Source organism: Mustela lutreola, chromosome 11 (assembly GCF_030435805.1).
Source record: "Mustela lutreola isolate mMusLut2 chromosome 11, mMusLut2.pri, whole genome shotgun sequence".
NCBI lineage: Eukaryota > Metazoa > Chordata > Mammalia > Carnivora > Mustelidae > Mustela > Mustela lutreola.
This window is the reverse complement of record NC_081300.1, coordinates 86780004-87048818: the sequence shown is the minus strand read 5'-3', so window position 1 is coordinate 87048818 and position 268815 is coordinate 86780004. Positions and strand designations below refer to the sequence as shown.

The following is a 268815-nucleotide window of genomic DNA, read 5'->3' as shown; positions in this document are numbered from 1 at the left end:
TGCTGAGTGAAAGAAGCCAGACACAGAAGAGTAGATACTGTAGGCTTGCATTTATGTAACTTTCTAGAAAGGGGAAAAATGAAAGCAGCTGGGGTTGGGGGTGGAGAAGAGGATTAATTGCAAAAGGACATGAGGGACCTCCCGGAGGCTGATGAGAACATTCTATATCTTGATTACACTGGAGGTTACATAGTGTATATATTTGTCACAACTTATCTAAATGTATTTCTAAAATGGTGTGTTTATTATATGTAAATTATACCTCAATAAAGCTGCAAGAAAGGAATGCAATTCCAATAGAAATACAATTAAAAAAAAAAAACTTTAGGGTTTGGGGGAGAGTAGTGGCAGAGACTTAAGAAACAAAAATAAAGGGGCGCCTGGGTGGCTCAGTGGGTTAAGCCTCTGCCTTCGGCTCAAGTCATGATCTCAGGGTCTTGGGATTGAGCCCCGCATTGGGCTCTCTGCTCAGCAGGGAGCCTGCTTTCCCCCTCCCCACCCCCTGCCTGCCTCTCTGCCTACTTGTGATCTCTGTCTGTGAAATAAATAAATAAAATCCTTTTTTTAAAATAAATAAATAAAGGGGCGCCTGTGTGGCTCAGTTGTTAGGCTTCTGCCTTTGGCTCAGGTCATGATCCCAGGGTCCCGCATGGCATAGTGCTTCCTGCTCAGCAGGAAGCCTGCTTCTCCCTCTTCCACTCCCCCTGCTTGTGTTCCCTCTCTCACTGTGTCTCTCTCTGTCAAATAAATAAATAAAATCCTGGGGGAAAAAAAGGAAAGAAAGAGAGAAAAATAAAATTCTTTGTCAAGAAGAAATGCAAGAGATCAGCCAAGAAAAAAAAAAAAAAAAACAAGTATAAGCTCAGAAAGCACATCAACAAGTTTGCTGCCAGGGGCCCCAGGGTGGCTCAGTGAGTTAACCATCTGCGTTCGGCTCCGGTCATGATCCCAGGGTCCTGGGATGGAGCCCTACATAGGGATCCCTGCTCCATGGGGAGTCTGCCTCTGCCCTCTCCCCCAGTCACCTTTCTCTCTCTTTAAAAAAAAAATCTTGGGGCGCCTGGGTGGCTCAGTGGGTTAAGCCGCTGCCTTCGGCTCAGGTCATGATCTCAGGGTCCTGGGATTGAGTCCCGCATCGGGCTCTCTGCTTAGCGGGGAGTCTGCTTCCTCCTCTCTCTCTCTGCCTGCCTCTCTGCCTACTTGTAATCTCTCTGTCAAATAAATAAATAAAATCTTTAAAAAATAAAATAAAATCTTAATTTAAAAAAAATAATAAAAACTTTGCTGCCCAAATAGAGGGCCACCTGGTGCCCCTGGGGAATGAGATGCCTCTGGTTCCTCCCTATTGGCAGGGAATCTCCATCCCTTCATCTCCAAGGAAGGCTCCCCATGGGGAGGATGGGGAACAATGCCAGACCTTCCCCTACCTCCACTCCCCACCCACTCCCCACACAGCCTGGAGCGCCCCTCTGAGCTAGGCTGAAAATAGCAAAGAAGTTTAGTCCCTTCTTACAGAAGAGGGGCACCACAATTTTCCCTTTTCTCTTTTAAACCTGGGGTCCACAAAGCTTTTTGATGTCCTCCAGAGTCACTCGATTATAAAAGCAATCAAGAGGTTCAAACTCCTTTACAATGCTCCTTATACCATAGATGTCTCCAAAAATATATTGTTTCATGGCCTAAAAAGAAGGCTCACCTATAAAATAAAATAAATTCTAGGGATTTAAGAGGGGAAAGATGCAAACATTGAGTGGGAGATTCCAGTGCACAGGGAGCAGGAAAGAAGAGAACAGGGAATCAACTGATTTTTGTAAACTCCCACGGGGTTGCTGTTACTTAGCATGAAATGCTTTAAGAGGAAGAACAACTGACTGATGCATCAACATACTTGTGTTCACTGCAGACAAAAGCAAGACAGCGCCTTAATGTGACCAATTTTTCTGGGCCTAAAGATTTTCCACAACCATTAAGACATTTCTCTTTCAATCAGTGCGCTTGGTGGTGTATTTTTAGCATTGCAATTTCTTATTAAGGGGTGATGTGGTTTGAAGATGATCACTCTTCTGAGCTCGTTTTCTCTCTGCTCACCATGAGCGGGGTCTAAAAAGCAGACTTTGAAAATAAAAGCTTTCCGACTTCAGGAACATAATTCCCAGCTCACTTTCCTTTGCCAAGTAAAAACCATTTCCAGCACTAACACAAAGGCATTACCTCTGAGATTCTCTACCAGTTTTGCACTCCCTGGAGCTAAGACTGTTCAAGGAACAAGGAATCGTTAAGATTTGAAATTTATTGGAAATATTCATGGCGGCCAGCCCATGACAGAAATTGGGACCCAACTTGCCATGGTAACTTATGGAGATGCACTTTTGTTTTCTAAGCCATTGGAGTCTCTTACTATTTACTGCCACTCAATAAAACGCAAACAACCCTATACAGGGCTTCTGAATGCTTGCTGGAAATTAAATGGAGCACCTCAAACCCAGCAGCTTAAAACAATACACAAGTATTATCTCACAATTTCTCTGGACCCAGAGATAGCTCCTCTGCAAAGATGCAATCAAAGTTTGGCGAGGGGGGCGCCTTGGTGGCTCAGTGAGTTAAAGCCTCTGCCTTAGGCTCAGGTCATGCATGATGTCAGGGTCCTGGGATGGAGCCCCGCATAGGGCTCTCTGCTTGGCAGGAAGCCTGCCTCCCCCGCTCCCACTCCAGCCTGCCTCTCTGCCTATTTGTGATCTCTGTCTGTCAAATTAAAAAAAAACAAAAACAAACAAACAAACAAAAAACTTTAAAAAAAAAAAAGTTTGGCCAGGATAGCGTTCATGTATCAAGGTTAGACTGGGGAGGAGTCTGCTTTAAGCTCACATGGCTGCAGGCACACTCAGTTCCTTGAACGCTGTAGCGGTAGTTTCTTGCTGGTCTACGGTGGAGGTGGCCCTCAGTTTCTTGTCTTGTAGCCCCATCCTCAGAGTAGCTCACAGGACAGCAGTTTGCTTCCTCAAAGCTGGCAAGGGAGAGTCTTACAGCAAGAGCGATCTTACAATCTGTAAGTAACTTAATCACAGGCGTGCTAGCCCATCACTTCTGCCACATTCTCTTGATTAGAAGCAAGTCACTGGTCCCACGCATGCTTGGGGGAGGGGATCACACTAGGACATGAACATCAGGGTGATGTGGGAAACAGAGGCAGAAGAAAAATTATTAAATTTCCTTACCCACTAACAAGTCCTCGGAAACAGGCAGAGTGACATTCCTCTAGGGACTCTCCACATTAAGGCTTTGCTAAGGGCAAAGGGCAATCCTAGCCCGACGGACCCCGAACCCCAACCAGGATCCTGAAGTCTACTTTAACAGTTCCTTTGGAAACTTTATCTCTAAACCCTCCAAGATAGTATTGACAATCATTCCCAAGCATATGGCCCACTGATAGACAGCTAAAGGGTTTCACATAAAGGTTTTTTTTTTTTTAAAGATTTTTTCTTTATTTATCTGACAGAGATCACAAGTAGTCAGAGAGGCAGGCAGAGAGAGAGGAGGAAGCAGGCTCCCTGCAGAGCAGAGAGCCCGATGTGGGGCTCGATCCCAGGACCCTGGGATCATGACCCAAGCCGAAGGCAGAGGCTTAACCCACTGAGCCACCCAGGTGCCCCTCACATAAAGGTTTTATTACTGGTAATGAATAACCTTTTTCCCAAATATAGCTAGCCTCTCAAGGTCCTGGAAACCTTGCTTCCAAAGGTTTCCTGACCTTTCCTGACCTCCCCCCAACTTGCAAGCATATAATGGACCACTCCTCACAGTGCCGGGGCAGCACTTTCCCCATGCTTTAATAAACCACCGTTTTGCACCAAAGATGTCTCAAGAATTCTTTCTTGGTCATCAGCTCCAGACCTCACCCCACTGAACCTCACTTATAAGACTTCATCAAGGGGGCACGGATAACGGGAGTCCCCTTAGAGTCTGTCTTCCGTGTTGTCTAACCTGACTGCCGACATCACTGTGGTATATACATGGTGATGACTTTGTCCCTGTGATTGACGGTTGGACAGCCCTCTGCCAAGACTCCTTTAATTCAAAAATAGCATTTACCACACAATTGAAGGTAATCTCGGATGATTCTCTTATTTCTTATTTCCTCCTTCTTTCTCCTTTTCCCATCTCCCTCCCCTTGGAATACTGAGAATCCACACTGCTAGTCTACAGGGCAGATCTCCCTGAGTGCGCTGCTCAGAGACCCCCTCTTGCCCCTCCCCCAACCCCACCCCGTGGGGACACCTCTGTCTGTGTGTACAAGGAAGTCTCTACCATCACCACTATCACCGACTCAGTGGCTAGTGCTTCTTAAGAGCAAAGCCGAGTGTTAGCCATAAACAGATGATGCGGAGAATAATGAGGCATGATCTCAAGATGTTTACAACCCAGATGGAAACTGCTCTACGGTCTTATACAAGAGAGGGTAAAAGGACCATAAACCTAAAGGACTTAGTCCTTGTTTCCGTCCTGTGTGAACTTTTAAATAATGAGCATGCAGGAGTCAAGAGTAACCGTTTGTTATCCTACAGAATCCCAAGCATCCTTTGTGAGAGCCTCCTCCCCCTACATCTTCTCAACCGGAAACCTCAGGTGGGATTAGTGGAATCCCTCCCCCAGAGACTGGCCGCTACCTGACGTCAGCCAATCAGTTTACCCCATGCTTTTCCCCTACAGTGAGTGATTGGTTGACGAATGAGGTAGCGACCCACCCACCCAAGCCAATGAGAAGTTAAGAAGTTTACTGGGGCACGTGGAAAAGAAAATCCCCTCACTCTTGAGGAAATCTTCGGCGGAGTCTCCTCCTCTCCACCAGTGCTAGCCAAGAGAAATATAATGTGAGCTTTGCATGTGATTTTCTTTTTTTAAAAAGATTTTATTTATTTATTTGAAAGAGAGAGCGAGCATGAGATAGAGAAAGATCATGGTGGGGGGGGGGGGGTAGCAGGGTAGAGGGAACTGGATCCCAGGACCCCAGGATCATGACCTGAGCCAAAGGCAGACCCTTAACCAATTGAACCACTCAGGCATCTTCATATGCTATTTTCAATTTTCTAGTAGTCACATTTGAGAAGGCAAAAGGAAAAAAATGAAACTAATATTAATAATATATTCAATGTCACACAACCTACCTAAAATATTATCACTTCAGTATGTAATCAGTTTAAAAAGTATTAATAGATCTTTGACTTTTTTTCATAGAATCTACTCGTGTAGCACATCTCGATTCAGACTAGCCACATTTCTCAAGGGCCGCGTGTGTGCTCCCCTGGGCAGTAGGGTATGAAGATGCAAAACTAGATCTGTACTCATAGGAGAAAGCTTAGGATGACACTGACCACATCCAAGGAAAAGAAGTGGAAATAAACTGGGGAGAAGAAAAAAAAACTGGGTTCTTGGTGACATCATTTGAGTCACCAGATTAAGCATCATTTGAAATTAGCATAACCTCAGAACATTTCAGTTATGTAAGCCAATAAGTTCCTTTTACTATTTAAATTAATTCAAATCAAAAGTTCTGCCACTTCCAAACAAAGGAACTGATACAGAGGGTAATCAATAAAGTAAAACAATCTATTATGTGCCCAAACTAAAGGACAGTAAGCAAAAAGTGTTCAGAGAAGGGAGAAACTAACCTGGTGATAGTAGAATTTCTCAGTCATTGTACTTTTGACATTTGGGGCAGGATAATTCTGTATTGTGAGGGGATTGTCCTCACCATCTTAGCAATAGATCGGGCCTCTACCCACTAGACATCAGCAGCACCCTCCACCTCCATTGTGGCCAGCAGAAATGTCTCTAGATATTGCCAACTGTCCCCCATTGAGAGCCACTGAGCTAGAGAGGGTATTTGTAATGAATCTGGAAGAATAGGTAGGATGTACTTACATGGGACAGGCATTTCCAGTGGGTACAATGAGATGAATAGAAGAACCAGGTAGAGGGAACAGAAGGCTCATGAGGAAATCAATCAGATCATCGCTGTTCAGCCCCAGCTGTGGCTGCCAACAACAATCAGAGCATTCAATTTTATCTGAAAAACCATTTTTTTCAAAAATTCTATCAGACACTGTTTTTTTAAAAGATTTTATTTATGTATTTGACAGGCAGAGATGACAGGTGGGGAGAGAGGCAGGTGGGGGTGGAGGGAAACAGGCTCCCCACTGAGCAGAGAGCCTGATGCGGGGTTCAATCCCAGGACCCTGAGATCATGACCTGAGCTGAAGGCAAAGACTTAATCCGCTGAGCTACCCAGGTGCCCCTCTATCATACCCTTTAGTGGAAACCTAAATCAACAGAAACTTTTTCAGAGGGCAATTTGGCAGTATCTTTTAAAATGGCAAATGTTTTCTACCCTTTGTCTCCACAATTCTTCCTCTGGGAGCTTACAGGGGGGGGAAAAAAAAAAAAAACCTTTACCTAACAGAAAATAGTAATAATAACTGAAAGGGACAGACAGCCATTCCTAAGGGGTTGGTTGAATTAAGTACAGCAGAACCACACAAATACTATGTATCCATTTTTTAACAATGACTTTGTGTACAGAAAGGAAAATATTGGAAATACCTTGTTGGATTAAAAACAGTATGATATAAACGAGATGAGTCTTGGAGTGCCTGGGTGGCTCAGTGGGTTAAAGCCTCTGCTTTCTGCTCGGGGCATGATCCCAGGGTCCTGGGATTGAGCCCCACATCGGGCTCTCTGGTCAGCAGGAAGCCTGCTTCCCCATCTCTCTGCCTGCCTATCTGCCTACTTGTTATCTCTCGCTCTCTGCCAAATAAATAAAATCTTAAAAAAAAAAAAAAACGTGATGAGTCGTATAATCTCATACAAATAGCATGAATATCTGTTCATATGTATTTTGAGGAAATGAGGGAAATATATATTCAAATAAATGATGATTATCAGGGTGCATAGGTGGCTCAGCGGGTTAAGCCTCTGCCTTCAGCTCAGGTCATGATCTCAGGGTTCTGGGATCGAGCCCCACATCGGGCTCTCTGCTCAGCAGGGAGTCTGCTTCCCCCTCTCTCTCTCTGCCTGCCTCTCTGCCTACTTGTGATCTCTGTCTGTCAAACAAATAAATAAAATCCTAAAAAATAATAATAATAATAAAGAAATGTGATTATCTTGGGAGCAATGCAAGCTGTGAGAGGATAAAGAAATGAGTCAGGTAAGCATCGACTCTTGGTTTCAGCTCAGGTCATGACCTCAGGGTCATGCGATCGAACCCCCATGTCAGGCTCCCTGATCAGTGCGGAGTCTGCTTGGAATTCTCTCTCCCTCTCCCTCTGCCCCTCCCGCCCCTGCTTTCTCTATCTCAAAATAAATAAATACACCTTAAAAAAAAAAAAAAAGAAATGAGAGTTACACTTTCTGTATACATTATATATGTAACAATTTGGAGAAAAGCTCTTATTTTCTTGGCGTCAGAAATTCTCTTCCACCCCCACCCCAGCCCCTGGCACTGCCTTCTGCAGAAGAAAAGCCTATTTTTGTTTGGTAAAACTTTCATACGCGTGTTGCAGGGTGGATGCTGTTGTGTGCTGGTAAATGTTTAAGAACTAGCTCTTTGGGGGTGGTGGGGACCCTGATTTCTAGTGTTTGCCAATTCCGGTGATGTAAACACTCCAACTGTAGCCCATCTCAAGCCACCAACATGATTTCGCTGACTGCAGAACTGAGAAGAGAAACACGCCGTCCGTTCTTCCAAGCCTCAGAGGGCCAGTTCCAGCCCCCACTCCCAACCACTAATCCCAATAATTGATGGGTGCGGAGCAGCTTCCTTCAAAACAGGATCAGAGTCAGGCGAGGCATCGACTGAGCTTTTCTGCCTTTTTGAGTGGGATAGGCAAGTTGAGAGTCAGAAGTGAGTTTGTTCTAAAATCGGGCAGGGGGGGGGGGGGCGCCTGGGTGGCTCAGTGGGTTAAAGCCTCTGCCTTCAGCTCAGGTCATGATCTCAGGGTCCTGGGAGCTCAGCAGGGAGCCTTGCTCCCCACCCCTCCCTGCCTGCCTCTCTGCCTACTTGTGGTATCTGTCAAATAAATAAATAAAATCTTTAAAAATAAAATAAAAACCGAGGGGGAATTCAGGTTGTGAGAGGGAAGAAAGACAGGGAAGGAGGAAGAGAAAGGGAGAGGGGAGGCTGACATTTAGAGACGAACAAAGGTGTTTGCAGGAATGTCTGCGAGAAAGCGTTGCCATGTGGTAGGCCAGGTAACCCTCTTCCCCCACCTTCTCAAAACACCTCCAGGAAAGCTGTATTACTTAGTGACATGTCATCACTGGACCCTGTTTCCTAGGATTGCACTTAAGCGCTGAACCTGACCCTGGAGCAGATGCAAGGCAAGAGCTGTGGCTCTCTTGGGAGACTTGCTACCTCTGGGTCACACACATTTTGGTCTTGTTTGGTGTTCTCAGTAGTGAGCATGCATTATTCGAATTCTCAGCAAAAAAATAGTTTTTTAAAGTTACCTGCACCTCAGACCATGGAGTGGAGAGTTACTCTCTTACCTTCCTCAGCAGAACCCAGCCCAGGGACCTTTGGACTTTGGGGAGAGAATACGAGTCCTACAATGGATTATAAACCAGTCAGGTCAGTTTAGAACTGTGTTCTCTCACGGAAAATGAGCTCCCTAAAACTGCTATCTCCTGCCATTGTGTTTTTACTGCACATTTTGGCACAACCTCTTCGAATCTGTTCAGAAACCTCAAACACTGGGGCGCCTTTGTGGCTCAGTGGGTTAAAGCCTCTGCCTTCGGCTCAGGTCATGATCTCAGGGTCCTCAGATCAAGCCCGCATCAGGCTCTCTGCTCAGACGGGAGCCTGCTTCCTCCTCTCTCTCTCTGCCTGCCTCTCTGCCTACTTGTGATCTCTGTCTGTCAAATGAATAAATAAAAAATCTTTAAAAAATTTAAAAAAAAAGGAAACCTTGAACACGCTGATAAGCCTCCCCAGACTGGCTGTGAAAAGCTGAGGTATCAGCGCCACCTTGCCCTGTGGTTCAAATTCCTGAGGTAGCCCTGAGCCTGTGAGCTGGAAAGCGAATAGGAAGGCATTAGGGTGTAACATGGTTACAGGATATAAATTAATGGGATGTAAATATGGTTTCCTGTTACAGCTCAAGTGGGAAAGTCAAGGTCCAGGGCCCGGACCTCTGAACAGCAAGGTCTTATTGAGGTATGAATCACAGATCATAAAATTCACCCAGTCTGAGTACTTTCTGGTGAATTTTTTTTTTTAAAGATTTTATTTATTTGACACACAGAGATCACAAGTAGGCAGAGAGAGAGAGGGGAAAGCGGGCTCCCTACTGAGCAGAGAGCCCAATATGGGGCTTGATACCAAGACCCTGGGATCATGACCTGAACCGAAGGCAGAGGCTTTAACCCATTGAGCCACCCAGGCGCCCCTCTGGTGAGTTTCTTGAGATGCGCAACCAGCACGATAACCCAGTGTGGGAACATTTTCACCCCTCCAACAAACTCTCTCGTGCCCATTTACAATTAATCCCCACTCTCTCCCACCCCAGCCCCAAGCAACCATGAATCTCTGTCTTTGTAAATTGCCCTTTCTGGACGTTTCCTGTAAATAGAATCATGCAATCGGTGGTTTTCTTGTGTTTGGCTTTTTTCAGAGAGCATAAGGTTTTGGGGTTCATCATCACTTCCTTTTGATTGCTAAGCAGCGTGGCTAGCACACATTTTATTTATCTGTTCGCTAGTTGATAGAGTTTGAATTGCTTCCGTGTAGTGGCAATATCTCAACTACCACTGCTGCCGAACATTCTCGTGTGCTGTTGTGTGCGGAGACATGTTTTCTTTTCTCTGGGGTAAATAATGAGGAGCAGGATGGCTGGTGAGGAGTAAGGTTTTCAAGCCACGGTAAGAGGCTGTGTTAAATAGTAGGGCTTTAGGGGTGCTTGGGTGGCTCAGTGGGTTAAGCCTCTGCCTTTGGCTCAGGTCATGATCTCAGGGCCGTGGGATCGAGCCCCACATTGGGCTCTCTGTTCAGTGGGGTGCCTCCCCCCCCCCACTCCTGCCTGCCTCCTGCCTATCTGTGACCTCTCTCCCTGTCAATTAAATAAATAAAATCTTTTTTTAAGATTCTTTAAAAAAAAAAAACAGTAGGGCTTTGTTGTCATTCAAGACTATTCTAAGGCCCAGGGATGTTGTTACGACACCTGTTCTATCTGGCAATACTAATGCCGTTAAATCAGGGTTTCTTGACCACGACACTATTGATATTTTAAGCCACATAATTCCTTGTGGTTTGGGGGAGAGGGAGATGTACTGTGCTCTGTAGGATGCCAAGCAGCATCCCTACCCACCACCCACTGGATGCTACTAGCATGCCCCCCACCCCTGCCCCACTTGTGACAACCAGAATTGCCTCCAGATATCCCCAAGGGTTCCCTAGGGAGCCAAGTCGGCCCTGGATAAAAACCACCATATTAGACTTTACTTGACAAATGAAAGGGGTTCCAGTCCTGCTTCTGACCTGGGGGTACTCGGTGGCTGAGCACACGGGCCAGTTCTGGCTTCCACACTCAAGAGTAGGTGTGTGGGTCCTGTCTTGGAATGCTCAGTCTTGACATCCTACATGTTGCTTTATTTAATTTGTTCTAAATCAGTAGTTCTCTTGTGGTTCGGTGTGTATGTGTTTGTTCTCAAATTGGGCCAAGAGAAGAAGTGGAATATTGCAGATGGCACAGCCTGGAGTCTCTGTCTATTTAATTCAGATGCGTCTGTCCTGGCGGAATTTATTCCAAAAGTATGTGTTTAAGACAACATCTAATAGGTACTCAAAGTATTTACACAGCTCTGCTTACAAGAAGCACAATGCAAAATAAAGTGGTTATTTGTTGGCTTTTTGTGTTCTTATTTATTTATTTGTTTGTTTGTTTTTACGGCTGGGTATGTACTTGTTTTTAACACACAGCACTCTGTTAGCATTTTGAAGAACTTCTCCCTGCCTGCGGGCAGCTACCTGGTAGAGCAGAAAATCCAGGATGCCCGGTGAAAGACCAAAGGTGGATGAGATTCGTCCTCTTCAGATCTAGGGGGTGAGCATGTGTTTCAGTTAGCTATCTCTGTGCAACAAACAATCCCAAACTTAGAAGCTTAAAAAAACAATGATCTATAATTTATCTTGATCCTGTGGGTTAGCCATCTGACAGGTCTTCTTGGTCTTACCCAAGCTCATCTACATGGTTGCCCTCAGTTGGCTGGGCTAGACTGGGCTAGATGATCCAACATGGTCTCCTTCAAGTCTGGCAGTGGGTACTGTCATCTGGAGAACCTCGGTTCTCTTGCATGCGTCTTCTCATCCTACAGTAGGCTAGCCCTATGGCATGGTAGTTTTAAGATTCAGGGAGTATGAGAGCAGAGTTTGCAAGGTTTCTTAAGACCTAAGCTCTTAAGACCTAAGCTCATACATCATGTCCATCATGTCCCAAAGCCAACTCCAATTCAAGGGAGTGGAAAAATAAACACAACCCCCCCTTTTGAAAAAAATATTTTATTTGACAGAGAGAGACACAGTGAGAGAGGGAACACACAAGTAGAGAGAGTGGGAGAAGCAGACTCCCCGCCAAGCCCAGGATGCTAGGATCATGGCCTGAGCTGAAGGCAGACACCCAACCATCTGAGCCACCCAGGCCCCCCCACCCAGATTCCCCCCTTTTGAAGGAAGAAGCAGCTCCATCACATTAGGAAAAGAGGTGGACAGAAGAAAGTGTGGTTCTTTAAGGGCCATTATTATAGTGATCTAATATTATGATCAGTATTGACCAGCCCACTCCAATTAAATGTTCTCTCCTGGGACTCCAGAGCAAGCTCTGAAGACTTTCTTGGCACTTTAGAGTCACATATCCTCCTTGAACCCCTTCAATGTGTGTGTGTGTGTGTGTGTGTGTGTGTGTGTGTGTGTGTGTTTGGCTTGGATTGACCAGTCACTTGTAACCAAAGAATTAAAATAATATGTGTATCAGGCCTATTGAGTTGAAGACCCTTCCCAGATATTGGCATAAAAGGGCATATGTTCACTTTTCTGTAGGTTATAGTGGGTGGACACCATGTTCTGGAGAATTCTCTTGTCCCCCTATTCCCCAGTCTAGTGGTGGTCCCCTTTGACTGTGTCTGGACAAGGTAATCCTTTGACCATATTTTTTGGGACCAGGAGCAGAAACTGACCCTACTGTGTCCAATCAGATGACTTCTCCCAGCACTTGAAATCAAAACATGAGAGTCCATCAGGTTCTACTAACTCTTAAACAAGGCTATGTAAACTCAAGCCTAAAGATGGTTACCTTCCACTCTATGCAGAAAAAGAAGAGAGAGAGAAAGTTGACATGCAGGAAGAAAGAAGCAGAGACACTGACAGGAGAAAGTTGAGAGACCATGTAGCATCTGAAAAAAGGGAGCCCAAGAGATATTCAACTCCTGAGGGCTTTCTAATCCTTGGTTCTTATCTCCTGACCATACCGATTGGTTCAGGAATCAGCAAAGGCTGGTTTCAGGTCAATGAGTGAGAGAATGAATTCCAGGACTCGTGTAAGAGATCTCAGAAGAGACGTTGTTTCTTTCCCTGGATGGTATGGCATGAAGATGTGAAATTTGCTAAAAATAGCAGAATCTGGAACAGTCCTAGGACCATTCGGTAAACCCTGAAGATGATGCCAACACTACAGAGTCAGAATGAAGAGATGAGAAGAAAATGTGGGCTTGGCAGACATTTGAAAGCCATGACTCAAGCCGTACCTGAAGGCAGCCTTGTGTATAGAATTTCAGTTTGTGAGTAAATAGGTAATAAATTCCCTGTTATTGTCCAAGCCATCTGGAGTTAGGCTAATGCCAAAAGCATCCTCATTGACAACTTACTACTTTTTTAGGGGGTAACAGATGGGGAAAATTTAGGCCACATGTCATTGAAGAGGACCTAAGTCCCAAAGCAAGCTTTGCAGGCTCTCTTGGCACATTAAAGGGTATTCATAGATCCTCCTGGTGCCTCTTCAGTCATTGAAACCACATGTGTGAGTCCTCCAACAGACCCTATTAGATTGCCCTGCGTACCTAAGAACTCGGTAAATTTGCTGATTGATTGGAGATTTTCATTTTGATTTAGTCTTTGAAAATCATTCTCATGCTTTGCATCTTTATGTTTGCAGAGGTGGGCCAGAGCAAACAGAGCAAGTGTCTTAGGGCTCATTCTGGGCTCTTCCCACCCACATGAAGCTCAGAAACTCATTTATTTTACTTCTCTGGCCATTAATAAACACAACTCTCCCTGCACCATGTTGACCCAAGGACAGGATTCAGAGATGATATAGAACTTCCAAATATGATCAGAAGAGTGGCTGAGCTTGTGGGATCTGATCATATAATTCACTTTAATCTCTTTCTGCTGCTAACTTATGAAGGAAGCGTGGGCTCCATTTTGTGGATAAGGCAAATTGAGGCATATGGTTGTGATAGACTCAGGTCTGGGGTGACAAGCTCTAGCAAAGGTACTCACATTTGATGCTGTTCTGAGCTCTTAAATCACTTCTATCACACATTATCTACCTGCCTAGACACCTAAAAATAGAACTGGGGGCTTCAAGGGGACAGGAGGGGCAGGCCAAAAAAAAAAAAAGAAGAAGAAGAAGACAAGAAAAAAGGCCGGGGGCATTTCAAAATTATAAATCTAGTTTAAATGATCAGGACATGCATTATAGTGACACAGTGCAGGGACCTCATTAGTAACTGACTTTTAAAGAGTTATTAGAATTGTCCAAAATGAATACTGATCCTTCCACAATTTCACGGGTAGAATCAAATATCATGAGTAAGTATGCAAATTAGCAGATGCTCACATGCCCAGCGTTTAAAGAAAATAAATCAAGAAGCTATTCTAAGATAACTTGCAATAAATTTTGCTTTCTCCTTTACTAACATTTGGTTCAGTTTCGTTCAGTAAGCACTTATTGAGTACCTACTACGTGCACAGCACTGGGCATTTCATTTCCATTTGTGTGATGGTCAGCTGTCACCTCAATTTTCTCTTCCAAGTTGAACATGGTTTCCGTTCCCTAAGGCTGTAGTAACAAAGCACTTTAGACTGAGCGGTTAGAAAAATAGAATTTTATTCTCTCACAGTCCTATGGGCTAATGGTCCCAAATAGAGGTAAGCACTGAAGGCACCTCAGAGTCATCCATTTTCCCTCCCAAAGTCTCTCGGGAAGGATCCTTCTCATCCTCTCCCAGCTTCTGGTGGCCCTGGTGTTCCTTAGTTTGTGACTGCTTGAGCACCTCTGCCCCTGTCTTCATGTGGCCTTCGCCAGGTCTGTGTCTCTCTGTGTCTTCTCCTTATTTCATAATGGCACCAGTCATTGGATTAAGGACATGCCTACTCCAGGATAATTTCTTCTTGAGACCCATAACTAATTACATCTGCAAAGGCCTTATTTCCAAAGAAGGTCACATTCTGAGGTTTTAGGTAGACTGGAGTCTTTGCAAAGTGGGGATACTATTCAACACGCTATGAACACTGTCTCCAGGAAAGCATGAGTGAGCAACACCAATTTCACCAAAGCTTTGGAAAGGGAGGAGGAGGGTTATTTTTTTTTAAGATTGTATTTATTTATCCAATAGAAGACACAGCGAGAACACAAGCAGGGTATCGCCCTCGCCCCGCAAGGACAACAAGACGCCCTGGTTCAGATGCATCTTCTCTCTCTTCTCTCTCTCTATTTCCGCAAGTCTACACACTTATATACACTTACATGACCAATCAGCGAGCAGGGTACAGGAGGTAGCGAATCAGGCTCTGCACCTAAACGAACAACTTCGCTAGCAACCAATGCTGTTTACTTCCTCTTTGGGCGTTCCGCTTAGTCTCATGAGGCAATCCTAACCTGGCAACTAGCCAGGCGCCATCTTTTAATGGCGGAGGCCGCCCTGGCAAGGGGCCTGCCTCCGACATCAGGGGGAGTGGGAGAGGGAGAAGCAGCTTTCCACCCAGGATTCCTGGCTCAACCCCAGGACCCTGGGCTCATGACCTGAGCGAAAGGCAGACATTTAATCGACTGAGCCACCCAAGCGCCCCGGAAGAGGAGGAGGTCTAGATGACTCACCCCACAACGGATACCTTAAAATCTCTCTGTCGCAGGTTGGGTTCCCAGGAAGCTGACTCTAAGATGGAAATTAGCATAGAGAATGTTTATTAAAGAATGAATGTGCTGTTAGGGTGTCAACCCTTGCAACATGAGGGGAAGTACACAGGCTTTGGGTGGTGAGGCAGCCACAGCAACGGTATGAGTTGGTCACCAGCTAGACCCCAAGAGCTGACCTTTTTTGCTCACATGCTTATACCTAATTGACCATTTCCCCACATTTTCCTTTAACCTCTTCTTTCCAGCTTAACCCTTAACTCAAGCAAAAGACCTGATGGACAGAGCATCTATAATGGAAACTAAAACTACCCCCTGAGCAATAATGACTGCCTGGAAAAAGATCTCTGGCAGCCCAGACCTCCCAGACCTGTTCATTACATGTTCCTCATTATAATATGAAAATCCCTGCCTGAAGAGGAGCACAGTTCTCATTTACATAGCATGCAATATATGTACAGGCATGTTTCTTTAAGATGCATGCGCAAGCTTGTGCCTGCCTCGCCCTATGATGACAAGGCTCCGCTTTCTAAATAGTCATCCTAAACTTAAATAAAAGGAACCCACTCACCCTTGCTCAGGGAGCCATGGTTTTGGAAGTTATTCCCCAAGATCTCCTTCTTTGCTGCAAATCAAGTTTTCTTATGTGACAACTCCACCGGGCATAGTTTCCATCCCAAGGACCAAACACACTAGTTCCATTACACACTGACCCCACAAAGAGCTCTGGAGATGGGATAGGCCTTCAGAGCCTTTATGTCACCCATTGGATGTGGGAGTCCCAGGAACGGGGGTGCCCTTGGGTGAAGGTGCTCTGTATAGGAAGGGCAATCCGCCAGCCAGCAGCCGGGGGAGTAAGTCCATCAGCATTAAGAAGCATCTACCCAACACATCACTGTGTCTCCCAGTCCTTCCCTGTCATTTCTCTCTTCCCGTGGCCTCTTTCAGACAGGGCTCCTCTTTTCTCCTCTCTCACGGTGCTGAGAGAACCTCACATTCCTCACGTCCACTCTGTGGAAGCTTCTTCCTCCAAACATGTAGATGCAAACCCACCTGCAAAGAAACTGTCTGAGTTACTGTTAGCTCAGATGCAAAGGGAAGCTACTCCAATAAGATGCTGCAAGCTATCAGCAGAAGGGAAGAGGGGAAGGGAAAAAAGCAGGGAAGGAATACGTTTTGTTTTGCAGAACCAACCGTTTCAGCCAAGGAGACAACCAACGAGGCCTTTTACCTCATGGCCTCTTGCTAGGTGTGTCTCCCCTGATAGACCCTTACCGGAGCGAGCCCTTGTAAGCTGGAATGGAGCTGAGCACCTGTGCAGAAGCTTCCCTGAATTGTCCTGAAGTTACCTTCAGCTCATTATAATACTAAGATCTCTAAAAATGACTACAATCGTACTCAGATTTTTCCATCATTTTTTAAAAGATTTTATTTATTTGTTGGACAGACAGAGATCACAAGTAGGCAGAGAGGCAGGCGGGGTTGGGGGGGGGGAGCAGGCTCCCTGCTGAGCAGAGAGCCCGATTCGGGGGCTCGATCCCAGGGCCCTGGGATCATGACCTGAGCTGAAGGCAGAGGCTTTAACCCACTGTGCCCACTTTCCATCATTTTTTGAACATACAGTGTATGTTCAGGCAGTTAGTACTTGGAGAGCTCTCTCCCTGTCTCCTTACCTGTGACAAGTAATAAAAACGTCTTTGCTTTCAACACTTCCTTCTGTTGTATTCAATATGACCCCAAGTGGCAAACCTCTTGAGTTCAGTTACGTTGCCACTCAAGCTACCTCTTTAAAAGATATCGAAGAGAATAATAAATAGCGATCAAGGTGTATTGTTAATGTTTAGTGCATAATGAAATGAGTGCTGGATGATGAGAAAGAAGACAGAGTCTAACCTCTAGCTCCTGCACTAGAGGCGTAACCTTGGGAAAACCACTAGTCTCTAAAATCTGGGGGCAAGGACGATGTCCCTTTTGATTGTCATTGATTATGCACCAGCCAGGCTAGTGCCTTGCATGTAGCAAGCTTTTAGTAAATATTCCTTGAGTACATGAAGGAATGAACCCAGTTGTGCCTTGAGCTTTCGTTTCCGTGGACTAATACTGAATTAGTAAGGGTAGGCTATGTAATGATTTCCAGAAGGTGGTGCTGCATCAGGAGCAGAAGGATCTCCCAGGAACTTGTTAGAAATGCACATCACTGGGCTCCATCATACATCTATTGGATCAGAAACATCCCAGGATTTCCCATTAAGAACCACTGGGCTGGGTTAGACCAAAGTAGCAAGGTCAAAATCTTGGTGGCTTAAGACAGCAAAGTTTATCTCTTTCTCATACCGACTCATGTTGAAAGAGGTTCATCATGGGGACTCAAGCTGCCATCTTGAAGTCTGTTGGTTTCTATGACCAAAGGAAAAAGAAAGTATGATCAATCATGGATTGGCTCATGAAAGCCCCACCCAGATGTGGCATCACTTCTGCTCACAATTATTACTCAAGGCAAGTCACAAGGATATACTCAACTCCAAGAGAGTGGGGAAGAGCACCACATCTATTTTGTAGGACTGTTGACAGAACCAAGTGAAATGGCAAATAGGTAAGCCTTCTAAGAACTGTTTAAAGCTATCACAATTTAAGAAATTATTTCTGCTACTTCTACTCTGGGTATAAAGGGTTTGTTCCCTGACTGTTTTGTTCACTGTCACCTTTGTTAAGGGATAGCTCAGACTAGTGGAAATACAATGTTGAGTACTGTTAAGTTCAGAATTTACCAGATATTTTCTTTTTTTTTTTAAATCAACTTTGAGAAGACAAAATGATAGATAACTGTAAAAATTATGACCCATGCTATTGGCTCATAAAAGGTATTTGACACATTTTGTTAGGCACATTTTGTGATTTTTTTTCCTCAAAGATTTATACTAATTATTGGGTCTCATGGTTGCAAAGATAGGATAGTTTGGAGCAAGCTTTTTGCTGCTGGTCCATTAGACAAAGGGTTCATCTGACTGGCTCGTTGGACGATATATCGAAATCTAACCAGAGTTCAAATCCCAGTTCAGTTACTTATTAACTGGGTGACCTGAAGCAAGCTATTTAAATTTTCTATACCCCTGTTTACTGTTTTTAAATTTTATTTATTTATTTGTTTGTTTGTTTATTTTATTTATTTATTTGACACACAGAGAGAAAAATCACAAGTAGGCAGAAAGGCAGGTGGGAGGGTGGGGAAGCAGGCCCTCCCCTGAGCAGAGAGCCCGATGCGGGACTCGATCCCAGGACCCTGAGATCATGACCTGAGCTGAAGGCAGAGGCTTAACCCACTGAGCCACCCAGGCACCCTATGCCTCTGTTTTCTTATCTGAACAATGAGGATAATAATAATACTTGCTTCCCAAGTTCATTGAAATGATGAAATGAAATAATACTTGTAAAATCAGAGTCCTGGGATGGAGTCCTGCATGGGGCTCCTGCTCAGGGGGAGCCGGCTTCCCTCTCTCTCTCTCTGCTGCTGTTCCCCCTGCTTGTATTCGCTCTCGCTCTCTCTGTCAAATAAATAAATAAATAAACTCTTTAGAAAGAAAAAAAAGAACAGGGACCTTGAATGTTTCCTTTTCCACTGGAAGCTAAACTCTTGCACCATACCCAAAGCATAACTCAGTACCCTATAAATGTACATCGAATGAAGGATTAGGGGCTATGCTTCCCTTTTGAGACACTGGCACTCTTCTCCGTGAGAATATTTTCTCTATAAACTTGAGATGACAATGAATTTCTGCAGCAGAAACAGTTTTCACATTAAATAGACGGATCCAAAAATGAAGAGCATCTGGGAGCCATGCGTCGAGGAAGGGCCATTTTTAACAAAGGGCTTGCCGGGTCAGCGTCCCAGCTGATCCACTTCCCAGCCTCAGCACAGATGCCCGGCAAAATATTGTACTCACAGCCAAATTATTTTTGCACATTACTATACGAGAGCTATGCACAATGTCCTAACAATTGTGTATAGATTTGCGGAGAGAAAAATAACATTTCTCGTAGGTTTTTAAATTTTCTAATTTCAAAAGAATCACAAGCCTGTCGGAGCAAATTTGGAGGCTAGAGAAAAGCACCAAAACACCAATCTTCCAAACAGTGGACTATTTTGATGTTTGTATTTCCCAGTCTTTTTCCTATGAATGTTTTAAAAACAAGTCTCTACTGGCGCATCTGGGTGGCTCAGTCTTTTAGACATCTGACTCTTGATCTCTGCGCCGGTGTTGGTCTCAAGGTCATGAGGTCAAGTCTCATACTGGGCTCTGCACTGGGCATAGAGCCTACTTAAACATAGATACATACAAGACTGTACTGTCTAATTTGGCTTGGAGTTAAATTTTTCCCTTAGTAGTATATCATTAATGCACTTCTACCAAATGTTCATATATTATAATCTATTTAAAAATTTTTGAATTGGGGGCACCTGGGTGGCTCAGTGGGTTAAGCCTCTGCCTTTGGCTCGGGTCATGATCTCAGGGTCCTGGGATCGAGCCCCACATCGGTCTCTCTGCTCAGCAGGGAGCCTGCTTCTCTCTCTCTCTGCCTGCCTCTCTGCCTGCTTGTGATCTCTGTCTGTCAAATAAATAAATAAAATCTTTAAAAAGTTTTTTTTGAATTGTATAAAAATATATGCCCATGGTAAAAAAAAAAAAAAAAATCCAGTAGTAGAGAAGAGTAAAAAAGGAAAAAAACAAAACAAAACAAAACCGCACTACTCCTGTTGCTGAAGGTTCATTCTGTATCCTTCCAGAATATTCTGTGTGTGTGTGTGTGTGTGTGTGTGTGTCTAATTTTGTTCAGCAAGCTATTATTTAATGTAACAATATATTCTAGATATATTTCTATGGCCACATGCTGTTCCAATGCATAAATAGGCCATAATTTTTTAACTAGTCTCCACTTGGACACTTGTAATTCTTAGTCCTTTGATATACACAATGATGAAACATGCTTTCTCTGAATAGTGTTTCATTCTGAATAATGAAATGTGATTACTCTGTGACTGTCTCATAGACAGATGTGCAGGCAAGATATCTATCTGTATCTCTTGTAAATGGCTTAGACTAGGGCCCACGTATGCCATTTGGTGAGGTGAGGTGTTTGGGGTTTTTTTTTAAGATTTTATTTATTAATTTAAGAGAGAGAGTGAGCACAAGAGTGGTGGAGAGAGGCAAAGGTGTGGGAGAAGCAGGCTCCCCACTCGGCACCTGATGTAGGACTCAATCCCAGGACCCTGGGATCATGACCTGAGCGGGAGGCGGACGCTCAACAGGCTAAGCCACCCAGGCGCCCCATCCTGTGTTTCTTAACTTCAACACTACTGATATCTTGGACCAGATAAACCTTTGTTGCAGGGAGAATTTTTTTTTTTAATTTTTTATTTTTTATAAACATATATTTTTTATAAACATATATTTTTATCCCCAGGTCTGTGAATCACCAGGTTTACACACTTCACAGCACTCACCAAATCACATACCCTCCCCAATGTCCATAATCCCACCCCCTTCTCCCCAACCCCCTCCCCCCGGCAACCCTCATGCTTAGCGAAATAAGTCAAGCAGAGAAAGACAACTATCATATGATCTCCCTGATATGAGGAAGTGGTGATGCAGGGAGAATTTTTGCTCTGTAGGATGTTGCTCAGCAACATCCCTGACCTCTATCCGTTAGATGCCAGTAGTATCTTCCTTCCCAGGTGTGACAATGAAAAAAGGTCCGCAGACATTGCCAAATACCCCTGAGTCCCAAATGCTCCCTTACCTTCCCAGTCCCCGCCACCGCAGCTGAAAACCACTGATATCTTCTTCTTAAGACCCCCAGTGAATCCGACATGCAAGTAGAGTTGAGAATCACTGGTGTAAATAATGTTACATTAAATGTTTTGCGTTTCTTGGTTTTGGTTGTTGTTTTTTTTTTTTCACTCTAGTATTTTGGGGGGGTTGGTTTTTTTTTTTTACTTTAGTTTTTTAGATTTATTGAGGTATAATTGATATCCAACATTATATTAGTTTCAGGTATACAAGATGAGGATTAGATATTTCACATATTATGAAATAATCATCCAATAAATCCAGTTAATCTCTGTCACTGTATATAATTGCAGATTTTTTCTTGTGATGAGGACTTTTAGATCTACTGTCTTAGTAGCCTTAAAATATGCAACACAGTATTATTAATGACAGTTGCTGTGCTGTATATTACACTCCCAGGACTTATTTTATAATTGGAGGTTTGGACCTTCTGACCCCCTTCACCAATTTTTCCCATCCTCCAACCTTCTCCTCTGGCAGCCACCAATCTGTTCTCTATATCTATGAGCTCTTTTTTTCCCCCCACATTTAAGTGAAATCACACGGTATTTGTCTTTCTTTGCCAAATGTATTTCACTTAGCATAATGCCCTCAAAGTCCATCCATGTTGTAGCAAATGGCAAGATTTCCTTCTTTTTCATGGCTGAGTAATAGCCCATGTAACACACACACACACACACACCACATTTTCTTTATCCACCCATTCATTGATAGACATCTAGGTTGTTCCTGTATCTCGGCTATTGTAAATAATGCTGTACTGAACATAGAGATACGTATATCTTTTCGAGTTAGTGTTTTCATTTTCTTCATACAAATATGCAGGCGGAATTGTTGGGTCATAAGGTAGTTCTATTTTTAATATTCGGTGGAATCTCCATGGTGGCTGGACTGATTTACATGCCTACCAACAGTGTGCAAGGGTTCCCTTTTCTTGAATCCCCGCCAATACATACATACATACATACATACATACATACATATTTCTTTTTCTGACAGGTATGAGGAGAGATCTCATTACGGGGTTGATTAGCATTTCTTTGATGTGTCATGATGTCAGGCATCTTTTCATCTCCCTGCTGGCCATCTGTATGTCTTCTTCGAAAAAATTTACATTCAGATCCTGTGCCCATTTTTAAATCAAATTGTTTAGGGTTTTGTTTTGTTTTGTTTTGTTTTGTTTTTTGCTTTTGTTTGCTATTAAGTTGTAAGAGTTCTTTATATATTTTGAATATTAACCTTTTTTGGATATATGATCTACAAATATTATCTCCAGTTCTGTATGTCACCTTTTTGTTTTGTTGATGGTTTCCTTTGCTGTGCAGTGAATGCTTTTAAGCAAATCATGTGGCATACTGCTCCTTAGGATCAATTCAGAAAGTTTATACCCCTTAAGACTTTTTTTAAAAATATTTTATTTATTTGTCAGAGAGAGAGAGAGTGGGCACACAAACAGGAGGAGCAGTAGGCAGAGAGAGAATCGGGCTTCCCCCTGAAAAAGGAGTCCCATGCAGGGCTCGATCCCAAGACCCTGGGACCAGGACCTGAGCTGAAGGCAGATGCTTAAGCAACTGAACCACCCAGGCATCCCCCTCTCAAGACTTTATTTTATTTTATTTTATTTTATTTTATTTATTTGACAGAGGTTACAAGTAGGCAGAGAGGCAGGCAGAGAGAGAGGAAGGGAAGCAGGCTCCCCAGTGAGATGGGAGCCCGTGCAGGGCTCGATCCCAGGACGCTGAGATCATGACCTGAGCTGAAGGCAGAGGCTTTAACCCACTGAGCCACCGAGGCACCCCACTCCTCTTAAGACTTTTGATATGGCTTTGTCAATTGCCCTTCAGAAATTATACTAGTTACCCTCGACACTGCTTGAGAATGACCTCTTCCACTCTCCCTTGCCAATTCTGAATATTATTTGGAACCAATCTGATAGGTGAGAAATAATATCAAATTTAGGAATTGACATTTCGGAGGCACCTGGGTAGCTCAGTGGGTTAAGCCTCTGCCTTCAGCTCAGGTCATGATCTCAGGTTCCTGGGATCAAGCCCCGCATCAAGCCCTCTGCTCAGAAGGGAGCCTGTTTCCCCCTCTCTGCCTGCCTCTCTACCTACTTGTGACCTCTCTCTGTCAAATAAATAAATAAAATCTTAAAAAAAAAAAAAAAGAAAAAGAAAATCTAACACAGAATATACTAAAGATGACATTCAGATCAATCTTTTTCATCGTATTTGGTGGTTGGTTCCATCACTTGTAAAAGCCTGAAGTGTTCAGATAAATTTCTGAGCTGACCTAGCACCCATGGTATGCTGGTAAATGCTTAATAACTGTCTCTTTGAGAGCTTAAAAACAACAACAACAACAAACAAACAAACAAAACCCCAAAACCTGTTTTGTTGTGTTTGCCAATTTCAGTGCTATATAGGCCCACTACAGCCAATTTCAAGTTATCAATGTGATCTCATTGAACATGGAGGTAGGAAGAGAGGTACACAGCAGGCTCTTGGCTAACAGGAGGGTCTGGCTCCAGCCCACTATAGCCTTGCACAAATGTTTGACATGAACCTATAACTCAGGTCCAGGTCCTACATCTGATAGTGAGAACTTAACCTATTCCTGTTAGATTGGGTCTGCATTAGCAAAGTAGATAGCGAACAATTAAGGGATGGGCTTGGTCTATGAATTCAACTTGGACCACGAAAATTTTGAAAAAGAACAAGGATGGCAAGTGCCTATTTGGGCTTATGTCATCCAAGATGCTTATTCTGAATACCCAGTGACCCAGAATACGATCAGCCCACCAGTCTGTAATGGTATAACCTGACTTCGGGGGCTCTAGACTTGACTTTGACCCTTGCAAAATATCCAGCCTTGAGCAGCTTCCTTAAAATCTCTGTGCCTTATTTTCTCCCATGACCTGGAGAGGAAAAGGGTATTTTTTTTTTCCCACAAGGGAGCTGTACAAAGCAGTCCACGAGCATCAGGTACTCCAGAAAAGCCATCTGCCCCGCTGATTAACGCAAAGCCCCTGAAAGACAAGTCAGCCGACTCCAGCTCTGCCCACACTCAAGACAATTTCAAGACTTTAATCATCATCGCGCCCAGCACGGAACAGAATTGCATGACTTGACTCGTTAAGCAGTTTCCCACTGACAGCAGTCAAAACAAGAATGAGTTTTTCTCCTTCCCAACATAAAAAAAAGCAACATATAAGATCAGATTCCAGAGAGAAAATCACCTCCGAACTGCAGAAAACATTCAATTCCACTGTTCGGAGGTTGCTTAACCAGTTTAATAATTTCCTAAACCGGTAGTTCTCAGGCCTGCCTGCAAACCAGAATCACCTCGGGAGGTTTTAAAAAAAAAAAAAAAAATACAGGATCCCACCTGCAGGGATTTTGGCTCAGGTGATCTGGAGTAAAGTCTGAAATCTAAGAATTTTTTTTAAACTATCCAGGTAATTCTAATATGCAACCAGGTCAGAAAACCACTCACCTAAACCGGTGGTTCTTAAACTTGAACATGCAATAGGTTCACTTGTGGGAAACTTATTAAGGGTGACTGACCTTGGTCCCTGCCCAGAGATTATAACTGGAGAGGCTTAGATTAGGGGCCCTGGAATCTGAAAGTATTCTGATATTCTTTTTCCTTTTTTTTTAAACCTGCCCAGTCATATTTGCAGCGGAAATAGGAAAAGAAAAAGAAAGGGGTTGATATTTGTTTTTTTTTTTTTTTAAGATATTTATTTATTTATTTATTTGACAGAGATCACAGGTAGGCAGAGATGCAGAGAAAGAGGAAGGGAAGCAGGCTCCCTGCTGAGCAGAGAGCCCGATGTGGGGCTCAATCCCAGGACCCTGGGATCATGACCTGAGCCAAAGGCAGAGGCTTTAACCCATTGAGCCACCCATGTGCCCCATGGGGTTGATATTTGAATGCATCAGTTTTGCAGATGCTTCAGAGCCCTGCCCTGAGGGAACTGGATGAATCTCTTGACCATAGAAAGGTTTGGGGTAAGCAGCCCAATGCATGTCTCTGTGCTCTTAACCTGGCAGGACACACACATCCACGTGCACACACGTGGACACATATGTACGCACAGGTACTCATGCTTCCACACAGTCCCTGCTCTGCAGCCAGTATGTCCACACTGATTGCTAAAATGCTTTCCCAGCTAGTAAATAGCTGCTCCCTTCAAGGTTTTCTTCCTGCTCTCCAGCCCATGCTACTATTGAGAAAGCAAGAGGGACTTGACTCCAGTGAAGCCACGAAGGCAAGAATTATGTTTCCATATGCTGGGGCACCTGGGCAACTCGGTTGGTTAAGCATCAACTCTTGATTTTGGCTCAGGTTGTGATCTTGGGGTCCTGGGGATCAAGCCCCGCATCAGGCCCCACGTTCAGTGGGGAGTCTGCTTGAGGATTTCTCTCCCTCTGCCCCTCCTCCCTCCCTCTCCCCCTCCCCCCTCTCCCTCCCACCCTCTCTCCCTCTTTCTCTGTTTCACATGGAAAAATAAATCTTCAAAAAACAGTTTCCATAGGCTTAGAGACAAATGCCTCCTTCAGGGAAAGAGAACAAAAGAGAGCGAACAGTCTTCAGGGAGTCATGGTTGTTTGGGCAAAATTACAAGCAACAGTTTAGAGCCTGTTTGCACAAGTATTATTTCCCAGAAGCCCTGAAAGAATGTCGACCCCGAGATAGGCATCCTGTGACTGTCTTGTGTCCGGCAAAGAGTAATGACCGCACGATTATGACAGTGGGACTAGAGGATGCTTCACCACTCCCATTCCCTCACCCTTGGTAAAAGTGCCTTTATAAGCCTTGCACACCACCCCTTCGGGGAGGGATATTCTTTCTTGCTGGCTCCCTCACACAAAGCTATCTCTTATAAACTCTGCCTTCTTTGTTTCTTTCCAGGTCAGTGTTCATTCCTCCGACACTGAGACTCAAGAACCTGGTCTTGGGGATCCAGGAACACTACTACTCAGTCCTTCCTGGGGTGACTCTCTCCACAAATTAGACACAAGAATGTCTCCTCTTCGGAGTTCTGGTTGATCTGGTCAACGTGTCACACTGTGGTCGAATCTTCCAAACATCCCACCCACTCCCTCTCTACAATGAGAATGTGATTCTCGAAATGTGCGCAGAGGGATATGAAGGTATAGAGAATGGAGTGGTTAATTTCTACCAAGAAGTGTCAAAGACAGACTTGAACTAGACCCCAAGAGATGCGGAGGTTTTCAGCAAGTAGAGAAAAGGAAGTATTTTAGACAATGAGCAAAGGTACAGAAATGTAGACTGTAGTGAGGAAGGGGGGTATAAGTGACATCATCAGAATATGGGACAAGAAAAGTTTTTTTTAAAATTAATTTATTTAACAGAGAGAGACACAGGAAGATAGGGAACACAAGCAGGGGGAGTGGAAGAGGGTTAAGCAGGCTTCCCGCTGATCAGGGAGCCCGATGTGGGGCTCGATCCTAGGACTGGGGATCATGACCTGAGCTGAAGGCAGATGCTTACCGACTGAGCCACCCAGCACCCCAGGAAAAGGATTTACAGCATAGATTGGTGCCAGGTCAGGAGGGAAATTGTTTTATTTATCTGGTATTGCAATGTTTCTTGAAAGTGTGGTCTAAGGACTGCCCCTCAAAGAACTACCTACCTGTTTGTTGTTTAAAATGCAGATTCCAGATCTCCATCCAATAGGAAATTCATCGGGAGCTCGTCTCTACAATACAATCTGTGGTATTATCAAACTTCCTCTATTCAGGACTCACTGGTAAGTCAGGCAGTGGGGAATGGGTCCAAGGATGGAGCCGTGTTGGGGTGTGATCATCCTGGAACGGCGATGAGCTGACTCTGGAGAGGAGAAAGCCAGGCATAGTCATCAGGGAGCCTCGGGAGAATTCCAAGCAACTGATTCTGGTCTGAAGTGGGTTGTTGGCACTGGGGATGTTGCGTGGAGGCTGGACCTGGGACAGACGTGGGAGGCAAAGGCAGCAGGATTTGGTGACTGGCTAGGGAATAAAGGAAGGAGAGGAAGGAGTCACAGGCGACCCCAAGGTTCCTCCATTCAGGGAGATGGCAGTGCAAGCGGGAGGTAGGAGCAAAATCAAATTTGGAGAGAAGAGTGATGCATTTGGTTCTGATGCACTGGAGATACCTTGGGGACAGCAGTGTGGATAGTCGGTGAATTAATGGTTGGTCAAGTTCATCATCAGGAGATAGAAACCGGAGCGTCCTTGGGACACAGATATAATGAAAGAAATGGAAATGAATGAGTTCACTCCCAGCCAACTTCGCCATCAGGCATAGTGTGGCCAGTGCTAGGGGCCCATGAAAATGTTTTAATTGCTTTTAAAAATCTGAGGAAAAAGAAATGTTTTAAAAAATATATTCCACCTGGATTATATTCATTGTTATATCTCTGCAATCATGGAATGTAATTTTTAGTATCTTTTATGGAGGAGGGGCCCCCAGTGACAAGAGTGCATCAGGCCCACAGATGTCCTAAGGAGTCCTAGACAGAGAAGAGCTGAGGCCAAGCCCAAGTAGCCCTTAGGTTCTGCAAAGGCTTCTTGCCTTTCTTGTGCATGGAGTCCCTTTGTCCTGTGAAGCTGAGGGACCCATCTCAGAATGTTTATAAATGCCTGAAATAAAACATATAGGGTCACAAAGAAATCAGTTATTTTGAAACACATTTATCAAATATTTTAAAAAGTTAATTTGATAAAATCTTAAAAAAAAAAAACCCAAAAAGCTAATTTGGGACATAGTAGTGTGTGCGTGTGTGTGTGTGTGTGTGTGTGTGTGTGTGTGTCTTTATTAATGCACCAAACAACAAGATCCATCTGGCTCCAACTGGTGAGAGTCACAGGCACTACTAACACTCCTGTGGGTTTTTTTGTGTTTTGTTTTTTTTTTTTTTCCTATGTTCATAATGGAAGGAGATAATGCTTATTTCAGTAAGAACTTAGTGAAAATAAACGAAGGGATTTCTTCCCCCATTCAAGTTGTGGAAGCCTGAATATTATCTACTTCCCCCCGATGGTCTATGGGTGCTGGTTAGGAACTCCTAGTCAGTGAGTGTTGGGGAAGAGGTGACAGAGATCGATCCAAGGAATAGGAACAGAACCAAGAAGGTCATGATCAAAAGGTAGAAATGTTTCATACGGGCTGCGCTGGAAATGTTAAGATAAGGAGTGTGGGGTGGGGGGATCATTGTTCCAACTAAATTATCAGTCCTCGGAGGACAGGGATGGTGTCCTGTGCCATTCCAGGGATGGAAGCTCATACAGTTTTCATGAAGATTCTGTGAAGTTGATTCGACTCATCGCCAGCTGTAAACAGAAGAAATGTTGCCTTCAGAGCACACACACACACACATACACAATGAGGACTTTTCAGTTATGCATGGTTGATGTAAAAAATAAAATAAATAAAATAGAAATCTCTTAACTGTCCTTGAATCCTGGTAGCCTTGGGTCACTCTACATTTCCCCACGGGAGTACACTAAAATATGGAGGTCTTTCGGGCCATCTGGAGCACTAGAACCTCTATGGCCACGGCTCTTACAACACTCTTACACACACTAGCCACCCCTACCTCCTACTAATCCCTGGGGCTCAGCTTAAGCATCGCTTTCCCAGGAGGCTCATCCCGACCCCTTCCAAGATTAAATCACCCTATGACACCACATTTCCAGGTTCTCTAGGTGGATCATATCACAGGTGTAATGAATTCCTTGCCCAATATGTGTCTCTCTCTTTCTCCATGAGGGTTGGAACTGCATCTGTATTCCCAAGCCTGGAGTCAAATGTTTGTTGAATGGGTGATGGCTAAATGGATGGCCCACCTGGGATAGGAACTTGGAGAGAAGTAATCTGCTTAAATACCTCATTGCCTCATCGATTTTCACCGATTTTGCCCAAAATTTACTTCATAAATCCCTTCGGTTGAATCCCCATTACCAAGTCATATTAACTTCAGGCTCTGAACACAAAGATTGCTGTCACTTCCAATTTGTCGCTCAATGCTTGCTTGCTTTTGTAGCATTCTCATGGTGGGATATATGGGTGGGTTTGAAGTAGGGAAGATTTGGCGGGGGGGGGGGGGTAGTGAATGAAGGGGATCAGTTTGCTAGGGACCAAGGAGAACCACCAGTTACTTTATTCCCCTTCTATAAAAATAAAAAATAGTTAAATTAAAAAGACACCTGAGTAGCTCAGTCGATTATGTCCCTGCCTTCTGCTCAGGTCCCCGTCCTGCATTGGTCTCCTTACTCAGCAGGGAGCCTTCTTCTCCCTCTGCCTGCCACTCCCCCTGCTTGTGTGCACACTCCCCCTCTCTCTCTGACAGTAAATGAATCTTAAAAAAAAAATTTTTTTTTTCTCCTTCTAAAGCCCTCTTGGGCTGACCAGAGGGAGCCTCTGAGCGGAAGCTTGCTCTTTGCTGCCATCTGGTGGCTTTTATTGGAGCAGTTCCCATAGGAAAAAAAAAATCCACCCAACAGTTATGCGGCACCTAGTATGTTCAAGGCTCTGTGCCAGGCAATCTAGAACTAATCCTTATGTTGTTGTGTTCCTTTACCAATGATGAAGCATTTCCACATGCAATATTTCAACTCATCCTCATAGCCTTGAGCAGGTAAAATTATTTCCATTTTGTGGATGAGTAAACTGAGACTCAGTTTGCATAAGGCATTGTAGCTGGTCAAGAACAGGGTTTAGATGAGACTAGAACTCAGGTTTTCTGACTCCAGTTCACTGACTATAGCGAAACTGGTATTACTTCTTTGGTTTTACTCAGGGTAGAAGACAAACAACTACAACAACTAAATTCTCCAACAGTGAAGGCGCATAGATCCTGAAAAGTGACAAAGACAAGGGAAATGGACCAAGAAGAGAAGGAAGGAGGAAATGGCATCTCTATGGTTTTCTCCAGTGTTAAATTTATTGATTCCAAGTAATATTCCCAAATGTTAATATTTCAAATCAGTGAGAGACAAATAAGAATCAAGTAAGATAATATGTCCTGGGGATATAACATACAGAATGGGGACTCTAGTTAAAAATACTGTAACAACACTGTAATTGTAACAGTAACAATACTGTAGTGTATATTTGAACTATTAGATCTCTTTGATCTAAGAGAGTAGATCTTAAAAGTTCTCATCACAAGAAAAAAATTATAATTATGTGAGGTGGTGGGTGTTAAGGAAAGGTGCAGTAATCATTTTGCAATATATAAATATACCAAACTGTTATGTTTCCACCTAAAACTAACATAATGTTATATGTCAATTATATCTCATAAAAATTAATAAATTTTTAAGAGAAAAAAAGGGGATGAACTAGTCCTTCACTTGAAGCTTGATATTAGAAGGAACACTGAAATAGCTCTTCCTCCTTTTTTAAAAAGATTTTATTTATTTATTTATTTGACAGAGAGCGAGCGAGCGAGAGTGAGTGCAAACAGGGGGAGCAGCAGGCAGAGGGGGAGGGAGAAGCAGGCTCTCTGCTGAGCAAGGAGCCCAACGTGGGGCGCAATCTCAGGACCCCAGGATCATGACCTGACCTGAAGGCTGACACTTAAGCAAGTGAGCCACCTAGGCACCCCATAAGTCTTCCTTCTATAGCAGGTGTCTTCTATGCAGTGCCTTCCAACCTTACTGTGCACACAAACTCCCTGGGGATTGTGTTAAAATGTAGCTTCTGATGAAGTGGGTCTGGGGTTGGGACCTTAGACTCTGCTTCAAACCTGCCCCCAGATGATGTTGATGATGTTGGACCAGGGGCCATACTTTGGCTAACAAAGGTCTGAAGAAGGGTCTGCAAGCTTTTCTGAAAAGAACCAACTATTTGAGGCTTTGACAATGTGTGTGACCACTCAGCTCTGCCACTGTAAGTTCTTGATTCTGCCTTTATAAAGCAAAAGCAATCTTAGATAATACATGAAAAATGGGTATGGCTAGGTTTCAATAAAACTTTATTTATAAAAAACAAAAGGCTTGCTGAACTTGGCCCACAGACCAGTTTGCTAACCCTACTCTAGATATTTCTATTCCTAGATGAGTTGTATGTATATATCGAAAAGACTTGGGCTGAGTGGTATGTGGAGTACTGTCCTGGTTGAGATCACATGTTCTTAAACCCAAAGACCCTTAGCACCACTTTATCCTAAGCCATCACCAATCATTTAAACCTTCATATTGGGTGTCAGTCTGACACCAGGTTTCAGTAAAGTAGTAGAGATTTGAAAATAATATTATTCACACTTACATAGTATTTGTTATGTTCCAGGCACTGTTTTAAGTTCTTTATGTATATTAACTATTAGGTTGTCACAACAACCTGAAAAGGAAGTACTATTCATGCCCATTTTGCAGAAGAGGAAATTAAAGTTAATTAAGTCATTTGCCCAAAGTCATATCAATAGTAATTAATAGAGCCAAGATTTGAATCGAAGGAGGCTAATGCCAGAGTCTCTGCCCTCTTTCACCTCTTTATTTTACTTCTGAAAATAAGAAGCAGTTGGTAAGATTAGTTAAGTTATTTTCTGTTGTCCTATTTGCTGAAGCCAGACCTGTTAGTGGGGTTTTCTTACAATCTATTTTGTCATTTATTAAGTTTCCTTAAAGATAGGATATGAGTATCCTTTTCCAAAGGTCAGAATAGAAATAAAGCAAACACTGGTAATTCTCACATTCATTTGTAATCAGAGCTATCCCTCCTTTAAATAAATGCTTTATTTATTTTGTATTTTTTTAAAGACTTTATTTATTTATTTGACAGAGAGAGAGACTGAGCATAAGGAGGGGGACCACCAGGCAGAGAGAGAGAGGGAGAAGCAGGCTCCCTGCACAGCTGGGAACCTGACGCTGGGCTCGATCCCAGGACCCTGGGATCATAACCTGAGCAGAAGGCAGACATTCAACCCACTGAGCCACCCAGGCACCCTGCTAAAGTGCTTTGAAAAACCACCCTTAAAACGAAGAGGCCAGCAGAGCTTGGAAGATTGAGTTTTCTAAGCAGCGTAGCTGGGTACCTTGAAAACTTTGACCTGCTGTGTTCAGTGCTTTCCTCCCAAGTCAGAAAACAGGACCTCCAGTGTCTCTCAGTACATCAAAAGCAGCCATAGAGCGTGCCGCCAAAGTAGAGGCAAGTCTTCTTCTTCTTACTGAGACTGCTTTATACCCCCAAATAAGACCATCTATCAGTACAGATCAGGGATTTTCAACCTCAACACTATTGAGATTTGGGCAAGATAATTTGGGGGTTACGGGCGCTGCTATCTGTACATCATAGAATGCCTCGCGGCATCCTGTTCTCCTCCCCACCAGAAGCCCATAGCTTCTTCCCTGTGGTACAGTCAAAAATGTCTCCAGACGTCACCGTTATCCCCTGGGAGGGCAAAATCCCCCTCGATCAAGAGCCACCAGTATAGATCCGTGACAGTTTACAATTCAAGAATGCCCACCACCATCTGTTTGTGGGAGTACACGTTAGCACAAACCCTTTGAAGAATGATTTTGGAAGTAGGCTTTGGAAAGCGATCATTAAAATATTCAAAATATTTGCATTTGGAAGGAAAGGGAAAGGATTTACTATTTATAGCCCTGAAAATGTAACAGATTCACGAGGCGTAAAGGTTTGACGATGTATAAGACTTTATTTTCCCTGAGTAGTAGACACAGTTCTGCTGCTGCCAGCTCCCCCATGATCCCGGAAGCCCCTGGATTATGGATCCGAGGTATAGGTACCTGGCTTAACTGACATAGTCTACACAGTATTCCTTGGACTGCAGTGGTCAGTCCAAGGGTGAGCCAGTCAGAATATTTCCTTAGGGTTCTTCTAGGGGATATGGTGGGGGAAGGGAGTATCTTATCTCTCTGGTCACAGGGTTATAGAGATGAGAGCCCAGAGAGTAATATGGGTGGCAGCATGGAGTGATGTCAAGTGATGTTCAAGTGTCAAGTTCTGCCCATCCCTGTAGCCAACACCAACCAGGACATTCCCATAGTTTTATTATGTAGGCCAATGTATTCAAGCTAATTCATGTTGGATTTTTGTCTCTTGCAACCCTTAGGTTTCAACTAATACAACCCTACTAAAGATGTAAAGAGAATTCATGTAACAACCAAGAGCAATGATAAAAGTCTGACTTGCAAACATCCTGAGGAAAGAATCTCTGTGCAAACTGGGTTGTGGGAGACTGAGGGGATGCAAATTCACCTATAGTCCTATTTTTTTTTTTTTTAAGATTTTAGGACTCGATCCAGGACCCTGAGATCATGACCTGAGCCGAAGGCAGCGGCTTAACCCACTGAACCACCCAGGGGCCCCCCCATAGTCCTTTTTTTTTTTTTTAAATTTCTTTTCAGCGTAACAGTATTCATTGTTCTTGCTCCACACCCAGTGCTCCATGCAATACATGCCCTCCATAATACCCACCACCTGGCTCCCCCAACCTCCCACCCCCCCACCCCCATCCCTTCAAAACCCTCAGATTGTTTTTCAGAGTCCATAGTCTCTCATGATTCACCTCCCCTTCCAATTATCATATGGTTTCACTTATTTGTGGAGTATAGTCCTATTTTGTAAATCTTGCAGTGGCTGTTGAAAATTCTCAGCCCATTTGGCTACCTCTTTCCACATCCAGATAGCCTCCACAATGGCTCCCATTCATTCAAAGGTTTTATTCTTCCCAGAGCGTTTGCATTCATTACCTCATTCGCCTTCCACCATAATTCAACCAGACAAGGAAGGAGTCTACCCTCCCTGTTTCCAGGTGAGAAAAATGGGGACACCATGTGGCTAAATGACTCTTTTATGTAATGCAGGGATCTGGAACAAGATCAGCAATTCTCAAATTCAATCCGTCATGAACTGTGTCATGAGTGATTTGATGCTAATGGTTAAAGTACAAAAGCTTGAGAGTGATTCATCTTGTTTAAAATAATACATTATCTCTATAACAACCTAATTCTCGCCAGCATTCAATAAGCTCTCCGAAGTGGGTGAGAAAGGAGCACAGTCACAGCTGGCATATTGGGAATTCCCATGGGGATATTGGGCAGGTGAATGCCCTACCATGTGCATCATAATAGAAAAAAAAGGTTAAGAGTCAATGGATTAGCCAAGTTCAGAAGTTGCTTCCAGCATCAAAAGTTGATGATTCACCCTAAAGAAGCAATGAATTGTTGGCATTCAAGATCAAAACTAACCACTCTTCTGGTCTGCATGTCTCATTAGGGATCATGCACTTCAAAGCGTGGTAAGACGATCATCAGTTATGCCATCCAAACCAAGACAATTTTCAGAGAAAAGGGGCATCGATAAAATGGAGCATCGGGGCACAAATGAAGCAGGGATTGTGTTGAGAAAACCAGAATCTGAGTCACCCTAAGTACATGCAACTCAAGAGAAGTAAATTTATACAACCGGAAACCATCAGACTTGCCCCTAGGAACATCCCCCAAAAGGGGAGTTGGATAGGTCTTGGTTTCATTAGGTGCAAGTATGTAGTTTATTGGGGAGGTGAAAGCAGTATGTCTAGGAGATGGGGGAGGCGTGTGAAACGAGAGAAGAAAGGCAGCGCGTAAAAGCACATGGTCAAGCCAGATACCGCTGTGGCTGCTGGAACACGGTTGCTGGTGGTCCTCCCAGAGATACGCCGCCTAAATCCCCCCTCAGAGAAAGACTTGTTGTTCCAGAAGCAAGGAGTGTGTAGTTAACGGATTGCCCCCAGCTGTTAGCTCCTTCAGGGTCTGCCTCAGGGGCAGAAAGCTGCCTCGTTCAAGGATATGCCCTTCCCAGAATAGCCTGTACCTGCTAACCAAACAAGACGAGGCTAAAAGGCTGGCCATTTCCACCTGAGGCGGGACATCTCTGTGGGCAAGCCTCACTCCAGAGCTTCCTGCTGGGTTGGCCAAGGCTTTCTCAAGCCTGTGTTGCAACTAGACTTTTCCTCTCCTTTCAGAGGGGTCGACCCCCTAATAAGCATTTGCATCCGAAACTCCATATGAGCATCTGCTTGAGGAGAACCTATCCCAAACATCCTTCCAGGGAAACTCAGTGTATTGATCATGTGTTGTCTTTTCTGTATCTTTTTTTTTTTTTTTTTAAGATTTTATTTTTCTACTTGACAGAGATCACAAGTAGGCAGAGAGGCAGGCGGGGGCTGTTGGTTGGTGAGGGGAGCAGGCTCCCTGCTGAGCAGAGAGCCCAATTTGGGGCTCGATCCCAGGACCCTGGGATCATAACCTGAGCCGAAGGCAGAGGCTTTAACCCACTGAGCCGCCCAGGTGCTCCTCTTTTCTGTATCTTATGATGTTTTGATGTTTGCAGAGACTCAGGGAAAGACTGCCAGGACTGCGGCTAGCTAATTCTTAGGAATGGTGGACGGCTTGCCTGGAAAATGTCCAGTCACGTGCAAACGACATGATTCAGGGCCATGCCCCAACCTGCCTGCTCTTTGAACTTCCACACATCAAGCCAATATGCCCCTGGCCCTGAATCCTGCCAGAACCAGGTACCAGAGCCCACGGGAATGATTCAGACTAGCGCTGAACTGTTCCTCCTGCCTCACCGTTCCTATCAAACCAGTAGAGCTGGCTTAGGCTCTCCCCTCATTCCTGCTTCTGCCTCCTGACCCAAACCTGACGTCTCTTCTGTGGCTCTGCGTGGCCCCCTTCTTTGGGGAAGGAAAGTCCAAAAAAAAAAAAAAAAAGAAAGAAAGAAAGAAAGAAAAGAAAGCATTCAATGGCCTTGGCCTCTCCGTGTCATCATTCAATCACTGAGTATCCCCATACCAGCTTTATTCATAATTGCCCAAAACTGAAGGTGACCAAGTTGTCCTTCAAAAGGTGGATAAACACATTGAAAGAAGTTAATCTGAAAAGACTAAATATGGCACAATTTTATGAACATGACATTCCAGAAAAGATAAAGCTATATTAAAAAAAAAAAAAAGTAAAAAGTATTACAGTAGAAAGAGTTGGGAAGAGAACAGTGCTTGCCAACAGTTTGGGGACAGGAGGGAGAGAGGAAGAAGTGAAGCACGGACCATCTTTAGGGCAATGAACAATCCCATCTGGTTTGTGAGGACATTACATTACATGTTTGTCAAAACCCATACAACCACAGAGCACCGAGAATGAACTCTAACGTAAACCTAGGGATTTCAGGGGCACCTGGGTGGCTCAGTTGGTTAAGCATCTGCCTTCAGCCCAGGTCATGATCCCAGGGTCCTGCATCCTGCTCCCTGCTCAGTGGGGAGTCGGCTCCTCCCTCTTCTTCTGCCCCTCCCCCTCCCTCATGAGCGCACACGCTCGCTCTCTCTCTCTCTCTTTCTCTCTCTTATTCTCTCAAATAAATAAACAAAAATCTTTTTTTAAAGATTTTTAAGAAGATTTTATTTATTTATTTGACAGAGAGATAAAGATCACAAGTAGGCAGAAAAGCAGGCAGAGGGGTTAGGCTCCCCGCCAAGCAGACAGCCCAATAAGGGGCTTGATCCCAGGACCCCAAGATCATTACCTGAGCCAAAGGCAGACACTTAAACCCACTGAGCCACCCAGGTTCCCCAACAAACAAAACTCTAAAAAAAAAAAAAACAAAAACAAAAAACCCTGGGATTTCAGTGAAAAATGTATCAATATTGGTTCATCACTTGTAACAAATGCATCACACTCACGTATGACCTTACTAAGAAGGCAAACAGAGCAGAGAAAAGAAGCATATGTCAGCTCTGTACTATCTGCTCAATGTTCTGGAAACATAAAACGTTGCCAAGGACAAAACAAAACAAAATTTCAAAGTATGTGGAAAAGGGAAGACAGAAGACAAAACAGAACGTTGGAGGGAATGCTCTGGAACATATGTCTCTGGGCCCAGACAGGACAGAAGAAAATGAAAGCTTTTCGAAAAAGTAACCGAAGTAACCTGTAAGATGCCACTTTACACCCATTAGAATGGCTATACTTCAACAGCCACAAGAATAAATAAATAAATGAAATAAACAGGCGCACACAATGACGAGTGTCAGCAAGGATAGGGAGAAATGGAACCCCTCATTCACTGACGGTGGGAGTGTAAAATGGTACAGCTACTTTGGGAAACAGGCAGTTCCTCAAAGAGTTAAACAGAGTCACATTGGACCCCGCCATCCCACTCCTAGTATATACCCAGAGCAAGCGAAAGCAGGGACTGAGCAGACACGTGTATGCCAATGTCCATTGTAACACTCATAATAGCCAAAAAGTCAAGACAATCCAAGCATCTGTTGAGGCATAAAAGATGAATAAAATGTGGTAATATCCATTTGCCAAAGGAATACTTGTCGGCCGTAAAAAAAAGGAAGTATAGATACACGTTACAACATGGATGAACCTTGAAATGATCACAGCAAGTGAAAGAAGCCAGTCATGAAAGGTCATGTATGGTATGGTTCCATTTATATGAAATATCTGGAAAATGCAAACGCATCAGAGACAGAAAGTAGATCAGTGGTTTCCAGGATCTGGGAAGAGGGAAGTGAGTGCTAATGGGTACAGGGTTTCTTTTTGGAGAAATGGAACTGTTTTGAAATTGGATAGTGTTGATGGTTGCATAACATAGTGATGGTACTAAAAACCATAGATTATTCACTTTCAAGGGATGAATCTTATATTATGTAAATTTTGTCTTAATTAAAAAACCCATAAATAACAGAAGTGCCAAGCCATCTCTCTCCTCCTTTGCTAAGACCTACGTGAAAATGAGGCTTCCTAGAATAACCTACTTGTGGATAATTGAACAGCAAGAATTTCTCCTTCAAAGGATAGACTTTTTAAGATTTATTTATTTATGTTAGAGAGGGAGCACGTAGGTAAGGGGAGGGGCAGGGGTTTAGAAACCTCAAGCAGGCTCCCCGTTGAGTGGCAGCCTGAGGACCCAGAGCTCGATCCCAGGACGCTGACGGGAGATCATGACCTAAGCCGAAACCAAGAGTCAGACGCCTAACTGAATGAACCACTCAGGCAACCCACAAAGCCTAGACTTTCTAGTTTCTAGTTAGTTAGTGCTTTATTAAATAAAACTACTGCACTTGTTTCTTAAGGGGAAAATATTACAGCTCTAAACTCCAGATACTTACAACACTGTAACCCACCACTTAAAACAATTTCTTTCTAATTCATGGGATATAAAGCAGTCACTCAATTTCTAGCATCTGAGAATCCTGAGAAGCCCAGTTCCCAACACTGCTGGTAGTTCTTTTATCAATAGGGATGTTATGGAGAACAGTTTGCAAGGACGTCTACAAGCAAAGATGATGTTCATCAGCAGGCTGTATTTGAATTACCGTCGGGTGTTTTTAGATGCACGTAATCTGCTGGGTATATATTTTAAAGCACCACCTCTAGATCTATCTTTAGCCCCTATTTTCAAGTTTGTGCTCATGAAAATAAGTACAATCCACAGGATAGTAACTTCAAGGGCAACCTTGGCATTATGAAACACACAATTCCAGTATGTTGGTGGATTTCTAACGGGTGGTGTGTGGGAAGCCTTCCTGTATATAGGTCCTATAAATCTCATTCTTTCGTTTCACAAGTATTTACTGGGCGCCTACTGTGTGGCAGGCACCGTTCTAAACACTGGATTCAAGAAGCAAAAAAAAAAGAGACCAGGGAGTCCTATGCCTCTGTGTCTGCGTCTGGTCACAGAGCTGGTTTATAATCAGCCTGTGTTTCTTGGTGCCGTGTGCCATTCTGCAGAGCGATAATGAAATGCTTTCAATGCTAAGCACAAGTGAAAAGGCTCTGTTCCAAAAAGTTCAAAGAAGGGGAGAAAAGGTCAATAAATAAAGGAGAAAATGTTAGACCTCCGTTGCATTTATTTATTTATTTGCAATAAATAAATTCTTCTGTGTTCCAGAAAAAGATTTAAGGCAGCTTACAAGGATACATAAAACATAACCAGATCTCATAATGATAAGAAGAAGAAATGGGGCCAGAAATGAGTGTAACACAGAGATCAACATGATAAATTTCTCTATGCTCACAGCCACTACTGTCGTAGATGCTGTGGGGTCCCAACCAGTGCCCCTCAACCCTCATCTCTACACACCAAAGCATACTCATTGCTACACCTGTGGCTCTCTGAATATGGGCTTTGTTCGGGCTTCTGGGATAGCCCAGAAGTCACAGAGAGTTCATGTTCCTAGAAACAGCCCCACACAGGGAGGGTTGGGAGCTGGTAGTTGAATTGCCCAGCTTTCTCTCTCCCCTCTGAGATAACATGAGACATGTTCTCCCCAGTCTCCCAGAGCTCCCAGGGGCACCCAGCTCCAATTCAGACTCCGACCAAATATTAAGTTGGCTCCACACCCAATTTGGGGCTTGACTTCATGACCCTCAGATCAAGAATCACTTGATCTACTGACTGAGCCAGCCAGGTGCCCTCCCCCTTTGTTTTGAGTCAAATTTGTGTCACTAACTTTGTCTTTCTTTTTGAAGAGCTATCTCCTAGGAGGTCCCTAGGTCCCTTGTGCAAATAGGATCCATGTAAAATGTACAAGGTTTCTTGATATATGAGATTATTACTTAAAATACTGTTAAATATTGGAGGATACCTACCAAAATCAATCAGTTCTTAGTTCTTCCAGCATTAAAGAACAGAACTATTCATTGAAACTACTATTGGATCATCTGTATGAAAAATTCATCGGGGTACTCTTGTGCTCTAAAACCATCAATGGCTCCCCATTACCTTTCAAATAAAATTTATTTATTTATTTATTTATTGTCAGAGAGAGTGAGCACAGGCAGACAGAGTGGCAGGCAGAGACAGAGGGAGAAGCAGGCTTCCTGCTGAGCAAGGAGCCTGATGTGGGACTCGATCCCAGGACGCTGGGATCATGACCTGAGCTAAAGGCAGCCGCCTAACCAACTGAGCCACCCAGGCGTCCCAAAACTTAGATTTCTTAATATGGCCAGCTGGCTCTGGCTTGCCAACCCCTTCTGCTATCCCTTTCCCATTTGCTCATTGCATCCTAGCCATATGGCTTTCCTTCCGTGTACTTCAAACACATCAAACTCTTTCCAACCTTGAGGTCTTAGCTTCTGTTGTACCTTCTTCTGCCTCAAGTGTGTTTCCCATGGCTCTTCTGTATGTTTTTTTCTTCAACTGACATCTTGGAAAGATTGCCCAGCTACCTAATGTAACAGAGAAGACTCCCCCTCAACTTCGCATCATTTGATAAAAATTACTTTTTATCAAATATGTATATTTTTTTCATAGAACTTATCAGAATCTGTGATTATCATATTCATTTGTTTTCTCCCTCTTTTCCCTGGAACGTAAGTTCCATGAGGGCAGAGACAGGCTTTAGTATATTTGCACTGAAATTCCCAGCATCAGTCATAGTGCCTAGCGGACAATACCCATTACTCATTCATTGGTGAACAGATGTAGTATATAGTATATCGTTAGTATATTGTTAAATTAGGGGTTGAAAAGCAAGGAGGCCAGTACCTATTGTTTATTTTCCCTCATTTAAAGCATTTTAATGCTTTAAAATGATTCAGTTGGGTAAGCATCTACCTTTGGCTCAGGTCATGATCCCAGGGTCCTGCGATCAAGCTCCACCCACATCAGCAGTGTAAGGCTCCCTGCTCAGTGGGGAGTCTTGTTCTACCTCTCCGTCTGCCCGCCCCCCACACCCTGCTCATGCTCTATCACTTTCTCTCTATCTCTTAAATAAATAAATAAAATCTTTGAAAAAATGTTAGTGGTTATAAGACCATTCCTAGTGATTCTGTCTCTCTGAATCTGAGCATCAGTAGCTAGTAGGGGAGGAGAAATGCTTTTCAAATTCTTTCAACTTCATTCATCAACAATTTCTGGCCCAGGCTAAAGTTTAAGAAAAGGTCAATAAAATCAGCAAACATAGTATTCCTAACCAGTCTGTTTTACATGGTAGCAAAAAAACTCTACATAGTGAGGGCTCAAAATAATCTTTTTGAATTAGTGTATAGCCTGAGTTCGATCTTTGACCAGACCAGTACTGTCCAATAGAAATATAATGTGAGCTAAAACAAACTGAGGGTTGCTGGGGGGAGGGGGGTGGGGAGAAGAGGGGTGTGATTATGGACATTGGGGAGGGTATGTGTTTTGGTGAGTGCTGTGAAGTGTGTAAACCTGGTGATTCACAGACCTGTACCCCTGGGGATAAAAATATGGGTTTATAAAAAATTAAAAAAGGAAGATAAAAAAAAGAAATATAATGTGAGCTAAATGCATAATTTTAAATTTTCTAGTAGCTACAATGCAAAAAGGGAAAAGAAAACAGTTGAAATTAATTTTAACAGTACACTTCATTAAACCTAATATATCCAAAATATTATCGTTTCAACATGTAATCAATATTTTTTAAAAGAGGCATTTTATATATTTTGTTCATAGTAAGTCTTTGAAATCTGGAGTAAGTGTAATTTTATACTCACAGACCTCTCCATTGGGATGATAAATTTTGGGGAGGAGGATGATAAATTTGAATCAGAAATAATTGCTCTGCATTTAAATTTCAAATATTTAAAGTGGAAAAAGTAGATTCACGTACTCAAGTTATTCCAAACATATTTAAAAATTTTCCAATAGCAGAACTGAGTATGAATTTTTAAATTTAGCATGAAAACCAATTACATTGTGCTAAGTAAAAGAAACCCAACACAGAAGGTCACAGATCGTATGATTCTATTTATATGAAATGTCCAGAATAGGGAAATCCTTAGGGGCAGAACAGAGATCCACGGTTGCAAGGGGCTGATGGGAAGAGGAGAATGAGGAGCAATTGCTTAATGGGTTTGGGGTCTACTTTTAGGGTGATAAAAATGTTTTGAAACTAGATAGAGGTGGTGGTTGCAAACCATTGTGAATGTGTTAAATACCATGAAATTGCTCATTTTAAAATAGTTAATTCCGGGGCACCTGGCTGGCTAGGTTGTTGGAGCATGCAACTCTTGATCTCGGGGTTGTAAGTTTGAGCCCTAGGTTAGGGTGTTGAGATTACTTAAAAATAAAATCTTTAAAAAATAAGTACAGGGGCACCTGAGTGGCTTGGTCAGTTAAGCGTCTGCCTTTGGTCCAGGTCATGATCCATTGGTCCTGGGACCGAGTCCTGCTTTGGGTTCCCTGCTCAACACAGAGTCCCCTTGTCCCTTTTCCTCTGCCCCTCCCCCCTGCTCATGCTCTATCTTTGTCTCTCTCTCTCTCTTTCTCTCAAATAAATAAATAAAATCTTGAAAAAGAATAAATAAAAAACACACAAAATAATTAATTTTATATGAATGTCACAATCATTAAAAAATTGAATTTAATAGAACTCAAGTAAAAATACAACTTGAATTCTTCCACCACTTGGCCCCAATCCAAGGGCTTCACAGCACCAGATCATGACTCTGTACAACACAGGACCAAGTAATTCATTCCCATGCGGAGGCTGCAGCTTTTTAAAAACATATATTTCTGTTTTTCCAGGACCTGGATTCCCAGCACTCACTGAAAGCTTTCAAGGTGAAATGTCCCACTTTATTTAAGCACCACCTAGCAGCCAGTGAAGTGTCACGTTTCCATTTCACGAGAGGTAGCCATGAAGCTGATTGCTACTGTTTCATGTGATTAGCACGTTCTGGGTGACAGATTGTTAGGTTCGCGCACTTCTGAGCGTGTTGTGATTCTTCCACCGTTTTTCTGAAGGGCGAGGGGCATCCAAAGTTTGCAGTCTGGCCTTCAAGAGCTAAGTTATGAAGGTTTTCCAGCAACCCCTCCCCTCCAGGGAGTTGGAGAGGCACAGACGAGGAATGAGCTCACAGAGAGAAAGCAGGTGCTGGTAGGACCATGTAACACGTGTTACAAGAGTAATTTAAATGATGAGGAGCAGGGGCCCCTGGGTGGCTCAGTAAGTTAAAGCCTCTGCCTTCAGCTCAGGTCATGATCCCAGGATCCTGGGATCGAATCCCCCATTGGGCTCTCTGCTTGGTGAGGAGCCTGCTTCCTCCTCTCTCTCTGCCTGCCTCTCTGCCTGCTTGTGATCTCTGTCAAATAAATAAAATCTTTAAAAAAAAATGATGAGGGGCATACACCCTAAGAAGCCCCCAGGATGATTCATAGGACTCAGAAGGATCTGATGAACTACCTAACCCAGATAGGTAAGAGCTCCCTGCCAGTTTCTCACAACTCTCCAGAGATAAAGACCCACAGTGATCTTGTTGGCTCCTTGCACTGAAATATACATCTTGGGTATCAAGAAGTACTTTTTGAGGGGTGCCTGGGTGGCTCAGTGGGTTGGAGCCTCTGCCTTCGGCTTGGGTCATGATCCCAGGGTGCTGGGATCGAGCTCCGCATCTGGCTCTCTGCTCGGCAGAGAGCCTGCTTCCCTTCCTCTCTCTCTGCCTGCCTCTCTGCCTGCTTGTGATCTCTGTATGTCGAATAAATAAATAAAATCTTTAAAAAAAAAAAAAAGAAGTGTTTTTCTAAGTCTTCCTTATCAAAATCTGTCTTATTAGTTGATCTTTAAACCTCTTAGCTAAGTCTGACATCATTCCATGATGACTGTTCCCTGAAAGACAGGACATTTTTCCTGGAAATAACCTCTTTAGCATTTTCTTTTCTTTTCTTTTCTTAAGACTTTATTTATTTATTTGACAGAGAGAGAGAGAGATCACAAGTAGTCAGTGCCGGGGGAGGGGAGCAGGCTCCCGCTGAGCAGAGAGCACAATTCGGGAGCTCGATCCCAGGACCCTGAGATCATGACCTGAGCTGAAAACAGAGGCTTAACCCACTGAGCCACGTGTGCCCCTCTTTAGCCTTTTCTTATCTTTTTTTTTTTTTTAAGAGAGAGAGAGAAGAGTGGTGGGGGGTGGGGTGCAGAGGGAGAGAGTATCTTAAGCAGGCTCACCCAGCACAGAGGCGGACAGGGGGTTGGATCCCACCACACTGAGTTCATGACCTAACCTGAAACCAAAATCAAGTTAACCAACTGAACCATCAAGGCGCCCCTAGCATTTTCTCACTTCTGATGCTTTTCTCACTTTTGATGCTTCTGCATCCCAATATGATTACTCAGTTTATAGATCGCCTGGACTATTTTTTTCCCTTCTCTTTCTTGCTGCCCATTGCCTTTTTTATTGCCTTCCTCATCAGATTGGAGAGAAGGGTAAATAAAATTTCCACCTGCTCATATTTTTTTCTGGCCAGTCCAGTTGGGGAAATGTGTTCAAATTTTATCTAATGTTGAAGCGATAGCTATCACCATAAATCTATACCCCTTTTATTTATTTATAACACAAGTCTTGGGTAGTTTCTTTAGAAAACAACAACAATAAAATATAAACCGTGCTGGCACATTCAATCTCATTGCTACAAAAGTGATGGCTTTTATAGATGCCTCTGAAGAAATGACAAATATTTCCCCAAAGACTTCCTGTCATTTATACCTCTCTCAAGGTTAAACTTGGCTGCATGCAATGTTTTGGTTGTAAGATTTTGATTCCAAGTCACAGAAATGTCCCATGGCTAGCATAAGCCAAACAAGAAAAAAAGGGCAAGGCAGAGGAGAAAGTCAGTGAAGGGATTCTGGAGGTCTTTTGCAGCATCAAAGGCAAAGTTAAATAACGAAAATTTAGAAAAGGAAGAAACCAGGCTCAGTTTTGTAAATTCAGTAGCAGCTTGTAAACTTTTCTTTCTGGAGCACTGCCATTAACATCGCTTTGCTCCAGGTCTCTTCCAACTTCATCCCTTTCTATTTCCAATTCCAGATTCCTGGGAGGGAGCCCAGTGTGAGTCACATGAGCTCTAGCCATGCCCTCAGAAGTCCTGTGCCTGCAATGAAAATGTCCTCTGTAAGGGGGAGGGTCCCAGGAAAGAGGAACTCAATTTCATCCAGTATCGTTCTTCTCATTCTTTGGAGATCTCTAAGACTTGGTACAAGAGAGAGGTGAAACTAACGCATAAAGGGGGGTGACATTTGATATGCCCAAAGAAGAGAATACACATAAGGCAAATGGTGTTTTCCAAAGATGCCACCCTGCTTTTCATACCGTGAGACCCATGTTGGAGCTCTGACTTAAAGAACTGTAAGAAAATTAATTTGTGTTGTTCCAAGCCACAAAGTTTGTGGTGATTTGTTACAGTAATAATATGAAACTAACACAGAGTCTCTAATGTTGTGTAGCTAGTGCTAGGGCCCTCCTCCATTTATCATCCCCCTCCTCTACCACCCGTCCAGATTTCCCTCACCTACAGCTAGCATTGTGGTGGGTCTAGGTGATTTTCCTGGTGGGATCCCCAGACATTCATCCCCAAGGGGTGTGAATGCTTAGGTACCATTATTCTAACTGCATGAATGGTCATTCCAAGCATAGAAGTACCAAATGATGCACTAGTGAATCCTCTGGATTCCAGACATTCTCTGTCCCACCCGCACTGTCCTGAATTCCCTGTGGCAATCAGAACTGATTAACCGGGCCGTGTGGTATCTCCCTTTCTCTGCCTCTTGGTTCAATGACAAGAAGAGCCCAAAGTGACTACATATAGTCACAACGTACAATGCAGTGGCGTCCGTATGGTGTCCTCTGACCTAAGGACTCCCCAAGAAGTTAGAAACCCTTACTCTACTGAGCCCAAGTTTATAGGGAATGAGAAACACAGAATCTGCAAGTGGGTCTCTGGGTGTAATCGTGAGAAAGGCTGCTCCCCATCTGCAGTCTCAGATACCTGCTACAGAGACACAGAACCTCACCCCTCATATATCACTTATTGGTTCATAGCGTCAACCATATCCTTCGAGAGCACCCAGCCCTGCAATGTACAGTAACCAGACCTTCAACAGGGGTTTTAAAGCATAGACTTTGTTATTATTCAGGTATAGGGAGGCCAACAGATCAGGAGATGGATGCCGTTGAAACCGGCAGTTTGTTACTCATGGTGTCCGAGAGGAGGGGGTACACTGTGCCCAGCAGGACCACATGGAGAACAATAGGTCAATCAGGAGGTATGGATAGCCAGAGGGTGGAGTGGGGAGGGAAGGCGGGCAAGAGCCTTTATTGTGGTTTCCATAGGAAGGAATATAGGAGGCTGGGTAAGTAGGTTTAGGATTGGCTGCTTTGGATAATTTCAGTAAGCTCAGGGTGGCAAGCCCTTCCTTGAAGAGGGCATGGAACATTCCCGTATCTACCAGAGTCATCTCTTGCTCTGCTTGGACCTACATCTCCATGTACTTTCAAGAATGGGTTCCTCCATGGCTCCAGTGGGCATCTCTTCCTGAGGGGGAACTCAGAGAGGAAGGAACCCCTTTGGATGAGCCCCAGCCCCCACCACCACAGCCAGTCTCAAGGATAAGATTGATACTCCTCCTCTTCTTCCTCCACGCCCTCTTCAGGATTCCCCTTGGCCTCGCTCCCACCTCAGCTGGCTTTGATGTCTTGCCCAGTGATAGGATTCAGACTCTCATCTTCAGAGGTTAATATGCAGGAAGCTTATTAGAGAAAGTTCTTGGCATGAACACCCCATGGGTAGGGGGACGGCGGACAGGGCAGTGAGGGGAATGAAGGAAGCAAGATTAGACAGAGGGAGACCTTATGGTAGGGTCACACAGCAAGACTTCAGCTGATCCCATAGGGATGTGGGGCTGGAGGCAGGGCTCCATCTCATGATGCATGAGATCATGACCTGAGCCGAAACCAAGAGTCGGACAACTTAACTGACTGAGCCACCCAGGCGCCCTCCATTTTAACCTTTTTTTTTTTTTTTAAGATTTTATCTATTTATTTGACAGAGAGATCATCAGTAGGCAGAGAGGCAGAGAGAGAGAGAGAGAGAGAGAGAGGGAGTAGACTCCCTGATGAGCAGGGAGCCTGATACAGGACTCAATCCCAGGACCCTGAGATCATGACCTGAGCCGAAGGCAGAAGCTTAACCCACTGAGCCACCCAGGTGCCCCCATTTTAACCATTTTTAAGCATACAGTTCAATATCATTTGGTATAGGGTGCCTGGTTGGCTCAGTCAATTAAGTGTTTGCCTTCTGCTCAAGTCGTGATTCCAGGGTCCTGCATTCGGCTCCCTATTCTGTGGGGAACCTGCTTCTCCCTCTGCCTCTGTCTGTCTTTCATGAATGAATAAAATCTTTTTTTTAAAAGATTTTATTTATTTATTTGAGGAAGAGAAAGCATGAACAGGGGGAGAGGCAGAGGGAGAAGCAGACTCCCTGCTGAGCAGAGAGCTCTATGCGGGGCTGGACCCCAGAACCCTGAGATCATGACCTGAGCTGAAGGCAAGTGCTTAACCAACTGAGCCACCCTGGAACCCCTGAATAAAATCTTTTAAAAAAAAAATTGTACACCAGATTTCCAGAACTTTTTCGTCTTGCAAGATAAGCTCCATAGACACTCATTAAAAAACTCCTCCTTTTACCCTCTCCCCAGACCCTGGCAATCACCATTTGACTATCTTTCTCTGGGAATTTGACCACTCTAGTACCTCATATAAGTGGAATCATACAGTATTTGTCTTTTTGAGACTGTTTTCTTTCACTTAGCATAATGTCCTCAAGGTTCACCCATCTTGTAGGATATGTCAACACTTCCTTCATAAGGCTGGAATATACCACACTTTGTTTATTCATTCATCCAGCAATGGATATTTGGGTTGCTTCCACTTTTGGCCATTGTAAATCTTGCTGCTATGAGCATGAAGATACAAATATCTCTTTAGAACTCTGCTTTTAGAGCGCCTGGGTGACTCAATCAGTGAAGCTGCTGCCTTCAGCTCAAGACATGGTCCTGGGATCCTGGGATGGAGTCTAGCAAGGGGCTCTCTGCTCAGCAGGGAGCCTGCTTCTCCCTCTCCCTTTGCCTGCCACTCCTCCTGCTTGTGCTCTTTCTCTGTCAAATAAATTAATAAAATCTTTTTAAAAAATAAAAAAAGACTCTACTTTTAATTCTTTTGGACACAAAGCCAGATCTAAGATGTTTTTATCCAAGACAGATTTCTTTTTCATTAGCTTAGTTCCTTCTAAGCCCAGAAAGAGGCAAGAATGAACTACCTACTATATTCCTAGGGAGGCAAATTTTTTTTTTAATTTTTTATTTAGGAGGCAAATCTCTTAAGTCAGAATACTCTGGTAGGGTCAAGTTGATGGATATTAAACCTGGCTCGTGATTAACTATGAGCCAATACATGCCATGCAATAGTTTCTGCTTTTTCTACCAAAGGGAAAGAAACCATCTGTAAAGGAAATTTCCCACACGCTGCTTGAACTGCCTCACCTTTTGTTATCCTAGCTGCCAAGGTTAGTTAATCACAAACAGGACTTGGAGAAATCGTTTCTGGGATAAAAAAAAATTCAAGCAGTCAGGGGGCCAGCTCAGTACCATGCTGAGGCTCGTGAGGGTATCACTGTGATGATAAGGGGGAAAGAGGGGCTGCCGACAGGGGGAAGAGAGACACTGGAAGGGGGTGATAAATGGAGTTAGAAAAAACTTTGCTAAGAATATAATATGTCATTTTGTGGGCCCGGTTGCAGCCGACTAAGAAATACAGTTACCCCCGCTATCCAAAAGAGGAGCCAAATCGATATAAAGCAAAGAAGCAATTAGCATTTCATAAACGCAAAAACTCTCTTCAGATTTCTTTCAACTGAAATAGGTACCAATGTTAAGTCTTTCATAAAAGCAAAGTGGCATAAAGCAAACTTTCAGATAGCAGGAGAAACCTGTTTCTGAGATTTCAAACAACAGGAATGAAAAGTGCATTCCTTATGAATTTTTTAAAAAAAACAACAACTCGGGCTTCTCGTCTAGAACCTATAAATTTGGAAGAACATATCCACTTCAGGGTTTATTTCTTCTGTTCCTATTAAAGTTAAATTCAAACTGCATGACTCAAGCCAAGAGTTAAAAGTAGCAGCAGATGTCTTTTGAGCTTTTCTTCATCCCAGGTAGCCAGATGAAATGGGAAAGTGATAAAAGTAAACTTAAAATTCAGAATTCATTTTCTTAAGGAAATTCTCAACTTTGCAACTCACCCACACAGAGCTGTGTGCAAGTGGATAATTGATACTGAATATATTAATAGCGAAATCATAAGCATGCTTCCTAAAATAAGCAGAACGGTAGCACAGTGGTTGGGAAGCAGTCTTCAAAAATAAATAACAAAAAGAACTTTCTATAGACAACTCATTTTTTAAAAAGAATTATTTATTTAGGGGCACCTGGATGGCTCAGTGGGTTAAAGCCTCTGCTTTCAGCTCAGGTCATGATCCCAAGGTCCTTGAATGGAGCCCCGCATAGGGCTCTCTGCTCAGCAGGGAGCCTGCTTCCCTTCCTCTCTCTCTGCCTGCCTCTCTGCCTGTGATCTCTGTCCGTCAAATAAATAAATAATATCTTTTTTTAAAAAAAAATATTTATTTATTTGACGGACAAAGGGAATGCAAACAGGGAAAGGAAGAGAGAATCCTCGAGTAGACTCCCCACCAAGCCTGGAGCCTAACACAGGGCTTGATCCCAGGACCCCAAGATCATGACCTGAGGTGAAATCAAGAGTTGGACAGTCCAGGTGCCTGGGTGGTTCAGTCGTTAAGCGTCTGCCTCTGGCTCAGGTCATGATCCCAGGGTCTTGGGATTGAGCCCCACATCCAGCTCTCTGCTCAGCGGGAGCCTGCTTCCTCCTCTTATAGTGTTCCCTCTCTTGCTGTGTCTCTCTCTGTCAAATAAATAAAGTCTTTAAAAGAAAAAAAAAAAAGAGTAGGACAGTCAAAGAACTTTGCCACCCAGGTGTCCCTAGAGAACTCATTTTTAATGATCATTTTAAATAATATTAGATGACTATGCCAGACACTCCCAAGAATTTGTTCTGAAAAGATCAATCAACCTTAAATGTTACATTGTTAGGGTTCAATATTCAGTGGGATGTGAGGTAACAGAAGTTTATCCCCTTGGAACACTCATTTTTATAAGAACAGTTGTTTGTGATACAGTATCTGTTTTCAGTTTGGCACAACAATTCTATTATCTTAAATGACTTGCCTGATGTTCATTTCATTGAAAAAAAATGGCAAAAAAAATAAAAAAGAAAAACACCCAAAATAAAACAAACAAAATCCTCAGGCACCCCTGACTTTCTCCATAATTCTCCCTTTAATTGGTGGAAACATGGACAAATTTAAGATCTCCTTTCCTTTGTCCCCTTTGGCAAAAATGAGATAATCTATAATTTTCCAAAGAGGCTTCACTAGTAAACACAGGAAGTACCAAAAACAAGAAAAGAAAAAACCCAGTGGAAGAATACAGGTTTCCAAGTTTCTGATGCTATAAAAGCTTGCTAGCTTACTGAGACAGCTGGTTCTGATCTGACACCTTACTCAAACAATTTCCTCTTTAATTTCTCTGTTCTTCTCTGGCTCCTATATTTGCACCCACCCAGAGGAGGGTTCCACTCACTCAAAATTTCAAGGGAACAGTTAATGGAAGGTAACTAAGGTTAGTGACCTGAACTTGTGTGAACAATGAACTTTTCACTCCTCTTCTCCAGGTAGCTTCAACATAGAAAGGCTTCCTCAGCCCTAGGAAATGGTCTAGGGTTCATTTCTTTTCTTCTTCTCCTTCTCCTTCTCCTTCTCCTTCTTCTTCTTCTTCTTCTCCTTCTCCTCCTTCTCCTTCTCCTCCTTCTTCTCCTTCCTCCTCCTCTTCTTCTTCTTCTTCTTCTTCCTCCTCCTCCTCCTCCTCCTCCTCCTCCTCCTCCTCCTCCTCTTCTTCTTCTTCTTCTTCTTCTTCTTCTTCTTCTTCTTCTTCTTCTTCGATTTTGTTTATTTATTTGGGAGAGAGAGAGAGAAGGGTGCAGGTCAGAGAGAGAAGTGGGCTCTCCGCTGAGCAGGAAGCCAGGGACTCCAGGATCATGACCTGAGCCGAAGGCAGATGGTTAACTGACTGAGCCACCCAGGTGCCCCAGGGTTCATTTCTTAGACTAACAGTTTGCAGTTGTATCAAATTTGGAATACCTATTACACAAGGATCTAGTGAGCTGCCACAACCCAACTAAAGTCCTCGAGACTTCATCTTGGCTTTAAAGTCAAATAATTTCTGGATGGCTCAGTGGACTGGGCCTCTGCCTTCAGCTCGGGTAATAGTCTCGGGGTCCTGGGCTCAACCCCCGTATGGGGTTTTCTGCTCGGTGGGGGACCTGCTTCCCCCTCTCTCTCTGCCTGCCTCTCTGCCTACTTATGATCTCTCTCTGTCTCTATCAAATAAATAAATACAATCTTAAAAAAAAAGAAAATTCATTTCTATCATGGCTTTTGTAACTCTCTCTTCTTTTTTTTAAATATTTTATTTATTTATTTGAGAGAGAGACAGTGAGAGAGAGCATGAGCGAGGAGAAGGTCAGAGAGAGAAGCAGACTCCCTGTGGAGCTGGGAGCCCGATGCGGGACTCCATCCCGGGACTCCAGGATCATGACCCGAGATGAAAGCAGTCCCTTAACCAACTGAGCCACCCAGGTGCCCCTGTTGTAACTCTCTTTGATGTAATATTGTACCCTTCACTTTTTACTTTACTTCCTACATCTGAAACAAACCATCCTGATTTGTTTTCCAACATCTCTCAGGAGCCCAATTACCATAATAACCTAAGTGTTAAATTAAGGGCAAAAACTTTCAGAGGATGTTACTACATGTTGACATAAATGTCCAATATAGTGAATCAGCTTAGGTTAACACAGACTAATTTGTTTGTTTTTTTTTTAAAGATTTTATTTATTTATTTGACAGACAGAGATCACGAGTAGTCCGAGAGGCAGGCAGAGAGAGAGGAGGAAGCAGGCTCCTTGCTGAGCAGAGAGCCTGGTGCAGGGCTCGATCCCAGAACCCTGGGATCATGACATGAGCCAAAGGCAGAAGCTTTAACCACTGAGCTACCCAGGTGCCCCTAATTTCTGTTTTTATGGTTAACTATCATAGAGTGCTAAGGCAGAAGAGCCTTTAAAAAAACTCATTTGTGTATCATTCATTCATATTTGGATGTTCACCGTGGCTATACCCTCTGTAAACAAGCCATCCTATATAAACTACATCCTAGACCACCACTCCAATTTTTAATATAATTTTTTATTAATATATAATGTATTATTACCCCCAGGGATACAGGTCTGTGAATCGCCAGGCTTACACACTTCACAGCACTCACCATAGCACATACCTCCCCCAATGTCCATAACCCCACCACTCTCTCCCTACTCCCCTCCCCCCGGCAACCCTCAGTTTGTTTTCTGAGATAAAGAGTCCCTTATGGTTTGTCTCCCTCCTGCTCCCAACTTGTTTCATTTATTCTTTTCTACCCCCCAACCCCCCCCCCCACATTGCCTCTCAACTTCCTCATATCAGGGAGATCATATGATAATTGTCTTTCTCTGATTGACTTATTTCACTCAGCGTAATACCCTCTAGTTCCATCCACGTCATCACAAATGGCAAGATTTCATTTCTTTTGATGGTTGCATAATATTCCATTGTAGATAGATAGATAGATAGATAGATATACACACCATATCTTCTATATCCATTCATCTGTTGATGGACATCTGGGTTCGTTCCACAGTTTGGCTATTGTGGACATTGCTGCTATAAACATTCGGGTGCACATTCCCCTTCGGATCACTACATTTGTATCTTTAGGATAAGTAACAGTAGTGCTATTGCTGGATCATAGGGTAGCTCTATTGTAAACTTTTTGAGGAAACTCCATGCTGTTTTCCAGAGTGGTTGCACCAGCTTGCATTCCCACCAACAGTGTAGGAAGGTTCCCCTATCTCCTCATCCTCATCAGCATCTGTCATTTCCTGACTTGTTAATTTTAGCCATTCTGGCTGGTGTGAGGTGGTATCTCATTGTGGTTTTGATTTGTATTTCCCTGATGCTGCACCACTGTGGGGCGCATCGCCGGGCCGGCCGGAGACCCCCACTAGGGGCTGAGTGGGATGGCGAGTGTCGCGAACCCAGAACGCGCAGAGGAACGACACCGGGCTGGGGAGGTCTGTTGAAGCAGGATCTCGCTTTATTGAGCAGGGCAGCGGCTTATATGGGGTGAGGGAAGGGAAGTGAGGTCAGCAAAGTGGGGGCCAATGGGGATGTGCCGTGTGGGCGGGAGTTGAGAGAGACACGCCCTGCAGGGGGTGGAGGCTCGCGGGAGACGAAACTGATGGGAAACCGCAACCGCCACTTTGGCGCCTTTGTGGTCGGCCATGTGGGTTCCCGATCCGGAAGAGAAGGCCACCCGGCGCCATCTTAGCCTCTTGGGGCCCAACACACCACTCCAATTTTTTAAAGCAGTCCGGAGTCAGTAAACTCAGTGAATGATTCCAGAGTCAGGAAATTAGCATTTTCAGGAAGTTTTTTGATTCTAATTAAAATCTGTGGTGCAACTGGAGAGTAATCGATCATCACAGTGAAGGTTAATTTTGTCAACTGGACTGGGCTAAAAGATGCCCAGAGAGCTGGTAAAGCATTATTTCTGGGAGCATCTGGGAGGGTGTCTCTGAAAGAGATTAACACTTGAATCAGTAGACTGGTAAAGAAGATCGACGCCCTTACTAGTGCAGGTGCACTAGGGCCCCAACAAAACAGAAAAACAGAAGAGGGTTGTATTTGTTGTTGTTGTTGTTGTTGTTTTGTTTTGTTTTGTTTGCTTGACTTGGATCATCCATCTTTCTTGCCCTCAAATATTGGCGCTCCTGGTTCTCAGGCCTTTGAACTTGTACCGAACTAACACCAGCAGGCCCCAGTTCTCAGGCCTTTGGAGTCAAACTGAATTACATCAGCTCTCCTGGTTCCCAGCTTGCACATGGCAGATCCTGGGACTTGTCTGCCTCCATAATCAGATGAGCCAATTCCTGCAATAAATATCCTCTTATCTATGTATCTTATTGGTCCTGTTTTTCTGGAGAACCTGAAGACAACCACTTCCAGTAAAATAACACAGGGTATGTTATCTCCTGTCTCAGGTTAAAAAAGTCTATGCACTCACATTTTCTTTATGTTCTATTTACCGAGTGTTCAGTTATATTTCGTGATTCTCTGAACCATCTGCTGCTTTGGGCTTCATATATGGACTCATAAATAGAAAGTAGCAAAGTGGTTAGTGGCTAGTCTCTCTCCTCACTTCAGACCCCCTGGACCAAACCTAGTTTGCTCCAAAAGAAACAGCCCGTGTCTGTCCTAGGCTTGGATCACCTCTGGTTCATATTACTCTTCCGCCTCCGGCTCCAAACTACCTCCTTCTTATTATTCAGCAACTCACCTGCCCTTGAAACTCCTGGGTTAGCCCAAGTATTTCCCTAGCATCCTGCAAATCTCATGAAATGCCTTCAGTTCACATGAGAGGAGACGTTCTCTTCTGTAATGACCCAGGATTCTTTAAAGAGGCGATGGAGAGGAAACAGTGCACCTGAAAGGTGACATCAAACAGGCCTCAGATGATCCCCAAAGGGTTCCCGCCCCCCCCCCCCCATAGGCCAATCTTAGTTAAATTCTACAAATTGAGAGCATTATTTAGGATGTTGGCAGTAAGTTTCCTGGGAAGGCTAAAACACACACATGCATTATTATCAGTCATGACTTCATTGACATCAATAAATTTCTCATATTGGTCACAGTATCCCTGCCAGGCCATAGGAACTTGCAAGGTGGTTATGTGAAGGCCAGCGCTCGGGGTGCCGCCTGTGGGGGTGCTGGCTTCGTCTTGCCTTGGCAGAAAATCCTGCAGGTGTGAGGTGCTTGGAGGCAGAGGGATGGGCACCAAAAAAAGAGGTTAAAAATAAGGCAACCAAGATAAATCTTTCACAACTTCGCCTGCACTTTGAGAATAAGAATTATGCAGATTCCAACAGAAAAGAAGATGTGCTCTGCAAGGTCAGACTTTCTCTATCAAGAAATTTCATAAGGTAAGAATGTCTTGGAGAATTCCCCATTAATAACAAGATTCAACTGTTACTCTGTATCCATTAAGTACAAGACACTGTTCTGAACACTGTGTATGAAGTTACTTATTTAATCATTACAGCCACTCTATATGGTGGGCGCTATTTTAATCTCCACCATCAGAGAAGGAACCTGAAGCTCAGCGACGTCTATGGCTTGGTCCTGGTCTATGATCTAAGAGGACTAAAAAGCTAAAAGGCTTGATTTTGCCAGTACGTCAAGAATGGGTCTATATTTTTGAACTGAACTCATATTTATTAGAGCTTACAAAGCCCAAGTTTCAAGACTGGGATGCAAAATTATTAATTTATCATGAGAAACGTAAACTCTTTAAGAATCACAATGCTGGGATTGGCATGACTAAAGCATCCCCCCGCCCCTTCCTAGGCAGAGAAGCCAAATTGCAATCACAACACAGCTTAAAGGGGCACCTGGCTGCCTCGGTCAATAAAGCATGTGCTCTTGATCTTGGGGTTGTGAGTTCCAGTCCCACATTGGGTGTAGAGATTACTTCACACATGCACGCGCATACACACACACACACACACACACACACAGCTAAAGGGACATATCATGAGAACAGAGGGAATTAGATCAATGAGCTAAAAAAGTGTCCCTCAGCTTAGGTTTTTTTGTTTTGTTTTGTTTTGTTTTTAGATATACTCTGCCCTTCCTGGGATGACTCTGTAGTACTAGAAGTCCATTGCTGAGCCATATTTTAATAGGACTCCTGAAATTTATCCCTGTGATGGTCCTTTTTCTATGCTTTCAAATAAATCAACTTCTCTTCTGATAGACAATGCTCTTAAAAATTGTGTTGAACCCCTGAATTCAAGCATGGCTCTGGCTGAGGAGTGACTGTGTCTCTCTATTCTGAGACGTCATTTAGGTTTCTAGATCTCTGTTGTACCATCAAACTAGTCATATTTGTAAACTTCACAGAGCCTGGCACAGTTGTTGTTCAAGGTGAGTCCTCAGGAATGTTTGTTGAAAGAATGAGAGAGAAGGAAGGAAAGAATAAATGCACCTTGATGTAGATGATTTAAAAATAGCTCTCCCATCACTATGGAAAACAGTATGGTACTTCCTCAAAACATTAAAAATAGAATTACCATATGATCTGGCAATTCCTCTCCTCGGTATGTACTCAAAAGAATCGAAAGCAGTTAAAAAGGGCTCAGAGATATTTGTACATTCGTGTTCCTAACAGTGTTACTCCCAATAGCCAAAAGGCAGAAGCAACCCAAGTGTCCATCAGCCGAAGAATGGAAAAAGAAAACAGGCCCTGTACATGCAATGGAAGCTTATTCGGTCTTAAAAGGGAAGGGGATTCCAGTAGATCCACAACATGGATGAATCTTGAGGACAATATGCTGAGTGAAAGAAGCTAGTCACAAAGGGACAAAAACTGTATGATTCCCCTTGTGTGAGGTACGTAGAGTAAGTCCGATTTGTACAGACAGGAAGTACAACAGCGGTGGCCAGGGGCAGGCCAGAGAAGGGAACAGGGAGTTTGTGTTTAATGGGAACAGAGTTTTAGTTTTGTAAGACAAAAAGAGTTCTACAGCTGGAGAGTGGAGAAGGAGGCTTAACAGTATAAAGGTACTTAATGCCACTGAAGGGAATACCTTAAAATGGTTAAAATGGCAAAATTTATGTTATGGGTATTTGACCACAACTGAAATGAAAACAAAACAAAACAAACAAACAAACAAACAAAAAACAACAGGGATGCCTGAGTCGGTTGAGCACCTGACTCTTGATTTTAGCTCAGATCATTATTTCAGGGTTCGTGAGATCGAGACCCATGTCACACGGGGCTCTGCGCTCACAGGGGAGTCTCCTTGAGAGTCTCTCTCTGCCTCTCCCTGCCTTCAAATAAATAAATAAATCTTTAAAAAGAACATACACACCCAAAAACCAACCAAACAAAAACCTGTTCCATGGGACACCTGGGTGGCTCAGTTGGTTAAGTCGCTGCCTTCAGCTCAGGTCGTGATCCCAGGGTCCTGGAATCGAGTCCCACATCGGGCTCCTTGCTCAGCAGGGCCTGCTTCTCTCACTGCCTCTGCCTGCTTGTGTGTACCTTCACTCTCTGACAAATAGATAAATAAAATCTTAAAAAACAAAACAAAACAAAAAACTCGTTCCATGCTGACTTGTGGCTTGTGTTGTTAAACCTGAGCTCTGTTTCCACAAAACCAATGTATCAACTCCTCTATTTGTCCTCATTTAGGGCCATGGCTTGTCCTGTTAGATTTCATTCTGTTTAAGACTCCCTGTTCTAGGGGCGCTGGGTGTCTCAGTCAGTTGAGCAGTTGCCTTCAGCTCAGGTCATGATCCCAGGGTTCTGGAATTGAGCCCCATATCAGGCTCCCTGCTGAGCAGGGAGCAGGGAGCCTGCTTCTCCCTCTCTCTGTTGCTCCCACTGGTTGTGCTCTCTCCTTCTCTCTCTCTCTCCCCAGGTCAAATAAATAAATAAAATAATAAAAGAAAAAGACTCCCTAGTCTACGATGTCACTCTCAGCTACACCACGTAGTTGTGCAACATAGTACAGAACATTTCAAGTAAAACTATACCATATACCATATTGTCCCTACTTGCCAATTAAAAGGATAGCTTTCAATCAAGAAAATGAATACATTATTCATGGTTGATATACAAAGCAATTTGATAGTGGATTGACAACTACTTTCGCCATCTTAACATACTTGGTGTTTTTTTTGTTTTGTTTTGTTTTGTTTTTAGATCTGCAAGGAACAATCTACCAGCTGAGTGCTGTTGAACAAAATCATTATAGGATTAGCAGTTTTCTGACCCACTTACTAAAAAAAGCTGAATCACTCAGTTGAGACCCCAGGGAAATGCAGATTTATACCTTTGACGTATTGCTTGGGTTTTTTTCTTCAAGTAAATTAAATTCTGTACCCAGTTTTCAAAGTCCTTGCCATCTTTTCTTTTAATTGGGTAATATCATATGTCTTCTTGAATATAAGTCTTTGTGGACTCTTGATTTATAAATTTATACATTTATGTATAAATTTATACATTTATAAATGTATAATAGAACACACATAGAGCTTTCTTTTAGGCAATTATTTTCTAAACCCATCAGGAAGGACTGCTTTTCTTCCTAATCCTTTCCTTTATTAGATCGGGTGTGGGTGGGTGGAGTGGGCTGTCAGGAAGAGAAGCCCCATGTGCTTTACTGCAGATGGGACTCTGGGAAGATTCAGAAAGTGGTCACTCTGCCCATGGCCAAACAGGCCCAGTTAAGGAGAGGAACTTGCATTCCCAAGGCAAGGAGCCATGGTTACCTCTCTATTTCCCACAAGTAGGTCTCCACCAATGGCTATCCAAACACAGAGGAGAACTTTTCTCCTCCTGTCAAATATTCTAGCCCTTCTCCATCAATGTAACTTCCTTCAAGAAGCTTCCTTCCAGATGAAAAAACTCTTCATTTGCTAGCCCACTGATACAATTCCAGACCCAATATCTCATCAACAACTCACTCTTATAATTGCTATATTTATACTGATTACATACTTGTCTTATTTCTCTGTCTAGGCCAGATGTCCTTGGCCATCGCCAAATCAAAGGAACTAATTCTGTAATTCTCTCTCTTTTTCTGGCTTTCCTTGTTTCTGGCAATAGCACCATCATTCTGTTGCCCAGGTTAGTATCCTCAGAGGCATCTCTGTATCCTCCTTCTTCCTCACTTGTACTTCCAGAGAGCCAATCCGTCTCCAAATCCTAGCAATTCTTTCTTGACAACCTCTCTGATATCTTTTTTTCATTTCCACTGTTATCTTCCACCTAGACTGTTCCAGCGGCAGCCCAGCTGGTCTTCTGGATTCCCAACCTCCAGCTTGAGTTCATCCTGAACTACAGCTTTATTCAGACCACTTTCCAGTTTTAAAATCTCTAATGGCCCCCTATTGTCCTTGATTTAACATTCAACACTAGATAGATGGAAAGATCACAAGTTTTTGAAGCAACTCTCAATGCCATCCTTGACCGGTTGCAAGATTTGGGGTAAAACCCTCACCCTCTCAAAAGCTCAGCTTCCTCATCTGTAGTATATGGGTAAAAATAACCATCTGTAAGGGTTGTTGTAAGGTTAAGCAAGATAATGTAAGCCAATCCTTTGGCCACCCAGAGTTGGCACTCGATAAATGGCATCTTTCCTTCTTCCTCAAGCCAGTGCCAACCTACCCTTTTTACAACTTATTCTTCCCCTCCTTTGATGTTCTATCCTCCATGTCATTGAAGAAGCTATCCCCTCTACTTGCTGTGCCTTCAATATTTGTCCCTGGAATCTTCTATGCCCTTTTAAGAGTCAATCTCATGAACCATTCCTTGATCAGTTTTGTCAAATATTGTCAAAAGCATGCCAAGGGGAGGTGAGAGCTTGCTGCCATTTAACACTGTTTCGAATTGCCAGCTCAGGGCGCCTAGGTGGCTCAGTTAAGTGACTGCCTTCAGTTCAGGTCATGATCCCAGGGTCCTGGGATTGAGGCCCACCTTAGGGTCCCTGCTTGGCAGGAAGCCTGCTTCTCCCTCTCCCACTCCCCCTGCTTGTGTTCCCTCTCTCTCTGTGTCTCTCTCTGTCAAATAAATAAAATCTTAAAAAAAAAAAAAAAAAGAATTGCCAGCTCATAGTGGTAACAAAAGGCCCACTGACTTTTAGTTTCATGCCAGTGTTATCTAGCCATCTCTTCCTTCTCTGAATTCCAAGAAATATATAGTATAACTTATAAGGTGTTCCATATACTGTTTACTATAACTCAACACTACTTACAGTTGAACCTTGAAAAACACAGGGGTTAGGAATGCCAAACCCCAGGGCAGGAAAAAAATCTGTGTATAGCTTCTGACTCTCCCAAACTTAACTAATAGCTTTCCACTGAGCAGAAGCCTTACCAATAGCATAGTTAATTAATACATATTCTGTATGTTATATGTATTATAAACTGTATCTTTTTTAAAGATTGTATTTATTTTGAGACAGAATGCACGGCATGTGGGGGAAGGGGTGGAGAGAGAGAGGGAGAGAATCCCAAGTAGACTCCATGTTGAACACAGAGCCCATTGCAGGGCTTGATCCCATGACCTCGAGAGAGATCATGACCTGAGCCAAAACCAGGAGCCCGACGTTTCACAGATTAAGCCACTCAGATGCCCCTAGACTGTATTCTTACAATAAAGTAAGCTAGAGAAGAAAAGAGTTATTAAATAAATCATAAGAAAATACATTTATAGTACTGTACTGTAGTTCTCCAAAACAGTCCATATGTAGGTGGACCCACTCAAATCAACTCATGTTGTTGACGCATCAACTGCATAATTATATTTACTTTTTTTTTTTTTTTAAGATTTATTTGTTTGAGAGAGAGAGTGAGCAGGGGGAGGACAAAGGAAGAGGGAGAGAGAGAGAAAGAGAGAATCTCAAGCAGACTCCCAGCTGAACATAGAGCCCACCGCAGGGTTTAACCTCAGAACCCTGAGGTCACGACCTGAGCCCTCATCAAGAGTCCGGTGCTTCTCCACCTGAGCCACCCAGGTGCCCTTACAGTTAATTCTGTTCATGTTTTCTATCCTTTATTAAACTATAAACTTTTGAGTCAAGTATCACAGCATATATGCCTCTGTTGTCCATATATAATAACCAAACACTGCAGAACAATGAATGTTTTAAGTAAACGAAGAGCTTAATACAAACTATACTGTGTTTATATGGAATAAATCTGGCATTCTGAGATCAAGATTCTTTTTTAACATCTTATTGAATGAGCACTGACTATATACAGGTAATGTCTTAGTGCTTTACATGCATTCTTCATTCATTATAAAAATTTATCCAGTACCTATTAAATGCTAGGCACTGAGCTAGGTTTTAAGAACACATTAGGGGACAAAGTAACATATTTACACAATGGCTGGTGGTCACAGAGGTTAACTAAATTTCACAGGATTATTCAGCTAGCAACTGGGGGAGACTCAATTTGAAACTGGGTCCTTCCCTAGAGGTCATATTCTTAACCACTATATATAATGTATTTCCTCTGGTGTAAACTGCAGACAAACCCGAGTGTTTGGATCCCAGCCTGACCACACTCTCCTACACAGGCAATGATGGAATCCTCTCTGAGGGTAGGGATTATGTTTTCATAAATCCTAAGGTCTTATTTTAATTCCAAATCTGTAACAACTTTTGATGGTTATTCAGTAAATAATTAACTGGCCAACTGCCTTGATAATTACACAATCCATTGAATTTTCCTATAATTTGTTAATTTTATTATTTTTTGGCAATTTTATTATTATTACTTTTTAGATGTATTTTATTTGAGAGAGAGAGAGCACGCATGGGTGGGAGGGGCAGAGGGAGAGGGAGAGAGAATTTCATGCAAACTCCATGCCGATCACAGAGCTCAACACAGGACTTGATTTCACAACCCCAAGATGATGACCTAAGCCAAAACCAAGTCGGGTGCTTAACCAAATGCACCACCCAGGCACCCTTATAATTTGTGAATTAAAAAAAAATTAATCCACCCATAGAAATATTTAATCATCAATAAACATTATTTCTTCCAGTCCCTGTCAATTATAAATTATATTAACTGGTGTGTTTTTCCAGCTATCTTCCAAGAACACGTAACATGTCTATATATCTCACACCTGCATATACACTCCAGACACAAACATAGCTACATTCTGTAGGACATGCAGTGAAAACTTGGCTCTTCAGAAAATGACCATTTCTCTGATATCAAGAAGACCTCAAAGGGTCCACAATAGATTTTACTAAAAGCAAGAAGGACAGTAGCAGCAATGATAACACAAAATATAAAAAATAGATTAAAGTTATCTTATCTACCTACCAGAAGTCTTCAGTTGGCCTGGCACCTGGATGATATATTATTTCTATAGTCGGTTTCCTCTAAATGGACAAAGAAAAATAAAGGGGGAAAATGGGAGAAATTCACTCAAGACATTGTTAGTATGAGCAGTATCAACAGATATAAATAACTTGCCTGCCAAACAGATTAAACCAGAACGTGATGCAGAAGTAACAAGACATAACAAATGTTTGCCAAATTCTGAAATGAAATAAAAGTAGGAAAGGCCTAAAAATAGCTTCAGATGAATGATATATATGCAGCAAAAACGCATCAGCAGTATGTTTAGGGCCAAGATTGCTGAAAAGAAGCAGGGAAACGTGAACATCAGGAAAATTAAATCACAAAACCTTCTTGGTGTGGGCTTTGGAAGGACCAAAAATAGCTAACTCTCCAACATAAAACAGTCATTTTCTGATGAGTTTGGACAATGAGGACAGCCAGCCACATCATTAGAAGAGGGTGGGGAGAATAGGGAGCAAGTCAGCTCAAAACAGAAGAGGTTTTGTTGTTACTTAATGTATTTATTTGCTTAAGTGGTATGGTTCCATGATGGGCTGATTCCCCGCTGGGAATTCCTAAATAAGCCCCAAATACCCTTGGGCTCACATCATAGCCCTTCTTGTGCATGGCCATTTATATCTCTTCTAGACAAATAACATGGCCAAATTTAGAAGTTTGTTTTATTTAATTAATTAATTTATTTTTTTAAGTAGGCTCCATGCCCAGTGTGGAGCCCAATGCAGGGCTTGAACTCATGACCCTGAGGTCAACACCTGAGCAGATCAAGAGTCAGCTGCTTACCCAACTAAGCTGCTTACCGCAAGAAGCTTGTTGTTTTAGAACAGTTTCTCAACCTCTGCACTATTGACATTTAGGGACAAATAATTCTTGTTGTGGGGCTATCCCGTACATTGTAGAATATTTAGCAGCATATCTGGACTCTACCCACTAGATGCCAAGAAGCAATCCCCATTCCTAGCTGTGACCACCAAAAATATCTCCAGATAGTGTCCAATGCTCCCAGGGGGCAAAATCACCCTCAGTTGAGAACCACTGGTTTAGAGGATGAGGAGATGGTGATCCAGACCACCTTTAGTAACATACAGATGAGGAAACCAAAGCCCAAGCATGTCAAATGCCTTGCTCAAATGTACTTAGCTTAGCTGGTCAGTGGCAGATCTCAGCCAGGAACCCCAGATTATCACTTTCAATAAGTCTACTATATCCTAATTCTACGTCACTATGATCTTGCCATTTCCATTGTTATCTATATTATAATTTTTAAAATTTGAACTGGCTCTTTTTTTTTTTTTAGCTTAATGCATTTATTTTATTTTTTAAAAAATATTTTGGTCATGGGGCACCTGGGTGGTTCGGTGGGTTAAAGCCTCTGCCTTCTGCTCAGGTCATGATCCCAGGGTCCTGGAATGGAGCCCCACATCGGGCTCTCTGCTCAGCAGGGAGCCTGCTTCCTCCTCTCTCTCTGCCTGCCTCTCTGCCTACTTGTGATCTCTGTCAAATAAATAAATAAAAACTTTAAAAAATATATTTTGGGCATCTGGGTGACATCTGGGATCCAGGCCTGTGTCAGGCCCCCTACTCAGCAGGGAGCCTGCTTCTCTCTCTGCCTCCTTCTGCTGTCTCTTTCTCTGACAAATAAAATCTAAAAAAAAAAAAAAAAATCTTTTTGTCTTTATAACAACCTTATTAGGTAAGAACAATTATCATCATTTTGTAAATGAGGATACTGAGGCATCTAGGTCCCAGATCAATCACCCAACTCATGAATGGTGGAACTGGGATTCCAGTCCAAGAAGTGTGGTTCAGGAGTCCATGCTCTTCATTGGTAAGGGGAAAGACTGGAGATGCTCGATGAGAAGGGAGGTGATGAGAAGGGGATGAGTCTGGGGCTTAAAACAACAGTAGTGAGGAAATAATGGGCAGAGATAAAAAGGCAGGGGACCTCCCAAATCCTTGGGAGAGGGGAACTCTCACCTGAAAAAGTGAGCAGGAATAGTGGTGGGAGGGGACAGAAGCTGAGAACGTCAGAGCAGGGGCAGGATGAGACTTCAGATGAGTAGAGTACCAGGTGCCCAGAGAAACCAGCTGCTTGGCAGGATGGGGAAATGGGGAGGCTGGAAGTGGAAATTCAGGCAGAATGTTAGTCTGGGGAAAAGGTGAAAGGAAGCGTGGGATGGAGATCCAGGTCCAGGAGAGGACCCTTGCAGGGGTAAGAGGAAAGATGTGAGGGGACTGTCAAGGTGAGATCCTATTGGTGAAGGGGGTTGCTGGGGGCTCGGAAGGGCCCCACCTGGGCAAGGTGGGGCACCGCAGTGGGGACTGGAGAAAACACACTCCCACACCAGGAAAGGCTGATGCTGGTGAATGCCAGCCATGGAAGTTAATGTTTTACCCCTAAAAATCAAGTTGAGAATCACTAGGGGCGTACATACCACATTTTGCAAAATGTTGAACCAATTCATCTCCAAAAAATATAAAAAGCTTTTGGGTAACATTTGAGGAATTTTTGAGACTTTTATGTTCCCACGACTAGTTCATAAATAAAATATACAACTTAAAAAGCGCACACACTCTTGTAATTGCTGAATGAAAATACCAAGCACAGAACTGCTTTATCACATGTTTTTGCCAGTTCCTTGTGCTTCTTCAACACTTGACTTTTCAAAAACAAATTTTCCGGGAAATGTTTTGTCTTTTACACTTTCCAGTTTTTTGTTTTGTTTTGTTTTGTTTTGTTTTGTTGCAGATCAAGATGTTAATAAAAATAAACAACTTGGGGGAAATTCAATGAGTGTTGTCATATTTGGACATATCAGGATCTCTAAAGAAAGACAGTTCCATGGTTTTCCCTTAGTGATGTATTAGGCAGAAATCCATCCATGGTATGTTAAGAAGGATTGTACCCAAGTTCAACCAGAATACGGAGATACTAAGAGTAATGTTAATGCAGATATATTTAAAGAAGTATATAAGTGATAAAAATGTAAAGTGAGGCCACCTGGGTGGCTCAGTTGGTTAACCATCTGCCTCTGGCTCAAGTTATAGTCCCAGGGTCCTGGGATTGAGCCCCGCACTGGGCTCCCTACTCAGCAGGGAGCCTGCATCTTCTCTCCCACTCTGCCTGCTTGTGTTCCCTCTCTCGCTGTCTGTCAAATAAATTAATAAAGTCTTAAAAAAAAAAGTGAAGTGAGGCATAGTTATTAAGCACTTTAAAGTCAGCACAGGCCTAAACCACCAGCATCACAGTACCCTGTAGTAATATATATTGGTGTTCCATACTAGCATGGAGTTATGAGGATTAAATCAGATGTCATAGAAAGGATGTCAGGAATGCAATGCTGAATATATTTTGGATATTATCATATCTAGTATGACACAGAATAAACTAAACAATTAGCTTCTGAGAAGCCTGAGGGTTTTCATAAGTTTGCTTTGATGGGTTTTGAGTCCTGGCTCTAATTTCCATGTAGGCAAGGTACTTGTTCATTCTTCTAGGTCAAGACTGACCTGAGGGTTTTGAATGGTTCTAAACCAACACAGCATGTGATTCCCTAACTCCAGAAAGTCCCAAAGACCCTTTCAGGGAATCTATAAAATAAATATTTTTTTTTTAAAGATCTGATTTATCTATTTGATATAGAGAGATCACAAGTAGGCAGAGAGGCAGGCAGAGGGAGTGGGGTGGGAAGCAGTCTCCCCGGGGAGCAGAGAGCCGATGGGAGACTCGATCCCAGGATCCCAGGACCCTGGGATCACGAACCGAGCCGAAGGTAGAGGCTCAACCCACTGAGCCACCCAGGTGCCCCAATAAACACTCTTTTCATAATAGTTGAAATGCTAGTAACTCTCACTTTATTCATTAATAGCAAAACTAATTTCTTAATAATACCAATCATCTAATCAGTAACTATTTTCATTTTTCACTGCATTAACATTGGCCCTTGGTGGTGTGAAAACACTGGTGGATAACACTACTGATACATTAGCATGAATCAAGACAGTGGTACCAGCGTTCACTGTTTCTTTTCACTACACGTGCTCGGGGCGGGTGGCGGGGGTCGGGCAGAGCTAGTCTTACATTTATTAAATACTGACCCCTTGAGTATAACTCTTTTCAGTATATGTGCTACCAAAGCAAGTACATACATATTTTTATAATGGTCCATGTGATAAAATGGGCAGTACCCATGAAGCACTCTGCTGTATGCCCAAGTATAGTGGTCACCTTGAGATGAAGCATGATTTGAGTTGTGAGCTGAACTAGTCCTATTGGTCATGAAATTTCTTTCTTACTTGAATGAACGAACAAATGAATGGCAAACTATGGCATTCAGATTTGGGTATCTAGCAGAGAGTTTCTCAAAAATTAATGAAGCAAGCCTGTTATTTCAAGGAAAATAATTGACAGTATTGTACCAATGATAATATTAGAGATTTTCAGTGGAAATTAGAATTCAAAAAAACTCTTAGCCACTCACTGAGCATGAAAGCTTGCCAATACTTGAAGACTTTTCTGATGAGATCAGTGATGATGTTAGTAACTGTGATTTTTTAAATATACTATAATGACATGTCACAATATTTGAAAGATTTATAGAGCTTAGTGAACTGATATTTTCCAAATGACCAATATGTGCTGTTACAGAATCAGTCATATGTGGCTAAAAGATACATTCAAAATGAAATATAGATTAATGCATTTGCTTGATAATGTTTTAGATTCCACATGGCAACTAACCTTTAAGAAGCTACCACTTGCCAAGTTTTAATGTAATATCAAAGAGAAATATTCACAACGATCTGTAAAGGCTATTAAAATATTCCTTCTTTACCCAACTACATCTTTGTGAGACCAGATTTCCTTTTTAATATTCCTTTAAAAAAAAAAAAAAAAAAGATTTTCCTCAGTATCCTGGGATCATGACCTGAGCTGAAGGCAGATGTTTAAACGGCTGAGCCTCCCAGTTGCCCCAACTTTGTATATTTCAATCTGAATAAAATATCACTACATCAAAAAGAAAAGCAGATATAAAAATCCAATTTTCTATTACTAAGCCAAACATTAAAGACATTTGTAAAAATGAAAAATACCGGCACTCTTCTCACTCATTTTTTATTTGGGAATATATTTTTTCATAAAAATACACTATGTTAACATGTAACAGATGTATTCTAAGTATCTTTATTTATTTATTTAAAGTAGGCTCCATGCCCAGAGTGGAGCCCAATGTGGGGCTTGAACTCACAACCAAGACCTGAGTGGAGATCAAGAGCCAGATGCTTAACCTACTGAGCCACCCAGGTGCCCCATGAATTAATGTTTTAAATGTTCTAATTTTTACTATTTAAGTAAATATAAATATCTAAACCTACAAAAAGGTTTTTGAGATCCTCAGTAATTTTTAAGAGTATAAGGAGGTTGTGAGATCAAAAACAGTCCACGATTCTGAATAGTTCTCTAAATTTGAGCTGGTTTCCTTTGCCCTAAGAAACATCGGGCTTAGGGCAAATCTATAATAAAAAATTATCACCTCTTAGTCTGTTTCAGTGGGGGAACATTGTTTAGAAGGATCGTCAGGAGCTAGAGTTAACTGTAGTTCTTTCTCACAATAACAAGTAAGTCTAATTGAGGAGAGCCACTGAGCTCAAGAAAGGCAAGTCAAATACCTTTCAGGAAAGATAGGCTGCCAAGTCTGCATCAAGGAGAGACAAAGCTCTGACCCCCTCTTTTTTGTACACCTATATGCCTATATACTATTACTATTTGTGTAGATATGAAACTTATGTGCTCCATTAAAGGCACTGGAAAGATTTTTTCCCCCTCTAAAACTCTTTTTGATTAGGAATCCCTTTTGCTCTTCATATTTGTTTCTCTATAAAATAGATTAGGAAGAAATTTGTCCTTTTGTGACCAAAAAAGACCAAAGGGAGTTGCAGTCGGATCTCACCCTGGGTCCGCAATTTCTAGTCAAGAGGCATAATAAAAAGTGTTAGAACATCCACTGCTGTTGGAACAGTACCATGGTCGACTTCCTAAATTTAGCTTTACAATTTATGAGGGAATCCTTCAATTGTCTGCCTCCTCTCCAATCAACAAACAAACAAAACCAGACCTGAGGTTCAGTCTCATGTTTACACCAGAATATTGACAGGCTCTGAATTTAATAAAGAAAACAAACAAACAAACAAACAAACAAATAGGAGAAGCCAGTTGACCCATTTCAGTCTCTTGGTGTCTGGAAATTTCCACCTCGCTGTGATGAAAAGAATCAAGTTATGATCTAACTCAAGAATGGGTTGTTATTCAAGAGGAAAAGAAAAGAATAGGGTCCAATTCTAGCTTCAGATGGGATTGTTTCTGAAAATAGGAGACCGAGCATCACCAGTGAGGTCAGAGCAAGAACTGCCTGGAGTCTCCCAGTAGACTTTTCAGTTCTTGTTTTGATCATTGCCGGAAGCTTCCTGATAACACCTTCTATATCCACCCAGGACATCTTGGTCACAAATTACCGTTTTCTCTTCCTCGAGACTTCTCAAGAAAAGTAAATAATAAGGACTTATGAAAATCCTGGAGTCAGCCTGCCTGGGTGTGATCTAGTGGGCAGATAACTCCACCTCTCGATGCCTCAATTTCCTCCCTGTAAAATGGAAAGAGCGTCAGCACTTACTTGATAGGTTTCTTGTTAGGATTATCTAAGATAATGAGTACAAAGCACTCAGCACAAGACATGGCACATATTAAGACCTAACATACATTAGTCATTATCAAGGCAATTCTGTTTCATATTCCCATTGGTGAGCAGTTTTTTCCGTTATTTTCTCAACATAACCCTCTCTTTCGGGGCTTTTGATCTTGAAGGCATCTGGTCCCTCATATCCCTGAGTCATCATCATTAAAATGCCTGGTTTCTGAAGTCATCCCTCTCCCTCCTGCTCTCTAGGGCTCCCTCTCCTGACTGTTTAGCTCTGAGGGTGGGGGCCCAGACCAAAATTCCATGACCACGAGTCTCTGCCGGGGCTCGGCCTTGGAAGAAGGTCCCCAGTCCTCTAGGAGACCACGTAAGGCGCGAGAAAACTGATCTCCACCGAACTCGGAGAAACAACCCAGGCCACGAGTGGGCGCAAGCCCGGAGGCGGGGCCGCGCACCGAGGTGAGAAAGAGGCTGGGGGCGGGGCCGTGCTCCGAGGTGAGAGCGAGGCCACACCCCGAGGTGAGCGTGCTGGGGGCGGGCCCACACCCGACGTGGGAACGAGGCCGGGGGGGCGTGGCCGCGCCGGGGAGCCGCCCCGACCGTTAGGGATGCGCCAGCCGCCTCCCCAGGCGGCGCGCGCAGCCATCCCCGGGCTTGAGGCAGCGCAGGGGTTAAGGCTGCCGGCGCCACCTGGGCGCCGCTGAGGAGACCCGCGAGCCGGCGAATCCCGCGCGGGCGCGGCGAACAGGTGCCGGAGCGCGTCAGGCGCCGGCAAGGGGCGGGGAGAGGGGGCGCGGCCGGAAGCCCGGGGCGGGGTGCGGCCGGCCCGGTGAGCGGGAGGAGCTGAGGGAGGCAGGAAGGAGCTCGGCCGGCTGCGCGGCGCGCGATGTGGAGCCGCCGCCTCGGCGCCTGCAGCAGCCGCCGCTGCCGCCGCTGCTGCTGGGGCTGCCGCCGAGCCGAGGGACATGGAGCGCGGCTGCAGAGAGCGGCCGCCGGCAGCAGCAGCGAGCGTCGCAGCGACAGCGGAGCGCAGCCCGCCCCGTGAGGCGCTGCCCGGCCGGCGGCGGCAGCGGCAGCAGGAGCAGCAGCAGCAACAGGGCGGCTGAAAACTCGGCGGCGGCGGCAGCGGCAGCGGCAGCGGCGTTCCTCGCTACCTCCCCTCGCGCTTCGCCTCCCCTCGGTCTTCCCTTCCTCAGCCTTTCCCTTTGCCACCCCCACCTCCTCCCCAGTGCGCGCTGAGCAGCTGAGCCCGGGGGCGGGGGGAGGGGGCGCGAGCCGCGGGCGCGGGGGAGGGGCGGGCCGGCGCGCGCCGCGCCCAGGGCTCGCGGGGACCCGGGGGGCGCGTGCCGCGGCGCGGGGCGAGGCGCGGGGCGCGGAGCGGCGCGGCAGGGCCCCTCCCCCCTGCAGCCTGGCGCGCGCCGGCCGGGCCGCACCGCTGCGGGCTCCGCGCGCGCGGGCCATGTCCGCCTTCTGCCTGGGCTTGGCCGGCCGCGCTTCAGCACCCGCCGCGCCGGACAGCGCCTGCTGCATGGAGCTGCCCGCCGCGGCCGCGGACGCAGTCGGGAGTCCAGCCGCCGCCGCCCTCATCTCCTTCCCGGGGGGCCCCGGGGAGCTGGAACTGGCGTTAGAGGAGGAGCTGGCGCTGCTGGCGGCCGGCGAAAGGCCGTCCGACCCCGGGGAGCATTCTCAGGCCGAGGTCGGGCCTCCGGCCGAGGGGTCCGGACTGCAGCCGCCACCCGCCCAGGATCCCGAGCTGCTGTCGGTAATCCGGCAAAAGGAGAAGGATCTGGTGTTGGCTGCCCGGCTGGGCAAGGCGTTGCTCGAGAGGAACCAGGACATGAGCCGGCAGTACGAGCAGATGCACAAGGAGCTGACAGACAAGCTGGAGGTGAGGACGTCCCTCGTGGGATGGGTGGGAAGCAGGGAGAGCCCTCCCGGCAGCTTCGGGAGCCACTCACCCACCCCACTCCTTCCTTGCTCACGCTACCTCAACAGAAAATCACCTGAGGGCAGGGGTAGGCTAGAGGGTTTTCAGTTATCACACCAGGGCAACATTGAATCCATCTGACTTCAGCAAACGGGTCCATGCACAGCCCCAGCCCCGCTGTGGGCCATTCTATATATGTACTGTACACTACATCTAAAATAGAGCTTACAGTATGACTAATTTATACAGTGCTGAGGTGATGTCTGCACACAGAGAAATGAGGAAGTCGGGAAGCATTTAAAATATGCTCCAGGTTTTCAGAGTAGTTAATCTCTAATCAGGGTGTTAGTCTAAAGCCTTCCAGTTTTGGCGTTAAGGCGTCCAGATGCCCTTGTCTTAACTTCCTGGCAGCTCAGAGTTGTGGGAAACAAGTGCCCCTAAAGGAGCTTTATATAGCCTTCAAATACTCAGGGATTAGGAAATGTGGTTCCATTGCAGAAATCAGGCAAGCCTGGGCTCAGCATGTGACCGTTGGTAGTGGATTTAATTTGGACCTCGGCATTTCTGTGTATTTTGTATTTAAACAGTATTCTGTGTTCCGGGCCTCATGCATGCAAAATTCCATGGCTAAATGCAACCTCCCAGAACCGTATTACTTTAACTGTTATAAATACCTCTTAAAGTGTCTGTAAGATTTCTGCTAGTTCTGGACCAAAGTCTTTCTTCAGAGCTATGCCTGTTCTTTACCATTATTGGAAAAGGGCCTTGAAAGTGGTATGGAATGCCAGCCCTTCTAAATTAAAGAGATTTGTTTTTAAAAGGAGGTGGGGGGCATCTCTGGCAGTGGAATTTTTGTCTGCCTGTGCCTTTACTATTGTTTCCCAGTTCGGTCGCAACCAGTTCTTTTTATTCTTAGTTGTAAGAGAATAGTACAGTCCTGACTAAGGTCTGAAATTGACCCTAGTCTGTTTCCATATCTTTGCTACTGGTTGAACAGTCAGAATGTAAATTCAGAAACTTTTCAGTAATAAGATTTAAGTGTGTTTGTGGTCTAGCGACATATCAAAAGTAAATCAGGGGGAAAAAAGGAAACCAGTGAGTGCCCTGTAGTTCAGTTGGCCTGTTAACTAGGTCTGCCAGTCGATGAACCCCTGAGATATCTCTCTGAAAAGTGGTTTTGTGAAACCTATAAGTAGACTGCCAAAAAGCAATCCAATGAATTGAATTGTTTAATTTTCACTTGAAGTAGAGGTCTAGAAATAAAAGGGTGCTTTTTTTGAAAATGGGATTTGGTTACATGACTGTATATAAGAATACTACTGTAGAGATTTATACTTGTGATCTGAAATTCCTTCAGTGAGGGACTTGATTGAAGAGACATCTAACTTGAAAGGAACAGATATCAGTCAGTTTGATTACTGATAGATTTCAGAGTAATCCTGAGTGTGCAATTACACACATCCTGGGTTCCATGTGGAGCCTTTGTACATTTCTTCAACAAAAGAAAAAGATTTTTAAATTGTGTAACAACAAAGATTCTGTTGTAAAAGAGTAAATTACCTTTAACTTTTTGCTATTGACCAGACAGTAACAAATCGTTTAAACCTCTTAAACTAGTTTATAAAATCTTCATTCCTCAACAGGTTACCATATGAACACTAGTATTAAAAATTTATTCTAATTTCTGGAGGTTGTGGTTGCACCACATTGTGAATGTACTTAACACTACTCAACTGTTCACTTACAAATGGTTATAATGGTAAAGTTTATGTTACGTATACTTTTTAAAAAAATTTTTTAAAGATTTTATTTATTTATTTGACAGATCACAAGTAGGCAGAGAGGCAGGCAAAGAGAGAGGGGGAAGCAGGCTCCCTGCTGAGCAGAGAGCCAGATGCGGGGCTCAATCCCAAGACCCTGGGATCATGACCTGAGCGGAAGGCAGAGGCTTAAACCCATTGAGCCACCCAGGTGCCCCTAAAATGTTTATTTTTAAAAGCTAAATATTAATCATTACTGAGGATGAGTATTGGAGGGTTCAGCTATACTATTTCTTCGAGGTATGTTTGAAGATTATCATTAAGAATTTTTAGTTTTTTCAAGAAGTACATTAAAAAATATTTCATGAAGATACTGTCATTAGGTCCTTGTTTTAATTAGGTCCTTCTTTTAATTCTTGTTAATTGACCAAAACCTAATAGAGAAAGATTTCATTTGATACTTGCAAGTGAACTTTCCTCATAGTATATATTTTAAGCAGCCTAGATTTTAGAATGTCTGTTTAGACAAAATACTGTCTAAAGTTTAATACCACCACTCTGCTCTATTTTCAATTACATATTTAAGAGTAGAGGACTTGCCCTTTAAAAAGCATTTGTAATTTTCCAGAAATTGTCAGTGGAGTCAAACATATTTTCCCACAGGTTGGTTTGAAAGATTAACACATGAGTGGACTCTGAGACAATGTTGGCTTGACTGTTAAATAATGAGATTGGTCTTGTTTTAGTCCCCTCTGTTCCTTACTACTTCAAAATTAGCACCTTTCTAACTTCAGGACCGATAAGCCATTGTCAAGACTTTTTTCCTACCTATTCATTAGTTAATATTGAATACCTTCCCAATTCTGTGTGCCAAACCTAAGACTTTGTTTTGTCATTTAAAACATAAAGTCTTAATTTTATACTGCTCTCTCATTTATTTTTTTAATAGATTTTTATTTATTTATTTGACAGACGGAGATCACAAGTAGGCAGAGAAGCAGGCAGAGAGAGAGGAGGAAGCAGGCTTCCTGCTGAGCAGAGGGGCTGAAATCCCAGGATCCTGGGACCCTGCAGGGCTGGATCCCAGGACCCTGGGATCATGACCTAAGCTGAAGGCAGAGGCTTTAACCCACTGTGCCCCCCAAGCGCCCGTGCTCTCTCATTTAAAGGCACAGTATTTAAAGTCTTTAATGTTTTAAAGGATAACAATTTTTTTAGCTGTATATCTCAGGTTAAAATGAGGATTAATTTGAAAGACTGGAAGATTTGGTCATCTTTTTCCGACCCTTAAATTGACTATATTGTATTTTATTCATTCACTGAATTGTGTTTTCATATGCTTAGAGTTCTAAATTGTTGTCTTTTTTTAAAGATTTTATTTCATTTATTCTTGGGCCGCCTTGGTGGCTCAGTCAGTTAAGCGTCTGCCTTCTGCTCGGGTCATAATACCAGGGATCAAGACCCACATCAGGCTCCTTGCTCCACAATGATCCTGCTTCTCTCTCTGCCTGCTGTTCCCTTCTCTCTCTGACAAATAAATATATAAAATCTTAAAAAAAAAAAAGAAGATTTATTTATTTTAAAGAGAGAAAGGAGAGAGAGCAGGGTGGGGGGTGTGCAGAGGGAGCAAGAATGCTGAAGCAGACTCCCTGCTGAGCCAGAGCCAAATGTGGGGTTTAATCTAGGACCCTGAGATGATGACCTGAGCCAAAATCAGGAGTCAGTGGCTTAACTGACTGAGCCACCCAGGCGCCCCTTAAAATTTTATTTTTTAGGCAGTCTATGCCCACTCTGGGTCTCAAACTCACAACCCAAGACCAGGAGTCCCATACTTCACCAACTGAGCCAACCAGGCACCCCTAAAGTTATTTTTTTAAGATTTATTTATGTATTTTAGAGAGAATGGGGAGTGAGGGGGCACAGGCGAGGAAGAGAGAATCCCAAGCAGACTCCAGGCTGAACCTGGAGTTCTATGCAGGACTCCCATCATCTCAGACCCTAGTCAAAACCAAGACTCCCACACTTAACTGACTGCACCATCTAGGTGCCCCACTCCTAAAGTTATTTTTTAAACTGTATTTCTTCTGGAGGCACCTGGGTGGCTCAGTCTGTTAAGCACTGGACTCTTGATCTCATCTCAGGTCTTGATTTCTGGGTGGTGAGTTCAGGCCCTATGACTGGGCTCCATGCTGGGGGTGGAGCCTACTTTAAAAAAAAGTCTGCATCTACAGTGAGCCCTTTTCCTTTTTCTTTTCTTTTTTTTAATTAAAAGATTTTATTTATTTAAGAGAGAGAGAGGTAGTGAGATAGAGCATAAGTAGGGAAGAGAGGGAAAAGCAGGCTCCCCGCTGAGCAGGGAGCCCAATGTGGGGGCTCGATTCCAGGACCGCTGGGATCATAACCTGAGCTGAAAGCAGAGGCTTAACCAACTGGGCCACCCAGGCACCTCTGCCCTTTTGCTTTTAAATCTTATATCCACTAAGTCCTTAGTTTTTTACCAAAATATGAACTAAGACAGTAACTTGCATTTATTTATATATTTTTTTCTTCAGAAATTAAATATTTCAAAAACATTTTTAACATCCCCTTTTTTCCTATTCTAGCTGAGTATGAATTTTCTCTTACTGCAAAGGTAGTATTTTCCCTCAACTACATTTTCTTCTCCCTTCCTTAGGCCAATTCTCATGATTTTAGTACAGTGTTTTTAAAAGGGCCAAACAAGTAAAGTGAAAATAATCACATAATGAGAGTCACTAGTAGATTTGGAGAGGCAATGCAGAGGTCCTTCCTTGTATTCAGTGCTTGGTCCACTTAAAAATTAGTACTTTTTCATTATATATCCTAGACTTAGGAGAATGGTGGTATTTTTTTTATTCTTTGCAGAAATCCAATTTCTGTAACAACCAATTTTAGATGGGCTAATGGTATTAACTTTCATTTTTTCAGGGGTTTCAATAAATTTTTATTTTTTTAAGAATGGTTTCAGGTTTATAGAAAACATAGAAAGATAGTACAGTAAGTTTCCATATGCCACAAACCCAGTTTCCCCTGTTATTAACATATTATGGTACACTTGCCATAATGAAAAAAATTAATACTGATACGTTGTTAACTAAACTCCTCAGTTTATTCAGATTTCCTTAGGCTTTACCTATTTTTTTTTCTTTTCCAGGATCCCATCCTGAATACATTGCATTTAGATTTTCTTAGTCTCCTCTTTGCTGTAACGTTTTCTTAGACTTTTCTTGTTTTCGATGACCTTGACAGTTTTGATCTTAACTTTCCTTCTTTTGTTTATTGAGGTATAGTTAACGCATAATGTAACATTATTAGTTTCAGGTATAGATACTAACTTTTAAAATAATGCATAACAAAATAAATATAACATTAAATGAGTAACAGAACAACCCCTTACCTCCACATGTCCCAATATGCTGCCTAGAGTTTCCTGGTTAATTTCACTAAGTTGAAAATACAATTCTAGGAAACCTGTCTTTGAACAAAAGGCTAAATTCTGTATGTTCATTAATAAGAAAGTCTTGATTGATTTTTTTCAGTGTTCAGGGAAACCTGAATTAGGACAGAATAGACTGATCAGCACCACCTGTCTCAAACCCTCCCCCAACTCCAAGTGGATTGGATTGTTTTAGTTGCTTGGTTGGGCTGTTCGCTAACAGCTGTTTGCTGAATATTTTTAAGTCTCTCTGTTCTTTTAGAACACAAGCCTAATTTATCTGGCCTCTCAGTAACACTGTGATTACTGAGTTCTTGCTGTTGCCTTCTGCTCGATCTTTTTCATTTTGGAAAAACTGAATAAAACCAAGTATCACAATTTTAGGATTGCAATTAGCATTTGTTTCTGCATTTCATCTTTCTGAAGTCTCTGCGGTGACTAAAACATTTTCATTTTTGGAGTTTGGCAATGTTGAGGGAAGCATAGAGCAGAAAGTTCTCATGCTGATGAGAAGTCCCTCCCTTGTCCTTCCTTTCCCTGCATGCTCCAAACAGAGGCTGTATAAAATATAACTATAATGTGACTTTTTCAACAAATACAGTAGAATGATTATATCCAAGTGAGTTATCTCCCAGAAGTGGTCGACCTGGGAGGCCATATATTGATTTCAATAAAAATTGCCTTTGCTAATGTGATCAGAATTTTCATTTCAGATCACTGGTTTTATCTTTTTGGCATATTATTTTGACTGCTCTGTGATGGCATGTTTTCATCTTTTGGGGATAAATTCGACTTTAAGAAACATCAGGTCGGGGCGCCTGGGTGGCTCAGTGGTTAAGCCGCTGCCTTCGGCTCGGGTCATGATCTCAGGGTCCTGGGATCGAGTCCCGCATCGGGCTCTCTGCTCGGCAGGGAGCCTGCTTCCTCCTCTCTCTCTCTGCCTGCCTCTCTACCTACTTGTGATTTCTCTCTGTCAAATAAATAAATAAAATCTTTAAAAAAAAAAAAAAAAAAAAAAAAGAAACATCAGGTCATGGGACGCCTGGGTGGCTCAGTTGGTTAAGCAGCTGCCTTCAGCTCAGGTCATGATCCCAGTGTCCTGGGATCGAGTCCCACATCGGGCTCCTTGCTTGGCGGGGAGCCTTCTTCTCCCTCTGCCTCTGCCTGCCACTCTGTCGGCTTGTGCTCGCTCTTGCTCCTCTCTCTCTCTCTGACAAATAAATAAATAAATAAATAAGATCTTTAAAAAAAAAAAAAAAGAAAGAAACATCAGGTCATTTAGAGCAAAAGAGGAGAATAAAATGACAGGACGGGGCGCCTGGGTGGCTCAGTGGGTTAAGCCGCTGCCTTTGGCTCGGGTCATGATCTCAGGGTCCTGGGATCGAGTCCCGCGTCGGGCTCTCTGCTCGGCGGGGAGCCTGCTTCCTCCTCTCTCCCTGCCTGCCTCTCTGCCTACTTGTGATCTCTCTCTGTCAAATAAATAAATAAAATCTTTAAAAAAAAAAATAATAAAATAAAATGACAGGACGAAATGGAGTGATCTCTTTTCTAGACACATATTAGATGTGAAGTAACAGACTGATTTTCATTTTCATGTTTAGGTATACACTGGCCTTAAGGCTTTCCAAAAGAAGCAAAAAATATTCAAAGAGTAAGAACTTGGATAGAATAAGAGCATACCTTCCCCAGTAGAAAAGATAACTGACTACTCTGAAGAAGATTCATATGCTCATTTTAGCTTGTTGAAACAATCAATGCCTGATATCAACCTTCAGTGCTTCAGAATTTCCTGTAGAGCCAATATAGAGAGGCAGATAGATGCATGTCTAGGCTTCATCCCATTCTTGACAAATCACAGTCTTTGGGATTCAGGTCCAGGAGCGTATATTTACAACAATTATATCAGAGCTTTTCTGAGAACCCCCCAAATTGAGGACCATTGCTTTAATTTCTTTTTAATATACTCTGTGGGATACAGACTTCGCTTTCTTGTACATAGTATGCTTTTTAAGTAGAGCGTACTTGACTCTGTAAAGAGACATCCATATTTGTCTCATAGAAACAAAAAGATACTCTTACTTCCTTCAAAAGAATCCTTTTTTTTTTTTTAAAGATTTATTTATTTATTTATTTGACAGAGAGAGATCACAAGCAGGCAGAGAGGCAGGCAGAGAGAGAGAGGAGGAAGCAGGCTCCCTGCTGAGCAGAGAGCCCAATGTGGGCCTCGATCCCAGGACCCTGAGATCATGACCTGAGCTGAAGGCAGCGGCTTAACCCACTGAGCCACCCAGGCGCCCAAAAGAATCCTTTTTTATTGAGCTGCTACTTCAAGCCATCTGTATTTTTACTGCATACCATTTGTCACACACAACTTTCTACTTTTACCAGTCTCTCCCACTAGAATGAAAGCTCTGTAAATGCAAGGACCCTGTCTGTTTTACTTTTCACTGTGTCCCCAGCACAGTGGCTGACCCATAGTAGGTAGTTAAGAATGAATGGATGGATCAGAAATAAACATGCAGGGCTAATAGGCCATGATTTAAAGCATATCTGAAGCTGAACTTGCTTGATATCAAAATATAATACCTTATATCACAACAAATACTTACTGAATTGTGATTTAGAGCACTAACGGAGTCCAGTGACTTAAACACAAATCTCAGCTCTGCCTTTTACTAGTATTGACCTTGAGCTTGTTACTTGACCTCTTATCTTCTGTTACCTCATTTATAAGAAAAGGTGGTTAATCTGAAGGATCTCTGGAGTTCTTTCCATCTCTGAAAATTCCTTGATTCTAAGTGCCTGATATTATGCCAAGCATAATAGATGATTCTAAAAGAAGCCTTAAGGACTCTGTTAAGTTGTTTAAATGTATAGTTCACCAGTTAATTGGATGACTTGTTCAATTTCAACTGAACTCCTAAGTCCACAATCCATTCTCAAGAATGAGAATAAACTTAGTAATATTAAGCATTTTAAAGAGAAATGGCATTCTCTTTGTGAAACCAGAGTCGTCCCTACTTTGCAAGAAAGGAATGTTTTTGTAGCTGTGAAATAGGCAACTTTTCCCTATTTGTGTCAGAGTGTTTTGTTGTGCTGACTGGCTGGGAAAAAGAAAAGTTAGGAAAGTGTGAGAAGAGAAAAAAGCAAAAGGCTGTGAATTTTGAACATTTTTTAAATCCTCTTCACTTCTCACCCAGCACTTAGAACAAGAGAAACACGAACTGCGAAGACGATTTGAGAACCGAGAAGGGGAATGGGAAGGGCGTGTGTCAGAGCTGGAGAGTGACGTGAAACAGCTTCAGGATGAGTTGGAGAGGCAGCAGGTTCATCTGCGGGAAGCAGATCGAGAAAAAACACGGGCCGTCCAGGAATTATCAGAACAGAACCAGAGGTTATTGGATCAACTCAGCAGGGTAAGTCACAAGTTAAGAATTTATGGTACAGAAATATTGAAAGTTGAAACCAGTGTAACGTCAGTTGTACATATGGTAAGAGGAGTTCTGATTTTTGTTGGCTTTTTGGCTGATAACAAGTTAAATATTTTTCACCTATAGAACTTTAACTGTGTGAACTGGGAGTCAGGAGCCAAACTCCCTTACCTGCCATTAGTCAGCTATAAGACTTTGACAAACACTTAACTTGGAAGTTTTTTATTTTTAAAATGGAAGAATTGTGCCTAATGATATCTGACATTCCAGAAAGCTCTAAAAGTCTATGATTCTTTACCTAGAGAAAGTCTGTCATGGGTAAAATTATGTTAATGCATTTAGTTCAAATATTAAATGGTACTATCCTTAAACTGAAAAGCTTAGGGAAAATTACAAGAGCTAAAGGTTTTCATTGATGTTACATTTGTGAACATACATTTTTTCATATTATTTAAATGTGAAAGGAGGTATATGCATATCTATGTTTAAAACTTTTTCTTTTTATTTAATATTAAGTAAAAATTCTTTACTTGTATCTTTATAGGGTGGTGTCATGGAAGTATTAATTAAGTAACCAAGGTCAAGACTATGAAATTATTGCAAGGAAGGAGTTTGAGGGCTGAATAGGTAGAAATCTAATTTAAATATAGAACATACCTTTTTAACAAATGTAGGAATGTTATTAATGCCCTAGTCTTTAAATCCACCTACTTTTGAAAATTAAGAGCTGGATTTATAATGTACTTCAGTCCTTCTTATGTGTTGAAAATAAAACTATTAACTCTTCAGTTATCAGAAGAAAAATGAACTTCTAGTCTGATTTTATCCCGTAGGTCTGCTTAGTTCTTTGGAAAAGGCTTAGCTAGAGCAGCACATGGTAAATACTTGGCATTTCCACTAATTCAATGGGTAATACCCTGTGAAGTTACTTCATTAGTTTGTCATAGTTGCTTCTCCTGGGTACATTCTTGTCTCACTGGGAAGTGTGAGGTAAATGCTACCACTAGCGAAGGAAGAAGAGGTAGAGGGGAGAATGGAGGTGGGGAGGAGGGGAAGGGAGACAAGGAAGAAGGAAGGGAAAAAAGAGATGCCCAATAACTTGGAAAGTAGCTAGTTGCAGGAAATATGAACTTGTGCAAAAGGTGAGAATCCAGATGATAAGTAGAGCTAAAGATCTTGCCTGTGGGCTTCCCATCTAGGGATTAAATCATCATTTGATTGGCTGGAAGGGAAGAGTTGGACAGTTCCTCAAGAAGTCATTTCAAGGCCAGTTCAGTAGCAACATTTCTGACTCAATTCTGAAGACTTTTGCAACCACTGGGAAGGGATTTTGTAAGATTTTTTAGGTTTTGAGTCTTCATTCATTATTCATGAAAGATTAAACTAGCTGGATACACCTAGCCAGATTTATTTATTTGTTCAACAGCATTGACTTAATACTTATTCTGAGCAAGTGTTTCTTATGGATACCTATGCAAGGAATTCAGCAAACCAGAACAATTAAAGGGGAAATTATTTCTTGGGAGTAAGTTCATGTTACAAAATAATGTCAGCAGAAAAAAACTCAACTCTGCTCTCTGATCTGGTGAAAGATAGGCAGCCAAGAGAGTTGAAGGGAGAAAGCAGATGTTAACATGACATGGCGAAAGAGCAGAGAACTTGGAATTTACATGCATGTTGAATCTTAACTCTGCTTCTCATTGACTAGACGACCTTGCTTGTGCCTCACTTTCCTTACTTATAAAATGAGAGTAAAAATCTGTACCTTATACAAATATTGTTGAGATGAAAGTAAGATAATTTGTTTATATTATGCTGCACTCTATGAAGGTAAGGATTTCAATGTTGATGGTTGTTTCAATAAAGCAGTACCTTTATAGTTGAGGTTCCTTTGCCTAATTTTTCTGTAGGAAATCCTGACAAGCTGTTCCCAAAAGGGTGTAGGGGGATATCATTTCCATTAGATCTAGATTCTTGTTATCCTTTCTGGCCTTGAATATAGGCCCTTGGTGAGTTTTTTTGCTTTTTCCCTTTCTCTTTTTAAGCAGGACAAGCCCCTGGGGTTTACATCAGCAGCCAGTTTAGATTGTATTTTAGCATTTTATTAACTGGGTACTCAGAAACTAGAGGAGTTGAGTACTTTGAAGTGAATTAAGATTTTCCTTGGACAAGATAACTAGGAGAGATGTAGTAGAAGACGAGGCTTTGTTATGATGTATATAACATGTCTTTATAAACATGAAACGTGTAATATCTAAGGTATAATACAATATTTCTGTGATGCTTCTGTTCCAAGGTTTTCTTAAGTTTATTTTTTTAGTAATCATACGCAATGCAGGGCTCAAACTCAAATCCCGAGATCAAGATCTACATGCTTTTCAGACTGAGCCTCCCAAGCACCCCCAAAGTATTTTTAAGTATATTTCTTTTGCCACCATGGCCTCCAAGTTTTTTGTTTTTTGTTTTTTTAAAAACAGCTCTATTGAGATATAACGCACATACCATAACATTTACTTTTTAAAGGTATAAAATTCACTTGATTTTAGTATATTTAGAGTTGTACAACCATCACCACTATTTAATTATAGAACATTTCACCCCCTGCCAAAGAATAAAATCCTATACCCATTAGTAGTCACTCTCTGTTCCTCCTAACCCCCTACCCCATGCCCTGACCCCTGATAACCACTCTGTTTCTATGGATTTGCCTGTTCTGGACATTTCATATAAATGAAATCATACATATGAGATTCTTTGTGACTGGCTTCTTTCCCTTTGCATGATGTTTCAAGGTTTATCTGCATTGTAGCATATATCAATATCTTATTTTTATGGCTGAAGAATATTCCATTCTATGGATATAACACATTCTACTTATTCATTAGTTGATGGACATTTGGGTTGTTTCCACTTTTTGACTATTATGAATAAGGTTACCATAAACATTCATGTACAAGTTTTTATGTGACCAGGGTTCTTTTTTAAAAAATATTTTATTTATTTATTTGACACAGAGAAAGGGAGAATAGGTGGGGAGAGGGGGGCAGGAGAGGGAGAGCGAGAAGTAGGCTCCCCATGGTGCAGGGAGCTCCATGTAGGGCATGATCCCAGCGATCGCTGGGATCATGCCCTGAGCCAAAGGCTGACACACAGTTGACTGAGCCACCCAGGTGCCCAGACCAAGCTTCTTTTTAGTGTATGTATGTGTGTGTGTATATATATGTGTGTATAACATATATGTATATATATCTCATGAGCTTCTGGATTCTTATCATGAAGGAAGAGATAGGTATTCGAATTTTATAGCTGGGAAAACTCGAGGGACAGAAAGACACATGGCTTGTTTAAGGATTTTCTGAATTAAGACTTACAGTCCCTCTGCCTCAGTTTCACATTTCTGAGGCCACAGTTAAGGTCACAGGTTTTGGAGCCAGACAGCCCTGGGCCAAACACCAACTCTTCTGTTTACTAGCTGGGTGAACATGGGCAAGTTTTTTCACCTTTTTTAAGCTTAGTTTCCTCCTTTGTAAAATAGAAACAATTACTACTATTTCCTAATAGTGTTAGGAGGATTAAATGAGATAATAGATGTAAAACTCTGACCACAGTGCCTGGCATATTATTGAGCACTTATAGTAAGTGCTCAGTAAATGGTAGTCATGATTTATAATTATCATGTCTTCTTCACATAGAAGGGAATTCTGCATCTAGTCAAACACTGGAATTCTAACTTGAAGGCAGAAGAATCTGGAGTGTTCCCATTTTAATTACTGAAAATGTTTTGTGTTGCAGTTAAATCTCTACTCAGAACTATTTGAGTAAAAACGATCCTTCTAGGAGTTGAGTCAGGTTCATTCTATGGCATCTCATATCCCCTGGACACTGCTTCATATACTCTGGGGATACCATTATTTCAGTTTATTTGTTCATTTGGACAAAACGCCCTCTAAATTCTCTTCTAGCTTCTAAGATTCTGTGAGTCTCATTTTTGTGCAACTCAGGCTGACATATTTGGAGAAAGTGTAGTTTACTTTCTGAGATAGAAAGTAATACCACGATGGCATTGACAGGGTTTAATGGGGGCATGTTAGACACTTAACATCCTACCTCAAAAGAGAAAGAATACAGTGGGCCTTGCTTTCAGGAAGTGAAGAGGAGAGACATGGGCCATGCTTGTTGCCTAAGAATATTTTAATGTAAACCTTAGAGGGGAGATTTTTTGAGAATCCTTCTGATACCTAATACAGTACTTTTCACTAGCATTACAGCAGAATCCTTCATTGCCCCCAGATGATTTTCTTCCCAATAGCAGCAGCAAAGATAACAGAGTGTTCTGATCAGTGTTAAAGTATCCTAAAGTGATCATTCACTAATTTAACCTGCTACAGCTTATACCACAGTTCAGGCACTGTGGAAACTTCTTAGAGCTTGCATGTAGGACAACAAGTCAAAATAGTGATTTGAACAATGTAGAAATAGTCTGATTCATAAAAATAATGATATCAGTAATAAGTTTCTTTAGCCTTTTCAGCCATATGAAGCAGTTGACATAAGATATTTTCAAAATGAATCTCAGTAGTATTAGAAACTTCAGTAAGAGATAAGTCATTTCCACAGGTTGTACTAATAAAACTGCTCACATGTCCTTGTTAAACACTAAGTTTAGACTTGAGCACTTGTTGACCAAAGCATAGGAAAAATGATTGATTTCATCTTAAAAAAAAAAAAGGAGGGGGAGGATTTAAAATTGCTTAGGGGCTACTGAAGTTTTCCTTCCCAGAAATACAGAGTTTTAGAATTTGTAGGAAGTGGCTAGGAAATTTTCTTACACTTTTCCCCTGCAGTCTTATTCATGAAATATCATCTGTACCTTTTCTCCCCCTCCTTCCCTCACCCATAAACCTACCAACAGCAGAACCATATGCTTAATCGCAATCCCATTTTCTCTACAAGGGGTCAGGGCTTCAGACTGCAGGACTGAATATACCCCGTCTTAGTGATTGTTTATTATGTGCTGGGTTATAATTTTTTAATAACTATATAGATTTTTGCATTTTCCATTTAAAAAGCCATGACAGACTGCCTGGGTGGCTCAGTCGGTTGAGCATCTGCCTTTGGGTCAGGTCAAGATCCCAGGGTTCTGGGATCAAGCCCCATGTTGGGCTCCCTGCTCCACAGGGAGTCTGCTTCTCCCTCTTCTTCTGCCCCTCCCCCTGCTGGTGCTTGCACGTGCTCTCTCTCTCTCTCTCTCTGATAAATAAATAAATAAATAAAATCTTTTTAAAAGATTACTTGAAGCACATGACATACTTGAAGCACACAGAAAACTGCAGAGAATAATACAAATCCACCTTTGTAAAATGTTAACATTTTTGTCATATTCAAATTTTTTAAAGAGATAAAATGTAACTGATAACATTTGATGGTCCTGTGTCTTCTCCATTTTTCCATTTACTTTTCTTCCTATTCATGTGTTTATATCATACACACTCACACATGTGTGTGCATGCATATAAACATGTATTCCATTATGTATACTATATCCATTAACAATGTGTAATAATTTTTCCACACTTCAAGCATTTAATAAATGCCAGCATCGTATTCATATCATTCTATACCTCATTCTTTTGGCTCAAGGTTGTGTTTTAGGGATTGATCTATATTAATAAACACAGTTCCAGCTCATTTATTTTAGTCATTTATTATTTGATTGTGCAAATACAGTACAATATAGTTTTCATTCTTTTGTTGGTAAACATTTAAGTTTTTCCCAATTTTTAATTATTTCACACTTTCCTATAGTATATAGGAATATGTATAAGTATATGACTATTCTTGTACCTTTCCTTCTTCTGCACGTATATTTGAGTTACTCGGGTAAATCTAGGCGTGGAATTGTTTGGTCCAAGAGTAAAGACCTCTTCAGCTTCAGGAGATATTGCCAAATGACTCTCCAAAATTGGACAAATTTACATTTTTACTTAGCAGTGTGCGTGAGTGCCAGTGTGTGTGGTAGTCCACATCTTCACCAACACTTGCTTACTGTCCAGTTTTAAAAATCAGTGACTTGTGTGTGAAATGGAATTTTTACTGTTGCGGGGTTTTTAAAATCTTTATTGTTTGAATTTTTATTTCATGAATTGCTAGTGAGGTTGGGCATCTTTGTGCTTATGTTTATTGTGAATCACCTATTGGTATCCTTCACCTATTTTCTTATTGGTGTGTAAGTGTGTTTTTACAGGTGCTTGATACTATTATATTTTCACTTTGTTTATGGAGTCTTTTACTAAACAAAAGTGTGTCCTATCAGTGAAGTCAAATTTATTAATCATTTCCTTTATGATTTCTTCTTTTGTGTTCTGCTTTATTTGCTGTTTTCCAAGTCATCAAGATATTTTCTCATGTTAATTACAAAAACTTCAGGCTTTTTACATTTGGATCTTTATCTAGAGCTTAACTTTGCAGTGGGATATGAGATAGAAATACAGTTATGTTTTCTATATGGGTTACTGTTGCAACACTGCTTATTTCCCCATGGATTTCTAATGCTATATGGATTTTTTTAATAAAAAAAAAATCCTAACATCTATTCTTGACTGAAGAGCCAAGATAACTTAAAAATTTTAGAAAGTTGTAGAAAGCTGTATTTGTTTGCTGGGCTGTTATAACAAAGTACCGCAGATTGGGTGGCTTAAACAAAGGAAATGTATTGCCCCACAGTTCTGAAGGCTAGAAGTCCAAAATCAAGGTGTTGTAAGAGTTGATTCCTTTCTAGGGCTATGGAGGAAGGAGCTGTTCCAGATCTTGCTCCTTGGCTTGTAGATGGCTGTCTTCTCCTTGGGTCTTGTGTCTCTTTCCCCGTACTTAACTCTTTGTTCCCAAATTTCCTCTCTTTATAAGAACAACGTATTGGATTGCAGCCCAGCCTAATAACTGCATTTTAATTTGATTACTACTCTAAAGATTTTGTCTCCAAAAGGTACACATTCTGAGAAGTAGGTAGGGAAGGCTTCTCCCTGAGGAGATTAACATTTGAGGTAGGACCTGCAGAGCGAAGAATCAGCCATAGAAGAGATGGGAGAATGCATTCTTTGACGGATGCTGTTAGATTGTAAACTCTTGGGGAAAAGGGACTGATGGATATACACGTCTGGCTTGCTTATTTTTGTAAATAGGTATCTGGCGGAGTGAGCATCCAATAAAAGATAGTTGTTTTTTTGTTAAATGACAAGCTAACATACCTAATAAAGAGATGTTTAGAACTATAACTTTCCGAAAAATATGCTGCCTTTTCGTGCCCTCTGTGGAAAAGTACTCTTGGCTGTTTCAGATGCCTTCTTAGGCTGTATGTGTGCTGTTTGGAAACCAGTGGACAAAGAGACCATGGACGTCAACAGTGTGACAGGCAAGCTGCTGATAATGGTGAATCAGGTGCCTAGAGATCAAGTGTTGTCTTCATAGATACTCCTTCTGCATAAAAACCCAATCTTCCATAAATTGAGAAGAGTGACTACAGAATGGACAGAGTTTTGTGTAGTTTTGTAAAGTTTTTATTTATTTATTTGACAGCACAATCAAGGGGAGCTGCAGAGGGAGAAGGAGAAGCATGCTCCCCCCTGAGCAGGGAGCCTGACATGCGACTTGATCCCAGGATCCAGGGATCATGCCTTGAGCTTAAGGCAGATGCTTAACCAACAAGCCACGCAGGCACTCTGAGAGCCTTTGTGTATTGACTTAAAGCCTGCAAGTTTTTTCCTGTTTGTGCTGTGGTTTCGCTAGTGGTCTTTATGTTCATCAGTTTCTGAGTGACTGGCCCTGTGGTCTTCCGACCTTGCTGATGGAGATGGAAATCAGCATTTTAGTTTTTACCAAAAAACTTTGTTGTCTCCTGGGAGGATTAGCCATTATTTGGGTATGGGTATCATGGCTCCCCTCCTTCTCCCTTGCTGGGTTCATACACTCCGGACAAAAAAAACCTCACTACCTCCAACTGTTTTGTCATCTTATCTACTCTTAGAACCCAAGATGGTCTGTAGTGTGGAGGAGTCAGAGGTTTCCCTTAGAAAGCTGATAGTGAGTGCTTTTGAACAGTCTCATGTATAGTTAGTTCTCTGTGTGCCCTGGGTTCTAAACTCTTGAGAATTCACCTTAAAAGTCATTATTTTGTGGGCTGGACGGCTCAGTCAGTTATGCATCCGACTCTTGATTTCCCCTCAGTTGATGATCTCAGAGTCATGAGACCGAACCCTGCGTTGGGCTCTGCACTCAGCAGAGTCTGCTTGAGATTCTCTCTCTCCCTCTCCCTCTGTCTCTCCCCTCTGCTCTCATGTGCTCTCCTCTCGCTCTCTCTTTAAAAAAAAAAAAAAGAAAAGAAAAAGAAAAGAAAAGAAAGAAAGAAAGAAAAGAAAAGTCATTATTTTCCCCCTTCTTGTTTCAGTATCATGCTGTATTTTAGCTTTTATTTTTACAGGCCCTTCCCTATTAGTCCTTTTACCTGCAGCTCTGTGTCTCTAACCGATCTCTCTCTCCTTCCTCACAGCCAGAGCTGTGGTCATGTGCCTAGCCACTATGATTTCAGGTATTACTAGTTGTGCCAAAAGGAGAAGCTATATTGGGGGCAGTATACAAAAAGAGCTGTTCCAAAAGGCGTATGAAACCAAAAAAGATTATTATTACAGAATCACAGATAGGGAGGGGGATAAAAGAATTTAACAAGAAGTTAGGCCTAGTGTAAGGCCAGGAGAAATCAAAGCCTGCATTTTAAACTGGAAGGGCTTAGGCCAAGAGATATCTGGTGTGGATAATCTGAAGATTGGTGGCCAGGATGTTAAAATGAGGGAAAAAGATTTACTTGTAGTTCAGGTGAAACCAGGCAGTTTGGGTTCACAATTTTAATAGACATAGATACCAGTGAGGTATTCTTTCCTGAATCATGGTTTCTCTAGCTAGGATAAGCATGTATTTTTTTTTTAATTTTTGTTTATTTATTTGATAGAGAGAGAGAGATCACAAGTAGGCAGAGAGATGGGCGGAGAGAGAGGAGAAGCAGGCTCCCTGCTAAGCAGAGAGCCCAATGCGGGGCTTGATCCCAGGACCCTGGGATTATGACCTGAGCCGAAGGCAAAGGCTTAACCCACTGAGCCACCCAGGCACCCCCAGACTTATCATATATAAGCAGTAAAACTATAAAGAAAACTGAGGTAATTTTTAATCACAAAATTGAGAATAATGGTTGCCTGAGGAGTGAAGGGGGAGATGGTTGTCATCACGGAAAGATGCTTGGGAAGGAGGCCTATGGGATATCCTACTTCTTGGCATTGGTGGTAATTAAATGGATGTTTGCTTGACAATTCCTTATTAAGTGGTGCATGTTTGTCTTATGTAACTGTTTTTATATAAACTTGGTAATAAAAAGAAAAAGTCATTCAACAAATATTTATAGTGTGTACCTGCAATGTATGACAGCACTGTTCTGTATGAAGCACAGTGAAGAAGTTTGGTGAAGAAGTTTAATTCCCTGTTTTAAAATAATGTAGGAGGTTGATGGTAAAGAAAGAAATACATAAATAATACAAATCAGGAAGTAGTAAGTGCTATACATAAAATATAACCAGGTAAGGGAGAGAAAGTAACAGCTATAAGGACAACTGCATTTTGGAAAGGGTTGTCGAGAAGGAGACTTTAAAGAGGTGAGGTTTGCACAGACACCTGATAGATATAAAGGAGGGCAAGAATATTCCAGGCATTTAAAAGCCTAAGAATGGGGGCACCTGGGTGGCTCAGTTGGTTAAGCGATTGCCTTCGGCTCAGGTTATGATCCTGGAGTCCCAGGATTGAGTCCCACATCGGGCTCCCTGCTTGCCTGGGAGTCTGCTTTTCCCTCTGACTTCTTTCCTCTCATGCTCTCTCTCTCTCTCAAATTTAAAAAAGAAAAGAAAAACCTAGGAATGAATGGAAAGCAGGTTGATGTGACTGGGTCATGGTTTGCTTGGGAAGAATGAAGGAGATGAGGTCAGAGGAATAGTCAGCTGCCAGATTATGCAGGGCTTTACTAAGCCATGATACAGATTTGGGATTTTATTCAGTATGCTTTGAAGCTAGTGATCTGGTTTTGGCAGGGGAGCATCATGACCTGATTGATAATCTTTTTTATTTTTTAAAAGATTTTATTTTTCTATTTGACACAGAGAGAGAGATCACAAGTAGGCAGAGAGGCAGGCAGAGAGAGGGAGGGAAGCAGGCTCCCTGCCGCGCAGAGAGCCCGATGCGGGACTTGATCCCAGGACCCTGAGATCATGACCTGAGCCAAAGGCAGAGACTTCACCCACTGAACTACCCACGCGCCCTGATAAAACTGTTTTTAAAAGATGGTATTAGCTGCTGTGGGAGAATGGATTGTAGGGCTAAAACATGGAGATCATTAAAGGGACTCTCCAAGGGGAGAGTTGATAGGAGGTTATGGATGTGGAGAGAAGGGTTAGATTGGGTGTATGTTCTGAAGGTAGAACCAACAAGACTTGTTAATGGGGTGAGTAAATGTGAGAAAGGGAGTAAGGAAAGAAAAATTAAAAATGACTCGTGGTTAACATATTCACTTGAGAGACCAGAGACTAGAGGAGGGGTAGATTGGAATATAAAACCAAATAATTGTTTTTGAACTAGTAAATTGGAGCTACCCTTTAAAGATCCATGTTAATTTCACATTAGTAGGGAAAAAATGGATTTCTGTAATATTGAGGTGAAATTTTGAGTGAAGTCTCCATCTGAGCTCTCTGAGTACCCGAGATTCAGTTCTGGTACCTTTTGTTAGGTTGTTACCTAAGAATTGACTTAATCAGGGCCCCTTGGGAGGCTCAGTCAGTTAAGCAGCTGCCTTCAGGTCATGATCCCAGGGTCCTGGGATCGAGCCCCGAATTGGGCTCCCTGCTCAGCGGGGAGCCTGCTTCCCCCTCTGCCTGCTGCTCCCCCCACTCATTCTCTCACTTTCTCATTCTCTCCCTTTCAAATAAAAAAGAAATAATATCTTAAAAAAAAAAAAAAAGAATTAATCAGCGTGGCTGGAGCTGTATTCTGATGATTGTCCACTCCCCCTCCCTGACCTCCCTGCCTTCTGTGACACCTAGTCTCCTTCTCACCCACCTCCACACTCTAAGCTCCCAGAAGAGCCACTCTTACCGAGTTGGTGTCTGAGGTGACACATGTGGGAGGAAGTTGGTGCAAACAGGTGCTTTGTCTGTTTCCTGCCTGTTGAGAGCTGTATTCCTCAGTCTGCCTCTAACATCTTCCCCACACACAAAGAATACAGTGTGTGCATTCTAGCTGGAGCTAATCTTCCCTGAAAAGACTAATTTTCCTCTGAAGAGTAAACAGATCCCTGTTCTTTAAACAGCTCACTTGGGATTTGCAGCTCTGCATCTGGCACACTTCTTGAAGCAAATTTCTTACTGGTTCCCTTCTCAGGGTTAAATAAAGGCTTTTAAATAGTTGACATTAGTGTCACAGTCGCTCTGTTGCTGGTGGGTGACATGTAGTTATCCTTGCTTCTAGAGTCCTTTACTGTGAACAGCTGCTCGTCAAAAGTAGTTTTAATTCCTGAATATGCTTTTGTATCATTTGAGGTAGGGGCTGTATTTTTTTTTTTAAGATTTTATTTATTTATTTGTCAGAGAAAGCACACAAGTAGGGGGAGCGGTAGGTGGAGGGTGGGGGAAGCAGACTCACTGCTGAGCAGGGAGCCCAATGCAGGACTCAATCCCAGGACCCTGGGATTATGACCTGAGTAGAAGGCACACACTTAACCAACTGAGCCTCCCAGTCATCCCACTTGTTTCCTTCTTAAAGTCCACCTTATTTACAGGTTTTTGTTTAAAAAGACTTGGTAGTTTTTTTTTTTTTTTTAAATATTTTATTTATTTATTTGAGAGAGAGACAGTGAGAGAGAGCATGAGCGAGGAGAAGGTCAGAGAGAGAAGCAGACTCCCCATGGAGCTGGGAGCCTGATGCGGGACTCGATCCCAGGAATCCAGGATCATGACCTGAGCCGAAGGCAGTCGTCCAACCAACTGAGCCACCCAGGCGTCCCAAGACTTGGTAGTTTTTAATCAGGCTATCCCTGATGTTGGGAAAGATGTTAGGAAAACAAGATTATTTCCCAACCTAATAATAGTAATTTAAACTTCCAAATGACATTAATTCATGGTACCTACTCTGATAGGAAGTAGTGCTAATTATTCTTTATTTGACAAATAAGGAAACCGAGGATCAGAAGTTTAGTGACATTGCCCAACACCTACACTTGTTGCAGGTTAACCACTGGCTTGAAGATAGGTTTTTGTACATTTTCAAGGATGGGTAATCGGTTAGAAATAAAAATCTACTCGCATGTATTTCTATCTCCTTGACTTAATTTTTAGTTGATACTTGCTGGGTATTATTGTCTTGTATGCCTCTTAACTTCAGAATCACTGAGTAAAGTGAATCCAAAGGTTGGAATCGACTTTTAGCCATTTCTGTTTATGTCAAGGGTGTACTAAAAGGACTGAAATGATCTGTTGAGAGTATCACTTCAGCTAGAGCAGAAAAGGGGCTTTTCTGCATCTAGGAGCTCTCCACTATGAAGACAGCATTTCCAGCTTTTTCCAGATTGGTACTATTGCTAATTAGTAGGTTAAACACATTAGGGTGGTAATTGCTTATTCTTTCAGCATATGGGTGTTTTTATTAGTGAATTCATGTCTTGATTATTTTGAACCTGTTCCTAATTATTTACCAAAGAGAGAGCCATGCCTGATTCTGGAGTCTTTAGTTTGGTTGTATTATTTATAATTGTAGCTAGTTCTGATTATCTTTTTCAAAAGAGGAAAGCCTAGAATTTAGGCGTATTCTCTAAATTTGGCAGGTTGCAAGTCCCAAAATTCAGATAAATCACTGTAGGAGTAGATCTTTTTTGTTAAGACTTTATTTATTTATTTGAAGAGAGAGAGATCACAAGTAGGCAGAGAGGCAGGCAGAGAGAGCGAGGGAAGCAGGCTCCCCACCAAGCAGACATCTTGGGGCTCAATCCCAGGATCCCGAGACCATGACCTGAGCCGAAGGCAGAGGCTTACCCCAGTGAGCCATCCAGGTGCCCCCTTCTTAATATTCCTAGATTTGAATTAATACAATGGCAGTCAGCCTTTTTTTGACATTGAATCTAGATTCCCTTCTCCTCTATAGACAGCTTAGTGTGTCATGTTGGAACTAGAGCAATTGAGCTGACCCTGTCTGATGTGGGGCAGGTGGGGCCTTTAGATTTTATGCCTGGCAAATGGGTTGCAGGTGGCAAGAAGATTGGAGTTACTGGCAAAGAAAAAAAATTTGGCAGCAAACTATTCACTCTTTTGTTACCTGTGCTGGTTAACCCATGGTTTTGGCCCCTAAGTAGTATTGCCTTGAAAAATGAAATATCTGTATTCAGTGAATAAACATAATCTGCAGAAAAGCAGGTCATGTTTTGACTCTGATAGCATCTTCTGCATTGCTCTTCACTGGAGTCCAGGACAGTAATCCAATTCTCGCCATAATTTCCAGAATCGAAAAAGAACTTCTAGTCTATCTGGACCAGTGGTTTATAAAATGATTGCTTTTCAAAGATTCTGCAAATTTGATTATTTTTAAGGATTTATAACACTTTGAAGAACCATTACCAAAACAGATACCATGTACTCTCTTGAAATAGATGATGCTACGTTTTATATATGAAAGGTATTTGGCACCTCCATTTGTGCTGCCAGCTTAACTTGCCTTTGTGGAGACAATGGACAAGATATCCTTGTCCGTCTTTCATATGCTGTTGCAAGGTGAGCTGTGTAAAAACTGGTAGCATCTGTAGCTACTTCACTGGATGAATAAGTTTTCAGTACTTTTTTTTTTTAAGATTTTAATTTATTTATTTGACAGAAATCACAAGCAGGCAGAGAGGCAGGCAGAGAGAGAAGGAGGGGAAACAGGCTCCCTGGTGAGCAGAGAGCCCGACGAGGGGCTCGATTCCAGGACCCTGGGATCATGACCTGAGCCGAAGGCAGAGGCTTTAATCCACTGAGCCACCAGGCGCCCAGTTTTCAGTTCTTTTAAATCAAAATGAAATCCACATTATATAAAGCTGCCAGTCAGCCTTAATGTCTAATTTTAAATTGTTTTTTAAAAGCCTCATTGTTCTTACTGAGTTTAAAAATTGTATACATTTAAATTTATAAAATATTTAATATTAATAAAAGATGACCTTTATCTATATCTGTTTATTGAGGTTTCTCATAAGATTTCATATGGAAAAGAGTTCTACAAAAAGAAAACCCCCCCAAAAAACCTGAAACCAAAAAAACCCACATAATTTGGAAAACTACTGTTTTGTTTTGTGGGGTTTTTTTTTTAAAGATTTATTTATTTATTTTAGGGACAGGTGGGTAAGGGAGAAGGAGAGAGAAACTTAAGCCCTGGGCCCAACTTGGGGCTCGATCTCATGACCGTGAGATCATGACTTGAGCCAAAATCAAGAGTCAGACACTTAAGTGACTGAAAAACCCAGGACCCCAACACGTACACCATTTTGTTCCAGAGAAACTGTTGTGTTTTGTTTCTTACTAAGGTAAGATCTCTGATAATCACAGATTTGGCTAAATTCCTGTGATGCTGTGACTTAATCCAGAACCATCAAAAGTTTTTAAAGTGGGTTTATTTTTTAGATTATCTTGGGGTTAGATAGACCCATTCATGGTTGTATTAGGTAGGATAACACTAATGTAAAAGATAAACCACAAGATCTCAATGGTTTTACATAATAGAGATAAAAATAATAATAGAAATTTATTTCTCATTCCTATAAAGTCCTGTTTTATGTTTCTGTTAACATGAGGAAAAAATATAACATTATGTTTTAATGGGAAGAATTGGCTTGGAAAACAAGACCTCAGTTCTAGCCCACTTTCTGACCTTAGATAAATCGTCACTCTGGGTCTCAGTTTCTGAGTCAGTAAAACAAGGGGATTGAACTTGATGTTTCTTTCATTCTCCAGATGTCTACAAGTATATATGATCTCTGTTAAAAACAGGATTCTTGGGTGCTTGGGTGGCTCAGTGGGTTAAAGCCTCTGTCTTTGGCTCAAGTCATGATCCCAGGGTCCTAGGATTGAGCCCCACATTGGGCTCTCTGCTGAACAGAGAGTCCGTTTCCCCCTCTCTCTCTGTCTGCCTCTCTGCCTACTTGTGATCTCTGTCTGTCAAATAAATTAAAAAACAAACAAACAAACAGAATTCTTCGGGAGACATTCTCGTATGGTGTGTTATGAGTCTAGTAGCTTTGTAATGCTTCCTTCTTTACATACAGAACCTATCCATCCTTCTCTAGGAACAGGCGCAGCTTACCCCCATCACCAAAATTCAGTACCCCTATATAATGAGAACTAGAGAGAGGCTGAGATGTTTCATACTGCAATGAAATTTATTTTCCATTTCAGTCATGACGCGTAAGGTACTTTCCCTGTACACTGCTTTTGTGGGCAGTGAGGAGATGTTTGCTTGCTTTTCCTGTTTAAAAATTATGCAGCATAGTACTGAAGTTTTTAAGAGGCTGACATTCCCAACCCTCTACAAATAAGTCAGATTTTCCACATTGCCCTAGTATTATCAGTTGCATTCAGTGCTGCATGTTTGTCATTTGCAAAACTGGGAGAATTCCCCCTACACACAACTCTCGTCATCAGTTGCTAGGTTACAGCTTTTAACATTGTCCCAGCCTGGTGATGTTGCTATGGATACCAGTTATTCCTCCTCTTATGACACGGTTCTGGTCAAGCTCAGAGTACAGGCAAGACGTAACTGTGATGTCAGAGATGTTTTAGCATCTAGCTTTCCCTCTACGTTAATGAAAAAGGTCTAAGTAATGGATATCAATTCTACGTCTTCTAACATATGAATTAGAAGAATGAGGTATTAGCCGAATCCTGGACATGCTTCATCTCTTAGGAGCTTTTTTCCATTATTATTTTACAAAAGTAAAACTAACATTATGAACTATGCATGAGAAACCTGCCATACTGTGTCCAGCGCATGTTCCACATCAGCAGGCTGCCTCTTCTGGAGAGGGTTAGCCATGGAATGTAATCATGATTTTTGACATTGCCCTCAAAGGTTAGGGGCATTTGGGGTTGATATTTGTCAAACTCAGTTTATCTAAATGATGATGACTGTGGTCTAAATTTTATTGCCATCTAATATCATACATGCTTTTATTTGTTTTTCTTCTATGTTTTATTTTAATTTTTTTTTAGATTTTATTTATTGATTTGTCATGGAGAGAGAGAGAGAGACTTTGAGTGCACAAGCAGAGGGAGTGACAAGCAGAGAGAGAAGCAGGCTCTCCACTGAGCAAGAAGCCTGATGCGGGACTCAGTCCCAGAACCCTGGGATCATGACCTGAGCTGAAGGCAGATGCTTAACTGACTGAGCCACCCAGGCACCCCCCTTCTTTGATTTAGACTATATGATGGCAGGAACTCTTTAACTTGTTTCTGTCCCCAACAATGAATAGTATAGTGCCATACACATGGCAGTAATGGATGAAAGGCTTATTGATATGTTCTAAAGACTAAAAGAGTAGGCAATTACTGATTTGACTTTGGATTTCTTTTTTTTTTTTAATATTTTATTTATTCATTGGACAGACAAAGATCACAAGTAGGCAGAGAAGCAGGCAAAGAGAGGAGGAAGCAGGCTCCCTGCTGAGCAGAGAGCCCGATGCAGGGCTCGATCCCAGGACCTTGGGATCATGACCTGAGCTGAAGGCAGAGGCTTAACCCACTGAGCCACCCAGGTGCCCCTGACTTTGGATTTCTAACATAATGTTTTAAGTTAGTGAGAACCCTTTTATATTACCATAGTTGAAGGTCAACTTAACCCATGTTACTTAGCTGCTACCCAGTCTGTTTGATCTCACACTTGAAGAAACAACTAAGGCCTTAAGAGGATGTGACTCATCTAAGGTCACAAAGCAAGTAAAGCTGTGGCTTACGCAAACGTAAGTCTGTAAAAAAAAAAAAAAAAAAAAATATATATATATATATATATATATATATATATATATATATAAAATCTTTGCAGTAAAAATAATTCTGTTAACTTAAACAGTATTTTATTTTATGCCATTTGTTTACTTGAAAAGCTGGTAAATGTTAAAGAAGAATTTCAGTGTTTAATAGGAGCTCTGTAAAGAGTATACCAATTTTTATTTCATGTCAATTCAATGCCTTGTAGTCTACTTAACTATTTGATTTGTTCCTCAAAACCAGATTGAAGTTCAACATAGCATAAGATTGAGGCCAGTATTTCAAAATTAACGTCCTATTTTAAAGCCTGCAGGATTTGAATTAAAAAGTCGTCCCTTGGGGCGCCTGGCTGGCGCAGTCAATTAGGTGTCCAACTCTTGATTTTGGCTCGGTCCATAATCTCAGGGTTGTGAGATTGAGCCTTGCATGGCTCTGCATTCAGAGCTGAGTCTGCTTAAGTCTCTGTCTGTCCCTCCCCCATGTGCGCATGCTCACTCAGTCACATGCTCGCTCGTTCTCAAGTAAATCTCTAAAAAAAAAAAATTGGGGAGACTGGGTGGCTTAGTTGGTTAAGCGTCTTGACTCTTGATCTTGGTTCAGGTCATGATCTCAGGATTGTAGGATCGCAAGATAACCCCTGCCTCCCTCAGTGCAATCTGCTTGTCCCTCTCCTTCTGCTCCTCCTTCCTACTCATGTTCTCTATCTCTCTCTGTCTCTTTCTCTTTCAAAATAAATAAATAAAATCTTAAAAAAAAAAAGTCATCCCTTGAATATGGTGGTGCTTTTCGAAATGAAAGGAATTTATTTACCAAATAGAATCATTTTGTCTGGGGAAAAAACAGAATGAACAAAAATGTGTCTTCAGGGGCACCTGGGTGGCTCAGTGGTTTGGGCTGCTGCCTTCGGCTCGGGTCATGATCTCGGGGTCCTGGGATCGAGCCCCGCATCGGGCTCTCTGCTCCGCAGGAAGCCTGCTTCCCTCTCTCTCTCTCTCTCTCTGCCTGCCTCTCTGCCTACTTGTGATCTCTGTCTGTCAAATAAATAAATAAAATCTTTAAAAAAAAAAAAATGTGTCTTCAGAAACACAGATTGCCAAAGATATCAGTTATGGACTTTAACTGTCAGCAGGAGACACAGATAAATCCCTGAGAGTCGGGGTAAGCAGCAAAGCAGTAGCCCTCAAAAGATGAAGTATAATACAAGGTGAACCTCCCCTCTTTCCCAGGACCAGAGAGTCAGGGTCTGCCCCCTTCTTTCTCTTCTCATCACCATATCCCCTGTTGAGGCTCTCTGAACTCCATGAAGTAATCCCATATGTATCTCCCTGCTTTGATGCTCCGCCCCTCCATTTTCTCCCATTGTCAGATGACCTTCATCCATGGACTTTTCAGAAAACTCATTTTCTTCAGGAGCTCCCCCTCTGCTTACTAAACAAAGTTGGGGCTCCATGGTATGGGGCCCCATACCATGGTATGTTACCCATGGTATGGGTATCAAAAGCCCTTTACCATCTGGGCCTACTACACATTTCCAGCCTCATCTTCCACTACCATTCTTTTTGAGCCCCATGCTGCAACCAAATTGGCCTGTTTCCTGAGGATGTCCTGTGGTTTCCCACTTCACATTGTCTCCTCCCATTGCCACCTGCTGGAATTTTCCCCAGTCTTTAAGACTAAGCATAATTGCCACTTCCTTCATGAGGCCTTTGTTCTTCTTCCTGAGCCCGTTTTCATTTCTCCTTCTAACCAGCAGGAGCACTTAAGTACCCTTCTTTTGTCACTTACATCATAAGTGACAGCCATCTATTATAGTTGATTCATGTACTTGACTCTGTTCCATCAAGGGCTGTGCACTCAGGACACCTCCCACAGAGGGCAGAGCACCTTGTATGAAATACAGATCCTTAGTAAGTATTAGAACGATATTTAAAAGTCAAGGAAACATATAAAGTAGTTCTGTGGTCCAAGTATGTAACAAATTTGAGTGTTTACTGAAAGATTTTATGCACCTGGAGAATTAATATTTTACTTCCTTTAATGTACACTCTGTTTTCCCTTAGGAAATATTTTACTTATTTATTAACTATTTTTTAAAAATTATTGAAATAATATTGACATATAACATGTTAGTTTCAGGTATATAACATAATGATTTGATATTTGTATATTTTGTAAAATGATCACCAAATGTACACTCACCCTTGCTAAATTCCTTCACCATTGTCTATGTCACTGGCTTCCAGTGTTTCAGCATGAGGCCCCTTGCCTTTTAAAAATCAAATCAAGGAAAAAAAAAAAAATCAAATCAAGGGGCATCTGGGTGGCTCAGTTGGTTATGCATCTGCCTTCTACTCAGGTTACGATACTAGGGACCTGCATTGGAATCCCTGCTCAGCGGGGAGTCTGCTTCTCCATCTCCCCTGCTCCTGCATGCTTTCTCTCTCTCACTTGCTCATTCTCTCTCTCTCAAATAAATAAAATCTTTTAAAATAATAATAATAATAAAATAAAAATCAAATCAAGGGGCACCTGGGTGGCACAGTCAGTTAGGCGTCCAGCTCTTGGCCTCAGCTCAGGTCATGATCTTGGGGTCCCGGAATCCAGCTTAAAGGGGAGTCTGTTTATCTCCCTCTCCCCCTACTCATGCACAGGCTTGGGCTCCTCTCTTTCCCTGAAATAGATAAACAAACCTTAAAAAAAAATTACCTTTTACAATATTTTTGTATACCCTCATTGAAGTATAATTTACACATTATAAAACTCACCTGTTGGAAGTGTACAATTCAGTTATTTATAGCAAATTTATAATAGAGTTGTGCAACTGTCACCACAATCCAGTTTCAGAACATTTCGTAACCCCACCCCATGCCCAGAAAGGTTCTCCATGTTCTTTTGTAGTCAGTCCCCACCCCCACCTTCAGCTCCAGGCAAACACTGATCTGCTTTCTGTCTTATTGATGTACCTTCCGTGGATATTTAACATAAATGTAATCAGCATATAGCTTTTTTGTGTCTGGTTTCTTTCACTTAGCATAATGTTTGCAAGGTTCATTTGTGTTTTAGCACCTATTAGTAGTTCCTTTTTATTGCTGAATAGTATTCTGTCGTGTAGCTATACTGCATTTTTTTCACTCACCCATTGATGGACATATGGATTATTTCTAGTTTTCAACTATTATGAATAGTGCTGCTATGAATATTCATATATAAGCCTTTATGTAGACATATGTTTTTGTTTCTCTTAAGTAGATAGCTAGGAGTAAAATTGCTGTATGGTATGTCTCCATATAACTGTTTAAGAAACTGCCAAACTGAGGATGTGGGAAAAAAGGAACCTTCATGCACCGTTGCTGAGAATGCAAACTGGTGTAGCCACTGTGGGAAAGTCTGGAGGTACCTCAAAAAATTAAAAATAGAACTACCCTATGATCCAGTGATTGCACTGCTAGGTATTTACCCAAAGAATTAAAAAAAAAAAAAAAAGGCACTAATTCAAAAGAATATATGCACCCCTATGTTTATCAGCATTATTTACAATAGCTAAATTATGGAACCAGCCCAAGTGTCCATCGATAAATGTGGTATATATATATGGGGGGGTATTTTTCAGCCATAAAAAAGAATGAAATCTTGCCATTTGCGACAACATGGATGGAGCCAGAGAGTATAATACTAAGTGAAATAAGTCAGAAAAAGACAAATACCATATTATTTCTCTCATATGGGAAATTTAAGAAACAAACAAACAAAGACAAACCAAGAATCAGACTCTTAAAGATAGAGAACAAACCAGTGGTTACCAGAGCTTGGGTGGAGGGGAATGGGTGAAATAAGTGAAGGGGTTTAAAGAGTACACTTATCATGATGAGCATTGAGGAATGTATAGAACTGTTGAATCACTATGTTGTACACCTGAAACTAATACAACAGTATTTTACTTATACTGCAATTAAAAAAACTTAATAAAGATGACCAACCCCCCACACACACACAAACCCTGCCAAACTGGTTTTCAAAAAGGCTTGTAGGACCGTTTTACATTCCCACTGACAAGGGAGGGTTTCTGTTTCTCCACAAGACGACCCTTTCTAATATTAAAAAAATTGCAAGGGCATTTGGGTGTCTCAGTTGGTTAACCATCCAACTTTTTTTTAAAAGTTTTTATTTATTTATTTGAGAAAGAGAAAGATCCTGAGAGCATGTGAGCGCAGACTCTGCTCACATGGACTCTGTCCATGCTGTGTATAGAGCCTGATGTGGGGTTTGATCCCACAACCCTGAGGTCATGACCAAAGCTAAAATCAAGAATCAGGTACTCAATCCACTGAGCAACACAGATGTTCCAAGTGTCTGATTCTTGGTCTTAGCTCAGGTCTTGCCCTCATGGTGGTGAGTTTGAACCCTGTGTTGGGGGGCTTAAATTTTTTTTTTAATTTTTAAAAAAGTTGCTAACTCTCACATGATAATAGATGTTGTTTTAATATGTGCAGACTGATAAAAAGTATAAAGATTATACATTATTAATGATTTAATAATATTGGAAAGATTTATATTCTGTAGTCACAATTGTGGTTTTTTAAATTAAAATAATGTATTATTTGCTTCAGGGGTCCAGGTCTGTGAATCATCAGTCTTACACAATTCACAGCGCTTGCCATAGCACATAGCCTCCCCAGTGTCCATCACCCAACCACCCCATCCCTCCTGCCCCCCTCCCTTCCAGCAACCCGCAGTTTGTTTCCTAAGATTAAGAGTCTCTTATGGTTTGTCTCCCTCTCTGGTCTCATCTTGTTTCTTTTTTTTCCCTTTCTTTCCCTTTGATCCTCTGTCCTGTTTCTTAAATACCATGTATCAGTGAGATCATATAATTCTCTTTCTCTTATTGACTTATTTCACTTAGCATGCTACCCTCTAGTTCCATCCATGTTGTTGCAAATGGCAAGATTTCATTTTTTTTTTTGTGGCTGTGTGTGTGTGTATACACACACACACACACACACACACACCACATCTTCTTATTCCATTCATCTGTTGATAGACATCTAGGCTCTTTCCATAGTTGGCTGTTGTGGACATTGCTGCTATAAACATTGGGGTGCAGGTACCCCTTTGGATCACTATATTTGTATCTTTGAGGTAAATACCCAGTAGTGCAATTGCTGGGTTGTAGGGTATCACAATAGCATTTAACAATAGGATGTATTCAATCTACAGGCAGTGCTTTGTGTGCATTCTTACAGAGATTCAGTGTCCCCCCAAGGATCCGTGGTCAGGAACTACTAGTCTAGATAACTTATTTAGAAATAAATATAAGCTGTCTTGGGGCACAAGGGTGGCCCATTTGGTTGGATGTCTGACTCGATTTCGGGCTCAGGTTATGATCTTGGGGTTGTGGTATCGAGCCTCTACTTGTCCCTGTCTCTCCCCTCCCACTGCTTTCTCTGCCTCTCTCTCTAAAATAAGTGAAATCTTTAAAAAAAAAATTAGAAATAAACATAACCTGTCTTGTATGTTTTTATGCATTATCTCTAAAATAGAGGCTAAAGTTGTATGAAAAAATGTCAAGCATTTGGCCCATAATGACAGCTGTTACTACTTGGAATCAGTGTGACCTAATAGAAAGTGTCATCTTTAGAGCCACACAGGTGAGAATGCTAACTTAACATGAACCAGGCTAACTTAACAACAGTCTCTCCTTTACTCAAACTACCCTGGAATGGACTCTGGATTCTTGGAAACACCTATTTCCATACTTCTTGCTGACTTAAAATTGCTGTTTATATCTATTCATTTCCTTTAGTTTTATCTTTTTTGTAAAGGAGTTGTCTTCTTGCCCTCAATTTATTGGTCACATAGCAAATGTTATCCTTGTGTTCTAAAGCTCTGAGTCCATCCCTGAATGCAAATTAGAATCACTTTTGAGCTGGGTACCCCACCCCACCCCCCGAGATTCTCATTTAACTGTTCTGAGATGCGACCTGGCCATCAAGATTTTATTTTATTTTTTATAAGTTTATTTAAGTAATTTCCACACCTGACGTGGGGCTTGAACTCATGACCCCAAGGTCAGGAGCCCCATGCTCGTCTGACTGAGCCAGCCAGGTGCCCCTGGGCAGCAGGATTTTAAAAACAGGTGATTATAATGTGTGGCTAAAGTTGAGAATTAGTATTCTAATATGAAGCCAGGATTGGTGACAGCTGTTCTTGCCTAATTTAGTATCAGCAGCCAACATTATAAGTATCTTAATTCCTTCATTGGTAAAGGAATTTAACAAAATGGAGTCCCTGGGATACAAGCCATTGGAGGAACCTCACAGGTAAGCCCTTCTTCCACAGAAGTAGCACAGTCAGTGTCTGAAAGAATGTGATGTGGAATGAAAGCAGAAACTTTAAACCTTGCTGAAGTCAGGGCACATTTCATCCATCCTCACTCCTTCTAAGGGGCACTGTGGCATAATGAAATGGATTCATGTTGTGGCACTAGATGACTCTGGGTTTATGCTGGCTCTGCTGATCACTAGCTATGCTGAGATTCAGAGTTTGCAATTGCACATTTTCCTCATCTGGAAAAGTAGGGATTATTTAAGGGGAAAAAAAGCAGATTCACACTATATACCTTGCAGAGCTGTTAGGATTGTAGACTGTGTATAAAGTCCTTTGCATATTTTCTGGTGTAGTAAACAGCAGTTGCGTTTGTACTGGTACTCATGCTATGTCTCGTGCTACCAACTGGACGTAAAGGCCCAGAGGCTGTGACATTAGAGATCGTCTTAGACTTGTTCGTATCCCTAGTGTCAGTCATAGTGCCTTATGCTCAGAAGTTACAAAATTTGATGAAAAAATCTCATAGGTAGGGGTGCCTGGGCGGTTCAGTCCTTTAGTGTCTGCCTTTGGCTCAGGTCATGATCCCAGAGTCCTGGGGTCGATCCTCCCCATCACACTCCCTGCTCATTGGAGAGCATATTTCTCCCTCTCCCTGCCCCCTGCTTATGCTCTTTTCTCACTATCTCTCTCTTTTTCAAATAAATAAAATCTTAAAAAAATATATTGTAGGTATATAACAGATGTATATAACAGTCATGCTCAGCAAATAAATGTTGCTACACATTATTTTAAAGACATTATCCCGGGGCGCCTGGGTGGCTCAGTGGGTTAAGCCGCTGCCTTCGGCTCAGGTCATGATCTCAGGGTCCTGGGATCGAGTCCCGCATCGGGCTCTCTGCTCAGCGGGGAGCCTGCTTCCTCCTCTCTCTCTCTGCCTGCCTCTCTGCCTACTTGTGATCTCCCTCTGTCAAATAAATAAATAAAATCTTTAAAAAAAATAAAATAAAAAAAATAAAGACATTATCCCTTCATTTTTGTTCAGGGAGATTCATGGTTAAACTCATGCAATATCATACAACTTGGGGACAAAATTAGTAGCACCTCAGTGTTTATTTAGCAAGCATTACTTCAATAGTTACAGAAAGTATGATGTTAGGAAGAGAATGGGTATGAGAAATAACTGAGTAATCAGGGAAGAGGTCAAAACAGGATTTTTTTGCATGCGTTAGGATGCACAGATAAGCCCAAATCAGAATATATAAGTACAATTCATCATGAATTTTTTTATTCCTAGCTTTGTCTTCAAAGGACCTAGAAGCAATGAAATATTAGTAATAATGAGTACCCCTAATACCCAGATTTTACTTTTTAAGTAGCATTCCCCACTGGAAAATAACAAAAACAAAAAAAAACAAAAAATAGGGCCCTTTGAAAAAACAACTAATTCCAGGTAGTAGGAACTTGACAGCGTAAGCCTGAGACTTCATCTTGTGCTAGCCACAAGAAAACTTTCACAATCTAATGGAATAATTATACTTCAATTCAAAATAAACTAATGGAGTTTTGCAGAAGGACACAGAAATCTGCTAGAAGGAAGTCCCACTGGTAAAAGTTGGGAGAACTGGAGCATTAGGGAGAATAATGGCTGTAATTAACTTATACACATGAATATTTAAAAATCTGAGTTCATAATACTCAGAAAAGAGAAAGCTCCCCCCACACACAATTGTCAACATTAAAAACTCCTCTAATATTATCTCGTTACTCTAAATATTGACAAAAGGAGATAATTCAGTGTTTTTCCAGGAACACTTCTTTTTATGGTAACTGAATAACTCTAAGTGATGATGGAATGCTCTTTCATAAGAATGCCAGCTAATAATTGTGTAAGTAATAATATGATTAGAGGATCACCATTTCAACCCCTGAGAAAATTACTGATTCAGGCAAAAATACCTTAGATGATAAAAATAATTAGGTAAAAGGTAGAAAACTGGACATATCACCCCACAAATTACTTGATTATTTCAACTTTACAATAGAAGGATCATCTTAACCTAGTGATCTGTCTTGGCATCATAAATGGAGGGACAATCAGACATTATGTGCTTCTCATTGAGATGCAGTATAAGGTAAACAGTTTCACCTGTGATGAATTTGTGTGAACTTGTTTAACTTTGAGTTTACAGATAGTACTGAGATGAGAGCAGGAGTCAGCAAACTCCAGCCATCAGGCCAAACCAGCCCAAGGCTTGTTTTTGTGTAAACCTTGAGCTAAAAATGGTTTTTACATTTTTAAATTGTAAAAACAACAACAAAATATACACAAAAAAGGGTATATGACAGAGATATTATGTGGCCCACAAAGCCTCAAATATTTACTTTCTGGATCTCTAAAGAAAATTTGCCAGCCCTGAGTTAAAAGAACAAGTTAATTGGTTCTATAAAGAAGCAATGAGACACATATAGAAAGTAGACATCCTATAGGAAAAACTGGCTGGGTCTATTCAGTTTCATAGAAAAACTGAAGAGGTACATGGTGGAAATTTATCCAAAATTGGAGACTTTAGAGACCTAAGAATCAAATGCAATGTGTGAATTCTAATTAGCTCTAAGGGATATATTGGTAACTTCCATTTCCAGCCAAGCTGGAATAACAGGAAACAGATTTACCTTCCTGCTTAAAAAACCAGACAAACTGGTATTCCTGGCTGGCTCAGTCAGTAGAGCATGTGACTCTTGATCTTGGGGTCATAGGTTCAAGCCCCATGTTGGGCATAGGGCCTACTTAAAAACAAAGCAAAACAGAAATAGTAAACTGTATGAAACAATGGTTTTCAAGACACTGGGCATCAGGAAATGATGAACAGTGATCCCTGAGAGATGGCAAACAAAAGAAGTGAGCTTGCATTGTTTCATTCTGCCTTGAGTTTCCAGGCTCTTGTATCAGGAGCAGGAACTGAAGGAGAACCCAAAAGACTCCCTGAGTTGACATGGAGCTGTGAGTCTGGGAAGACGAGTGTGACTGTAGTTCATGGAACAGAGAACCAGAATGACGAGAGATACACAGAACCACTGAGATCTGCACAAGTTCTCCCTTGAGCACTCAGAAGAGATTGACAAACATAACCATTTGAGCAAATTACTCAAGACGAGGGCTTCAAAGAGATTAGAAGGAATGGTATCCAATTCTCACACAGTAGTACCGATAGCCACTGTTACTACCAGCCAGACTGAAGACTTTTGTGATTCATGAGGCATTAGAGTCCTTGGGAAGATCTTGAGTTAATAGTAGGGAATAATTAGCTCAAGACTGAATAGTGTTCTGGACCTGCCTAACAAACTTAAAAGCAAGATTCAAAAGGATCCAACTGTGTCCAGGTAACTTTACTATACCACAGAACGAAGCTCAAGAAGAGTTGTAGGAATACAAAAATATCCAGCACCTTACAAGGTAAAATTTATAATGTCTGGCATCTAATAAAAGGCATGCAAAGAGTCAAGAAAACATCCATCATAAGGAAAATAATCAGTCAATTGAAACTCACCCAGAGCTGATACAGATATTAGAATTAGCAGAGAAGAACATTTAGAGTTGTTATAACTTGCACTCTGTATGTTCAAAAGGAAGTAGAGACATGGAGGGTATAAAACAGACCCACGCAGAATTTCTCGAAACTGAACAACAATGTCTGAGATGAAAAATGCACTAGATAAAATTAATGGCAGATTAGACATTGCAGAAGAAAAAATTAGGGAATTTGAAGGCATAGTAATAGAAATTATCCACAATAAAATGCAGAAAGAAAGAATAGAGCTCTAGAGCTCTTTTCTAGAGCTCAGTAAGCTCTAGAACAACATTACATGGTCTAATATATGTGTATTTGGAGTTCCTAAAGAGGGGGTACAGGAAAAGTATTTTAAATAATGGCTGAAAATTATCCAAACTTAATGAAAATATAAACCTATGGGGTTCCTGGGTGGCTCATGGGCTCAGGTCATGATCCCAGGGTCCTGGGATCGAGCCCCACCTCAGGCTCTCTGCTCCATGGGGAGCCTGCTTCCTTCTCTCTCTCTGCCTACCTCTCTGCCTACTTGTGATCTCTGTCTGTCAAATAAATAAATAAAATCTTGAAAAGAAAAGAAAATATAAACCTACAGATCTAAGAAGTTCAGTGAACCCCAAACATAAACATGAAGAAAACTATACTTTCATTTATCTGTTTACTATCTTTTAGCTTCAGATGCACCCTTCAGTACTATGCTCTGAGAAAAAGGAATTCTTCTACATCTTTCTTCTTTAAAGTTAAGTGGATGGTGTTAAACTTTCTTAATATAGGACCCTGTTGCTAGAGGGACATTATAGGAGACAAAAGCTCTGTTTCTGGTGAAGGCTGGGTGTTAGAGGAGTGGGTGTGAGGATATCCGGTGGAGCCTTCCTCAGAGCATGTTCTTTCTGCAGTGTTTGCACCCCTGTCCTTTTTTCAGTGTTCTCAACACATAAATTGAAACTTCCCTGTGGCCCTGTGCTCTGAAGCCTTCCTTCCCCCACTGACATTCACAGCCCCCCACCCACACACTTACACTACATGTCATTCTTTCTGATTACCTGTTTCCCATTTCCTCCAGAGGGTAGCTTATTTTTGCCCAGCAACTCAGGACTACCTCTGACCTGGCCAAACCAGCAAACTTCTCTCCTGTCCAGGGGGGCTAAATCATACCATCTTCCAGTGAGATCTGAACCTTCCCTATTTTGTCCTTTACGGGTAATCTCAGTCAGCTATGGTTACCATATAGGGTTTTCTTATTTCTTTTAGTTACTATTCTGTTATAGTTTTCATTCTTTGTCTTAAATTTCTCCTTTTAATCTATGTGATTCCTGTCTCCTGATTTGACCTAACCGCTGCATATACCAAGGCACATGATAAACTGCTCAAAACCAGTAATAAAGACAAAATTTCAAAGGCAGCCAGAGGAAAAGACACTCCTAAAGAGGAACAAAGATATGAATGACATCCCATTTCTTCTAAAAAAAAAAAAAAAAAATAGGGGCGCCTGGGTGGCTCAGTGGGTTAAAGCCTCTGCCTTTGGCTTGGGTCATGAACCCAGGGTCTTGGGATCAAGCCCCACATCGGGCTTTCTGCTCCGTGGGGAGCGTGCTTCCTCCTCTCTCTCTGCCTGCCTCTCTGCCTACTTGTGATCTCTGTCTGTCAAATAAATAAATAAAATCTTTAAAAATAATAATAATGCAAGTGGGAATATAATGGAGCAACATTTTTAAAGTTTGAACTAGGGGCAGGGAAAAAACCTGTCAACCTACAATTTTATACCTAATAAAAATATATTTCAAAAGTGAAGGTGAAATAGATGTTTTACAGATGTAAAAAAGCTGAATTCATCAGACCCACACAACCAGAAATGTTAAAAGAAGTCATTCAGACAAAAGGAAAATGATGCCAGTTGGAAATCTAGTTCTGTGTAAAGGAGTGAAAAAGACTAGAAATAGTAACTATGTAGATAAATGTGGTTTTTTTCTTATTATATAAAACTTTTTAAAAGATAATTGACTCTTTAAACAAAAATGACAGTGTATCATGGGATTTATAACATACGTAAAAATAAAATGCATGGCCAAAAGGAGAGAAATGAAAATATACTATTGTAAAATTCTTATATATTTTGTGAAAGGGGTGTGATATGTGATGGATACTATGCACTTTTAACACAGCCACTTACATTACAAAGAATTATAGCTAATAAGCCAACAAACAAGATAAAAAAGAATCGTAAAAATACTGTTCACTGTTTTAAAGGCAGTAAAAAAGAACAAAGAATGGATGGCTCAAATAGAATACAAATATAAGATGACAGACTTTAACTTAAAATATCAAAAATTTCAATATCAATAAATAAATGAAAAGTTATACCATGTTAACACAGCCAAGGGGCGCCTGGGTGGCTCAGTCAGTGAAGCGTCTGCCTTTGGCTCAGGTCATGATCCCGGCTTCCTGGAATCAAGCCCTGAGTTGGGCTCTCTGCCCAACGGGAGGGTGCTTCTCCCTCTGACCCTTCCCCTTGCTCGTGCTCTCTCTCACTTTCTTGCTCACACACTGGCTCGCTCTCAAATAAATAAATCTTTTTAAAAAAGAGCTGTAGTAACAACGTTGTTTAACATCAAATACAAAGAATATTACCTGCAATAGAGAAAGTAATTTCATAATAATGAAGAGCTCGATCAAGAGGACACTATGATCATAAACACTTATGCTTGAATAACAAAGTTTTAAAATACATGAAACAAAAAAAACCCAATAGAACTAGAAGCAAAACTAAATAAATTCACAATTCAAAACAACTCTCAACTGAGAGAACAAGTAAACAGAAAATAAGCAAGCTTTGAAACAACTATTAATCAACTTAACCTAATTAAAACTAGACCTGGTAGAATACTTCACCTAGCAACAGTAGAATGTACGGGGGCACCTGGGTGGCTCAGTGGATTAAAGCCACTGCCTTCGGCTCAGGTCATGATCCCAGGGTCCTGGGATCGAGCCTCGCATTGGGCTCTCTGCTCAGCAGGAAGTGCCCCGGAAAATAAGGAATATTCTGAGCACCTTTATGCCAGTAAATCTGTTAACTTAAGTGAAATGGAAAAATTCCTTGAAAGACAAACTACCAAATCTCACTCAGGAGCAGTCTTAACTTTGTATCTATTACAGAAATTGAAACTGTAGTTAAGCTTTACTGCAAAGGAAAGGTCCAGGACCAGGCATTTAAGGAAGCAATAATACAAGTTCTACACACATTCTTCCAAAAACTTTGAGTGAAAGGAATATCCCCAACTCACTGTATGCAAACAGTATTACCCTGATACCAAAACCAGACAGGCATTACAAGAAAACCACAAAGCAATATCCCTCTTGAACATAAATGCAAAAACTTTAAAAAGTATTTTAGTTAATTGAAACCAACAGTATATAAAAGGATAAAACCATGAACAAGTGAGGTTTATTCCAAATATTCAGGGTTGATGTAATATTCAAAAACTAATATAATTTACCATTTTAACAACTAAAAATCAATCTCAGTAGACATGGACAAAGCACTGAACAGAATCTAATCTCCAGTCCTGATGAAAACTCTCAGAAGACTAGGAATAAAAGAGAACTTTTTCAGCCTGGTAAAAGTCATTTGCAAACAAACCTCCAGCTAACATTATATTTAAATGGTGAAACACCTCTCTCTGAGGTCAGGAATGAGACAAGGATATCTGTTCTCACCACTTGCACTTAATACTATCCTGGAGGTTCGAGCCAGTACAGTCGGGAAAGAAAAAGAAATAAAAGGCATCCAGAAAAGAAAGGAAGAACTAAAGATGTCTTTTTCACAGATAACATGATTATCCATGTAGAAATTGTGATGGAACTACAAAAAAAAAACTGCTGGGGCGCCTGGGTGTCTCAGTGCGTTAAGCCTCTGCCTTCGGCTCAGGTCATGATTTCAGGTTTGTGGGATGGAGCCCCACATCTGGCTGTCTGCTCAGCAGGGAGCCTGCTTTCCCCCCTCTCCTCTCTGCCTGCCTCTCTGCCTGCTTGTGATCTCTCTCTCTGTCAGATAAATAAATAAAATCTTTAAAAAAAAAAAAAAAGCTGCTAGTAACAAATAAGTTGCTTTAGGAAGATTGCAAGATTCAAGATGAATATACAAGTAGGAATTGTATTTGCATACTAACAACACCAAGAGGAAATTGAATTTTTAGAATGCTACTTAAAACATCACCAAAAGGGCGCCTGGGTGGCTCAGTGCGTTAAGCCGCTGCCTTCGGCTCAGGTCATGATCTCAGGGTCCTGGGATCGAGTCCCGCATCGGGCTCTCTGCTCAGCAGGGAGCCTGCTTCCCTCTCTCTCTCTCTCTCTCTCTCTCTGCCTGCCTCTCCATCTACTTGTGATTTCTCTCTGTCAAATAAATAAATAAAAAATCTTTAAAAAAAAAAAAAAAAAAAAAAACATCACCAAAAAATGTGAAATACTTAGGTAATCTGGTGGAAGATGTAAGACTTATATATCCAGAAGTACAAGGGGCACCTGGCTGGCTCAGTTGGTAGAGCATGGGGCTCTTGATCTGGGGAGTAGTAAGTTAGAGCCCCACACTGGGTGTAGAGATTTGTTCAAAATAAGATCTTGTAAGAAAAAAATACAAAACACTGATGAGTGAGCTTAACTTAATAAATGGTATTATATGCCTTGTTCATATGGTTTCAAAATGTTTTAAAGGTGAAAAAAAGGTGGGCAAAAACAGTAGAAGATAAATGTAAAGCACCTAAAACAAGGAATACACTAGTAATAAGCAAAAGTCTGCTTCACCTTGGGATTTTATGGATTTCTGTTGAAACAAGGATAGGAAGCCAACCGGGCTTCCCAGCATTGTGTTGGAGTGGGGTGTGAGAAGGTGGTTTCTGCTGCACCGTCACGAGGCCTTAGCTTGCTGCTCGGCTTTCTTGCTTTACTTACTGTCTCTGGATGGGCTCATTATGAGATCTTGGTGCTGTGGCCTGACAGAGCATTGGGGCTACAAAAAGTTATTCTTTTCCCCACATCCAGCTCAGCTGGTGTTGGTATGAAGCTCTAATGGGAATTGCATGAGGAAAGTGGGATCATATAAAGAATATGAATAATTGGGATGAGAATGATGGATCCCGTCCCTTTGAAATAAAGGTTGAATTTCATCCTATTCCACTTTACCTTGAAACTGGTTAGCAATAATATTTTTGTGCTTTAAAGTTTGTTCTGTTTTCCTGCCCTCTAATCTGAGACTCACAACTGTATTGTTTCCTTTTCTGTAAAAAGAAATAATATCTGAGTCAGTTATATATTATCCCTATTTTGCAGATAGGGAAACTGAGACCCAGACAGTTGATCAGCTAGATCCTGCACAGACTGTTGTATTATTATCACTTTCTGTGTTCTATCATGGCTATTTTTCCTCAGACTTCTTTGAAATCTTTAAACATCTAATTTGTACTCCCCAGGTGTTGTTGAAAATATGACTTTCCTTGTGGAACAATTTATGCCCCAGAATTTTCTCTTGGGTGTAGTGCAGCTAGTATCCAAAATATCTTTGGTCCCCATGGGACTAGTCTAGCTTTTTTCATCCAAGACAAAGGCTAACATCTCTCAACACCACTATTCCTAATTAGCAGGTTTGTTTACTCTAAATTTGTAGTTATAATACAAGGTAGGCAGACAGCAAGAAGATTCAGATTCAGAAGCACTAAAATGTTGGTTGTCATGTTTGTAAACAGGTGTTTTTAAGACAGAGTTTTAATAGAGGCAGTGGAGGGTATTAATCTTACCCTCTTTACTGTGACCCTAAACTGTTAATTCAGAATTCATTCAGGAAATTGGCTGTTTTGGAAGACTAGCTGTTAAATGACTTTGTTCTGCTCTTACTATGTGATCACCAGGTCATGACTATTAATTTGGTCATTGGAATGTAGCTCCCAACATTATCTGGAACTTTATTAGGAATACCACTTTGGTGGTCTCTCCCAGTCTCATTCTTACTGAAGTTTTAACTAATAAGAAAACCTCTCTAATTCTGGGTTTTGCTCTCCACCTTCTGACTCTTCTATTTCATTGGCTTCACCAATTATTTCAAAGGCCCATTGTGAGTCACCTATTTGAGTACTGGCTCCCCCCCAAATTAATACTGAAAATAAGAAAATGTGTTGTTTTATAAAATAGGCAGCAATGGGACAGGGGTGGCCAAGAACCTAGCTATTGAGAAAGTCTGCAGATTCCATAGTTCCTGGTAAGCAAGGAGTCAAGTCAGGGGCAGCCAGCTCACTTAGGAAAAAGCAGCCTTCTTCTTCTTCTTCTTCTTTTTTAGAAAAAAAAAAAAAAAGGGTAGAGGGATAGCTGAAGTAATCTTGATCCAAGAAACTAGTGAGGAGGCTCTAGCAAAGCCTGCTGAGAAAAGGTAGATCCTGATCTGAAAATGTGGGGCCTTCGAACACTGGCTCTTAATGCTTGTGGTCAGAGGCCCGAGGTGGATCTCCTCTAAGGCATACAAGGTAGGCGTGCTAAGATCACAGCAGGTACAGAATGGAGTGTACTGTAGAACCCCTAGGGCAGTATTCTCTGTGCCCCGAATTGCATAGCTGTAATTTTACCTAAAGGTTAGCAGCATTTTTCTTCTCAATAGGTAGGACAACAGCTTCATTCTATAAAACAGTCTCTGGCATTATTATTATTATAATTGAGTGGGGTTTTATTGTTTTTAACTTGATTGTGATCAGTGGAGCCCTGAATTGAAATGTAAATATGTTTAGAATTTTCCAGTGTTCACAGGAGCTTTCCCCAGTGTGCCATTACACCATCAGTCCCGAAAAAGAGATTGGAATAAAAAAGATTCCACGGGCAAATGAGTCCAGGAAACATTTAATACTATATCCCTCTCTTGGAGATTTGCAGTGTATATTAGTAAGCTAAAAGATTTTTGTGAGTCTTACAGTAAAGAAATCCGTTTGATCAATGTTTCCCAAATTTTTTTGTCACTAAAATCTACTAACCTTCTTTTGAATTAATATTTCTTCAACACTTGGGAAACATATTCTTGGAATTAATAGCTATATGCCCAGTGGATTGAGCTTGAAAAAAGTAGGGAAGATCTAGATTATAAAGGTAACCCCATGGGGGCGCCTGGGTGGCTCAGTGGTTTGGGCTGCTGCCTTCAGCTCGGGTCATGATCTCAGGGTCCTGGGATCGAGCCCCGCATCGGGCTCTCTGCTCCTCAGGAAGCCTGCTTCCCTCTTTCTCTCTCTCTCTCTGCCTGCCTCTCTGCCTACTTGTGATCTCTGTCTGTCAAATAAATAAATAAAATATTTAAAAAAAATAAAATAAAATAAAAAATAAAAAAATAAAAGTAACCCCATGAGTTAGAGAAAATTTCTAACCTTCATTAAGGGAGTAGATAAAACCCAAGAAAGGGAATAGTATTTATGATTTGCTTTATTTTCCTGATGAGGTGGGCATTATTTTGGAAAGTGGAACAGGCTTGGGTCACCTAGACCTAACAAGATGGTAAGGATACCTCATGTTTGTACTGTGCTTTAAGATGGGACACCTAGGTAGCTCTGTCGGTTGAATGTCCAACTCTTGATCTCAGCTCAGGTCTTGATCTCAGGGTTGTGAGTTCAAGCCCCACATTGCGCTCCATGCTGGGCATGGATCCTACTTTAAAAAATATGCTTTAAGACTTGGAGAACTTACATTTCCATGATCAGAACCCTATGTGGTAAAAAAGTGGATATTGTCCCCATTTTACAAAAGAGGTACTTCAAATTAAATGACTTGTCCAACATTAGATGACATACTAGAATGTAGGAAAGCTACTACATCTAGAACTCAGCTTTCATCTCTACATCCAGAGTTTATGCCCATATCACTGAAGTAGTTGCCCACATCTGTGCTTATGAGTGCTTCTTTTACAGAATGGTACACTTTCTCTTATTTATTGTTTTTCCCTTAAGTACTTCTAATTGCATTTCTGCCCCCGGGGTTCTTTTTGCCTTTGCTTACTTCCCATAGCATCTGAGTGATGAGTACAGTCTGGGCATATCTCTGGGCAGACAAAAAAATCAGAGGATCTAAAACTGAGCAAAAGTTCAGATTTCTCTTCTAGAACATGCTTTCAGATACGAATTTAAAGCATACTGTGTTTAACCTTGTTTTTTGTTTCCTAAGTTTAGCAAACATTTATTCAGAACTGAGTACCAGCTGTAGGCAAGGCATTAAGCTGTTTATATTTTCCCCAACACTTCATTCTACAATAAGTTTTTAATAAGACTTTATTTTTTTTAATATTTTATTTATTCATTGGACAGACAGAGATCACAAGTAGGCAGAGAAGCAGGCAGAGAGAGGAGGAAGCAGGCTCCCTGCTGAGCAGAGAGCCCGATGCGGGGCTCGATCCCAGGACCCTGAGATCATGACCTGAGCAGAAGGCAGAGGCTTAACCCACTGAGCCACCCAGGTGCCCCAATAAGACTTTATTTTTTAGAGCAGTTTAAAATTCACAAAAAAATTGAGGAGAAGGTGTAGAGATTCCCCATACACCATGTACCCCACATTAAAAATTTCCAAATATGCAGAAAGTTGAAAGAATTATTCAGTAAAAACTGTTTATCCAACACCTGGGTTTTACAGTTAACCTCTGTTATTTTTTTTTAATCACACATCTATCCATCTTTCTATCCATCACTCCTTATTTTCTGATGCATTTCAAAGTAAGTTGGGGACATTATTTTTACACTTTCTTCCTTAATACCTCAGAATTTATCTCATTAACTAGAGTTCAGCATTTGTTTACAATTCCTTTTGTGTTTGTGTGTGTAACCTTTTGTGTGTCAAGCAGTAGGTGCTTCTCAAATGTCTGTTGAATGTATAAATAATCAGGTCAAAACACAAAGAAGAGAAAGACTGGAGGGTGCACATTCGCTTGTAAGCTATATTAAGTCTGCTCTCTTGCCAGTCTCAAAATAAAATTCCCTCTACCATATCTTGTCTTCACCCCAGTGCGTGTATACCAGGCCCCACACATACCTGTGTTAGAACATTCCATTCTCAGAAGCAAAACATTCCATTCTCAAAAGCCAGAGAGAGGGCATCTTTTGGGAAAATGGGGCCAGAATAAATCAGGGCTCATCTCTTGGTAGGGACTTTTTGGATCATGAGCAATGACAGAAATGAGAAGCAGCTGACTAGGATTCGAAGGGAGTGGGTTTTTTGGCCCAAGTATCTCATAGTCTTGCCAAGCTGTCCTCCATACATACTTGTCACTTTTAGGTTGACTGATGGGTTAAAGAAGTAAGTTTCTGCCTGTCCAAATAATGCCCATTTTTTCCACCTGATAATTCATCTCCACCATGAAAGCTTCCCTCACCATGCTAGCACAGTGATGGCTTCATTGTAACTCATCGTCATTTACTTGACACTTAATATTCACTGCCTTGGAGATTTTATTTTATTTATTTATTTTTTTAAAGATTTTATTTATTTATTTGACAGAGAGAGAAAAGGAAGCAGGCTCCCTGCTGAGCAGAGAGCCCGATGCGGGGCTCGGTCCCAGGACCCTGAGATCATGACCTGAGCCGAAGGCAGCGGCTTAACCCACTGAGCCACCCAGGCGCCCCTATTTTATTTTTTTTTAAGATTTTTATTTGACAAACAGAGATCACAAGTAGGCAGAGAGGCAGGCAGAGAGAGAGAGAGAGAGGAAAGCAGGGTCCCAGCTGAGCAGAGACCTCAATGCAGGGCTCCATCTCAGGACCCCAAGATCTTGACCTGAGCCGAAGGCAGAGCCTCAACCCACTGAGCCATCCAGTCGCCCCAGCCTTGGAGCGTTGGATTGTTTTTTTTTTTTTTTAACTAACGCCTCATTATTGCAAAAGCAGCACCCGTGTACTGAAGAGTGTTAGAAAATAGAAACAATTCAAATAATTAAAACATTTTTACCTTCTAGAGATGACCATTGGAACAGTTTAGTGCAAATCTTTAGGGACCTTTTCCTAGACATATGTAAATGCAACTATAATTTTTTAAACATAAATCATACCATACACTGCACATACTGTTTTGTAACCTGCTTTTTATGATCTCTACCTTTCCACTCCAGTAACTTTTCATTATTCTAATCTAAGTCCATATTCACATTTCCCTAGTTGACCTCAAAAGATGTCCTTTACATTTGGTTTGCAAATCCAGATACATGCAGTCCAGGACCAGGCATTATATCTGTCGCATTATGGCTGGTCCCTCAAGTGTTATTTATTTTAGTACAGTCCCTCTTTTCCATTGACATATTGAAGAAACTGGGCCAGTTGTCCTGTAGAAAGTTCTAGCTTCTGAATTTGTCTGGTTGCTCCCTCATAGTTGACATTTAGCTCTCTATTCTATTCCTGGTGTTTCCTATAACTGGAGGCTATGTATTAAAAGCTTGATGGATTCAGGTCAAACTTTTTGGCTAGAAAATGTGCACTTATAATGTGTTATATCGAATGTATTACAACATGGCTGGTTGTCCTATCGGTGACACTGACAGTGACACCTGGACTGTGGCTGTGATTTGAGATTGATTCTCCACTTTTCAGTTATGTTTCCTCTTATCAAGGAAAATAGTCCATGGTTTATTCATGCATTGATTCTTCTTCCAACACCACCAAATACTGGAACACAATTTCTCATCCTTTGTGGTCATTAAGCATCTTGATGAAAATAGCATATCACCAACTAACTTTGTAACTTTCCTACATGCTTTTGGTCCACATAACTAACTGTTACGATTTCAAAAAATGAGCCAGTACTAGTTGCAGACTAATAGAAATTATACTTTATCTCTAATAATGAAATTAGGAAGAGGAGATATGCCCTCTTTAGAAATACACCAGGAATTCTTTTTTTTAAGATTTTATTTACTTATTTGTTAGAGTGCACAAGCAGGGGGAGCAGCAGGCAGAAGGAAAAGCAGGCTCCCTGCTGAGGAAGGAGCCTGATCCAGGGCCCTGAAATCATTGACCTGAGCTGAAGGCAGACACTTATCTGACTGAGACACTCAGGTGATCCAAGAATTGTCTTTTAATAGGACAGGCTTGGGACATACAAAATTCAGTCAAGGCTACTTGAGTGTAATTTCAGAAAGATACGACTGGACTATATTTTTAACTAAAACTGTATCAAAATTAACTAAATACAAAAGAGTCTGAGAGCTTCAGTCTGATAGTGGGTCTCCTTCGCTGCGTTGGCAGTGCTGGGCATCTGGTCCTTGGTAGTCCCTAGAGAGAGCAGGACATGTGATTTTATGACCCTGTTTGGGACTTAAGATCATCCAGTTAGCTTCATATGCCTATTGCTTTGAAGGGGTACAGAGATCAGCAAATTTTTTATTTATTATGCCATTATTACTGGTTGTTAGGAATTGGGCACAGCTTAACTGAGCCCTCTGCGTGGTCTCACAACCCCAATAACCCTTTTTTTCCCAGAGAAGTCACTATCCAGACTTTCATGATAATCAGTCCTTTCCTTTACTTTATAGTGGTTTTCACTTGCTATGTATTCATAAATAATACCGTTTTGTTTTACCTTTTTTTTTAATTGAGCATAAGTGGAATCACACTGTGTGGGTTATTTTGTTTCTGACTCCTTTTGCTTAACATTTTGTTTTTACATTTCATCCTTGTTGATCTGTATACTTTAGATAATTCATTTGCTCTGGTGTGTATTCTGTTGAAGGAATATATAACATACCTATTTTACTGATAATGGTTGTTTGTAGGTTTTAGCTATTAGCAAATAATGCCATTATAATAAACCATCTTGACTTCTGGTGAACATAAGCGCACATCTGTAGGATATATACCTAGGGAATTGCTAGGTACGTAAATCTCTGACGACTTCTTTGATGATTCCTGAGAATAGATTCCGAGTAGTAAAATTAATGGATCAGAAGGTGTAACCGCAGAAGGCGGTTTCAGGACTTCTGTGAATTTACTCCATATTCAGTAGGATAACTTTTATGCTAGTTTAATTCTTCCTGCTTCAGCATAAATGAACCAGCTACACTTTGTTTATTCTGTGGAAACAATCTCTATAGAATCTGTAAGCAGTTTCCTTTTACTTGGGAGCATCAGACTTGATTTTCTCTACTTCATTTCATAGGGCGCCTGGTTGGCTCAGTTGGTCAGGGTCTGACTCTGGATTTCGGCTCAGGTCATGATCTCAGGGTCGTGAGATGGAACCCTGCATTGGGTTCCCCACTCAGCAGGGAGTCTGCTTGAGATTTTCTCTTCCTTCTACCTTCCCCCCATTCATGGGCTCTCTCTTTCTCTAATTTAATTAATTAATTAATTAATTTAAAAGTTATATTTTACACTGTGTTATAACCTATTCTTATGGCTGTTTGGCTGGAAAGCTTAAAACTGTTGGTAGAGCTCATTGTATAAAATTAGCATTTGTCAAAATTCACAGTGATTGAACATAAAGGCATTAATTCAGTATGCTTTGAGGATTCACTATCCAGAACTTAAGTTTCACCAATTGAATGTTTTATGTACATGCTTCTGTGTTGTTGTTTTATTTTAGCAAATGTGATCCCAAATATTTCATGACTTTTTTACATTTTAATTTTTTGAAGATTTTTAAAAATTCATTTATTTCACAGAGAGAGAGAGAGAACACAAGCAGGGGGAGTGGGAGAGGGAGAAGCAAGTCTCCTGCTGAGCAGGGAAACCAATGCAGGGCTTGATCCCAGAACTCTGGGATCATGACCTGAACTGAAGGCAGACTCTTAAGCAACTGAGCTACTCAGGAGCGCCTGCATCTTATTTAGTACCTAACATAATTGCCTTTCCTGTGGTAGATGTTCAATAATTGTATGTTGAAATAGTATTGTATTACCACATTATTTTGAATTGTTTTCTGTTATATTTTTATTCTTAATATGTTAGGTTTATTAAGGAAAGATCATTTTGATTCATGGAGCACCTTCTCTCCCACCTAGGAACTCTGAAGTGACATGTTATTTGAATTCTCTTTAGCTTGAATAATTATTCTGGCATTTAAATGAGCCTCTGTCTGAATATGCCCCAAATTTTCATTCCTATCTTTTTAAGCCTCCCTGCTTCTGAGAATTTTCAAGCTTATATGACTGCAGTTAATTAATTATCTCCTTCATGGCATCCCAGATAGACATGGTAGTTGACTGACAGAAAGGAAGCAGAAACAAGTTTAAATAGAATAGTGTTTAGCTGTAAGATACCACTGTATACCTAAAAGCCTTTGCAAACATTAATCAATTTTCCATCATCTGGAAGAAGTAGAAAATGGGCTTTTATTATGTACTAAGAGCTGAGAAAGTACAATATGCTTTTAATCTCTTAACTCTTCCTGAGAAGTTGATGTTCGCTTGGGAACAACTTACTCTGTTTAAAATCATGGAGACATTTTTTGTAGCCTGGTTTACATAATACATTCTGGTTTTTTTAATCTGATTTTTTTTTTTAACAGACTCGTCCTTTGGCCTTCCATTTTTCTCTGAAGGAGACAACTGAGCTTCAAAGCTTACTGGTTTCATTTTCACAAAGCCAATTCACTACGCAGTTTCCACATGTAGTAAGCTACTCATGCCCTCTTACCATCTGAAGAAATAAGAAAATACAACAAACACCAACTCAGAACACTGAGTAATGTCTAATTGCCCCTGAAGGATAGTCTGGCAGTAGGGAATGTTGGTTTGTCCCATGTTTTTGAAGTCCTGAGGAGATAGAGGCCACATTGCTTACCTGAATTGCTTATGTTCAGCTGGTGAGCCAGGAACAGTTAGGACTAGGGTCCAGTGACATGTGATCCCTATCTCAGTACTTTTTTACTAGTGGTTCTTCACCTTTTTTCCATCAAGACATATGCTCACAATGTTTCTTCAGTGTTTGCCTTGCCCAGAGGCCTAACTATACCTTTATACCTTTATACCTCTAACTATACCTTTCTTCACCTGCTGGAGAAAACATAGTAAGTAAACATTTTTTGAATTTGCTATTATCAATATTTTTGAAGTATTTACTACATTTTATTAATAATTAATATTAGTAATTGGTTTTAACAAGTGAATTGCAACATCTCACAACTGATGATGATCAAACACCAATATGTTCATAGTTATAGCTTTATATAAGATCAAAAAACTTTTTTTTCAAAATAGTATATGGACTTTGTTATAAGTCTCTTACTACATTTGATTTTCTGAGAACACACACACACATATACAGGGTAGTCTCTGGCCTTCCTGCTTGTTCACATAAAATGTAGTTCTTTGGGGGCACCTGAGTGCCTCAGTCAGTTAGGCATCCTCCTTCAGCTCAGTTTATGATCCCAGAGTCCTGGGATCGAGCTCCCCATTGGGCTCCCTGCTGAGTAGGGAACCTGCTTTTCTTTCTCTCTCTGCCTCTCCCCCACTCATGTATGTGCTCATGTAATTTGAGAGATCAAATTAAACAAAAATTTTTTAAAGTTTTGGGGGGGTTTTGTGTGTGTGTGTGTGTGTTTTAGAAATTTTATTTATTTAACAGAGAGAGAGTACATACAAGCAGAGGGAACAGTACAGGGAGGTGGAGAAGCAGGCTCTGCGCTGAGCAAGAAGCCCGACGTGGGGCTTGATGATCCTGGGATCATGACCTGAGCCCGAGACAGATGCTTAACTGACTAAACCACCCATTTGCCCCACCACCACCAAAAAAAGTTTTTTTTTTTTTTTTTAAGATTTTATTTATTTATTTGACAGACAGAGATCACAAGCAGGCAGAGAGGCAGGCAGAGAGAGAGAGAGAGAAAGAGGGAAGCAGGCTTCCTGCGGAGCAGGGAGCCCGATGCGGGGCTCGATCCCAGGACCCTGAGATCATGACCCGAGCCGAAGGCAGCAGCCCAAACCACTGAGCCACCCAGGCGCCCCAAAAGTTTTTTTTTTTTTAATTAAAATGTAGTTCTTTGTATTTTTTTCATTATTGATTTTCTTTAAATCATTTTTTGTTAATTGATTATCTGTTGTGAGCCAGGCCCTTTCTGAATACTGGAGAACTGGCAAGAGATGGTGAGCTACCCCTTCTTTTGAGGAGCCTGTAGTCTAGTGTTAGTGATAAGTCTTGTTTTAGGAAATAACTTGTATTGGGAAAGTCATTTAACCTCTCCAAACTTCAGCTATTCACCTAGATAGTGGGTTAATAATACCTGTCTAGCAGGCATTATTATGAGGATATAGTGAAATAATTCATGTAATAGCACTTAGCACTGGTGCCTGAATCAGGGTGGGTGCTCAGTAACTGTTCTTTCAGCTTAGATATAGGGAACTATGCAGGGCATTATCATTAGATTCTTAAATTATGATATGAAGGTCATTTATTATTATTATATTTTAAGATTTTATTTATTGAGAAAGAGAGCAGGGAGATGGGTGGAGAGGGACAAGCAGACTCTGCACTCAGTCCAAGCCCAATGAGGGGCCCCAAGATCATGACCTGAGCTGAAACCCAGTCAGGTATTAAACCAATTGAGCCACCCAGGTGCCCCTGAAGGGCCTTTTTTTAAAGTGTAGATTAAGAGACAGCAAGAACTGATAGCCTGTATTAGGAAAGGCTTCATGGAGGATATAGGATTGAAAGAGGATCAGAACTTAGATGATCAAACTATAGTAGTGTTTATTTTATTTTATTTTATTTTATTTTATTTTATTTTATTTTATTTATTTGAGAGAGAAAGAAAGCACAGAGGAAGAGGGAGAAGCAGGCTCCCAGTTGAACAGGGAGCCTGATGCAGGACTCAATCCCAGGACCCTGAGATCACGACTTAAGCCAAAGACGGAGGCTCAACCAACTGAGCCACCCAGGCTCCCCAAGCCATAGTAGTATTAAGATGAGGAATGGAGGTGCTGATTGGGAGAAGAGTTAGCCCCCCCTTATTCTTCCCCACTTACAGGGGTTTCACCAGCTCTTTGTCCCCATATAATATCTATGTTGCTTCTCTAGTGACCTCTCAGAAAGTAATTCTGCACCCAGTGGTAAAACCTGTGGGGCTAATCCTTCTTAGCATTACTACTATTTCCATGGCAACCATCAGAAGATATATGTTACTGAGGCAAGATGTGAGAAATATTTTCATCAATAAATGCCCAAATTTACTGGTAAAATGTCCCACTGGGAAATTGCCCAACTACTTAGCTGCTGTCTCCAGAATATTAAACCCTGCTTTTCCACATTTTCGTGTTTGAAAATTTAGTAGGAGATAGTTTTTCAGAAAAAAATCTTGCCATGAATTCTTTCTATAAGGAAATAATCATCTTTGCAAAATAGACATAATAGATAAGGTAAATCTGAAGGGAAAAAACCATTTTATATGTAATTTATGACTATAATAGCCTTTGTGACTATTGATAACTAAGAGCAAAGATAAAAATTGGCATGATTTGTCTTCTGTACATTTTACTTAAGCAAAAGGAAAGATTTTAAAAATAAAATTCTTTATATTTAAAAATAAAAAATAAAATTTCCTGCTTAAAACTGAACTCATTCTGTAATATGCAGATTTTATAGAATTTGTTTTGTTCCATGTGACATTCAGGAGTATGTTATAGGCAACCTTAAGGTTGAAAATGAGTGAATATATGCATGTTTTCCCTGTACTGAACAAAATTGTCAGCTACATGCCTGGTACGGTTCTTGGTAGTGGGGTTGTGAGCAGCAAATGAAACAGAGTCCCTGCCCTTTTGGAATTGACATCAAGGGCAGAGAGAGAGGCAGTAACTCAATTAACAAAGAGCTGTATGTCAGGAAGTGCCATAGAGAAAAATTGAACAGCGGATAGGAATAGAGACTGACGCGTGTAGGGTAGGGTAAACAAGGCAGACCTCTCCGATGAGATGACATTTGAGAAGAGACCTCTGTGTGTGACTGAACAGCTTGTGAATAACTAAGGGAAGAGAGTGTCGGGCAGAGGGAAGCAAACACGCACATCTGATGTAAGAGTACGTTGGGGCGCCTGGGTGGCTCAGTGGGTTGGGCCTCTGCCTTCGGCTCAGGTCATGATCCCAGGTGCTGGGATCGAGTCCTGCATCGGGCTCCCTGCTCGGCCGGGAGCCTGCTTCCTCCTCTCTCTCTGCCTGACTCTCTGCCTACTTGTGATCTCTGTCTGTCAAATAAATAAATAAAATCTTTTAAAAAAAAAATGAAAAGAAAAAAAGAATACGCTCAGCGTGGCTGAGGACAGCAAGGAGGCCAGTATGGGTGGAACCGAGAGAATACAGTGGATGAGAGTAGATGAGAGATGAGGTTGGTGTTGGGAAGGATTCTTGTAGTCTTTAAGCCATTATAAGAACTTTATAGTATTTTATTCTGAGTAAGATGAAAGCTTCTAGACTGTTTTGAGCAGAGACATGATCTGACTTGGGTTTCTAAAGGATCGCTCTGCTGTGTGGAGAATGAGCTGTAGGAGGACAAGCCTGAATGCAGACAGACCAGGTAGGTGATTGCTGTGGTCAGTAGTCTAGCTGAGCAATTACGCTGGCTGGAACTAGGGTTGAAGAATGGAGACAGAAGTGGTGGGTTGCTGAGTATCTGTTTTTCTCAGTAAGTGCTTCAGTGTTTATTATAAGCCAGGCACCGTTCTAATAGCTTTTTTGATACCAACTCATTCACACTCATATCTTTTCTGAGGTCCATTTCAGGGGTATAGCCCACAGGATTTGTAGATGGACTGAATGTGGGGTTTAGGGGTAAAAGGGAGTCAAGGATGGTTCCTGTGTTTGGGACTAAAACTCCGAAGAATGGAGTTGCCATCTCCTGAAAAAGGGAGGACTCAGGAGAAGCATATTTGGGTGGAAGCCCTAAAATGAGGAGTTCGGTTTTTATACATGTTGAGTTTAAGATGCACATTGGCTATCCAGGTGGATGTGTTGAGTAGGTAGTTGGATATCTGAACGAAATTCAGAGAAGAGGTCAGGGCTGGAGATAAATTATGAAAGAAGTCTCAAAGCATTCAGGAAGAAGTGCCAATTGGATGTCTGGTTTTTGCTGCTAACCCTAACCAGAAGTAGATATGAGGTCAGTCTTTTCCTTTAGGCATGGTCATGTGGTGGCATTTTCATTGGTTTTGGGGTCAGACCTACATTTGGTTACTAGCACTTTTGTTTACTAATTAAGTGACCTCAATTATGTGACTTAATCTCTTCTAGTTTCAGTTTCTTCATCTACAAAATATGTTAATTGGACTCATCCCATAGTATTGTTAAGATTAAATGAAATAACTGTACATTACCTAGAGCAGTGCTTGGACTTAAGAAGTGCTTAATAAATGTTTATCTTTCCCTTTTTCAGGTTTAGTCTCTCTCCAGTCTCTCTCTCTTTTTTTTAAGATTAATTTTTTTGACAGAGAGAGTGTACAAACAGGGGAAGCTGGAGGGAGAGGGAGCAGGAGAAGCAGGCTCACGGCTGAGCAGGGAGCCCAATGTGGGGCTCAATCTCAGGACCCCAGGATCGTGACCTGAAACGAAGACGGGGCTTAATTGACTGAACCACCCAGGTCTCCCTGAAATGATAATCTTTTAGAAGAAGGAATTGCAGTGAAATTTTTAGAAGGTACAGGGAAAGAAGTTTTAGGTTCTGAGTATTAAATGGTTTCACATACAAAAGCAGAGGAAGGTTCAGGTAGAAGCACCAAGCAGCAAATCCACCCATCAGTCGTGGGTAATTTACATCAAAGCCTAAGTAAATCCGAATGAGCCATGGTGATGACCTATAGAAGGAAATACTGCCCTTTACTGGGGCTGGACTATTTAAATCAAAGGGAATTATCTCATTAATTCCCTCATGATCCTGGTGGAACTTTGCTAATGGGACACTCCTGGGGTTTAACTTAATCCCACTCCTATTTTCTATAATCTTAGCTTGACTATCTCAAAAAGTATTCACTTAAGGTGATCACATTTCATTTCATACAGTGAATATTTGAGCACCTACTGTATGTCATGTACTTCTTCAGGGAAATACTGATAAATAGAAGGAATAACTCCTGTCTTTAAATTCTTCACTATAATATAAGAGAGAAAACAGACATGTATACAAATAAAATAGAGTGAGTGCTAAGTGCAGATGTGCTGAGAGTAATGTAGTCATCTTACCCTGGGAGATTATGAAAGCAATGTAGAAATCCTCTCTGGGGCGCCTGGGTGGCTCAGTGGGTTAAGCCTCTGCCTTTGGCTCAGGTCATGATCTCAGGGTCCTGGGATCGAGTCCCACATCAGGCTCTCTGCTTGGTGGGGAGCCTGCTTCCTCCTCTCTCTCTCTTTGCCTGCCACTCTGCCTGCTCGGTCTCCCTCTGTCAGATAAATAAATAAAATCTTAAAAAAAAAAAAAAAAAAAAAAAAAAAGAAATCCTCTCTGGACGGGGCTGTTAAGATTTAGAATTGATCAAGTGAAAATTTTCAGGTAAACACATTCTAAGAAGGGAGTACTCCGTAAGCAGAATCATGGGGGCCTGTTCAGGGGAAAAAAGAAAAAGGCATAATTTGAGTAATATAGTAGTTTTGTTCTTATGGTGGTGGGAAGGAGAAAGTGACAGCTAGTTTGGAAAGCCATTTTTTCCTAACCTTTCTCCAGCTGCAAATAAGAACATTTTCTAACCTTTTTTTGAGGTCTTGATGAGTTCCCTGATGAAGCCAAAAGACCAAAAAAAAAAAAAAAAATTAAAATTTCTAGAATTTTCTTGGGGCCCCTGGGTGGCTCAGTGGGTTAAGCCTCTGCCTTCAGCTCAGGTCATGATCTCAGGGTTCTGGGATTGAGCCCCACATCCGGCTCTCTGCCCAGCGGGGAGGCTGCTTCCCCCTCACTCTCTGCCTGCCTCTCTGCCTACTTGTGATCTCTCTCTCTGTGTCAAATAAATAAAATCTTAAAAATTCTAGAATTTTCTTTATTAGGATTAGACATGAAATTTCTTTTCTTTTAGGTTTTATTTATTTATTTGACAGAGAGAGACAGCAAGAGAGGGAACACAGGCAGAGAGAGTGGGAGAGGGAGAAGCAGGCTTTCTGCTGAGCAGGGAGCCCCCTGTGGGGCTCGATCCCGAGATCCTGGGATCATGACCTGAGCTGAAGGCGGATACCTAATGACTGAGCCTCTGAGGCACCTGTGTTTTCTAGGGGAGTCCTGAATGGGTCCTGAATAGTTCCTGTGACACCATTTATCTTCCAGTGAAAGATATGTAAGCGTTTACTGCAGCATTTTCCCATCATTGTCCTAAATTAAACTTTACTATAAAGTGAACATCATTCAAAGTAGCTGCCTTCTTTCTCTTCAGCCTTCCTGTTTATTATGAAAAGGTTCTCCGTTTCTTCTCCAAGTCGTCTTTTGAAAGCGTAAATATTTCACATTGCAGGAAATCCATGGTGCTCACTATTTTCAACCCTGAGGGAGCAGGAAAGCCTGTTTCAAGATACACATGTTCACAGTGTGAACATGTTCACACATGTTCACATGCCTCAGTTTAGCTAGATAGTAATTCCTTTACTGTCTTTCCCTTCTTGTATCCACTCCTCCCTCTGCCCCTAAGAACTTCCAGGTTTTCTCTATTATTACCGTACCACCATCCACGGATGAAAGAGAGTGCCTCAGTTTTCTGTAACTCTGCCTCAGTTAGAGCTGTCATTCTCCCCACCCGCCATCATTCCCTGTGCCAAGTTCCCTTGGCCTCTTTCTTTAGGCTTAAGATCTGCCCTCATTTACATGTAATCATTTAGACTTTTTGTGCCAGTAACTTAAACATCAGATCTTCAGTCAGGGTTGATCTTTGAAATTATTAGAGCTAATGATGAGAGTAGTAGCAACAAGTGCTACCACGCAGAGTACTTAACACATATGAGACACTGTTCTAAGCACTTTACCTCTGTTAACTTATTTCATCCTCACCACAGCTTTTTGAGAGAGCTACCACTTTATCCCCACTTCACAGGTAAAGAAGCGAAAACATGGAGAGTTAAGCAGTCTGCCTGAGCTCACACAGCGTGGTATCTGGTAGAGGAGGACCACATTCTGTTTCAGACCCCGAGCTAGCAAGGCAGTTTTCCCACAAGAACTGAGCCTTACTCATCCTGCATCCTTGATTCAAAGTATAGAAAGCAGGTGTTCCATCCATGTTGGAATTGGTGCAAAGTGCCAGGCCATCAAGTTAGCACAAAGGATTGTGTCATTTTGGTTTTTAAAAAAAAAAAAAAAAAAAAAAAGGCAAAGAATGAATCAGAACTCTGAGAATATAGTATATTGGAAATATCTGGGCCTGTTTTGAGTCCTCACAGAACATTTAAAAATAAAAACATTTAGCCTTTTCTCTCTGGCTTCTGAAATAGTTTTTATTAACTAGCAGTTGGGCTCTGACACTGAATAATGGCCCTCTTTCAGAAACAAAAGTGGATTGACATTTGTCCTTTTTTCCTTTTTCAATTAAGCCTGTGCTGCCAGAGTTGCTGGTCTTTGATGTTGCGGGATTACATTTGTGACCATGATTAAAAGGGTGATAATAAAACCATTATAGTGCTCTAATTTTAAAGTTAGTTCAAATAAAACAAAATTATGTATGGCCCCTATTTCACGACAGTGCACTTTCTAAATATTAAAGAGCACATACTTGGCATAGACAGGACCAACAGTCATGCATTGACTTTCTCAGGCATCCCCTTGCAGAAGTAACAAACATCAGACCTGCCTCACTCCAGGGGCTGAGTTTTTAGCATCCCTGAAAATGTGACTATTCTCTGTGTGACTGTTAATTTTCATCTTTTGTAAAAATGGTAATAAAATGGGAAGAAACTGGAACAGGAGGCAAGAACTAACTGTGATCTTAAGTCCCTCGCCATTGCTTGCTCACAGCATGTCCTGTTAGGCCTGACTTTGCTGACCCGTACCTCCGTTTCATCACATGCTCTCTTCAGGGTTTAAACCAGAGTCTCTGAGGTTTTAACTTTCAGATTGCATGTTTTCCTTTGAATGAATGCATGTTCTGTTTGGAGATTTTACTTTATTAGAAGTGATACTAATAGCTCTAACATACTACATATTTAACGTGTGCTAAACATGTTGTCCGTGTTATTGCATTTTAATGCTGGCATAACTTTAAAGATATTTTAATTACCATTTTCAGATGAGGAAGCTGAGGTATAGTAGTTGTATAATCTCTTAAGGTCACCGAGCTGTTTACTTTTTTCTTCCTTCTCTCAAACTTACCATATTTTGTCTCAAGTTCCTTGTGTACTTCTCGTACCATCTGCCACATATACAAATACTTATTCTGTGACTTACGTTGGCTGCTTCATGAGTATTCATCTCATCTCCTTCAGCTATTTGAGGATAGAGATTGTGTCTTATATTTCTTTATATTCCTCATAGGGGTTTGGAACTTTGTCAAATTTCAAACTTGAAAGTTAAAAAATAAATAAATGAGTAGCTTCTCTTCCCCCCTCAATCTTTCTAAGTTCATGCTGTGATTACTGGTGATTCTCCCCAGCCTCATATTCCTGAAGATCCTGATCTTGATTTGATGTTTACAATATTATTTTCTTTCTTTCACTTTTCTCCCTAGGTTGGTATCTTATGAATTTACTTATTTTTAAAGAATAAAAATAACTTAATTTTTCTCAATATTAAGATAATACATATTTCTGTAGAATATTCAAACATTACAGAAAAGTAATTTTTTCCAAAATGAAATCTATAGGAATCTAATCCCCCAGAGATAATCACAGATAACATTTTGATGAATGGCCTTCCAGACATTCTTCTAGAAGAATGTATGTATGCATATATGCATATAAATAAATGTACACTCATAATTTTGTATGCTGGAATCAAATGTGCTATGTTTTTTACTTTAGATTACATTATGAAATCTTCCCATATTAATACAGGTAGATGCCTGTAGCATTCCGTGACTCTGATTAACGTTTTCCATCCAGTCAGCTAATAGCAAAAATTTAGGTTGCTTCAAGGGTTTTACTATTAAAAACGATGATGTACTGAACATCCTTATACAGCCATACATCATTTTACTGTGCTTTTGGTTTATTGCAATTTGAAGTTAATGGATTTTTTCCAAATTGGAGGTTTGTAGCAACCTTCATCGAGCCAGTCTCCAGTGCTATTTTGCCAATAGCCTTTGTTTCCTTCATGCCTCATGGGTTGCATTTTGGTAATTCTTGCAGTATTTCACACTTTTTCATCACTATTATATTTCTTCTGGCAATCTGTGACCTGTGATGTTTGATGTTACTACAGTAGTTGTTTTGGGGTGCCACGAAACACGCCCACAGGAGACGTTGACTGAATCAGTAAATGTTGCGTGCGTTCTGACTGCTCCACTGCTCTCCTGATGGCCATTTGCCCATCTCTCACCCTCCCCTCAGCCTGCCCCATTCCAGGCCACAGAACAATATAGACATCAGGTCAGTTAATAACCCTACAGTGGCCTCTAAGTGCTCAAGTGAAAGAAAGAGTTGCACGTCTCCTCACTTTAAATCCAAAGCTGGAAATGATTAAGCTTAGTGAGGAAGGCACATCAAAAGTCAAAAGAGGCCAAAAGCTTGGCCTCTTGCGCCAACCGTTAGCCAAGTGGCAGAGGCAAAGGAAGAGATTTTGAAGGAAATGACAAGCGCTACTCCGGGGAACACATGAATGATAAAGAAAGAAAACTGTCTTCTTTGCTGATCTGGAGAAAGCGTGTGTGGTCTGGATGGAAGATCAAACCTGGCACAACACTCCCTGAAGCCGAAGCCAAGCCCAGAGCAAGACCCTGACTCCCTTCCACTCTCTGAAGCTGAGAGAGGGGAGGGGCTGCAGCAGGAACGTCTGAAGGTAGCCGAGGTGGTTCACAAGGTTTAAGGAAAGACGCCGTCTCCATAACACAGAAGTGTGAGGGGCAGCAGCAGGTGTAGAAGCTGCAGCGAGTTCTCCAGAAGCTCCAGCTGAAATGGTCCATGAAGGCGGCTCCACTCAACATGATTTTCAGTGTCCATGTAAGAAAGAGCCTCCTATCCGAGGAAGACACTGTGGAGGACTTTGGTAGCTAGTGAGGAGAAGTCAGTGCCTGGCTTCCAAGCTGCGAAACACGGGCTGACTCTCTTGTGAGAGGCTAATGCAGCTGGAGCCTCGGAGCAGAAGCCACTGCCCATTCTGCAAACCCTCAGGCCCTGAAGCACGATGCTGCGTCTACCTGACCTGCGCTCTGTAAATGGAACAGCAAAGCCTGGACGACAGCACCTCTGTTCACAACGAGACTGCCTGAATATTTCAAGCCGGCTGTTGAGACCTGCTACTCAGAAAAAAAGAGATGCCTTTCAGAGTACCACTGCTCACTGGCAGTGTACCCGGCTGTCCGAGAGCCCTGATGGCATGGAGATGTACGAGATTAATGTTGTTTTCATGTTTGCTAACACAACATCCATTCTGCAGTCTGTGAACCAAGGAGTCGTTTTGACTTTCAGGCCTTATTATTTAAGAAAGACATTTGAAAGGCTAGAGCTGCCATAGATAGTGTGTCCTCTGATGGGTCTGGGCAAAGTAAACTGGAAACCTTCTGGAAAGGGTTCACCATTCTAGATAACATCAAGGACTTTCCTGATTCATGGGAGAGGTCAAAAGAGCAATGTTAACAGAGTGTGGAAGAGGTTGATTCCAATCTTTATGGAGGACTTGGAGGGGTTCAATGGAGGAAGTAGCTGCACATGGGGTGGGAACAGCAAGAGAATGAGAATTAGACATGGAGTCTGAAGATGGGACTGAATCGCTAGAAACTAGTGCTAAAACTTGAAGCAATGAGGACTTGCTTCTTGTGGATGAGCAAGAGTGATGGTATCTAGAGTTTGGAAACTGCTCCTGGATGCTGGGAAGACTGTTGATGACAAAGCATTCAGAATGTTCCACACACTCAGTTGATAAAGCAGCAGCAGGGCTTGAGAAGACGACTCCAATCTTGAAAGAAGTTCTGCTATGGGTAGAATGCTACCCAACACCATCACCTGCTACAGAGAAACCCTTCATGAAAGGGAGAGTCCATTGACATGGCAAAAGTTGTGTCATCTTATTTTAGGGAACTGCCACAGCCCCCCAGCCTTCAGTGTCCACCACCCCGATCAGTCAGCAGCCATCAACATGGAGGGAAGACCCTCCACCAGCAAAAAGAGGACTCGCTGAAGCTCAGATGATGGTTAGCATTTTTTACCAGTAAAGTATTTTTAAGCTGAGATAAGTAAATTTGTTTAGACGTAATGTTATTGCACACTTCATAGACTGTAGTGTAAATACAATTTTTTTTGTGCACTGGAAAACCAAAAAATTCATTTTACTCTCTTTACTGTGATATTCTCTTTATTGTGGTGGTCTGGAACCAAACCAGCAATATCTTTGCCATATGCCTGTAACATAAGTTTTAGGTAAAGAGAAAATTTCTTTTGCCTACACCGTGTATCTGAAAGAAGGCAATATCAGTTAGTAAAGCAGCACAGCAGGTGTCTCCAGCCACAGTGTTATCATGTAACAGCAAAAACATGTGAGAATCCAAGAATACAACATGAATTATGGTGAATTCTTCCTTCATAGGTGATGAACTACGAGTTGTTCAGAAAAACAGATTCCTCTTAAACATTAAAATGAAGAGCTTGGGGGAACCTGGCTTGCGCAGTCAGAAGAGCATGCAACTCTTGACATCAGGGTCATGGGTTTGAGCCCCTCATTGGGTATAGAGATTACTAAAAAAAAATAAATGAAATTTGGAGTGCCTGGCTGGCTCTGTCATTGGAGCATGACACTTGACCTCAGGGTCATGAGTTTAAACTCCTACACTGGGCATAAAGTGTACTTAAAAAAAGAAAAAATTAAAATAAAATGGGGGCACCTCATTAGCTCATTTGGAAGAGCATGCAACTCTTGAACTCAGGGTCATGAGTTTAAGCCCCAAACTGGGTGTAGAGAGTACTTAAAAAATAAAATAAAATGAAAGGCTTGAGCATTGTAAAACTTCATTTCATTCTGTTAAAATCTCAAATTTTTTGCTTAAGAGAATTGTTAAATTTCTCTGTTTGCTCTGGCTTAGTGGTAAAGTGCTCTGCAGAGTTTAAAGAGGATACTCTATTGTAACATAATACATGAAACATAACTTACTAGGAAAAGTAATTTTCTTATTTTTTAAGACTTTTTCTTTTTAAGATTTTATTTATTTATTTGAGAGAGATCACAAGTAAGCAGAGAGGCAGGCAGAGAGAGGGGGGAAAGCAAGCTCCCTGCCAAGCAGAGAGCCTGATGCGGGGCTCGATCCCAGGATCCTGGGATCACAACCCGAGCCGAAGGCAGAGGCTTTAACCCACTGAGCCACCCAGGTGCCCCTTTTAAAAAGATGTTTATTTATTTATTTGACAGAGAGAGAGCACAAGTAGGCAGAGCGGCCGGCAGGCAGAAGGAGAGGGAGAAGCAGGCACTCCACTGAACAGGGAGCCTGATGTGGGACTCAATCCCAGGACCCTGGGATCATGACCCAAGCCGAAGGCTGTTGCTTAATCGACTGAGCCACCCAGGTGCCCCCAAAAGTAATTTTCTAATAAGAAAATATAAACCGTTGCTCTCCAAACGTGCATCCAATATTCCAAATATGCCTCAAACACCAGTGATGTGTTAAGTAATGTCCTGGATACCAGAGCTCAAGGTCTAGCAGGAGATAGATTAAAATAATTAGTAAAACATGCTTCACACTAGTTGCAACCTAAGACGAGAGACCAGGAAAAGAAAATGCTTTTCTTTGGCTACCAGGGTGGCTCAGTCATTTAAGTGTTTGCCTTCAGCTCAGGTCATGATCCCAGAGTCGAGTCCAGGGATCTAGGCTGGATCTAGTCAGGCTTCCTGCTCAGCGCCACCTCCCACCCCGGCTCATACTCCCTCTCTCTCACACACTCTCTCTCTCTCTCAAATAAATCTTTTTTTAAAAAAAAATGCTTTCCTTTGTGTGGTTCAGTAGATTAAACTTCTGCCTTCGGCTCAGGTAATGAACTCAGGGTCCTGGAATGGAGACCCACATCGGGCTCTCTGCTCAGCACAGAGCCTGCTTCCCCCTCCCTCTCTGCCTGCTTCTCTGCCTACTTGTGATCTCTCTCTTTCTGTCAAATAAAGTATTTAAAATTTTTTAAAAAGAAAATAAATTAAAAATGCTTTACTTTGAATATTTGCAAACATCAGTATTACTCCACTTCTTATGCCTTAGGTTTTGTTTTGCTTACATTTCATTGGGCTTCTTAAGGATTGAATCGGTTCATTCATCACTTAGGAGGTTTTCAGCCATTATTTTCTCTCCAGTTTCTCTGCCCTTTATGCACTTGAAGTTTATACTTACAGAGCATGTGCTGACCTATCTCTTCTGTCTTCCCTCTCTCTTTCTGTGCACTTCTGTGTGGATAATGCCTTCAGACTAGTCTTATTCCTTCTGATTAGTCTTTTAATTTGGTAATTTGCTTTTCAGTTGTTTCATGTGTTCTTAAACTCTGTTCATGACGCTTGTAAGAAGCTAAAAGGCTTTTTTTCAAAGTGGGTTTTGTCATTTTACACTCCCACTAACTATATACAAGAATTCTAGTTGTTCCACAATTGCCAGCATTTTGTGTTGTCCATCTTTTGAATTATAGTCTTCTTAAGGATGTGTCAGGTTATCTTGTGGTGGCTTCAGTTTACATTTCCCTGGGGACCAGTGGTGCTAGGCATTTTTTCATGTGCTATTGACCATTCATAGGTCTTCCTCTGTGACATGTCTGTTCTATTTCTCTGCCCATTTAAAAAATTAGGTGTCATTTTATTATTGAGTTAGAGGTTTTTATATATTCCAGATATGGGTCCTTTGTCAGATGTATATGTTGCATATACTTTCTCCCAAACTAGACCTTACAGACTTTTTTTTAAAGATTTTATTTATTTATTTGACAGCAGAGATCACAAGCAGGCAGAGAGGCAGGCAGAGAGAGAGGGGGAAGCAAGCTCCCCGTTGAGCAGAGAGCCCGATGCGGGGCTCAATCCCAGGACCCTGGGATCATGACCTGAGCTGAAGGCAGAGGTTTAACCCACTGAGCCACCCAGGCACCCCCAGACTTATTTTTTTTAATGATGTCTTAGAAATCTTCTATTTTGATACACCCATTGGGTTTTAAATTTCAGTTATTATAACTTTTTCTTTCTAGACATGTTGGTTCTTAACCTTTTATGTATCTAAACAAAATAAACAAAGTTGTCTTGCAGTTTCATCTGTCTTACAATTTATATCTGGTCATTCTAGGATCTGAAGTCTTTGTGGATTTGCTTCTGCTGGTTCTTGCTCATGGGTCCTTGTTTTCATGGGTGTGTTTGGCTTTGTTTCTGTTTTACTTATAATCTGATTGGTTGTTGTTTTATTTTTTTAACTTTAAGTCATCTTTTATTCAAGCTGATTGTTTCTATTAGAGAATTGTGGAGATAATTTGAACTTTGAATGGAGGTACCATCCTCCAGAGATGATTTATTTTCTTCTGCCACATGTCTAAGGGCAATACAAATCTGATTTTTTTTTAAAATGATGTTAGAAATACAGATAAGTTAGAAAAACAATATGGAAATTTTAATGGGATGCCTGGGTGGATCAGTCAGTTGAGCATCTGTCTGACTCTTGGCTTCGGCTCAGGTCACAATCTCAGGGTCGTGAGATCGAGCCCCGCATCAGGCTCAGCTTGGAGTCAGCTTGGGCTTCTCCTTCTCGCTCTGCCCCTCCCCCCACGTGGGCACACACGCTCTCTGTCCCCCTCTCTCAAATAAATGAATAGATAAAATCTTTTTTAAAGATTCTCATAGACCCTTCCAGCTTCCCTTAATGTCAACATCTTATGTATCTATAGTACACTACAGGAGATTAACACCAGACTGAGACTGACTGGGATGTTGCCAGTTTTCCCACCAGTGTTTATTTTCTGCCGCAGGATCCAGTTGAAGATCCCCTATCGCATTTAGTTGTCATGATGTTTTGTTGTTTTGTTTTGTCTCCTTCAATCTCTGACAAATCCTGTCTGTTTTTGTTTTTCTTGAACTCGTTACATTTGGAGCGTACTGACCAACTACTTTGTAAAAAAGTCCCTCAGCTTACATTATCTAATGTTTTGTCACGATTAGATTGAGGTACAGTTTTTTTTTTGTTTTGTTTTTGTTTTAAGATTCTATTTATTTACTTGACAGAGAGAAATCACAAGTAGACGGAGAGGCAGGCAGAGAGAGAGAGAGGGAAGCAGGCTCCCTGCTGAGCAGAGAGCCCGATGCGGGACTCGATCCCAGGACCCTGAGATCATGACCTGAGCCGAAGGCAGCAGCTTAACTCACTGAGCCACCCAGGCGCCCAAGGTACAGTTTTATAGCAGTAGCACAGATGTGTAGTTATGCCTTTCTCAGGGCACCCTGTTGAGGACGTGTGGTGTTATTCTTTTTACTGGTGATACTAACTTTTATCTCTTATTTAAGGTATTGTCTGCTTGGCTTCCCCTCTGTGAGGTTACTATTTTTCCCTTCATAATTAATAAATCTTATGGAGAGACGCTTTGAGACTGTGCAAATACCCCATTTCTCATCAAACTTTTGCCCAATCATTATAACATTCATCCTAGTTCCTGCCTGCAGTGCTTATTACTGTGACGCTCGCTTATTGGTGATTTTCTGTTGTCATCATTCCTTCTACATTTATTGATTGGGATTCTTCTGTAAGAGAGAGCTGCCCTTCCCCCTCACGTTTATTTTGTTCATTTATTTATCGGTATGAACTCATGAATATTTCTCTTATTCTTTGTGCTGTCATCCATAACTGTTGTTTTATTGACCACATGGTCTTAGTCTTAGCCATTGGGAGCGCCTTCAATTTAGCACCTATGCCTGTTCAGTAGGTCTCCATCATTTTATGAGCACTTCCTTTCTTTCCGGCATCACAAGATAATCCAAGCTCATCTTGTGTTTTTCCTGCCCCAACCCTGGAGTCAGCCATTTCTCCAAGGAGCCTTGGTTCATTTAGTAGAGAATGGCATTTAGAAACCAAATCTGAACAGTAGTTGTTCCCCTGGGATGTTGTTACTTTGGGGCCCTCTCAGAAGACAGATTTAGGACATAAGGAAAATATACTAACACTGGGATACTTGCCTAATAATGATTTTCATTAACAAACATCCATAATTATTTCTCAACTTGTCCATTTGTATACATACTAGTAAGTTCATACTGCTATCTCTGATTCCAGTCTAGCAGCACAGAATTCATTCTATTCTTCTTTCCTTATTTGTGTCTTATTTTTCTGCAAGAGAAGAACCTTGTTCTCATTATATGTGATATATTTACTTATATGTTCAATTCTGTTAAACATAGAGTGGGGTCAGAATCTCTTATCCGTCTCTGTGAGAAACAAATTTATTAACTACAGTACAATGTCCGTGTATATTCTTTTTCTCTTAAATGTTACAGTGTAGTCAAAAGACTATTTTCCAGTTATTTTGTTTAGTTATTTTCTCCATGTCCTTCCTTGTAGTTTCCTTATTCATTTGTGGTGTAGTTAGGTTTATTTCTTACTGCTTGTATTCCATTGGGTGGTTGTAATAATTTGCATACGTGAAACATTAACATAGATCTGTCACTGTATTTGTCAGCTCCTTGATGCTTCCAAGAAGTCTTTTCTGGTTTACGCAGTATTTTTAGTCATTTTCAGTAGGAGGGTCAGTCCCCATAAGCCATATAACTAGATATGAAGCCTTTCTTTGTAAAAGTAGTAGTGAAAGTCTTATTGTCTTCAAACATTAAGGAGAATATAAATACATGACAAACCTCACTTCTGAGTGTTATTTTTGAAAACCTTTGGGAGGAATTGGCATATGGAAGCCTAGTGAGAACAAAAAGGCGAATTTAATTTTTTACATTGATTTATGATCATCTAGTAGATGGCTATCACTATTTTACTATAAATAATCAAGAGAGCAAAATAAAGGTTTGTCATGTAATATGTTGTCAGTAGGCTCATGGCACCCATTAATGAATTTGAAAATTTTTCACAATAAACCCTGGAAGATAAGAAAATACAGGTCTCTGGATAATTGGATTTTTCAGTTAAGCAAAGGCTAATAATAATCCCATTTTGTTTTATATTGGTGTAGATTTTCTTTTCTTTTTTTTTTTTTTAAGATTTTATTTATTTATTTGACAGAGAGCGATCACAGTAGATAGAGAGGTAGGCCGAGAGAGAGGGGGAAGCAGGCTCCCTGCTGAGCAGAATCTGATACGGGGCTCGATCCCAGGACCCTGAGATCATGACCTGAGCTGAAGGGTTAAGCCACTGCGCCACCCAGGTGCCCCTAGATTTTCTTTTCTAAAGCATATTCATCTCCCTTTCTGACACAGTAAGGTTGTTGACTGCATTTCTATTCAAGTGCTACTTACCCACCAGTGACATGTATTTATTATAATTGTGAAATACGGGAAGATCCCAAATGCCTAACCATAAGGAATCATAAAGAAATCCTAGAATAGCTCTGCTCAGTAGAGGGAAAGTAATGTGTCCTAGATGGGTACTCTAACCAAATCAGGCATATCAGGGAGAAGGAACACAGAGTCATTCTGTTTTGCCAACTTGAGGCTTAATTAATAATAACCCAAGCACTCTGATTATAAAAAGGAGTTCATTCCAGATAGTTCAAGGGTATATAAGTATTGGGCTTTTCATCACTCTTTAACAGAACTAGAGTAGTTTCTCAAATGTCTCATTTTCTTTATCATCCAATCTGTAATCAGTGAAAGTAAAAAAGACAATGTTTTTGAAATAAGAATGTTAGAAATAGGGGTGCCTGGGTGGCTCAGTCGTTAGGCATCTGCCTTTGGCTCAGGTCCTGGGATCGAGCCCCATGTAGAGCTCAGCGGGAAGCTCACTTCTCCCTCTCGACTCTCCCTGCTTGTGTTCCCACTCTTGCTGTCTCTCTCTTTCTGTCAAATAAATAAATAAAATCTAAAAAAAAAATGAATGTTAGAAATTAGTATCTAAAGATTAAAATGTTTCATATTACCCAGTGGTGGCAAGGTATTGAGAAGCAAGCGTATTTGTACTCTGTTGGTGGGGATAGAAACTGGTGCAATGTTTTCGGGGTGTAGTTTGGCAATACCTATCAATGTAAATATTCATAACCTTTTTTTTTTAAGATTTTATTTATTTATTTGACAGACAGAGATCACAAGTAGGCAGAGAGAGAGAGAGGGAAGCAGGCTTCCTGCGGAGCAGGGAGCCCGATGCGGGGCTCGATCCCAGGACCCTGAGATCATGACCCGAGCCGAAGGCAGCAGCCCAAACCACTAAGCCACCCAGGCGCCCCCATAACCTTTTTTTTTTTTTAAGATTTTATTTATTTGGGGCGCCTGGGTGGCTCAGTGGGTTAAGCCACTGCCTTCGGCTCAGGTCATGATCTCGGGGTCCTGGGATCAAGTCCCGCATGGGGCTCTCTGCTCAGCAGGGGGCCTGCTTCCCTTCATCTCTGCCTGCCTCTCTGCCTGCTTGTGATCTCTCTCTGTCAAATAAATAAAATCTTTAAAAAAAAAAAAAAGATTTTATTTATTTATTTGACAGAACAAGAGAGGGAACAGAAGCAGGGGGAATGGAAGAGGGAGAAGTAGACTTCCCGCTGAGCAGGGAGCCTGATACGAGGCTTGAGCCCCGGTTCCTGGGCTCAGAACGTGAGCCAAAGTAGACACTTAACTCTGCTTAACGATTGCCACGCAGGCACCCCAATATGCTTACCTTTTACCTAACAATACCACTTTTAGGAATTTATTCACTTACAAGATATTCTCCCACAAGCACAAAGATGGTTAAGCAAGGATGTTTTCTGCAGCAGTGTTTGTAATAGCAAAGAATTGGAGCACTCTAAATGTTCATAAGCAGGGATTAGTTAAATTATGTTATATTCACATAACTAAACAGTTGTTAAAAAGGATAAGGTAGATCTACATATTGGCTTGGAAAGATGTAAAATACATGTATGTTTGTGGGGCGCCTGGGTGTCTCAGTGGGTTAAAGCCTCTGCCTTCGGCTCAGGTCATGATCTCAGGGTCCTGGGATGGAGCCCCACATTGGGCTCTCTGCTCAGTGGGAAGCCTGCTTCCTCCTCTCTCTCTGCCTGCCTCTCTGCCTACTTGTGATCTCTCTCTGTGTCAAATGAATAGATAAAATCTTTAAAAAAAAAAATACACGTGTGTTTATTTGTTTGTTTGTTTATTTTTAAAGTAAACTCCATGCCCACCCAGCATGGAGCCCAATGCAGGGCTTGAACTCACAACCCTGAGATCAAGGCCTGGGCTGAGATCAAGAGTTGGATTCTGAACTGACTAAGCCACCCACGTGCCCTATATGTATTTTTAAAGGCAAAACTTTTGTAACGTTTTAGATATGAATAGACAATTTCTAGGACTCACATGAAATATCTGTAATAGGAATGATATTAAAGATCTCACTGAAGAGTGGCAGTGATGACTAAGGATAAATGGGGACTATAACTTATCTCAGTCCTTTCAATTTCAATTAAATTCTCTAATTATTTTTATTCTGAACATTTGTTACTCTTATTATGGAAAAAAATTTTGATTTCAAAAAGCAAAGAACAAATACCTGAACTAAAACTATACCATCTTATATTTGCCTGTGATTACAGATGTCATACTTTGCCACATTTTTGCCATAGCTGTTACTGGCTGCATCATCAGGCACAGTAGCCAGAATCATCATTCTGAGAAGGTGACTGTGTAAGTCCCTGCCATTTTCCACTTTAAGACTGAATTGGGCAGGGCGCCTGGTTGGCTCAATTGGTTAAGCATCTGACTCATGATTACTCATGATTTTGGCTCAGGTCTTGATCTCATTGGTCATGGGACTGAGCCCTGTACCAGGCTCAACGCTCAGTGGGTAGTGTGCTTGAGATTCTCTCCCTCTGCCCATGTGTGTGTGCTCCTTCTCTCTCAAATAAATAAATAAATCTTTTTAAGGGGGGGGGTGGAGAAAGAGAACTAAATTGTCCCAGTATTACCCCCCTACCACGATCACCAAAAAATGTCTTTGGGCCATGACTGCTACCCCAAAACTAGAAGTAGGAAAATTTGTATCTGCAGGAGGGGTATGGCTTCTGAATATTGCTGGCTGTTGGATAGCTTTGAAAGGCCACCGGGAGAGCAGAGCTAAAGGATATGGCTGCCAAATATTTCGGTGTTTTTCCATATTTTTTAGCTTGACCCACCACCTCCATGATATTGGCCAAATCACTTGACAGGCTGCCCTCAGTGGAAACCCAAGAAGTGAACTGTGCACACATGATGTTCTCAGTAGCACCTTGTTTAAAATAAAAACAAAAAAGCAGAAAAACCACCGATTCTTGGGTCTTTTGCCATTTCCCACAATTCTCGTAAATTTGTATGCATTGTACTATTTCTTTCCTTCCTTTTTTCCCCTAAACTTAGTGATTCAACTCAATCTCACAAGGTCCTGAATTGGAAATAGGGAAAGGAGCATTCCTCTAGACCTGCCCTTTTTGTAATAGTATGGAAAAGAGGAGTAGGTCTATAATCTGGCCAAGTGTTACTCAAGTTAAACAACTCCCTTAACTTCTGTACACACATATATATGGTAGGATAGGAACTCTAATCCTGATCATCTCACTCAACTTTTTTCCTTTCCATTGTTCTATCCCTCCTCTCAGGAGCTGAGCAAGTCCCTTTAGAGAGATCACTTTTGTCCTGGCTAACTCTGCTACTTGAGGAACTTCAAAGATGGTCTGAAGTTCGTTATAGAGCTAGGACTGGCTTTGCAGGCTTCCTCATCCTTTGATCAGAAAGCATCTAGAACATTAAAGTTATGTATAAACTTAGATTATTACTTAATTTTTATGCAGAAATAGCTTTTAATCATTCTGTTCGTTCTAACGATCTGAGCCAAGGTCATCTCTGAAGAAGAAAATAATTTACATTAGCTCTTGCATGTGGGAGTGGGTTTAGCACTCTGAGTGATGCATCCCCTCCAGCGCCGTAACAGGCAAATAACTGGCCGCGTGGCTGGAGGTAGCTGTATGCATGGGAGAGCGCAGCACTGCGAAGCCAAAGACCAAGGCATTGCCACTTTTTCTCAGCCTCTCCTTCCTTGTCTGCAAAAGGAGGCCAGCTACTCCTGTGTCTTAGGCCTTTTAGAGATTCAAATAAGAGATGTAGGTTAAAAGCCTTTGTGAATAGTCCATCCCTGAGCACATCTGAGGAGTTAACATTTAAAGGAGACCCATTGGAGCTTAGCGGTTAAGAGCTCTGACTCCAGAGTCAGGCTACCCATAGGAAGAGACCATTTTTACTTCTAGGAAGATCATTTTGAGAGGAGACTAGTGTCCAAGAACATCTCTAATACAGCTTGGGCAACCTGACTGCCGATCCGGTGCGTCTCAGGGCCTTGGTTGTTTCACCATCCCTGTCAAGCTGGTGATATTCAGAATAAGGTCACCCACCTGAATTACCCAGTGCTTTTTGTAAATCTAAACCTATTTGAAACCTTGATTGTCAGTTGAATTCAGTATAGGCAATCAAATTACAGCGTTTATTAGAAGGAATTTTCCTTATGAGCCCTAAGTTCTATTAAAAGAAATTTCCAGAGTCTTAAATTAAATTTCTTAGCATTTAAGAAGGAGAAAACAAAGAAAAAAAAAGCCTTGCTGACTTGGACTGGTCAAACTGCTAAAGGTTTGGTTAATAGTGGGACAAAGAGAAAGGAAAAACTCTTCAAGATACAAAAAGGCAGTACAAGCCTGCCTCAGAGATATTGCCAGTTTGGTTCCAGGCCACCACAAAGAAGCTAATACACATTAAAGTGAGTAAAACTAATTTTTTGGTTTTCCAGTGCACCTAAAAGTTGTGTTTGTCATTTCCTTCATAATCTCTTCTTTTGCATCCGTCACTTGGGTAACGGTTGGCGCAAGAGGCCAAGCTTTTGGCCTCTTTTGGCTTTTGATGTGCCTTCCTCACTAAGCTTAATTATTTCTAGCTTTGGATTTAAAGCAATGAGATGTGCAACTCTTAATTTTACTTGAGCACTTAGAGGCCACTGTAGGGTTATTAACTGGCCTGATGTCAACATTGTTGTGTCTCAGGGAATGGGGAGGTCCGAGGAGAGGGTGAGAGATGGGGGAATGGCCGTCAGGAGAGCAGTGGGGCAGTCGGAACGCACCCAGCGTTATTGAGCAAGTCCCTGTCTCCAGTGGACGTGTTTCGTGGGACCCCAAAACAACTACCGCAGTAACATCAAAGATCACAGGTCACAGATTGCCAGAAGAAATATAATAGTGATGAAAAGTTTGAAATACGGCAAGAATTACCAAAATGCAACACATGAGGCATGAGGGAAGCAAAGGCTGTTGGCAAAATAGCACGAGCAGACTCGCTCAATGAAGGTTGCCACAAACCTCCCAATTTGGAAAAAACATAATCTCTACAAAGTACAGTAAAGTGAAGTGCAGCCAAACAGGGTATGTCTGTATTGAAGTCCTAATTTGGAGACAAGACAACCCAAAGTTTACCATTCTGATGCCATCGTTTACTGAAAAGTTGGCAGGTTCTTTCATTTCCCTGAGCCTGTTTCCTCATTAGTAAATTGAGCATGACAGGCACTACTTTGGTTATGACAATTGAGATAATGCATTTAAAGCATTTAGCACAATTCTTGGCACATAGTAAGTACTCTGTACATACCACTTACGTTATTTTAGGCAAGGATGACTAACATTGTGTTTCTAAGTGATTAAGAAAACTAAAAAAGCTGGTGGTGTCTGTAATTAAATTTAGAATAAGGAAGAAGAGGTGGTTTGGTTTTATTTTGTTGTGTATGTGTAACTGTTTAAAAATTAGAACTGTAGGCTGAGATTCTTACACGGCCATCTAGTTCAGGGGAGCAACATTTGTTGAATCTGCAGGACCAAGACAAAGATGGACCGTTGCTTATATAGCACTTGAAGATAAAAACAACTGTTGAGGTGCATCTGGTGGCTCAGTCACTTGAGTGTCTGACTCTTGATTTTAACTTGAGTCGCGATCACAGGGTCATGGGATTGAGCCCTGCGCGGCATCCGTGCTTGCCAGGGAGTCTGCTTGGTGGGAATCCTCTCCCTCTGTCACTCCCTCCGACCTTCCTGCTCTCTCTAAAGTAAATAAAGACATTTAAAAAAAAAAAAAAAAAAGCTGGGGAAAGAAACTATCAAACATGTATCTGTTAATGTGAGAGCCTCACTAAACAGCTAGCCTACCGTAGCAGCATTATTACCGTCTCACCTCCTAACCACTTCAGCACACAGTGATCTCTCCCAGGAACTCATAAAGCTTACTGACCCTTTTTTGGCCTCAAAAAAAAGCACTGAGGCAGTTAATTTGACCTGTCCTGTGGCTCTTGTCTCTACTGGGCAGTGTTCAGGGCCAGTGCATACTGGGAAGCTGGGCTGGGACTCCTGGAGAAGGACTAGAGCTCCGATCTTAGCAAGGAAGCATTCTTTCAGAATACTCTCCTGCACATTCAGGAGAGGGTGCCGATACACTAAATGTCTTTGGTGTTTTGCTGTGTTGCAGCCTTAGAGAATAAATGGATCAGGGTAGGAAATCAGTGCCTGAGCCAACAGTCCCCAAGAATGTAAAGTTGCATGAGATGTCCTTGAGGACCGAATGGCAAAAATCTTAACAGACACCGGGATGCGTGGCTGGCTCAGTTGGTGCAACATGCAACTATTGATGCCAGGGTTGTGAATTTGAGCTCCATGCTGGGTGTAGAGATTACTTTAAAATAAAATCTTTAAAAGAAACATTCTTAACTGGGCTTGGTTGGTTAAGCTTCTGCCTTCAGCTCAGGTCATGGTCCTGGCGTCCTGGGGTCCTGGGATCAGGTCCCACATTGGGCTCCCTGTTGAGTGGGGAGTCTGCTTCTCCCTCTCCCGCTGCCCTTCTCCCATGCTCGTGCTCTCTTTCACGTTCTCTCTCTGTCTCTCAAATAATAAAAATCTTTAAAAAATAAAAATAAAAAATCTTAACAAACATGACAGGGAGCTCTTCAAATAGTGCCCATGTTGAATGGAAATGAGCAATGGAGACAGAGATGACTTACTTGGGCCCTGCTGAGGAAATAAAGAGAAAATAAAGGAACGAGAGAATATAGATAAAGACATTTCTAGGAGAGAAATAAAGGAGTTTCTGAAGGACTAGGTTTCTCTCTTACTCTTTCATGTAAAACACTGAGACTTTCTCTGGGTTTAGTAGATGCTCGCGCAGCTTCTGCTATGTGCAGAGTAGTCATGACGGTATTGAACATTTGAGAGCTTACTATTCCTAGGCCTGTTAACTCTGACTAGCAAAGCAGTCTTTACCAAGACTGACTCGTCCGCAGTGGAAGTAGGGGGGTTGGTCTTGTTTGAGCACTGAAGAACACATGGACCGGGGGTGGGAAGCCAGCATCTCATCCTATGCTCCTCACAGAGTAGGAAGTTGCAGAGAGACACTTGGGAAACGAAAGGCAGGAAAATGTTAACAGACTCCCTTTGCACTGAATCCACTGAAGCCTCCGAGTCGCCCCCTGAAAGTCTCCTCTGCTTGCAGGCATCAGAAGTTGAGAGACAACTCTCCATGCAAGTCCATGCCCTCAGAGAAGACTTCCGGGAGAAAAACTCCTCCACCAACCAGCACATCATCAGGCTTGAAAGCCTTCAGGCTGAGGTGAGCCGCCCTGCGGGGCCGTGCTTACAGAGGCAGCACTTTTCTCAGTGGAGGCGCCGCAGTAGGTCTTTTGGATAAGGAGTTCCCTGAAGTGGGAAGACAAAACCCTGCTGTATCTAAAATCTCTGAAGAGAGATGTCTCAGTGAGAAAATCAAGGGGGAAAATTTGATTCATGATGCACTGGGTCTGGAAGAGTAAGGCTGCTCAGAGATACTGATGAGTGCGTGGAAACCATGGATGACCTACTTTTACTGAGTATGTGGATCCGTCCAAGAACGTTCTTGCCGACCCTAAACAGACAATGGGAAAGAGAATTTCCCCTTGCTCCATGCTATTTAGGTCCAGTTCAGCCCACCTTAATGGGACCTGTGATATTCTCATGTACAAAATGAGGGTAACAGACGTAGCTACTCCATAGGGCTGTTGTGTTTGATGAGTTAATACAGAGAAAGCACTCCGTGTGGATGGTGTGAACCAGAGCATGGCAGGGTCTCTGACCCTCAGTGGGCCAGAGGAAAAGAAAAAGTAGCACTTAGTGGACAACCCTGTGAGAACCCAGCTGTGGGAGGTGAGAAGAGGGGAGTCCTATCACTGGCCCAAAGTGGGGGGCTCTTCGCTTCCCCCTCAGTATTCCATTTAATCTGATCCTGACAGCCCCTAAGCCGATTGTCCAGACAGCAACCCTTAGGCTAAGTTCCACTTAAAGGCACAGGCTAGGGCCAGATACCTCTGGTCAGACCCAGAGAACCCCAGATGGCTGCTTCCCTGCTTTGGAAATGACCTGAAGATGTTTTTCCTAAAGTCTGTCAATATCTTCTCTTTTCTCCTGCCTGTCATTCCCTTCCTTTCTCCCTTCCCTTGGAAATACTACTGGTATTGAGCAGCAGGTTCTTGAAGTAAGTAGTTGATTCTGGTGGGGTTTGGCATGCCTGTCTGTGACCACTCTCGTGTGCATGACTTGCCATTAAACTGCCTTTGCCAAGCTCTGACTCCTTCGAGTTGCCTGTTTCCCTCTCCCCTCTGCTTACTATTTTAAGACCCTCGTGACTCAGGGTCATTCCCGGGAATGTTAATTGGCAGATTTGATCACAAGTTTCAGGGTATATAGTCTGGGGTGATGGAGTGTCGATGCCTTGCTTCATCTGGCAACACTGCTGCTTTACAAAACCAACGTAAGACGTTGGTCAAGCACGTTACTTCATGTAGCTCTGACTTCTAAGTTTTTTTAAGGGGCCAAGATTATCTGTCAGAACTATTAAATCATTAGTTCACTGAGTGGAACTTGAGAAACAAAGCTTATCCACGGAAGGAAAATGTAAAGGTCAGAGGGTATTTAAATGAAAATCAACTAGAGTAAGAATTCCTTCACACGGGAAACATGCTTCAGTGTGGGGAATAGTGGCCCCATTCACAGAAAAGACCTATTCCTTTTTGTCCCTCACCCAGGTGCACACTTGAGACAGTATTTCTTTGTTTGGCCAGATACCTGATCTCTCTGCACAAAGACCACATACTTCCATTTCCCCAGGACAGCATCCTATCTGATTGATCAGTGGCCGGGGAAGATCTGGGCTCTCTGAACAGAATTCTGGTGTGGACAGCAAGAACAGACAAAAAGCAGAGGGAAAGATGGATTTCAGAGAACCTCAGACACATTATACATTCACTTTAAAATCTCCCCAGGAAAGTGCCGATGTTTGGTCGCCTTAATGGATTGTTCTCCAAGCCAAACTGGGGAGAGTGGAGAACATCTTAACCATGTTGGGAGCAAGAAGCTGGTTGAGAGATAAATTCAGCAGGGAAATGATAGATGGGAGGAGCCAGTGGGACCTGCATGCAGGTCTTGGGAAGGTTTCAGTGGCCCCTTAGCGGTGCAGTGTTGTTGGGGTGAAGCATCGCTGGCCCATGGAGTGCTGGCATAGCTCCTGAGCCTACAGACCTTGAGGCCAGGAGATTTGGCACCTCTTTACATTTTGCCTTTGTTTTCTCACTGACATTGAAAAGACTAGACAGGCCTTCCTAAAAGAAGATTTATATCTCTTGAGACTGGCTAGATATGCAACGTACAAACACACCGGCCTGTTTAATAAAAGGAGTGAAATTCCTCCTATTCACAAATGACTTGCTCAGGCAAAAAGACACTGACTAAAATCATTTACTTACTTATGTCCATGTCCTGTTGCTTCCAGGACACAGGCTGAGGCAGGCACTACTTTGTTTCTGTACCCTGCTACTCCCCCATTAACTTGGAGAACCAGGTCTGAACTGTGACCTCTAGAGCCAGACCTGTTTGTTAGCAGGGGGAGGAAGTACAGAAGAGAGCTATAAAAGTATGACAAGACAGCAGCTCAAGAGGCTGTTCCAGGCATTTTCCTGTGCCCATGACTTGAGAAGGAAGAATGGAACCACAGTTTGGGTTCCACTCCCCCATAAATTATGGGGTTGAGGTGAAGTTACGAGCAGGCAAAGTGGAGCCCTTCTCTGTCTTCTCTGTGGAATTTCCAGAGCACTGACCTTCCCTTCCTCTGCCTGGCATCCCACATTCCAGCTTCCCAAAGCTCCTCTCCCACCCCTTCCCAGACAGGTTTCTAGAAGGGAGGGGCTTTCTCTCTAGCTTGGGAGTTCACAGCTATTCTCTCCGAGATGGGGGCACCGGGCCCCTGGGCAGAGCACTTGGGGAAACCTCGGCCTTCATGTTTGGGGCTCATTCCTCCCTTCCTGCACACCACCCCTTGTGACTCTCCACCCTTTCAGATCAAGATGCTGTCGGATCGGAAACGGGAGCTGGAGCATCGTCTCAGTGCCACCTTAGAGGAGAATGACCTGCTCCAGGGGACTGTGGAGGAGCTACAGGACCGGGTGCTGATTCTGGAGAGGCAAGGCCATGACAAAGACCTACAGGTACTGAGACAGAGAAGCTGTCCTATAAAACCGGGGCCAGATTAAAAGAGCACGTAGCTGCCTGCCCTGCAGGAAAGCTGATGGGCCAGCACCACCATAGGGGTCAGGAGAAGGTAAAGCCGAGGTCTCTCTACTGGCCCTGTTGTCGTTCTCCTTAGGCACCCACCAACTTGGTGAGTCTGGCTCTGCTGAAAACAAATACATCGCTACCCGCAAGTCATCCTTCCAATTTGTTCAAGCCACTGGCCCCTGGAGCAGTTTCAGTGAGTTCTTTCTGGGCTATTAACATGACTGGAACATGAGGAGTGTCATTCCGCCTCCTAGGGTTTGTGAAATCTGCTAGCGGTTTCAGAGGGAGCCTGTGATTTCCTGTGCGTGGCTCACAGTGCTCTCTGCCGCTGTTTCCCGGGCTGATGCATTTAGCCAGCTTGCACCGAGCAGAAATCACAAAGCTGCCCACTGAACACAGCAAGACTCCCATCCTGCTTCTAACAGTGGCTAGAAAAGGAATAGGCTGATCCTTTGTGAACTTAATCGGCTTCTTTTTCCTTCCTAAAGGAAATCGCTTCATGGCCACATTTGTCCTTATCTGGGACCTGCCACCTAGTCCTCAGCTAAATCCCCAGGCTCACACTTGACAATCCCCTAAACAAAACGATAATTGCTCCTAGCCGCCCCGGAAACAGAGTATGACATCTGCTACAAAGGCAGCTTTGCCGGAGTGGCCTAGGAGCACCTGGGGCCAGTGGCTAAGAGCGCTCCCCTTCCCCTGGGCGCCCTCGGAGTTTGTCCGGCAGGGGGAGAGATTGCGGTGGCGGCGTTCGTGCGCCGGTGGTCAGCCAGATGTGTGCCAGCACCAGGCAGGTCCCTCCCCAAAGACCAGTATGGCAGGCCCCACTGGGATCAGCGATTGGCTGTTGAGGAAGACTCCAGGATGTGGGATATGGAAACATCTTAGGCTAACATCGCTTATTATTGATACCGTCAGCTAAGTTGCCATCTGAGTGATTAACCTCTTTACCGGCAAACGAGCAGTTTTCCACCCTCTGGGGTTTTTGTGCCTTCAGCTTGGGATGTGGCACGCAGTAAGGCCTCCATAGATGTTGACTAGAAAATGATGCTGGCTAAAGCCTCACGGCTGTTTCCAAGACAGAAAGGAGTCAACTCATATTCTAAGATTGCTGTGGTTAAGGGTGATGAGTGTTTGTATACTTCTTTACAGGGAACAGAGCGCTTTTGCATACATCCTGAAACTATGGCTTAGAAAAAAGTGAATCATTTACCAAATTCGTGTACTAAGTCCTTGGTTGAAGTGAAATTAGAGCCCTCCGGCCTGCTTCCCGCGGTGCTCGGTGACAGTGTCTAGTGCCTGCCGGGCCTCTGCATGTCAGCATCTCACCAGCACTTCTGAACCCCTTCGAGGCACTCTTCTGAGGTTGCGCAGGTAGAGTGTGGAGGAGAAGGAAAGGAAGTACAGAAAAATGCGGAAAGACCCTTGCCTAAAAGACCTTTTCAGTCTAGCTTGAATTCACAAAGAATTCCTTATCTCAAACCAAGAACTGGGGACCAAAGGACAGGAAGAGCAGGACTAGCGTGTGCAATCCAGCACCTTGGCTAACACCATGGGCTGTGCGCGCTCTGGCCGCAAGAGCCCCAGGTCAACCTCGAGTCTGCACGTCTGCTCTCTTCCAGCTGAACTTTTTCAACAATGAGAGTGTCGCTCCTTGCATGGCCTGTATCAAATCAGGCAGTGCACACTTGCATTTGGAGAATATGTGTTTATGGGCTGAATTCTTATCATTCCCACCTTTTTGTGATTCTTTTCCTTCAGCTCAAAATGAAATTTTTCTTAAGCTGCTGTTAATTACCAATGTTGTCCAGAAACCCTTTTCTGTTGCTAAAATGGCCTGTACTGATACAGGAATAAACATGCCCGCTTACTCAGGCGGTAGTTGAGAGGTCTAAGTCAGACATGTGAAATGCGGAGCTAGTGGCCTTGGAATGTGTCTAATTCCATGATTTTAATCCTTTGTTTCAGATAAAGGATGAGAGGAAGGCTGCGTAGGCGAGCATCAGGCCTGCATAACCAGTGTAGCCCCCTTGAATCTAGGCCACCATGTGGCTGGGTTCCGCTGTCTAATGCAGATTGTCTAATGTCTAATGCTGACCAACTCCAGTTCTCTCTTTTTTTTTTTTTTCAGGCTGACAGTAGGTAGAAAAACTATTACTTGTTGAATACCCAATAAATTAGAAAACTGGACATTAATACCCAGTAAAGGATTTCGTCCCTCTAAGGATCACTTAAGTGCCCTCTACAATTCATACACCCCTGGGCATCTTACCGGTAGGTGCAGGGACCTCGACCCAGGATTTCTTCAGCAGAAAGCATAGGCCCCACTCTGTGGGGTGACCCAGGAAACAGAGGGCCTGCAGGATGAAGTTTGCTCTGACACATAACATCATAGTGTCTTAGTTCCCTCAGTGCGAAATGGGAGGTGTTTCCACCTCTGCCAACTTTTGAGGGGCATTGAATATTGTAAGCTTAAACTAAGGCATTTGGTGTCTTCCCTTATCTATATATACATAGAAATATATTTGAGTGTCATCTTCATCATACAAAGGAAGATATTTATAATTTTAAGGCTTTCTTGTATTTAATAGACTCCTCTGGTTTGGTTTTTCTACATGGGTTTATGGATCAGTCAGTCACCAGACAGGGCAGACCTATCCTGGTCTTTGGTTCTCTTGCTGTTATAACTAATTAAGCACCCTCGAGTGTGCATGAGTAATTGAACTAATTTTGTCCAGTGCATGAGAACCTGTACTTGTCTGTGCTGAACTTCTCCTGCTGGGATGTATGTGGAGTTGCCTAGAAAATAATTGTAAAGCATTTTGCCAACGTAGTATACCATTTGTAATTGTGCCAAATGCTTCCTAGGAATTTTTTTTTTTTAACCCCAATTTCTTCTGCGTTTTCTCAAAACTGGGGCTGGAGGAGTTCCCACTGGACCAGCAGGTACTGCTGACCCATGGGAACCATGCATACAGAGCAGGCTTGCCCACTCCTTTTTCATTCTCAGAGCAGCCAGGCTCCAGACTCTTCCTGGTAAAGGCTCATCTGATCACTGGTGCCATTAGCCAGCCGTTGTCTGATACTAACCTGCAGAGGCAGGGCCCTAGGGCACCTAAGCAGTGGGTTGGAGGCTCTGCAAAGCAGCTCGCTGCACTCATGAGGACTCCAGAGCTCAGAGCTGCTACCCATTGGAGCTCAGGGCCTGCATCTCTGCAGGAGCCACAAGCCTATCTGGCCAGCGGTCTGGAACAGACGGAACCATGTCTGCTCTCTTTATAATGAACAGGGGTGACCCCGAAAGTCCTGTGTTATGGAAGGATAAATTAGTTAAATCTAAATCCCAGAAAATTCTTTTTTCCGCCACTACGCCCCACAAATCTTTTAAAAGGGGTAGGTGGGCAGTCCATAAATACAGGAGTAGGAAGCCTTGCTCTTGCGCAGGTGTCCTGTGTGGATATGTGCATAGTGGTCAGCGAGCAGGTGAAGATTCTGCCGTTAGGGTCTGTTTTGTTAAGAGCTACTGTAGTGATGGAGTGCGCTCGGAGAGTTCGGCACTTAGCGGCCATGGTGGCGTTGACATTGGGCAGTAGTAACCTCATCAGGCAGCGGGGCCTTGTTTGGACTCCACCGAGAAGGTCCCAGAGAATGCGGAGAGGTGTGATGTAGCGGTTCACAAGAGAGGGAAGGAGCCCTCACCTCTGTGTTGTGATAGCTGCACTGCTGTTCCCTCCACCGCTGGCATCCCTCTCCTCCTCCGAGCCTCCCATGCTGTTTAAGCCCCTCCCAGGCCTAGGCCTTATCTGTAAACTGTGAGTAGGCAGAGACCTCTTTTCTCATGAGTTTGGGACTTCTTGGTATTTCTACCCAAATATTACTCCTAATCCTACCCTCCGCTTCTTTCCGAACAACCCCTTTTTCCTTAATTTTTTTACTGAAATACAATATACATATAGTAAAGCATACAAATCTTAAGTAGACATCCCAGTGAATTTTTACAAATGTATATACCCTTTTGTGACCACCTCCCAGATCAAGATAAAGCCCATTATCAGCACCCTACAAACCTCCCTCTTCTGCTTCCCCATCAATACCCTGACACTTCCTCAAAAGCAGACCTTTCTTCCACTTTCATCTTTTCTATCTCAGTGAAGTTTTAGAATTCTTTATAAATGAATTCCATATTATAAATTGTTTTATGTCTGACTTTTGCTTGACATTATGTCTATGAAATTCATCCAGGTTATGGCATATAGTAGCAGTGTATCCTTTTTCACTGCTGTATGATATTCCCACATGTGCCTGTATCTCTCCATCCTGTATTTGGATTGTTTCCCATTATTCCTCTTAAGAATAATGCTGCTGCAGGGTGCTTGGGTGGCTCAGTGGGTTAAAGCCTCTGCCTTCAGCTCAGGTCATGATCTTAAGGTCCTGGGATCGAGCCCCACATCAGGCTCTCTGCTCAGCAGGAAGCCTGCTTCCCCCTCTCCCTTGCCTGTCTCTCTGCTTACTTGTGCTCACTGTCAAATAAATAAATAACATTTAAAAAGAAGAAGAAGAAGAAGAAGAATGCTGCTATAGACATCCTATTTGCCCTGCACGCACATACCTAGCCGTTCGTGTTGGATATGCACCTAAAAGTGAGCTGCTAGGTTGTGGGACTGCGGTTGTGGGACAGTGGCAGTGGTCGCTGCCAGTTTCCCAGAGTGGTTGTACATCTTCATTCCTGACAGCAGTGAGAGTCCCAAACGTTCCACATCCTCGTCAGCACTTGGTGACCATTATTCTCTTGTTGTTTATTTTAGTCATTCTGGTGAGAGTCTTCATCACCTTACTTTGTGTGCCTTTCTATGTGTATGTTTATTTTTTAATATGGAGAATTTCATACAAATTCAAAAATAGAATAATGTGATGATGGCCCATGCACCCCATTGCCAGCTACACAAACCACTGAGCCCCAGCCAGTCCTACCCTAAGTTCATTACATCTACTCTTATGTTATTCTGAAGTAAATCCCAGAATATTTATAACTTCATCTGTAAAGAAAGAATAAGAACTTTAAAAAAACATAGCCACAGGAATGCCTGGGTGGCTCAGTCAGGTAAGTATCTGCCTTCAGCTCAGGTCAGAATCTCAGGGTCCTGAGATCAAGCTTCATGTTGGGCTCCCTGCTCAGTGGGGAGCCTGCTTCTCCTTCTGCCTCTGCTATTCCCCCTGCTTGTGTACTCTGCTCTCTCAAGTAAATCAATAAAATCTTAAAAAAAAAAAAAAAAAAATATCCACAGGACTAAGAGAAAAAAGCAATATTTTTTTTTTAATTTTTTATTTTTCTAGGGACTCCTGGCTGGTTCAGTCATTGGGCAGCTGCCTTCTTCTCAGGTCATGATCCCAGGTCCTGGGATCGAGTCCTGCATTGGGCTCCCTGCTTTGCACTCTCCCACTCCCCCTTCTTGTATTCCCTCTCTCGCTGTCTCTCTCTCCCTGTCAAATAATAAATCAGTCAATGTTTTTTTTTTTTTTTTAAGGCGGGTTATTTTTAATTTTTCTAAGTAGTCTCCATCCCCAACATGGGGTTGGAACTCACAACCCCAAGATCTAGAGTCATGTGCTCTACTGACTGAGCCAGCCAGGTGCTGTTTTCTTAATATCAAATAGCCAGGACGCCTGGGTGGCTCAGTGGGTTAAGCCGCTGCCTTCGGCTCAGGTCATGATCTCAGGGGGGATTGAGTCCCGCATTGGGCTCTCTGCTCGGCGGGGAATCTGCTTCCTCCTCTCTCTCTATGCCTGCCTCTCTGCCTACTTGTGATCCCTCTCTGTCAAATAAATAAATAAAATCTTTAAAAAAATATATATATATATCAAATAGCCAGTGTTCAAATTTTTAACTCTTATAAATGTCATAATTGTTTCTTCACATTTTTTACTTGAATCAAGATGCAAATTAAAATAGGCCTATACATCACGGTTAGTTAATATGTCTCTTGAGTCTCTTTTAATCTATGGTCCCCCCTTTATCTCTTCTTTTTTTCTTAACATGTGTATGTTAAGGAAGCTGAGCTGTTTGTCCTGCAGAATTTCCCAAACCTGGAATTTACCCCCTGCACACCCCTAATGTAATCTAGCATATTCTCTCTTCTGTATTTTTCTGTAAATTGGTGGTTGGACATATAAGCATGATCAGGTTTGGGATCAGTTTTTCTTGTTTGTTTTCGTTTGGGGAAAGCTTCACGACTGACCGTTTGTTGTCTCTTTTGAAAGTTGCATCAGAGCCAGCTGGAGCTCCAGGAGGCGCGACTCTCCTACCGACAGCTGCAGGTGAAGGTGGACGAGCTCACGGAGGAGAGGAGCCTGCAGAGCTCCGCGGCCACCAGCACATCCCTTCTGTCCGAGATAGAACAGAGCATGGAGGCTGAGGAGCTGGAGCAAGAGAGGGAGCAGGTGCTGATACCCTGTCCCTCTGGCATGTGAGGTTGCCCAGGGACCACAGGGGCAGGCCCCGAACTGCGGGAGCCTGTCCATCCTTCTTGGGGCACAGGGCCTACCATTTCAGCTTCCTCCCCGCAAGGGCCTGTGGCGTGCACCTGCGGAAGCCTAGGCCTACTGGCAGAGCCATCAGGAAGTAGACTCTGCCCACAGCCTGTCCCGGGCTCACTGCTGCCCCCTTGCCTCCTAGGAGAGGCTTGTTGGCTCATCCTCAGCCTCGTCCTCTAACACTGACTGGGCTCTAGAACACTCACGATCTATCCAGATGGCTTCTTTTCATACTACTACTAACCGCTTACTCCCCTAATTGTGACTCCTCTATCAAAGTAACCAACTAAATAAGGATGTGCTTATATGACACTTGGGAGGTGGGAGGGCTGGGGAATTAAGAATTGGGAGTCTGCATAGATGTACTAGGCCCAGAACAAGGACGAGTGTTTCTTAGGACAGGTGATTTATAAAAGGAAAATCTTTTTTCCTAGTATTAGTCTCTAGGGTGTCAGTATGTTGGGTTCCTATGCTAGAAAAAGATGAGCAGGGACAGTGTTCTCTAGTGTCCATAATCAAGAATGGTTCTTTGTGGGGCAGCTGAGACTGCAGCTCTGGGAGGCCTACTGCCAAGTTCGCTATCTCTGCTCACACCTCCGAGGGAACGACAGTGCTGACTCGGCCGTCTCCACGGACTCCTCGATGGACGAGTCTTCAGAGACTTCATCTGCCAAGGATGTGCCGGCCGGCAGCTTGCGCACAGCCCTGAGCGAGCTCAAGAGGCTGATACAGAGCATCGTGGACGGCATGGAGCCCACGGTAAGCAGCCAGGCCGAGAAGCTCCTCAGCCCACACAACCTGGCTGGTGGGAAGCTGCAGGCAAGGGCAGGGGGACTAGGTTAGTCCCAGAGGGGGAGCCTTGCAGAGTCTTCAAGAACGGTGTCAGAGCCCTTATGGTCCGAGAGCAGTCTATACTGGTGACCGGGCAGAGGGACAGAGTGTCAGGGACTGGAGGTTTCAAAGTCATCTTTCCGAAGACACTGGCATACAAGTGGAGTCCTTTCTTCATATGGTTAAGTCCAGGCCATGGTGGCCTCGAGGTCAAGGACTTTCCTTGGAAGCTTTGAATATAGAAATTTGGATCTAGGTGTAAACTGCAAGTTTCTTTTCTGTAGTTCTTTGGTCCTAGTGGTGGAGTAGCTGCAAATAGGCAAACTTTAAAGATCTGGAGCTTCTGCTAAAAGGACACAAGTGAGCACAGAAAGTTGAGAAGATCAGCAAGGGCCTTTTAGAATTCCAGATGTGGCCCTTCTTGTGGAGGAGAAGAATGTTCCCGTGGGCTCCCTGGGCAGACTGGCATTTCTTCCAATTTCGTGACAGATTTCTGCCAGACTTACTTTCCATTCACACCCCCGACTCTCGGGCAGTTGTCTCTCTTCGGGGCCTGTCCTCCTACAGAACAGTCGACATCTTTCTCCCCATATTAGATGAAGTCCTGTGAGAGGGTGGCTGTCCTTACCTGAACGTGCTGTGTGGATTGTGGAATGTGCTCTAGTTGGGGAGACTGGGTCATCATGGGGCATGGGAGCGGTCAGAGTGAGGTGTTGACTTCCCTCCCCTGAAGACTGAAACCAAAATAAATGTCTGGCTAATGTTTGAAGATCCAAATTGGGCAAGAGAGTCTCTCTCCTCTAACCCTTTCTTTCTTCCCTCCTGTGTCTCTCCTCCTTCCCTCCCTTTCTTTCCCTCCACCTCCCACTTCATCTCCTTTATCCTGCTCTCCTCCAAACCAACCCGTCTCACCGCACCCACCTCTGCTTGCACCATCTCTCGGGGTGGTGGCTTTCTCTTTTACTGTCAGAGCTCCCGGAGAATTGACGATGACTCCTTAGAAGAACAGATAAGGCAGACCAGTGAGGACTCAAGAGCCCTAAGGGAACTCATGGAGGGAGAGAGGGGTAAACTGAGGCAAAGCCTAGAGGAGCTGCAGCAACTCCACAGTCAGGTGAGCACCCCTGTCCTCAGTCCTGAGCAGGAAATGTGCATGTGTCCCCCAAGGGCTCTTGGGACCCTCATGAGTTTCCCTCTCCCTCGTCTATATGAGAAGTGGCTCTCCCCTGACAGGTCCTCAGAGGACAGTGACCTGAAGTTGAGGTAAGCTGAGCGTCTTCAAGAGAAGCAGCCAACCCTCTGGTTTAGCCCAAAGTAAAATTGTTAGGGATAAAAATAGCTGACCCTCCCATTTCTTCCAGTGACATGCTACCTTCCACAGAGCCCAAATTATCTGGCGGATTCTGACAGTTTGAAGTGCCATAGCTCTCAGGACATTCACGGATGTTTTTCCAGCAGCTTCTAAGCAGGGAAGTTTGCAAACCAAGAAGCAATTGATCTTCGCCGGCCTGTTCTCGCTCTAATGCCGTCACCTCTGCCAGCCTGTTTTTCAGCTTCAGAAGCACTTACTGCTGCTCTTGCTGTTCCATTTCTGTTTGATCATCATTTCGTTTCTCTCGAGAATCCTGGAGAAGGACATCTGTATTCCAGTCTGAAATATTCTAAAGCGCTCAGAGCAGCCCCCAACCCAGACAGGAGCTTCTAGATTCTGTCCTAGAAATAATAAGGCGCTTCCTTTTGACAGGGTCAGGAGTAGTGTTTTGTCCCATGTGTGAGGGACACCAAACAGGTAGCGTTTTAACCCCTGCCCCCACCCAGCCTGTGCCCCCTTCCTCCCTCGTCCGAAGCTGGTCAGCCCTTCCTGCCGCCACAGGTCGCTGAGAGATGGAGGTTAAGCCTGGCTTTTGCTTCAGTCAGTAGTTCTTAAATTTAAAGGGCCTTATAGAAATAAACTGATTTGGGGGCTCATACCCACTGGACATCCTACTATAATTTTCTTGAAAGATCCTGGGAGACCCTCGCGCAGCTCTTGCTCTACCCTTCTCTCTGGGAGTGACAGACAGTGAGGCCAGAGTGATGCTCTCGAAAGCTGTAGCTTGTTTCTGCCCAGGCCCCAAAGAATGGAACTGGGCAGCCGAGGACATTGTCATGCCTAAAGCCTGAGTCGCTCAGGCGGTAGTTTGGCCAGGGGTGGTCCAGACAGCAGCTCGGGTCTTCAAACTGTAAGAATCAAAAAACAGGACAAGGTGGATCTGACCGTTCTTTGGGTGAATAAAAGTTTCATTTACTTAAACCCACTTAAATTTTTGTGGGGGAGCTTCTTTTTTTTTTTTTTTTTTTAAGATTTTATTTTATTTATTTGACAGAGAGAAATCACAAGTAGATGGAGAGGCAGGCAGAGAGAGAGAGAGGGAAGCAGGCTCTCCGCTGAGCAGAGAGCCCGATGCGGGACTCGATCCCAGGACTCTGAGATCATGACCTGAGCCGAAGGCAGCGGCTTAACCCACTGAGCCACCCAGGCGCCCTGTGGGGGAGCTTCTTATCAGCTCTCAGGTATTGGCTGGTTTGTTTCTTTGCTTCTCAGACTAGCAGAGCTAGAAAGAGCTGGGGGCGTTGTTGAGAAACCAGAGCAAGGCACAGGTGGCTGAGGGTCTGGACGCGGCTCTCTCCAAGCCTGTCTCCACCAGGGCATTCTCCTTAATACTTCAGCTGATAAGTGGTTTATGCCATCAAGCAGAGAGTTCTGCTCAGCCCCATGGGGTATGGAACTGGGCCTCTTGAGTGGGTCATCTCTTCCCAAAAGCTTAGACAAGGCAGCAGATCTCTCAGCCAAAGTACATCTATCCAGAACCAGCCCATGGGGGTAACACCGACCTCCCAAGGCAGCGGGTAGGACACAGACCGAACTATAGCATGCCTCGGACACGGTGGCCCTCTGAGTGGGCCCCTTGCCCTCCCTGGGTGCCTGCACTGCTCTAGACCCTGAGGTGCTCAGGATGGATGCCCTTGGGCTCCACAGCCTCTCCTAGAATGCTGAGAGGAGTCCAACTAGCTCTGTCCTCTTTGGGGTGGGGAGCAGCGGGGAGGAGGGGCCAGAGCCCAGACATACTTATGTGAAACCGAAGTGCCAGCAGACCGCTGCTAGACTAGGGTGAAGCTTCATCCAAGGGATGATCCGGCCTCCAAGCCCACTGCTTTCCCCGCCAACGGTGTTCTTTTTTTCTTCCGGAAACTGAGCCAGACGTAAAAGCTGTAGGACCTGGAAGGGGAAGTGACCAGCCCCCCAGAAGCCTATCCAAATTTAAGTAAAAGAGAGCCCAGGTTTAATTTTAACTGATAGGTATGTTTGAGACAAGAATCTGTAACCAAACCTGAAGACCACCCCACACCCCTATGCCATGGAGAGCTCCCTCCCACCCCTACATAGCCTGCACATTCCCCACAGCTTTGCAGGCTCCCGCTCCCTCCTGGGCAGGGCTCACTGGGGTCTGGAGCAGCTGCTGGGAGGCAGAGAGGATGTTCAGAGCAATAGGAAAACCAGTTATCTGGGGAGCCCCGCCACCGATCCCCAGGCCGCGAAACCAGGCTGTGGGAGGTGCACTGAGAAATAGTCCCAGGCCCAGGGCCTTTGGGGGGGGCCCAGTCGGTTAAGCAGCCGATTCTTGATTTCGGCTCAGGTCATGATCTCAGGGTCCTGGGATGGAGCCCCGCGTTGGGCTCCGTGCTCAGCAGGGCGTCTGCTCTTCCCTCTCCATCTCCTTCACTCGTTGTTCCTCCTGCTGCAAGCGTGTGCACCTGCACGCTCTCTCGCTCGCTCGCTCTCTCCCTCTAATAAATAAGGAAATCTTGAAGGAAGGAAGGAATAGTCCCCGTCCTGTGTTTGGTTCCTTTATAGGGCTTGACTGGAGCACTAGCCAGTTCTCCCCACAGGGCCATGACCACGCGGCGGAGCACATACTGGGCACACTAAGGCTGTCACTGATGAAATCTGGGCGGCCCCTCCTGTGTGAAATCTCTCTGTGCTCTCTCTCCTCCGGCTTCCTAGCCATCGCCGTGTTTCAGACCTCCATGCTTTGGCCATCACTTCCCCAGCCCACCTACCCCACACATGGTTTGGATTGATCTTCCTGAAGCACAGCTTGGAAACAGGTTCTAGTCGACGTCCTCTTGTCCCATGGCGGGAAGCCTCAAACTCTCACGGCCCCACAGACTGGCTGCATGGCAGCCATCCAGCCTCTTCCCCGTTGTTTCATCTCCCCTCCTGTGCTTTAGTCGATTGAACACAGACTGTGAAAGGGCATGGCGCACACTCTCTGTGCTTGCCCACATCTGGGCCTTTTCTCTGGCCCTTGGCCTCTGTCCGGAAGACTCTCCCCGGCCACCTGCGCATACCAGCCCTACTCATCCTTCAGGTTTCACTTCTTCCTTCAAACCCTTGATTCCCTTCTCCCTAGAGCCCTCAGGCCTGCTGTGTCCTGGTCACCGTCGCTTCCATCTCCTCTACCCACGTAACCTTAGCCCCCACGAGGACAACCTTGAGGTCTGACTTCTCTTTGTCTTCTCTTAAAGCGTCTAGCACAAGCCTTACCTAGGATAGGCACAAAAATAATTATCAAATGGGCAAAGAAAACCCTGGATATATGACTTCAAGATATTTTCTTTGATCCTGTTCACTCATGAGGACACCTACTTTATGTGGGAGAAGTGGAGTTAGGGGTGGCTGCCACCAGAGTCAGTGTGTAAACAGCCCCAGCAGTAGGTCTGCACTGGGGTGGGGAAGAGAAGGGCATAGAGCTTCCCGCCGGGTGCTGAGCTCCATCCTTGGTGTCAGTTACCTCATTTGAGCCTCACAACAACCTGATGTGGGGAACTAGTTATTTTTATTCCTTTTTTTACTTTTTTTATGAAAAGTATGTGCAGCTCAAAGAAGGAAGTCCCTTGTCACTTCTAAGACAGCTGATGGTCCGTCTCTACCTTGACCAAGTTTTCCAGACCAAAGCAAAAAGTTCTTGTGGAGTTTTTTCTGGAGCCTATTAAATTTTGGCATTTCTTGCCTCGCATGTGGTTTTATCTGTTTTATCTATAGCTTACTCAGCTGGCAAAACCCTTGTCTGGCACACAGCCAGCCTGAGGCCACATTAGGGCTGATTTGGTTGGAGAAGGTCTGGCTATCTCTCTGCCAGGTACTTTCTGGGTCTTGAGTTTCAGGCCTACGAGGCTACAGAACCTGCAAGTAGGAAGGGTGAGGCTGGGTTTCTCACCTGCTGCCTGCGTGCCTCGGGATTGGCTACATCCTGTGGTCTCTGCAGGCGCCCCAGCCTGTTCTTCCTTGTGGCCGGCAGCCCTGCTCACCGCAGCTGTCCCTACCGTGAAAGCACAGATCACCTGGTGCTCATGTGCCAGGACCCTAAGAGTACAACATCCATTGTCCCCAGTAACAACAATTGCCCTGTATGCCCCTTCATTATCGGGCATCCTCTGATTTCTTCCAAAGCACCTCTACCCCAGGAGAGGGCCACTGTGCAGCCTCAGTCTTGGGGTCCGAAGCATCTTCAGGGAAGCTGGATCTTCAGCCTTGCTCTGGGGTCTTTGCTCAATTTCAGTCTGTCTGAAGATGTTGAGGCCTGGGACTTGAAGAGGGGAGTACACCAAAAGGTGGCATCTGTCCCCTAGTGGGAGGACTGGACCCGTACGGATAGATCCTCCCTTGGGAAAGTGTCCAAGTATGTGTAATATTTAAAAAGAGGGCAGGACCAGGCATCCTGACTCCAGTCTGAGCCTACCGACTGAGAAGGGGCTCCCACCCTTCCATTCATTCAAAAATTTTTACTGAAAGTTCTACCAAGCAGGGTTTCTGATTGCAAACAACAAAAACTCTCTGCTTAAGAAGAGAGAGACTGTATTGGAATTAAATCTGATAGCTAACAGAATCAGCAGGAAGGCTGGAGAACCAAGCTCCAAAACAGAAATGAGCCATAGGAAGTAGGGCCACAGAAGCAGTCTGCTATCAGTGTAATAATTTCCCCCTGACCTGTGGCTTTGCTGAACCCTCGAGAATGGCAGTCCCAGGCAGGGAAATGTGACTCACACATCTAGGTCACCTTTCCATGTCTGTGTGCCTAGGAAAGGATATGTCTCTCCCTTTTGGCTACCTTACTGGGAGGGCATCCCCTGTTTCTCACCAAGACTCATGTAATCAGGAGTGTCCCTCAATGAGGAATGCATTTGGGATGATGACTAGCCAAGAAGAAGATAGTTGTCTACTGCACAAGCATTTTCAGATTGAGCATCATATAGTCAGGCTCTGAAATGCACAGATGAATGAGACACGCTTCCTACCACTGCAGAACCTTAGGTGTCCAGAGGGTTCCTGTACACTGGGTGGGGTAAGCTGTGGTCACTGAGGGAGCCACAAGGAAGGGTTCCCTACCACCAAAGGATGACCCCCAGTGAATAGGCTGTGGGACCATTCACTGAGGCATGGACCACAGAAAAGGTAACAGGCTTGAGTGAAAAATGGTATCACATGGGTGTCTAAATTCCATGTGGCTTTGAGCAGGGAAGCTGAGTGACCAGGCTGCATCAAGTACCTTACAGAAATGGGAGCCAGGCTTTGCTAGGGCCCTGTGCATAGCAGGGTTCCTTGTTGAGTGGAAGATGGCTGGGAACAAAACTTGAGTCCCTACCCATAACCTTGCGTTTCAGGGCCTTGATGCGCATGTGGTCTTCATTAGTACCTGCCAGTGCCTTGAAATGGAGGTGGTGGTGTGGAATGTTACGTCCAAAGGGGATCTGACCCCTGTGGCTGCTGTCCGGGGCTGAACTTCATCCCCCACCCCCACACCCCTGCCAGTGGGCTCCAGCCTAGCTTGTGGCATCCCTTCTCCGGAAGAGCTGGGCATCTCTCAGAGCCAGGAGCCTCGGGAAGCTACAAGCACCCACCTGGGGCTGCTTGTTCCTTTCTGCCTCTTTCAGGGCAACCCCTCAGGCCAGCAGCAGTGGTAGCCCCACATTCATCCCTGTGGTCTCCCATCAGGTGACGCTGCTGAGTGTGGAGATGACTGCACTGAAGGAGGAGAGAGACCGACTCAGAGTGACATCTGAGGACAAGGAGCCAAAGGAGCAGCTTCAGAAGGCCATCCAGGACCGCGACGAGGCCATTGCAAAGTGAGTGGGCATGGTTTGTCAAATTTTACTTTAATCACAAGCAACATGAGTATGAGCTCAGTTTTAAAAGTGAAATGCTACAGAAGACGACAAAAGTGAAAGCGTTTCCCTGCTAGCCACCCTCACCCCCAGTCTGGCTCTTCTCCCCAGACAGACACTACTATTGGAGGTCAGATGTGTGGTCCGTGCAGCTCTTTTTTCTGGGTGTATCCAGCTGTATGTGCTTGTTTGGGTTTTTTTAAAGTATTGTTGGGACAATGCTCTGCATGTCTGTATATCTTAGCTTTCCAATTTCATTATATAGATCTACCTCAACTTCTTTATTTTTAGGGGTTTCTTTTTTTTAGGGGAATTTTTGTTACTTTTTATTTTGGGCATTTTCAAGCATACACAAAAGTAGAAAAAAGTAAGGTGGACCCTCCCTACCTGTCTTTTGGTTTCAACCCTAATCGGCACATGGCCACTGCTTCATCTACACCCCACCGGCCGCGTTCCTGTGGAGCTGTGTGGAAGCAAATCACAAGATCCCTTATCTCATCCGTAAACACTTCAGTACAGATTCTACCAGATACTCTTTATGGAAAACACACAACCACAATAAGGTCGTCACACTTGAAAAAACTTACAGTAATTTCTTAATATCATCTAGTAACCAGTTGCCCCATAAATGTCCTTTTATAATTGATTAGAATCAGCCTCCAAAGCCCACAACCCCGTCTAGCTGATATGCACCTAAGTTCCCCCCAGCCTTTTTTCACACGGCATCTCTTTATTGAAGACACCAATGATTTGTCCGCATTCTGGGTCCGAGGGGTCCTCAGAGTGTCATTCAGCAGTTTTCTCTCACCAGTATCCCCGGTAAACTGGGTCATATTTTAATAGTGTTTTGGGTTTTCTTTAGCAGAGAAGAAATGCATTCTCTTACATTAAAAAAATTTGACGGTGCATAGGCAAAAAAATTTTACATATTCCCCATCCCCCTTCAAATGATTTTTTATCATGATTTAATCTGCCCTCTTCACTGTGAGGAGATAAAAGGTACTGAAAATGTCTGCTCGCGGGGCACTTTGCAACACGTTCAAACGTTCAAAACATCTGTGTCACTTCACTGCTTACAAAACATTTCACCCTTGAATCCTCTCAGTCACAGCGAGAATTAAAATTTTTAATCCCAGTTTTTACAGAGGAGGAAACTGAGATGCTTTCCCCAGCTGCACGGCCAGCAGTGATCACTGGCCTCCCCCTCAGGTCTCCTGACCCTTGTCCCCACATCCTTTCCTTTTACCACACAGGCTGCTTGTCAGCAAACTAAAAGGAGCCCATTTGAAGTAAATTAGTAAGTAGATACTATATACCCCTTTATTTATTTATTTATTTATTTATTTATTTATTTTTAAGATTTTAAAAGAGCAAGAGAGAGAGAGGGAGAGAGAACGAGCATAGGCAGACAGAGTGGCAGGCAGAGGCAGAGGGAGAAGCAGGCTCCCTGCCGAGCAAGGAGCCCGATGTGGGACTCGATCCCAGGACACCGGGATCATGATCTGAGCCGAAGGCAGCCGCTTAACTAACTGAGCCACGCAGGCATCCCCTATATACCATTTTAAAAAGTAACACGACAAATTTTAATTTCTGACTTTGAAATTCCCCACACCTTTCCCCTTCTCACCTTCACACACACTTGTCCACTCCCTTCCGCTAGCTCTCTAATCATTTCATCATCTCCATTACTTAGTTCTACCTTTCCGTCCCCTTGCCTCTCTGGCCAGGACCTCCAGTGACCTTGTCTGACAATTTCCAATTCTTTTAGGAAGTACACTCAGGCTCACAAACCCAGGCCTCTCTGCCACTGGACTCCTGGAGAATATTTGATTCATTAGCGAATACTTGAATAGCCCTGGAATATTTTGGAGTGGGAGTGTACTTTCATGAATAACAAAGGGTGAAACTGTGTCATACAGTTAGGGAATAAAATGGTAAAATTAAGGTGCTAATTGTAGAAGCCTTTCGGGAATAAAAAGCAGAATGGAGTTAAAAGTAGAGAATGGCTGGTCACCTTCTCTCCGCCAGACAAGCAAACGGGAGCTGACCATCCGGCTCTGACCGTATTCTGCCATCAGCACAGGAGGCGGGAGGCACAACCAGACAACGTACCAGGGTGCAGGAAGGAAGAAACAGAAGTTGTCTAGTCCTCTCCCTTAAAATAAGTGGAACCTAGCTCTGACGTGGAGGACCGGGGAGGCCAGCAAGTCCCCGTGAAACCTTGAAATGCATGCCTTTGCCTTCTGCCAAAGGTGGCCCAGTGAACCTCCCGGTGTCCGACTGAGCTGATGAGCAGACTGTCCTCCCGGGGTACTCAGCATTGTGCAGTGAGGCCTTGGCCTTCGTGGACCCTGTGTAATAAGGCTGGGGCTGAGGGAGGCGGTTAGATCACTCCAGCAGGTTTGCTCTTTTTCTGTCCCTTAGAAATTAAACTCTTGGTGTAAAGAATTGAGACAGCAGACCTAAAGAATCATTTAAATTTGGGGGAAGCACACTTTGTGTAGGACCTTAAGGGTTTTACAAGATGCTTTCCTAAACATCATCTCTGTCCATCCGCACTGCACTTTGGAATCATCTGGGGACTCCCTGGGAGCCAGGGCCCTCTCTGGAGCAGTTCAGCTTGAATCTCCTGGTTTGGAGCTACTTCTTAGAAGTGCCCCCAACCCCACCGCATGATTCTAGTGCGTAGTGAGGAGTGGGAACCCCCGGGAAAAATAACTTTCCTCTCTCCCTGGGCTACAGAAACCTGAAGGTGTTCTTTATTCTGCACAGTAATGAGTCACAGAAAAGTTAAGTAACGGCTTCGTCACCTACAGGTAAAAGTCGTCACTAAAAGCAAAAATCTGGGGCTAGCAGTCTGCCTCACAAAAACAAAAAGGTCGGTTACTAGCTGTTTCATTTAAATAAGGACTTCTTCTAGCCCTTTGAGATAATACTTAAAATTCTGATTAATGTATCAATCAGCAGGCTCTGCGGCTTAGCTCTCCTGGCCTGGGGCTCTCGGGAATGAAAAGCACCGAGACTCTCCACTGAGCAAACGCTCTCTGGGGTGCAGTCCAAGGCTGGGATGCGGCGGTTCTGGGGAAGGAAGGGGACCCCCTGCCAGCCTGGCCGCACAGCTGCTCCCGGACCTCCGCCCGGAGGCCTTGGTCAGCACATTCCGGGGTCTCCGGGCTTCTCGTGGCGCCACCTGCCGGAGACGCCCAGAAGCTCAGGAGGCTGCTGCGGTCTCCGGAGCCAGGGGTTGGTGCGGCTCCTCCCGACTGCGGGGGTGGCGGGCCCGGCGTCCATGGCAACGGTGCCACGTGAGTTTCCGCCCGCCCGCCAGCAGCCAATGGCAGCGGGTGTGACACGGCAGCCTGAGGCGTCTGAGACGCCGGCGCTCATTGGACGGCCCCTGCTCCTGTCCCTTCAACCGCAGTGCGGCGGGCGGACCAGGGTGGTGCGAGTTCTCCAGACGCTTCTGTGGGAAAGGTGGGTGGGACGACGTTGTGCGGCCCTGAGGTGTCAGGGGAGGTGACTCATGGATCGGACTTGAGGCCGGAGGGGAAGTGCGGGTCCCGGCGGTGGCCCCGAGTGCCTTTCCCCCACTGCCCCGCCTCTCAGCCGTGCTCAGCTTGCTGCAGCCGTCAGCCTCCCCAGACGGGTCCTCCAGCCGTCCTTGGGACGTGCACCCTGATCGCTGGTCCGGTGCATGGGGCGGTTCTGCTTTGCCGTTTCGAATGCAAAAGGCAGTTGATGACAGGGGCTAAGGAATGCCCAGTTTGGCAGCCGGGCAACCAGTGCCTCTGCAGAAGCTGCTCAGCCTCTCGCACTTTCTGTTCCCATTTCCCACCCCGGGAAAAAAAAAAAATCTTTCTTTTGCATTGTTGTAGGAATGTTGGAAAAGGCAAACAGTAATATGTGAAACATTAAGATGTGAAAACAAAATGCAGGAGTATATGGGAGCCCATCATGATCAGCCAGAGATAGCCACGCCGACGTTGTGTATGACCTTTAAGTACACACAGGCGGTTTTTCTTTTACAAGCCAGCACCATACCGGACGGTGGCTTGGGGTGCTTTTCTCCATTCAGCATTACATCCTATTTCCCCCTGAGTAATGAATATTCAATGTCATGGTTGTTACTGATGACTGTGTTCCATCACATAATTTACCACCAGTGCCCTGATTGTTGGTGACTGTGATCAGCTAGGCTGTGATCATCACCACTGTGTGGCTACTTTTGCACACCTGTGTGCCTTTAGGACACATCCCTTGTGTGGGGGGAGGTTGTTCCTGAAAAGGAGGGGCTGGGAGAACGAGGTCTTGACCTCCCTTGGGGATGGGTCCTATGGGGGAACGATGGCCTCTCCTTAGTGCCCTGCGAGGCCTTTGATGTCCTCTGGGTTCCAGTCCTCCTCTATCCTCCTTCCTGGGCCCCCTCCTCTGCGAGACGGGGAGGACCCATAGTCCCTTCACCTGCACGCTGTTACCACAGTTGAAGTGGATGTGAACCCATGCTGGGAACTTCCCAGTCCTTTGCAAGAAACATCCTAGTTACTGTCACAGTTCCTATTTGTTTTGTGTTTGGTCACAGCTTGTTTCCTCTATCCTTGGACTCCAGGCGCCCCAGGTAAAGAATCAGATGCCTCTGGTACAAGGAGCCCATGCTCACCCGGCTTGTCTGTTTTTAGGAAAAATGCTGTGGAGCTGGAACTCGCCAAGTGCAAGATGGACATGATGTCTCTGAACAGCCAGTTGCTGGATGCCATTCAGCAGAAACTGAACCTCTCGCAGCAGCTTGAGGCTTGGCAGGTAAGGAGATTCCTGAGACCCACGGTGAGGGAAGACGAGGCTCTGGGAGGAGTGGCTGAATCCAGGCCGAGTATTAGGAGAGTTTGTTACTAGAGGGTTCTGCGCACGTGGGTGAGTAGTAACCCGCCTTCACCTGGTAAGACTCAGAGCCTGTGCTCCCCCAGTCCCCAGGGAAGCAGGCCTGAGGATGCTGTCCGGAGCGGTGAGCCCCAGGCAGTGCCAGATTTTAGGGCTGCAGTGACCGCCAGGTTTGGAGCAGGGGCTTCCCTCGGCTGGCCGTCTCCACTCTGTTTAAATTAGCTGGAAAGAAACAGTTGTTATCACAGAGGGCCCCAGAAGCCCTACATGGTGGGACGAAAAGTCACAGCTGGAAGTATGTGGGCCACTGCTGCCCTTCCCTTTCTCAAAGGCCAGCTTCCTTTTTCCAAAGGGCACTACCCTGGGGGAAAATGAGTCAGTGTGTCCTCTCCTCTAGGACCACCGTTTTGAGTGCCTCAGCCTCCTCGGTCCCAGCCCCAGCTTGGCTCCCCACTGGGCCAGGCTGTACTTGCTTTTTGTTAATGAGATTCAGATGGGGACAATTTCAGGATATGGGTGTAACCATTCGTGTCTCCACCCCCCACCCCTCCCACCCCCACCCCACCCCACCCCGTCCCAAGATCTGAAGCAGACAGAAGAAATGCGCCCCCCCCACCCCACCCCACCCCCCGCTGGCGGGCAGTTTAACAGTCACCATTCCTCCAGGGGCCTGGCCGGCCTGGCCACAGGAGCACTTGACCCCCCTCCCCTGGGAGATGGTTCCTGGCTCCTGGGCTCTGGCCCACCAGCAGCTGGCCGGTCACTGGCTTACTGCCCATTCTTCTCTCTTCTCTCCTGGCTACAGTTTGCTTCCTCAGGGCTTTTTACTATCTGGCTCCTTTGGTTTCTGATCTAGTGGCCTTTCTCAGTTCCCGTATCAACAGCTTTAGTTGTACACCCCTCCTGCCTTTGAGGTGAGATCAAGCCCCCATTCCACCCACCGTGTCCCCCGCTGCCATCGCCGTCTCGCCCCCGCCTTCCCGTGGCCCGCCGTGTTGTGTGTGCCGGCGTCCGGCGTCATCTCTGTGCAGTGTGTGCCGTGCCATCCCCCGCAGCGTGCCTCCCGCCACCGCCGCGGCCCAGGCAGGTGGGCAGGCCGGCCCGTTTCTGACCGCCTCGGCCCTGGTTTCTCAGTGCTCCCGCCTCACCACTGGGCTCTTTTGCCCGCAGAAGTACTGGCAGGTGTGGAATGCTAAGTGGTTCACGCCTGTGTATGAAGTTCTACAGTGATCTGTTTCATGGGCTTACCCTGATGAACGTTAAGGTGTAAAAGATGTGGTTTGCAGTGGGCCGGTAAAACCACCAGCACTTTGAAAGGGTTTCTTTCTGAAGGAGCCTGTTACATTCCCATAGTGCTGCAGGGAACGGATTTTATTGAGCAGGTCCTAAGCACGGGGCGCCATGCCCAGGGTTTGGCACTGGGACTTGGGAGGAGTATGTCCCCTACTTCTGCGGAGAGGAGAGGTACTGGAGAGCAGCTGAGTGTGAGCAAAGAGCAGGACGTGAATGAGGGAGGGTGAAGCAGGAGGTCCACACTCGCTGCTTGCTGGGACGGTATGGGGTAAGAAAAGTCCCTTTGTTTCAAACGAACACCTAGAGTGACAGAAGCGCAGGTGTGAGCACAGGTGGCGATGGAGCGGGGGGGGGGGGGGGGGGCGCCAGCCCCACTTCTGCCCTCGTCGAGTGGCGGCCTGAGCACGGCCTGAGCGCGGCCCTTGCTGTTCAGCGCTCAAGCAGGACGTGCTCCGCGGGGTTCGGTGTCTTGACCAGGGCATCCCAGAGCCCACTGGGCTTTGGGTTGAAGGCATCAGGCAGATGCTGGCTCTGTTCCCGCTCGGGTTAACCAGACAGGGCTGTTCCAACGTCCAAAGCAGTAGCTTACATGCTTTGCTAGTAGCAGGATGCCCTTGCCGAGCAGAATCTTGCGCAGAGTCAGGATCGAAGCACTAGAAAGGAGAGAGAGCGGTGCTGCTCTGTCCAGAGGCCCCTCTGTGGGATACATCTGCTGTGCTTGCAAGGCATGTGGGGTGAGGGGGCATCTCTTAGGCAACTTTAGCAAATTGGGTAAAGGTGCTAACCCAGGGAGGAAGCCAGGGATATGCGCTAATACGCAGGAGCAAGCCAGGCCCTGAAGACAGGGATGCCCGTGGCCCGAGCCACACGCGAAAGGCTGCAGCGAGTGTGCTTGGCTGTGGGCAAGGGCAGGGCTGAGGGAGCCCGTGGTGCCTGGGCATCCACGATGCAGGTAGAACTTGTAGCGGGTGAGGGGGCAAGAGAGAGGTCCCTGGAGCTGAGCCTTTGGACTGGAGAGCTGGCGAGCAGAGGTCGCCCTAGGGCCCAGGGAGGGATGCCAAGGGAAAGGCACCCCCAGCCCTGAGGGACGCAGGCGGCCGGGCAGAGGCGGCCAGTCACAGGCAAGGCCTGGGTGGAGACAGAGAAGTATCAGCTTTGGCCTGCCCTTCTCTGGGTCGCAGGGACAGACCAGCGGCGGGGTCAGCCTCGGAGCTGAAGCGAGCAGGAAGCCCGCAGCCCTGAGGAGGCGGAGGTGTCGGTGGCTCCTGTGTGTCCAGGCATCATGTCTACACTTGCTGCTTTCTTGGTCGGCCTGAGCTGGCTGCAGCCGTTCAACCATCTCATCTCATCCCCATCCCGCGTCCCTCTGACATGTGCCGCCCCCGCTCCCCGCCCCGGCTCAGAGCCCCTGTTCATTCCCTCCGTTCTGCCCTCCGCAGGACGACATGCACAGGGTCATTGACCGGCAGCTGATGGACACGCACCTGAAGGAACGGAGCCGGCCTGCTGCTGCCCTCCCCAGGGCCCACGGCGCGGGGCGTGGGGACGAGCCCAGCACCGCCGAAGGCAAGCGGCTCTTCTCATTCTTCAGGAAAATTTAGGAGGAGTCAGGCCAGCAGGGATGGGTACACTGAGGGGACTGAGCGTGCGAGGCCCCAGCACACCATGCTTGCACACGAGGGCTCCCCTGGGCCAGCTCAGCGGCCGCACTGCCCACCCACACTGGGGCCCAGTCATCCAGAAGAGCTCATGCGGCCTCTGATGGCTGCCCTCAACAGAGGGACAGGCAGGAGCCCTGTCCCTATTGCCAGGCCACGCCTGGCCTAGGCTGCCCCCGGATCCTGCTGCCCCCGGAGTGGCCCCTTGGGCTCTGCCACGCAGACGCAGCAGCAGATCATGGCCCACCCCGCCCACCCCTCCGGGGCTCCCCTGTCCCACCCCAGGCACTGCCGCCCTCCTATTTTGGAATACGGGGAACAGAAGGAATGGCCATCTCTGCGTGCCTCTGGAAGCCATCACGGCCCCCGGCTGGCCTGCGCTGTGGGGACGGGGGTTACTAGTCCTCTGGGACAGCAGGTCCAAGGCTGAGCCTCCTCTGGCCCAGAGAGGAAGGGGGAGGCGGCTCCTCACCCACGTGCATGCACCTCTGCCTGGAGCACCTCTGCGGCAGGAGGCCGGGCCCGCGGGGCCTGACCAGCCGGGGCTGTTCTCTTGCATTCAGCCACCGCTGGGCTCTCCGGGGGCTTGACTGTCGCCATCCCAAGGTCAGGAGGAAGAAGGGCCCTGCCCTACCCCCCTTCCACTCTCTGCCGCCACTGTTCTCCCTCCCTGGCCTCCGGGCCGCCTCTGCGGGTGTCAGCCCTCCAGTCCTTCGCCGCCCCTCACGGCCGGAGCTGGGAGGGGGGTCTGCTCCTCCTCCCACAGCCCCCGACTCCCCTCACCCATACAAGTTCTTGGCTTGGCCAAGCGAGTCCAGGCCACAGAATGGCCCCCGAGGGGTCTGCGGTCAGCCACCTCCAGCTCGAGGGCAGCACTGGCACCACAGAGCTGATGCCACCAGATACTGCCCCCCAGGCCTGCGGAAGGCTGAATCCTGCAACCTGCTGCTTCTGCTCCTTCCTCAGCAGCCACCCCACGCGCTCTGCTGAGGCCCTCCCTCCGAGGCCCCGGGGCTGAGCCAGCCCGCACGCTGCTTTACCAAGGATCATCTCCCTCCCTCACACGGGAAAAGCACAGCAGGGATGAGCGGCAAGAATGTACCTATAGATATGTACATACCACAGTGCTGTAATTTTGTATGTAGCAATCCTGTAAATACATGTATGGATTTTATAATATACATATTCTATATAAATCTATAAAGGCATATTTTTAGAAAAACAGCGCACCACTGCTTCTTTTGAAAATAGTCAAAGAATAAAATGAATTTCTACAGAGCTTCCTGCCTCAATCATTGGGGGACCCGGAGGGCTCTGGTCAGAAAGCAGCTTGCAGCTCAGAGCCACCGGCTGCCGGTTCTGTAGGGACAGCAGGAAGGAGTCCCTCACACCTCCGGGAGGTCCCCTCCTCTCCTCATACTTGGTGAGGGGACTCAGCCAGGAAGGGGGGCACCTCCCCAGGAGGGCGCAGGCATCCTGTCCAAGACAGCACTCCGGGCCCCACCTCCACACGCACCCTGACCCCGGGCGCCCTGCCAGTCCTGCTTCCCACACCCGGGCCAGGCCCTCCAGCCTGGCAGGAACTCGGAGCCACAGAGAAATCACTGCAGGCAAAGCTTCCACTGCAGCCTTCCGGCCGTGCGGAGAATAAACAGGGCACTTCCCCTGGCATCTTACCACGTGCGCTTCCGACCTCTGCCTCGAACTGGAGGGGAAGCTCAAACTGGACCAACCTTTTGCGGGGAAAACAAACTTGGCTTCTGAAAGTGGCCCTGGGCCTCGGCAGGCACCTGTGATGGACTCAGACCAGAACAAACAAGAGCTGAATACCGTGGGTGGGAAGAAGGCAGGCCCGCCCACGACACAGCTGGAGGAGAGGAAACAGACCCTGGAAGAAAATTTGGCAGCTTGAACCTTTATTTTTAGTATTTTTTTAAAAAGCATAATTAGAAACTTTCAATACAGAAATAATCCTAGCAAACCATTTAAAAGTTTTGTTGTTCAACAGGAATTTCACATCAGGTCCACCAGGACGGCAGTCCAGCCCTGTGAGTCTCCCCACCCCCACCCCCCATTCATGCGTGTAACACTCAGTGGGACAGGCACACTGTCGTCACCACAATCACCCCACCACCTGGGTCTGGACGTCCAGTTGCCAGAGCCATAGCCAGCTTCTAGCCCGGGCTGGAAACCTCCAGGACCCCTTCCCCTTATTGCTCGAATCTGCAAGCACTGCCACACTGATGTCACGTGAACACTCAGACTTGAGTACGCTGCCCGCCCAGGAGTCTCGAGCTCTCTGCATCCTGCCCAGGACCTCAGGTCACCCCGCACAGCCCTGAGGATGGAGACCACACTTTCCCTCCCGGCCCCCCACCAGTCAGAAGATGCCTGTTGGCTGGCCCCACGGCCGCCCTCCACAGCACCGCGTCCCTGGGCCCAGAGCTCCCCCACCTCTTCAGGTGGCCCCAGTGAAGGCCTGCTCCCAGACAACCATGGGCTCTTGGCAGTCTGGGGAAGCAGAGAGACAGGTCAGAAGAAACTCCCAGTTTTTACTGATTAAAAACCCACCAACAGTGTTAACATGGAAAATCTGCAGTGTGATCTGTGATGTGATTGTCCAATCAGGGCTTTGCCTGGAAATCACCTAGGAAAGGAAATCTAACAAAACACATCATGGTGTTGAAATAAATTACTCCCAGGCTACGTGATCCTTTTAGGGGAAAGGTGAATGATGAAGTGTCCCGAGGGGGACAGTAATCAAGTGCAGATGACCCTGGCTTTTTCCTCCAGGGACCAGGGTCAGAGCCGGCTGGCTCCCAGACCCAGCTGCCATTCCCTCGCACCCGCTAAGAAACCCTCCTGCTACCTTTGGACCAGAACAGTCCTGTCCATGACCCAAGGCTGCCTGCGCTGACGCGGCACCCCACAGTCCCGCGGCGCCTGGCGCCGACTCCTCACTCGGAGGTGCCGGGGCCGCAACAGGGACCCCAGAGCTCCGTGGAAAGCCCCAGGCCGATGCAGACGAGGGTGGGAGGCCCGTTCTCCTTTCCCACCAAGAAACGGCCAGGAAGGCAATGCTGCTCTGCCAAGTGCCTGGCCCCACAATGACAGGAAGCCATTCGGTTTTTCTAAAAACACTGGACCCAAAGTGGGGAGGCCACAACAGTTGCTGCTGTGCCAACCAAACCTCAGGAAGAGAAAGTGTGAGGAACTTAATTCATTTGATTTGGCTTCATTTTATGTATTAAAATAACGCTCCGCAGTGCCCCTGCAAGCCCCCAGCCCTGCACAAACACACCCCTACCTTTCTGTTGGAACTGAAACAGGCTGGTATAAATTAAAAGCCATGGTTTCCCTGGGTTTGTAGTTCAGAGGCATCTAGAAGGCAGGACAAGAAATCTGGTGACCAAAAGGCAGGAGCAAGTCTTCCTGTAAGCCAAAAGGCTAGGCCTCTAATGAGAACCCCCAGGCCTACCTCGAGGCCGGGTTTCCCCCAGCTGCCTGAATGGTTCCGGGGGCAGGAGAGGAATGGGGGTGGGGGGAGCTGGGCAGGGAAGAGACACGGCACAGGCTCCAGAGAGAGGGGAGACCCTACGTGCCAGGGACAGAAGCCGACGGCCTGGAGGAGAACAAGTAACACAGAAGACCCGCTCCACCGGCCCAGGTTGGCAAAAAAACGTGGCTAGAACTCGATCCTGTCTCCTCAGGAAGCCGCTGGCTGCCCGGTGGGGCGGGGAGGGGCGGGGACGGGAGGGTCTACTGCAGCAGGCTGGCATTAAGGAGGCGGAAGCCGGGGCAGGCCGAGGGTGGTGCGGCTGGTTAAAGCAATATACATTATGTACAGATCTGGTTAATCAGTCCGCTCGGCCCGCAGCGTCCTCGCCGGGCCCAGGTGCCTTGGCCAGGGGGCAGGGGCACCAGAAGGGAAGGGCAGGTCATCCAACACCTTCTTGGCACTCAGGGGGGAGGGGAGGAAGTGCCGACGGTGGCGCCTCCCGATACAAAAACGTGGAAAGAATTCTTTAAATAACGGCACGAAACTGAGACTGTCCCCGAGGAGTCCCGCGGGGCCTCGGGCCGGGGAGTGGCCGCAGCGCAGTCTCTGCAGTGGGCTGGGGGGCATTAGCAGCAGCGTTTCTTTCGTTTACTGTTCTTCGTGAGCTTCACCACGTCGTTCTGTTGCTGCTGCTGCTGTTTGGCTAAGTTGTCTTTCTTTGCTCGGAGGACCAGCTCTGTGATGCAGTTGAACATCTGTGAGGACGAAGGAGGCGGGTGGGCCTCAGAGCCGGTGGCGAGCCCCGGTGTGGCGAGCCCCATCGCGGAGCCACGTCTGCCCGCCGGCTCGACCGCCGCCCTGACCGCCGCCCTGGGCTCCACTCCCCATTTGCTATTTCTACTCATGAGGGCTTTTTGTACGTAGGTCCTCAAACCCTTTCCAGAAGGAGCTGGTCAATTCTAAAGGTCAAAAAGGAACAACATCAAAGCCCCGAGAGCTGTGTCTTAGGGAAATCAATCTCAGGGATTTTCCAGGCTTTCCTCTAAAGAGACCAAGAACCTCACCACCTGGAAGACAGGCCAGAGGGACACAGAGCCTGCCCACTCCACGCCACGTCACTGCACATCCCCCCAGAACCTTCCCCAGACCCCACCCTAAGACGTCCTTATGGTGCCAGGATCCAGTGGATTCCCCCCCCCCACCGATGCCCACCAACCCACAGTCCTCTCCTCCCCTCTGCCAGTTAAGGCATCAAGCACTTGACATAATTTGCATCACTCACTGTTCACAACCCAGGAGGCAGGGACTCTCACCCCACCCCGATCTATAGAAGGAACAGGTAGCAACCTGGAGAGATGAAGTCACTGCCCAAGGTCCCACAGAAAGGCCCGTGTTGTGATCCCAGCTTGACTCTGAGGCACCTGGGCTCCCTGTCACCGTGCAGTCGGGTGTCCAGGACACAATGGGGGATCCAGGCTTCCCTGGGTCTCCAGATTCCACACACTGTGGGGCAGGACTCCCGCGAAGCTACGAGCAAGGCCTGCTAGGCTTGTGGCAAAAGGTCCCGCTTCTCTCCCACAGACTCACAACTACCTCCCAGCAGGCCTAGCAGAAGGGAAGCTGCCCCTGGCCGAAAGCTCAGCAGCTCTACGGGAGACCCGTCTCCCCAGGAGCCTCTGGGGGACGCGCAGCAGGGGTCCACCTGAAGCCTGGAGGCCACAGGGAAGCAACCAGGTGTCTGCAGGAAGGCCAAGGCCCCAGGGAAAGCCTTGAGAGCGGACACAGGGGTAACGGGCGGGGCCAGGGAGGGCAGTGAGGCTGAAGCCTGAGCAGGAACCCTGTGTGGCTGGGCTGTGGGCTGCGTCTCAGTGTGACTCGGCCTCTTACAAGTTGGGTGACAGACCTCAACTTGGAACCTCAGGTCAGAGGACTGCTGAGACACAAGCTAACACCTGCAAAAGGCCTAGCGCGATGCCTGGCATCCAGTGGGCCCCAAGAAACGGCAGTTACTAAGAGATTTTGTCAGGCACCCAAGTGCTCTGGAGAGAGGAGGGTTGCAGCTGTGAGACAGAGCTGGGGCCCACTCCCTCCCGTGCCCCCCGTCCCCGGGGCCCAGGCCTCACCTCTTCCACATTGACATTCTCCTTGGCACTGGTCTCAAACAACTGGATCCCCATCTGCCCTGCGAATTTGTAGGCGTCTTCTGTCTCCACCACCTTCCGCTCAGGGTCGTCATTCTTATTCCCCACTTCAAGGCAAAGCACAGTCAGCCCAGCCCTGCAGGAGTACCCCCTTGTCACCCTCCAGGCCACTGTCCCCACCCCGGGGGGCCCAGCCTCACCTAATATTCGGCACACATCATCACAGTTTTGGTTGATTTCATGAAGCCACCGCTTAACGTTGACAAAGGACTCCGCGCTGGTGACGTCATAAACCACAATGACCCCGTGGGTCCCCCGATAATACCTGCAGGGTCAGGATCTGTGTCAGAGCTTCAGCCTAGACAAGAGTAGCCCCTTCACTAAGACCGAGCCTGCCTGCATCCGGATGGCGCTCAGGGAGACAATGATGGGGCACAGGCTCTCCTGCACGGCACCCAGCATCCCCTCTCCCTCCGACCCCGGCCAGGACGCTCAGCAGCACTGTTGCTCATGCTTGTCCCCAAAGCACCGGGGAAGAGGGAGCGGCCCTGAGGTGGTCGGTCAAGTTGTTCAAGTCTGCCACTAGCTTGAAACATCTTTGAAGTTCTTATTTTAGGTTTAAAATGCAAGTAACTTGTATTTGATGTCCTATTACCACTTGGTTTGTTTTAACATTGAAAGAATTTTTCTCTTCAAGCCTCTTAGTAAAATGCCACTCCAAGAAGACACACCCGTAGTGAAGCCCCGCCAGCGCGTCATTCACTCCACTTCTGACCCTGGGCTCATCCGTGCCGGGGGCAGCGAGTACGTGGAAACGGTGTGGACATCCGGGCACAGCCGGGCAGAAGCTGTCCCAGAGGTGCCACCATCCGACCGTGCAGACCCTCCGGCCTGAGCTCAGCCAGAAGGTCTGGACGGCAGGAGGACGTGAACATTCCCCTCCAGACGCCATAACCGAAGCATTTACAGTTCAGAGGGACAGACGGAGGACGTGGACCCCACACGCCAGCCCCCGGGCTCCCCCCGCACCACAGCCTCTGCGAGGACGCAGCCAGCGAGGCTGTGCGCGCCGCCGCGTCCTCACAACCGGCTCGTCGGCGACCTGGGCCCGGTCACAGTACAGAGGCTTTCTAGGCCCGGTCACAGTACAGAGGCTACCCTGGTGCCATCTCTGAAAGGCTGTGGAACCCCAGGAGGGTTGGCGCAGGCACCTCAATCACCTCCTTCCTCAACTATAAAACGGACACATGAGTACTTGCTCCTGGGATGGCTGCGAGGGATAAAGGAGATGACTTGTTTCCACAAAGGCCAGTCAGTAAGTAGCCAACGGTCAAGGAACGGTGGTGGCTCTTCACCATTATTACTATTCCTTCAGTGACAAGCCGGGGCCCCTGACACAGGCAGAAGGAAACCAAGGGACAGCGTGCGAGGCCGCGGCCGAAGACCAGGGCTGCGAACAGAAGCGGCGGCGGCGCCCCGGGCTCCAGCCCCCTCAGGAACCTGCGGGGGTCTCCCCGCGCTTCATTCTGCCACAGCTCGGCCTTCCAGGGACACAGTGTCGCTGCCCCAGGGAGCCCGCACCATGAAGCTGGGCAGGGGCCAGGCCCTCCGAACCTGCTGCTGCTGGAGCACCAGGTCATGCCCACCTGGGCAGGCATACGCGCCAGGACCAGGGCGACAGGCGACTGTCCCCGGCCAGCAGAGGAACACACTTCCTAGCTCTCCTGCGTTTGAAGACTATTGAAAATACCAAGAAATGCTGAAAGGGCTTTATCGGAGAGCGAGAACCAGTCTGAGGACGAGAGCAGGGGCTCAGAGCTCTGACAAGAGGGACACCAGTGCTTCTGGGCCTCCTGTCACCACTGCCACCAGTAATCACACCCACTCACCCCTGCTCAGCTCAGCTCTGTGCCCAGGCCAGCACCCAATACTTTATACCCACTGCCCTACCAGTCTTCGCAGCAACCTGGTGTGACAGACATGAGGGCCGCCGTTTTACCCCTGAGGCCACGAGGCCACGTGCAATGACCTGCTGAAGTCCCGGTGTCTGACTCCTGGTCCGGGGCCAGCCATCAAAGAGGCTTCCTTTCCTCACCATCCAGCACCTTGTTACTCACTCCTCCCCGACGTGCACCCCAGCCATGCTTCTCTGGGCCAGCAAACCCCAGCCTCAGAGAGAGAAGAAACGGGGTGATAACAGGGCTCCTTGTCAGGCTAACGGGACGCAGTTTCAGTTTCTCTTTTAATGCCTGAATCAGAAAAGGCCACATTACCACACCCCAACTGCCCCAATCCCTGAGAACAACTCCTGAACTCTCCCCCAAGACTCCCTCCTCCTTCCCCAGACCCCCAGACCCCCTCACGGGACGTCGTCTTTCCGTGCCCCCTCGGCACAGTGTGCGCAGTGCCTCCTGCCTCGTGAGGCACAGAGCAGGGACGTAGGATGGAGCTTCCTCAGCTTCCCCAAGACCGGCAAGATGGCAGCAGGGGGCTGAGCCCGTGCTCCCCAGCCACACCTGTGCAGCACTGCCCCCTTCTCAAGCACCCCAAAACACACATACTGCCCTCCACTAGCTGAGCTGCTCAGTGTCCCCAACAGAAGGGGGAGGCGGTTCATCCCCTGCCCACCCTGACCTAAAAGGAGCTGACTTCAAGGTGGCCACAGGCTTCTCTGCACCCCAGCCCGCTGCCCTGCCCAGAGCCCTTTTCACAGCCACGGGCCCGGTACTCTCGGCCACCCTGAATTCCCAGAGCGGCTTCAACCTACAGGAGACATCACGGCATCTGCCAGCCCCAGTCCCTCGGGGTGGGGGCCAGCAGAGAGCAGAGCTGTGGACTGGACCAGACGGCAAGAGCTTTGGCATCAAATGGGCCTCACTTCAACTGTGCCCTCGCTGGGCCTCAATTTTCTCACCCATAAAATAGAAACAGTCACAGACTCTTTGTCTGGGATTAAGTGAAACAAACTCAGTAAAATCCTCAGCAACAGTCCCAGCTCAGAGTAAGGACATCTGGGCTCGGGGCCCAGACCTCCCGACCTGGACAGGTGGTCCTGTTCAGGTCTGGACGCTTGGGCTGCCCACACCATCCCTCCTACCCCAAGGAGCATCAGACCCAGCAGCCCTCCTTAAGGCCTTACTGGCAGTTACTAAGACACAAGGGGACTTGGGCAGATCGTCAGCGAGCAGTCACAGAGAGCTGCACCGGCAGAGGGGTCTATGGCATCACCGGCCATGGCGCACGTGTGCTCGGCACCGCTGGCCCAGTGACAGAAGCCCCTCCTGCTCAGGCAGCCCACCCACTAGCCTAGTCCCTCTCTCTGCCTGGCAGCACCTCCAAGAGTCTCCTCGTGACACTCCCCGCCTCCACCGTGAGGGCTTCTCGTCCCTCAAAGTCCCAGCGCACACAAGATCCTGAGGAGTCTCCAGATGGGTGGGCCGCCTGGGGTCTGTCCCGTTTCCAGGCCGAAGGGAAGAAAGGGATCTCTGGCCAGAAAACTCACACACTTTCCCAAGAGACCTCCGTCACACAGGAACTTCGGGCGGAGGCAAAGGAGAGGCCTATGAAAGAAGCAACTACTGCAGGCCCAACAGCGCCTCCTTCTCTGCACACACCGAGGGGTGCCCCAGCTCAGGCCCCGGCACTCACTCGCCAGGCCCGCTCTCAGAAGTACCTCCTCTGTAAAATGCAGAAGGCAACGGTGCCGACTGCGGCGGGCTCAACGAGATCGTCTGGGGAAAGCCCGAGCACAGAGCACCTGGCACAGAGGACTCGGCATTAAAGCCAACCCTAAGGAGGGGCTCCTGGGTGGCTCAGTGGGTTAAAGCCTCTGTCTTCGGCTCAGGTCATGATCCTGGGGTCCTGGGATCAAGCTCCACATCGGGCTCTCTGCTCAGCGGGGAGCCTGCTTCCTCCTCTCTCTCTGCCTGCCTCTCTGCCTACTTGTGATCCCTCTCTGTCAAAAAAATAAATAAAATCTTTAAAAAAAAAAAAAAGCGCCAACCCTAAGGAGAAACCCTCTGGGAAACTGAAGCACAGAGAGTTGAGGCAACTTGCCCACGGTCACACAGCAGAACAGAAATATAAATTCCAAACCATCTTCAAAGCCCTGCTCCTTCCTGGAGGCGATTCTATTAACAGCCCAAGAACCGAGAGCCCCTCCACAGGTCCCCAGGGCTCCTGCTGGGTCCCCTCTTTCCAGCGAGGGACCACAAAGGTGCTGCAGCAGCAAAGGAGGCAACCCACTGGGTGAACCAGGTTCCTGGTAAAGGGCTTTGGGGAGGCAGAGGAGGCCTCCCGACGGCCTATGTACCAGTGCTCCTTCCTGGCCTCTCAAAAAAGAGAAGCCTCCTCCAAGTCGGGGTGGGTGACAGGAGCCTGCACAGCCGACCATGGCTGTCACAGCTATAGCACCGAACAAGAGTCACTCACTGTGACTGACCATGCCACATCCCTGTTCTCCCATTTTATATACCCGGGAGCTGAAGGCTAGGGGGTGAGCGGACTCACTCGTACTCTCCTGCCCGCCCCCAGAGCCACGGCGCCACCGGCCGCCTGCGGGCAGCCGCCCACCTTGTCGCCTCCTCCTCTCACGCCACGCCAGCCACTGTGACCAGCAAGGAGCTTGCCTCCTGACAGCTCAGGGGCCCACCCCAGTGACATTTCAGGGAGCCCGGACACCTGACCTGTGTCCAAATCCAGGTGGCGAGGGGTGAGAATGGCGGGGGCCAGCCTGACTCACGTGGAGGTGATGGTTCGGAAGCGCTCCTGCCCAGCTGTGTCCCAGATCTGCAGCTTCACTTTCTCCCCGTTGATCTCCACGGTCCGAATCTTGAAGTCCACTCCGATCGTGGTGATGTAGCTGCCTGCACACACACGCACGTCAGCCAGGCCCACGGGGCGCCCCGTCCGGATGCGGCCTCAGCCACACAGGGGACCCCGGCCTCCGCAGTGCTCCCTGCTGGCTCTTTGTGCCCAGCACGTTCCAGGCCCCGGGGACAGAGCCCTGAACAAGAAGGACAAAGCCCACAACCCCATGGACCCCTCAGTGGAGGTGAGGGCGAGAGGACCCATGAAACGAAGTGAGAAGCACCCCGTTTCCAGAGTGAGGAGCCCCACAAAGGAGAGGAACCAGGATGCGACCGGGGAGGGGCAGGCTCCTTTCCTGAGAGGGGTGGCCGCGACGTGTCAGCAGTGGCCTGAGTGTGCTGGGAGACCCAGGCCACACTCGGGTTTCCTTTTTCCTGTGCTATTCCCAACACTGTAAGTGACCCACATTACTGTCCTAACACACAAGTCACGACCTGCATGTTGGAAAACACTGCTGCAGGCAGAGGAGACAGAAGCAAAAACAGCAACCGGGGAGGGGGTGTGTGACAGGCGGTGGAGCCCGCAGTGGGAGGCAGGCAGGGGGACCGGAGCCCAGGTCTCAGGGTCTTAGTGCCGTTTTCATGACCTTGGCCCTTCTCTGGTGTGTGGCAGTGCAGCACTGAAGGGTCTGAATCAGAGCCTGAGCCGCACTGGAAACACTTCATTCAGGCATCTCTATGAAAGACGGAGTGGAGGAGAAAATCTAGCCACTGTCGTGTCCCCCCAGGCCTACAAACAGCAACATTCCTGCTCTGTTTGGGGCGGACTGTGTAACACAGTGCCGCAGGCAAGACCCACACACACCCAACTGTACGGAGCTGCAAAGGAGGGGTCAAAGTTCAGGGTGGGGCAGAGATCGAGGAAGGCTTTGGGGAGGAAGCCACACTTGGGCCTGGAAAAAACAGGTACCATTTCCAAGGCCGGGAGAAGGTGGGGGGGGCAGAGCCCCGAGCACATCAGTGGAGCCCAGGGCTGCTGCTCAACATCCTTACTCGCTGCACAGCCCTCGCCTCGGGGAAGTGCAGCGCCCCAGTGTCGGTGGAGCCGAGCTGGAGGAACCCCTGGTACGAACTCTGCCCCTGTGACAAGGCCGCAGAGGCGTGGCAGCCCAGCAAAGAGCTGCCAAAGACCCAAATGGGTGACATGAATTCAGCCGTCGGGTGTGGGATGGGCAGAAACTGCTGTGACGCTTTGGCCCAGAACCAACGATGGACTCCACTAAGAGGCTGGGGGTAGAAATGGGAAGGAGACCCTGCCCGGGAGACCAGAGCTGAAAGCTCCCAGGAGTGAGCAAGAGGGGCACCAGGAGGAAGAGCAGTGCTCCAGACCCTGAAGAGCTGCCCTGCCCCGGAGTTCCCAACCCTGAACGGAACAGCAGCCACGGCCGGCGGCTACTGCCGGAGGGATTCCTTAGTCCAGGCACTAGGGCTCCGGGCGTCTCAGGTAACCCTCGCAGTAACCCTGCGTGGGAGGGACGCCGAGGGGTCCCACTTCACAGATGGTCTGAGACTTAGTGGCGCCCAAGGGCACACGGGGCAGACAACTCTTCCCGACTTCACACCAGGGGTGCCGCAGGGCTGCTGTCGGACCAAACCCAACTCTCTACCAAGAGGGAAGTGTTTGCCACGTAATCACTTCCTAATTGTAGCGCGCTACCCGACCACAGCACACGAATTCTGAAGACAGAGTCATGTTCAGTCCTTGATCAGAGAGGCCAAGCCAAACCTCTGCAATGAATCTGACATTCAACAAACAAAAACGTGTCCGGCTTCACCAGCGATCGGGAAAACACATGCTTCGGTGATAGCATGTTCTGCCCACTAGCTTAGCAAAAACGAACACTAAGAGGCAGCACTGATCAGAGCTGACAAGGGGCACTATGACCGCTTCAGGGGGAGCGTCACTTAGCACAGCTTCCTTAAAAGGCAAGTCGGCATTTTCAATTGCCTTTAGCCCCTGACCTCGTTAGCGTTAACTCCCCTTCTACACGAGGATGAACGTACGACCCACTCCACTTAGTGCATCACTTAAACCAGAAGCGGCCAGAAAGCACGCACACGTCAGGAGCACGGCTGCTGAAGGATGAAGGCCCACGCACGCGCGGCCCAGGAAGACCCACAGGCGTTCGGAAGAAGCAGAGGTCTGCTAGAGATGGGGAAGAGCAGAAGGCCAGTTGCCAACCCTCCGCACGCGGAGTTGGAAAAAAGCCAGGAAGACACACCGTGGTGGACAGAAGCTCCCAGGACACTAGAGCAGGGGCCGGTGAAGGGCTCCCATTCTTTACCTCGTGAGTCTATCTGTTTGACATTTTATCCAGGCATGTACCAACTCGTAATATTCAACTTTTCTTTTTCTCTCTTAAATGCTGGGGCACAAGAAGTCTCTGGGTGGAAAAGGGATGGGTCCACAAAAGGATTTTTTGAAGCAGACAGACAGCAGGCAAAGGCCCGGCCAGGTAAAGGGATCTCAAACCCAAAATACTCCAGCAGCACCCCAGGGGCACACTCACCTGAGAAAGTGTTGTCTGCAAAACGTAACAGTAAACTGCTCTTGCCCACACCTGCGGGAGAGAAAGCAGGAGATGAGGGGGGGCGTGCATCCCTCCCTCCAGCCCAGTCCTTCAGGGAGATGACGCCCAAATGCGGACTCCTAGAAGCTCAGCAGACCCGTCGCCCACCTCAATGCTGCTTTTTCTCTCTCTGATCGGCCACACACCAAGACCATCTCTCCCACTCATCGTCTGACCTCTCCCTCTGTCCTGGTGCGAGATAAGCTGCCCCAGTCCCGTGGGGAGAGATGAGAAAGGGGATTCTGCCCAGACCCTGTGCTGATGAGACCCAGAGGAAGATACCAAATGACAGAAATAAAGCAGGGGGAAGGTCAGCCACATGAAACAGCCAAGTGCGTCTAAGCCACACGGTCCCTAGAAAAGCATACACTGAGTGGAGCCCCGGTTTGTGTGCAGCATGAGACGAGGAATTGTGGACCTGAAAAGGACCCTTGAGATTATCGAGGCCATTTTACAGGTGAGAAAACTGAGGCCCAGACAACACAAACCAACTGCCAGTCGTCCTCCCCGTGTTGATGTCACTGCCAGCTGGACTGGCGGGGGAAGGGTCCGCCTTATACTTGTCAGCCCAAGAGCTCACACGTGCTCAGACCATTTCACTTACCACAGCAATCCCTAGCCTACTTGTCCCAAGAGCAAGCAGAATCCCATAAACTTGGCTTCCCTTTACCTTAAAAGGAGCAGCACTAGCCTGTGCACCTGCCCTGTCTCCCCTATCCCATCCCCTACCCCTGCCAAGCCTGAGGCCGATTGGGTGAACCAACCACAGAAGGAAAGAATCGGTGCCCACAGAGCTGTGTGTGCGATGGGCCCCTGGACGTGCCTGTAACTCCCACTCCATCTCTGAAGAGGCACCCGGGCCCGCGGGAAGCTAAGCAGCTGGCCTTCGGGGCCTCCGCGGGGACGCACAGGGCTGCGATGTGAAGCCAGGGCTCTGGGGCGCGGTCTGATACACACTGTCAGGATAGTCTTCCTGTACCTGGTTCAGAAAATGGAACCAAAGACCCCAAAAGGGCTCCTGCACCTCCCTCCTGTCAGATCCACAGCGGTGGCGCGGCCACGGCTGACGAAAGGAGAGCTTCCACGAGCGTCTCAACTGCCTCCCCAAGCTAAGTGTACATGGGTGGGTTGGAGCCCGTACGTGCTCATCAGAACCGGAGAGGACGCTGCCTCCGGCCGTCTCCCGCGTTGCTCCTCGAAACCTAACCAACCCCAGACATCCTCTCTGGCCGGCAATCTCTGATGCGCTCTTCTGGGAACTGTCCGGAGACACTCAGAACTTATTTCTTGGAGTGAACCTTCCCTTCCCAAGGACAGGGGTGCGGCTCTGAGCAGACGGGCGCTGCCCGTGCAGTACCTGCTGCTCAGCCCCTGGGCCTGCAGTGCTCCTGCTCCGGGCCACTTCCTCATTGTCGCCCCGGTGAGGCTTCCTGCTGAGCCCAAGGAAAGCCCAAGCCCTGGGCTGGGTCCCTCACAGTGTTCTGCCAGCGCGACACCCCATCAGGCCTGCCGGCTCCTTGGCTTCCTCCTGGAGCCTTCTGGGTCTGCTTACTCAGCTAAAAGCTGCGTCTGGGCCACTAGCTGCGAGTTCCTCTAGGAAGCAGATCTTGCCTGCCTTGGCCTGGATATTTGCAGCGCTGGAAGCGGGGCTCAGCACTCAGCAGACACCGACAAAGCATGGCTGAATGAATTCAGGACCAAACAACAAATGCCGATCATACTGACAACTTTGCCGTCTAATGCTATGAGCACAGCACCCACCAAAGCCAAAGCAATGGTTTTCAAACTTTCAGGAGCAACAGAATCCTTCTTGAAATTAAATTTTATCTGAATCCCATATATCTAAAATGGAAGGTGTACCTGGGGGGCTCAGTCAGTTAAGTGTCTGACTCTTGGTTTCGGCTCAGGTCATGATCTCAGAGTGAGACTGAGCTCGCTGTCGGGCTCTGCACAGGGCATGCAGCCTGCTTAGGGTTCTCTCTCCCTCTCCTCTGCCCCTCTGCCTCTGCCCCTCCCTTCCCACCCCTTCCCACCGATGGCTCTCTCTCTCTCTCTCAAGAAATAAAATTAAATAAATAAAATTAAGGGGAGTTGCTCTCTCTGCAAGAAGCAAGGAAAGAGCAGTGTGCCCTCCAACTTGGCCTCTCCAAGTCCCCTTCACTCACCCCTGTGCTCAGCAGAGCTGCTGAAAACCACCAGGCTGCAGAACGACCATTACAGTCACCACAGTAACTGCTGCTCTGGGCCTGACCCCAATCTCCGGCATTGCTCTTCCCTTTGAAAGGAAGAGAAACCCACCCTCAGAAACGACCTCTCAAATATCCCTGGAAGAGGCCTCCTCGGGAAAACATTCTCTTGTATTCATCCCATAGCACTGGCCGAAGGGAGGACGTGATATGTACCAATCTACCTTCAGCACTGCTGAAGACAAGGGCTTCCCAAGAACCATACGGAGCACGAAACCCAACCAGTCCAGCCAATCACCTTCTACCCTGAGAAGAGCACAGGCAGCAGAAGACAGATTTTTTTCGGCAAACACCGCACGTGCCCCTCAACCATCACTGCTCTCCCCTGCTCCCTGCCTCTTGGCCTACACAGATGCTTGGGTCCTCAAAAAGCCCCCACAAGGGGCACCAAGGTGGCTCAGTGGGTTAAGCCTCTGCCTTCAGCTCAGGTCATGATCTCAGGGTCCTGGGATGGAGCCCCAAATCGGGCTCTCTGCTCAGCAGGGGCCTGCTTCCCCCCACCCTCTCTGCCTGCCTCTCTGCCTACTTGTGATCTCTCTCTCAATCTGTGTGTCAAATAAATTTAAAAAAAAAAAAAAAAAAAGCCCCCACAAAAGTCCCCACCCTCAGCCCTGCTCCTCCTTTGGACTACAAAAAGTTCCCTCACTATCTGGGCTTCAGTTCTGGACAGCTGAAGTCCCTGAGACCTTCAAGTAAAGCACTCACAATTTTAATCCTGGCTCGGTCACCCACTCACTGTACAACCTCAGACAAGTCACTTCCTCTCTCTGAGCCTCAGCTCACTCATGTGCAAAGTGAAAGGCTCTAACTAGTTCTCTGGCAGCCACTCCAGCCTCCAGGTTCTAAGAATGAGGATGGCTGGCCACACAGATCAGACGAAATGCTATTACACTTCTGTGCTAAAAAGTCAGAAGAACATTGGAAAAAGTGTAGAACCTCAGCCATAAAGAAGAGCTGCAAAAGCTGAGGGAATGTATTCCAGAAGCATGTACAATGTGGCAGAGTGGGAAGAAGAACTCTAGATTTTGTAATAAAGAAACGAACACTCATTGAGGGCCCGTCAGGCCTGACACCAGCTGCTGCTCCCGCATCGCACTGATGTGCATTAACGCTTGGCTTTGCCTGTGATGAGCTGTGTGACTTCGGGCAAGGCAGTCAGCTCCTCTGAGCCTTAGCTTCCTTATGTGACAAACTGCACAGGGAACAGGTGAGCACCAGATGAGAGTGTCCATGAAAGCATTTGAAAAACCTGAAAGCCTCTCCGTAAGGAGCCAGTCCTGGGCCGTTCCTGGTCCTCTCCTCCTCGCTCAGGTGCCACGCTCAGTCTGAACCGAGGCTACCATCTCCCAGGCTCGTAAGGGTCCAGCTTCGACTCCTGTACCTGATGGACTTCTACAAGCTCGGACTGGGCTAGGAGCCAGCCACATAACTTAGCGAGTCTTCTCCCAAACCTGACTTCTGAGTGAAAAATCAACACAGCAGGCAAAACGTACTGTGAGAAAGGGGGCCAGAACCACCCCCTCGGTTTTACAGGGAAAAGCCAACAAGCTGCATCCTCTTGCAGAGTTTATGCTTTTTCATTTTTGGATATCAACACACAAGCCCTAGAGGGATAAGGACCCCTGACTGCGGTGGGCTTACTTTCTCTCCAAGGGAGAGAAATTACCCTGGTGTCTACCCCTGGGTACAAAGGCCGGGGCTAAAATCAAATCCTTTAAAAGCGTAAGTCTCGGGACCCTGAGGAATGCCAGACTCCATCTCCAAGGGTTAGTCTACACAGCTCATCTAGTTTTCTTTCATTCAAACCACAACGAATCCACCCTCCACCCATCTAACTCCTTCCTTGACCACAACTACTCTGCATCTCCCTCGTTGGCCCCTAACTTTTCCCCTTACCTCTCCCTTCCACCAATAACCACAGAAACCTCAGCCATCCTTCACTGGATCCAAACCACCAACCACATCCCAATCTAGCTTCACAGTGAGATCAAAACCCACTCACTTCCACAGCCAGCTATAGCCCAGTATCACCCAGCACTCCTCCATCAGCGTCTCACAACTCCTTTGATTTGCACCCCTCTGCCCCTTTCCTTAACAACCCATGGGCTCCACCACCAATTTAGCCTCTGCCTTCAGTCATATGACTCCCCTGCCCTCAACTCAGGTCTGGTCTATAAACCTGGAATGCTCCCAAGCCTCCTTCCCCATCATATAATCCCAGCACCTCAGCTATGCTCCCATAAACCTCCTAGGGCCTGCCTCCCTGACCTCCTGGTCACCCCATAAACCTGCTTACCTGCCACACACCAAACACCTCTAAAACCCTCCACCCTTTCCCAGGAACCAACCTGTCTTTTCTAGGAACTTAACACTGATTCATTCATTCATTCAACAAATGTGTTTTAGGCACCTACTGGTTGGCAAGGCACTGCACCAGGCCCTGGAGAAGATGCACTGCATGGAGCTAGGAGCTCTCCCAGAGAGCATACGTGGTCAAAGCCCTTTTGCAATACTGGCTGACCCACCTCCAGTACCCATCTAGTATACAGTACGTAGCAGCAAACACGTACTGAGCACTCTCTACGTGCAGGCGCTGTTGCCAACACTACGTGTGCATTATCTCACTGAACACTCAGTGAGCCCTGAGAGGCAGATGCTACTATTACTCCATTTTACAGATGGGGAGACAGAACCACACGGGTAATAACTCAGCAGCAAAGTCCTAGGCCCTGTACAAGGTAATCCCATGAGAAAGATTCTGGGATTATCCCCAATTTACAGACGAAGAAACTGAGGCTTACAAACAGCACTAATAATCACATCAATAGCTAGCACCTACCCAGGGCTGACGTTATGCCAGGCTGGGCGCTAAGCACTTTCCCAGCTTTATCTCATCAAAGAGTCATACCACCCAGCAAGGCAAGTCCCCACCTCACAGATGAGGGAACTGAGGCTCACAAAGGCGAAACAACTTGCCCAAGGTCACGGAGTAAGGAAGCTGGTAGTCCCAGAACTCGAACCCGGGTCTCTCCAACTCCAGGCATCGCGCGACTTGACCAAGGTCACACGTGAGGCAGGGGCAGGCGCGGCGAGAGGACCGGGGGCCCCAGCCCCGACCCCCATGAGCCCAGCCCCTCCGCTCCAAAGCCGGGTGCCCCAACCTCACCTCGAGGCTGCCCGCAGCCCCTCTACGTGCCCATAGGGCCGGCGGCCGCCAGGCAGCCCCGCCCCGCGCGGGCCGGCACCTCCCCGCCCGCCTGCCCGCCCCGAGGCCCCCGCGGGCCGCGCCCGGCAGGGCCCACGCCGCGTCCGGCCGCCGCGGCCCTCACCGCTGTCGCCGATGATGAGCAGCTTGAAGAGGTGGTCGTAGTCCCGGGCCATGGCGGGCGGGGGAGGCACGCGCGGGCGGGCGGGGTCGGTGCTGGCCTCGCGATCCGCAGCTCCCTCCGGGCTGCTTCGGCAGCGGCGGATCCACTTCCCGAACAAACAGCCGGAACTGACAGAAACACCTCCCTCTTCTCCCCCTCCTCCTCCTCCTCCTCCTCTTCAGCAGCCGCCGCCGCTGCCGCCGCCGCCGCCTCCCTCCTTCCCGCCCCGCCCCGCCAGCGCGCAGGCGCAGCGTTTGACACCGCCTTTGCGCAGCCGCAGCCGCGGCCAGCCCCGCCCTCTCCGCGCTCGCGCCCCGCGCAGGCGCTCCGCGGACTCCCGCGGGCGCGGGCGCGGGCGCGGGCTAGTCTTCCCTGCGTCTCGTCGGCGGACGTCGCCGCAGCCGTGCGCGGCCCGGGGATTCGGAGAGCGGGGTTGCTGTGGAGCCCTGAAGGACGCCGAGAGCGCCGGAGAAGCTCGGCCGGGGCCCGGGACGGACTGGCTCCTGCATCTTCGAGAGCCGGAGGCGCTGCGGAGACGGAAAGACCGGCACGCAGTGACCTTGGAGGCGGGGCTTACGCCCAGCTCCCGGTTTCTCGAGACCCGGGATCCGGACACTCCGCCCCCTTCCGCACGGACGCCGCCTCCGGGGTGCTGGTCCCGGGCCTGCGGACGGGACGTCCTGGTGGACGCTGGCTGTCCGGTGTTGAAGGCCACGAGTCGCCTGCAGAGCGGAGCATGAGAGGAGTGTGGCCTTTGAATCACCTCCTGGCCCCGTGACCCGGTGGAGCCTGAGTTGCCTCCTTGGTAACATGGGGAGGGCAGTTCCAGAGTCAGAGCCCCGTCCGCCTTGACGCCGAGCCGGTGTGAGCGGCACCCGCAGCCGAAGCAGCAGCTCCCTCGGCTTCGATTTCACACCGCCTACACAGATACATCTCAAAAGCGTGTGGTTAGGAAGACCTGGGCTGCCGGGAGTTAAGCGGGATTGGGTTTATCATCAGCTCCAGTTTTTTTCCCCGTTTTGGAGTAAGTTCCCACCTGGCCTGAAAGTGAGATGCTCCTACTGCCATTCTGATTAGAGAATTACAGGGAATTCGAAGTTCTTCTAGCCCTGTCCTTTTCCAGTCAAGTAGCTGTTAAATATTTCTACTCGTCTTATTGTTTTTAGTTTGACTTTATAAGAAGTAATAATGCTCATGGTCAAAAAAACAAACTGTACAGAAGCTTACCCCAAAGTACAAGTTTTTTCTTCAGACCCACTCTTCCCAGGTAACCCTTGTTAATAAGTTCCTTGGACACCTTAAGAGGTCTAAGAAATATTTGTTGAATGAATTAATCATTGCCTCTCAATGAATTTTTGTGTCTAAGCAAAACAGATACATGTATGAATGTTGCCTTTTCTCTTTACCAACACGTTTGGGCATTCTGTCATTTAACAGCTGTGTGGTATAGGTTTGTACTGTAATTTAACCACTCTGCTATTGATAGGCACTCATGTTGTTTATAATTTTTTTTTTATAAACAAGGTCACAGGGAAGATCCTTGAACAGCTCATGGAATGTTCGACTCAAGTTTTGAGTTGTTTTTCCAGGAACTAAGAATCAAGTGTGGTGATGTCAAAACAATATGGGCTTGGAACCTGAAGGTACTGCCTGCGAGAGGAGCTGCTCATGTGCCTTTCTTTAAAAAAAAAAAAAAAAAAAAAAAAAGATTGATTTATTTTAGAGAGCACAAGAGCAGGCAGAGAGGCAGAGGGAGAGAGAGAAAGAGGACTCCAGGCAGACTCCACACTGAGCGTGGAACCCATCACTAAATAGTTACTGAGATTTAGGATAAGTCACATCACATCTTGGAGCCCATTTCCGCACAGAATAGTTGTGAGGCTGAGAGGTTCGTAAATTATCTGGCACATACAGGCGTGAGATAAACAGCAACATGCTGTTAGCCCTGAGCATTTTGCACGGACTCATTCATACTTTCGGCTGTTTCCTACTGTAGACACCTGTTACACACGTTTCCAAGGCAGCCTCCTGGTATCAGGCTGCAGGATACTTTTACTCAAAAGTAGAGCAGAGGGGCACCTGTGTGGCTCGGTCGTTAAGCATCCAACTCTCGCTTTCGGCTCAGGGAGATCTCAGGTCTGTGAGATGGAGCTTCCATCAGACTCTGCTCAGTTCAGAGTCTGCTTAAGTTTCTCTCTCCCTCTGCTTCTCCCTCTCCCCAACCTTGTGCACTCACTCGCACTCTCCCTAAAATAGATAAATGAATTTATTTATTTATTTTTACTCATTTGTCAGAGAGCACAAGCAGGGGGAATGGCAAGCAGAGGGAGCCCGATGTAGGATTCAATCCCAGGACAGGGGTTATGACCTTTACCAAAGGCAGATGCCTAACCAGCTGAGCCACCCAGGCATTCCTAGATAAATGAATCTTTCTTTTTTCTTTTAAGGTTTTATATGACAGCACAAGCAGGGGAGGCAGAGGGAGAAGGAGAAGCAGACTCCCCACTGAGCAGGGAACCCAGTGGGGACTTGATGCCAGGACCCTGGGATCACGACCTGAGCTGAAGGCAGACGCTTAACCAACTGAGCCACCCAGGTGCCCCAATTGAATCTTTAAAAAATAATAATAATAATAATGCTGAATCGGCCATAGTGAAGACCAGATTTCTGACTTGCCTGCACATGTCTTCTAGAAAACAGTAGGCATTAATCGTTTATTCAGTAACTAGTGAGTGCTTACCACTTACTATATGCCATAAGTTGTAGAATAGAGCATTTTCCCTCCAGCAGCTGACAGTCTTCTCAGCAGTAAGACATACTCACAAAGAATTACAAACAAGAGGGGCGCCTGGGTGGCTCAGTGGGCTAAGCCTCTGCCTTCAGCTTAGGTCATGATCCCAGGGTGCTGGGATCGAGCCCCGCATCAGGCTTTCTGCTCAGCGGGGAGCCTGCTTCCTCCTCTCTCTCTCTGCCTGCCTCTCTGCATACTTGTAATCTCTGTCAAATAAATAAATAAAATCTTTAAAAATAAAAAATTACAAACAAGATAATGTAATAGATAAAGCAGCTGTCAAATGAGGGGTCCAGACTTGAGAGGAAGAGAGCGATCACTTCTCACTCAAATGATGGGGAAGATTTCATGATGGAATTGGAACTTAAGAGCCTTGAACAACAGGTGTATTCAGACAGCAGCTGTCACCGTCTGAGAATCATCAATTTTGGTTTCGAGGGGGAATTCCCTATTGGCCAGGATATGTGCCTGGTGTCCCCTGAATGAAACGGAGCATATTTCCTCTAGAAACATCGGGTGCTTTTTAAAAAATTTTTTAAATTTTATTTGGCGGGCAGGGGGTGGGGAGTGCGCAGTAGAAGGACAGAGAACCTCAGGCTCCAAGCCCTGCATGGAGCCCAGCATGGGACTCAGTGTCATGCCCCTGAGATCACGACCTGAGCCGAAATCAAGTCGGACACTAAATTGCGCCAGCCAGGTGCCCCCTAGAAACACTGCTTTATGTTTATTTAAACTACAGTTCAGTGGTAGGCTGTGTTCTAGGAGGCGGGTCGGTAGGTAGGTGGATAGAGAGAGGGAGAAAGAAACTATAAATGTACAAAGCTATAAGCAGCGGGGACCTGAGGTGGGCCTCCGTATGCGCCACTGATGGGAAGGGCTGTCCTGCTGTTCTGAACAGCCAGTTTACAGAGGAGACTGCGGTGCCACCTGTTTGCACGGAAGAAACCATAACAGGGAAAGTTTCTGAGCAGAGGAGCAATATCAACGTCTTATTTTAGGAAAGTAGTCTGGTGCAAGCATCCACCGGAGTGGATTTCCACTGCTGAACTTTCAAGGAGGTCACTGCGGAAGCCAGGTGTGAGGGTAACAGCAGGAGAGGACAGATGCAAAGGACAATATGCAAACCACATCCACTGGAGAAAGCAGTATTGCAAAAACACAGTCACAGAATTTACCTGGCAACTGGGTTCATTTGCGAATACAAAAAATACTCACACGCCTTCTGGGTGCCAGGCACTGAAGACCTAACGTGAGCCAGACAAAGCCCATCCTCATGGAGCTTAGAGCTTAAGTACAGTAGGGAAGAACAAGTCATTCCTTCACATTTGAGGATTTTCCATGTACCAGGTGGTGACAGATGGGAAGCATTAGCAGTAAATAAAAATTGTTAATCTCTACTTTCACAGAGCTGACATTCTGGCACAGAACAGATATCGGGGCAGCTGGGTGGCTCAGTCGCTTAAACATCCGACTCTTCACCTTGGCTCAGGTCTTAATCTTGGGGTCATGAGTTCAAGGCCTGAGCTGGGCTCCATGCTCGGCATGGAGCCTACTTTAAAAATATGTGTCTAAAGGGAAGAGTAGGGACAGCAGCATGCAGATGTTCACCAGAACGGACAGTGACAGCAGAGCGGGGTGTGTTCCTTATTCAAGAATTTGGGCAGTGAGGGGCACCTGGGTGGCTCAGTGGGTTAAGCCTCTGCCTTCAGCTCGGGTCATGATCTCAGGGTCCTGGGATTGAGCCCCATGTTGGGCTCTCTGCTCAGCGGGGAGACTGCTTCCCCCCCCCCCTTTGCCTGCCTCTCTGCCTACTTGTGATCTCTCTCTGTCAAATAAATAAATAAAATATTTTTTTAAAAAATTGGGGCAGTGAATGAAAAGTGAAACTGGTGATGAAGAGAAGAGTGGGGCCAAGTAAAGTATTTTTCAGGATCATACAAGTGGAGGCTGAGCAGCTGGTAAGGAGTAGGGTCAGGTAGTAAGGGTTGAACATGAGCTAAGGGCACTTTGTTTTTTTTAAAGATATATTAATTTAGGGGCGCCTGGGTGGCTCAGTGGATTAAGCCGCTGCCTTTGGCTCGGGTCATGATCTCAGTGTCCTGGGATCGAGCCCCGCATCAGGCGCTCTGCTCAGCAGGGAGCCTGCTTCCCCCTCTGTCTCTGCCTGCCTCTCTGCCTACTTGTGATCTCTCTCTCTGTCAAATAAAATAAATAAAATCTTTAAAAAAAAAAAAAAAGATATATTAATTTAGAGAGAGAAAAAGCATGTGCGGAGGTGGGGGGCAGAGAGAGAGGGCCAGAGAATCCCCAGCAGACTCCCTGGTGAGCAAGAAGCCCAATGCAGGACTTGAACCTGCCACCCTAAGATCATGACCTGAACCAAAATCAGGAGGCCAAAGTTTAACTGACTGAGTCACCCAGGCACCCTTTTAGAGCTCAACTGGCAAAGGGTCGGGAAGTGTGGTATCACCAGTAGGGAGGCTGGGAGGGTCGAGGAGAGGGGACCTCGAGCCTGAGGCCTATGACAGCCAGCAGTGCCTCTAGGGGAGCAGCAGGGGCCTGGAGGGAGCTGTGAAATCCACATTTCAGACTGGTGAGCGGTAGAATCAAGTTGCTGACACAGGCAGTGAGAGAGGCAGACATGCTGCAATCATTTAAGTAGGAAGAAGCAGGTGGCAAAGCAGAATTGAGAATGGGCGGGGGAACTGAACACCAGGGACTTTGAATGAGGAGTCAGGATGCGACACCTCTAACACACTGGTCCAAGAGGGAGGGAATAAAGAAAGTTTTGACGGAACTGCAAACTGGCCTTGATCCCAGCCCTGCATGTCTGGTGCCGTTCTGGGAGACTTGACAACTGCCCTCAGGTAGCCCCTCAGGTAGAATCGAGTAAGCATCAAGTTCCCTGCTTGCAGGGACCATCCTGGTGTTCTCTGGACAGGGCAGGCACTGATGTCTCTGTTGCATTCAAATGAAGCCACACGGAGAACTGGCGAAATAGAAGGAACATCAGAAATAATGCAGTTGAACTCTCTCAAGTTTGCATTCCGTGGGGTGTGGGCCGAGTTTGGGGCCTATCACCAGAACACAGGGTCAAACCAGTCACTTCGGTAGGATTTCTCTCCCCAATTTTAGATTAGTTCTGTGGTTTTCCAAGTGTGGCCTGGGAAGCCCAGGGCTCCCCAAGACCCTTTCAAAGATCTGCAACGTGAAAACAGTTTTGTAATACTGAGATGTTACTTGCCTTTTCCACACTCGCCTGCTCACAAGTGCACAGTGAGGTTTCCAGAGAGACTACTTGATAGAATGCAACAGATTGACTGCAGAAGCAGACATGAAAATCCAGACATTAAAGAGACATAAAAAATGCAAAAGAATGCTGCTTTCCTCACTAAAATGGCTTTCATTTTGGAAAACTGAGTTCTATTTGCTATGGTTACTTATGGCAACATGTAATGGGCTTATTATTTTTAAAAGAGCATAGCTTAGACAAGTTGACCAGTTTTGATGTCTACAGTAGTATCAGTAAGAGACGTAGAAGCAAGAGGTCTTTGGGGTCCTCAGTAATTTTTCAAAGTGTAAAAGGGTCCTGAGGCCAATATTTGAGAAATGCTAGACCAGATACTGCTGCACCTGGCCTCCCACCTCCCATGAGGTAAGAGTACGAATGGTAAGAAGGAGCTAACGTGGCTTCCGCCCGGCTGATACCATCTTGACCAGAGAAACTGGTCTCAGAGAAGGTGATAGACATATTCCATGCGGGGGACACACAGGAGAGTCACACAGAAACCCACTGAAGGGGTAATCCTCGGACTGGTTTTTCCAGTTTCCTGAGCTCCATCAATATCCACACCACCCTTCCAGCCAGCCAGGCTGCGGAGGACCCTCCTGACACAACCGGAGGACAGCTAGCAAAGTCCAGTGAAATGCCTGGGCTCTGTGTCTTAGGAAAAGTGAAGCCCAGTCAGTCACTCCACAGAACCGCATGCCAATAACTGGGCTAGTTTCCCTTGTTGAATTCATCTTCCCAAATTGTTATGGAATGGCCCTTGGGCCTGGTGACCAGAGGATCAAGAAAGAGAGACTTTTCCTGGTTCCACAAGCCAACTGGCTACAAGAACTTACAGATGCTCCTTTCCATCTGTATCTCCACTTCTGTCCTCCTAAAACAAGGACCAGCCCCTTCGGGCTTCACCGGTACCACTCAGACAAGGATGGTAAAGGGTTTTCCTGCCCGGGCACAGGAAGCCCCCCAGCCCGGTGCGGACACTTCTCATGCCATGTCATGGGTCCAAACATAGTAATCATCACTTCTCAGGAAGAATTTGATTTTAAGTTTGGAGCTTTTTACACTTCAGACCCCCAAAAGTTAACCAGGCATCTGCAGATTCTGGGCCCAGCAGGAAGACCTCAGGACTTGGGACACGCTGTCATGCTCACGGTCCCTCTGGCTCAGGCCCTTCCCGTTGACATGGCTCATTTTAATGCTCATTATCCACCAAGCAAGCAGCTCCCGGGTGCCTGGCCTCATGCCCCATCCTGTCCCTCTACAGGTAAGGACTCATGGGCTCCGGGGAAGGAACATGCTTGGGTCATCTGGCTTGACATCAAGCGGTGAAGTTAAGGTTCCAGCCTGCCCCCGCGTCCAGCCAGCTCCCCAGCAGTGCACAGCCCAGAGCGAAAGCGCCATCTGCGTTTCCTTAAAAGCCTCTCAGGACCTAGATCTTTCAGTGTGGCTTTTCCTGTTTCTCCCTATTGTTCTAATCTAGAAAGGCTTGAAGCAATTTACAACACGTCCATACAGACTCCTACTTAGAAAAACATTCCTAACAACCGATCTTGTTTCCAAAGCTGCTCTCAGTAAAACGAGGACGTCAAATCCCTGCAAACAGAAGACTCAGTCCCATAGGCCCCTTGCCCCGGCGCCCAAGCGGGCATCACAGCAGGGAGCTGAAGGGAACTTCCCTGGAGGCTTCGTTCCTAGAAGGAACGTGAAGCATGTCACCTGCCCCCACATTTTAAAATACTCTTGATGCGCAGAATTCCAGAGGCTCCCAGAGTTAGGTGAAGAAGGGGTGAGAGGCTCGGTTTCGTTTTCCCTGGGTTAACTAGGGGCATATTTTGTCATTGCCTTTGGGATGCATGCAGAGCACAGCAGTCTCCGCCCTGGAGCGTCACTGGGAGTCACTGTCTTTTTAAAGTGTCCTGTGAATGGGGTGAGGTACCGATCAGCCCTCGTAGCATCCGCGGAGCCCCAGCCAGTCCCCCAGAGCTGCTCAGACACCCACGCAGTGTGCTGCACAAGGACGTGAAAGGGCTGGAGGCACCGGCTGTGAAGAACGGAAAATGCCCGGCCTAACTAGCCAGCACGGAAGAGCAAAGCCAAGGGTATGTGCTCTGGGGACAGACTGCCATTGATGAGCCGTATGACCCCAGGCGAATGACTACACACTCTCCCAAATTCCCTCCTCTGGAAAACAGTAAACACAGAGAACCTACTTCACAGGCGGAAAGGATGAAAGAAGAAAATGCCAAATGTCATTGGTTATAATCACTATTGGAACTTTGAAAACAAGAGCGTCTCAGAGCTCCGTCCCAAATCCTTCATTTGACAGATGAACACATTGGCCTTAAGAGGACGGACGGCCTGCCCCAGGGGAAGCGGCTCCGCCGATCACTGGGGCAAACGGCTTTGCTTCTCCGCTGCAGAGCACCACTTCCTCTGGGGCATCCACACAGGGCTGCTGTTTCTGGGACTGCCGACAGGGTCCTCCATGCCTGCTCCGCTGTCAGGCCTGTGACAGCCCTTCGAGGCTCACTCTCCAAGAGCCCACACCCCCCTGCGAACTGAAGGAATGCACTTCATCGTGCTCCGGGAGCCTCTGAGTCATCTCTACGAACCAGCCGCCATCCATCCGTCCTGGACGGAGAGCTCTCATCCTCCTCCAGTTTCTGGAACTAGGACCTGGTGTTTTTCCTTTGGATCTTGCTTCCTGAGTGTCTTCCACCTCTCAGTACATCAGGTTTCCCTCCCAACTTCACACCGGGGGCTGAATGCCAGAGACAGACAGAAGCATCTGTTCTAAGATCCTGGAGGAAACACTGAAGACCGCACCTCAGAGCTCACCGCGCTTTCCCAGCCCACGGCCCCTCACACAGAAACTTCATCTGCCGCCCCATGGCTGAGTGGCCGAGGTGACCGCATGTGCAGACAGCTTGCTGGACATCTGCCCCAGGCAGCTGAGAGGCTGCTGATGACCATCTGAATCCCAGTAGCAGGGAACAGTTACCATGGCTACCGAAAGCTGCACCCATTGGCGGCTGTGGCTCTGGGGACTGACCCAGCCGACCTCTCCAGCTCCCCTGCAGCCCTGGGAGTCTATGGTTACACTGAGCAAGCTGAGCCCGTGCCTGCTACAAGAAAATAGGAAGTCCTGTGACATAGAAGGTTCGGGCATAGACAGCAAGGATTTCATCAGAAGTATCTCAGAGGTCACCTTGTCTTACTCATCAGAAGTGCTGAGTCACGGGGCTACTTTCTACCTCTGCTGCATTAAAACGCCGTGCCTTGATTGTTTTGGTCCATTTTAGACCCTCTACAAGATGAGTTCGCTACCACCACATTTAATCTTCCTTCCTTTTACAGCTCTGGCCAGTCATTTCAGTAGAGCTTTATTCCGTATTGTGATCACGGAAATAGCCCAGAAAAACTTGCGTCACCGGGCCGAGAGGGGTGTGCTCCATCAGACAGGACATGTGGATCACGAGCCTTCTAAGAACCAGGAGGAAGGAAGTCATTCATAAAGGAGGCAGATGCTGAGCTGCAGCTTTGCTTTCCTCTTGCAAGTCCTCTGACTCCAGGAATGTGGTTCATCCTTCCGCCACAGAGGGGACGGGCTTCTCTTTAAAACCAGCCTGCCAGAAGCTGCCCACCTTTCCGAATTAGGACAGAGCTGGCAAGTGGCTAATTTGACCCCTGCATTTTCCATACTCGGGGAGATCACGGGCCTGGCTGCGCACCTCCCGAGACCCGACCTCTGGACAGAGAAGCGTGCAGACTTCTGCAGGACCTGCCAGAATGGGAGAAACGCCCAGAAGCCAGAGCGCTGCCGATGCTCCTGAGAAAGGCTGCAAGCCTTGCCTGACTCCTGATGCACGAAGCTTTCTGTTAGACAGCTGCTTGGAGATTTTTTAAAAATCTGCTTATATCAAGATTAAATCAAAGCCTTTATTAAACATTCCTCCTTCAAACAACCCGCATTTGAGCCAGTACCCCTCCCCGACTTGTGAACTGTGAGGGCGCTGTGTCCCATTCCCCCGACAGGTTGCACAATACTGCAAAGCCACACCAAGACACAGAACCCCAGGCCGACGTCCAGGGGCCGTGTCCCACTCAGGATCTAGGCAGAGGCTGGTAGCACGGGCTCCCGAAGCAGAGCTCAAGCGCAGGGGAGAGGAACCGGAGGTCTGGCCCCACCTGTTCCAGACCCAGCCATGCTCAGCTGGATGGTCCACTCGTGGCTGTCACCTGGTGAGGCTCACACATGTGCTTTTTCGTCTCTTCTCCAAAGAAAAAGGTGAGAGATGGAGGAGGCAATTTTCAGTTGTGTGTGGGTTTGATTTAAGGCTTTGGCTGTGGTCTTTTGAAATATTAAAATACTTTCTGGGAACGCCATCTCCTAAGCTCCCCATCGGAACAAACGTATTTTCAAAAATGAAAACATTGAACAAAGAGGTGGAGCCCGGCCCGGGATGCCGGCGGATCAGGTCAGGATGGTGTCGTCCACCTGCTCTGTGGAGTCGGCCTGGCTGGCCAGCTTCTTCAGGGACCGGCGGTTGCACTCATTCAGCACCTCCAAGCTGGCCACATCCAGGATCTTGGAGAGGGCCTGTGGGGAGGATGGAAAGGAGGAGACGTTGTCAGAAAACTGGACTGCAGTTTTCTCCAAGCCAATGCAAAAACAGTGTTAACCTCAGAACTAGATGTGGCGGAATCTGACAAAATAAAGGGAGTCCGACGGATCCCCGAAGTCATGCGCTGAGTAGGGGTGGGGCGGAGCAGGGAGGGTTTCTGGGGCTGGGGGCCATGTGACACTCTATGTCACAGGGAGCCGTGCTTGTTCGGTGGAGCATGCAACTCTTGATCTTGGGGTTGTGAGTTCAAGCCCCATGTCGGGTATAGAGAGTACATAAAAAATTAAAAATTTAAAAAAAAAAAAGGTGCCTAGGGGTGGAGGAATGTGTGAGGGGGGCTCTGGGTTTCACCAGGCAGCCCCCCTGGGATTGGCTTCATAGTTTGGGTGCCATGTGACACTCTATTTGGAGAAAGGGCTCTGTTGCCAAAAGAAACCTGAACACCACAGGAACAGAGGACTGCTTTTAGGCACCAGACCGGTCACCTGACCACAATCTGCCCCTCACATTCGGCATATGGAGTGGCAGAGCAGAGCCTGATCCTCAGGGATGCCGCCCAGAAGGACAGTCGCCCGCTGAATAGCAGCCACAGGTGCCCACCTGGAACAGCTCTTCGCCCTGCCGCATCTTCAGGAGGTTGACGATCGCCTGGTCGCTGTAGGCCCTCACGACGGTGTTTTTATCCTTAGTATTGTCCAGTAGAGCCTTCAGGATGGGTTTGATGGCCTGGGGGTCCAGGGGAGGCAGCGGGTCCTTGTTTGCCCACCAGATCATCTTCTCGGCCACCAGCCTGATGTCACTGGATGGGTTCTGCAGACACTGTGAAGAGGACCAAGCGCTTTTAGTCAGGCACATCCAGTCTGCTTCTCAAGGAAGCCCCTATTTCTACCCTGACACTCCCTCTTCATCGGGAAACTGACCCCAGTGCTCCATTCTGAGGTCTGCCTTTCCCCTCGTGGGTGGGTGACAGACAGGCTGTGACATCTCTGCCCCTCACGTCGTCTCGTGCCACTCTCCCTTTTGGTCACTACTCCTGGCCCACATGGGCTTTCACTTCCTCAGACATACCTGCCCCTTCCTACCCTGGGGCCTCCACACTGGCTGGTCCCACTGCCTGGGACGTGCCTGCCCCTGGTCCTTGCATGGATGGCTCCTTCTCCTCCTTCAGGCCTCAGCTCAGGTGTCTGCCCTCAAAGGTCTCTGCTGACAACCCTCCCTAAATTAGGGCCCTCCCCATCCCCACAGGCTTTCTGTGCATCTCAACTCTGCAGATCTTGTCTGCCCCATGCAATTCCACGCCTGGAGGGTCTGGCCCAGCCGGGCACATGGAGGATCCTAAGTCAACACCGAGGAAGAGCCATGTGCAAGGTGAGGGCATCACACAGGCTCAATCTAATGGGGGCCCTGAGAACTTGCAGCAGGGCTCCCGGCTCTGCAAGAACCTCATCACTCAATCAAGGGCCACACACCAGCAGCATTGATATCACCCGAGAGCTGGTTACAAAGGCAGAGCCTCACACTTGGCCCCACCTCTTCGAATATAAATTCTGGGTCTGACTTGTCTGTACATTCATGTTTGAGAAGCACGCTTTAGGACATGGGTGGCAAGGGCCCTCTGTCCGGCTCTTGCAGCCACCATGATAACCATGCTAAGAGCCATGCCAGCAAAAAGGAAGCAGGGAAGAAAAGATCTACTAAGATTTGAACCCAGGTCCATCCCAAAGTTTACTAAATCAAGATGCCTAGGGGCATCTGGGTGGCTCAGTCATTAAGTGTCTGCCTTTGGCTGGGATCATGGTCCCAGGGTCCTGGGATCGTGCCCTACATCGTGCTGTTTGCTCAATGAGAAGCCTGCTTCTCCCTTTGTCTGCTGCTCCCCCTGCTTGTGTTTTCTCTCTGTCAAATAAATAAATAAATAAATAAGATCTTTAAAAATAAAGGAAAAAAGAATTAAAAAAACTAAATCCAGATGCCTAGAAAAAAACGCCTAAGAGAGTGGTTCTTAAAGGTCTTATGTGCAGAATACATACCTGTCAACACTTCAATATCAGAAAAAAAAAAGAATACAATTTTAAGAATGGCAAACGATGTCAATAAACACTCCACCAAGTGAATGTAGGGCTGGCTAATAAGCACATAAAAATTTTCTATAGGAGCGTCTGGGTGGCTAGTCGGTTAAGAATCCCACTCTTGGCTTCAGCTGAGGTGATGATCTCAGGTTCATGAGATCGATCCACACATCAGACTTTGCACTCAGTGTGGAGTTGGCTTGAGATTCTCTCCTTCCCCCTCTGCCCCTCCACTCACATGCATACTCTCTCTAAAAATAAATGAAATCTAAAAAAAACATTTGTTCTACATCATTACCCATAGACAAATGCAAATTAAATCATGATGTGACACCACAGCACATGTCTGAGGAAGGACAAAATTAAAACAAAGAAATGTTTTTAAAAATATATAAAAATAGTGGTTCTTAACTTGATTTGGGGTCACAGGTCTACCTGAAAATCTGACAGGAAGTCAGGCACTCTTCCAGAGAAAAAAGCACACAGAACCCCTCTGTGTTCCATTCCCACGGGTTCAGAGATCTCCCAGACAGAGCCAGCCTGACAGCATATACTTCCAGGGTTCTCTGGTCATGGGTCCTTCTCACAGGCTGCCCCCACTCACCTTAATGAACAGGCTGGACAGTTTGGCGGGCAACTGTCCTCCTCCGGTCTCGATGTGATGCTTCATCAGGAAGCCCATGCCCCGAACCCCACTCACCGCAATGGGGATCTGTGGGGAGAGGAGAGAGGTGGCTGGGGTGGCATCCTGCCCTTTCCTCAGAACAGTCGAGACAGGCTCTGTCCCATCCCCAGAATATCCAGGACCCCAGCCCCTCACACAAGCATCCCCCCCGCCGCCCCACATACAACTTCACATCCAAGACTCTTTGACAGCTCTCTTTCAGACAGGCTGCTCTGGCTAGGAGGCCGACAAAGCCTGTATCACAGCTTTCCAGGAGTGGGGTTCAGAGACCTTCTGACCTAGAAGGAACCTCTAGATGCTCCCACCCAAACTCCTCATTGTTTACAGGTGATGGAACTAAGGCCCAAGGAGATCAAGTGGTGGCCCAAGGGTACAGAAAGTTACTGACAAAGTCAAAATTCAAACCCAGGCCTCTCACTGTCCAGTCTGGGGTTGAGCCATCCCCCCAACCCCACCCCCCCTGCTACATCAACAAGGCTACAGCAGTGGAATTTAGGCGAGAGGAGGAGGAAGAGGATGGGTCTGGTTGCCCCTAAGACTTACCCTGTCTGCCATGGCATTGCTGAGGATCATGTCCTGAACTTCACCGCTATACCTGCCCGCACAGAGTCTGCCGGGAGCCACATTCACAGCCACGGACAGCGCCAGGCTCCGCCCATGCCGAACCATCCAGTCAATGCCGGACACGTCCGCTGAGTGGAAGGACACAACTGGATCGACCTGCACTTTACAGTGTGCCCCTACCACCCGTGAAGCCCCCAGGCCTCCCCAACCTGGGCCTGGAGGAAATCCCAGTCCACACTGCACCCGGCCTCCCTGCCCAATGTGGCAAGTTAAGGAGAGGTCTCTCTCAAGCTGCTTCGGACTCGCGGCTGTGTTCTCTGAGCAGAGACACAAGGCGTTACAGCACCACTGGAAACTCCATTTTGCTTCAAGAGCTCAATTCCCCAGGAGAGGCTAGCTGCCAGAAGGCCCTTGGGCGGCAGGGGTGGCGTGGGGTGGAGACGGGCCCTGCAGGAGGTCCCCAGTGCAGGGGAGACCTACCCAGCAAGCACTGCTGAAGAACAGCGTTGAGCTCCTCTTCAGTCAGAAAGGCACAAAGCTCACCCAGGCAGCCGGCCGAGGAGATGCGCGTGTTGTCCTGACGGGGCACAGAAGTGAGTGAAACAACAGCCGCACCACCAGCTCCCAGGTCAGCGGGGCCAGCCACTCTGCCCAGGATGGAGGGCAGGGGAGGTGGCAGAACAAGGCGACTCCGGAGCTCTAAACCCCATCCTCACTCCAGGCACTCGCGCTCCTGCCGCCAGGGCGGGACCGTCATTCCTGGCAGCCGCCACTGGGCGTGGAGTGAACCACCATACGCCCCGCACTCCGCTCAATTTTAGAAAACTCCAGTGTGTGTGCATATGCTAACCACCAGCATAATAGCAATAATAACCGTGTTTAGGTAGCACCTTTCTTCTTAGAAAGTCGGAATGTTTTCCGTGTGTTCTCTCAAGTAGTCTCAACAGCCCTGGGAGGCAGGGAGGGGCCCAGAGGGGGCGGCAGGCCCAGAGACCCTGTCTGAGCTCCTTTCCCCACAGCACTCCTCCCCTGCCAACCCTGTATGTCATCTTGTGTCCAGAGCGACACCCTGCTACCTCTCTACTATGCTGGTGCCCTAGAGCCACCTCTATTATTTGGGTTTGTCCTAGGAAGTCAGAATGAAGCCACTAATCAACCCGAGGAAGGTAAGTGAAAGCCGAGCATTTTCTGTCAAAATCAGAGCCAGATGCGGCCTGCTCCTTGCTGCTCCCTAGCCAGCAACCTACGAGAGAGGGAGCGGATTTTCAGTTATGTGCTATGTTATTAATAAGTGCCAACCTGATGTGCCTCCCCCAAAATCAACCAACCAGCCAATCAGGGCTAAGGGCCTGCTGAGAGGCCAATGCCAGGTTGGCACCCTGGGTGGCCCCCGCTGATCCAGGGGAAGCTCTGAGAAGGGGGAGAATGGTATGACCACAGTTTGGGCCTCTGAGCTCCAAGCAGAAGCCCAGGTGCCAAGCAAGACTAAAGCTGGCTCTCTCTGACGCCCACTCTCTCCAACAGGATCTATTTTAAGCTCCACTGTGGTGAAATGCAAATTGGCCTAAATACTAACTTTTGCTTACACTGGGCATGGCCCTGTAAAAATCCTGACAGACTGTGACCAAAGGAAGGCACAGTCTCCCATCTGTACCCGGAGAGAAGGCGGGGGCTCTAGTCAGAGAGCAGCAGCTGGGGATAGGGCCAGACTTCCAGAGCAGTGGTACGCCCAGCAGCGACAAGGGCTGGCCCCACGTGGGCACACAATGAAAACGTGTGAACCAAAGGCCTCACTCCAGAGATTAGCCTCACAAATGTAAATTAGGCTGCACAGCAGAGGGCCCACCACTGCCTCAAAGAAGAAAGAGAGAATTCTTACCCACAGACCCAACTCTCTGCGGGACCTGCCTCAGCGCTGGGCAGCCAATGAGTACTTAACACACGCTTTCAGACTGGGGAAGGGAGGGCTGCGCCGATGAACGAGACAGCACAGAAGTCAGAGGGCTTGGATTCTGGCTCTGGCTCCACCCCTCACCAGGGTGCGGCCCCAGGTGAGTCTCACCCTCTCCGACAGGGCTAACACCTCCCAGCCTGTCCCGGACCCTTAAAGCCAAATTCCTTAAGGGCCGTGACCATACCTGCTTCACCTTTGCGTGAAGACCCTGAACCAATAAATGAATTTCCTGAACCAATAAATGAACCTCTTCATTTGACACATGGGGAAACGAGGGGCAAAGATGGAAAGTAGCTTGTTGAAGATTAGACAGCAAGTTAATGAGAGGTCCTACCTTTCCTTACTGTGAAAAGCTTACCTTCCTTATCTGTGAATCAGAGCCGACACCGACACCACCCGCCCCATCTCCTTCACAACTGAATGCCTGGGAAACCATACAGAGTGATGGGCCCATCGGGAATGATTATTACCACTGAGCAATTGGCAACTATACCTAGTTCTTCTAACACAAACCAGGGACGCCAACCAAAGCAAAGAGAAGGGGAACCAGCTGAGCCCACCAGCCCCGCCGCCCACCCGCAGCCATACCTCGTCGTGTCCCAGCATGCTCAGCAGGAGCGAGACAATGTTCTTCCGAATGGCCACATCCACTTTGGCCCCTGCTCCCTGAATCACAAACCTCAGGGCCTGCAGCATGGTGTCCCTACAGAACCAATGCACCCAACTTAAACCCTGGCTCTCCTTCACCACTGCTCCCGCCCACATAAGCCCAGTCCGGCCCGGGGAGGCTTTGACAGCTGCCGGGCCTCCTCACAGCCAAGCACTGCCCCAGCGGCCCCTCACCTGACACCCGGGTCTTCCATGACACGGATTCCATTCAGCAGCTCCGTGAAGAGGGGGTCCACCTTGATGTGGATGGAGATGAGCTTCCCCAGAGCGTCAGCAGCCTTCAGGCGCACCCCCCGGTTGGAGTCCTGTAGGGCTTTGGTAAACGTGGTCTGCAGCTGGGGCAGGAAGGGCTTCAGGGCAATCCCAACCTGTTTGAGAGACCCACGCAAGAAGCACAGCTGCGCTGGAGGCCAAGGCCACCACGCACTACAGGCACAAAGCAAACATAGACCACCATGGGTGGAACCAGCTCCCACATGCAGGCTGGGAACAGACGTTCCAAAAGACAGGAGAGCCAGCACAAACAGGTTCTGTTCAGTCCCATTTTCAGCATCTTTCTCTGAACTGGGAGGAAGAGGAAGAGGACCACCAGCACGGCCACCACCTCCTCCAAGGGAGCCACTGGTTGGCTTAAAGGGAGACTAGTCCACATAGACAAGTGACCTGAAACCTCTACCTGCGAATACATGAGAGAGTGGGGCCGGGGCGCCTGGGCAGCTCAGTCGGTTAAGTGACGGGTTTCAGCTCAGGTTGTGATCTCATGGGTCATGAGACTGAACCCTGCATCAGGTCTGCACCTGGCACGGAGTCTGCTTGGGACTCTCTCCCTCTAACCCTCGCCCCATCTCTCTTTAAAATAAATAAATCTTAAAAAATAAAAGAGGGGCACCCGAGTGGCTCAGTCCATTAAGTGTCTACCTTTGGCTCAGGTCATGATCTCGGGGTCCTGGGATTGAGCCCTGCATCAGGCTCCCTGCTCAGGGAGGAATCTGCTTGTCCCTCTCCCTTTGCTCCTCCCCCTGCTCATGCTCTCTCTTACTTGCTCTCTCTCAAATAAATAAATAATCTTAAAAAAAAAAAAAAAAAAAAAGGAAAGAAAGAGCAGGACAGGATGATGGCTGTCCTATTCCAGTGCTAAGACGGGGCAATGAACTACGTATAGAAGGGCAGGTGCCGTCTTCTTAGCAGTCGATACACGGGCCGAGCACGGACATGGAGCCCTCAGGACAATCTTATGAAACAAATGATCTCAGAAAGTCACCCCTCCCAAGACTGAAGATTTACTTATTGTTAAACGGGAAAATCAAAGCAGCTGTTTGGAGGTGTGCAAATACTGGGGTTGTGGGCTGTGGGCTGCTGGGAGGCACACTATGGAGTGAAGCCAGTAAATCAGAGGTAGGAACCATCTGGCCATGGATGACATCAACTCATGGCCTGAGGGACAAAGTCTGTGAGGAAAGGGCTCCATTTGTACACAGAGTTATAAAACACCACAGAAGAGAACAGCACAGGGGTGCCTGGGTGGCTCAGTTGGTTAAGCATCCGATGGTGATTTCGACTCAGGTCATGGGATCAAGCCCTGCATCAAGGCTCCGTAATGACCACGGAGCCTGCTTGAGATTCCCTCTGCCCCTGCTTATGAGTGTGCTCTCTCTCTCTTAAATAAATAAAATCTTAAAAAAAAAAAAAAAAAGCACAGAACACAGGTGAAAATGAAAATGATACTTAATTTTTTAAAAAAGACCCATCTTCTATAGAGTAAGACTAATGCTCACAATGTCATGTTTTATCTGGAAAGTTGCTCCCCACACCTTCCCCTCAAAAGGGGTGGGGGGAGAGAAAACTACAAATTTTATTTTATTTTATTTTTTTTTTTTTTTAAAGATTTTATTTGTTTATTTGACAGAGAGAGATCACAAGCAGGCAGAGGCAGGCAGAGAGGAGGAAGCAGGCTCCCCGCCGAGCAGAGAGCCCGATGCGGGGCTCGATCCCAGGACCCTGAGATCATGACCCGAGCCGAAGGCAGCAGCCCAAACCACTGAGCCACCCAGGCGCCCCGAAAACTACAAATTTTAAGCTTGCTTTTGTTTCCAAACCTCAAGAAAGAATTAAAAAAAAAAAATTCCGGGGCACCTGGGTGGCTCACTGGGTTAAGCCTCTGCCTTCGGCTCAGGTCATGGTCTTAGGGACCAAGGGTCGAGCCCTGCATTAGGCTCTCTGTTCAGCAGGGAGCCTGCTCCCCCCACCCCCCGCTCTGCCTGCCTCCTCTCTGCCTACTTGTGATCTCCCTCTCTGTCAAATAAATATATAAAATCTTTAAAATTAAATAAATAAAAATAAAAATTTTTTAAAAATCCATTTTTATAACAACAACTCTTGGCTCTGTTTCTAATTTTTTTACATCTAAAGGGCTTAATAATTGCCCCATGAACTATCAGAAACGGTTAATATGCTGGCTCTTTTCTTCTTATACTTTTGCCAGAGACTGAAGTTATTCCAACTGTGCCAAACTTCCCTCTCGTTCCTCATCAGACCCTCTGCAACCTTGCTCTTTATGAGGCAGCAACAGAGAACAGAAGCATATTTAAACAAGGTGTAATCGTATTTACGCAGCCCTGGATTTTTTCCTTTGAACCAACAGTTCTTCAAAAAACAGCAAGGAGGGGCGCCTGGGTGGCTCAGTGGGTTAAGCCGCTGCCTTCGGCTCAGGTCATGATCTCAGGGTCCTGGGATCGAGTCCCGAATCAGGCTCTCTGCTCAGCAGGGAGCCTGCTTCCCTCTCTCTCTCTGCCTGCCTCTCCATCTACTTGTGATTTCTGTCAAATAAATACATAAAATCTTAAAAAAAAAAAAAAAAAACCAGCAAGGAGCACTAGTGCACAGCACTCAAAAGCTGACAGGCAGCGAGCCCAGTGGCTGGTCCTCTAGGCCCCACACTGCGCGGCACTGCACGTGGCAGGCAGTGGCAGCACTCCCAGATCACAGGTAAGGAGACAGGTGAGGAGGTTCCTGTACTCTCCCAGGGTCATTCCGGCCACACAACTACCAAGTGGTGGACCTGGAATTGACCAGTGTGTACAGTTAGTCTAGTACCCAGCGTCTCAACACTCTCTGCCACGCTGTTCCTCCGTCATGAGCTGTCACCTTGCAGCCACAAGACACCAACTGGCAGACAGATCTGTTCTCTAAGACCCAAAGGGACTGAGAGATGAACTCATCAGTGGCTCACCTTGGCCAGCAAGAGGCTGAGTGTCTCGAGCAGGGCTGCCTTCACGTTCCAGCTGAACCGGTCCCCCAGGATGCGGATCAGAGGCCCAGTGATGCTGACCACGGAGGGCCTCAGGGCGTCAGCTGAGGTCAGGCGGATCACCAAACCTAAAGCTTTAGCTGCTTCCTCTTTCTGTTCCGGGCTGCCGGTCAGGACACCCTCCCGCAACACTGGAAGGATGGAGGTTACCCCCTGACAAGAGAAGTACATGTGAGAGTCAAATCTCAAAGTCACTGGGCTCAGGTGTCTCCTGTGCAAAGCATGCCCCTCCTGTCAGCCATCCTCTCTGCGACTCCATGAGAGACTTGGTTCAGGTGCCATAGTCCCAGCATGAGAGGGGCTGGGGAATGGCCCTGACTAGGCAGTGATGAGAAGAGCAGAGCTCTGGCACACCCATCACACACAGGTACACGTGCTGTCACCTCTGTGACTCACGTGCTCTGACTGAGGTGGCCTCCCCAGTTTAAACTGAAGGCGGCACGGACGCCGTCCTCCTACTGCCACCATGGGGAAGAAACACACTTCTGGGAAGGGGTCGAACAGCACCCGGCATCAAGGGGGCAGGCAGAGGAAGGCCACATGCCTGCAGCCCACCGCACGGGGCCCTGGCTCACCTTCTTCGGGAGGCAGAAGCCTGGCACATGCTCCCCTTTGCTCTCGTTCCCTATGAGGCGGATTTCTTTGTGCAGTTCTTCAATTAGTGCCAGCTGGTTGCCAGCATCAAGTTTCTGTGGGAAGCCAGGAAAGAGCAGAGAGGATGTCAGGGCTCTAAGTACAGCCCTCCCAAGACAGCTTCAGAATAACACCGCAGGGCGAGGGGCGTGGATGGGAGTGTAAGAAAGTCTGGCCACGCATGGCCAACGCTGCGGCTGCCTAACAGGTACGTCGTGGGCTATTTTAAGGGTCTAGTCTTCCGGGCGTCTGGACTGGTCTATACTCAAAAGCCGGCTCTGCAGTCTGCAGCCCCCTCACCTTGGTGATGGCATTCAGGGCATCCCAGCTCTCCTCCAGAACCACCGGACTGGAGTCGTTGAAGAGGCGGATCAGGCCAGAGACCAGGCTCCGCAGGTGGCTGGTGTAGTCAGCCTTCGAGCGCGAACAGTAAATGTTGAGGATGATGGCAGCGGCCTGCCTCATGCCCACCTCGGGGCTTCGGGTGGCTTCCAGCAGATCTTCAATGATGATCCGGTGCCCAGTGTCATCCTCTACGGAGAGGATCACGGCCTGACAGTTGGCCATCTCCTGAAACCACAGGGGACGCCCAGGCTGAGCACAGCTCCTCTGGGGCAGGCCAGGATGGCTGGAAGAAGGCTGCCAGGGGTCAACGTGCCGCTCACCAGCTGCTCGTCCGGAGTCCCAAGCTTCTCCTTCAGGGCCAACATGACCGCCGGGAGGATCACTCCAAGGTGACGAGTCAAGGCATCACCGGCCACAGACGAAAGGAAAGCCAGCACGCGGGTGTTGACAGGTGGAGTCGTCAGCTGCAGAACGATGAACCTCAGTTCAGTGACCACTGCGCCAGGCTCCGGGAGATCCTATCGCTGCTGTTCCAAGCACAGTGTCTGCTCTGGGGCCCCCTGCTCCCACCACCAGCCTCCCCCAGCTTCCGAGCTCGGAAAAGGTCTCCAGAGCAGGCTGAGGAATGATCACGTGGCTGAGGTTCCTGGGCCAGAGGGGCCTGGCCACAGGCAGGATTTACCTTGGGCACGAGGTAAGGGAGCACCACACGACTCTTGATGGCCATAACCTGCTTCAGACCATCCAGGGCAAATTCTGACACTTCCTCATCATCCTGCAGGAGGGCATCGGGGCAACGCTGAGCAGCTGGCTCCGGGCCCCACCTCAGCTGTCTAGACCAACCACCGCCAACCTGCTTCACCACTTTCCTCCCTCCCCTCCCAGTGCACCCACACTTACTGACTGTCGGAGAAGCACAGAGCCAAATCTGAGCCTGCCACACCCACTCCCTCGGGGGCCCATACTGCGGCTGCTTTGGCAGAATGAGCCCCCCGCGTTTTGCTTCCACAAAGACAGTAAAAGCCCAACTGGTAGGTGCGTGGCAGATCCACTCACCAGCTGCTTCAGTAAAAACGGGAGAATGTCCTCCAGAGCCTGGTGGCCAATGGTGGCGTGCAGCTGCTCAAAGGTCTTGGCTGCGGCTTCTCTGACCTCCTCCAGCGGGTCACACAGAGCCTTCCTCGCCGTGGGTACGAGGGACTCGGAGAAGTACAGCACCTGCAACAGCACCCGCGCCATGTATCTGAGGCAGCAGAAGCAGCGAAGGGGCGGAAGCCAGCGAAGTGGGGGGGTGGACGAGGACCCCCGGCCCAGCCAGGCCACCACCTCCAAACCCCCTTGGCTTGACTTTTAACTTAGCGACTCTGTGAAAATGAGCAAGTATCAAACAACAGAGGGGATATGCAGCCTACAACTGAGGAGCCTCATTTTTTAGGTGAGTTCTCCAGATACTCTCCATCTACCATAGGAGCTCCTTCCCACAGCAAGGCTCTGCACGACGTGACCCCTCTCCCCCAATTCCCTCCACTCATCCTCTTGGAAATCTCCAAGTGTTTCATGACGCAAAACACTCGTTCCTCGGTGACATCTTAGGGCTTACCTCGGGGCTAATGACAGCTCTGCTCCCTTTGGAACTAGTCCTCCCCCTGCCCACCGGAGGCAAAGCCCACTATGAATCAGGACCACTGGCAGCAAGGTCTCAGCCTTTGGGGGAACTCAGTAACTATTCAGTGAATCACAGCTCTAGTTGGGGACTTTTGTATTTTTTGCCAAAAGCAAACATAAACCCCCAAATGTAATACTTATACTGATAACACACTGATACGGGGGAAGTCACCAGGAACTCAGAGGAGGATGCTCACTCAGGCTAAGCAACTGGCCATGTGCTTACAATTTTGACCAGTCAGCCACTTCCTGGCTTTTATGCCAACTGAGAGCCCTATGCCAGCTCCATCATTTCCCAGGGGTGTTCCAAGGATCACCTTCAGAAAGTAAGTTCAGGGCAAGGATCGCCAGCCCCCTGAACGTGGCTGCTGTGAGATAGTATCACTGCTGGAAATGACGCACTTCCGCCCACTGGGTACTTACACTCATCTGCTCCACTCCTCATAAGAGTGCGGGCAGCCTTCCCGCTCCTACAGCCCCAGCACAAGCGTGTGTGCACAGGCTCCCTTCCTTGCCAAGGACACTATACATTTTAACTGAACTTTAGGGATTAATCAGGAGTGGCCTCAGAAGCAGTGAGAAAAAGATCATCTCCAATTTCCATAGGCCACGCAAGGCCTCCACGTTGCTTCATTCTTAGCCTGGGAAACCGACAAGGAAACTCCAGTCCAGCCCTGCTGCCAGCAACACCCTCCAGAGTGAGGCCTGCAGCATGTCCCCGAGGATGAAGTGTCCCTAGCTTCTCCCCTAATCTGCCCCCAGCCTTGCACGTCAGGTCACTTCTGGGGCCCTTAGAAAACACTCACAGCGTCCCGACTGGTGGACTTCATGATCTCGCTCAGCCCAATGCACACGCCCTGCCTCTCGTCGCTCTTTTGAGACCTCAGGCCTTCCTCCAGGATGGGGATGATCTCGGGCAGGATTTTCTCCCCTAACTTCCGGACGAGGTCGCCCAATGTCCTTGCTGCAATCTGTCAACAGAGATCAAGCCAGGACATCAATGTGGGCAAACCCCAGGGTACCCGGAAAGCAGCTCCAGAGTGAGGGTCCTGGAACCTCCTGCACTTGATCCAAGTCACTGACTGAACTTCTCCAAATGCTCTTAGCCCTTAAGAGCCACCCCGGGGCTTGTAAAACACACAAAAATACAATTACTTCTTTGTGTCATACACACCTAGGCAATCTAAAGCAAGAGCTAGCACCTTATATATGAACAGGAAACTCAGCACAGGATGCCTGGACAGGAGCCAGTTTCCCTGAATTGATAACCAGAGCCTAGAAGTCACTTAACCGGGCACTGTTGCCCAAGGGGAGCTGAACTGGGCACAAATGCTTTTAAGGAAAAAAACCCACCTTCCCTGAGGCCTCATGCAAACCCTTCTTTAGAGCCAAATATGCAGTTTGCTTGCCAGGGATGGGAACTGGGAGTGGGCCAAAGGGGGCTGGCAGAAGCAATCATGAGTCCGGGCTGGGCCCGTCATCCCACCCATGGAACCACCTGGCCTTGCAGACCCAGCAGCCCCGCCCAGCCTCTACTGCTGGCTTCATCCTGCCCATGCATCTAAAGCCCTCTTTCCCTAGTGTGGAATAGGCTTTCATCACTACCTCGCCCCGTTAGTGCTGACCCATCTTCTGACCTCAAGCATCATTTCTTCTGAGCAGCTTCCCCTGCCCCTCCCAGCCGGTCAAAGGCCCATTACCTGCATCTGCGGGGCCCATGCAGCATTTACTACAGCTGCGTTTACATCTGTGTGATGGATGATCTGAAAAACACCCATCTCCTCTAGCTCACAAGGATGAGGGTAAGGCTGCCTTTCCTCCCCATTATATCCCCAGGTTTTAGGCCCTACTTAGCACATAGTAGATGGTAATAAATCTTTGCTGTGGGAAAATAAAAGAAAACCTCCTTTAGAATGGAGTCAGGAGGGGTGTCAAGGTGGTGCAGTCTGTTAGGCAACTGACTCTTGGTTTTGGTTCAGGTGCTGATCTCAGGGTCGTGAGATGGAACCCCCAGCTACCTCCACACTGAGTGCAAAGTCTGCTAAAGTTTCTCTCTCCCTCTCCTTCACACACCCCCATGCACTTGTGTGTGTGCACTCTCTCTCAAATAAATAAATAAAACTTAACCAAAAAAAAAAAAAAAAAAACCACAAAAAACAAAAAACAAACATATATACAGGAGGCCAGAACAGGGCACTCCCACACCCTACCACTCTTCATCAACTGCAGACTCAGAGGAAAAGATGAACCTTGCAGACGGAACAGGAAGAAACATATTTTACTGGCCCAGCAGGATGAAGATAGATTTTCTCCTGCCCCAGCAACAGCCCAGCCAATGACAGACCATTACAACTCAGTCACTGAACAGCCACTATCCTTCAAACTCCCAGTTACCTCCAACAGACCTTTTGTTTACAACAGCCCTCCTGAAGGCCCCCTTCCCTCTATAAAAGAATGTTCCACTCCTTTGTTCCCCGCAGTTGCCTATAGTTTTGTCACGGCTTACGTGTCCCAGCCTGCAATTTTCTGCTATTCCTGAATAAATCCACCTTGCAGGCAAAATATCTGACTGTTTTCTTTCTAAGGATAACCACTGAATGACTATGTAAATAAATAAATATTCTCCTCTTAGACAGGGGGCCCTACGCATCCCAGCCTCTGATGCTGGGTCAGAAGCAAGGTCCAGAAACTCACGGTTCTCTTATCTGCACACGTGCTGGCCAAGAAACCCAGCAGCAGCCCAAAGAGAGTGGGCAGGATCTCACGCAAGGTGCGGGGGGTATTAGAGACCACAATCTTCCAGACATGCAAAGATGCCTGCCGCACAACCAGCTGGGTGTCTGAGCGGCCCATGTACAGCCCTGCCAACACTCGGTTCCGCCGGTCTACGCCCAGGGCAGTGATGATAGCCTGCAGCAGGGGAAAGAAGGGAGAACACGGGGTGGTGAAGCCTCCACAGCACGAGTGCCGGGGCACATGCCTCCCAGCAGCAAGGACAGGAAACCAACTCAAGGCACGCACCTTATTGGACTGCGCAGTTCCAAAGTTATCATCTTCGGAGGCAGTTTCTGTGGTCATCTTCCCAGTGACCCCGGAGATGTGGAACAGGAGATCCCCAAGCAGCTGAACAGAGCTGAACCTGAGGAGGATGCCAAAAACAGAGTCGCAAAGCTGCAAGGGGCGGTCTCGGGGCCCAAGCAAGCACTGGGCACGAAAGACGCTGTAAGGAAGTGTACCCAAGATATTCACGGTGGTTATTGTGGAATGAGTAAAGGTACAGGCGATCTTCATTTCTTCACACTGCCCCCTGTTACCTTGTTCTCACGTTTCCTATTAATGAACATGCATTATTTTAGTAATGGGAAAAATCAGCATTTTAAAAAAAACCATATATGAACATTTCTATAAGTAAGGAAGAAGAGGGAGAGTAAAGAGGCATTAACAGGGAACCAAGACTGCTGACCATCAGAACTGGACACATAAAGAGAGGCCTAGAAGGACAAAGTTTATTTCTCTTCAAATGATTTCAGGTTTCTTATTTTAAATGACTGCAAAAATCAAAAAACAAAGATTCAAAAAACACAGAAAAACACAAAGAAAGTGAGTGTAAACAATCAGCCCAACTCCCAAGACCAAGGCAGCCTCCCTGATACTCTGGTGACACTCCGCACACACGGCCATCAACAGGCACACAAGCACTCCCACCCGATGTGGGAAGCTGGCCGGCATCATTCCATCAGCACCGGGTGAGGCATCTTCCGGGTCAGCTAATGTAGTCCCCTCACGCCATTTTCTGTAATAGCTGAATAAAACCTCACCATAGGGACAGGCTGGCTTTGTTAAAAATCAATTTCCAATTTTTTGAATGATGACACACACTGCAACAAACATCCTTGACATGTCTTTTTAAGTGCTTGACCAAATTTGTCCTTGGAATCAATGCCCAGAAGTCGAATGTCCATATTAAAAAGCATTCATGTTTAAAATTCTAATATAAACTGAAGGACTACATAAAGCAAACTTTTCAAGAGAATCAGGACAGACGCTGCTACGTAAAGGTTAAGAGCATTGAGAGACTTCTTGGCCGCATTCTACTTCTCATTTCTCAGAGTTCCCCAAACTCAAAGCCACTGGGTCTTTCCACCCAAGTTCTCACCTTATTCTCCAGAGATCATCGAAGAGGCCTTGCTCCAGCTGGGGCAGCAGCAGGGCGATGGCCGTCTCGGCATACATGGAGATGACCCGCTGGCCCGCACGCAGAGCAGTGTCACGCACAAACTCGTTCTCATCAGCGAGAGCCTGCACACAGAGGCTGGGTCACCCAGGGCTGCTGGCCCCAAGGCACCAGACCCAAAGGAAATGGGACCCCCTAAACAGCAGGATGAGGATTCTTGCCACCCAGTCCCCGCTGGCAGAGAGCCCTGCCTCCAAAGACAGCACGTGCATCCTCCCCTCCCCCACTCCCTAAATGCTACCCTCAGCCTGGTCTCTGGTGCTTACTTTGAGGACACAGGGGATGATGGGCCCCACATAAGGAGTGAACTTGTCCCCGAAGGTGATGGGCAGGTAGTTGAACATCATAATATAGCCGTCTCGGACGTGGGGTGCAATGTCCACTTTGCTGGCTGTAGCTACGATTTCTGGCATCAGCTTCTCCAACTTCTCCACCCCCAAGCCAGCCATGACCTCGGCCAACCCTGCAACAAAAGGATAGAATGAACCCCCTGGATCAGAAGGCCCCCAGACAGCATTCCTGGTCTGGTCCCTGGGCCTGCTGGGTCCTCACCTTGCGCAGCCCCCGAGCGATCCACGGAGCTCTGCTCATAGGTCAGTGTCTCCATCAGCCACGGCAGCAAGTCCTCAAAGCACGACTCCCCCATGCCCTTCACCATGGCCCCTAGAGCCTTTGCAGACACTGTTCGCACCTGTCAGGGAACCGAGAGCCAGGATGGGAGGAGTGGCAGGATCTCAAAACTAGGTGCTCATGCGGGAGCAGGAAGAGGACCCTAGGGTCCCCTTTCTTCTCCTGGACAGACGCAAAAGCATCTTACAAGGAATTCTCAGGAACCAATCTTCTGAAGCATGTACTAAAATAATGAGTTCCTGCCCCCTTTCTCCTCCCAGGCTCACCTCAGGTACAGGGTCCAGAAGAGAGGCTTTCAGGCCAGGCGTCACGCTTGGCAGGTAAGGAGCCAAGTCCTGCAACAACACAAAAGGTGACTTGGGTGGAGGCCCAGCTCCTGCTTCCTCCGGACTGGTTCTGCCATGGATCCTGACCTCACCATTCTGCTGACAAGGAGAGCTCAGCAGGGCTGCTCACAGAGCCAGCAGGGAAGGGCACCTGGCCAGGAACCCCCATGACTGGCTCCCTGGAGACCGTGGGTGACTGCTGGGAAACCTACAAGGGCCTGGAGGCCCACCCTCAACAGGTCGAAAGAACTGTTCAATGCTAGAGTTCAATGCTCTTCCTCCCCTTGCCCTTGTCCCAGGACCAAGGCCTGTCCAGCCTCTGGAATCTAGGAAATTATTTCTGGTTATTTCTTTTCAGAACAATATCATCATCTTCCCATTCTTCCCTCTAAAAGGTTTATTATGTCTCTTGGGATAGCATTCAGCTTTAAGACACAGTTTTAAATATAGAAAAAGCCTTATGTTCACTGCAACATCATTTAAAATAGCAGAAAACCTTGGACAGTACAGGACCGGTAACAGGATTATATAAGTTATGGTATATAAACTTGTTGAAATATGAAAGAACTATTAAACACCAGTTTTGTGAACAGCTCACTGTAACTTAAAAATAAGCTGATGTTCAGGAATAGAATTTCATAAATGCAAAAAAAACATTAGTGATAATTAACTGTTTTAATGTTGGAGGGTGGTGGGTAAGATTAGCTGTTCCACCAATTTTCTCATTTCCTAAATTCTCGAGGATCGACATGATTTGCCTGCTCTATCTCTTCTGCCCAGAGCTTCAGCAAGCAAAGCATGGCTGTAGGAGACCATGAGCTCGCACATGCAAGCCCCGGGGAGTACGTAAACAAACCAAGTAAATCTCCCAAACAAGGCTAATTTCCTCTAATTTGTAGGCTTACAGAAGCAAATGCTTGTGACAAGAGAACTACAAGCAGTCAAAACAGCAGCCACATTGCCAAGACAGGGCAAGGCGGAGCCTTTCCTCCCCTCAGTCTGTGAGGGGGCCCAGGCAAGGCCTCATCAGGGGGCTGAGCTAATAGGAACTTGAACCACTGTGCTCTGCCAGATGCCCAGAAAGCCTAGGTCTCTACCCTCCACCCCAAACTGGTCTTCTTCCCCTAAACATAAGCAGGGATCAAAAGCCCACAGCCATCCTGTGTCTACTGTGCGCAGGACTCTACGCCCTAAACCAGGATCTACTGGTCTGTCCTACACCAGCCCCAGTTGGGCTGCTACCTTCTGGTCTGTCAGGGAGTACATGTTGCCAATAATCTGGGCTGCCATCTTCCGAGTGTCCGTGGAACGGTCCTGGAAGGCTCTCTGAACAATGGGCATGATGAGGGCCAGGGACGGAGCATCAATGAAGTGGACAAACTTGGTATCCAGCAGGGTCTGCAAGCACTTCTGGGTCTTCCTGGAGGGGTCCGTCAGGGCATCCAGCAGGACTGGGGCAATGGCTGCGTGTCCAAACAAGAAAAAGGCTAGTTCACACGAGTCTCAGGCATGGTAAAGCCTCTGGGTCCCCTTAGAACTACCAGGGGACACAAGAAAAGGGAGTCCAGGGAGACTCTCCTCGGAGCCCACAAGTCACCGGCTATGGAAACCAGCTGCTTGAGAAGAGCAATCGTTGCTCCGCAAGGAAGAAGGTGGCAGCCATCACCCCTTTGCACAGCACAGCCTGACGTGGCAGGACAACAGGGGGCGACCTTCCATGGGCACTGAGGGGCAGCCGCAGGGCTGAGCGTTCATGTGAGCACTGCTTGGGCCCTGTCTGCCTCCTTATTGAAGCAATAGCCCAGGGTGGTTTTGCAAAACAACTGCCATGAGGCGCCAAAGGCCACTGAGCTGGTAATGAGGCACACCATGCTCCGAGTTCAGGCCCGACAGAGCAAGCTGTCCGCGTCAGCTACTTCAGCCCAGCAAGAGGACTGCCAAGAGAAACACCTGGCTTCTCTCTTCCACAAGCCCAGGGAGTTCAGCCACTCGAAAGATCCATGCTGCTCAACAATTTAAAATTGAAACAAAAAGCAAACCAAAAAAAAAAAAAAAAAAAAACTAATAACCCAAGTAAAAAAAATGGGACAGAAGATTTTGACAGTTCTCCAAAGATGTGCAAATGGCCAATAAGCCCATGAAGACTTTAAACATCGTTAGTCATTAGGGAAATGCAAACCAAAACGACAAGGAGATGCCACTTCACACGGGAGGGGCTGTAACCAAAAAGACAGACAGTAACAGTGTCAGCAGCGGGAACTCTCACGCTGCTGCTGGGAATGCCAAATGACCCAGCTACTTTGGCAAACAGTCTAGCAGTGCCTCAGAAAGACAGTTACCATACCATGACCCAGCAATTTCCTTTCCCAGGGATCTAACCAGGACACCTGAACACGCCTACAAAGAAAACCACCTTGTACACAAATGTGCATAGTAGCATTATTCTCAACAGCCAGTATGCAGGAACAGCCCAAATGTTCATCAACAGATGACCTGGCAAACAAAATGTAGTCTAGCCATACGATGGATTATTGGGCCATAAAAAGAAACAGAGCACACTGACCCATGCTACAGTATGAACCTTGAGAGCATGAAGCTAGCCACAAATGATCCCTCCCCAACAGGCAAGCCCGAAGAAACAGAAGCAGAGTAGTGTCTGTCAAGGCCCAAAGGTAGGAAAGGAAATGAAGAGTGAATGCTAACGGGTGGGGGGGAATGTCCTGGAACTAGACAGTGATGTTTATGTAATTTTGTGAATATACAAAAAATAGCCCAAAAAACCAAAAAATACTTAATTTTAAGTGATTTTAACATTATGCAAATCAAATCTCAATTTAAAAAAAAAAAAAAAAAAGACCCACCCACGCTGGATTCCCAAAAACAAAAGTACCTCCCTTCATCTGATAGAGACTGAGAATGCTCCCAGCCCTAGGAATCCCCAGGGCTGCTAGACACTGTGAAAAAAAAATAAGACCCAAGGATAACTGCTCTCCCCTTGAAAAACAAAAATACACAAATAAGAAACATTGTTTTCTGAATGAGAAAAAAGTCTTGTAACACTCTGGCTGAACAACACTGAACAAGTACCTATGTTCCACAACAAAGCTTAACATTTAACGCCTTGGGTGGCGTGGCTGCTCGGTTTTGTTTCTAGAAATCAACCTCCTGCCATCACTCCATCAAGAACCACACTAAAGAGCACAATCAAGCGGGATAACTGTTCCCTAAGCTTTCCCTCTATCACGTCTTCTGGAATGAGACAGAATAGGAAGTTCCCAAAGAATGTATGACGCTGATGTGGGCCAGAGTGTGTCATTCAATTCTGTTGACCTTGGGGCTCAGCTTAGAGCACAGGGCTCTCTTAGAGTCAGTCTGCTTCTGACTCAGTTTCCCTCTCTCTGCAGTCAATGAGGACTGCTCAAACCAGTGGCAAAACTGACTGCTTCCAAACTACTTCCCGCTAATTATCCTAGAAAAAGCGCTTTCCAGAATTTAGATATTTCAACGTGAATATATCTGTCCTCAGGGACGAAAGTCTTTGTTCCATGCACGTTCCCCGCAGTGTCCAGGGATGGGAGGAGGAGCCAGGGCCATGGGAGAAGTGTACCCAGGATCTCTGGATTCCTGATGACGGAGCCGATCTGCCTCAGCGCCTGCTGCCCAGCCTTCTGCACTTTGACGTGGGAGTCGGTGAGCACCTCCGTAAGCTTGGGCACGATGTTGGGAAGGCAGGATGACAGCTGCTTGGGAGCACAGTATGCCATTGCCCCGAGCAGCTCCACCGACCCTGCAGACAGCAAACACAGGCCCAGCATGGAGTCACTGAGCACAGGCCAGGGAGCCACTCGTGCCCGCTGTCCGGGCAAGGGACAACCAGCCTGCCTCTCTGCAGACTGTGCTAAAGTGGTCCCCAGGAAGAGGATGGGGGTGGGGGGGCTCTAGCAGAGTGAGAACAGTACTCTTGAGGCCTGCTGAGCCATGGCATTCTAGGGGTGATACAAGGTGGTGTAGAGAAAACAGGCAAGACCAGGATGGGGAAGACCTGGTTGAGCCCTGGCAGTGACCCAAGGCCAATTCATTGAATTTCTCTGCCCTAGTTTCTTTATCCATATATGAAGAAACTTGTATCTGTGATTTCTCAAACCACAGGGTAGAACCTGAAGGACTGAGGGGGACGGAGGTCCTTCGAGGGCACCAGGTCTTGACCCTGCTCAAACCAGAACAGCTCTGCTTGAATCTGTTTTGCATATTAGGATGCCAGAGAATATTTTATTTTTAAAAAAGGGCTTAATGGGAGGGGAAAAAAGTTTTAAAGTCATAGAAGTTGCCACAAACTAACTTTAAAGCTCTGGGGCTTCCTCACTGATGGTTATGACTCCCGCCAGAGGCCTGTTCTTTGCACGAAAACACACAAATGACTGAAGGACTGAGCTGCCTGATGGCTCTGAGGGGCTTGTCCTTGTCCATGGGCTGGGAAGCACACACACATGGGACAAGATCCCTGGATGGCTCCCTGGGTCCCTGCAAGGGCCTCCTTCAGAAAAGGAGGCTGGGACAGAGACACTGAAGGGAGCAGTCTCACCAGCTTTGGTCCTCCAGGATTCCTCCTCCAGGGCAGCCAGCAAGGAGGGGAGCACCAGCTTCACCCCGTGAGCACTCAGGTTGCTCATCACAGCCTTGGCACAATCATCTGCAGCCTCAAGGGAGGAGAAAAGGCGTTCAGGGGCCTCCTTGTCCAAGCAAGGCCTGATGCTAGTCCGAAAGTTCTTCCTGGCAACCAACACTTACTGGGGGGTCTCCTGTGTCAGACCCTGTGCCAGGGCCTACAGACACAGCTGAGGAGAGCTTCTCTCAGAGAGTTGCAAATGCTTTACTGGGAATCAGAGGAGTCCGTCCCAGTACCCAGTGTCAAGGTACAGGCAGGGGGGTTCCAGCAGGGGATCCTTCCACCCCTTCAGCCCCCGGAGCCGAGATGCACGGCCAGGGGCAGCCTCAGCTGGCGGCGAGCCCACGTGCAGCCTCAGGACTTACCTCACGCACATACTGGTTCCCATCCCCAAAGCACAGCAGCAGATGGGGCAGCACGTGAACCACATACGGCTCGAAGAGCTTCCCCAGCATGGTGCAGAGCATCTCGAAGGCAAAGAGGGCTCCTGGAGGAGAAGGCGGGACAGCTGGGAAGACTGTGCCCTGGAGGCAGCCACAGGATCACCTCCCTGGCATCGCCTCAGCCTCTGGAAACACTCAAGGCCATTGTGGGACTACGGTGGCTGCCCCATGAGGGAGCAGCACCCTCTACTTCCCTGACAGCGCAGATATGGCTGAGCAGAAAGGAGGAGAGAACAGGGCAGTGATTGTCACTTCCGGGCACTAACAGCTAGTGAGGCCAATTCTCTCTCAGCTGACAGTCTCTACACTGAGTGAGAAAAGAGAATGAGCAGGCCACACCAGCAAGGACAGGATGGGATGCGTTTACCCAATCTGCTCCCTCCACCGCACACACATAAACACCCGGCCTTCATCGGGGAAGGAAAGGCCCGATTCCTTCCTCCGGCAGCTGTGGGGACCAACTTCCCACCCCAGGTAGCCCCAAGCTCAGACACTCACCCTCTCGCCGGCGGAAGTTCTTCTTGTCCTGGATGGCGTCGGTCAGCGCAGCCATCATCTCCTGCTGCTTTAGCGAGAGGATGCCCAGGCCCTTCACCAGGCCTGCCAGCCCATAGGCGGCCCCTTTGCGCTCTGCGTACTTGTCTGACTCCAGCAGCTGCTGCATCAGCCTCTGGATCATCCCCCCCGCGTCCTCTTTGATGGCTGGTACAAGAGGTGGCAAGCAGCTGGCCACGGATTCCTGGACCTGCAGGAGAGGCCTGCCTTGTCGGTGCCGTGGCTCACCCACTGCCAGTTCCTGGAGGGTTGCCACAGCCATCCGCAGCACCTCACCGCCGATGTCCCCCAGCCCCATCCCAGCCACAGCCTGTCAGATCGCACAGAGCATCAGATAAGCGAACAGTGTTACATGTCCATGGATGACACAGGCTCTGTCAGGGTGCACACTGCATCTGTGAGTACTGGTCAGGTGAGAGAAGCGCCAGGAAGACCCACTCACATAGAAAGATCTAAAGAGAAGTGCGTTACTGTGCCTTCTTAAAAATGGCCCAAGTAGGGGTGCCTGGGTGGTTCAGTGGGTTAAGCCTCTGCCTTCAGCTCAGGTCATGATCTCATGGTCGTGGGATCGAGGCCTGCATCAGGCTCTCTGCTCAGTGGGGAGCCTGCTTCCTCCTCTCTCTCTCTGCCTGCCTCTCTGCCTACTTGTGATCTCTGTCTGTCAAATAAATAAATAAAATGTTTAAAAAGAAAAAAAAAAATGGCCCAAGTATCTCAGTTTTCTAACCTGTCAGAGGCACAGGGAATTTAGCCTTGCCTTACAGGGCCAGGCCCAAACCGAGTAGCTCTGCCTTCTAGTCGCAGCTCATGAAGCCTAATGAGAAAGTACAGCAACAGCTTTCAAAATTTGATCCGTTGGGGCACCTGAGTGGCTCAGTGGGTTAAGCCGCTGCCTTCGGCTCAGGTCATGATCTCAGGGTCCTGGGATCAAGTCCTGCATCGGGCTCTCTGCTTGGCAGGGAGCCTGCTTCCTCCTCTCTCTCTCTCTGCCTGCCTCTCCATCTACTTGTGATTTCTCTCTGTCAAATAAATAAATAAAATCTTTAAAAAAAACAATTTTTGATCAGTTTTGTAAACCTGCATTTGACATATTCTAGGTGATCCAAAATGCAAGTCACTTTGGGAGGGGAAAAGGGTGAAGTATGTATGTTTTTCCAAAAAGAAAACAACAATCCTTACACCATGGCTTGGAGACTGCAGTAAACGGAGTGTGTAAGGAATGCAAAGCGGATCAGGGGAAACTCAACAGAGGGAGCCATTTTTTTTTTTTTTTTTTTTAAATCTTGACATCCCCAGTGCTGGGCTTATACTAAGTTACAAAAAGACTATTAGTAAATGAGTAGAAAAAATAAAAATATCTAGAAAATCTACTGGAACAAAGTAACTCCCTTTCAAGGTACTCTTCACTACAAACCAGGCTGTCCCGAAAGGATGACTCCTTGCAGAGAAGTAGGGCCCTGATTCCCAGCTTGGCCCTAGCACCCCGCTGCACACCTGCAGGGGGTCCCAAACCCCCAGCTGGCTTGTAGGCCCTTGGCCAGGAGGCAGGTACCTGCTGGGAGGGGGTTGAGAGGGCGGCGATGAGCTTGGCAACAATGGGCTTCACTTTGGGGTCGCTCTTGTCCAGGTGCTTGGCCAGAGAGCCCATGAGGACCACCACACTCTGCCGCACAGCATCATAGCTGGCATCGTTGGGCGCGTTCTTCAGGAACTCCTCGAACACTGGCAGCAGCGAGTTGACATTCTCCTGGAAAGCCAAGCCCACCTCACGTCAACCCTGCACTCTGCGTCTGGACATGACCATCTTCTGCCCTGAGGACTGAGCCCGAGCTTGGTTTTGGAACCACATCTTGACAAGGCAGCCAGCAATGCCAGCGGGTTGCCCAGTTTCCTGGCAGGAATGCAGCAAACTCAAAAGAATTTAACACCCTTTAGGGGTCCTTTTGGCTCAAAAAAAAGAGAAATGAAATTTTCCATGGGTGCCAGAACCCTGCCAGATCTCCTGGCGCTCAGCCTCCCTGTGTCACACGGCTCAGACCTGCCTCCTGCCCTGGCCCAGCCCTCCCCCCACCCCCCACACTGGCTGAGACGGCTCACCTTCCCGTGGGCGTTGAGCGTCGCGAGGGCTGCATCTAACATACACTTCCGGACATCTGGGTTTCGGTCGTTGAGAGCATCAGGGACAAAAAACTGGAAGAGGGGCTTCACCTGAGAGCTGTCCAAACACTGGGAGAGCTTGTTCAGGGCCAAAGCCAAGCCACACCTGGGAAAAAGGGGGAGCATGTCAGGGTCAAGGGCTGGTCGGGGGCCTCCTCTGCGGCTGGACTCTATCCCGGCATGCCACAAGGGAAGGGAGCTTGCAGCAGCTCCCTCTGGGGTGCAGAGCACAGCATGGAGCCCCCTGCCTGGTGCTTACCCGGCAGTCTACACAATAGTCTCAACAACCCATTTCTCAAATGGAGACCTGCCATCTGCCCAGAGTTTACCTCCTACAGGGTGACCCTGGCCAGGGACCAGCTCTGCCTCTGTTTCCCACGTGACTGCAATGCCTACCCTTCTACCTCCAGAGCAGGCTACAGGAGGGAAGGGGTAAAAGAATCAAATGTGAAGGTGTTTGGAAGTAAATCTACTCTACAAATGTGATTCTATCCTTTTCAGATACAGAACAGTAAAAAGGTCCCCAGGGGCCTCTGAGGAAACAGAGGCTGGGAGGAAAGGAGACACCTGCCCCAAAGTCACCCAGCTAGCCCAGGAGGAGCCAAGACTTGAACTCAGGTCTTTCCGACTCAGAGGGAGGTCTTTCCTTTTTCCTCCACTGTATCATGACTCCATGCTACCTCCTCTCGGGACCCAGCCCAGCCAACCTGAGGTATCTCGAAAGGTCTGAGTGGAACAAGATTGGGACGGCTGTTATACCTGGCCTCCCACTGATCTGGAGGAGATTCGGAGATGACTCGTCCCAAGGCATCCAGCACTGGGGGTGGCCGCTGCAACAGAGAAGCTGATAAGCGCACTGCAGTGACAAAGGCACCCCAAGCAGGGCGAGCCAGCCAGCCAGCTGGGAGGTGGGATATCAGTGACAACCACCTTGGGCCACAGTGAGTTCCAAGACTCCTTCCCGGAGCAAGTCTGAGGCTGAGTAGATTCCAACCCAGCCTCCCCTGGCCCGGCCCACAGCGGGGTGCACAGGCCACTCACATAGAGCTTCTCCTGGTAGATCTCCATGAGTCTGCTCATAACCTCTGCCGCCTGCCGCTGGTACCGAGCCACAGCTTGGGAGAGGGCTTCGGCCCCAGCCTGCCTCACAGCTGCCTCATGATAGATGACATCGTCGATTAGCAAGGAGCAGAGGTCTGGCTGCAGATCTAGCCCCATCATCGACCAGAGCCTGTAGCAGAACAAAAGGAGGGACTAGTTGGACAAGGTTCTACAGCACCTGCCCCACCAAACCCGAGGACCCAGCCCTTCTCTTGCTGTAGGCTGAGTACTCTGAGTTCAGTTTTTTCATAAGGGGAGAGGCAAGAGAGTAGGGAGGAAAAAAAAAAAACAAAACCCGAAACAAAACAAAAAAAAGCAAAACACAATCTCCTGGGGGTTCTCACCTCTCAGCCAGCTTCCGGATCTCCTCCTCCTTGTCAAACTTGACCACCCAGAGCCTCCGCAGAAGGTTCAGGCCATTCTTCTCGTCAGTATCAGGTGCTGGCAATACCATGTGGAGTTCCATCAGCCCCTGAGAGGGGGTGGGATGGGACCGAGTAAGGCTTGAGTTTTCACAAGAGCTTCTAATCTGCCTCTGCACCTCCCTCTGAGGCTGCACGATCCAAGACCTAGCCACCAGCTGCATGCGGGGCTTCAGAGTTAAATCAATTAAATTGAACTCTAGGGGGCACCTGGGTGGCTCAGTGGGTTAAGCCTCTGCCTTCGGCTCGGGTCATGATCCCAGGGTCCTGGGATCGAGCCCCGCATAGGGCTCTCTGCTCGGCTGTAAGCCTGCTTCCTCCTCTCTCTCTGCCTGCCTCTCTGCCTACTTGCAATTTCTCTGTCAAATAAATAAATAAAAATTTTTAATAAATAAATAAATAAATTGAACTCTAGGTTCCTCAGTCACACCAGCCATATTTTAAGCGCTGGACAGCCACACACGTTGGCTGGTGGCTCTCACACTGGACAGCACACATATAAAATGCTCCCATCACTGCACAAAGCACCACTGGACAACACGACCAGTGCTAGGAAGAGCCTCACGTCAGCTCAACTTGTTAGCTGCTCTGGCTCTTCGCACAGCTTTTTCTTTGGGAGATGATGGGCAAATGGGAGTGGAATCCTTTTTAACGTAAAATTTAAAACTTAACTCTCAATGGGCAGGACAAAACTTTAGAAAAGGGACATTCCCTTTGTCTGTCCTGGAGAATTTGCCACACTGCCATTGCTTCCCATATTTTGCCAAGAGCCAATGAAAACTGTCACAGATTGATTAACAAGGGGCTACAGACCGGCATTCAGGAAGCCCTGTTTCAGACTCCAAGGGAATCCTTTAATTTTTGGTCCAAAAGCACTAAGAAAAGCCAACTACAAGGTGATGGGTTGAAAAAGCAAACTTATCTTCTGAATTTTATCTATCTATACAAGTACCAAGGGATCCACCTGGGTGGCTCAGCCAGTTAGCAGCTGACTCTTAATTTCAGCCCAGGTCATGATCTCAGGGTTGTGAGACTGAGCCCTGCATCCCGCTCCATGCTGAGCATGGAGCCTGCTTACGATTCTCTCTCCCCCGTCCCTCTGCCCCCCCCACTGTTTCTCTAAAATACATACATACATATATGCACATACATATGTATATTTATATATCTATAAATCAGGTGAAGGCTTCTAAAGTAAAGACAAAAAGCCAGTGACACACTGTGACAACTGATTTGTTGTTTCCCTTCCTAGAATGATCCTGACCCGCCCCGTGACTTCTTCTCTTTGTCTCCAGGACACACAGGTGCTGATGAGGTATCTCCCATCATCATTTGATGGGATCATTTAAAAGAATGTCCCTCATGCAGTTCAAACACTTGCACTGAGGGACAAGGAATACCACAGTGGCCCCACAGGGAGTGGGCACCTACCCGGAGTGCAGTGTCCCGCACGCTGGCACAAGGGGACTGCAAGGCACAGAGCAGCACGTCCACCTCCTCCTGCTCTGCAAAGGCACAGCCATCCTCGCCACTGCTGCTGGCACACAGGGTGGTCAGGGTGTCTGACGCCAGAACCTAAAGAGGATTTTGATGTGCTGGGCTCAGTTCAGCAGACTACTTACTTCTGTGGAGTCAGACAGTGGGCCGGGCCATGGGCTGAGGAGCCCAGAGAGGGATCTGAACTGACAATGCCCATCCTAGAGCCCTAGTGGGGAACCCCCTGCTCCAGCCTAGGCCAGTGGCAGGCCCCAGGCAGAACCCCTCACTAGCTGAGAATGTTCGGGCTGGCTCTCTTAAAAGCAGCCCTTTAGCCCAAATCCAAATGAAGGCTGAGAAAGAGACCTAGGACTAGACCGCAAGCGCAGGGACCTGAACTCAGGGTCACAAACTGAGCTCTAGCAATAGCCAGCTAAAAACCAGATCACCTGTAGGCGGGGAGAGCCTGTCCCGATCACCCAAGTCAGAAGGCGCAGCATGGCCACTCGAGGCAGCAGCTCCGGGCCATTCTAAGAGAGAACAGCAGGTAAGTCAGGGTGAGGCTCTGGGGAAGGTCTATAACCGGACCTGGCAGCACAAACAGCAGCATTCTCTCACTCTCAGGGAAACCCTGTCAGGTTTACCACTAACTCCATGGGAGCCAACTCCCGTCAGCCAACATCCTCTGAGACTCCAAACAGATCATTCTGAAACGTACTTGAGATTCACAGAATGTGAAATGCAAATGACCCCCTAAACAGAGGGATACTTAACTTCATAAAAGTAGGAGAGAAACAGATAAAAAAAGGGGATACCAGTCTTTTACCCATCGTTGGCAAAGTTAATGACAATTTGAAGCTGTGTTGGGTATGGGGGGATGGGAACTCCTGGCTCCTGGTGAGGCTATAGGTCAGGACGTGCTGCGTGACCTAGTAACTCCACGCCCAAGAACATGTCTCATGTGGGTGCACAGGGGGCCAGGGCACACCACAGTGCTTACTGCTCACATGGGGAGAAGTTGGAAACAACCTTAAAATATCTATCGACAGGGGCGCCTGGGTGGCTCAGAGGGTTAAAGCCTCTGCCTTCAGCTCAGGTCATGATCCCAGGGTCCTGGGATCGAGCCCCGCATCAGGCTCTCTGCTCAGCAGGGAGCCTGCTTCCCTTCCTCTCTCTCTGCCTGCTTCTCTGCCTACTTTTGATCTCTGTCCATCGAATAAATAAATAAAACCTTAAAAAAAATTTAAAAATATATATATATCGACAGGTAAAGAGTTAAGTGAAACATGGTACCCCCACAGCAGAGAACCCTACACAGCCCGTGAAGCCACTGGCATGGGAGACCAGAATACATGATCATATGAAAGAAGCAGGGCCATCTGTTTTGGCCTTACTGTGTGGGGCGATTATTTTTTGTTTGTTTGTCTCTATGTTCTTAGAATTTTTAAACATATGCATGCATTAATCTGTCACACTTTCAGAACATAATCTGTTAAGAAGGAAACCCTTCAGTGAATAAGGTCCAATCTCACAATCACAAGCAAGTCAGAGGCAGCGTGATCAGCGTAATCTTCTGACTTAGGAAAAAAACTTCACACAATAAACTGCTACAAAATCCTTCTATTTCTCCAGGTCAGAAACTCTCAGAAGCCCTGTAAGCTTCTTTGAGGCCGTGAGTGCTGCACTACAGAGCACACTTGACCGCTGCTACACATTCATGCGCACACTCTGTGACCCCACCAGCACTGCTGATGGGCCAGCACGGAGAGCCCCTGCCTCCCTGACCCCCCTCAAACCAAGGGTAGAGCTGAGCAACCCTGCCAACCTCGTCCACACGTCCAGGGGGGTTGCTGGGAGAGGCCCTCAGCTGGGCATGGACGGTGAGGATCTGAAGAATCTGGGCCATGCGCTCCTCTTCCTCTTCGCTGTGGTGGGGCATCTCAGTCAGCACCATCTTCAGAAACGGGAAGACTAAGGAGAAGGCTGGTGCAGACAGGGGCGCAGCATCTGTGACAGCAAAAAGCGGACACAATCTTGCAGACATCTATAGAGCTGCTGCCTCAGTTTCCATCCTCAAAGTGTGTGGAGCGGGGGTCAAGGACGATGGAGGCCCTTTCTGACGCCCAGAAGCACGAATAGGATGACAGCTGGTAGCCCAATTCTGAATCCTGCTCCAACTCCAAACACTGCCCAGTTCCAGGAAGAGAGAGTTAAGACACACAAGCAGCTTACAGTAACGGGAAGCAAACTCCCAATGGAGGTCACAGAGACTCACAGAATACCAGGACTCAGAAATTCTCCATCTGGCCCAACCCCCACTTTTCAGAAGAGGAAACAAAGGCCAGGAACAGAAGTGACTTGCCCAAGGCCACAGCCTCAGGAAGCCCTGGGTGGGAGGCACTGAGGCTCAAGCGCCTGCCGCACCTGCTGCACCAGCACATACGGCCCAGTGCCCACTGCCCTTCCCTGCCCTGTTCCTTACCTGGCTCACCCTTGCCCACTCTGCTGGTGATGGTGTGGCTGTGCAGCAGGGTCACCGCCCTCTTCACTGCCACGGACAGCTCTTCCTGGCACCATGACTTATCCAGGGCACACTCTGGCTTCAGCAGGCGTAGAGTCACGTGGCTCACCAAAGTGCCTGTGTCCAAGAGAAGGAACCCAAAGAGGATGACCAATACTGAGACATGGGATCTGCCCCAGGCACAAACCAGGGGCCCCAGGCACAGATGCCTCATGCTCTTACTTAAAAGTATTCAATGCTGCTATGCCAAAATGTCCTCAATCTAATTTCTCATTTCATCTTCGCGACAGCACTGGTCGGGGGAAGAATGCAGGTAGGCAGGCAGGAGCTGTCCTTCTGACACTAAGTCACACGTGAGCTACCCGGGGTTGTTCAGCAAAGGGTAAAGCTCTGAAGCTCCCACATAATAAGCCCAGCCAGCCAATAAGTTTCAGCAGGCTCCAAAGGTGCCAATTTTCCACTCAGAACAGTTCCCAGATTCTAGCCTCACCCACAGGAACATCCCCTGTAAGCTAGGAAGTCTGTTTAACCCCCAACAGTGAAGTTACCATAATGTCCAGCCACCCTACCTGGTCTTCGTAGCTCCATAGCTAACAAAAAGCTAAGGGTCACAGAGACCCCTTATCAGGGACATGGGGCTGCTCAGGAGCTCTGGGCTGCACGTCCTGACCACATGGCACCAAACCAACCCCATGACCACTGAATTTCTGACTTATTAGTTTTAAAACTGCTACAGAAAGATCACACTGATGAGTGGCTAAAAGTTCGTACTCAAGAGTGAAGGCACAGCAGACATAATGAGAGAGAGGAGGCGGCTCTATGTCCGCACTGAGGATACGCAGCTTGGGCTTCCAAGGCTGCTTCCATATGGAAACAGAAGTCAGAGGCCCAGACCACCATACACCTCCCCATAAGCGCCCCCAGAAGCACCCCCGCCCCCCTCCCAACCTGCTCTGGGCCATGCCCGCAGCCAGCAAACAAGAACTAACCCAAAGCCTTGAGCCTCGGGGGCATGACGCAGGCAGCCAAGGACAGGAAAGGGTTCTTGATCCTGGGAGCGGCCAGGGGAGATTTCAGCAAGGGCAGGAAAGAGTCGACCAAAACAGGGATATACTGGGTCAGACCAGAGGGGTTCTTGGCCAGGATGGTGTCCAGCAGGCCCAGCGCCGCCTCCAGTTCACCGTCCAGCTGCAAGCAGAGTTGGCCCAGGAGGCAGGTCAGCAGGGCCTGCTCCAGACAGCGAGGAGCGGGTTTGGCCTGTCGGGACAACAGCCACTCACCTCCTGCAGCCGTCTCCGGATCTGCGCTTCCTTGTCCAGCTGGGCCTGTAGCATCTCCTTCTGCTTACTTGTCAGCTGTACCTCCTCTTTTATGCCTTTCTTCTTCTTTATCTCCTAAAATCAACGAGCAAATCAATTCCATTTCCAGGAAATGCACCTCCCTCCCCGCCACAGAGCAGGGAGAGACCAGTCCCACAGTAAGCACCATGCCAGCTCTAGTCTGTGACCTGGGCCCCCAAACCCACCATGTGGCCTCCCCAGCCTCCCACAGAGTCCACAGCCACCTGGTTTCCAGAGGATGGAGACAGCAGTGGAGAAGTAATTTCTTACTGGATTCTCTATTGACAAAGGCAAGAAGAGCCTTTTATATGTCAGAAAAGCAAAAGTCCCTCAGTGTGCTGGAAAGGGTATTCTAATCATGCGGCTTCAGAATCTAAACCTTTGCCTCCCTCCTACAGACGCTCTCCCCCAGTATAAACTGCAGCCTGGAAAAGGCCAAGAAATCATTCATTCATTCAACAAGCATTTACTGAGCACCTCCATTGGTAGGGGAACCCGGGACTGGTGGAAGGGTCAGAAAAGTGTGCACAGGCCTCAGGATGACCCCAGGGAACAGTATACACGAAGTCAGGAAAGTCACCAGGCTGAGGCCACCAGGCTTAGCAGCCACCCCACATGTGACTCTTCCAGCACTCACCTCCTTGAGCTCCAGCTCGATGATCTGCTCCTTGAAGGAATAAGCTTTGTTCTCTCGCTTCATGTTAGCTTTCTTTATGCTGTCCTGCTGCGCACTGAAACATCAAAGTGGGTGATCAGCCAGCTTCAAATCAGCCAATAGGTCCTCCAGCCTCCCGCCAGTCGTGAAATCCCAGCTAGCCTTGAAGCTGCATGCCCCAGCAGTGTGCGAGCTACATGACACTGGGATACTCCTGTATCCCAGGCCTAAGCACGTGCCTGGAACAGAGCAGTACTTGTCCAACGAATGGATAAGCGATTTCATTTATTCCTTGAAACATTCACTCCTTAACCCTATAAAAGAGGCCTCTCCCTCTTACAGGTAACAAAATCAAGGCGTGAGGCAACTGAGCCTGCGAGTGGGTACTCACCTCTGGATAATGGATTTGTCATACAGCTCCCCAGCAGGGGTCTGCATGATAGCAAACTCCTCCCGCGTCACCTGGCGCAGCGCAGGGTTCTGCACGGAGGCAGTGATGGTGCTGATGAGCTGCGGAAGAACCTGGTCCGGGGACAGGATGGACAGGGAGCCCATGGCATTCATGGAAGACTGTCAGACAAACACAAAGACGGTCAAGGTGTACCAAGGCTGGCACTGCAGAGGGGTCCTGCCATGCCTAAATGTCCCCGGCTCTTTTTCTTGACCGTGCCTCCTCTTCTCTCTGAGCACTGCCCACCAGAGTAGACAGCCGCAGTGTGAGCCTGCCTTCTCGGCAAGCATTTCCCACTTGGTCTGGTACCAGTACCCTGACTGGGTGTCACATTCCCCCTCTACTCTTAGTGTCCATGGCACAGGTAGAGCTACTCCTACCTCTTCCGGAGGTGGGCATGTGACCTAGCTCAAAAAGACAGGGCCAGGACACCCAGGGCAGTGAGACCCCATGCCAGTGAAAATTACTGGAAAATGCAAACTTTCCACTGGAGCTGATGGGGGATGAGCTGTACATCTGGAAGTGTATCAACTGCCCCTCTAGGAGAGAAGGGGAGACTGCTGGAGAATGAAGCCGCACTTCACAGACAGCAGAGATGAGAGTCAGACGGGAGAGACAGAGAGATGGAGAGCAAGAGAGCTGCCACCTACAGTGTCCTCAAGGTAACAACTAAGTCCCCGTACCGAGCATCACAGTGACCAGCCATACCGTGACTCAGAAGCAGGAGGATCCCTCTCATGCTTAAACTACTTTGCATTTTCTGTCACTTGCAACCCAAGGGGTCCAAGGCCGCACTTCACCACACCTGCATCTATTTCACTGAAGCATCTGTGACCTGGAGCCAGAATTAGTCCACATGCCAATCACCTGGTTCAGGGGACTCTGCGTGGTGATCCTAGGGATGATCTGATCCAGGTGCCTGGTGATGAAGGCTTCCAGGTCAATCTTCATCCTGGCAAGAAGCGTCGGCCAGAGTCCAGCCTGCACTGCCACTGTAAGAAAGGGGAACAATTTGAGGCCTTCTGCCCGCCTGCCCTTATCCTGCCCCTCCTGTAACCGCCCCCAGCACAGACCTAAGGATGGGTGGTGTGAGATGATCAGCATCTCCTGGGCCAGCTGTTCGGTGTTGGTGATGTCACCCTCCAGTCCTGGCACCCCAGAGATTACACAAAGAGCCTCCTGCAGGACCCTCGGGGGGACGTACGCTTTGCCTGCCTCAGTCACCTCACCAGCGTCCGTCACCAGAGCCTCCAAGGGTAGCACCTACAAGGGAACAACTCATGAGCTCACACTGCTCTGAGCCCTGGGCCAGCCTGGCACATAAGAGACAAAAGCAGCAGGGACACAGCAGCCTTTCACACATGTTGCTCTCTGGAGCTCCTGCTAGAGTGAAGACTGATGCCCAGCTCCCAAAACAGGACCTGCAGGCTGGGAGATGTGCCTAGAAGGAGGAAGCACAAGTGACTTTGTAACTAAGATGCCCATGGTGGGAAAGGCAACCACAGAAACTGGGCCAGGAGACTTAGGCAGAGACCACAAGTCTGTCACTGGCCTATATCCCTCAAGGAGGATTGGGGGGGAGGGAGGGAGGGAAAGAGGGCACAAAGAGCACTGAGAAGGGACCAGGTCTTTGGGGTCACTTCTGCCAACCACTGGCTGGAGACCCATGGCCAAGTCAGTTCAGCTCCAGAGCCCTGGACAACTCATATAAAGTAAGGGTATTTAGCCTGTCTACCTTTTAATAGCAGTATGAAAAAAAGCAAAAGAGAGAATGGGTAGCAAATGCTCTAAAAATTATAAAGTGCTTTAAAAACAGAGTGTTTCTCCATTACTCAAGAATAAAACTACATGTCATGATACATGAGAAGAAAGAAAAGCATCTCTGAAAAGAATTACGAATTACAAGAAACAAAGGTTTTATCAGAGCTCAAGAGCAGGGCAGAAGATTCTGGCAATACATAGTGTCTGAGTGAGAAAAGCCCAGGAAGAGACCAGCCAAACTGCCTCGGCATAACCCGGAGGGCCAAGCACATCAGCAAGCCCCAGTTCTGACCGCCGATGCCCTCACCTTGTGGGAACTGAGGACAGCCTTCAGCTCCTCCAGGAGCCCGAATGCCAGCTTAAAGCCCCCAAGAGAGGACAGCAGCTTCCGGACCGTGTGCTGGGCCTGCCGGCGCACGCGCCAGGTGCGGCTCAGGAGCACTGCCACCAGCGCCCGGTGGTACTGCCTGCAAGCACAGGGACACGGCATCGTGGTGGGAGCGGGCGCGGAGCTCTCCGCAGCCAGCCCCCCGACAGTGCACGCACCACCGATTCTCAAGCTCCCGCCACAGTTTGCCTCCCCCCTTGACCCAATGGGGAAAGGTAAACAAGCTTCACGTACTGAACTTTGTTGCCTGTGAGTCTCTGCGGGTGGTCAAGGAAAAGCCTCTCTGTCAGATGCAACACGGTACACAGGGCTGGGAGGGGAGACAAACAGAAGTGTTTTTAAAATACAGAACACATGGGGGCGCCTGGGTGGCTCAGTGGGTTAAGCCTCTGCCTTCGGCTCAGGTCATGATCTCAGGGTCCTGGGATCGAGCAACCGCATTGGGCTCTCTGCTCAGTAGGGAGCCTGCTTCCCCTCTCTCTGCCTACATGTAATGTCTGTCTGTCAAATAAATAAATGAAATCTTTAAAAAAAAAAAAAAAAAAAGAAGGGAATCTTTAAAATACAGAACACATGCACAGTGCCTGGGTGGCTCAGTCTGTTAAGTATCTGGCTCTTGGTTTTGGCTCAACTCATGATCTCAGGGTCATGAGATCGAGCCCTACGTTGGGCTCTGCACTTAGCAGGGAGTCAGCCTGAGATTCTCTCTCTCTCTCTCCCTTTGCTCCTCCCCACCATGCACACGTGTGCGTGCTCTCTCCGATAATAAAATCTTCAAAAAAATATATAGAACACATCCAGAAAGAACTGGAAAGCCTGGAAAATGAACACTAAAATGTAAATGTGACTATCATTTATCAATGTGAAAGTACAGCTCATCTGAAGTCCTGTTTTTGCTGACAATGCACACATGTATTTTAAACTAATGAAAAATATATGCTTTATTCTATTTCATTAAAAATTACTGTGCAGGGCACCTGGGTGGCTCAGTGAGTTAAGCCTCTGCATTTGGCTCAGGTCATGATCTCAGGGTCCTGGGATCGAGGCCCGCATCAGGCTCTCTGCTCGGCAGGGAGCCTGCTTCCTCCTCTCTCTCTCTCTTTGCCTGCCTCTCTGCCTACTTGTGATCTCTCTCTGTCAAATAAATAAATAAAATCTGAAAAAAAAAATTACTGTGCAGTTCTAAAAAAAAATAAACAGATGAAGACATAGGCATACTGGAGTAGAATGACTGCCAAGTCTATACAGCACAATGCATACAGCAGACATGCTATCATTTGTGTAAAAAAGGTGAAGAACCAATCGAGAAAGGTATCTCCTGGTATAAACATAAAATACCAAGGATACAGAGAAGCTAATACAACGGGTTGTATTTTATCTCTAGCCAGAGATCAAAGCAGGGGTATGACTATTAAATAGGCCCTCTTGGATCTTTTATTTTTGAATTACGTGATTGTATTTCCTATATAAGAACTGACTTTTTTTTTTTTTTAGCATCAAGAAGTGACTAACAGTTTTAGCTCATTAATAGGATGTTGTGATTTATGAGTCAAAAGACTTTTCAAATCACCGATTAGCAGCAGACACCCCTAAGGCAACCTAGAATTTTAAACATACACTTAAAGATCAACTGTTCCTTCTCTCCCGGGAGTACAGCGAGCCACACTCCACCAGAGCTTCTCAGCTGTCTTGTAATACAAGAAAACCTCCAAGACAGCACCAATTACCCAATCAGCTATAATTACACCTAATATCACAGCCCCGCAACCATTAGTGCTCTGTCTCCACAAATCAACCCACTCCCCCATTCCTCAGCCTTCCATGGCCCACAGAGGTGCCTTCATTCCCACAGCAGCCAACGGCACTGCGGCTGACCCCAGCACTGTGACTGAGGTTTTTGCCTGTCAAGACAATAAGCAGTCAGGGGCGGGTCCTCTCTGAAGACCCACCAAAGACACTGAGGCCCAACCTCAAGTTAAAGTAAGTTCAACTAAGTAACTCACCATCCTCTGAAGCCATAAGCAGGAATTTCTCAGAAGTGAAAATCTGCTTCTTTTCATCTACAATCAGCTGCCAGAAACCACTCAGTTTGGCCTCTGCAAGAAACCAAAGGTCACTCCATGACATAGTTCAGTCTGTCTGCCGTGGCTGGGCCCCTCCTGCCTGAAGCTGCTGGGGTTGTTCTGCACTGACAGACCCTCTTCTACAGCAGGGCTGGGTCACTCCTAGGCTCACTGTCTCTCCCTCCATGTTCTGAGAACCAACCAGCCCTTTCGGTATTACCGCCTCTGTGAAAACGTTCAGTGGTTCTCTGCTGCCTACAGGAGCGCAGGCAAGCATTTTCCACCTGGAATTCCCACCTACTCCAGGTGCCAGGCTGAACTACTTGACATTCACACACGGTGCCTCCCCTGACTCAGGCTGGTTTGAACTCACACTGGGCTGTGGAAATCCTTCCAGTTGGTGAAATCTTTCCTAATCTTCAGGGCCCTAGTCCAAATGCTCCCTCCTTCATGAACCTTTCCTGATAGCCAAACACCTCAACTAAAAGTAATCCCTCCTTCAAAACTGCCTGAAAGCCACATTTTTGTCTTCAACTACAGAGGTCTTTTTTCATCTCCTCTCTCCCACTACAGTGAAGCAGCTGAAAATGTGTGGAAGCATGGTCACGTTCATCTCCACCTCCCTGCCAAGGCACCCAATGAAGTATGAGAAGAGCTGAACTCCACTTCTAACCACAAGAATAAGTTCACGTACATCTGCAGGCAGAGTGGGACTAAAGCAAGCATGGAATACAGAGAAAGCACTTTAGGCTGTCCCGATCTGGAATCTTTTCCAAGGGTTGTTCAGTATGTAATATGGCATTTACACAGTATGCTACCTGGTGTGTTTGGTCAATTACACAATGACTATTTCTGGACATGGTAAACTGTCCAGGGAAGGGAACTCAGTGGCTAGAAGACTGGCTGTGGGGGAGCTTTTCAAGTCACACTCTAGAAATGTATAACCAATTAAAAAATACCCCACTATACTAAACCCAGGTCAGTCTGGGCATTATATACAAACCCCCATCCCAGAGCACTAGAACAAGAGGGCAAAGGAGAGTGACAGGAGTCCCCTGACTATACTCCCACATGCCACTGTGACCCTAAGACTCATCCCTGCAGATGACAAGGAGCCCTGTGCCTGACCCACTGTGGTAGTGACCAAGCTGGTCCTGTGAAATCCTCAACATCAAGTCACTCCTCCCAGGGACCCTGGATGAGGCCTCATCTGCTACCATGGGGAATTAGTGTAGACCCTTACCAGCCTGCGAGTCAGCCACAGAAAGCTTTGAGAGCAGCAAGGCTGCAGCAACCCCTTCGGTAACTGTGGGGACCTGAGTGCTTTGGGAGGCTGCCTTCTCCACCGTCTGGATGAGCAAAGGCAGCAAGTCCAGGGCCTGCAATAGTGTATCACCTGTGGAGAGAGGACCAGCACCTTATAACACACTCCATCAAGCACAAGATTACTCGTGAAGAACACTATCCAACTAAAATGCTACAGTCACGGGGCGCCTGGGTGGCTCAGTGGGTTAAGCCGCTGCCTTCGGCTCAGGTCATGATCTCAGGGTCCTGGGATCGAGTCCCGCATCGGGCTCTCTGCTCAGCAGGGAGCCTGCTTCCTCCTCTCTCTCTCTCTCTCTGCCTGCCTCTCTGCCTACTCGTCATCTGTCTGTCAAATAAATAAATAAAATCTTTAAAAAAATAAAATAAAATAAAAATATAAATAAATAAATAAATAAATAAAATGCTACAGTCACCTTGTCAGACACTGTGAGGTAGGGGAACTAGAACCAAACTCTACAATCATAATGTTACAGACAGCAGGATCCTCATAAATCCAATAGTCTAGCTATTCATTTGCTTGGTAAGGAAAACAGACCAAGAGAGATTAAGTAAGATGCCCCCGGACACTGAGCTGATTCGGGGAGCCAGGGCCACTGCAAACCCACCAATTTCTTTCTGGGGCTCTTCCCCCGATATCATACAAGCTCCCAACTCAATTCCAAAACCAGAACCAATACGCTGACCTATGAATTAAACCCATTAAATAAATAAAGTGGAAATCTGTTAAAATTATAGCTAAATCAATGTTTTCTTAACTACTAAACATTTCATTTGGAAGACATCATGGATTTGAATTTAAAAAAAATGTTTAAAGGTTTATTTTCTATTATGTATTTTAAAAGCACCAAGTAGAAACAGCTCAAGCTGAAGAAACGTTTAAACCAAGTCTCTGCTATCTAGAACTCAATCTAAAATCAAGACTGAGGGATGCCTGTGTGGCTTAGTCTGTTAAGTGTCTGCCTTAAGCTCAGGTCATGACCCCAGGGTCCTGGGATTAAGTCCCACATCAGGCTCCCTAGTCAATGGGGAGTCTGCTTCTCCCTCTGCCTGCCGCTCCCACTCCTTGTACTCTCTCTCTCTGACAAATAAAATCTTTTTAAAATAATAAATATTGGGGTCGCCTGGGTGGCTCAGTGGGTTAAGCCACTGCCTTCAGCTCAGGTCATGATCTCAGGGTCCTGGGATCGAGTCCCGCATCGGGCTCTCTGCTCAGCAGGGAGCCTGCTTCCCTCTCTCTCTCTCTCTCTGCCTGCCTCTCTGCCTACTTGTGATCTCTGTCTGTCAAATAAATAAATAAAAACTTTAAAAAAAAAATTAAAAGTAAAAGTAAAATAAAATAATAAATAAATAAATAAATAAAATCAAGATTGACTGGGGCACCTAGGTGGCTCAGTGGGTTGGGGCCTCTGCCTTCGGCTGGGGTCGTGATCCCAGGGTCCTGGGATTGAGCCCCACGTTGGGCTCTCTGTTCAGTGGGGAGCCTGCTTCCCTTCCTTTCTCTCTGCCTGCCTCTCTGCCTACTTGTGATCTCTGTCAAATAAATAAATAAAATCTTTAAAAAAGAAAAAATCAAGACTGATCAATGCAGCAGAAATGCAAACTGACAGAGGAGTACGGGCACTCCTCCATGCAATCAGAGGGGACAGAGAAGGGACACCCTTCCATGCAATCAGCAACTCTGCAATCTCCTAGATGTTTCTTTAAACACAGTTCATCAGGGGCACCTGGGTGGCTTAGTTGTTAAGTGTCTGCCTTTAGCTCAGGTCATGATCCCAAGGTCTTGGGATCGAGTTCCGCATCGGGCTCCCTGCTCGGTGGGAAGCCTGCTTCTCCTTCTCCCACTCCCCTTGTTTGTGTTCCCCTCTCGCAGTGTTTCTCTCAGTCAAATAAATAAATAAAATCTTTTTAAAAATAAATAAATAAATAAATAAATAAATAATTCGCACGGTTCATCAGGACTGTACACTTTTTTTAAAGGAAATACCAGCCATCTCGGAGGTGGTGATTTTTACCGTGGAGATCTAGTTCCTATGCAGACTGGAACATTTCCTCTAGCTTTACTTAGGAAAGAGATGGATACCCACGCCTAAGATTTGTCAGCACCACAGAAAAGGCAGTGATTGGTTTTCAGTTAAGTCCAACAAAACGTTTCTATGAAGCTGGAGTTTTTGAATCAGGCCTCTCACGATCACTTCCGCATGACTTCAGATAATACAGTGACAGGTTCTAGACCCAGGCCCTCTCTGAATAAAGCTTCATAACTTGGAGATCTGATAAAGGGGAAAAGCCAAAATCTGTTGTGAAGACTGGGCACTAATTCGAGGCTTTGTGGATGACTAAGACCGATGCTCCCAGAGGCTTAAAAAAGAAGTGATGCCGAGTAAGCTGGACAGCAAGGGAAAGCCAGGGACCGTGAGGATGCCCGGAAGACTCGGTCACCCCCGCAGGAGAGGCATCTCACCTCGGAAGCAGGCCAACATGCACTGCAGATAGGCATGCCTCACTGCAGAGGTGGAAGTCTTAAGGCTGAAGGCTTTCTTGAACCATTCGGTGAGCTTCTTGGGCACTTCTGTGGTGAACCGGTTACACCAGAGAGCCAAGACAGAGACCGCATGTACCAAGGTGCCTTCGTGAACTAGGGCAAGAAGCAGAAGTCTGGTCAGTTCAGTGTCTTAGGCCCACGTCCAACCACCAGCAGCAGCGCCCTAAAGTAAGCAGGAGCACAAGGGGGAGGAAGCAGTAATGCTTCAGGGGAGGTCTGCCTTGAGAAGGGGTTCATGGCAGCTGTGAAGGTGAAAACCAGAATCAGCTCGAGTCCTGACTGCATCCTCCCCATGCTGTAGTTACCTTCTTGCTGGAGAAACGGGATGAACAGCTCAGCCACGGTCCCATTCAGGACTTGACTAGAAGGCCCAGACACCACGTGATGACTGACACTCCCGATCCCTGGAAGGCAGGGGATTTCCTGCTCAGCATAAAACCACAAACTCGAGATTCTTCTTGCCGCTGCCCACTTCCCTAGCAGCCAAGTCTCTCCTCTGGCCATCACTGCCCTTCCCTCAATCCCCCCTACAGATGATCTCTCCTTCTCCACAGAAGCCAGGTCTCCCGCTAGACTCAAACAAGTCCCACTGGCCCCACAGGAAGGCAGCAGAGTCCTGGAAGCCAGGCTGGGATGTCCAGGACTGTCAGAGGAGTCAAGATCCAATAGAGGACCTGCCTTACCCACCAGTTACATTACACCTCATCTACTACTACGCTTACCACTACCCCAGGAGAGATTCTGTACCTGAGAGGACGCTAATCTTCTGGGCTACGATAGTCAGTTTTCCCTCAGAGCCTGAGAGGAGAGAAAGCAAAGATTCAAAATTCACATCTGTCACATTTTCCCAGAGGGTGAATGTGGTCATGTGTGTGACACCAAGATACAGTTTCTGATTCCTGAAGCAGCCTTTGTTTGTGAAGCTGCCTTTAAAATAACATTCACTAGATTTTTTTTTCCTGACTAAAACAGTAATATGTTCTCACAGAAAACTTGAGAAACAAAAAATATGAAGGAAAACATTTAGGGATGCCTGGGTGGCTCAGTCGGTTAAGCATTTGCCTTTGGTTCAGGTCATGATCCCAGGGTCCTGGGATCGAGTCCCGCATCAGGCTCTTTACTCATTGGGGCGTTTACTTCTCCCTCTGCCTGCCACTCCCCCTGCTTGTGTGCTCTCTCTCTGACAAATAAATAAATAAAATCTTTAGAAATAAATAAAGTAAAATTCATGTTTATAAAGAAAATAAAAACATTTTACAATCACCCATGTGTCCACTACCCAAAGACATTATGAACATTTTGATGTGTTTCCCTCTAGATTTTCCCTTCATGCATACAATAATGTCTACACTTAAAAAAAAAAAAAACTGAGATTACCCCCATCTACACTGCCCTCCCTACTCATGCTTCTGTTCACTTCACACACTCACATTCTACTGTGAGCATTCTCTCAACCACACAGCCTTGACACAAGCAGACTCAGGAGACGCACTTCCCCAGCAGGTCCCAGCACCCACACCTCAGCCATCTCCCCACCCCCCCAGCCAGGAAGCCTTGCTCACCGCTGAGGATCGCGAACAGGTGCCTGGTCAAGGCTTCTGTCGCCGCAGAATCGCTGCACTGGCGGGCCAGGTTCCGCAGTGCCAGCACAGCTTCGTCCATCAGGCGGGGACTGTTGGACTTGAGCTGACCTGGACACAGACGGCCGCAGCTCAGAAGCCACCGAGAGCCAAGCCATCTGGGACTTCAGCTCAGTCTTTTCCACATTCCCAACTCTCCCACCCCAGCGAGGTACTCTCCTAAAGAAGCTCAAGAAACTATGCAAGTGTAGTTTCTTTTTTAAACTGAGCTGTCCCCTGCCCTTTCTCCTAAAGTAACTGGGAAAATGGCAACCAAAACCCAAGGTGCCATCCTAGGGGTCAGAGAGGGGTCATGGTACTCACTGGCCAGTCCTTTCACGATGTCCAGGGCATACTGGCTGAGATCAAGAGTCACCGATGCCAGCAGACTGGAGATAGCTAAGGGGGACAGAAAGTACACAGCACGTCTGTCTCGGGTATAAATGCCCATTTCTGCTGTACACCCCAGCCAATGCCGTCAGACCTGCTGTCCAGCTGCAAAGAACCCTGACCACTCTTCATCTTCATACGGTCCCAAGAGCAGTCACACCTTTGTCGCTACTTTCAAGTGCCATCAAGTTCATACTGTCTAAAGCAGAGGTTCCTTTTTTTTTCCCCTAAAGATTTTATTTATTTGACAGAGACACAGTGAAAGAGGGAACACAAGCAGGGGGAGCAGGACAGGGAGAAGAAGGCTTCCCGCTAAGCAGGGAGCCTGACGCAGGGCTTGATCCCAGGACCCTGGGATCATGACCTGAGCCGAAGGCAGACACTTAATGACTGAGCCACGCAGGCGCCCCTAGAACAGAGGTTTCTAACCTGAATGGTTTTCCAAAAGGTTCTTAGACCTCTAAAATTGTTCGCAGTATTCTAAGCAGATATACTTTCGTGCATCCTGTTAGCAAAAGGGCTCATGACCTTCAACATATTCTCAAAAGGGCCCCTGATCTCTCTCTCAAGGTCCCAACAAGGTAAACAGGGAATATATACTTCACTCCACCCCCACCGCTTCTGCTGCCAAGGATCAGAGACGCAGCGTACCAGGAAACCCATCCCCCTCCCACCATCCTGTCTGGTGGTGACCTACTTTCAATAACATTCTCTGGACTCCTAAGTAAGGACTTCTGTATGGTGGGCAGTATCAGATCCTTAAATTCCGCGTGGGACATGTACCGGAGCAAAGGGGCACAGTTATCCTAGAAAGAGAAAGGGGTCAGACACCCAGACCTCGTGGGAACAGATGAAGAATAAAGAACAGCATGGAATCAGAATTTAAACTGGATTTAGCTAGTCCAACTAAGGTCCACTTCTCACTCACCAACAGATACTTCTGAGGCTTCACTTTGCTCATCAGGATGTTCTTCATATAAAAATCCAGCAGGGCACTCTAGAGAATACAAAGCCTGTTTAGACCAACATTCTGAGTATGTCACCACTGACCTAAAAGATCCCTTTTGTGGGAGATTACAATTTGTAATTGTAACAATTACAAATCAGTAAAAAAATGAAATCTATACATACATACATAAACAAATAAAATACAAATCAGAGCCCAAATTTCAGTGTCACGCAGTTTGCCCACTGATCACGACACTCATTATTTTAAAACCTTCAACAGCTTTCCAGAGATGCTGGGATTCAGTCCAAAGTCCTTGGCCGAGCTGCCAAGCTGCCTGCTAGCCTGTGCTGCCTCTCACACCTCTCCAGCCCCCCTCGCCTCCCCGCCTGGTTTCTCGTGGGCTGCTTTCTCTGCCCAAAATACCCCTCTTCACCTCCTGACCTTGCTAATACCTGCTCACCCTTGAAGTTCCTTCATCAGAGCTGTGTCCCCTGGTCCGTGGCTTCGGTCAGGTCCCCTGCTAGAGGGTATTACCACTTCCTGCCCTTCTCCTTTGCAGCTCTTATCACAGATAGAATTAGAGGCCTCTCTGCCTGACGGCAACTCCTCAGACTCAGTTCCCCGAGGTCAGGGATTCCTGGCTCACTGCTGCAACCCAAACAGCTGGCATGGTGCCTGGCACATGGCAGCCTCTCAGCTGTGGGAATAAATCACTGCACCCACAGGCAAATTACCATCCCAACGACTGCCAGGATTCTCCCCAAGCCAGAGTTGGAGGGAAAACTTTCCAGCTCCTCCAACTTCATTAATAATGGAAAAAGGCCAGGCCCCCTTATGAGAAAATCAACGAGCGTCAGATGCAGCCAGAGCCGGGGTGCCCAGGGCAAAAGGAAACCCCCCTCCTCGCCTTCGGCGAGTCCACCTGCCTTATGCTGGTTGACCACGTCCAGCTCCTTGTGGGTCGTGCAGAACTGCACCAGCAGCCCCAGCATGCCTGCGTAGTTCTGGTTGGGTTCGAGGCTGAGAATGGCTGACAAGTACTGTTCCACCAGTCCGGGGTTCTGAAGAGGAAGGCACGAAGCTGGCATGTCACACAACCATGGGGTGGGGGGAGCATAAAGGCAGCAATGCCCACCACCCCCCTGCCCCCGGCACCTCTTTCCACAGCTTGCTGAGCTTCTTCACAGCGCCATCCACGGCGTGCCTGTGGGAGCCACCCAGCACCTCCAGCAGGAGCAGGCACTGCACCTCCACCTGTCAGGGCGTGAAACGTGAGTGGAGGCGCCGGGGCCCTCACAGCCAGCCCAAGACCTGCATCGGCCCACTCAACTCTGGCCAGATCCTCCTCCCTCCACCGCCGACACGTGGCCCCGTCCCAGCATTACATCTGTTCGCTCAAGCATTTCATTAATAAATATATGCTGAGCACCTATGAGTCAGACGGAGAAAACACATGGAGAAGGGGACATACGTGGGCCCTGCTTTCATGCACCTCATAGTTCAGAGGAAGAAAAAGATACTACAAGACAAACATAGAGATGAATATGTAATTCCAGTGAGGTAAGGGCCCTGCAGGAAAAAGATAAGCATCCTATCTCATACCTGCCTTGACTTTCCCTTCATTCATTCCACAAACACCTGCTGAATACTGACTAAATGGCAGGCACCACACTGGGCACTTTAGTCATGAAAGTGAAGACTGATCGGATGATCCCGGCCTGTGTGGAGCTCCCCGTCCAACCCAGAGAGAAACACATCATAGGTGCTCAACTGAAAAATCTCAGAGACTTTATACACCACAAACACCCATGGCTACTGGGGAACAGTGCAAATGGCCACCCTGAGAAAAAGGGGATGCTTATCAAGAAGTCTGCTGCACTCCATCTGCACGTGTACAAAATGACAGGTGAACATTTTTTTTTACAGTAAAAGATTGCGAACAACATATGGCCATCAACAGGGGCCTAGTTATATATACTACAGGACATCCACTCATGATTAGTAAACAGTCATCAAGAATGAGAAACTCAGGGGGCGCCTGGGTAGCTCAGTGGGTTAAGCCACTGCCTTCGGCTCAGGTCATGATCTCAGAGTCCTGGGATCGAGCCCCACATCGGGCTCTCCACTCAGCAGTGAGCCTGCTTCCTCCTCTCTCTCTCTGCCTGCCTCTCTGCCTGCTTGTGATCTCTCTCTGTCAAATAAATAAATAAATAAAATCTTTAAAAAAAAAAAAAGAATGAGAAACTCGGGACGCCTGGGTGGCTCAGTTGGTTGGACGACTGCCTTCAGCTCAGGTCATGATCCTGGATTCCTGGGATCAAGTCCCGCATCAGGCTCCCAGCTCCATGGAGAGTCTGCTTCTCTCTCTGACCTTCTCCTCGCTCATGCTCTCTCTCACTGTCTCTCTCTCAAATAAATAAATAAAATATTTAAAAAAAAAAAAAAAAAAAAAGAATGAGAAACTCTTGGGCACCTGGGTGGCTCAGTTGGTTGGGCAACTGCCTTTGGCTAAGGTCATGATCCTGGAATCTCAGGATGGAGTCCCGCATCGGGCTCCCTGCTCAGCAGAGAGTCTGCTTCTCCCGCTGACCTCTTTCCTCTCATGTACTCTCTCTTAAATAAATAAATAAAATCTTTAAAAAAAGATTAAAAAAAAGGAATGAGAAACTCTTTTTTGCACTACTCTGGAACAAATTCTAAATCTGGTTAAAGAAAAAAAAAGAGGGGGCAACCTGGGTGGCTCGGTCGGTTAAGCAGCTGACTCCTGACTCAGGCTCCGGTTATGATCTCAGGGTTGAGATCAAGTCCTGCATCAGGCTCTGCGCTTAGTATACAGTCTGCTTGTCCCTCTCCCGTCCCCTCTGCTCATTCCCAATAGCGCTATCTCTAAAATAAATAAATCTTCATTAAGAAAAGAAAAAGGAAGCAAGGTGAAAGGAAAAAGTACTTTCAATACACTAGTGTTTGTGTAAGAAACCCTGTTCAGTCGTATATACAGAGCATGTAACTATCCATATAAGGAATCAGTAACAGAGGAACCCAGACGGCTAGAGAGGGAAACAGGTATAGCATTCTGTGCTTATTGAAACCACATTCACAACTACACTGCTGTTCTCTCTTCCTAGAATGTTCTAACCCCTGATCTGGACACAGTTTGTTCATATCCTTCAGCCCTCTGCTCAAACGATGCCTCCTCTGAGGCCTCCTCCCACAATCACCCTGTACTGCACTCTCTCCATCTTCCTACCTGCCTTTCTGCTATGTGACCTTCATCTCACCACTTATTAGCAGACCTGTGTGTCGCCTACCTTCACCACCAGAGTGTAAGCTCCAGAGGCGCCTGGGTGCCATAGTCGGTTAAGGACCCAACTCTTGGTTCGACCTCAGTCATCATCTCAGGGTCTTGAATCAAGCCTCATGTTGGGCTCCACGCTCATCACAGAGTTGACTTGTCCCTCTCCCTCCCCCTCTACCCCTCCCTATGTACATGCATTCTCTCTCTCTCAAATAAATACATCTTTAAAAATAAAATTTCTTGGGCGCCTAGCTGGCTCATTTTGTTAAGTGACTGCCTTCAGCTCATTTCATGATCCTGGAGTCCCAGGATCAAGTCCTGCATCAGGTTCCCTGCTCAGCAGGGATTCTGCTTCTCCTTCTGACCCTCCCCTTCTTATGCTCTCTCTCTCTCTCTTTCTCACTCTCTCAAATAAATAAACCTTTAAAAAAAATTTTTTTTCTAAAAAATAAATTTTTTTCTAAAAAAAAATTTTTTTCCTTAAAAAAAGAGGTGTAAGCTCCAAGAGGGCAGTGTGCCCTTTCTTGTTCCCAGCTTTTGGCCCAGCTCCTAGAACAGTGCCCAGCACGTAGAGACCCTCAACAGATACTTGAGCAACTGAATGCATTCTGACGCACACATACAGTTGACATTGGCAACAAGTAAAAACCCAGATTCAAGACACAGGAAAAACAAGCACGACCTCACGCTCCTAGAAACACATCAAGATGTGGGATGACCCGTGCCACTCACTAACCCAGAAGCATACTTACCTAGGGTCACTGGAAATAAGCCAATGAGGGAGCCACGATAAAGCATCTTATAACGAGGCCTAGGTAGCAATGAAACCCATAATCTAAAGGGAGTTCAGTTCCGCTATCCATTACCTGCCAGGTTTCAGTGTTCTTAGCCTTCAGTTAATCACTTATGGCCGCTCCATGTCACCCCCAGTGGTGTGTTGGAGAAGCTCCCAGGGATGGGACCATCACTGTGTCTTACTAGCCGCTGCTTCGCGAGAGGAGCTACAGTTTTCTAGCGCCACTCCTCACTTAGCTGCCCAGCCCTCTGTACGTTTCCACAGCCCTCTCACACCCCATCCTGAGCCCTGCTTCACGACAACTCGTGGAGGGGGGTGGGGTAGGTGGCACTTCTTCCCATTTTGCAGAAACGGGCAACAGGTTCAAATATCATGGCCAAGAACCAGAGCCGTACCTCCAGCTCCTTTTCAATGAATCATAAGACCATTCCTCTTGTTCTCCACTAAGCATATCTAGATATTCAAATGAACCTCCCAATCTGGCCTTTTGGGCTATCTCTGGTGAGCAGACATGTTGAAAGGCAAGCTAGGGAATGTGGAAGAAGCCAGCACAGAATGGGAGGAGGGAATTAAAGGATCGAAACAAAAACGCAAGAATTCCATTCCATCAGCCAGTTCAACAATGAAATCCAAACATAGGGGAAGGAATGATTAGCCAGGAAAAAAAACCAAAATGATTTACATTATTGCATTTTCTGATTTACTTTCTCTCTCTCTGTTTTCTCCGCCCTGGCCTGATAAATCTTCCACACATATGCCACGAAGGCAGGAACTGTCTTTCTCTGGCTCATCAGTGTACTCCCAGAGCCTAGCACCATGCCTGAGAGAGAAGCTCCAACATATGTGATATGCAGATGAATGGCATTAGGCTGCCCTCATGACCATTCATCAAAATCACATGTGTCAGGACAATTCAAAGCGCTCGGCGACCCAGCACCAAGAAGAGCACTTTCCGGAGAAGGTGCTTAAACACGTCCCAACTCTGTGCAGAGAGGTGACCTTCACTGCTCCAAAGACCCAGGGAACCTACCAGTTTGTTCCAGATGTCTCCTTGCCGCTTGGCTCTCGAGGGAAACACAATGCGCACCAGTAAGCAGGTCCAGGACAGGGCCAGCAAGGCAGCAGAGCCGCTACTCTTACTGCAGAGGGGAGGGGTGAGGAGGCAAAGGGTAAGTGCAGAGAAGGAGCCTCCATCTTGAGGACAAATGCTCAACGCAAGGCCCTGCCTGGTATATAGTACCCACGCTTGACCTACGACTGGGCAGAACCAGAAACTGGTTCCTCATAGATCATCTGTAACCACTCAGGACAAGAAATGCAGACCTTGTCAGCCAAATTCCCTCCTCTTAGCACTCACAACTAAAGAAGCGCAAAAAAAGGTTTCCCAGCAAAAAAAAAAAAACAAAAACAAAAACCGGTTTCCCCTATTTAGTGTCCACTGGCCATTTGCTTCCACTGGTTTCCCAACCCTGTTCCTCAGGAAAGTGGTTTGTCCACTGAGCCTGACATCCTGGCTCCTCCCTTCACTGCAGCAGGCAGACTGCTGGTGCCACTCAGAGTTTCAGAGAGGAAAGAGAGACATGCTCACCACACCTGCTCAGTGCAGTTCATCTACAACAGCTTCTGTGAACAGGACTCCAGCAAGCCCCGGTAGGCCGGACCTTTCTCTCTTACCTGGGGACACCAGCTTTGGCGCCAATACCTGAAGACTGCAGAGAGTGCAGAAGGTTCTTAGCAGTGGCTTCTGGCTGGGCCTCAGCCAACTGTTGGATGGCTGCCTGCAGGGCCCTGCGGGAAGCTGCATCTCTACCGGTTGGAATGAAGGGGAAAGGTGATCACTGCGGGTTAGGGACAATACAGCTTAAGCCAAGCGCTCGTCTTTCTCTGGAAAACTGGATTATACTACATTCCAATGGTTCCCAGATGATGGGATTAGGAAATAACTAGAGAAATCTCCTTCCTCCTAGGGTTCTAGAAGCAGCTAGTAAGGGTAAATGAGCCATCAAGGCTGTGAGGGCAATACTGGCATTTATGGAACACTAACTACGGGCCTCAAACTAGGCCAAGTCCTTCCACCCACAGGATTGTTGACAGTGTACAGACTCATGAAGTGGCAGGCACTGTTCTGGGAGCTCTACACTTACTAACCACCACCTATGCGGCAGATAATAGCACCATCCCCATTCTGCAGATAGGGAAAACAGAGGCACAGGGAGATTAGGTAACTTGGCGAGGATCCAACAGCTGGGATGGGACACAGCTCCAAAGCCTGGGCTCTAACCGCTCTCCTGTACCACCTCTCTTGCAAAGGGGCTGCAGGCACAGGGCCTTCCGCTGGGACTCACCTATATCGGTGCAGCGTCAAGCAGAATAATCTGCAGAGCCCTTTCACTGCTCCCTCTGGCAGATCTGAAACCAAACGTCATGCAGAGATTAGTCAATAAAAACTACTTCGTGAGCACCTGCTTGAGCCAGGACTCTGCCAGACATGACCTGTACCATGGGACACTTCCTGCAGGTTAGAGGTGGAATTCCCTGGAGGAAAAACCCACAGAAAAATCGGACTCCAGGAAAACAGCTGGTACAGAAAGGTTCTCAGGTGGACATGTGTTAAATGAACAAAAGTAAGACGATGCGGTGGCCTCAAAGTCTAACACGCTGGCAAGTGCTGCTTCTGGGGCGCTGGGGCAATTCTGCTTCTTAGGCCTGGGTGCTGGTTCCACAGTTGCGTCTAGTTTGTGGACATTAAGTGGGCTGTTTGCCTAAGGTATGTGAACTCTTTATGTTTCTTCTAAAAAATGTTTTTTTTGTTTTGTTTTGTTTTTTAATTTTTTTTTAAAGATTTTGTTTATTTATTTGACAGACAGAGATCTCAAGTAGGCAGAGAGACAGGCAGAGACAAAGAGAGGGGGAAGCAGGCTCCCAGCTGAGGAGAGCCCGATGTGGGGCTCCACCCCAGGACCCTGGGATCATGACCCGAGCCAAAGGCAGAGGCTTCAACCCACTGAGCCACCCAGGAGCCCCTAAAAAATGGTTTTTAAAAAGAGGACAAATTGGGACACCTGGGTGGCTCAGTCAGTTAAGTGTCTGTCTTTGGCTGAGGTCATGATCTCAGGCTCCCGGGATCGAGTCCCGTGTTGGGCTCCTTGCTCAGGGAGGAGCTTACTTCTCCCTCTGTCTGCCGCTCCCACTGTCTGTGCTCTCTTGTTCTCTGATAAGTAAATAACATATTTTTTAAAAAAAAATAAATAATAAAAACAGGACAAAATTAATGTACTCTGAGGGATCAGAGAAGGGCAGAGCACCTCTAACTGGAGTGGCTTCCGAAGGTTCTAAGGACACACAGCTTGGCCTAACAGATCCGTAGGCCATGGAAAAGTGCAGAGAGAGATGTACAGTGTGCTGTTAACCACAGGAGCACAAGCGCAGGTGTGGGAATGCATAATGCCCCACGGGACACATGAGGAGGAAGAAGAGGAGGACTTAATTAGCACTCACAAGGTGCCAGGCCCTGCTCTAAGCACTGACACATGGTTCCTCATTTAATCCCTGTAAGGTAGGTATGTGACTCGGGCCACTTTCAGATGAAAAAACATAACCCCAAGAAACTGAGCAGGCCAGCCGCGTGAAAGAGGCTGTAACAACAGGGGTCAGTAATGGCAAACCAAGCTGTGGCCGGCTCTGCCTGCCGGACTGAAGGACGCAGATGAAAGGGAGAGGCTGTGATGGGGGAACGTAAGCTGCAAAGTAGAGCAGACTCCCACGGGAGGCGCTGAGAGCCAAGGGCTCGCACAGCACCTCCCACCTCAGGTACCCCAATGGTGGGGACAAATGAACGAGGGGCAGGGACCTCGTCCCTCCAGGGCCCTGAACACTATACTGGTCCCCTGGATTGGGGGCTATTTCAGTGACCAAGGAAAAGAGTGACTGGGGCCAGCAAACAGGTCGTGGCTGAGAGTTAACATACACTGGGTACTCAGCAGAACCAGGCACAGTGTTAGGCACCGTCCAAACATATTCTCATTTACTCTTCACATTAACCCTCTGAAGGAGACACTATTGCTGTCTCCATGTTCAAAACAAAGAGACAGGCTCAGACAAGTTAAGTAACTTGAACCAGGTCACATAGCCTGAACATGGCAGGGCGATGGCCAGAACACAGAACCTGTCTGACCCAAGTCAAGCCCTTCATCAGTGACACCTACACTAGAGGCTGGTGACTAGAAAGAGAAGGCTCAGTAAACACTCCATCAGTGAGCCTCAGGGTTCAAGTACATGAAGGCAGGACTGAGGAGAGCCTCAGAGGCAACTCAGGGCCTCATGGGCTGGCCCATACTGACCATCTGCATCCAGGGCTAGGCAGCTTTGAGAAAGTCTTCAGCTCCCAACCCACCAGAAAATACCTCTCCCCACCTTTGCTTACCTCACTTGGTTATCTATAGCCCTAACAAAGGAGAGGCCAGAATGATTATTGCTACCCAGTTCCTTAGACTCAGAAAATTAGAAAATCGAGAATTTTTAAGATTTTATTTATTTACTTGAGAGAGAGAGAGAGAAAGAGCACAAAGGGAGAGGGAGAAACAGACTCTCTGCTGAGGAGAGAGCCTGATGTGGGACTCGATCCCAGAACCCTGGGATAATGATCTGAGCCAAAAGCAGATAGCTAACCGACTAAGCCACCTAGGAGCCCCAAGAACTAAAGATTTCATGCGAGTAGTTAACTTCCCACCACCAACTTGCCCATCAAAGATGACTACACATCTTACAAATATTATTCACCCTGAGTGCCAGAACTTCAGGATGGCTAAAGAGAAAAGTCACTCTGAAAAGGTCTTGAGTAGTTCATAAACTTCACACACATGTTAAACGCCTTCCTCCATAAAATGGGAAAGTGCAGTATTCAGCACTGGCAGGAGAGCCACCCCCTGTGGCTCGGAAGGTGCGTACAGATAGTACTTTGTCACAAGGCAGCCTTTTCTAACTACAACCCTGTTATGAAAAGTGACCAGAGAGACTTCTGAAGCTGCCATAAAACTCATGCACTGAAGCGTTAACACAGAGAATCTCTTAGAAGCTGACAAACAGGAATGGACGGAATTTACATGCAACGTTAAAAGGCTTGGGTATGTAACCAGGCGGTGGTGGATCAGAAGCAGCAAATGAGCACTTGGATGAAGCAGGCTCTTACTCACAAGAACTGAAAGCTGAGGGGCAGGGAGACCCAACTCTACACAGCCATGATTCTCAGACTCCAGCAAACGCAGCAATCACCTAGAGGGCTTGCTGAAACCCAGATACTGGGCTGCAGCCCCATGGTTTCTGAATTGGGAGTTTCTGGGATGGAGCTGAGAATCTGTATCATAAACACGTTCTGACATGATGCTGATGCTGCTGGCCCAGGGACCACACTTTGAGAACCAATGCTATTCAGTAAAAACATACCAAAAGATAACTCAAAAGCTAATTAGGATTTATTGGATGAAAGCAAACTAGTCCAAGGGGCGTCTGGGTGGCTCAATTAGTTAAGCATCTGCTCTCGGCTCAGGTCACGATCCCAGGATCCTGGGATCCAGCCCCGTGCTGGGTTCCCAGCTCAGCAGGGGAGTCTGCTTCTCTCTCTTCCTCTGCCCCTACTCCTGTGCTCTCTTCTTTCGCTCTCCCTTTCTCTCTCTCAAATAAATAAAACCTTAAAGAAAGAAAAAAGAAAAACAAAGCAAACTAGTCCTCCCCCCCCAGTTCCAATATAGTCAATATACAATGTTATATGAAGGCAAATGAGTCCTACACACCCCAATGGGTTGCAGGGACAGCCCTGAGTGTGGTACAGAATCAGGATAACTACACGTGCTCAGTATTTCTCAAAATGTGTTCCCCAGATCCTAAACAGAAGGTTAAAAGAAAACACTGGATTTGAAGCTTAATAAAGTTAGAACCTTAGAAAGTTAGAACTGAAGAAAGCTTCATAAATTTAGAACACCTTCCTGGAATATGCTGTGAATCTCCCAGAAGGAAGTACAAAGTATGACATCTTCCAAACTTAATTTGACCTTGGAATCTTCACTGGTCAAATCACCTATCACCATCTTGCTGACTTCCATCGAACAAACTGGGAAAAATGGGATCCCAAATCATAAAGAAAATGTTTTTTGCATTTAATAAATTACTTAAGACTTTTGGTATCTTTTAGAAATATTTCCAATCAGGTATCTGGGTGGCTCAGTTGGTTAAGCAACTGCCTTCGGCTCAGGTCATGATTCTGGAGTCCCAGGATCAAGTCCTGCATCGGGCTCCCTGCTCAGCAAGAAGTCTGCTTCTCCCTCTGACCCTCCCCGCTCTCGTGCTCTCTCTCCTCATTCTTTCAAAAAAAATCTTTATTTAAAAAAGAAAAAGGGAATATTTCCAATCAAAATGGTTAAAACTGTAAAAAACCTCTGGTACCTAAGTGGATCAGCTCTCTGCTAACCCAACTGTTTCAGTGCCCAGTACAACAAACAAATACAGCAAGGGAAGGCAGAAGGTGCTTTGAGGGGAAGCTGCAGCCATGGTTCTAAACAGAGAGCACAATTCACTCTGAAACGGAACCGTCTCTCAGCCACATAGATGTAAAATAAATACCTTTTCCGGCAACACATTTCCCCAGTTCACTGAGGATTTCTCTCCGTTCCTTCACACTGGCTGTTGTCACCTTCCCAGCAAAACGTTTCAGTGTCTCGGAAACCTGTGAAGACCAAATCCACAGCAGAAATTTCAGCAAACTACCAAACAATGAGTGTATGTGTGTGTGTGCGCACGCGCGTGTTCATGCACTGGGGAAGGAGGTACAGAGTTCAGTGCAGTTCCCTCTAACCCAAAGTTTCTCGACCTCCACATTGCAGACATTTAGGGCTGGGTAACTCTTGCTGTGAAGCCATCTTCCTACGTTGTAGAATTTTTTTTTTTTAAGATTTCATTTATCCATTTGACAGACAGAGATCACAAGTAGGCAGAGAGGCAGGCAGAGAGAGAGGAAGGGAAGAAGACTCCCCACTAAGCAGAGAGCCCGAAGCGGGGCTCGATCCCAGGACCCTGGGATCATGACCTGAGTGGAAGGCAGAGGCTTTAACCCACTAAGCCACCCAGGCACCCCACGTTGTAGGATTCTGAATGGCATTCCTGGCTTCTAACCCCTCAACGCCAGTAACAACATTCCACTCCTCCTGCCTCAGTTGACAATCTACACTGTCTACAGATATTGTGAAAAGTCTCTTGGTGGGCCAAATCACCCCGGGGTGACACGTATTTCTTTAACCCAGTCAAGCAGTCAATATACCTTATTTCAAAGTTTAGACAAGAAGAGGCAAAGCAAAAGGCCAAAATCTTAGGACAGAAAATGCCCTTTCAGGATTATGTAAAATCCAGTGAGGGCACAGTGGCTGACGGGTAGAAAGTCAAGAGACGTAACCCCAGCTCTGCCTCTTACCAGCTGTGGAAATTCAGTCAAATTATGTCATCTCCTTGGACCCCCTGGGTGGCTCAGTCAGTTAAGTGTCAAACTCCATTTCGGCTCAGGTCATGATCTCAGGGTCATGGGACTGAGCCCTGCACTGGGCTCCGTGCTCAGTGGGGAGTCTGCTTAAGATTCTCTCTCTCGGGGCACCTGGGTGGCTCAGTGGGTTAAGCCGCTGCCTTCGGCTCGGGTCATGATCTCAGGGTCCTGAGATCGAGTCCCACATCAGGCTCTCTGCTCAGCAGGGGGCCTGCTTCCCTTCCTCTCTGTGATCTCTTCCCTTCCTCTCTCCTACTGTGATCTCTCTCTGTCAAATAAATAAATAAAATCTAAAAAAAAAAAAAAAAGATTCTCTCTCTCCCTCTGCCCCTCTCCCCTGCACACTCTCTCCCCCTCTCTTTCTCTAATAAATAAATAAACCTTAAAAAAAAAAAAAAAAGATTAGGTCATCTCCTTGACCACCAGTTCCCCGTGTATACCAGGCAGGTAACAGCACCCACCTCACAGGCAGTTAGAGGCTAAGGGAGAGAGCCTGTGTAGAGCATTTACTCTTCTCTCAGCACGAGGTCAGCCACTACCACCAACAAGCCTTTGTGGTAGGCATCAGTCCCCCCACTTTACATGTGATGAAAAGAGCAGACTTCCAGAGGGAAGCCATTGCTCAGACTGGGCCTGAGAGCCATAGCAGCTGCATTTCTGAAACTAAGCCTGAAACTGAGAGGTCTATAAACCACTGCCAACCAACCCTTAGCTTTCAACCGCCATCCACGTTAGCACAGCTGCATCCCCTGCACTGAGGGGAACTATTTCAGAGGCAGGTCTTATTAGCAAAGTAAGATTCAAGGGTGGATAGAGAAACAAAATTATGCTAAGTTTTTCTTACATTTAAATCCCTGATATAATTCTACTGGCAATGAGTAAACTCATGCCAAAACTGTCTTCCATGTAAGTGATTGTTTTAATACTGTCTTTTGTTTTTATAGTTATACATGCAGATAATTAAAGAGTCAATGTCATGTCAACTATACTTAAAAAAAAAAAAAAAAAAAAGCTGAAGAGTTCTAGGACGTCTGCTAGAAAAACCTGTCTCTTGCCTTCACTCCCCAAGGGCACCCTCTCACCAATTCTGGCTCATGATTTTGGGAGTTACCCCCATTCTCTAAATAACTTGTCTGTGCCACTACTACTTGATTTTTCAGTTTTGTTACTTTTTTTTTTTTAAAGATTTTATTTATTCATTTGACAGAGAGAGATCACAAGTAGACAGAGAGGCAAGCAGAGAGAGAGGGGAAAGCAGGCTCCCCACCAAGCAAAGGGCCCAAAGTGGGACTGGATCCCAGGACCCTGAGATCAGAACCTGAGCTGAAGGCAGAGGCCCAACCCACTGAGCCACCCAGGCGCCCCCGTTTTGTTACCTTTTATAGTAGCTCTCTTTCTCCAACCTCATCTCATACCCTCTCCTTTTCCCCAACATAATTCCTCAGTTTCATAATATGGGCTAGCTCAGCAGTTGGTGTTTACATTGCATATATATGGTAAGCATTCAACCTCTAATTAATTTTTTTAATATTTTATTTATTTACTTACTTATTTTTTGAGAGAGAGCATGTGCAAACGTACCCGAACAACCAGAAGAAGGAGCAGAGCGAAATAGAACCTAAAGCAGGCTCCCAGCTGAGTGTGGAGACCAACCCCATGATCCCGAGGTCATGACTGGAGCCAAAATCAAGAGCTGAATGCCCAACCGAGCCACCAAGGCACCCCATTCAACCTCCATTTAAAGATTTTAGGTATTTGTCAGAGAGACAGAGAGAGAGAGAAAGACAGGCAGGCAGAGAGAGATGCAGGTTCCCTGCTGAGCAAGGAGCCTGCGGCAGGACTCAATCCCAGGACCCTGGGATCATGACCTGAGCCAAAGGCAGACACTTAACTGACTACGCCACCCAGGCGTCCTTCAACCTCCATTTAATACACTGTGCTACTACCCTACACAGCTTTATTTACCCTGGAGTTGATAAATGACCTTTCCCACCTTGCCTCATTTTGCCTTGTTTTATGTGGTCTAATTTGCATTTCGATCCCAAACTTTGTGCCACTTGTCTAAATCTCAGTACATTTGGGCAGAACTCCACCTTCCTGAAGAAGTCTCTCCCAGAACTTGATGACCTGCCCCAATATGGCAGGTGATCCTCTACAGATGGGACACAGTATATCACCTGAAAAGGTACTCTCTCTTGTTATGTTTAGATGGAGCATATCCTCCATTTTGCGAAGTCCTTGCAAATCTGAAAATGTTCTAGCTTCACAGCTGACTTGTTTGTTTGGATAAAGAATACTATGTTGAAATCATTTTCCCTCAGACTACCAAAGACATTTCTCACTGAACTCCAGCTTTCAGTGTTGTTACCAAGTCCAGTGTCATTCTGATTTTTGATCCTTTGTACAAGACCTGACTTTTCCCCCTGCAAACTTCTAGGATCTTCTCTTTGTGTCCTAGGTTCTAAAGTTTCGCACTAATGTGCTTTGTTGCGAGTCTATCTTCATCTATTGTGCTGAGCATTTTTGGTCTGGAAACACACCCTCCAGTTGGGGGCAAGTTTCTTGAATTACTCTGCAGATAACCTCCTTGGATATTGGGCCTCCTACACTAGTCCTCACAGCGATCCTGCTTTACACACTCCTGAGGGAAAAAAAAGTCCAGGCTTTTGCCAAGGTGGAGAAAGACAGCTGGCGATCTGACTGCATCTGAAAAGGGCTTTCACCCAATCCTTCTAACTGACCCCTCCTACTCACCCTCATTTCCAGAGGTTAGCTGATACCCCCAGCTCTCATCTGTCAGAGATTCTGCCATGTGAATCAGGTTGCTTCTCAGCTTTCCCAACTGTTGGCCTAGGAGTCATTGTCCTTGGGTCTGCTAAATCCTTGCCATTCATCACTTTGTAGTTTCTAAAAGTTTGCTAGTGTTGTCTGCTTCCCATTCTCCCAATCCCTGTGGGATTACTTTTTTTTAAAAAAACCTTTTACTAGTTTTAGTGAGGGCTGAGGAGACATCGAAAATAGATGCATGAATACAACCCACTCTCTACCTAGAATTCCCACATAGCTGTCTTTCTAGGATAATATTAGATTCTTGGCTACAGTTTCTCTCACAAAGTTGAAAGAACTTTTTAGATTTAAGCCTCTTCTTTCTCTTAATGAGAAAATGAATTGAGGCCCCATCAGAAAACTGAAGAAATGCACACCAAGATCTTTTAGAGAAGTCTTTTGATGTGACCAGATGCAAACAGCTTTAGAGATCACAGGTTTCTCTCTAGAGTGGCACTGTCCAAAAGAACCTTGTGATGATGGAAATTGTTCTTCTGCACTGTCCAGTACAGTGGCCAGCAGCCACACGTAGCTATCCACACACTGAAATGTGGCTAGAGCAATTGAAGAACTAAAATTTTCATTTCATTTACTTTTAACTAACTTAACTAGCGATTAAATACCCACATGGCTACCATAATGAACACCACAGCTCTTGAGAGATGTTTCTCCACTTGAGTATTAATGTTAAACATTCAGTGTCCCCTAACCCCTTTCAAGTTACCCAAGAGAGTAAGCTTTTCTTTCCAGGATTCAATATAACACACTTGAAACAAATTACCAGCCCCCTGCACAGAAAATTCTCAAAACACAACTCCCAAATGTTCCCAAAGCGCTCACTCTCTAGTCTCAGGGCCTCCCTATCAAAATCAATTAGTCTCCTCTCCCCGGAGATCCAAGTAAGCCAAGCTGTCCCTTAGACACGGGTTTCTTTTTCCCATATTATTGTCTTTTCACTCTAAAACACTCGTGACTACAATCGAGGCTAAGGTGGAGGAAAAAGTTATTCCCAAGTCCTTCCCGAACTAGGAGGTATTACACTCAAGGATGGTAAGGCTCTTCCAAGGTAGTAATGGTCCTTTTACTTCCAACACTGGTCCTAAGAACCATCAACGTATAAAGTGCCCTACTTTATCTCACTGAACCCTCACAAGCCTCTACCGTAGGTACTACCATTTTATAGACGAAAAGACTGACACTTGGCGGAGCTAGGTAAGTTGCCGGGGATCTCATGGAAATCAGCGAGCTGGGACTCAAACTGTATAAATGCAAAGCCTGTGCTCTAAGTCCCTGCACACCGTGGGTGCTCGAGAAACGTTTGCTGAACGTAAAGTTTAAGGACGAGCCGGCGTTGGCCGGGGCTCACTGCCCGAGAGCGCGGAGAAATGCAGCAAAGACTCGTAAAGGTGAACTTCTGCAACTCCAGGGTCAGGGAGAGCCCCGCCGGGCGCCAGCAGCCGAAGCCCAGGCCGGAGCCCCTGACTTCTCCAGTCCGGGATCAGTGTGCGCCGCGCGGGCCGGGCCGGACCAAGAGCCGCGAGGGGTCGGCCGGAGACGGCCCCGGGTCCAAGCCCTCCGCAACCACTGCCCCCCAGTACCCCTAAGCCAGCGGCAAGAGCAGTCTGGCTCGACGGCCGCCGTCCACACCCAGTCACTGGCCGCGTTGGCCCCGCAGCCGCCCGCCTCACCTGCGTGTCCGCCGCCATCCTGCCGGCGCTGACTCCGGAACCGCTTCCGGAGCGCTTCCGGGTCATAGCGCGGGCCCACGCGGCAGGGCGAGGCCAGGAGCCCGCTGGGCCCGGGCCTGGCGCCCCCGGGCGGGACGGCGGCCGCAACAGCCCGGGCTAGGAGGCGGGCAGCGGGATGGAGTGCCTGAACCGGTGCCAGGGACAGTGGAGGCCAACCCCCAGGGCCTGCTCTTCAACCCCGGGGCCCGTCTCAGCCTGGCCTCGTGGGAGACAAAGGTCTTTGAAGATTTATAAGGTACCACCCCGTAGTCTTCGACCCGCTTGAGCCCACATGGCCTGTGCCAAGCGAAGGCCACATTCTTTAAGGAAATGAGATTCCTAAATGGCAGAACTGACCTAGGTAAAAGGGACACAGCGAACTAGCATCTTCTCCTGAGCTTGTAACCAGTGGCAGACAATGTAGTTAGAAAACAAAGGGGAACTCTGGCTACCAGGGAAGTATTGTGGAGCGGAGAGGGGGCTGCACAGGACAAAATGTTCCAGATTGGGACGTAGGCAAGGCCATAGGGTGGGAGCCTGAGGTCAGTAAAGGACCTCATGGTCCAAGGGACATGGTCTTAATTTTCAGTGTGCAGACGGGTCAACTCTACAGACTACGGTCTCAAGAAAGGGGTCTGTGCAACTTAGCTGTTGGCCCTCTTTGCAATGGCCTTCAAACTGTAGTAAACCTAGTTACAAAAAATACTTTTCCATCAGGACCCAGTACAGATTTCTAACAACCTCAAGGAAACACCTACCCTTGCAGCAATCACGTTTTATCTTGGTCACCACCTACTCAAAATATCTGAGGGACCCAGGCTAGTGGCCAGATAGCCATGGAAATAAGAATTCTGGTAGAATAGAAACTCCGTTAGGGGCACCAGCTGGCAGTCCGTGGCGCATGCACTCTCAATTTCTGAGTCGTGAGTTCAAGCCCAGAGTTGGGTAGAGATTACTTTAAAGAAAAAAAAGAAAGAAAGAAAAAGAAAAAAAAAAAAAAAAACAGCTAAAGCTGGGTGTTATTAGGGGGACATGGGTGACTCAGTTAAGCGTCAGCCTTCAGCTCAGGTCATGATCCCAGCTGCTGAGAAAGCAGCACCTCAATTACAAGAACACTGGAAAGGAGAAAAAAAAAAAAAAAGGACACTGAAATGTCAACTTCAAATAAAGCTCTACTGTTCCACCATGGCTCTAGTTTCTAGTACAAAGCACTATGAACCTCAAAATGCACAAAATGAAGAGTCCAGAGACACTCAAGAGAAGTAAGCCTTTATTTCCTTGTTTCACAAATAAACTTGGCTGAATTTGTTGCTTTTTGCTGATTAGTCGAAGAGACCAAATCCCATATCCTCATCCGACTCCTCCGACTCTTCCTTTGCTTCAACCTTGGCTGGGGCTGCAGCAGCAGCAGGTGCAGCAGTGGTGGCAGCGGCCACAGGGGCAGCAGCCACAAATGCAGATGGATCAGCCAAGAAGGCCTTGACCTGAAGCAAGAGGGAAAGTTCATGATCAAAATGGTCATTCACAACCTCTGCTACCTACAACCCCTCAGCTCTAGTTCAATGGCCAACAACTTCTCAGCCACTGAAGCCTTCCCTGGAGCCTTTCTTGGAGATGATCAGGCAAGACAGCTTGGGTATGGCCTGGTAAGCTTAGACCCAGCTCTTACAATCAACTAACCCCTCTTCTGGTTTCTTGTCATTTCTAAAAAGTCAAGGACACACCTCCCCTGTCCCCCAACTTAAGGAAACTCTTAAACATATATCTACTTTGTACAATATGATCATTAAACTCAACTAAGCATGCTACCATCTATTTATGCCATCACAGCCACTGTGGTCCTAATGGGATTTTTACCTTTTCAGCAAGTGGGAAGGTGTAATCAGTCTCCACAGACAAAGCCAGGACCCGCTTGTATCCATTGATGATAGAATGGGGCACTGATGCAACAGTTGGGTAACCTATCTGCAGACAGACGCTGGCAACATTGCGGACACCCTGAGGGGAGGAAAAAAATTCCATGTCAAGTGAGCTAGGTAACTTACAGTCAAGACCGTGAAGTCCAAGCGAAGTTTAGCAACAGACAAGACTGACTTGCTATGTCTCACAGAGGGCGCTTACCTCACACCAAATGCTTCCGGCAGGGTAATTCAGACACAGTAATTTATAAACGCTTTTTGCCCCTATTCCCAACATGATTATTTCCCAACACGATTATTTCCTATACCATAATGATGGCACTTACTTCAAAAGTCACAATTTTGTGAAAATGTAAACTAAGCTAACCATTCAGTTCTGTGAGAACAACAAAAAAGGTTAAGCTAATTCCAGATGTAAATTTCATCCACTACTGAGATTTCCAAATAATTAAAACTATATATATTGAACACAATTTTTCATTTGTCCAAGAAAACAAAAAAGGAATTATATCTTCTATCTCCTTATTCATCAATTAAAAGATATTTTAACGGCAAAAACTAAGCCAGCTAGTCTCAGGAAAAGTCAATTCTCCCCAAACAGGGTACCTGGCAACATTTACTTATACACGGTCCTCATTTTTCTCATTTCTCCTCAGACTCAGGACACACTACTCAAAATCTCAGGTTTTACTGCAGGTCCTAGAGTAACAATTGCCCTATTTGCCCAGTGCTGTTAGAAGGCTTTATACTGATTAATTCATTAAATCCCTCAACAACCTTGTATTATTACTGCTGTTTTACAGACGAGGAAACCGAAGTAAACAGATTAAATCATTGTCCTTGGTTATGTGGCTAATTTCAGATGTGTAGCCAGGATGCAGTTTGAAACTGTCCAGGCTCTCTACCATTAATCAAGGGCCTGAAATGGACAGCTTTTACCTCCAGGAAGCGAGAATGCAGAGTTTCCTCTGTGATGTCAAGCACTTCAGGGTTGTAGATGCTGCCATTGTCAAACACCTGCTGGATGATCAGCCCAAAGGAGAAGGGGGAGATGTTCAGCATGTTTAGCAGTGTGGCTTCGCTGGCTCCCACTTTGTCTCCGGTCTTAATCAGCTGCACATCACTCTGAAAGAACAAGGTAACGGTTGGCAGTCAACACCAGAACAGCCTGCAAGCCCACAGAAACCAAGTCCCCACCACTTGCCTGGCTAGCACTGGCAAGCCAAGTCCACTCACCAGGATTTCAATGGTTCCTCTGGAGATTTTAGTGGTGATGCCTAAAGCCTGGAAGAAGGAGGTCTTCTCGGGCCCCAGACCAGTGTTCTGGGCTGGCACAGTGACCTCACATGGGGCTATGGCACCAGCACGGGCAGCAGCTGGCACCTACACGGAAACAACAGTGAGAAGTCTTCTCTCCACAAACACAAGTTGAAAATGCTTTTAAGGAGCCAAAATTAGTGATAAGAACTCGTTAGCCATTAGCCGTCCTGATTCTCTCCTTACCTTATTGGCCAGCAGCATGTCCCTGATCTCAGTGAGGTCCTCCTTGGTGAACACAAAGCCCACATTCCCCCGGATATGAGGTAACAGTCTGCAAAGAGAAGTTGCCAGGAGACAGTCACCTTTCAGCACCATTCTTCTCCAGGAAAGGGGAGAAGGGCTCTGAGAAGGGAGGACAAAGATGCCCAAAAGAATTAACTGACTTTTCCAGAGCTGGGTTGTTCTCCAGATGCCCTCGGATGGCCTTGCGCATCATGGTGTTCTTGCCCATCAGCACGACAGCCTTTCCACGGAGGGACATGCGGATCTGCTGCATCTGCTTTGAACCCACATTGTCTGCTCCCACAATGAAGCATTTTGGATAATCATCCAAAAGTTGCTACAAAAACAAGCCAGAAACAATGGTTAACAGGAGAAAAAAGAGAAAATATCAAAAGAAATCAAATCCCATAATCACTGGCTTCCATCTCACTCCCTTTCTTCTAGGCTTTTGAAGTGATTCAGAAATTGGGACAATTCCTCCCACTGGGAGCCACCTGAGTTGCAAAATTGACAGACTGTATCAAAGATTTGTACCCTTGGGTGCCTGGGTGGCTCAGTGGGTTGAGCCTCTGCCTTTAGCTCAGGTCATGGTCCCAGGGTCCTGGGATCAAGCCCCACATCAGGCGCTCTGCTCGGTGGGGAGCCTGCTTCCCTCTCTCTCTCTGCCTTCCTCTGCCTACTTGTGACCTCTCTCTGTCAAATAAATTAAAATCTTTAAAAAGACAAAAAAAAAAAAAAAAGATTTGTACCCTGAGTATGAATGGTGAAAATTAGGTATCTCCGTTCAACCCCTTTTTTTTATTGTAACATTTTTAATTTTTCCCAATTATAAGATATGTTTCTGGTTCATTAAAGAGCTGCATCAACAGAAAAAATGACTATTCCAAACAAGGTTACAGCATTTTAAGCACGAGGTAAAACAAATACAATAAAACATTACTTGCAGAATCTAAACTGTGGATATTACTGGACAATCCTTTTAAGTTCTCTGTGTATCTGAAAACGTTCCTGATCAACAGGGGAGAAGGACGAAGCGCCACAAGGCACAGGGTCTCCTTTCCGCGCAGGGAAGACCCCCGCCACCCCGCCACGGAGACCATCCAAGAGCGCACATTCACAGGGTATTTGGTATCTTGAGGGGACCTAAATATGCAACAAGTTGCCACTTCGTAGTGAGTCACTCATGGGCCTTCCCAAAATGGAGATAGAAGAGCAGAAGGATGATGAGTGCTCTCTGGAAACCAGACAGACCAGAGTATGAATGGTGTCATCTCAGGAGCCATTTAAACTGCCTGAACCCATTTACCTGCAACAAGGATTGGGGGGGGTGGGGGGCAGATCTCCGCTGACTGTGAAAACTAAACGAGATTTGCCTGAAACGGTCGTTCAGCAGCTGGCACCCAGGACGTGCTCAACACATGACAGGGCAGGATTCCTATCAGTGCCCAGGCCCCAAGCAGCATAATGGGCGATGGCGACCCATCCCCGCACTTACGATAATCTTAAGGAAGTAGTTGGACTTCCAGGTCGCCCTGTCTTCCCTGGGCATCACGGCGGTGCGTCAGGGATTGCCACGCAGGGTTTAAAGACGATGTCACTGCGCAGAGGAAAGGAACTCAGACACCCCCCTACACCCGTCACCAGGGCCCCATCGGGCTCCAAGGCCGAGGCCTATGCAGGCAGGCCCGACTTAGGGCTGCCGCCGTCGCCGCCACTCTGGGAGCCCAGGCCACCGCCGAGGCCCCAGGCCGGACAGGGTCAGACCCGCCCCCTCCCAAGAACCCGCAAAGAAACCCCCTCAACCCATCTCTCCCGCCGCCGGGTCCCCGTGCGGCCGCAGCAGCCACACGAACCTCTCACGAGGACGCCTGGAGAGAGGAAGGCCGCGCGCCGGCGCACACCTTTTATATGTGAATGAAACAGCCAATCAGAAGATGAGGACAGTGTTCCCCACTTATTGGCTGGCGCCGACGCCTATCTAGTGACGCTAAATTGGTGTAGACAGCCATTGGGTAATATTGCTGCCACTCCAGCCAAAGGGAAGCCGTCTTTAAATAACGCCGTTAAAGAAGGCGCCGCTGCATGTTGGAGTAGCTGTCTCCAAGCTGCTTCCCTCTGCTGGCCTGGAGCGGCTCGCGTTCAGGGGCTAGAGCTTGGGCGCTGAGCGTTCAAGTTTTCTCCTGCCACTTTGTCAAATCGCAAACAGAAGAGTACGATGTGGAGCTGAGGCATAATTGCACACGCGTTAGAAACAGCATGGTCTCTTGTCTACTCTATAGTTTGTTCTTCCCCCTACCAAGGCAGAGGAACCCTCTAACACCTAAGTCAGATCATTATCTCATCTGCTCAGAATTCCTCAAAAGTTTTGGGACGCCTGGGTGGCTCAGTTGGTTGGACGACTGCCTTTGGCTCAGGTCATGATCCCAGAGTCCCGGGATCGAGTCCCGCATCAGGCTCCCAGCTCCATGGGGAGTCTGCTTCACTCTCTGACCTTCTCCTTGCTCATGCTCTCTCTCACTGTTTCTCTATCAAATAAATAAATAAAATCTTTAAAAAAAGAATTCCTCAAAAGTTTCAAATTTGGGGCGCCTGGGTGGCTCAGTGGGTTAAAGCCTCTGCCTTCGACTTAGGTCATGATCCCAGAGTCCTGGGATCGAGCCCCACATCGGGCTCTCTGCTCGGCAGAGAGCCTGCTTCCTCCTCTCTCTCTGCCTGCCTCTCTGCCTACTTGTGATCTCTGTCTGTCAAATAAATAAACAAAATCTTAAAAAAAAAAAAAAAAGTTTCGAATTTGCTCAGGGAAAAAGCTTAAAACTTAAACTGCCTACGAGACCCTACAGGATCTGCTCTAGACCTCCTCCACCCCTATAATCTTATTCTTTTCCTACTGACGCTCCCTTCCAGCCAGACGATGCTCTTTGGTGTTTTTCCAAAACACACTCCCACTTGAGGGGTCCTGCGATAAATAGCTAGTCCCTCTCCCGGAAGACTCCTTGCTGATATCCATGGAATTAACTTCGAGTCTTGGTTCAAATATCATGTGCTCAAGGAGCCCTACCCGATCGCCTTATTTAAATTTACCCAAAAATTCACTACTACTTCCCCTTTATTCTATTTTTTCTTTTTTTATCTTTTAGCACTTCCACCTTCTAACACACTATATAACTTACTATGTTGTTGGTTGTCTGTCTCTCCCTGCAAGAAAGCAAGCTCCACAAAGCAGAGACCTTTGTCTTGAGCCTGGCACATAGCAGGCACTTAATAAGTATTTGTTGACTGAATGAATGCAAGGTTTGCAGTAAGAAGACCTGGATCCAAAAAAAAAGGACCTGGATCCATATCCTTCTTCTACCACTTGCTAACTGTTGTCTTAGGAAGTGATTTCACCTTGCTGATCCTGTTTCCTTTTCCTTAACTATAAAATAGCGATAATGAAGTATGCACATTCTAGAGTTGCTATGAGGATTAAATGAGATACGTGTCTCTTTTTTTTTTTTAAGATTTTATTTATTTATTTGACAGAGATCACAAGTAGGCAGAGAGACAGGCAGGGGGTGGGGGGAAGCAGGCTCCCCACTGAGCAGAGAGCTAATGCAGGGCTCGATCCCAGGACCCTGGAATCATGACCCAAGCTGATCGCAAAGGCCTTAACCCACTGAGCCACCCAGGCACCCCCACGTGTTAAGTCTTAACACAGTCCCTGAAATGTAGGAGGATTTCTAGTTTTTTATTATGCATTCATTCTACACTTATTTGAACACTTGTGTTAGATCAATAATTTTTTCTTTCTGGTAATAACTGAGGTAGACCCTAGGGCAGAAGGGGTGTTTCTATCTTCACCCTTTCAAGTTAGAAGTTTCTGTATTTTTGTTTCAAAGCCGCCTAGTGCCTCTGATGACCAGCTGTTTAGAGAACTGTTGGAGTCAGTTACTGCTAAGATCTTTTTAATGACAGTGTATTACTGCGTGCTCAGCATTGTGCTAAGTACTTTCCCTGAGGAGGTACAGTATTAGCATTTCCGTTTATCAATGAGAAAATTCACAGGTTAAACAGCTTGCTCAAGCCCTAATAATCAATGGTTTGGGAACTGAAATCTAGAAGCAGGTACAAAGCCCCTGAGTCTCACGATGCTATACAGCTCCTTCTAAACCTTGAGGCTGTCTCTCCCCAGATGCACTTTTCCAAGTATATACACACTCAATGGTACCTTTCCGAGGACATCCTGGCTCTGATGTTATAAATACCATCTCTAATTGTAGTACATCAATATAATGGAATATCATGAAGCCATTAGAAAATGATGCAGATGTATATTTATTGACACGGGAAAATACAAAGTACAGCTGAGTGAAAAAGCAAACTACAGTGAAATGTGCCATATCCATTTCTATAAATAAAATAAATTCGACATGGTCAGGAAGGATAAACCGTCATCACCTTTGGGTGAGGGTCGAAGGTAATTTCCATTTGAGCTCACTGTGAAATGGCCAAGATTCCAACTAGAATTCAACATGCTGCTTTTGGAAAACCATTCCAGAGAACAGGGAAATTGTGAAGCATCTCAAAGGGGAACAGTGCTATCCAGGAGGGCCCCCCACTGGAGTTCTGGCTCAGGCAAGAAGGAAGCATGCAAATATGGACATGACCACTAGGAAGGCAGTAGAGAGCCATCCTCCACTCTAAGTTTACCAACTTCCACTGGGCAGGTTCCACATCTAAGGTGTGGTGCCAACACATTGAGGGGGTGGTGTCTGGTCAAAGCAGGAACACAGGCAGAGGCAAACCCTGGGTTCACATCCCGCCTTTGAGCTCACTAAGAGGACTGTGTTGTGCATGTCCGTTCTCTTCTCCAAACCTCCTTCCAGTTCTGTAAGTGTGAGGCCACCCACAGGCCCACATGAGAATGCCCTCCCTCAGCGAAGTGACACCCAAGCACGAGGGCAGGGCATGACCCATAACACGGGGCCCAACACTGCTCCCCCTGCTTCTCCTCACCAACTGCTGAGGGAAGAGCAAAGCTCAGGCAGGGATCCCATCCCCAGGGGGCTTTCTGCCTCAATTAAGGGAACATCACTGAGTTACCTTCAATATGGTCCCCATGAGTCTGGAAAAGGTTTGGTCTCTCTTCTGGTACTAAGTTGTTACCTCAGACTGCCAAGAAAAGGAACTAGGCATGGGTGAAAATAATGGCAAACTTTATTGGCATAAATCACAGGAACTGACATGGGGAAAAGCCAGGTTAGAAGTTTACAGAGAAAAAAATAAAATAAAATCATCAAATAACCATTGACCCAGAGGGTAGACCCCAGAAACCCCATCCCCCTAGGGGAGGGGCCTGGGGCAGGTCCCTGTAAACAGAGCAATAAGGCCTATGGGTGGAAGTGGAGACATCAGACCTTTGGAGGGGCCTGGCTGACCTCCTCAGACCAGGGCTGCTCCCAGTCCTGCCTCAAAGGGGGGGACCCTCTTCTGAGACCCCTGCACGCTCAGCCTCTACTGTGAGGCTAATGGAGTGGTCTGGAT

General features: G+C 46.2%; 5 protein-coding genes across 10 annotated transcripts; 2 read left to right on the top strand and 3 right to left on the bottom strand.

The window, feature by feature from the left end:
• The first annotated feature begins 69968 nt into the window (after positions 1-69968).
• Positions 69969-171637, top strand: BICDL1 (BICD family like cargo adaptor 1). 5 transcript variants are annotated; one of them, XR_009345851.1, is made up of 12 exons: positions 69969-70546; positions 79000-79215; positions 144877-144993; positions 147749-147895; positions 148054-148158; positions 154224-154403; positions 155037-155255; positions 156298-156441; positions 162364-162494; positions 167210-167330; positions 168214-168322; positions 170141-170273. XR_009345851.1 is itself a non-coding variant. In XM_059139498.1 (11 exons), exons 1-11 carry the CDS (start codon positions 70118-70120, stop codon positions 170300-170302), a joined length of 1971 nt encoding a protein of 656 aa, XP_058995481.1. In that variant the 5' UTR covers positions 69974-70117; the 3' UTR covers positions 170303-171637. The 5 variants fall into 5 exon arrangements, 4 of the variants coding, with proteins under 4 accessions (XP_058995481.1, XP_058995483.1, XP_058995482.1 ...); XM_059139498.1 differs by lacking the exon at positions 168214-168322 and having other exon boundaries at positions 69974-70546; positions 170141-171637; XM_059139500.1 differs by lacking the exons at positions 156298-156441; positions 168214-168322 and having other exon boundaries at positions 69975-70546; positions 170141-171637.
• Positions 171638-172258: 621 nt separating this feature from the next.
• Positions 172259-189144, bottom strand: RAB35 (RAB35, member RAS oncogene family). 2 transcript variants are annotated; one of them, XM_059139503.1, is made up of 6 exons: positions 189013-189144; positions 183378-183428; positions 180741-180864; positions 176200-176324; positions 175982-176106; positions 172259-174613 (listed from the first exon to the last, which is right to left on the bottom strand). In XM_059139503.1, the coding sequence occupies exons 1-6, from the start codon at positions 189062-189064 to the stop codon at positions 174485-174487; spliced, it is 606 nt and encodes a 201-aa protein (XP_058995486.1). In that variant the 5' UTR covers positions 189065-189144; the 3' UTR covers positions 172259-174484. The 2 variants fall into 2 exon arrangements, with proteins under 2 accessions (XP_058995486.1, XP_058995487.1); XM_059139504.1 differs by lacking the exon at positions 175982-176106 and having other exon boundaries at positions 174507-174613.
• On the top strand, positions 189048-193994 carry LOC131811222 (protein enabled homolog). Its single transcript, XM_059139502.1, has 2 exons — positions 189048-190075; positions 190576-193994. Exon 1 carries the CDS (start codon positions 189063-189065, stop codon positions 189789-189791), a length of 729 nt encoding a protein of 242 aa, XP_058995485.1. The 5' UTR covers positions 189048-189062; the 3' UTR covers positions 189792-190075; positions 190576-193994.
• Positions 193995-199056: 5062 nt separating this feature from the next.
• GCN1 (GCN1 activator of EIF2AK4) lies at positions 199057-259836 on the bottom strand. Its single transcript, XM_059139506.1, has 58 exons — positions 259793-259836; positions 254369-254471; positions 250099-250162; positions 249428-249559; positions 248784-248892; positions 244818-244916; positions 244589-244723; positions 243642-243710; positions 243411-243519; positions 242648-242722; positions 242267-242395; positions 241452-241502; positions 241010-241108; positions 240624-240797; positions 238080-238232; positions 236777-236869; positions 235008-235083; positions 234693-234852; positions 233698-233887; positions 233492-233616; positions 232565-232743; positions 232156-232249; positions 231459-231572; positions 231168-231366; positions 230140-230295; positions 229483-229664; positions 228107-228187; positions 227613-227756; positions 226104-226231; positions 225700-225889; positions 225418-225488; positions 224599-224764; positions 224054-224248; positions 222445-222691; positions 221869-221990; positions 221420-221534; positions 220445-220624; positions 218080-218300; positions 216778-216846; positions 216434-216572; positions 216148-216344; positions 215804-215946; positions 214669-214786; positions 214342-214557; positions 212454-212618; positions 211039-211200; positions 210665-210757; positions 210303-210446; positions 209938-210207; positions 209580-209693; positions 208927-209157; positions 205872-206065; positions 205617-205731; positions 203555-203651; positions 203054-203202; positions 202430-202537; positions 200357-200575; positions 199057-199731 (listed from the first exon to the last, which is right to left on the bottom strand). The coding sequence occupies exons 1-58, from the start codon at positions 259808-259810 to the stop codon at positions 199606-199608; spliced, it is 8016 nt and encodes a 2671-aa protein (XP_058995489.1). The 5' UTR covers positions 259811-259836; the 3' UTR covers positions 199057-199605.
• A 1243-nt stretch (positions 259837-261079) lies between these two features.
• On the bottom strand, positions 261080-265220 carry RPLP0 (ribosomal protein lateral stalk subunit P0). The gene is made up of 8 exons (XM_059140184.1): positions 265146-265220; positions 264788-264889; positions 263454-263629; positions 263254-263341; positions 262987-263133; positions 262690-262875; positions 261689-261829; positions 261080-261315 (listed from the first exon to the last, which is right to left on the bottom strand). The coding sequence occupies exons 2-8, from the start codon at positions 264839-264841 to the stop codon at positions 261154-261156; spliced, it is 954 nt and encodes a 317-aa protein (XP_058996167.1). The 5' UTR covers positions 264842-264889; positions 265146-265220; the 3' UTR covers positions 261080-261153.
• Positions 265221-268815: the final 3595 nt, after the last annotated feature.

Coding starts and splice junctions, on each gene's coding strand:
- BICDL1 (XM_059139498.1), top strand. CDS start 70,118: ATGTCCGCCTTCTGCCTGGGCTTGGCCGGCCGCGCTTCAGCACCCGCC. Junction 79,216..144,876: donor TATTGGATCAACTCAGCAGG/GTAAGTCACAAG, acceptor CTCTGCTTGCAG/GCATCAGAAGTTGAGAGACA. Junction 144,994..147,748: donor TTGAAAGCCTTCAGGCTGAG/GTGAGCCGCCCT, acceptor CCACCCTTTCAG/ATCAAGATGCTGTCGGATCG.
- LOC131811222 (XM_059139502.1), top strand. CDS start 189,063: ATGGCGGGCGGGGGAGGCACGCGCGGGCGGGCGGGGTCGGTGCTGGCC.
- RAB35 (XM_059139503.1), bottom strand. CDS start 189,064: ATGGCCCGGGACTACGACCACCTCTTCAAGCTGCTCATCATCGGCGAC. Junction 180,865..183,377: donor TGCAGACAACACTTTCTCAG/GTGAGTGTGCCC, acceptor GTGTGTGTGCAG/GCAGCTACATCACCACGATC. Junction 176,325..180,740: donor TTCCGAACCATCACCTCCAC/GTGAGTCAGGCT, acceptor CTGACCCTGCAG/GTATTATCGGGGGACCCACG.
- GCN1 (XM_059139506.1), bottom strand. Junction 242,396..242,647: donor CATCGTGAAAGGACTGGCCA/GTGAGTACCATG, acceptor GTCTGTGTCCAG/GTCAGCTCAAGTCCAACAGT. Junction 228,188..229,482: donor CCCCTGGACGTGTGGACGAG/GTTGGCAGGGTT, acceptor GTTCTCTCTTAG/AATGGCCCGGAGCTGCTGCC.
- RPLP0 (XM_059140184.1), bottom strand. CDS start 264,841: ATGCCCAGGGAAGACAGGGCGACCTGGAAGTCCAACTACTTCCTTAAG. Junction 263,630..264,787: donor ACTACTTCCTTAAGATTATC/GTAAGTGCGGGG, acceptor TTGTTTTTGTAG/CAACTTTTGGATGATTATCC. Junction 263,134..263,253: donor ACATGCTGCTGGCCAATAAG/GTAAGGAGAGAA, acceptor GTTTCCGTGTAG/GTGCCAGCTGCTGCCCGTGC.